Source organism: Canis lupus, chromosome 14 (genome assembly GCF_003254725.2).
Source record: "Canis lupus dingo isolate Sandy chromosome 14, ASM325472v2, whole genome shotgun sequence".
Lineage (NCBI taxonomy): Eukaryota > Metazoa > Chordata > Mammalia > Carnivora > Canidae > Canis > Canis lupus.
In genome coordinates, this window is record NC_064256.1 from 48,604,981 (window position 1) to 48,893,338 (window position 288,358).

General features: G+C 38.6%; 3 protein-coding genes and 4 long non-coding RNA genes across 21 annotated transcripts; 2 read left to right on the top strand and 5 right to left on the bottom strand.

Annotated features, from left to right (window-relative positions):
* Positions 1 to 1,139: 1,139 nt before the first annotated feature.
* On the bottom strand, positions 1,140 to 21,296 carry LOC125752491 (uncharacterized). The gene is made up of 4 exons (XR_007402106.1): positions 20,332 to 21,296; positions 19,473 to 19,576; positions 17,056 to 17,225; positions 1,140 to 1,231 (listed from the first exon to the last, which is right to left on the bottom strand). It is a non-coding gene; the product is annotated as an uncharacterized LOC125752491 (long non-coding RNA).
* A 6,808-nt stretch (positions 21,297 to 28,104) lies between these two features.
* On the bottom strand, positions 28,105 to 172,909 carry THAP5 (THAP domain containing 5). Of its 12 annotated transcripts, XR_004804600.2 has the most exons (5): positions 172,650 to 172,891; positions 169,007 to 169,199; positions 123,809 to 123,879; positions 28,643 to 28,843; positions 28,105 to 28,330 (listed from the first exon to the last, which is right to left on the bottom strand). XR_004804600.2 is itself a non-coding variant. In XM_035698406.2 (4 exons), the coding sequence occupies exons 1-4, from the start codon at positions 172,727 to 172,729 to the stop codon at positions 87,108 to 87,110; spliced, it is 411 nt and encodes a 136-aa protein (XP_035554299.1). In that variant the 5' UTR covers positions 172,730 to 172,891; the 3' UTR covers positions 86,982 to 87,107. The 12 variants fall into 12 exon arrangements, 11 of the variants coding, with proteins under 11 accessions (XP_035554299.1, XP_035554300.1, XP_035554298.1 ...); XM_035698406.2 differs by lacking the exons at positions 28,105 to 28,330; positions 28,643 to 28,843 and adding an exon at positions 86,982 to 87,174; XM_035698407.2 differs by lacking the exons at positions 28,105 to 28,330; positions 28,643 to 28,843 and adding an exon at positions 91,712 to 94,677.
* GPR141 (G protein-coupled receptor 141) lies at positions 100,022 to 154,198 on the top strand. The gene is given in 3 exon segments (XM_025464652.3): positions 100,022 to 100,173; positions 142,279 to 143,030; positions 143,032 to 154,198. Coding segments are annotated over 2 exon segments (906 nt in total). The 5' UTR covers positions 100,022 to 100,173; positions 142,279 to 142,292; the 3' UTR covers positions 143,200 to 154,198.
* DNAJB9 (DnaJ heat shock protein family (Hsp40) member B9) lies at positions 172,519 to 177,853 on the top strand. Of its 4 annotated transcripts, none has more exons than XM_025464654.3 (3): positions 172,519 to 172,651; positions 175,178 to 175,404; positions 176,352 to 177,853. In XM_025464654.3, the coding sequence occupies exons 2-3, from the start codon at positions 175,188 to 175,190 to the stop codon at positions 176,801 to 176,803; spliced, it is 669 nt and encodes a 222-aa protein (XP_025320439.1). In that variant the 5' UTR covers positions 172,519 to 172,651; positions 175,178 to 175,187; the 3' UTR covers positions 176,804 to 177,853. The 4 variants fall into 4 exon arrangements, with proteins under 4 accessions (XP_025320439.1, XP_025320438.1, XP_025320440.1 ...); XM_025464653.3 differs by lacking the exon at positions 172,519 to 172,651 and adding an exon at positions 173,001 to 173,159; XM_025464655.3 differs by lacking the exon at positions 172,519 to 172,651 and adding an exon at positions 173,182 to 173,289.
* Positions 177,854 to 182,344: 4,491 nt separating this feature from the next.
* Positions 182,345 to 188,490, bottom strand: LOC125752493 (uncharacterized). The gene is made up of 2 exons (XR_007402110.1): positions 188,087 to 188,490; positions 182,345 to 184,366 (listed from the first exon to the last, which is right to left on the bottom strand). It is a non-coding gene; the product is annotated as an uncharacterized LOC125752493 (long non-coding RNA).
* A 16,774-nt stretch (positions 188,491 to 205,264) lies between these two features.
* Positions 205,265 to 207,355, bottom strand: LOC125752492 (uncharacterized). Its single transcript, XR_007402109.1, has 3 exons — positions 207,246 to 207,355; positions 206,762 to 206,987; positions 205,265 to 206,216 (listed from the first exon to the last, which is right to left on the bottom strand). It is a non-coding gene; the product is annotated as an uncharacterized LOC125752492 (long non-coding RNA).
* A 44,099-nt stretch (positions 207,356 to 251,454) lies between these two features.
* LOC112670736 (uncharacterized) lies at positions 251,455 to 279,542 on the bottom strand. The gene is made up of 6 exons (XR_007402107.1): positions 278,789 to 279,542; positions 271,748 to 271,835; positions 269,625 to 269,767; positions 259,431 to 259,578; positions 253,575 to 253,768; positions 251,455 to 252,014 (listed from the first exon to the last, which is right to left on the bottom strand). It is a non-coding gene; the product is annotated as an uncharacterized LOC112670736 (long non-coding RNA).
* Positions 279,543 to 288,358: the final 8,816 nt, after the last annotated feature.

Below are 288,358 nucleotides of genomic sequence, written 5' to 3' on the forward strand. Positions count from 1 at the left end.
CACAGATGTCCCTGCAATTCACCTCTTCTTATCACTCACCTTTTAAGTCATATACACATTTGAAGCTCCTCAGTTATTTTTACAGGCACGTTTCAGCATGGGGGCAATCTAGATGGTAAGAAAAAAACCCACGATGGTACAGGAGGGTAAGACAACACACTAGAGTATTTAGTCATTCCTTTGTGTTTTAGTATAGAGATGTAGGATTTAGCCATGGTGTAAGCATAATGCATAATTATCACATTGGGATGCTAAACACAGACATTGCATTCACTCTGTGCAAAGAGTGAGATCTGGTTCATGGAAAATGCAGGTTTTGCATTTTTCCAACAAAATAAGTGAGTGGGGGTGGAAGGAGACTGGCATTCTGGTGATTATTTCAGAATACTAATGCCTACGAGAAGCAGTGGCAATGCTGGCTGGTCTCCACTGCATTATGTCGACAGAAAATCGAGGGTTTCCCCTTCCTCTTTAGATGTCTTTTATGGTGGCAGCCCAACAGGTACTTTTGGTCAACCAACAAGTAATTCTTTTGGACCTTTATGAAGAAAATATTATCTGAGTGTTCAGGGAGAGCTAGGACAGGAAAACTAAATCAAGACTCAGGAAAAAAATGGAGGACAATTAAGTATCAGATCATGTGATCCTGAATATAAGGATCAGAGAAGTACGAAGAGGAGAGAAGGTCAGTGAGCCTTGGTGGTGGGGGGTTGGAAGTGTCAAGAAGCTTTCCAGGAGTGTGTAGGTTGGGTTGGGGTTGTGCAATTTTTTTAAAGATTTTATTTATTTATTCATGAGAGACACACAGAGAGAGAGAGAGAGAGGCAGAGACAGAGGCAGAGGGAGAAGCAAGCTCCATGCAGGGAGCCTAACGTGGGACTCGACCCCGGGTCTCCAGGATCACACCCTGGGCTGAAGGTGGTGCTAAACCACTGAGCCACCCAGGCTGCCCGAGTTGTGCAATTTTTAACCCTATAGGAGGTGAGGAAGAAAGGCTATACTGTATGTACAAGAGAAGGACAGAAACTAAGCCTGATGGTGGATTAGGCTCCAGACCAGGCCTTGTTACAATCTCACTTAGAATGTTTAACAATTCTGAAAGGAGGTGTAATAAGTATTCCTTTGAGGAGTTTACTTACTTGCTCCTGGTCACACAGCTTCTAAGCAGGAACACAGTGTTTGGATCAAAAGTTCTGAGTCTTCTCCAGCAACACGTCCTGTAGCTGCTGTCCTGTAGACACAGAGACTGGAGTTATGATCAATGCTTTCTGCATCAGGTCTGGTTCTTCCCTACAGCTCCCTCTCTGACGTTCCAAGCAACACAGAGACTGAGACACTCTGTTTCAGATTGGTGGGTTCCCAACTTGCTAATGCTTAGAATCATCTCAGGAGTTTAAAACAAACAAACAAGCGAATGAATCTGTTTCTAGACCCCACTCTGGACCCAATGAAACCAAATAGCCAGAGATAAGATGCTTATCTCATTTCCAATCATCCTCCAACACTTCACATACTACTATGAAAAAGTAGGTCAAATGATGCATGTGTAATACTATTGTCAAGTGATAAAAGTCTGTCAAATGAATAATTCATACAGTAGCTAAAATCATTGTTTATCCACTGATTTGATGACTATGAGTTGTTACCTTGGTTTGTTTCTTCAGTATTATATCATGGTCATTCTTTTGGGGGAAATAACTGTTTCTGTGTGATGAACATGAGGACTGATGGGCTCTTCCCAGTCCAGAGTCCATCTATTTGGAATGAACCCGAAGTGCATTTGACCAGCACTGCAAAAAGGCAGTCGCATGTTTCCTGGCATGAAGGAGGATCCACATACCAACTTTCCTTGCAACCCTGGCTCTCTTTTCATCCTAATTTAACCTAATTGTGTTAAAACTAGCCTCAACTATTCCTATTTTTTCCAGACTAAAATGTCAATGCTTTGTACCCTCTTTACCATTGTCCTATGGACTAGGAAGGTGGTTGATAGACCCTTGCTGGTTCTCCTAAACTGGCCCAACTCAACTCTGCTCACTGAGCTTTGTAGTAGGGTAGAAGATGGGAGATTGGCAAGTAAATTTACTTGATCATTATTAATTCTATTTGTAATCTGATTTAACCTCAAGTTGTAGATATGTTTTGGGTTGGATTGTGTTCATCAGGTTTATTTAAACATTGCTTGATTTGGTTGCAAATTGAAGTGCTTGATAAAGTGGTTTTATGATTTTTCCATCACTTTCTTTCTCTACCCATCCATTTTAGCATGCTATCAAGGCTTCTGCACTGCATCATCCAGATCTCATACAGACAAGTGATTGGAGATATGTGACAACGTGATTAGAAATACTGCAGTTCTCCAAGTTGAAGAGTGCTTCAGTCATAGACATAATTATTAGTGTAATAAAAACAGGAAAAATCTAAATGAGATTCACCTCCCTTTAGTATCCAATGGATCTCAGATGATAATTCAGCTTTGGTTCACTTTCCCTTCTGCATTTATTATTCCATTATTATAAAATGTCACTTTGCCTATAAAATATTTTGTCTTGCTGTCAAGTTTTATTTGGTTCAGCTTTTAAGTCAGGAGCATTTGTGGCTGAACACTCCTGTCTTTGCCAAAGGAATTTTCCAAGCTACAACGTTTGTTAGTTTTGTAAATACACACATTGTTTCTGAGGTAGTTTGGGAACAACGTTCCCTTAAAAAAAATACCTACTAAAGCAAAAGGCACACATTCACAATGTGACTCAGGTTCGATGAGAACATTCTTTATCGTATAAACTGAACTTTAAAAAATTGCTTTTAGAATTGATTTAGGTGGAAGAAAAAAAGGCAAATAATCTATGCTATTCATGGGACAATCGTCACTAGGGAGAATAGCAAACTGTTTGAAGCAAAAAGAAAAGAGTTCCTTAAAAGCTTTAACACGCATGAGATGATTCAGTTTTGCCACATTATCCTGGTCTGCTTCTTTCCCACCCACCATTTCAATTTCAGTGACCTTTTCCTTATCATCGGGCTTTCAAAACTGTCATCCAAATTTCCAGCTGCTTCTCCAGCATGTAAAACACCAGCCAACCTGGTAGGAACCCCAACTGTTGCCCTTTCCTCCTACTGCTCCTTCCTAAATAGAAACTCTTCATTAAATTAATTCTCTCCATCTAGTTTGATGGGCAGAAGCCTGTTACCAGGGGCATATCCTTTCCCTTAGTCTTTGAAAGGGGAACGAATCAAAGTACTGACTGTATTGAGATGAGAAACAGGTTTTTTTTTTCAAAAAAGATTTTATGTATTTGACAGTATGCTTGTGTGCTAGGGGAGGGCCAGAAGGAGAGGGAGAAGCAGACTCCCTGCTGAGCAGGGAGCCAGGATGTGGGGCTGGATCCCAGGAGCCTGGGATCATGAGCTGAGCCAAAGGCAGATGCCTAACCGACTGAGCTACCCAGGCATCCCAGAGAAATAGTTTTGGTAAAATAAATAAATAAATAAAAAATAAAAATAACAAAAAATTTAAAAATCCAATAGGAACTCTGGTTAATTGATGCATTCAGTATGTTTTAGTTCAAGCTCATAAGATTTGTCTGACCAGACATGTTTAGTGTTCTATCTACACTCTACCAGATTGCTTTCACCATACAATAGGCCTTCTTTATTGCTGATGTTTGCAGTGCATCCCTCCTAGGCATAAGAAGAGGCATGAATTATTTTTTAAGAACGCCAATGATTCTCATATAAATCCAGTTTTCAAGTGTTTGTCAATAGACAAGATAGCTTACCATCACCCATAAGGACACCAGCTACTTTTGATAAGGGTGTAACAAATTAATAGATTTTACTTATTTTACTTATTTTCAGGGAAGGGGCTTTACTTTGATGAGGTTTTGTCTTTGCTAAATATACCGTGGATGGGATTCCGACCTTTATCACAGCCCTGAACATGCTGCTTAGACCACTCTTTAGAATGTGTCACAATGGCTACTGTCAGCTTTCAGTAAAGACAACAGATGAGCACTAATGATTCATGGTGAGTGCCACACTGTTCTGTACGCACTTGTGGATTATCTCCATTTCAGGTTCCCTTGCTGTCAACTGGCTTTCATTAGAGATTGTCCGCTATGATTGAATAACCATATTTTAAGTCATATGCAATGTTACTATATGAATAAAGGCTAATGTAAAGGAAAGGGCCAATGGAGAAGGAAAATCCCAAGTTAAGTATACGAAAAAGACGACATTTTTTGTTAATTTACAATATAATCAAGGCCTTCTGATGTAGTGTCAGTCAACTTCTCACTGAAAAGTGAGGATGTGGGTTTGGAAGTCATCTCACTTAGTCATAACCAATGCCCAAGAGTGAGAACTGATAGATATTAGAAGGAAAAAGAGAAGAAGTGTGGTTGCAGCTGTAGAAAGGGAAAGAAGCAGAAAAAAACATTAATGTCACACAAAAAATTATAAACCACATACAAAATAATGGATCCATTCGTGATTGCTCTGTGAGCTTGCTCTGGCACTTACATCATCCCTCAATACATGAGACCTCTAGACCAAGAAGGTAAGGTGAAGGAGAGTGTACAGCAACTTTTTCAGGTGATCCCAGCCAGGAGAAAATGCAATAACTTTCACAGTTAAGTTCAAAAGCCAAGAGGCAGCAGACATCCCTGATTCAGCCACATAAACAGCTCTTTCATGGCTATTTGCAAAGGTGGGTTTTTGTACTAGGTCCGATTGTCTTGACAAATAGTGCAGCTGATAAAAACCTCCTGGCAAGGAACTTGCAGTAATTGAATAGATCCCTAGGCTGGCTGCCATCCGGGAATATAGTCCCAGACACCAGCTTGGCAGGGCCCCTGGGCTGCTCACCCTGGTCAGGAGTACCTCCCTGCTCTCAGAGCTAGAGGCTGCATTCTCACTTTAAAGGAGTCTCATTTCCTCCATTTTACAAGAACAATGGTTTTCAGCCTTCAGTGTGCCTGGGAATCCACTGAGCTTGGCTCACTTCAATTCTCCCATGCACAGAATAGACTGTGATTTAATGTGGATTTTCATTTCTGCCTCAACAGAATGGATTTCCTGCATGAATCACCTTTATTGTGGTTTTATCCTGGGCCACTTAGCCACGTTATAAATGATCTTTAGAGGCATGAGATAAATCTTCTGACCCTTTGATTTGCCAATTCTATGAACCAAAAAAGCTTAGGCTTATTTAGCAATCTATTTCCAAGGACGCCAACAGGGCTTTTGGTAGGTTGACGGCAGAAGACGAATGGGCAGTTTTGGGGCAGTCTATGAAATGGCTCGTGCGAGAGTTCCTTGTATTCCCTGCCCTGTCATTTGTCTTCCCAAATTCTGTTAGCAGATCTTCTTCTACCTCTGAAGTCATGCTGTGTGCAGAGCTCTATCTTTTCAAAGTTGCAACCTTGTTCCAAGTACCACCTTGAACAGGTTCCCCTGAATACTGACTGGGGCAAACCTTCATTTGGGGCAGTGTTTCTGGGCAGGATGGGCCAAAGTGAGTTCCAGGAACTTCCAGGATCAGCCTCATTAACTAGATGAAGCTATCAGGGTTCTTTTGTCCCCTTCTCTCTCCTAACACAAATACACAAAAAAGCAGGGATTGCATTTCAGGCAGTTGCCTTCAGAACAGATCTTTACATTTTTTTCTTTTACCCTCCACCAGTCCTTCCAAATCAATGTCTTCTCTTGGGAACTGTTCTAGTTGCTCAAGGCAGTTTACAAAGAGTAGATTTCCTGGGTGACCATGCGAACAGTCCCGCTGATGACAGGGGCCCTGTAAGCTCAGGACTGGCCTTGCTTGCCTGCACAAGATTGCTCTGCTTTTCTCTTTTGCACGTTTCCTTCCTAGAACCCAGCGTTCCTGTGATCTGTCCTTGTCAGGATCTGGCATTGATGTGTATAAGTAAATATCCAGAGGCAGCAGCCAGGCTAAGGAGCATAGCTAACTCCTCCTAAATTCACTGAAGCCTCGTGTCTGGGACTCCTCCTGTTACCTGCGGAGTTTGTCTTTTTGCAGGGGGATTAGTGCCACGGGAGGCAGCTGAGAGTCTTCCTCAATAGGCTGACTTTCAGCTCTAATGAGGCTTTCAGAAACAGCCTGGCCCTCAGCTAGATACGAGGAGAAGGGCATGTGGCTGACCCTCTGATGCAAGCTTATGGATGTGCTCTGTTGGTCCTTGTACGATAACAAATTGTGCCCATTTCACACACCAGTGCTTCTTCAAATTGATGACGAGTACCCCAAGAGGAACCTTAATTGGATATGAGTTACCAGCTGCAAAACCCAGAAGTTCATCTCCCTGGCAAGATGGAAATTTGGCAGTAGTTTAAAACTTTTTTATTCTGAAAGTATAGACACTATGAGGAGTTGCAAAAATAGTACAGAGAGGTCCCATGTTTCCACTACTCAGCTTTCGCCGATGATACCATCTTACATAATAGAGCACAGTAACACAATCAGGGAATTGGCCATATTTTCATAGCAAGGGAGAATAAGCATCAAAAAGCCTCAAATGTACACTTAGTATTTAGAATTTTGGTCCAAATTTACTTATTTACTTAAAGAATGGCTATAAATTAGTCACAAATGGGCACTCCATATGTGCCCCAAAAGAAGGATCCTATTAAAAGACCTTTCAAGCTAGTTTGATCTTTATTCCTGCACAGAAAAGATTCTATGCAAAACGTGGTGCATTATTCAGAAAGTGGGGCTTTCAAAAATAAGGGACCTTCAAACAATCTTATTTACCTTTAAAAATAGGTGTTCTTGGCTAATCAGGTCACTTCTGGCATCTTTTTATGGAATCCAATTCCCCAGATATCTTGACCACTATGTTGGTTGAATGAAGCTTAGGAAGAATGGAAGGGCCAGCTTTTTAAATAGTCACATATCTATGATGGGTTGGCGAGGTGCGGTTGACATTTATTTATTACATAGGAGATAGGAGCTCAGCTCCTGAACTCAGGTCAGGTTTAAGTCCTAGGCTTGCCCATTATCAGAAGGTTGACTTTGAACAAGTTCCTTGACTATTCTAAGCCTCATTTTTCTTAAGCATAAGATGAGGATGACATACTACGTGAGAAATTCGTGCCAAATGATAGGAAACTCTCAGGCGTATAGTAGGTGCTCAATAAATTTTAGCTATTGTTCTGAATAATCATTTCTGATTAGGGTATTCTGGGAAATAATTTTTATTCCATTCCATTTCTTTAAAGCTGGTCCAGGTAATCTGTGAAATATCTTCCAGTTTTATGGTATGAAAAGTAGCTGCAGAAGATTTATTGTTCCTCATATTTGGAAAACCACTTGGATTTCCATTGCCGTTATTACTTTCAAATAGTAACTGCTCAATATCCCATGATGCATTATAAATCATTGTATAACTTCCAGATTATTAACTCTTTGTTGATAAGATACGTGTATAATAAAATAGCCTAAAATTGGATTAAAACATAATCACAGGGTTTTCAAGTCTAAGGTTAATATTACTTAGGTCCATATAACTGATCTGAAGTTAATACATCTAGATCCATAGTTATGTGGATGTTACTTTCTTCAAGAATGTAGCAGATATCATTGGAAGTGCTTGTAACAATTAGTGAAAGATTAAGGAACCTTAATTGTTTTTGAAAAATTTTTATTTGTTATGAAAAGTAGATCTGTTACCATGGTTGCCTATGTCTTATTTATAATTATAGGCTTTCCTTTTCTGGTAGTTAAAGTAGTTTAGGAACCAATAGCAAATCCACCCTTTCAACATCAGCCCTACTTTAGTTGATAATTAATTAACAAATCACTGAAAATTGCAAGTAAATAAAAATGTTAGGCTTTAAATTTTACACTGTATCCCCAAAACATGTTTTTGCTTCTTTTTATTTTATTTTGTTTTGTTTTATTTTATTTTATTTGCTTCTTTTTAACCAGAATGCTATACCCCCATTTATGTAGGGATGAATTACTAGGAAAAAAATATCTCAAAGTTTTTATGTGAAGGATTAATCAGTAAATAGTGTTGGGAAAATGAAAGGAGTCTTAATTTTGGCATTATGAGGTTTTGTTGCCAGTTAATGTGATGCTTTGTATACAAAGACTGCTCCACAGTGATCTAGCACAGAAGGCAGATTTCAGTGACTGGAAATATGTCCTTTTAGGGTTTATATTTCAAAAATCAACACCTCATTAACGACTCAGGTCTTTTGGCTCCTTATAATGAGAGCCAGCCCAGGTGAATTACTGTATCAGAAAAGGGAGCTTGTGTTGGTAGCACCAAAGCAGAATGCCCAGGACCAAAACCCAACTCTCTATTAAATAATTGTCACTAGCAATGTGCATCTATGCTTTCTTGGGTTTCCTCTTCTGGGGAGAGGAAGCAAAGTCACTGCCTTTAAATTTCTGTGAATTGTGTTTTCAGAGTACCAGAAATATTAGAAAACATTTGTTTCAACTTGGTTTCTAACAGTGTAGTCTCAGACAAATAGAAGAACCCTGGGGCCATCAGCAAGACCTTCTAGGTAAACAGACTGGTTGATCAACATAGGGAAACAGACTGGTTGATAGAGTTTCTAAAGAAAATTTAAGGTAATGTCTGATACCTGGACATGGAACTACTATCCGAGCATAAAATTAACGATGGAAGGAATCACCAAGAGAAATACTATATTTGACTTCTTAGAAAAAAAGAGCTTTCACAGGTTCAAATAGCATAAATATAATTATATACCAAACAGGAGCAATATTTAGCCACTAACAGGTACAGGAAAACCAGAATGTTTTTAATATTTAACAGATTTATATTTTTAAGAAAGGGCAAAGAGTCACTGAGGTAGCAAATGATAGAAAGAGGCAATTCACACTAGACGAAATATAACTGCTAGTACCTATACTAAGAAAGCACATAAAGTTGCTAATATTAAACTAATGGAACATAGAAACAACAACAAGATACTGTCTTTTCTTTCAGGAAACTAGCAAAGAATTAAAATGCTGGCTATGCAGTATTATCTTCCAGTGTTGGTAAAGACTTCATCAGTGTAGTGAGAGCCCTGGGCTCAGGAGTTGGATTATCTGGATCCCAAATCTGGTTGTATGACTTTGGAAAAGTTATTATGTGACTTCTTTGCACCTCAGTCTCTCCTTTGTAAATAAGTATAAAATAATACCTACTTCATATTGCTGTCATTACAGTTAAATGAGATAATACAATAAGGCATTTAGCATGGTGTCTGGCACACAAGACGCTAAAAAAAAAAAAGGTAGCTGCTGTGAGCTACTATTACAGTCCTACCCACTGCTGGTAGAAGTTTAATCTACAAATTGTAATAACACCAGAATATTTTATGGCAATACTTAATCAAGAGCCTTTAAAATAGTGAAGTCTATTTTTAGGAAACTGTTCCAAGGAAGTAATCTGTTGTGCACAAACACTGGGTGCACATGATATGCACAAACACTATCTTTAGATGGTCATAAAGATAAAATATTCCAAATGATCTAAATGTTCAACAATAGAGAAATGAATTTAACTTGATTACACGACATGCTCTGTCGTAGAACACGGCATGACTATTACAATTGTGCTTCTTAAAGAGGTTTTAATGACTGGCATATGATTATGAAAGAACATGAAAGAAGCAGAAATGAAATTATATTTACAACACCTCAATTATGTGAACACAGATATAAATTGAAGACATAAATACAGAAAAATGTGAAGGAAACAACAACTATGTTAGTGGCTGTTGTTCCTGGGCAGTGAAATTATGGGTATTTTTTTAAAAATAAACTTTTCTGTGCTTGCTTTTTCTACAATTGAGATGAAACCTGAATTCAGAGAAGAAGATTAGAGATGGTGCAGTGGGACATATCTTTTGCTCCTCATAAACTTTAAAAGCTCTATGAGGAGAAACAAGAGGAAAAAAATCTGTCAGAGACACAAATATAAACACATTTATGTTTTGATCTGACTTGTCCTTGTATGGGCTAGACTTAACCTCTCCCCACAGGCAATTTTCTTTCCATAACTACAGTCAATCGGTTGATCAACCATGGTTGTCGTGGGTCTACTGTACGCCAGGCCCCGGGCCACTCAGGGAGGACCAACCACGTTGAGCAAAGCGGAGCCTGTCTCCATTGAGCTCACAGTCAGGGGAGTATTTAGCAATTCCAGATAATAGTCTCAACAAAAAAAGCTCAGGCCCTCCTGTATTTAGAGATTTGTAAAGTTGCTGGAGTTGTTCTTTAATTTAAAAAAATTTAGGGGCACCTGGGTGGCTCAGTCAGTTAAGCATCTGCCTTTGGCTCAAGTCATGATCCCTGCATCCGGGGACTGAGCCCCAGGAGGACAAGCTCCATGCTCGGTGGGGAATCTGCATCTCCCTCCCCGCTTGTGTGTTCTCACTCCTGCTCTCTCTCTCCCTCTCAAATAATCACAATCTTTAAAACATATATAAACTCCTATTTTTATGTTGATTATGAGGGATTAAAAAAAAAAAAACCTGAAAAGAAAAAAACAAGATGTCCAAAGTGTCTGAGGTGCTGGCCTTGTAGAAGTGGCTGGAGGAAAAGTTAGCTTGGGTCTTAGGAGGGAGTTGATGTTTGAGGACAAAGAGTTGCCAGCTGTGCTCCAGGTCACAGAGAATGCCTTTGTTTGTTCTTGGAAACTGTTGCTTTTGTTCACCAACTCCCCCACCCTGCCCCAGAGAAAGCAGACAAACAGTCACAGTCCTGGCGTTCTGTTCCTTTGTAAAGCACCCTTATTCCTTCTTCTGTTAGCATTTCTACCATTTCGTGACCTTGATAAAGATAATTAAGCAAGCAATGAAAATGACTCAAAAGAAAGCAGATTCATGTGAAATGATTTCCCAGTGTGGAAGAATAAGCTCCTTTTTCTGCCCCATATTAAATAGACATTCACATATTTGCATTCATATTTGTGCATATGCACACACACATCTATGCACACAGAATAATGCAGATAACGCTCGCTTAGCAATGAAAACTCTGAAGCGGATGTAGACATTTTTGTTAAGAAAGAAAGTACACTGTGCTATTAGTACGTGAAAAATAAGAAGATTTATATAACTTGAGGAGGCCATCAACCTTTTCTATAAATGTTATGACTGTGTGGTTATAACCACAAGTAAAAATAGATTAGAAAGACTTGTTTGAAATAATAGTTCAACTACCCATGGCTCAACCACCTGCAGCTTCACTTTTTGGGACAACAATCAAGAATGAGAAAATAAAAGTATAGCCAGTATAGACACTGCCAATTATCTGCCACTTTACTAATGCCCCCACTGGGCCCCCCCAACTCTTCTGCACTCTATCCGTGTTTCTAACAAATTAAACGTAGCTATCAGCCTTCTAAGACTTCTGCAGATTAGACATAGAAGGAGCCCTCCTGGGCGAATGGGTAGCATAGTCTGTTAAGTGTCCAACTCTTGATTTCGGCCTAGGTCATGATTTCAGGGTCATGAGCTCAAGCCCCGAGTCAAGCTTTGCACTCAGCACAGAGTGCTTGAGACTCTCTCCCCCTCTGCCCATCTTCTCTGTCCTTCTCTCTCTAAAATGAATGCATGAATGCATGAGTGAATAAAAAGAAGTCCTTCCTACTGCTTTAGTGTACTGATGGCAACATGAAATAACAACCGAAAGTAAGGAAGAAAAAATCAGAAAACCATAAAATGTAGATGCAAAAAGTCCAGGAACTAAGTTGCCTGGTTTCAGACACTGTAGAGGAATAGTCCTCAGCAAACCCTGAAGAAATGGCTACTTAAAAACACGTATGTACAGAATACATTTTCACACAGATTGTGCTAAGTGGTTTTTTTTTTTCATTTAAGTAAATTCTACCCCCAACATGGGACACAAACTCACAACCCCCAAGATCACGAGTTGCGTGCTCTACCAATGGAGCCAGACAGGTAACCCATGATTGTGCTAAGCCTTAAAGAAATGGTGAAGTTAGAGTGGTGGGAAATTCTTCTCAGTGTATTGTCCATTTACAAATATCTTAAAACAAGTGAGCCTAAAGGAGTAAGATTTTGACTCTACAAAAAAATCTCATTTAAACTAAAAAAAAAAAAAAAGAGAAACTCATTTCAGGTGGTTCTGGAGAACACACACACACCCCCATATGCACATATTCCTGTACAATAATTAGCCACGCTTGAGGAAAATGTTTTCCTTTGTGACTAAAGCTAGAGAAAAAAAAAACTGCTTTGGTTTAAGAAAAAAAAAAGGTTTTTGAAAATATCCACAGGGAACAAGCAATACATTTCTTTAAACTGCAGATATCAATGTAATTACTTCAAAAGGCAGATCAATGTGGTTTGACTTTTGAATATCTAATAAAACTACCACGCATTCCTCCCAGAAGAGATTCATTTTCATTGCATTCCATAAAATACATTTTTGCCATTCTACAAAGCTCAAACTGCTTTCCACATATTCTATTACACACAAGATTGAAATGTGCCTCTCTGATTTTTCTTACAGTGATAGTAACTTAGTAAAAGATTCACCTGGAGATTTTATAGTGAAATCTATAACCCCTGATCTTCAAGATACAGCTATAGGAAGCTGGAAAAAAAAAAGTTTCTGAACATCACAAACTTGTCAACTGGGATTTCTTACTAGTAGACAGATTTAGAGCAATCTAAACCTAGTTCTCGGAGTTCTGCCTAAAAATCAACTCGAGTATGTGTTAGGAAAACAGACTCAGGTTCCGACTTCATTCTCACCATTCTGATGCAATAATTCTGAAGTGTGGCAGCGTGGCCTAGGAATGTGCATTTAACTGCCCACCCCTGGTGCTGAGGGACTGACTTTTTGGGAAGCCCTGATATCCCCAGAGCCATTGGAAGAGGCTTTTCCATTCCTTATTTATGGTTTCTCAGTGTGTGTGTGTGTGTGTGTGTGTGTGTGTATTTATTAAATACACTGGAATTCTAATATAAGATACTTCCCTGTTTTCAAGTTTAAAATTATCCTCTCCTTCAGTTTTGACCTTGCTACATCAAATGTATACATCCATTTGACAGCTTTTTTTGGTCTTGACTGCACCACCTAGTGTGAAGAGAGGTAATTGCAGGTTCTTTTGAAAACGCAAAATGATTTGAATGCTTTTAGGACTCTAGGTAGAGATGTAGCAACCAGACTTTTCCATCTAGCATTTCAATAAGATAGGGACTTCCTATGGTTTCTCTAAAGCATCATTAAATCTTAAGCTCTTAGCAACTATATATGATATCAAATATTTAATTTATGATTTATTTATTATTGCCGGAACAAATATTTTGTTTAGAGCCGAAATTTCTTAAATATTTAGACTGGCATTTCATCATTTTGTATACAATACATGTATATTTTATGGCACACTAGGCACCTTGGTATAGTGTGTACTTTCAACACATGTATAATGTAATATATGCCTATTTTAGATTTAGGCCAGAGCATTAGTTAACCTTCTGAATTATTACCAAAGTTGATATTTGAGTCTTTGCATTTGCGATAAGATGTTAGTAAAAAAAAAAAAATTCCTTGCTTTATACCTGGTCAGCATTATAATTCCCAGTTCTCATGCTGTTCCTTCTCCTTAATGACAATTTGTTGAGTAACGTGGCACATTCTGGTTTTAAAAACAGGCTGGGGATCCCTGAGTGGCGCAGCAGTTTAGCGCCTGCCTTTGGCCCAGGGCGCAATCCTGGAGACCCGGAATCGAGTCCCACGTCGGGCTCTCGGTGCATGGAGCCTGCTTCTCCCTCTGCCTATGTCTCTGCCTCTCTCTCTCTGTGTGACTATCATAAATAAATAAAAATTAAATAAAAAAATAAAAACAGGCTGCCTTTATAAGAGATACAGGAAAATTACTGCCTTAAAAAGCTTATTTGACAAATGACACCAGGCAGAAAACTTAATATTGTGCTGAATATGAAGCCACAAACATAAATGGGTATTATAGCATTTCCTATGCTAAGATTTCATGAATAAAATAGGAGAAGCTAAGTTCTGTTCTTGTTCCACCCAAAGTTGCAAATTAGGAGTGCATTTTGGTACATACTTCCCAAACTATGCCTAATTTTAAAAATACCTAAATGGGGGCACCTGGGTGGCTCAGCAGTTGAGCAACTGCCTTCGGCTCAGGGCATGATCCCTGTCTCGGGATCGAGTCCCACATTGGGCTCCTTGCAAGTAGCCTGCTTCTCCCTCTGCCTGTGTCTCTCTATGCCATGACATCTGGCGAGAGGACTGGTTGAAATAAGTCAGTCAGAATTTTTCAGAATGTACATCCACAGAACTCTACTTACTCTGAAGGTTTATAAGTGTACTTGACAAAACGGCATCATGTTCAAATACCTCTTAGAACCGTCATATTCAACAATGTCAGCAATTGGATATTTCAGAATGTAGGATATTTCAGAATGTTTAAATTCATTTATCCTTTCTTCACGGAATAGCTCATGAAACAAGAGTTTCTAGGAACTAACTTTAGGAAATGTTGGTTTCATAGATTGTTTTAACTCAGACGTATTTTACACACATACACCTATATTGAGGTGCATGCGTCATACCTTAAACACAGATTTGGAAAAACTGGACCATTGTTCTTTGTGCTCTGTAATTTACTACATAGCTTACTGTTAATGTGGGAATAGTGTCTTAAAAACGTATGTTAGGGGCAGTCCGGGTGGCTCAGTGGTTTGCTGCTGCCGCCTTCAGCCCAGGGCCTGATCCTGGAGACCTGGAATCCAGTCCACATCAAGCTCCCTGCATGGAGCCTGCTTCTCCCTCTGCCTGTGTCTCTGCCTCTCTCTCTCTGTCTCTCATGAATAAGTAAATAAAATCTTTAAAAAAACCTGTACGTTAAACTATCCACTGGAAAACAGAAAACATCATTTCACGGTGAAATCTAGCGTTGAGAATTGCTACACAGAATATAGGCTCTGTCCTCAAGACCTCAGCTGGGCAGACATGGAAGAGATAGTTTTAGGATAACGCAGAGAAGAGGTCGTTGAGCTACTGCTACAGAATGCCCTGGGAGACCATGAAAATGGAAATTGTTCGTTTGTTGGACATACTTCATATGATGGACAATAGGTCTTGGAGGACACAATGCTTGAGCTGAATATTGAAGCATAAATAGGGATAAGTAATTCAAAGAACTGGAGTGAGGTGGGGCATGTGCTGTAGGCAAAGGGGCAGCCCCAGGCACAGAAGATTTGAACCCAAGCGTTCCAGCATGCTAGTGAAGACGACAGAGTATTCAAAATGACTTTTATGGGCTCTTGCCTTAAACTCATTTCAGAAATTAGTGATTTCTTCCTTTCTCTTATCTGTATTATTTTTTCATAAGCTACCTCTACCAAATTTATACTTATCTATCCGCAAATAAATAGTGGCTTGGTGGGTGGTAATGCAGTGGACGTGGATGCCCGGGGCCCTATTCTGCATACAGGTTTAAGGCAGATTTCTCAGGCTTTGGTGAGCTTTCATTTAGCATACTTCTACAGGCTTAAGATTCCCTGATACTCTGAGCAAATGAAGAAGGTGAAAAATGTGCAGTCCCTAGAATGTCCTGTTACCAAGGCAGGTCCTCTGTCCATATTTCTCCGGCACTTCAGGAAGCAGAGAGGCCCAGCATGCAATGCACTTCAGTCGTTCTGGGTGGGGGGTGGTCACTGTTTCTGACTACACGGAGAAAGGAGAGGTGCTCTGGGCAATGGCTGACTGGTATTCTGGGTGGTTTACAAATGTCTATCCAGGCATCAGAACAGTGCCTGTAAGGCAGAGTCTGTAACAGGAGGATGAAGTTGGGAAGGGATGAGGGATATCTGTCTATACTTCAGAATGAAAGCCTCCATTATTTTCAGAGGTAAAGCACCAACTAATCAGTTGCTTTTGTCTATCATTTGACTTTGGAGATGCAGAAATTTCTCCCAATCCTGGCAATAGTCCTTTGAAAAAAATTGTATTTTATGACTATCATTAAAAGAAAAAAAAAACTAACAAAAAACACCCTTTGTATGTATTTTTTGTGGAAAATAGGAGAGCCTGTGTCAGGCTGTTAGCCAGATATGAGTTTTAACCAATTTTTTTTTGAAAATTTGTAACAAATAATGACATCTTGGAGCTATTTCTCTCTGCAGAAATGAGCACAGCTATTTATTTGTTAATTTCCACATGAAAAGCATAATTTTTAGAAGCATCGTATAAAAGAATCACTGTGCACACAGTACTTTATTCCAATGTTTATATTCACTTGGACCTTGTTAGGACAATTTTGAAGTTAATATTAATAGTTTCATTGATGGATGGCTTAACTGTTTCTTCCAGGTGAGGCTATAAGGTTCAGGGAAAATTCATTATGGTAGATAGTTGTGTGTGTGGTGGGGGTATATTAGGCAATGTTTGGTTAAATTAGCAGATAAATTCCATGTTTAACTGAAGATTGCCCAAGTGAAAATGAACCCATGTCAGCCAGTTTCTGCCCATAAATATGTCAGAGACTCCAGGAGATTGAGAGGCTGGCATTTCTGGTTTGAGCTGTGAAAATAACGAGGCCAGAGTATCCAGTGCAATGTTCTCTAATAACAGTCTCATTTTGCAAGGTCATGTTGCTCAAGGTCATCCTTAAGTAGCTACTGTTTTATTTCAGTAAGGTCTCTAGCCCTTACTTAATTCCAGTTCAAAAAAAAAAAAAACAAAAACAAAAACAAAAAAACAAGCTTGTCTTTAAAATGACAGCATTGAGGTAAGCAATAGCCACAGAATGCCTAAGGGTGAATGTCAGCTTGCCATTCCCTGGAGGTAAATACATATATATAAACTTTAAGTTTTCAGGTTTAATCACCATCCCTCTTCTCTTATTCATTAAATGTATAAAATGTCTCCTTACTTATAAGACCATATGTATAAAGTATTATAAGCTAACACAATTGAGTCCTTATTAATGAAATGATCTTTCAACCTACACAGATCTTTTCCAGTTCTTTTTAAGAAATCTGCAAATTAGACATTATTATTATTCTTACTTCATAGATGAGGAAACTGAGGACCGCAGGTTCCAGTCCGTTGGATGGTGGAACACAGGAGGTGAACCCTTTTCCATTGACGTGATCAGAAGTCCTTGGGCTACTAGTTGAGGGCTCTTTCAACCATTGCAATGGTCTCTGGATATAGATTGTGCTAGAACTTTATTCTCCTGTAGGGGAAAGTTTCCTTTACATAGATTATACAGTAACAGTTTAAAAAATATTGCTTTATTTTAAAACTCTATAAAATCTGCCTAACAATATTACAGCAAGTTTGTTTAATATATAAGAGGGGAAAGTGTGTTTTTTAAAGATTTTATTTATTTATTTATTTATTTATTTATTTATTTATTTATTTATTAGAGACACAGAGAAAGAGGCAGAGACACAGGCAGAGGGAGAAGCAGGCTCCCTGCAAGGAGCTCAATGTGGTACTCAATCCTGGACCCCTGGAATCATGCCCTGAGCCAAAGGCAGACACTCAACTGCTGAGCCACCCAGGCGTCCCAGGTAAAGTATTTTAATGCCAATGTGGAGACTCACTGAGGCCCTCCAGAATTAATATAAAGATTATTTGAGCGCAAAGACATTTGAGATTTAATGAAGCAGCAAAAAGTTTCCTTTACAGAAATTTTGGAAGTGGGGCTGCCAAGAATCCCCTCTCTGGGGGATTTTTGTTTTTTAGACATTTTGTTTTTTTATTCATGAGAGATCATGGGATCAGCCCTGGGCCGAAGGCAGGGGCTAAACCGCTGAGCCACCCAGGGATCTCTGGGGGGATTTTTATGACCATAGAGAAAAAAGTTAAGACCAGTCTGACTTGCATAAACATTATCACAAACTTTCTTATTCGTTCTCCTAGAAAGCCATTTGTTCCTCCTGTAGAAGCCTTTTTCTTCTCCTCCCCTCCCCACACTAAGTTAGGTATATAACTCCCATCTTTTCTGTTCAGAAAGCCACTTGTTTTGTGTATTCCCATATACGTATAAATAAGTTTTGGTTGTTTCCCTGTTAACCTGTAAGTTTATATTTAATTTGTAGGCCTCTAAGACATGAAGGTAAGAGGGTAGAGTAAAAATGTTTCCTTTCCTACACCATTACCCCAAATCAAATACTTCTAATTTTTTTATTGTAATACAAAGCGTGTAACATAGTTTATCTTTTTTACATATTTGAATGCAGTCCCTTTTATTGACTTACTTTGTAGTAATTGCAAATATCTATACCTTTTTCATAGATAATCATTCTATTAGATACAATTTATTGAGTACTATCTGGTGCCAGTAAGTGGGATAAATTATTTCATGTTTCAGTCCATCCAATTTTCTCATATCTTTAAGGCAGATGTCAGTATTTTGTATATTGCAAATGAAAAGTTTAAAAATCAGAATGATTAGCCAGTTTGGCAAATATAACACAGCTAATTAGCAGAGTGAGGCACCTTGCTTTTCTTCAAAATTATCAATTTAATGACAATACATGATTCAATCCACGGGTTCTTCTATGGTACATCTAACAAGATTTGTTGAGCATTAGGTCACTTCCAGACTTCAATAAATAACAGAACTAGGAAGTGTTTTGAATGTTGCCTTCCCCACTATTTGGGTTACTTCTTTCCGAGAGATTCTCAGAATGTAGTTCTTAGAGTCCAACATTATGGATATGTTGGATTATGGATATGGATATGTGGTTCATGATACATCATTACCAAATCGCAAAAGCATTTTTTTCAATTTGTATAGTAGCCACTATGAAATCTAAGTTGTACTTTGCTTTTGTCCGACCTTTGTCTGGGAGTCTTTTTTTTTGCATGTTACAGCTATAAAACAAATTATAAGTACCCATGGAGGGGTTTTAAAAAACACTTTACAGATAGTTCCCCTCATGGTATGGGACTAGTGATATATGAGATACACTGTCGGTCCTCAGGTCAGTAATCAGGACCCAGTGGTATATTTAAAAACAGACAGGATGCTCAAATGCATATAATAAGATAGTGTAATTCTCCCATTTTATCCCTTCCTGGTTGGATTCATGTTTGGGCTTTACAAACCAAAAAGGCAAAAATCTAAAAATTATTTATTGAGGAATCAGAAAGTAAAGCCCATGAATCAAGATTCACAGAGGTGAAATGACTCAACTGGGAGGAATCCCTGCAGTTTTCAGGTGGCATGAGAAAGAAGACCAGCTCTTCCAGATGTGGGATGCAGTAAAAAGGGCACAAATTTTGAATAAGAGCAAACTGGGTTTGAGACCAACTCTTTTACCTACTTGCTGTGTGACCACAGACAAATACTGATCTCCTGGGGTCTCGGTGTCCTCATCTGTAACATGGGGATAATATCCTTTTCAAATAGTTGCTGGAAGGGTTGAATGAGATAATGTGGTAACATAACCCACAGGAGAAAGATACTCACCAAATGCAGTGTGGTGGCTTCCCTGCTCCAGGGAGAGGAATGGGACTCAGGAGAGGAGCCATTTTGCCTGATACTTTACATCTTTTGTACAAATGCACAAAGATCTGAAACAAGTAGGACAAAATATTGACATATGTTAATCCGGAACAGTACTTGTTAAATCATTTTCTGTAGTCTTTCTGTTTTTCTCTTCAAGTTTTTAATTAAGCTCTTCTGGTGTCTGGCATATAGGGAACACCCATTATGGATTCAGATGCTTTCTCACACCCCTTGTCAGAAGCCGGCATCTCTACCCTGGAAACCAAGGAAACAAATTCTGGCTTGTAAACCTGAGCCAGGTGGAATGTGCCTCTGGGGAACTGCGCATCCACCTTTTATAATGAAGTTCAACACATCGAGCTCACCCTCTATTGTGCAGACTGGGATAAACACCAGCACCCCTGTACTGTCTTCTTCAGCTTTATCATTCAGTGCAGAGACATGGCATTTTATGTGATCTATAGTCTACAGCTGGATTCCATTTTCCATATGGGATTTTCTATCAAGGAAAGCTGTTTACATTTTAATTTACTGTAGCATGCAACTCCTGCCAATGTATGTGTCACCATGATTTCCAATTTGGAGCCCTCCCTTCCCTACAATGATGTTTATTTAGTCTATACAGTTTGTTTAGAGTGTCCTCATGGAAATTCTGGATTTAGGGGTATGAAAGTGACTCTTGAGGAGCTCCTGAATGTGGTGGGGCTCCTCTTGAAACCTGGCTTTCCTGAAGCTTATAATAAATCAACAGATCACCATGTATAGCAGGGTGAGCTTAGAGATGACCCCAAGCTATCTTCATGTTGCAACAAATACTCACATAACATACAACACATGGTTCATCAACTCAGAGGGTTTTCAGCCTTTAAACAACACTGGGCTCCCGAGTCATTTAGTTGTTCTTTTTTGATCTCTCAGCTTCCCATCTTTGTTCCCTCCCATTCTTCCCTCACCTCGACCCTGAGAAAGGAAAAGAGAGCATTCTGGAGACAGAAATTAAATTAATTGAGCCCAACCTAGTGTGCATTGTGATGGACTCCCCCATTATTTCAATTCTATGGAAAAAGACTCATTGTTCACACACGCTGGACTCATTGAGATCAGTATTTTTCCACTGCCAGAGAAAAAGAAACATAGTTTTCTTTCTTTCTTTCTTTCTTTCTTTCTTTCTTTCTTTCTTTCTTTCTTTCTTTCATTCTTCTTTCTTTCTTTCTTCTTTCTTTCTTTCTTTCTTTCTTTCTTTCTCTTTCTTTCTGGAAGAATAGATACAGGGGACATGTGGCTGTCAGCTCGCTCAGGGATATGCACAGAGGAATTTCAGAATGTTTTAGATATCACGGAATTGTAAGTTAACAGCTGACAGAGGTAGTTACGGAAATTAGACAGTCTTTCAAATCATTTATCAGAGTGCTTACAATTCCCATTTCAAGGCAGGTGAAATAATAATGCATATTTGAAACTTGAATCATATTCGATGCTTGCAAGAGAAAGACTATCTGCATCCAAATTATTTGAATAAATGGAAGAACCAGAACTGCCTGGGCAGATACTGCTGCTGCCACTGTTTTAACATGATGCCTAGCAGCAGCCAAGGGAAAAGGCGAAGAGAGCTGATGCTCATTGCCATTAAACAGAACTGTCCTTGCAAATCCATATGTCATCCATGCTGCTTTCAGGCTGTTTGAAACAAGAAGTCAGAAAACAATCCGCAGCCTTACATGTGGCAGCAAAGGGTCTGGCTTCCTTCAAGTGAGAAGAGAAAACCCTTGTCATGAAAATGTTGCTCCCTTCCTTGAAAATGTTTCCCTTGGTGTTCTAAAATAATAAAACGGCAATAGGCTTTTAAGCCAAAAAGCAAACTCCTCCAGGTAATTATAGTGCATAAAGGATAACTGGAAAATATGTTGTGGGAAACCAAGGGAAGGAAAGATATTTTCCTTTTTTTTTTTTTTTTTTGATGTTTGGCAATGTAGCATCTTTATGATATTTGGTTATGGCAATGTAGCTCGGCTGGGTGGAAGGAAAACACCTAAAAACCCCAAACCCATCAGTTTTACAATAGTGTTTCAATAGGGTTTCTGCTGAGATTTAGAGCAGTACTAAGTGCCCTTTTGTGGCAACATCCATACAGGTATTCATTGAGTACTTTGCAAAATGATGTGGGTAAATGATATACAACTCAAATAAAACAAAAAAGACTAGTCAAGTTGAAATCCTGTTAATGCCAGAAAACCCAGCACGGAGCAAATATTTTCATGTGATAATTTAAATGGTGGCCTAATATAACCAAGATACGCAGTGGGAGAGTTGTTTATCCTCTGTCCTCTAATGTGGTTGTCCTAGAAAGACGTTCACTTTTAAGGATGGCATTTAATTAAGACTGTAAATTACAGAAGATGTAAGAATGGTCACAAAACCAAAAGTCAGGGGAAAATGCCACCTTGACTCTCTTCTGCCCTCTGCTGGGTGGTGCATATATATCCTTCTTGTGCAGGGGGGCAGGGGGAGGGGGGAAGGTGTGCATTTCTCCTGTTTGATTCCTCCCAGAAAACAATGCTAAGGCGGGTCTGGATGTGATAAATATCTCCATTCTGGTGAACCTTGGAGATAAATATCATGGGAGTGAATGGGGTGTTTATTTCTTTTCTTTTACTAGTTATAAAATTATGATAAGACATACATAACACAAAGTCTACCCTTTTCACCCAATATACGTGTACAGTTCAGTGGTATTAAGTACAGTCAGCTCCACCACCACCATCCATCACCAGAACTTGTTTCATCTTGCCAAACTGAAATCCTACACCCATTACCCATGAGCCCCTCCACTCCTCCCGTCCCCCAGCCCTGGCGACGGCCACTTACATTTCTGTCTCTAAAGAATTTGGCTACTCTAGGTACCTCGTGTAGTATTCGTCCTTTAGAGATCTGGTGTTGATTTGTTAAACTCATAATGAAATAGGAAAAGCACATCTAGGCTATAAAGAGGAGAGAGGAAAGTAAAAGAGTGCATCATAGCATCTGGAAAGCACACGAAGGAGGCAAGGAGTTAACATAGACAAAGCAGCAGGTGGATGAGGGAGCAGTGCAGCAAAGCCTGGTGAGTGCCTCACCGGTCCAGCTCTAGCTCAAAAGCAGCCCCAAGCAAGTAAACTGAACAAGGAACACAGCTGCTATGTGGCAGAGGCTGGTTTGAGTCTGGGTTTTTCTGACTCTAAAGTTGCACCGCATTGATATTTTAATTTCTCTAACCAGTTTCCTCTAGCCTGGTTACTCATCTTTTACAACATGAAGAAATTCCCCAGGGATAAAGACCATGTCCCTTTCTCTCTGTTTTCTCACACATGCGTCGGTCACCCATCCATTAATTTTAGTACGTTTGACTTTGGAGGCCTTGAACTCCAGGTATCTTTTTTTTTTTTTAAGATTTATTTATTTATTTATGATAGACAGAGAGAGAGAGAGAGAGAGAGAGGCAGAGACACAGGAGGAGGGAGAAGCAGGCTCCATGCCAGGAGCCTGACATGGGACTCCATCCCGGGACTCCAGGATCGTGCCCTGGGCCCAAGGCAGGCGCCAAACAGCTGAGCCACCCAGGGATCCCCGAACTCCAGGTATCTTCTATGATCTTTCCTTTTGTCTGAAACACTCTAACTTAAGAGTGGCTTTCTAGGGTTAACACCTGGTCACTGGCATGTTGGAATAGTGGGCACGGCTCATGGATTCTGCGGCGTCACCCCTCGCTCAGCTCTGATGCCCTCGACGCGGGACTCTCAGCACCTAGATTCTGTGTGTTGGGTTCTCTCTTTGTAAGGGTTTCAAGTCCCACTGAAAGCCACAGCGTTTTTATTATCTGCTGCATTTCTAATGCTCTCGCTGCTGATGTTCTTGTTTGCTTGACAAGCTTGTGCATTTGCTGGAGAAGCAATGTTCTCATCTTGTAAATCTGTTTTAAAAAAAACAACAACAACAAGAAAATAGACTATCCTTCTCACTGCTGATGCTGGCAGTGGGGATGGGGGTTTTGGGGGAATTTTCTAGTTCTGCCAGACTGAGATCCTGCCCAGTGCTCTTCCCTATGCAGGCACAAGGTGAGGGCCCAGTAAGCCACAGTCATTGTTGGCATTCGGCCCCCGGAGCACCCTGGGGAGTTTCCATACAGGAACATGGAGCAAGGACAACATTTCTGCCTACCTTCTCTGATAAATGTCATCACAGAATCTGTCGACGTTAGCCAGGCATTGCGCCAGCTGCTCCAGCTTATGTCCTCAAGCATTCTTTGGTGTCTTCCTGACACGCACACTCCCCATGACTCACACACCCATCCAGTACCCCAAGCTTTGCCCCTCAGAAGGTGAGTTTCCAGCACAGTTTAGGAATAGAAAGAGAAACAAGAACGTCTTCATTTTCTTCAGAGCATCCTGAAGCAGACACTCAGGTAAGAACTTAGGTGCAGGGGGGCTTACTGGGAGGTTACCCCAGGAAGTGGAAGCAGGGAGTGCAATGAGGCAGAGAAGGAGAAAGCCAACAAAGGGGATGTGGACAAGGGGGCTGCAGGACACAATGGGGACTCCAGCTTTCTAGGAACTCTCTGAGAAACTGTAGAACATGCCTTAGGACTGTCCCACCCAGCATGGCAAGGCTGGGCATTTACCCAGGGTCCTCCCCAGGGACCTACCCTCCCACTCCCTGGTTGTACGTGTGCAACCTGTATTGTTGGGAAGGCCCCGGGAAGACTGTCATACTGTTTGGAGGAAAGCAGTGAAGGTGGAGAAAGCTCAAGGCCACAGAACCCAAGACTTTGATCATGAATCTGAGCCAGAGTCCAGAAGCTGAGAGCTGACTCTTACTTAGGACAAGAAAATGACCAAGGTCCTATTCCCAACCTGATTTTAAAATATGACACATTTACTCCCCTGGGGCCCTCAAAATTATTCAGTCCCACCATTTGGTGTGACAGTAATTGATCTGATTTCTCGTAATCCCTTGTCTGTGGTGGCAGTAGTGGCAATGGAAATAAAAAGTCACAAGGGGCACCTGGGTGGTTAAGTTGGTTAAGTGTCTGACTTTTGGTTTTGGCTCAGGTCATGGTCTCAAGGTTGTGAGATCAAGCTCTGAGTTGAGCTCCACATGTAGCATAGAGTCTGCTTGGAGTGTCTCTCTCTCCCTCTCCCTCTGCCCCTCCTCCCCACTCTCTCTCTCTCAAATAAATAAATCATTTTTAAAAGATTTTATTTGTTTATTCATGAGAGACACAGAGAGAGAGAGAGGTAGAGACACAGGCAGAGGGAGAAGCCGGCTCCTCACAGGGAGCCCAATGCAGGACTCGATCCCCAGATTGGGGATCATGCCCTGAGCCGAAGGCAGACACTCCATCATGGAGTGACCCAGGCATCACAATAAATCTTTTTTAAGAAGTCACAAAAGTCATGGCAACACTGGACTGAAGTCAGGCTTCTCCAAACTATTATAAGCTGCCGAATTTTGAGGTGGCTTCCAATAAATATATTTTCTGGTGTCCACTGAGGGAGGCACAGGTATGAAGATCTAGAGTAAACACATGGGTATGGATTCTCAGGAGGCTTTTCTGGTGGGACTGAAGACACCAAGCCAAAGAGGATGGCACTCTGTGGGCTTGTGGAAATGTATCTTAGAGTGACTAGTATGTTCATTCAGTTGCTTAGAGGTGACAAAATCGTTTTTTGGAATTCCCTTGCTCCCCTAAATTTCAGACTGGATTAACAGAAATCGGTCATCTCTGAGTATTATTTTTTTTTTTTTGGCCAAAGAAAATCTTATTTTGTCCACACAAACAGTTGCAACGATCATGATGCAGTTGCAATGGTGATAGGCATCCTGACAAGACCTAGAGGTGCCCATGAACCATTTGATTAAGATTACATACTTGCGTTCTCCTCCATCAGCCTAGGGTGTATTTGCCATTTTATATCCCATTAATGGTTTCTCGGCTAGTTTTTCTTGAGCTCTATGCTAGCTGCTAAAGGTTGCCATGATTCCAGAACCTGAAAAAGCAGTTAACAAATCCACTAAGGTAAGGTGCCACCCATGTTGAAACTATTTGTGAAGTAGGGATCCTCTTTCACCATTTATGATTCATTCAATGATGCTTTGACCAAAATGCCATGCCACAGGTTAGCAGAGGATATGATGGGATAAATGGGCAGGGAACTTGCTCTTTTTGCACAGTCATGTGTTTGGGGAGGTGGGAGGGGATGTCCTTGGGGAAATTAACTGCGTGCTAGTCTTGGCAACTCAGGGTGGAAGCGGAGGTTGTAAAGTAATGAGAATCTGGTGGCTTTCAGTAAGGCCTTTGGATACTATGATGAAAATTAGTCCTGGAGGGAGGACAAAGGTCAGCAAAGGTCATTCCAACATCACAGATGTGAGGAGGGAGGACAAAGAGTGAATAAATTTGTTCTTTTGGTGGTTTGAGTTTAGGAATCTATTCATAGTTTGGGTCTTGGCTGTTGTGTGCTCCGACTAAAGTCCTTTATAGTTAATTTTTATTTTAGCAAAAGTTTGGGTCCATTCTGGAAGTAAAAGTTTGGGGTAGGCAAGAACAAAGTGTTGGAGCATGATATAAATGAACGTTGATGCAAATATTCTCTGGCTCATTCTCTAAAGATTGGGCCTATAGTTCCTGAGAGGGGGGCTTCACAGGAACTAAACCTCCTGGAATCCTGGCAAGAAGCTACCTCTACTCCCATCAGAGCACCAAAAGCAATTTGGAAATTGAACAGTTAGGAACTGGAGGTGGTGGCCACATGAGCCATTGTTGTCTTCATCCCCATGATCTCTCACACTCTGGATGGTTCTTTCAGAGCTCCGGCACCAATATTAAGAATTTCAACACCTCAGGAAGGACAGGGTGGTGGTGTTCCCTATCAGAGATAAGGGCATGGACTTGAGAGTGGTTTCAGTTACTTGCTTTGGGTGAAAATAGAACCAGGTCTCAGACTCTAGGGTGTTGTGCTTTCTGCCCAGTAATCATGATTTCTTTGTCTCCTGTGTTTCAGATGTACCTTCTATTTCTGTGTATGCATCTCTTTCTCATTCTTTTCCTTTCACTTCATCTACCTATGTGCCTATTTCTATCCATGTAGGAAAGGGGCTATCACACAAGTTAGTCTTTTTTTTTTCTTAGAGAGAGCGAGAAAGCGAGAGAGAGCAAGTGTGAGTGGCAGGAGGAAGGGGAGAGGCAGAGAGAGAGAGAGAATGGATCCCAAGAAGACTCCATACTGAGCACAAAGCCCAACACGGGGCTAGATCTCATAACCCTGAGATCATGACCTGAGCTGAAATCAAGAGTCGGACGCTTACCAACTGAGCCACCCAGATGCCCCATGCAAGTTAGTCTTTTAAACAAAGGATAAAATTGACTGCTGGACAATAGGCAAATTGCTATTGCTGGTAAAATATTTCTTTAATTTGAGCTAAGTTCGGAATTTGTTGATAATTTACTCAAGGCATAATATGAGCTATCTGTCAAGTTGGAAGTAATTAGTGATAATTCAATGAAAGGGGACAGTTTTAATTTGTTTAAAAAATCACTTAAAAATTGTAGACATTAACAAACTCATGAAATTAATGTTTGTTGCTGTATATAAACAATTAATGTACTAAGTACTCTGTCCATTAAAGGCAGTTTTAGCAGGGTCTCCATTTGGAAACACTTTGTAGATTATTTGTTTGAGTAACTATGTGCTAGAGTATGATGTTATTAAGTGAAAACGAACTTGAGAAGACAGGCTATTGTTAGAAATTGTTATTCTTCCATGGAATTGAGCCAGACTCCAGCCTTTATTATCAGAAAGCAGTGAAGGAGGCCATGAAATAACACCATTTGGCCTCTAGGGAGAGCATAAAACTCCTCTGCATTAACCCACCTCATCCCATGTCAGAGGGATTCTAATGTGAATGGATCTGTGTACAGGGTATTTAATGACTCCCAGCACTTAGATGTTGAGAATTTTGAGAAACAAGGGAAGAAGTTTTGATTCCAGGTCAGAATGGAAAGTTTTCTGTGTTTTCTTCCCCTCTGTGCAAATTTGCTCTCCTTTCTCCTGGCACTACTTCTGAAAAAGGGGTAAGGGGATGCCTCCCCCTTCTACCTCCAGGAACCTATTGATCAGATTCAAATTCTACTTACCTCTTCCTTGATTTTCTTTGGCCAGATTCCCCTTGGAATGGCTTCACCTGGCTGTTTGAGTGGCAATGATTTGAGGGTCAGAATATGAGTTTGGGCCAAAGGGAAATGAATGGAGGAAGTGTCTTTGTCAGCTTTGCCCCTTACTCTCATAGCTGCCACATTTAAGAAGTGAGTCACTGAGCTTCCTTCCATTAAGGGTTCAATATTGGGTCTGGGCCCAAAGTCCTGCTTAGTGATAAGATGGCACTTTGCCTAGGCTTACGCTGTGTGTGTTGATCTATGTTGTATTAATTATCTATTGCTACATAACAAATTATTCTAAAATTTAGTGACTTAAAATATTAAACATTTATTGTGTCACATGGACTTTGTGGGTCAAAATCTAAGTAGCTTAGCTAGGTGTTTCTAGTTTGGATCTCTTATGAGGTTGCAGTCATAATGTTGGCTAGGGCTACAATCATCTGAAGGCTGGGCTGGGGCTGGAAGATGAATTCCAAGATGGCCCTCTCACATGGCTGGTAAAAGGAAGTCTGCCTCAGTTGTTGTTAGCTGTTGAGAGGAGTTCTAAATCCATATCACTTCAACCTCTCTATAGGGCTGTTGAATTGAGTGTCATCTTGACATGGCAGCTGGCATTCCTTTAGAGTAACTGGTTCAAGAGAGAAGAGTGAGTGAGCAAGGAGAAAACTGCAGTGCCTCTTAGGTCCTAATCTCAGAAGTCATACACCACTGCATCTCTTTGTTAGAACTTAACCCTACACTGAAAAGTAGGGGAATCGGGCTCTACCTTTTGAAGGGAGGAGTACCAGATAATTGGTGGACATATTTTCAAACTACCACACAACGCAAAGACTGCTACTGCTCACCAATCTCTGTGTGTCTCCTTTTATGTTGGGCATGCAGCTAAATTTTCTATCCTTACTCCTTTTTGTCACCTTTGTTTTTGGAGTCATACTCTTACCTCTGTGACTGAAATCGAGTCCATGAACATCAGCAGAAGTGATGCACACACATTCCTTCCAGGCCTGTCCTCTCAGGAGCTCATCCACAGTGGCCTTGGAGGCTTATTGAAGATGTTGCCTCTGAGCTCCTAGCATCACAAGCTGAAAAGAGCCTTGGTGTGACAAGTGGAACAGCTCTGCTGTCTGCAGTGGTCTGAGATCTGAGGAGGTAATACACTTTTATCATTTTAGATGCAGATTTCTGGGTTTATCTCTTATAGCAGCTAGATTTATTTACTCTAGTAGGATATTTTCAACAGGGACTTAAGAAAATGATGTAGGATATGAATATAAGTGTAGGATAACTATAATATTTTACATATTATCATGGAAAATTTGGGGGAAACTGTAGAATACAACGTCAGTGGTAATTTGGGGATAGCTTTTGCTTATTTTGAATACTTGTTTTTGGGGTATTTTCCAAATTCTCTGTTGTTTGTCATTAAAATGTAATATAATATTTATTATAATTTTTATTCAAGTATAATTGACATATATATTATACTAGTTTTGGGCATACAACATAATGATGCAATATTTGTATATATTACAAAATGATCACAGTAATAAGTCTAGTTAACATCCATCTTCATTCACAGTTACAGTTTTTTTCTCTTGTGATGGGGACTTTTAAGGTCTACTCCCTTAGCAACTTTCAAATATACAATACAGTATTATTAACCATAGTCACCATGCTATGCATTACATCCCCACAAAATATTTTATAACTGGAAGTTTGTACCTTTTGACCCTCTTCATTCATTTCACTCACTCCCACCCTTTGCCTCCAGTGGGGATCTTTCCATGTCTAGGAGCTTGGTTTTTTTTGTTTCTTTATTTTTTTTGTTTTTAGATCCACATATGTGTGAGATCATATGATATTTGTCTTTTTCTGTCTGACTTATTTCATTTAGCATAGCACTCTCAAGGTCCATCCACGTTGTTGCAAATGGCAAAATTTCATTATTTCTTATGGCTGAGTAGTATTCTGTTGCATGTGTGTATAGAAATTCATACACACACACACACACACACACACACACATATATAAACTCTTTATCCATGTATCCATCAATAGACACTTATGTTGTTTCCTTATCTTGACTATTAAAAATAGCTACAATAAACATGGAAGTAAAAATATCTTTTTGAATTAGTGTTTTCGTTTTCTTCAGATAAATACCCAGAAGTAGAATTGCTAGATCATATGGTAGGTCTATTTTTAATTTTTTGAGGAACTTCCATGGTGGGTGTACCAATTTGGTTTCCCATTAATAATGCACAAGGGTTCTCTTTTCTCTACATCCTTGCCAACACTTATTTCTTCTTCTCTTTTTGATAATAACCATTCCTACAGGTGTGAGGTGATACCTAACTGTGGTTTTGATTCACAATTTCCTGACAATTGGTGATGTTGACCATCTTTTCATATATCTATTGGTCATCTATATGTCTTCTTTGGAAAAAGGTCTATTCAGATCCTCTGCCCATTTTTTAGTCATATTGTTTGGGACCTTTACCATTGATTTCTAGGAGTTCTTTATATATTTTCATACATTTTAGATATTGACACTTTATCAGATATATGATTTGCAAGTATTTTCTTCCATTTGATGGGCAAATTTTTCTTTTTTCTTTATGATTTCCTTTTTTTGTGCAGAAAGAAGCTTTTTAGTTTGATATAGCCCCACTTGTTTCTTTTTGCTTTTGTTGACTTTGTTTTGGAGTCAGATATATAAGTTATTGTCTTTAAAAAAGCAAAATACTAATTTTGTAAAGATAATGAATCCTTATCTCTATTCTTATTTTTACAACTATTTTTATTTTTGTTTTTCTTTTCTCTCACTTTGATGACTTTTATCAAAAGTGACCAAGATGCAGCTAATTACCTACCTGAGAATCCTAGTTACATGTCCCTCACCTCAATTGAGATTCCCCAGATAGTAGAGATTCATAACAAGAGGGGGCTAAGTCAGAAGATCCGTTGGAACTTCTGTAGTGTAGACCAAGCCAGAGGAAGGAGCCAGGATCTTATGTACCAGGTGGGCATAGATGAACTATGAGAAAAAGCTGTTTATGGCACTAATTCAGTCTCAGGTTTGCTTTTGCATTTTGTAATCTCTTCCTTTTTTATATACTTTTTCTTTCAGTTCCTCAAGTTCTTCCCATATCTATTATTTCATCTCAACTCTATTGTCCTTATAGTTAGTTCCCTGATCCTATTTTCTGGAGGTCATGTTCTCTATGTTTTTTTGAAAACACCAAGCCAATGCCTTCTAAAATTTTCCTTTCTCTTCCTTCCTTCTTTCTTTCCTCTTTGGTTATTGAAATACATTTTTATATGTATGCTCTTCTAAGTTTTCAGGAACATTACCTTTTCCATATGCTTCTGTATATTTTGTTAATCACCTTGTGTTTTTCATTTGTTTGTTTCCACATATTTTAATAGGAAAATATCTGTCTAGGCCAACAGATGATATGCTCAGCATAGAGGGTATCAAAGAGATTCAAAGAGGAATAAGAACGGTATCTGCCCCCTGGGAATACCATCTCAACATTTATCAATACATCCTAACGAATAGTCGCCATACCAAATACTAACCTTACATCAGAGGGAAGAATGGAGCATCCTGAGGGTTTAGAGGAGAGAGCAAGTAACACTGCCTAGAGGCATCAGAGAAGTTTTGAAAAGAAGGATAAATTTGAACCATATTTTGAAGAATGAGTCATAATTCATTCAATAGAGTACAGGAGGAAATAGTACATGTGAGTGAACTTGTAGAGGTAAAGAGAGCAAGTAGTTTGGGATACTGATAGTATAGGGTGATATCCAAGGGTAGGAGATGATGGCAGAGGGATAGGCAGGAGGACATTATGAAGAAACTTGTGGTCCATGCTGATGATTTTAGATTGCAATTATAAGGCAAAAAAGGATCAACTGTTGGCTTTTATTTATTTTTAAAAATATTTTATTTATTTATTCGTGATAGAGAGAGAGAGGCAGAAACACAGGCAGAGGGAGAAGTAGGCTCCACACAGGGAGACCGACGCGGGACTCGATCCTGGGACTCCAGCATCACGCCCTGGGCCGAAGGCAGGCGGTAAACCGCCCAGCCACCCAGGGATCCCCAACTGTTGGCTTTTAAGTAAGAGGTTAATGTGAAGAGTTCTATATTTTGAAAAGCTCATGGTGGCATGGTGGCAGTGTAAAGGATGTATCCAAGAAGTTCCCACTGCAGATGGGTGATTTTCCAAACCCCCTGAGGGACTCCTGAAGACACAGGTGTCCCTGGGAAAGATGCTGCCAATTATTGTGAAAATATGTTTTAATGGTCCTTCTTTTATTTTTTAAGATTTTATTTATTTATTCATGAGAGACACACAGAGAGAGAGGCAGAGACATAGGCAGAGGGAGAAGCAGGCTCCATGCAGGGAGCCCAACGTGGGACTCAATCCTAGGACTCCAGGATCACACCCTGGGCCAAAGGCAGGCGCTAAATCGCTGAGCCACCCAGGGATCCCCAATGGTCCTTCTTTTAAAATAATCCAATTAACCATTTTTCTGCCTTCCATTTAAATATAAATATTTCTATTATGTGAAGCATTCAAAATAGCCCTGGATTGCTCATTCCAGCTAAAAACATGTTTTACGTGCTTGTGCCTTATTTATAGACTGCCTTTGCCATTGAATAATCTGAAAATCTCCTTAGTGGTTAGTGGTGAGAAGTGTGTTGTTTCCCTTTAAAACACTTCCAAACCAGCATTTCCTCCTGTGTCTCCCATGTTCTATTCTCTGTACTTTGGAGACATTAACATGCAGGTCAGTTGGTGTCTGTTGCCTTCTCTCTGTCTCCTGGGACCTAAGGAGGTGTGTAAGCCTGCCGGTCCCCTCTCCAGGACCTTGTATTCTTGGTCCCATCGTGACATCTGCCAGGCTGTGTTTGTTCACTGGGGCTTTTGGCAGCTCCAGTTGCTTGTGAAAATGAGATGATTTATGTAAGACAAAGAAATGCTGCCAAAATGTCAGGATTTGTGCTGTGTCAGGTGGCTGCAGGTGCTCTGCATTGAGCAATAGTCGTTGGAAAGTCATTAGCAATTACTTTACAGCAATTCTGTTAGGTGGGGTAAAGCTTTTCCCAGCAACCCCTGTTTGCATAGGAGCCGAGATGCCAAGAGAATAAAATTCTCTACCTGTGTTCCTTGGTCCCTGCGGGAGTCTTTCTATGGTTGAGATTAGGTGATATCTCTCCTGTTGATGATCCTTATTCCACAGGATGCTCAAAGGCAGCAGAATATTTCTCTGAATTACAGAAACCAGTGAGTAAGGAATAATCAATGGGGCAAAAGGAGTCCCAGCAATGTATTTCTTTGAAGAAGCCTACAGGGAATTTTACTGCACTGAGAGTTCTCTCAATTGTTGAAGAGAACTTTTTGGACCTTTACATCCTGTACTAGTCTGTTAGAGTTGCCATAACAAAATGCTACAGACTGGGTGGCTTAGACAACAAAAATCTATTTTCTTGTAGTTATGGAAGCTGGGTGTCCAAGCTCCATGAATGGCTGGGGTTGATTTGTGCTATGGCCTCACTTCCCAGCTTGCAGATGGCTGCCTTGTTACTGTGTCCTCACATGGCCTTTCCTCTCTGCACACAGAGAGAGGGAGCTCTCTTGGTATCTGTCTCTTCCTGCTTTTTCTTTCTTTAAGATTGATTTATTGGAGAGAGAGAGAGAGAGAGGGAACATGGGGGAGGGGAGGGGCAGAGGGAGAGGGAGAGAGTATCTTAAGTAGACTTCATGCCCAGAAAAGAGCCTGATGACATAGGGCTCCATCTCACGACACTGAAATCACAACCTGAGCCAAAATTGAGTCAGAGGCATCCTGGGTGGCTCAGCGGTTTAGCGCTACCTTCAGCCCAGGGTGTGACCCTAAAGACCCAGGATCAAGTCCCATGTCGGGCTCTCTGCGTGGAGCCTGCTTCTCCCTCTGCCTGTGTCTCTGCCTCTCTCTCTCTCTCTCTCTCTCTGTGTCTCTCATGAATAAATAAAATCTTAAAAAAAAAAAGAAAAAAAAAAAGAGGGGCAACCCCGGTGGCTCAGCGGTTTAGCGCTGCCTGCAGCCCGGGGTGTGATCCTGGAGACCTGGGATCGAGTCCCACGTCGGGCTCCCTGCATGGAGCCTGCTTCTCCCTCTGCCTGTGTCTCTGCCTCTCTCTCTGTGTGTCTCTCATGAATGAATAAATAAAATAAAATAAAATAAAATAAAATAAAATAAAATAAAATAAAATAACAAGAAAAAAGAAACCTAAGATATGGGACTTTTCCTTTAAAAAAAAAAAAAGAAATTGGTGAAATTGGTGAAAAAAGAAAAAGAAATATGCCCAAATGACTGTGCCACTCAGGCACCCCTGTCTCTCTTTTTATAAAACACCTCTCCTATTGGATTGGGGCCCTGACCTTATGACTTCATTTAACCTTAATTACCTTCATAAAGGCCTTATCTCAAATGCACAGTGGAGGCTGAGGCTTCAACAAAAGAATTGGGGCGGGGGGGACAAAATTTAGTCCATAACATGGCCTGACCGGGAAAATGAACACCGAGCCTGGAAACCATGAAAGCCAGGGACTGGGAATTTGAATTTGGACCTCAGGACTAATCGGATTCCTGGCCAAGGGTAGACTATACCACCTCTTCAAAAGGTTTTGCCTGGGAAAGGATGCCCTGTTGGTCCTTGGCTGGGCTGGAAGGAGGAGCTGCTTAGGATAGAGGTATATCTTAGAAGATCTGGGTAAAAAGGCCAGACTATAAAACTCAGGATTTTTAAAACAGAGGCTACCTTGAATAAAATCGATCACTCTCTCAGCTCATGGCACTCTTCATACACATTTCTTTCCTGGTCTCTAAAGTTCTCAATGAATTGCAAGTGGTCTTCTGACAACCCCCGAGCTTACTCATTTTTGTCTTCATCTTCCCTCACCTTGCGGGATGGAGAGACTGTATTTTATCACATAATGACATTCTCAAGGAAAATATAGAAACACCCCCCTACCCCCAAACAACAGATACTACTCATCCCTTGTTTCAAGGGCCTGTATCTGCCTTTTGGGTGGCAGGCAGAGGGAGAAGCAAATACATTTCTACAGAAATACCCAAACACTGGATCAAAAGCAATGTTACATAAAGTGCATTTTGTGAAATTGGACCCTGCAAAGTTCTCTGGGAGGAAGGAGTTCTGTGGACAAATTATTGAGGAAATAAAGAATGTTATTTTCTTTTCACAGAGATTCATATCCCCAAGAGCAAAAATAAGAAATACTGAAAAAAACAAAAAAAGACCTGTTTAATTTTACCTAACCCAGGATTTTCTAAAGTTAAGTGACCAGAAAAGCTACCCTTCTTTCAAGAGCAGACACTTCTTTGGAAAATATTCCAGATTTCTTCAGGTTGTGTTGGCAATGGGATGACATAAAGAACCAAAAATCACAAGATAAAGTCCTGTGGTCACATAATTTATTTCCCTCCCAGAGAGTCCTTAAGTAATCCCCTCAAAATGTAATCCATGCTCATTTTACTATTGTCTGCACCCTCCCGTCCTAATGCTACTCCACTGTATTCATCATAACCTTTTTCCATGCATCGACTTTATGTCTGCAAGAAAAGTGTCTCTTTTCATTTGGTCAAAGGTAAGAGCCTTTTGCGTAATTCAAGTTGAAAAGCATGATTGCATGACAACTCAGGTATCTCCACTTACACTAAACAAGGTCATCCTGGCCTTTCTTCAGGGATCATGTACCATTTTTAGTATTTCTGTAATGCCTGTCTATACTGCCTCACCTACAAATTGGGGCAGTTACAAACACTAGTCTTGCCTATCTCTAAGGTGGGTGACAAAGATTAATAAGGTGAAGTTCAAAGAGCCACTGTTTATTTGGAAAAGAACTGTAAAAAAAAAAAAATACAAGGTGGTTTCATTACCCTAAGAAATTTGCAGAAAACAGCAGAGTCCAAAGAGGCTTCAAAGTCAAATGCAGACCTTGAGTCTGGTTCTGGAAGCACAGGGAAGACCGTGAGTGTGGAGAAGTAGAGCTCTAGAGAACAGGAGCAGAGGGTCCATACTGGGACTAGTCAGTTGCCCAGTGGTTGACTGTCTAGTCAAAAACACTTGGTGTTGCTAAGACGTTGGGGACATGGGGATAATCTAAAACTACTTTGGAGTTTAGAGTCCTAAGGGAAATAATAAAGGAGACAGGCATTCTCTTGCTTTATATCTGGACTATAAGATGGTTTTGGTAAATCGAGGAAAGTATGGTGCTGTCCTACTAGTGACAACAGAATAGGCATTAGCAAGCCTCACCCAAGGTGTCCAGAACACAGGTGAAGAGAAGGTCCACCTCATGTATTAGTAACCAGCATGGCCTTAATCTCACAGGATTCCTGAAGGGGGTCTGGCTAAGCTCAGTTGGTGGAATGTGCAATTCTTGATCTCAGGGTTGTGAGTTCAAGCCCCACAATGGGTGTAGAGATTACTTAAAAATAAAATCTTAAAAAAAAAAAAAAAAGGATTCCCTGAAATAAACAGATTCTGGGGAGGCTTGGCAGTGGTTGTAAGTCCTTCAGCAACAAGCGGGAAAAAGTGCTAGTGAAAGAATAGTTACTGTTAATTTGACCCCACTTTGAACTTCAGCTTTTACTCTGGCAGCACATCAGCACCTTTTTTCCAGAATACTCTTGACATAACCACTAAGATAACCTAATATCCCTGCTCTCTGCATAGTGTTCCAGAGCATTTGCTCTAAAGCCATGCAGCTAGCTGCATTCAAATCCTGATGTTTCTACTTACTACCTGTGTGAGTTTGGGAAAATTACTTAATCTCTCTAATCCTCAACTTCCTTATCTGTAAAATGGGTAAATAACATAGCAAAATTTAGTGGTGTTCTGAGGGTGTGCAGGGGCGGGGGGCGTGGGGGGGGTGCAATTGACTGAGATGGACATCTGGAAAATCCTTTTGGATTGATCAGTTCTCAGGAGGTAGTGAAGAGATAAAGAAGGAAGCCTGGGAGGAGAGGCTAGAGCCAGATCAGAGAGGACTTAGGACACTATCCTAAAGGGTTTACACAAACTCTGAACAACGCTAATGCACACACATGCTAGCTATGGAGTTGAAGCTACCTAAACGTTAAGAACTTGTTTCTGTTTCTGTCTGTATATGCACCTAGAGGAAAGGAGTTCCCTATTCATAACATCATAGACTGCTGCACTCTTTACCTGTAGTATGTAGCCCCGGCCTTCCAACACAACTGTGAATCAACCGGAGCGGAACAGGTCTCTAGATCTTTCCCTGTTAAGAGGACTAAGGAATTTCCCCAGGCTTTCCTCTCTCCACCCATCTTCCTCCACGCCAACCACTTCATCCACCTACCCATGTGTAAGGCCCTGCCTGGGTACTGGAGATGTAGATATGAATAAAATATGATATCCGCCCCCAAGCAGTGAACAGCCTAGTTTAGCGGATGTACATACGAGCAGACATGCCATGACCCAGTGGGCTAAGTGCTTTGGGAGAGATTGGAATACAGAGTGATGGGGTCCCTGAGGGATGGTGGGGAGGCTTCACTAAAGCAGGTATTTGAGGTGGGTCGGGAAGGGTACGTAGGTATTTCCTGGGCTTAGCATCTTGAATGTGAATTGCATGTAAAATAACATTATATTTAGTTGTGTTGACTATTTGTTTTCATGGCAAAGGAGAGAAATGAGCTAAGATCTGTTCAGGGCCCACATGTGTCAGATACTCTACTAGGTGCTTCTTTAAAAATCTTCTCATTTTACTCTTAATCCATTTTGAGGTAAGCACCTCTTCTTTTACTGGTGAGGAAACTGAGGCACAGAGACAATAAATAAATTTACTCAGGATCTCACGGCTAGAAACCGGCTTGAGGAGGAAATAAAAGTGGCTTAAGGCTTTCTCTTTGAGCTTAGGAATAATAGTATTAATAGCGATGATTTATTGAGCATTTACTATGTATCAGCAGTGGTTCTAAGCACTTTACATGTACTCGTTCATACAATTCTTACACTCACCCTGAGAGGTAGGTACGCCTATGATCATCTCAGTACCATAAATGAGCAAACTGAGGCAGAGGTTGAAATAACTGGTACTGGGGCGCCTGGGTGGGTCAGTTGGTTAAGCATCCCCCTCTTGGTTTCAGCTTGGGTCATGATCCAGCCCTGTGTTGGGCTCCACGCTCAGCGGGGAGTCAGCTTCTCGTGCCTGCTGCCCCTCCCCTACTTGTACACATGCACACACTCTTTCTCTCTCTCAAATAAAGAAATAAATCTTTAAAAGGAAGGAAGAAGGAACTGGTAGTGCACTAGTGGCCAGGCAGTCAGGACTCGAACCCAGGCAGTCTAGCCCCAGAACACATTCTGACCTACAATTACAAGATCCAGACAGGGGTCAGAAGAGCCCAGCTGATCGCACCCTAACTGCCCCTCCCCCCTCCAGTCCAGGCTCATCTTACTAACCCAGGGAAAATTGCAATTCAGGTCAGATCAATTCAGGGCAGATACCAAGGGATGTGTCATGGATAAAAATAAGTCACAAAAGTACAATCTGGGGGCTGTGAGGGAAAAAGTGTACGTGTGTTTGTAACCACAATTGCAATGATTTACCATTGCAATAAAGCAGATGGGGCTTATGTACAAAAAAGTGTCTGAGGCTGTTTTTTTTTTTTTTTTTTTCATTACATTCTTTTTCCTATTAGCTGCCTTCCTGACTTACTGCCCCAATGTCAAGACTCTAGGCGGGGGGCAGTTGTCCTAGCTCACCTTATACTGGGAATTGTTCTGTATGTAGGCATGTCAGCCCGATGCTGGTTGGTCCACAAGTCACCCTTCATAATCACATGGATGGGTGGGTAGGGGGCCGCTCAGGCCTGAGCCCAGACTGAACTGATACATCTTGGGAGTGAGGCCAGGTCTGGTTTTTGGGTAGCACTGAATCTGAGTGGTGCTTCATCTACTTTAATGTGCTCATGAATCACTTTGGGATCTTGATAAAATGCAGACTCTAACTCGGTTGATCTAGGGAGGGGTCTAATTTCTGGAAGCTCCTAGGTGACGCTGATGCTGGGGCTCAAGGACCACACCTGGAGAAGCAAGAACAATCTGTTATGGACAGAAAGGGTGCCTGGGCACTCCTCCTGGCCTCCAGAAATGGGAGCAGCCTTGAGAAAAGCTTATGTAAGAAAGGAAGTGAAAGAAGGAAAAAGAGGTGAGCCAGGTATAGTAGAAGTCAGGTCATCCTGCCCATTTCCCTAACTGTGATGGTTCCCAGAGCTATTGGATAGCATGAGGTAATAATTAATATTATTTTTTTTAAAGAGTTGGTTTTTCCTACACTTTTTAAAAAAGATTTTGTTTATTTATTCATAGAGACACACACAGAGAGAGAGAGAGAGAGAGAGAGAGAGAGAGAGAGGCAGAGACACAGGCAGAGGGGGAAGCAGGCTCCATGCAGAGAGCCCAACGTGGAACTCGATCCAGGGTCTCCAGGATCACACCCTGGGCTGCAGGCGGTGCTAAACCGCTGCACCACCGGGGCTGCCCAATAATTAATATTCTTGATACGACAACTTTCTTTTGAAAATCAGGCCATTATTTTCCGGATTATATACACTGAATAAATTTGTAAGGTGTGAAAAAGTGGCATAAATATTTCCGTCAAGAATTGTTAAAAACTAAAAAAAAATGGGAGTTGTGGGTAGTGAACATCTGTTAGAAAAAAAAGATACTTCTGTAGGTTTCCCAAAGGATTAGATAAATAATGCATTACTGAAACTTATAAAGCCATATCCTAAGCTCTTGTGGTGCCATGGGTACTGCTGTGGTGAGATAAAACTCGAAGAAAACAACAGATGTTCTTCTTTTCCTCACTTTGCTTTTTGCCCCCAGCTCTCCACCCACTGAGTCATCTACTGCTCTGGGAGATGATGGGTTCAGAATCAGTTGAGTTTCTGAAGAGAGTTGACTACTTTGAAAACCTCTGGTAATGGAGTCAGAGCCAAGTTTTTGAGAGAGAAAAAGTTCCTTGAGTTTTTAGAGAATAGGGAAGGACTCAGAATGATGGAAGATCTTGTTTTTGTCACATGGGGGATTTGAAATCAAGCTTGATTCACTAGAAAGAGGAGGATGCTCAAGAGAGACTCCCCTTGAGTTTGGGGCCACCTCAGAGTGTCTTCGTCTGCGTGAAGTCTGAAGAGGCAGCAGAGCCATAGATCAACATGGGAGAGGAGGTGTAGATGTGAAATGGTGTGAGAGAAAACCTTTACATCCCCTTTTCTGGATCTCTTGCAATTCTAGGGTGATACAGGGCGTTATCTAAGAGTTGCCTATGCCCCTCAGAGGGGCTCATATGGTGGAGCTGCTATGCGGTGAGAACAAAAATAATCAGTGATATGGGTAGCTCCTGAGAGTAGAGTGGAGGAGGAATTCAAATATTTCATCAATGGGTACAGTGGAGACAGATGTCTATGAACAAAGATTTAGCAGGACAAGTGCACTGTCACAGATGTCAGCATGCAGCAGGCTGTATGGAGAAGGAGGTGGGGCCCTCACACTGCAATGTAAGCACCCATGTCCCAGGAACTACCTCACCTCCAAAGACAAGGGGAGAAATAAGGGCCAGGTGGTGAGTGGGGTAAAATATTATATTGACCATTTACTCAAAGGAGAGCCTGGGGAAAAATCCAGAATGGAAAGATTTACCTTGGAATGGAAAGTTTTAAATTTTCTCAACCAGGGAAAGCAGAGGTTTGAGAACAATAGAAAAAGCAACTGTGGCAAAACAAAGTTCATTTTCCTATGCCCATGTTGGTGACTATAAATTTTGTACCTGCACTAGAATTTGGTGGATTGGGAGGAAGTAGGGCTAAATAAATGCTCATCTGGATCCGGTAGATTTTAACTGAACTCCTAGTATGTGCCAGCCATACTTTGCAAGGTGCTGGAGGGACAGCAGTGAACAAAATAAGTTCCTGCCCTCTTGGGGGCTGGGGTGAGACAGAAAGGAAACACGTCTGTGTGCCACATGTTGAATTCTACGAAGAAAAGTCAAATAAGGTGGGTAAGAGATAGGCATGTGGTGTGGTGTGTGTGTCTTTGTGTGTGGTGTATGCATGTGCACATTTGCCTAGGTGTGTGTAAGCTGCATGTTCTCTTGCAAGATTCTATATCAGCTGGTCTGGGAAGTCCTCACACAGATAAAGTACTGTTTGAACAGAGACCTAATTACAGGGAAAGAAAAGACAAACCAAAACACTCTGGGGAAAGAGGATTCAGGTAGAAAAAACACTAAACGTGAAGACTCTGAGGTCTGAGCAGACTTGAATGAATGAGTGGCTCTATTTTCCCTTAAAAATATCATGAAGTCTCTCTCCTCCAAATCTATTGTTTGGTTTTGCCTATTTTTGAACTTTATAGGTTTTCTTCTGTGACTCTTTTTTTTTTTTTTTTTTTTACCTTGTGTAATACGAAGGTTTTCAGATTCATTCATGTTGACATGGTGCTGAAGTTCATTGATTTCCCCTTGCTGCAACCCGTTCCATTGAATGAGCACACCATCATTTATCCATTCTATTGCTGATGGGCCTTTGGGTGGTTTCCTGTTTGTTTCACTATAAATATTCTTGTATATATTTCACACAAAAGCTTCCCTTTTTAAGGCCATGCTTCCTGACCCATCATGGCACTCATAGAAAACAATGATATTTGCTCAGCACATTGGGAGAGGCTAGAGGGGATTTGAGGGGGGTATCTTCAGGATTATTGGTGAGAAAATAAAATTTAAATATCACATAATTGTGTTAAGAAACTGAATTTGTATAAAACTTCCACATAGAATCTAAAAAAAATCAGATTTTATGCATGGAATTTCTGGTCAAGATTTTAAATGATGGTCTTTTAAAATTCTTGACCAAAACCATCATTCTCAAGATCAGGAATAAAAACTTTAAAACCATGTAATAACAATTCAAAAATGATATTTAAAGACTCAAACAGCTCTTCCTTTTCTTTCATTGACAAACATTAGATTGAAAATGACTTGGGACGCCCGGGTGGCTCAGTGGTTGAGCATCTGCCTTTGGCTCAGGTTGTGATCCCGGGGTCCTGGGATGGAGTTCCATTTCAGGTCCCTGCAGGGAGCCTGCTTCCCCCTCTGCCTGTGTCTCTGCCTCTCTGTGTCTCTCATGAATAAAAAAAAGAAAGAAAGAAAATCTTAAAAAAAAAAAAAGAAAAAGAAAATGCCTTGATAATGCAACTGGATCTCAAATTCATTTGAAATTGTTTATATATCAACAATTATGAAATAATGAAGAAGTTCTTATTTGCTGAGGCACAGTTACAGCAATCACCTTTCAGCTATAAGGGAGTCACAGGAGGAACATTTGCTGCAAACTGTGGGAAACACCCAATTTAGAGACTTGTAGCTAAAATTACACCTCGTAGGAGTCTTGCCAGACCTCCCTAGCCCTCGGCCCTGCAGCACAGAAATGGCATTCCTAAGTCTGCACACTTTCAGCAGTTACCCATCTAGTGTGTGGGAAGGTCATGGCTGTGCCTTGGGCTACTGGAGGTGCTACCTCCAGTAGTGGTGCTACTGGAGGACCTTGTTTTTGATGTGGCTGGCACATGTAGACAACCCCAGAGATGGACCCCTTTGCTGCATGCAGTGCCTGTGGAAGAGAAGCTTGTGTGGGGTTCACTCACCATCCTCTCAGCTTGCCAGGTGTCCCATCAAGTCCGGGCCTCCTCCACCTCAGCATCCTCTGAGGAGCAGCTGAAGGCAGGCAAGGGGTACCCCTGGCTGGAGAGAGCCTGGCTGCACATGAGAATCATCTTGATGTTTTGAAAAATACTGATGCCTGGGTCTTGACCCAAGGGTCTAGTCCTCAAAACAACCTTGTGCAAAATTACTTTTCTCACGCCATTTTTACAGGAGGAGAAATAGGCTCCGAGGCAACAAGTCACTTGTCCAAGGTCACAGAGCCACAGTTCAAATGTAGGCTGGCTCCAGAGCCTGTGCCTTAACCCCGGTGCTGTGCTGCTTCTCTAAATGACTACACATTCTGAACCTCTATGGTTCCTCACTACTAATTATTAATCACTAATGCCCCTACTGTAGTGATACACTCCACAGAAGTTCACATACACAGATTAGGAATAAGATAGTTGGATGATTCCTAAATGATGCCCTTTTAAAAGACACTCTATTTTTCAAAGTGTTCAAAAGCATCAAGCAATCCACCGAGGCCTTCAATTCTTGGAGTCTCCTAATGAGTGTAAACAGCCTGTCACTCAAGCTGGCAGGTCACAGAGTCTACAATTGCACTTCAGCTGGCCAAGTTCACCTTGAGAGTTAGTGCTGCAGCTCTCGGTTATTTTCAAAAACAGAAAAATAGAATTTCACTGTCTAAAAAACAAAAACACAGAGGAGACCTTGTCCTGGTTCCGCGGACTGGGCCGGAGAGGCTTGGGGTGCAGAACCAGATGCCAGAGGGGAGGCAGCGCTTTGGTTCAGAGGCACCCACGGGGCTTAAACCAGGCCCCCGCTGCCGGCGGGGTCAGTGGGAGGCCCACCGAAGTCCGAGCGTGAGAAACATCTGCTTCTTCCTCTTTTCTGAAAGCTGTCAGGACAGTAAAGCAATCTGAGACAAGAGGGCTTTGTGAGAATTGGTTTCTCCTGCAAACAAGTGGGCAGGCCACGTCAGCTGTTGGCAATTCTAATGACCTTTCGGTGGAATACAGAAAACAATTGTCGAATGGCTCTAAAATAACTGTGTATTCTGACCTCTTCGTCAGCCCTCTTCTGAGCGCTGCTGCTTCCAGAAGAAACTAGGTGGGATGGTGCTCATGCCTGTGAGGCCTTTCTATCTCCTTAATAAGTCACTTGCCCCCACTGTACCTTGCAAAGGCAAGGCACTGTCTTCCTGACTCCAACCTCCCTCTCGCCTCCAACTTTTACAGCAGCTCTACAGGAAACGTGGTTCACAGATGGGGGGACCCCAGGTCATTTTCATTTACTGACCCCCATTGCTGCCAGTGCTGGTGGGGCAGGCAAGAGCTGAGTATCGAGGGCCTTTCTTTCTCCACTCCCACCCTCATAAGAGGAGAAACAACGAAACATACACAAACTTGTCCAGATGTTGAGGATGAAACCAAAAGGTACAATTCCAAAACTTTCTGGAAGCCACCATTGTGGAAGATGCAGTGAAAATAATAAGCCTTTGCTCTACAAACAGAACACGTTTTACACTGAAATTCCTAAAAACCAGGAAAAGATTTATTTATTCTTCCAGGAGGCTGAAAATTAATTTCTTCCTTTATGGAGAGAGGAAAGAATTTCAGAAAGAAGAAATGGGGCTCAACTATGGAATTAGCAACAGAGGGCAGCTGGGTGGCGGGGAGAGGATTCCAGTCCCTCACACCTAAGGGGAAAGTGTGTGGCCATGTGTCTCATTCTGGGTCTCCTCAGGTAGATGAATCTAATGTAATTTTGTTTCTTTTTGATTAAGGCAATTAATTAGAGGCTAAAATTAAATATTTGATTTTCATGTTTTTCTGATTATTTTACCTGGAAAATTTATAAATCTCTTGTGAAACCAATTTATGTTTTGGTTCAGAAAATAGGGATACTGTATCTACCTAGGACCCTTCTATCCAGGAGCCAAAGGGTGAGCCTGTCTAGGACCTGCCAGGCAATCAGAGTTAGGGTCAGCACCATGTCCTAAAAGGAAAACCTTTCTTTCCCCCCACCCCAAGAAGGGCTGGGTGAAGGTATAGATGAAAGTAGGGGTAGAGTGGGGCAGGTGAGGCCACTCATAATGAGACAATTGGCAAAACCAGTGAGAGCAGCCCTAGGGTTTTCCTATAGCACACAAGACCTCAGCTCCACCTGAGGACTTGGGAGAACCAGGGGTTTAGTAGGGAGGAGACAGGGCTCATGCTCTGAGATCTCCTTCACATGACCTGTGCTGCTTTTCTTTATGAGAAAATAGTTGTGCAGGGATGCCTGGGTGGCTCAGAAGTTGAGCGTCTGCTGTTGGCTCAGGGCGTGATCCCAGGTTCCTGAGATCGAGTCCTGTATCCGGCTCCCCCATTGGGAGCCTGCTTCTCCCTCTGCCTATGTCTCTGCCTCTCTCTGTGTGTCTCTCAAGAATAAATAAATAAAAGCAAATGATTGTGCATCTTGTGTATTGCCTTTGGCTTTCCATCCCTTTAACAAAAAATGTACAAAACCGTTCACCATAGAGAAATGGAAGCCCAGAGAAATGAAACATTCCAGGAAGTGTAACTTGTTGGTGGCAGAGCCAAGACTGCAAGCCAAGTCTCAGGACTTCCGACATGTGGCCTCCCATAGCACAGCACCGCTGAACACTTGACTGCCTCATGCTGCCTTCGCGTCATTCTGCTTTAGGAGCTTAACATTTTATAGCAAGGCCTATTTTGGTGGCTGGAGGCAGGAGAGGACAAAAAAAAATCATATAATATAGTTTTTCTTTTGTTAGTAGACTTGAGAGCCAGGCATAGAGGACAAAGGAATGAATAATTTAAAGACCAATGGCCAGAGACGTGGCTAAAACCCATTTATTCCTAACCGACACAAAGCTGGCCTCTGTAACTTGACGTGTAGCTTCCATCTGCCTTTCCTCCTTTGGAGAGTTTTGCCCTGTGATTCTTTTTACTGAAGTAAAGGTGTCTATTACACAGTCCAATGGCACTCAATGCAAATTTGAACTCTGTGAGTTTGAGATAGTGTGACCTGAAATATTAACATGGTCTCAAATGGTTGCCTAAATTGAAAAAAAATATATACATGTCTCAAATTAAAAAAAAAATCACACAATTTCAAAGCAGGGGGGGCCAAATGAACGATATGCTACGTTCATATTTGACAATGTCACTTCAGCTGCTTGATGAAAATACCCTGCTTCCTTTGCCAGTGGGCTGTGGATCACCCTCCTGCTCACATGCACCAAAATCTCTGCAAAAGAGTTTGGTCACTTTTGTGCTGTTATTTTAATATGCATTGCTACTTAAGCATCTAAAACTTTCCAAATCACATAACAATATCATCCAAGATGTCATTAAGTCATAGAGCTCGTATGAGTGCTGAAAACCGGGTCTGGAAATCAGTGACTTTGCAGTGCAAGTTACATAAAATGCCATTACAGAAGCCAGACAACCACTGAGATAGGCCAAGCAGTAAAATTAGTCAATTCTCAAAGGGAAATATTAGAGAAAATACTGAGAGAAGAAAGAAGATCGAAGGGCAAACATGTTATACGTTTGTGAATAGATACATTTTGAGATAATAGTCCCTCCATCGGGCCCTCAACTATTGTTTTCCCTTTAGAAAAATTAATTATGAGAGCTTTAAATTACATGAGGTCTTCCAAAAGACATCCTTGACATACATAAGCATAAGCTGTACCTAAGTGTTACGGGTTGAATTGTGCCCCCACAAAAGATGTTGAAATACTAACTCCCAGAACCTGTGAATGTGATCTTATTTGGAAATAGGGTCTTTGTAGATGATCAAAATAAGATGAGATCATTAGAGTGGTCCCTTACCTGGTATGACTAGTGTCCTTATAAAATGGGGAATTTGGAAGCACAGACAGATATGCACAGAAGGAAGATGACAGGAAGACACAGGAAGAGCGCCATCTACAAGCTGGGATTGCCTGAGGCTACGGGAAGCTAGAGCTAGAAGAGGCATGGTGGAAAGGATTGTCCTTCACAGCCCTCAGAAGGCAGCAAGCATGCTGACACCTTGATTTCAAACTTCTCGCCTCCAGCACAGCAAGACAGTAAATTTCTGTTGTTTAAGCCGTTTAATCTGTGATTCTTTGTTATGTCGGTCCTACCAAACTAACACAACCGATTGGCTTTTGTTGAAGCAACTCATTTTTGAGGAGGTACAAACATTCCCAACATTTTGGCCTCCCCCTAATAGGTGACTTTATGGTGGAGAGTCCGTGTGTGTCTAGGGCGATGAGATTACAGGAGGAACTTGGGGCACTGCCTGGATGGCAGGCACACTTCCCGGGGTCTTGCACCCATTTAGATTAGAGCCGGGCCAAGTTGATGGGAACAATCAGGAAGGTTGAAGTTTGCCTAAGGAGGTCAGAGGCAACACTAATAACCTGCATTTTCATCAAGAGCCAGGAGGGTAGAGTTACGGAAGAGCATGGCTGAATGGAGAGGTGAGGGCAGAGGTGGGTGGGTTGAGGGGAGGAGTCAGCACTGAGGTGGTGGAGGCGGTACAGTGAGAGGTACCACAGATTAAAGCGCTGCACAGAGCCAGCCTGCCAAGAGGACGAGGCTGGCGCTTTCAAGGGACAAACATCATGCTGGTGGGGACAGAAGCAGGAGCCCTTCCCTTTGTGCTTGGCCAAAGGACACCGGCGGTGATGTCAGTTGGAGGGGATGGAGGCTATCCACAAGGGTGATTCTGGAGTCACATGTCTCGTCGTTCACAAAACAAAATGGTTTCTTGAGGTGATGTCTATTTCATGTACAGGTTGGTGATTTGGGAGACAAAGTCCAGTGCCAGTTGGGCTGCTGCGATTTCTGAAGTAAAAGCATCTAACAAGGACTCTGTGGGCAGAGATACTCAGAGGTTGAGATTCAAATGCACCTCTTAATCCTTGAATGGCTCAGATCTCTTTCGTTTTTTTGTTTTTTTTTTTCATTTTTTTTTCAGATCTCTTTTGATCCAAGTTTTGCTTCCATTCCTTGCACACATGGAAGCAAGCAGAAATGGTGGAGGCCGGAGTAAGGGATTATATGTCTTTGAGAGAGAGCGCTAAAGACGACAGACAAAATAATAGCAACGGAGTCACTGTAGCTAAGATTTCCTGAGGACTTTAGTAGTGCCAAGCCCTAGACCAGCTATAGTAGTGCCAAGCCCTAGACCAGCTATGTTGGTTCTCGCTGTAATCATGCATGGAAGCTGTTGTTACTCCTTTCTCATAGATGAGAAGCCAGTGTCTCTCAGATTCTAAGTAAATGCTCCACATCACGCAGATGGTGAATAGTAGACTATAGTCATGAATGATATCACATAGGAACATACAGGAACTAGAATCTGCGGCCTGGGCTTTCCTTGAAGGAAGAGATGAGAACCAGGTTACCCCCTTGCTGTGACAGTGGTGGGGAGGCTGAGGTCACAGGACAGTTTGTCCTCGCAAAGTCTCAGTATGAACAAGGGGCTGGACATTAAACAAGAAGTGAAAGTTAGACTGGGCAAGTTCCCAGGTTGGAGGAGGGGGTTGCTATATGGTGAAATCCACATTTTCTCAGTATGTGCAAGCAATAAACGGCGTTAGAGAAAGGTAGGGCAAGGGCAATAGCATCAAGAGGAATTCATGGTTTGGACCACTTGTTCCTACTGTGAATTGCTGTTCCTATAGATTGCAGTTCTGAGGCCATAAAGATGAAATTTCAGAAACGACCCCTTTTGCCCATTACTTACTGCAAAATGGAGACGTAAGTTTCCTTGTCAAGCACTGTTTAAAGGGAGCTTGCTTGCTTCTGAGTTCCTCTTTTGCTCCATTCCTCAGCTGCCAAACGCCGGCAGAGTTTGGGCACTAATTTTGCATGTAGTTGTAAGCTGTCACCTGGGTAATAAAGGGGAGGGAGTCTAGCTGGAGAGTATGTTTTCCAACATGGCCAGGAGCATTCTGTACAAAGAGAACTATGATCAATGATTAAGTGGGTAGCTGAGTTCGACTATAAAACTTGGCCAAGATCAAGGCAGGCATGAGGGGTGGCCTGGATGAGGCCATTTGAGGGCCAAGGTGGTGGCCCCAGAAGAACCACCTTACTGGGGAGCTGCAGAAGAGATCTTGTGTAAAGGATGGTCTGAGAGGCAGGAAGTAATGATGAGGAACTGGGCTGATGTCCTCTCCACAAAGCCACTGCCCTGACTCTTCCTCTGGCCGCTATTCCTCCTGTAGGCTGCTGTATTCATTTCCTGGGCTGCTATAAAAATGACCTCAAACTTGATGGGTTACAACTGAAGTGAATTCTCTCACAGTTCTGGAGGCAGGGGGAAACTCCTTCCTTGCCTTTTCCAGCTGCTGGTGGCTGTCAGCACTCCTTGGCCTCCTTGACTGCGTCATTGCAATCTCTGCTCCATGGTCACATGCTTCCTCCTCTTCATGTACCTTCTCTCCTGTCTCTTATAAGGACACTTGTTATTGGATTTAGGACCCCCCTGAGTAATCCAGGATGATCACATCTCAAGATCTTTAACTTAATTACTTCTGCAAAGACCCCCACCCCCCGCCCTTTTTGTAATAAGGTAACATTCGCAGGTTCTGGGCATTAGGAAATAGAAAAATCTTTTGGGGGACCACCACTCATTCAACCCATTATAGGTGTCAAGAGTCAGGGAACTATGAGGACTTATGTCTTTGTCGTTTAAAAAAAATGTTTTTGGTCTCTTTGTCACACCTATTGCCTAGGCTTGTATTTATGAAGGGAGTTTAGTGACGAGGCAAGTCAAACTTCAGGATGTCTTTTTAGCCAAAGCTATGCTCCTAAGTGATCTCTAGGTGACTCCTCTCTCTTGGGCTTTCCAGTCTGATCTTCTATAACTACTCCTCTGCCTGTGTCCTTCGGCTGTGGTGGGTGAATTGACCCAAGGACGACTAAAAATGCAAGGGACTTCTAAGGCCATCCAATTCCCATGGGTTGCAAGTGTTTAGCACAACTATGACTGACTCTACCCCAGACTCATGACAGATATTATCTATTGTGACGCCAGTCCAGCTAGAGCCTTAGACTTCTCAGATCAGACCTCATAGCAGCCACTGCCATGGGTTAGAGTTAGCACATGAGGTGAAATCTCTTTGCCATCTCTGACTCATTTTCTGGATGAGGAAACTGAGGCCCCAAGAGGAAGAGAACATTGGTAAAGGTGGTGCTCTATTGCTGTGCATCTCAACATTTCATTTGCCAGCTCAAAAAAAAAATCAGATTAATAAGATTAACAACCCCTAGGTTTCCAAATTAGGATTTTTTTTTTCACTTTCAAAATACCTAGGTGGTGACCTGATTTTCTTCCTATTTGTTTTAACAGCTCCCTACCCCACACAGACACATGGAGCCTGTTACCCTCCCAATGTGACTTATCACAAACTGTACAGCCATCCTGCTCTGCAGCTTCTGACCCAATCTGCTAGCTCATATAAAACAAAATTTATATTAAATGGGATTTTAGAAAAATTGTCATGGCCTAAACTGAACATCGTTTGTTGGGAAACAAACCATATATTGGCAATTTTGTTTCCAATTCTTGGCTCGCGGCTATCTGAGTTCTAGGGGGAAGCAGGGGGGGTCCCTCTCTGGGCCTCACTGTGCCCCTGCCAGTGTTGTGCCTGACACCATCATTTCCTGGGAGCGGTTCCCACCCTGAGGCTGAGTGGCTGAGATGCTGACCTCCTGAGACAGGTGAATCTGCCCTGTTTGGATCTATTGTTAGAAAAGAACAGCCCTAAAACATCACATTCAACTCAGCTTCTCCAACAGTTCTTTGGGCTTCTACAATTTGGGGGAAAACTGGCAGCATCAGCTCGGGTAGGGGTTAAAAGGACAGGAGTGAACATTTCAAGTTTAGGGGGGAAATGAAGAAATAAGGCTAGAATCCATCTTTAGCTTGGTCTGCTTGCTCCCATGGGACTTGTCCGTGGGTCGCATGGGGTGATGCCATCTTGATGGGGGATTTTGAGGAAGAGGGGGCCTGCCATCTGCAGTGACCGAGGGGCCATGTAGGATCCTCCATTTAAGCCACAGCTCAGTCCTCTGAGACAGCTACTGTCACTCCCACTTTACAGAACAAGAAACCAAGGGTGAGAAAATTTGTTATTTGCTCAAGGTCAACTAGTGACTGGCAAGTGAGGTCACTCATTTCCAGTGTTGCCTTCTGATCAAGTAAGGTATACCAAGAGGGATCCGCAATAAGTGCTGGGGCACTTTTCTTGAGTATGAGATTTCTCTAGAGGAAAACTCTACAAGTAAATTCAACAGGGACAGTCATTAAAGAAAGGACATCATTCAAGGCTGAGGGCTGAGATAGAACACGAGATCTGACAGGACAAATCGTGTGATCAACAATATTCCCTTCACCCCCAGACGAGACCTCTCTGAATTCCAAAAGCCCTTCCTGAGTCCTACTAATCTGAACTTTGCAAACTTCACTGGCAGCGTTAGTCACATTTTTATTATATTTTGAGTGACTGTTAGGGCCACCATACTAGGCGCTTGGCAATATCTAGGATGGAAGGCCTCATCTAACCCTCATGACAACACTGGGTGGATGACAGGTATTGTCATTTCCATTCCACAAATTAGGGAGAGAACACAGAAGGTTACATAATTTGTCCCCCGTCCTAATCTTAGGGCACAGTGGGGTTTTTAGCTCCAAGGCTGTGACTCTCCAGTGTATTCTGGTTTGAAACTCCTCTGAGGGCAGAAAGAGTGGCTTTGTTTTCATTTGTTTGTTAGTTTCCCTTTCACTGGGGAAGACTGTGTCATTAATGTGTCCCTTTCTCTGTTCCCTGCTGCCTTTGTCCCTTTAGTATCCACAGTCCTAACTCATTCCATTTTGGTTTGGATTTCAACTGGTTGAAATCTAATCCCTGATACTGTTAGCTGAGAGAGCATCAAATGTTAATCCTCCAGGGAAACTGTTTTAAAAAGGAGACTCTGGAAGGGCAAAAGGCCTTCGAGACTCAGATGATTCTCTAATGATAGAACTTGAAGCAGGCTGATAGGGAAGACGGCTCTGAGCCCAGAGGTTGCCTCAGAGCTTCCGAACAGGTGGAGGAAAATGTGTGGCTCATGGACCTGCAGCATCCTCACCACCTGGGAACTTGGCAGAAAGGCAGAATGTGGGGTCTGCACTTTCATAAGGTCCCCAGGTGGCCTGGGGGGTGTATTACAGTTTGGGAAGCACCCGTCTAACCCATACTCTGACTCCTTTGTCTGAACTCAGGCGGAACTCAAACCACCTTTTCCAGGTGCTCAGGTGAGAGGGAACTTTATACGGGTAAGAGAAGCAAAAACCAGGTCTGGGCCTCCCATACAGAGCTAGCAGCTTGCTGGGAATACAGCTGACCGATTCAAAACCGAACAAACGAGCCAACCTCAACGTGCGGTGGCTGAGCTAGCAAAAATCGACCAGGTCAGATCCAATTCAAAATGTTTAAGTTTTAGATAAGTGATATCTAGTTTTTCCCCCGTGAGGGCAAATGTAAAATAGCCTAAAATTTGTATTAGCAGCTGGAGAGTTGGCCAGACCCCTTTTCCTCTGGGAACCAGCACATTCATTTCTCTCACAGCTCAGCTCATGAATTAACTATTTCCCCTGGAACTGAAATTGGAAGAGCTTCCCTGAGTAAAAAGCAATTTCATTCCCCTCTGATTTTTCTTTCTTTCTTTTTTTTTTTTTCTAAGTGCAGGTTAGCCTGAAGCTCAGCACTACCCTCCCTGCTCTGCGAAAATGCTCCAAGCTGACCCGTTCTCCACAATGTCATCTTGCGGGTAAATTGGAGCCTCAGAATTGGAGGATACAGCAGGCCCAGAGCTCAGTGTTTTCTTAGCTTATTGTACTGTATTTTTGGCAAGTCTTTCAAACTTTAAGTGTTTAAAATTTTCCCTAATGTTACTTACCTTGCCATCTCCTTTAGGGATGCCAAGCGAAGGTTAATGAGATGGTGCGGGGACTTTGATCTCTTGGGGAGAGAAGGAAGCCTATAAATATATCCAACACTGTCACTAGGTATAGACGAGATTTTAAAAAGAATGATAAATCATGAACACAAGCACCAATCCACATTGACCTTGCTGCTGCGGGGCTGTCCTACGTATGGGCGTGGCCATCCGAGTCCTGATGACTGAGGGCTTACTGGCCGGTTGGTCTCTAACGCAGCCCAGCCTTGCCTTCTCCTGCAGCACCCTTTGTAATAAGCCCCCGTTGCCTTCAGATCAGATGCCTTACATCCCAAACTTCAGTTCTTGTGTTTTGATCTTTGCTCACCTCATCAAGCTCGATTTTTATCACTTCCTCTCTCTCCTTTGCTGACATTTCTGTTCTCCAACACCTCCTCTCTTCAGTGCACTTTCTTATGACATTTCTTCTTTTTGCTCAGAATACTCTTCTCCCATTTTCCAAATATCATCACCTGATTAGTGCTGATCCCTCATGTCTCCACTGTGTCCTCCAGGAAGCCTCTAAGTGTCTTCAAAGCCTGAGTGGAGAGGGCCTCACTGGGGCCTATTGCATCAAGGGTTTAAACCCTTTCTAATAATTCCCTGCTTATTCATCTTTCTCTTTTAGACCAGTGGTTCTCAGCCTTGGTTGAACATTTAGAGTCACATGGGGACATTTTAGAACTCTAAATATCCAGATCATACCCCAGACTAATGAAATCACAATTTCTGGGGGTGGGATTCAGGTATCAGTATTTTTTAAAGCTCTTCCTGTGATTCTAGAGTATGATTCAATTTCAGAACCACTGTAATAGGTTGCAAACTCATGAGAGTGCAGACAGTCACAATTACCATAATGCCTGGTACATAATGGCACCCAATAGAGCTTAACAAATGAGTAAGTAAATGAGATGTTGGGGTTGCAGCTTTGCAGAGCCTGAACGTTAGTTCCTGGGTCATGGTTGGAGGATCATGCTCTTAGGTACCTGAGGCCCTGAGATTCATCTTCAACAAAAACCAATGAATTTTATTTTCAGGAAATGTAACCAAGTTAATCAGATACTTTTATCACTATTCCTTTCCTGCTCCCAGCCATTAGTTCATTCTTTTCCCAGTAAGGAAAACTACTTAGTAAAATTAAGATTAGATAAGAAAAGGGAAGGAAGTGGAAGGTCTTACAGGATGTTTTCATTTGTCTGTGATGCCTGATAAACATCAACTTTCTCCTATAAAGATTCCATGGACTTCCATGGACTGGATATCCTTGACATTTGAGATACTTTATCTAAAACGGCTCTGAAAATCATAAAGTGGCATTGCTGTTATTATGATTGCATTTCACTGATTCCCATAACAAATATTCAGAGGGCCTTTATAATTGCACTGAACAATAGGACTATAATAGGGGAAAAGGGGCAATGACTTGCTACTTCTTTGAGGTGAGTGTGCTAGAGTATTGTGAGGATGGGTCATTGGCACTCAGGGTGGTAAATCCAGGAGCTGAGAGAAAGGAATGCTATGGAGCTATGTTACCTGCAACACTACCCACCTCCAGGTTGTGAGCACAGTAAGAATGGAGGCTATCCTCCTTATTTGCATTTGCTCAGGGCCTGACACGATTCCTGGAGTATAGTGATTATATCAATTGTCAATGAAAGATTAATCATTATGGGCCATTTGTGAGGTCAGATTCTTTGAAATCCAAGTATTACAAAACCATCTTAGATTCAACTAAACATAAAAGTATTTATTGGAGGGGCTGGGGTAGTTGAGAACGTCAAAACCAACATCAGAAAAAGAAAACCATAACTTAAAAGCAGAACCTTGGGAAGGCCATACCCAGGGCTCTTCTCAGGACTTCTGACCCTAGAAACTTGGGTCCCCTTGGCATCATTCACCTCTGCTTTTCTTGTTCATGTTAAGTTCTTTCTGTCTTTCTGTAGGATGACTTAGGACATGTAATAGGCACAGGGGCAGGCAATAGCTGTGGACTCAACATTTTCCAAATCTTCCCTCCAGAGAGGAAAGGGCTGTCTCTCCTGAGCTTAATTCCATGGGAAGGACTCTACCCAGGTTGGCCTAGGTTGGCCCAACCTCAGACCAGTCACTGAGGCAGAGTGTAGGAATATGTCTGTAAAAGGGTGGGGGGGCACGGTTTTCAGAGAAAGCAGATGTTCTCAGAACTGTGCCACTTGCTGGCATGTGGTTGTTACAGGAGACTCCTAACCCTGTCAGGTACTGTTTCTCAGTTATGGGAAACAGATAGGATTAACAGGCTGGGGCTATTCATTGCAGATTTTTAGGAAAAGTACAAGAAGGTCTAAATGCCCCTCTGCAGGGTAACTGCAATTACAATGAAGGAGAACATGTAACTTTTGCAAACCATCAGCTAAAAGCCCATTGTCTGGAAATCATGCTTTCATGTTTTTACTGAAATTAGAATGACATTTATCCCATAGTGCCCTGAATTTGGTAAGATAAGATTATGATCAAAACTTTTGGCCTGAATGGAAATAGCAAGAGCATGGAAAAGGATACCCTGCCCCAGAAAGGATTGTGCTGGTTACTCACAGAGTTTGGCTGCTGCAAGGACCGTCCCCCACTGAGTGGGGCTCCATGCAGGTCTGGGGTCTGAATTGTGTGCAACGGGAGAAACCTTCCTTTATCCACACTGTGCTGATAAACTTTCCCTGGTACTTCCTTTAATAGGAGATGGGAGAGTGAGAGCTTTGGACAAGTGTCTACTTATTATTCTGAAGCTTCCATTTTATTGCAAGTAAAGGACTCCAATGTGGTCTTGTCCAGAACGAGGAGGTCTTGGCTAGTCATCAGACCAATGTTTCCACAGTTCCTTCTGACGTTACAAAGTTCCAGAAGCAAGGCAGAGAGTGCACTGGCTTCCTTCAAAGTGGAGCATTGAAATAAGGCTCTCCGGTAAGAAACATCTTGTGGGAGCTGGGACAGTGGAGGAGTTGGGATAACAGGGCAGGGGTGATGTTCCTCAAGGTTTTCATGTTGCCTGTGAAAATTGGGTCTGGCAAAACAATAGGCGAAACAGAGGTCACTGAGTCCTGCTCACAGGAAGCTAAACAGCTTGGACAGTGTGGGGACGACACAAGTAAAGCAGATTTTCCAGGAACAGGTGAGATCCAGGATAGGCCTGGGACCCTGGCATAAAAAGAACAAAGTGAGGCCCCAAAGAGGAATGGAGAGAACAGAACTGTCAGCTGGAGGATGGAGTCAAATCCCAATGATAGCTGGACAGATCCCCAGGCTGGGAAAATGGGGCGGAGGGAGACTTCTTTACTTTGTCTCAATTGTCCTCTCCCAGGCTAGTGACCCAGGAAAATACAATGACAGTAGCATTCTTATAGCCCATTTTAAATAGGACTGCATTTCTGTGGCTGCCTTTGCAGACAAAGTTCCCATACAAATTGCTACTGAGTGTTTGCCACATTTTAAATAGGGTTCTTTGGTGAAGCCACGGTTCAGGGTAGCAAGAATTTTTTAAATTGCTATTTAAAATAAACACTGCATGGATGTTTCTGCCCTCTGCTAGCATAATTGCTCTCAGGGGGCAAATGATCTTTCCCTCAACCAAATGAATTAACAGATCTGTGGTTCTATAGTACAACTCCCCCTCCTACCACACAGACAGACATAGGGTTTGGGAGCAGGGGACAGAATATAGAAGGAAGTAAGTGGTTCTGCATGAAAAATTGAGTTGAATTCAGAGTTTGTGTGGACAGAGAGAGGGAGGGAATGGAGGAGGAAAGAGAGCGTGCTGGCTGGGAGGAGGCTGATTCTTGAGGAGGCTGGGTTGTGAGAAGGGATGACCGGCAGAAAAACTGAAGCTGGCTCTCCTGGTGGAAGGACTGGCCAGGGAAATTCTAGAAATAGCACCCTGTAGTTATCTCACTTTATTGAAAAAATTACTACAAGAATACGATGTTAAAGTGTATATTCATTTGAAAAACCATAAAGGCAAACAGTGCTTGTAGTTTTAAGATTATTCCATTTTTGGGGCACCTGGGTGGCTCTGTGGTTGAGTCTGCTTTTGGCTCAGGGTGTGATCTCAGGAACATGGGATCAAGTCCTACATTGGGCTTCCCATAGGGAGCCTGCTTCTCCCTCTGCCTATGTCTCTGCCTCTCTCTGTGTGTCTCTCATGAATAAATAAAATTAAAAAAACATTCCGTTTTCACGTATATCCTATGAGGTTTGCAGTATAAATCTGGCCCCAAACATTGCCCCAGGATCACATAGCCCCATGATGAAAGTGATGCACACACCGGCCTTGCATGGGAATTTTGTAGGAATCAAGGAGAAAAGCGGTGTAGTCCATGTTTGGGTCTATGTGGGGTGAAGCTAAAAGGATACCATCAAACAGGAAAATAATGTGATGGAGGGGCAGGCCTAAGGAACCAGAGCAAGTAAGCCCTGAGGAAATGTAGGGACAACATTGATTCTTCCCCACTGGGCAAGGACCTCTATTTACTCTTTTCTTCCTTTCTATTCTTTATTTTAAAAATCCAACCTTTTGGGACTTCTGGGTGGCTCAGCGGTTGAGCCACTCGGTCCTGGGATCAAGTCCTGTATGGGGCTCCCTGCATGCAACATGCTTCCCCTCTATTTCTCTGCCTTTCTCTGTGTCTCTCATGAATAAATAAATAAATAAAATCTTTTTAAAAAATAAAAATAAAAATCCAACCTTGTATAACTGAAAATTTTCAAACATCCTGAAATGCTGAATGACTATCACTCTGACTTCCTGTATACTCATCACAGAGTCAAGAATTGTTAACATTTGGCCATTTTTGCTTTATTTCTTCTCCTTTTCTATGTATGATTTTAATGTTTACTATTTATTTTATTTTTATTTTTTGTGGAGCCATTGGCATATAAGTTTCAGTGCACTTGAGCTCTATAAACTTAAGCACATATTTCCTAAATACAAGGCACTATCACTTAGCTATTGAAAGGAAAGTTCAACCCTAAGAGCTTGGGAACTCTGAGGTCACCAGATGGCTGGCACCTGGGTTATAAAGCAGGGAGCCCAGAAAAGGCCCCACCCCCACCTTCTAGGAAGTCTGGTGAAGCAGGGAGATAACACCCCAACTCTTCCCCATGCCCACTCCCACCGGGCTACTGTGTAGTGTGAAAATTGATGCCCAGAGATATCCATCCTTGCCACACATGACCCATCTTCTCTCCTTTCCTTTTTTTTCTCCCATAGCTGTTGTCCTGTGTTCTATTTGCTTGACTATGTTTCTTTTTTTTTTTTTAATTTTATTTATTTATTCATGAGAGACACACAGAGAGAGGCAGAGACACAGGCAGAGGGAGAAGCAGGCTTCATGCGGGGAGCCTGATGTGGGACTCGATCCTGGGACTCCAGGATCACGCTCTGGGCTGAAGGCAGACAGATGCTCAAGCGCTGAGACACCCAGGCATCCCGACTATGTTTCTACTCTCTTACTCCATGAGGCATCTCCTTGTTGCCAACTCCAGGCTGGGTCACGGTTAGGGGGATGGAAGGGAAGGGAAGGTGTGGTGGGAAAAGATGAAGTGCTGCTTCTTAGGAAAAACAAGTCTTGGGCATGATCTGGTCCAGGGCAGCCCCTGGCACTGGTTGGGGAAGGCTATCTTGGATGGCCTGGTGATCTATCAGTCTGCTCTGCCCAGGTTCTGTGTTTCCATCTGTGCATCCATCACTCTGTCTTGGTTTATGCCTCTGCACTATCTCTTTCTCTCCCTGTGTCTGTCTCTTTCTCTTTCTCTTTGGCTCTCTTTGACTTTTATCCCTGTCTACATCTGTCTAGCTCCTCCCTTTATCAGTTTTTCTACCTCATTTTCAAATGATGCTAAAGTTAGAGAAGAAGCCTGTTGAAGCAGGAATAAGATATGCCACTCAACAGTATACGCTCTTTTTTAAGGAATATTAGTGTCCAGACATCTGAGAAGCATTTTGGGGCTGTACAGGAAAACAGTATGTGGTTGTAAAGAATAATGTTGGCAATAACCAATAAGGACATAAACCACTTCGTGATTTTGTTTGTTTCTATTTGGGTGTGAGTGCTCATGGCCTAGTTACCATCTCAATGGTCAAGATGCTTTATTTACCACGCTACTGTCTCCCTGTGGCCTTTATGGGAAGATGAAATCTCCTCTGTGCCAATTAAGGAGTAAAGGAAGAGACAGGCTCTGCATTTCTAGATTCCTGCAGAACAGGTCTGCTAGCTATGAGCCTGAGGGCAGTGCAGACAGCCCCTCCTGGAATCTGCCAGAGTTGTGGTTCCAGCTGGTGTGAGGACCTTTGCCAAAAAATTAGAAATCCCAATGGCATCGAAGCAGGTGCATCTCCCAGAGCAGACACTGGGCCCCCGTAACGTGCCCACTCAAGCTCATGGCTCACCTCAGAAAACCTCAAGCCTCTGGTAATTGTTGTAAACTGGATATGGCTGGCTAGGCTCAGCTGATAAGCTGAGGTGCATGTAACAGAATAGGACTTTTTCTCTCCAGCATCATTTCATACTCTTAATTGTCTCTAATGTAAACATATAATCTGGTCCGGCAGGCAGCCTCTAAATCAAGCACCAGGAGTAACAAGCGCCAATTACAACGCATTTGAATTCTGCATTAGACCACTGAAATCTGATTTTCCTATTGTTTAGGAGAAACCTCTAGGGGTTATTAAGGTTAGCTGCCAGTAAAGTTACTGACCCATCATGTTTAAGTTCAATGTAAATATTATTTATTGGGAACCCATTATACACTCTGTACTGTGCTGGGTCTATAGGGGGATGCACAGGTGGCTAAAGTTGGCCTCAGACATGAGACAGGTGACGGGAGTATGGGAGCATGAGCAGAATCAGGAAGGGAATTGGAAGTCCTCCTGAAGGGGGGTGGGGATGATGCGAGCAGGGATGTGACGAACACGAAGGACTTGGGTGGGTAGAAAAGGGAAGCCCAGAGGGAGACGAGTGACAGCATGAAATGCTGCAGACTACAGCTGTTCCTGGAACTGGAAAGTAAGTTTAGACAGTAGTCTGGAACTGTCCCAGGGGGGTATGGGGGGGGGGGAAGCTGTGAAAATCTCTCTAGCACTTTGGGTGTTTTCACTGTGTCATGGGAACCATTACAATTTGCTCGGTTTCTTGTAGTCAGTCAGCAGGACTGAGTTTATGTGGTGGGCTGACTTTTAGAAATGTGGATTAATGCTTACACTTAAGTAGACCATGCAGGGCTCAGAGGTCAGAGAGACTTGGGTTCGAGTCCCAAACTCTGTACATCCAAAGAGAAATTAAACAACTCTGAGCTCCAGGCTGCCCCACATGCTTGCTTGCCTGCCTGCCTTCCTTCCTTCCTTCCTTCCTTCCTTCCTTCCTTCCTTCCTTCCTTCCTTCCTTCCTCCCTTCTTCCCTCCCTCCCTCCCTTCTTCCCTCCCTCCCTTCCTCCCTTCCTCTCTCTCTCTTTCTTTCTTCTCCTACGTCTTGCCTCTCATTCTTCTGTGACACATCAGAATCTCAACTCCAACTGATGACAGAGATGACCTCCACAGGCCAGATCTCACCTGTGCCTGCTGTGCCATCTCTCCCAGCCTTTTGTATTTGTCTTTACCCCACACTCATCCAGATGCTCATCACTTGGCTAATTACCTGCTAAGACTCCACTGATGGAAAAGCACTGGGGAATGATGCAGACTTTACTGAAAGGTCCTTGGGGGCAGAAGAGGGTGTTTACGTCAGATTTTCCAATATTCAGATATTAAAACCTCCCGTTAGAGATTTTTGTTCTTTAAAGTTACTTCCTGGCAGTATGGTCCTCTTCTCCCCTGACAGCATCCACTGGCTCTCTTGTAACCTCCTCTTAGTAAAATAGTTTCCTCCCCTATTAGGCATAGCAATTCAACCTTGGCCCAATTCTTAACTGCCATTTGTACCCAATCATCATGGTGAACAAATCAAAGATCTGTTTTAAGTGGCCATCTAGTGGCATCTGGTGCTATTTGAGCATTCCCGGGGGGTAAAATAACACCTACATGAGGTGTTTTAATTTAGGCCCTTATGGAGATGATAATCAAATTTCTAGATAGAGTTAGCCCTTACTCTATGGACGAGCACCAAGTACAAGTTGATGGAGTAACTATGGCTATATTTGATTCGTTCTAAAGGATATGCAAGAGGTTTTTTTTTTTTTAAAAGATTTATTTATTCATGAGAGACACAAAGAGAGGCAGAGACACAGGCAGAGGGAGAAGCAGACTCCCCACAGGGAGCCCAATGTGGGACTCGATTCTGGATCCCGGGATCACGCCCTGAGCCGAAGGCAGACGCTCAACCGCTGAGTCACCCCGGTGTCCCTACAAGAGGTTTTGATATTAATGTCCAGACCCCATTCACTGTGTTAACTGGTAATAACTCTTAACTAGCAAGCCTAATGGCCTGGTGCTGGGGGAATCTGATCCATTTCTTTATGTACCTCATTAAGGAGGAATAGCCCCTTCTTGCCTTTCCATGGTCCTTAGCTATTACTTGTTTTTGTTGTTGTTGTATTTGTTTAGCTCTTGCTTTTTAGCTTAGGAATGCTAGTAATGCTGCAGCCCTTGCTCCTGTTTCTGCTGCATGTGGTGGCACTGCCAGCTGTGTCCTCTTGCAGGGTTAGTGTCCTGCTTGCCCTGGTGACAAGAGTAAGATTAACTTCTAACCTAAAATTGAACTAATTGTGTCATTTTATAGCACCCTCTCCATATTGTAGCAGATTTAGATGTGACTGTGCAGTTACCGTATGCCAAGTAGTATATGGGTACATAGCTATATGATCTTGATTTTGAGTCTTTGTTTATCCATATGTAAAAGAGTCATAATAATATTGACTTGAGGATTTAAGCTCCCTGTATCACGTAAATCACTTGGAAACTAGGAAGTAAGTACATGTTTCTTTACTCCAAGTTCCTACAAATTTCCCTTTTCCACAAATGCTAAGTTGCTATTACACTATTGATCACAATATGCAATTAAGGGTAGAAGAATCAAGATAATAAACTAATATTTGTCAACATGGCACTCACATTATTATAGAAAACCGGACAAAAACTCAAAAAGAAATGAGGGACAGAGAAGGAGTAGATCAAAAACATGTATTTGAGAAAAAAATGAAATCATCACTCATCCAACTGGATTCTAGATCAGAGATTATCAGTTGGAGAAGTGGATAAAGTAAAATATTATACAGGCCTTGTTTTTTATTTTATTTTTAAAAGATTTTTTTTTTCAAAGCAGTTTTAGGTTCACAGAAAAATGGAGAAGAAGGTACAGATGCCCCATCCATACACATGCGCAGCCTCCCCTACTGTCAACATCTCCCACTGCAGTGGCACATCTGTTACAATCAATGATACATCATAATCACCCAAAATCCACAGATTAAATTAGGGGTCTCACATGGTATTGTATATTCTACTAGTTTGGACAAATGTATAATGACATATATCCATCATTATATTATCCTTCAGAATATTTAAACTGCTCTAAAAATCCTTTGTGCTCTGCCTATTTATCTTTCCCTCCTGCAGGTCTCCAGCAAACACTGATCTTTTTACTGCCTCCATAGTTTTGCCTTTGCCAGAATGTCATATAGTTGGAAACATACAGTATGAAGTCTTCGGATTGGTTTCTTTCACTCAGTAAATATGCATTTAAGACTCCTCCATGTCTTTTCATAGCTTGATAGCTCCTTTCTTTTTAGTGCTGAATAATATTCCATTGTCTGGATGTACCAGTTTATTTATCTGTTCATCCAGCAAAGTAAATCTTGCCTGATTCCAAGTTTTGGCAGTTATGAATAAAGTTGCTATAAATACCTGTGTGCAGATTTTTCTGTGGACCTAAGTGTTCCGTTCCTATGGGTAAATACCAAGGAGCTCAACTGCTGGATTGTATGGTAAGAGTATATGTAGTTTTGTAAATAACCACCAAACTGTCTTCCAAAGTGGTCAGACCGTTTTGCATTCCCACCAGCAATGAATTAGAGTCTCTGTTGCTCCACATCCTCACCAGCATTTGGTTTGGGCTGTGTTCTGGATTTTGGCTATTCTAATCGGCATATGATAAGTATCTCATTGTTGTTTTGAGTTTCCCTGATGACATATGTATGATGTAGAACATCTTTTCATATACTTATTTGCCATCTGTGTCTTCTTTGGTGAAGTGTCTGTTAAAGTCTTTGACCCATTTTTTTTTTTTTAACTGAGCTCCTTGTTTTTTTACTGTTGAATTTTAAGACTGTAGGTATACTTTGGATAGCAATCCTTTATCAGATGTGTCTTTTGTAAATATTTTTTCCCAGTCTGTGACCTGTTCTCTCTTTTTCTTGACAGTGTCTTTCACAGAGCAGTAGTCTTTAATGTTAATGAAGTCCAGGTTATCAATTATTTATTTCACAGACCATGCCTTTGGTTTTGTAAGGGCCTTGTCTTTTACCCTAGAAATAACTGGTTTTCTCTAAAGAAGGATGGCTGTCCTTTATGTGGTGACCTATTATGTTGGTGACCAGGACATAAGACCTTTCATTCCTCACTCAGGACCCTTTCTGTAAGCCTTTGCAGCAATCACAAAATGAACTTTGGATTTTTCATCATGTTTTTAGTTTCAATGTCTTTTCCCCTAAAATGATGATGGGAAAAGAACTCTGAACAAACAAGTTTAAATTTAGTCTGCCATTTAGAAATGAAGTGACCTTGGATACATGACTTAACTCTCTGAATTATATTTTTCTGCAATTTGGTAAGATGATATTTGTCCCATGTGAAGCCACCAAGTACCTGACATGAATTCACTAAACCTTATACCTAATCAATCATTCCCAAGTACAATGTCTACCTTGACCATGAATATTTGTCAAAAAAAAACAATTTTTAAATTTTACTCATTCGCTTCTTTCCCTGGGTTTAAGTTTTCCTAATGGACTCAGGCACCTTGCTTTCTCACTTTTTCCCTAATGTTTCTAATTAAGTTTATGCATTCTATGGGAAGGGGTGTGCATGTGTGTATATGTGTGTGTGTGTGCACAAAGGCAGTTTCTTTGTGAGCAGTGGTGAAACAGGATGGAGTTGTCCAGGGAACACTGAGTATTTCTGCCAAAGCCCCTGTGTGCTACCATGTTAACTAGCCATTGCCACACACTCAAAGATTTTACTCTGGTGCCTATCCCATATGCTCCCTTGCTATGGATACTCAAACACTTTGGACTACACATTTTAAATGAAGACTTGGCAGGTGGGCAGCCGCCTCCAAGATGAAACTTCTTATTTTATTTTATTTTATTTTATTTTATTTTTTTTTAAACTTCTTATTTTAAACCTGAAAATATAATGTGTTGCAAGATTAACAGTAGAAGCAGAAGATTTTCCAACTGAATTTTGGAACTCAGGCCAGGTGAGGTCTAGCAAGTTTTCATCTCAAGTGTTTAGCAAGGGAAGTGTTTCAATATGATCACAGTCACATAAGCACAATTCTACAGACTTGCCAGAGACCGTAGATTAAAGGTCTGGCAGGTGTGCCACTTGACTGACCCACTCCAAAGAAGTTCCTCCAACCATATTCCTTCTCTTTAGGGCACACGTCTTGATTTGTAATTATACATTACTAGTGTGACTTCATCTGTCTTCTTCTATACTATAAACTCCAAGAGAATAGAGCCTGTGTCTAGCACAGTGCATGGCACACGAGACTTTCTGTTGTACAAAGGAAGAAAATGGACATTTGCTCAGTTTGTATTTATGTGTGTGCTAACTGAATGCTAAGTAGAAAACAAATAAATCATTACTGAATGGTAATGAGAAGAATCAAATGGGAAGAACATTAATATTTATGTAATTTAAATTTGTAAATTTTCTATCAAGCCCTAATTAACCATTCTCCCTTTATCGATTGGATCTTGAGTTTGTCCTGGTGCTCCAATAACAATCTGAATGCATGTAGGATTTGTATATAAAATAAAAGAACAGAATTGTGGATTTTAATATTTTTCAAGACATTAAAGAGGCTGCCCTTTTAAAATAAAAATATTTAATTATTTTGAAACCTCTATTTTCTCAACTGTAGCACAATTGAAGAGTGTTATTTTTATGTAGATGGAAATGAAATAAATGAAATATGGAGGTAAGCATGAACTGACCAGAACTACTCAGAAATCAAAGAAAACTCAATGAATGTAGGGAACAGAGGGTATGATTTAGGGAAGAAAAATCTCTTGAATCCATTGAATCCATGTTGAACTAGAAATCGAATAATGACATGAATAATACCTCATTGACAAAACATGAGAGCTATTGAAATAGATGGAAAAGGCAGGGTATGAAATCAAATACAATTCACTTGTGCTGAAAACAACCTTTAGCGGCAATGTGTCATACCACAGTTAATATAAAATAAGTCATTATTTGAAAAGAGAAAAGAAAAAAGAAAGCTCACCTTATTACATCACATCAATAATACATTTTCTAGAAGCTCATCATGGTTCTTCCTATAAAGGCCAAATAATTCAGAGAAATCATCTTTCATGTCTGCTTCTGCCTTTCTGCCTAGGAGGGTTCATTTCATTATTCTGTTTGGTTCAACCTATAAAAATTCTCAAGGGGTTTTAATGCAAATGAATCCAGGCGCTCTATGTAGCCATCTAAAATAATTCAGGACAAAAAGGAAAAAGTAAAATAAACAACCTATTCCTATTTCTACTCTCAATCTCATCCTCATAACAAGGTGCTTTTTGCTTTAGTTATCCAGATAATAAGCTCAATTCTTTTAGCTTTGCCTTTAGAAAAATTACCATAGACTATTGAGTATTCTTTTATTCTGTAATGATTACATTTACTGGGTGCTGGGGGCTGCTCAGGGTGATCCAAATTCCTAAATTTTTGGACCTTCATCTCCTTATCTGGAAAAGGGCATAATAATACCTACTTCATAAAATCTTGGTTAAGATTCAATGAGATAAAATAAATAAGATGCCCATGGCAGCATCTGATACATGGAGGCTGGTTCCATTCATTCTTTTATTTCATTATCTCTTTTGACAACAATAACTGTTCACTCATTAAGTAGTTTCTCATAGGAGCTTAGAACCTGGTGAGTGAGAAAGACAAGAAAACAGAAAATAATATGTGATTAATAAAGGGACGTAGGTATGCGTGAGGCACCTGACCCACCAAGCAGTGTATGAAGGGTGAGGGAGGTTTTCCAGTAAAGGAGTTTTGAGAAGTGAGGAAGGGACATGTGAACTGGAGCAAATGCCTAGAGGGGAGAGTGGGCTCTGCTGTTTATAGAGAACTGAGAGTTGTTCTATCCAGCCTTATTCAACTGCAGTAGAGGATGTAGTAAGAGAGCTGGCTTGTGGTAAAAGCAAGGGCAAAAGTCACAAGTATTATATATCTTCTAATATACTTTGGACTCTTATCATGAGGGTAACAGAGGGCATCTCAGTGTTGTTTTTTTAAAAATAGCACTTTTTTCATATTGCAGAAGTTATACCTGCCTGTTAAAGGGAATACAGAAAGGCTTATAAATAAAAATATAAATGAAAAGCCCCCCACAATCCTTTTGTCCTAACTGCTGTTAATATTTTGGTGTAATATTACTTAAAATTGAGATAATACATTTTATTTATTTTTGTTGTTACAAACATTGCATGTTGATTGTAAAAAAAAAAAAAAGGTTACAGATAATTAAAAACACCCATAAAACACACCGCAAAGCCCTTCACACAGCTACATCTAACAGCTTAGTGTATATCCATCTGAGTCCTCTTCTCTGTGATTCTATTGTTAGTCTCTGTTTGTGAATTTCTGTTCAACATTTCCTAATCTATATGTTCCTTTTAATATATCAGGAGAGTATTTCCTTACCACAAAATTTCATGTACAGCATAATTAGTAATAATAGAATAAATTATTTTGGTACAATTTAACCAATTTCCTATCATGAACATTTATGCTTCCCCAAATTTTCATCCAAATGACAAAACTTTCATAGCTAAACCTTTCACTAAAAGGTTTAGATTTTAGATCTCTAAAAATTCCCATGGAATAAAACATTTGCAGTGGCATTTAAGGTATTTAAAGATGTTGGTATGTATGCTGCTAAATTGCCCACTGAAAAATAGTTCCAGTCTTTCTTCTGCTCTATGTCACCTCAATCACTGAGTAGATATGAGGTTTTTAAAAAATTGACAGTTTCATAGGTAAAGCCTGGTAACTAACTCATTGTCAATTGTGTTCCTCTGCTTAATTATGAAGTAAAGCCTATTTTCACATACCAATTGGTTAATTTTATCTACTCTTCCAAATTGTTTCCCCCCCCCTGGAACTTTTTTTTAAATTTATTTTTTATTGGTGTTCAATTTACTAACATACAGAATAACCCCCAGTGCCCGTCACCCATTCACTCCCACCCCCCGCCCTCCTCCCCTTCTACCACCCCTAGTTCGTTTCCCTACTCTTCCAAATTGTATGTTAAAAAACCTTTTATTAGAATTTATTGTATATTTTTTAAAGATTTTATTTATTCATATATGAGAGACACAGAGAGAGAGAGGCAGAGATATAAGCAGAGGGAGAAGCAAGCTCCTCGAGGGGAACCCAATGTGGGACTTGGATCCAGGGACTCCGAAACCACACCCGGGGCTGAAGGCAGACGCTTAACCGCTGAGGCACCCAGGCATCCCTATTATATTCTTTTCTTATCAGATCTTATATTAAGGATATTTACTCTTTATAGTATATACTGAAAATATTTTTGTTTATTGGTAAATTATGTTCCTGGGTATTATGTTGCATAGAAGCTATTGGAAAAAATGTTTTCTGGAGTGCCTGGGTGGCTCAATCTAACCGATTGAGCATCCAACTCTTGCTTTTAGCTTAGGTAATAATCTCAGGGTCTTGAGATCAACCCTCCTAACCCCCACCCCCTCCGTTGGATCAAGTGGTACCATGAGTTACCACTCAGAGGGGAGTCTGCTGGTGATATTTTCCCTCTGCCCCTCCCCTTGCTCATGTGTGCATGTGCACTCTCTCTAAAACAAATCTTTTTTTTTTTAAAGCTTTCCAATATTTTGATAACTGAATCTATCAATCTTTTTATGGGTTTTACTTCTGGCATTGGGCTTAAAAAAGCATACCCTACTGTATGATTACATAAATATTACATGATTTATCCTAGTAACCACATTTTTTTAGCCACCTGGTATTTATATTTATGTAGTATATGAAGTAGAGCTCTAATTGCTTTCTTTTCCCCCAAACACTTCCCAGATGTCTTAACACTTCTTGCTTTTCTTATATTTTCTTATATTTCCTAATAGTTTATCTTTTGTTAATACAGTTTTTATTTTCTCCTTGCTAATTGATTAACTTATTGAATATTTTTATGATTTACCATTAACTGGTTGACTTTTTTGAGTTATTTTCCTGATAACCAGTCATTATATACAGCATTATAAAGTGATGTTATATCTTCTTTTTCTTTTTGTATTTGCTTCTGTTATTTCTTTTCTTGTACCAGTACTCCAGTTAGAATTTCCAGGCATTCTTAAATATGTAAGTGTGTTTATTCCTTTTTTTCTTTTCTGTCATTTGCTGTTTTAACATCTATCAAAATGATCACTTGATCAACGCTTTCCCCTTCTCATGTATTGACACTGTTCAACATTTCTCAAACTGGGTTGTAAAGCATATTATTTCTAGCACTAAAAAAGGTTTTATGGGGGAGGCTGGCTGACTCGGTAGAGCATGCAACTCTTGATCTTCGGGTTGAGCTCAAGCCCCACGTTGGGTGTAGAGACTACTTTAAAAAAAATCTTAAAAAAAAAAAGAAGAAGAAAAAGGTTTTATGATCAACTAAGTTTGGAAGGAGTGAAGACAGCTTCTCCTTGTATATGAACAAATCAAGGTTGTGAGGAGACTTGAAGCCAGGAAATTTCTTTGACTTCGTTTAATTCAGCTTCCCCCTTTTTCTTATTCCATCAGACATTTGAAATATGTTCAATTCATAAACGATATTACTAGAAATCCTAATATTAACCATTGAATTTCTGAAATTTATATTTCAAAATTAAATTCTCTATTGGGATTTCTGAGTTAGCATTGACAAATGAACATACAATGTGTTTTGGGTTTTTTCCCTCTGTGTGTTCTTTCTATTAGAATTAGGTATCAGGATTATACTAGCTTTCTAATATTAACAAGGAAGCTTTATGTCTGTTTATAAGATCAAAAGGAATTTAAATAGCAAAGAAATAATCTTTTCTTTAAGATCTGAACAAACATGCCTGAGAAGTAGCTCCCTTGGGGCCAGCAGCTTTTATGTTTTGACAACTTCATCTTTTTCTTCTATGATTATTGTTCAGCTCAGAATTTTTCCACATCTTGCTTTTAATTTGGTTTCTTATCTTTCCTAAAAGGTCATCAATATTAATGAAAATTTCAATTTCTCCACAAAATACTTAGTTCTTGAATTCAGAGATATAATCAATTACAAGCATCACAAGCTTTATTATCAGTCTCTCAGGGGAAAAATCCTATTAAATTAACTAAAAAACTAATTTAATAATTAACAATGGCATACATCAGGGTGTCTGGGTGGCTCATTCAGTTAAGCATCTGCCTTTGGTTCAGGTCATGATCTCAGGGTCATGGCTCTACTCAGTGGGGAGTCTGTTTTCTCCCTCTCCCTCTGCCCCTCCTCACTCCCTTCCCAGCTTGTGCTGTCTCATAGATAGATAGATAGATAGATAGATAGATAGATAGATAGATAGATAGATAGATAGATAGCATACATTTAAATGTACAATTGTGAACCACTTTCTTTGGTGTCTCAAAGTTAAATCTGTGATTCTTTTTTCTCACTGTCAAAAGGTTTCTGAAAAATTGTGCCCATGAGGAAATGATTATGTAGTATAACATGAAGATAATATGATTTTTATAGTCCAAGTCTAGAACTTGAATAATTTATCACATTTAGATTTAACAGTAAAATTTAAATAATATCAAATAATATTAATGTTTCTATCTGTATTTCTTGCTTATTTAAGGGGTCTGTTTTGCTTTTGCTCCTTAATTGGATAATGTCTACCAGTAAACAGCTCCTATTGAAGGTCAATCCTGTAACTTTTAACAAATAGAAGTTCATTTCCTAAGTGATTAGACTCTGTGTATGAACAGGTCACTCTAACACGTTTGAGTATTGAAATGTGTCTGATATATTTGGAGATACACAATGGCCAAAAAACAAAAATAAAAGCACAAATTAATTAATAAATAATATTATAAACCCAAAACTTAGTTTTTGAAAGAATACCAATATTGACAAACCTTTGTCAAGACTGACAAAGACAATCTTAGCTGGTTGAACGTCTGCTCAGGTCATGATCCCAGAGTCCTGAGATTGAGCTCCATGGAGGGCTCTTTGCTCAGTCTGCTGCTTCCTTCCCCTCTACCCTTCCCTCTCTCTCCCATGTGTGCTCTCTCTCACTCTCTCAAATAAATAAATAAAACCTAAAAAAAAAAAAAAGACTGATAAATACAAAAAAGAGAGAAGGCACACATTCCTAACATTGAGCAGGACAAAAGAATATTAATACAAGGTTTAAGATACTAATAAGGTGATTATACAAAATAATGAACAACTTTATGCTAATAAATTTGACCACTTAGATGAAATGAAAAATTCCTTGGGAAAAAACCTAACATATTTTTCTAAAATAACATAAAATTAAATAGAAAATGTGAATAGTTCCATCTCTTTTAGAGAAATTGAATCTATAATTAAAAGCTTTTCTCAGAGAAATCTCCAGGCCCTAATGGCTTCAATGATAAACATTTTAAAAAGAAATAAAGCTAATATTACCCAAGTGCTTTTGGGAAACATAGGATGAGGGAACATATCAAAACCTACTTTATGAGGGTAACATAACCCTGAAAATAAAATGGCAGGCATTAAAAGAAAGAAAAGTTATAGACCAATATCTATCATGTACATAGATGGAAAAATTCTTAACAAGATATTAGGAAATCAAATCAAGAAATATACAAAAAGAATAACACATTATGACCAAGTAAACTATCTCAAGAATGCAGAGTTTAACATTTGAAAATCAATCAAAATAATTCATCATCCTAACAGAATGAAGAAAAACCATATGATCATCCTGATTCATACAAACATTAAACATCCTTTTATGACAATACCTCTCAGCAAATTAGAAATAGAAGGAAGCTTTTCAAACTGATCAAAAGTATTCACAAAAAAAATCTACACCTAACATACTTAGTAGTGAGAGAATTAATGCTTTTTTCCCCAAGTCCAGAAATAAGGCAAATTGCCCACTCTCACCATTTCTATTTTATATTGTATAGGGAATCAAAGCTAGTGCAATAAGGCATGAAGATGAAACAAAAGGTATACAAAGGTATACAAAAGGTATGCAAAGGAAAGGAATAATTAAAATGATTTTTATTCATAGATGATATGATTATATATGTAGGAAATTCTAAATGAATCTGTAAGAACTACTGGAACTAACAAATAGAGCAAGCATACAGGATACAAGTCAAATACAAAATTAATTGTATTTCTTATTCTTTTAAAGATTTATTTAAGAGAGAGCAAGAGAGAGGTGGGGGTTGGGGCAGAGGGGGGAGGGTGGGAGAGAGAGTCTCAAGCCATCTCTGTGCTGAATGCAGAGCCAGTTATGGGGCTCAATACCAGGACCTCAAGACCATGACCTGAAGCAAAACCAAGAATCAGAATCTTGGCCAATTGTACCACCCAGGCACCCCAAAATTAATGATATTTCTATGTATTAGCAACAAATAATTGAAAAAAATCAAATTTAAAAACCAATACCATATGCAATAGAATTAAAAAACTAATATACTTACAAATAACATGTAAGATCTCTATACTGAAAACAGCAAGCTGTTGCAAAGAGAAATTAAAAATGACCTGTACCATAGATGTATATCTATCCCTAATAAAAATGCTTTATTAATTATAATTTGCAATAAGATTTAAGATCATATAAAGATTTCTTTTTTTCTTTAAGATTTTATTTATTTATTTGAGGGGGAGGAGGCAGAAGGAGAAGGAGAAGCAGACTGAGTAGGGAGACCAAGTCAGGGCTGGATCCCAGGACCCTGGAATCATGACCTGAGCTGAAGGCAGATGCCTAAACAATTGAGCCACTCAGGTGCCTCTAGTTAAAGATTTCAAATTTTTTTCTTCTTCTAATGTTTTCCTTTTCAAGATTTTTTGGCTATTATAAGCCATTTGTGTTTCTTATAAATATTAAAATTGGGGGCACTTGGGTGGCTCAGTGGTTGAGCATCTGCCTTTGGCTCAGGTCGCAATGGGTCCTGGGATTGAGTCCCACATCAGGCTTCCTGCAGGGAGCCTTCTCTCTCTGCCTGTGTCTCTGCTTCTCTCTCTGTGTCTCTCATGAATAAATAAATACAATCTTTTAAAAAAATTAAAATCGATTTGTTAGTTTTTACCAAAATGCTGGAATCGCGAATGAGATGATATTGAATCTATTAGTCATTTTGGGAAAGAGTCACATTTAAAAAATAATGAGTTTTGCAATATATTAAAGTGTATTTTTTGTAATTAAGTATTCTTGAATTTCTCCCCCCATTGTTCTATAGTTTTCAGTGAGGGGTGTCCATTTTAGTTTTCTTTTATTCTATATTAATGACTCCTTTTTCCAACAGTGAGGTAATCAGCTCTCAAAATCCCTTACATATTTACTGTTTGATCAATTCCTCTGGCTATAATCAATCCCCAATCACTGCTGCCACACTTCTCCCCCGCAGAGAGGACTTCATCATGCTACTTGGGTGCTGACAATCTGTGCTGGGTTTCTCTTGTGCAAACATCCTCTACTCCCTGCTTGGGCTTCGACACCTCATTCCTGGCCAGTCTCATGTATATATGCCCTCCTCATTCTGCTTGGGACCTGTCATTTCACACTTTAATTCCCACACATGTAAATGTCTACCTCCCATTGTTGGGTTTGATTCCTAACACTGGGTAATCATTACCCACATGGATACCTTCCAGACCTACCTGGACTCTGATATCCTCTATAAATCCTTTCCCTTTCAGCTTTTTCACCCTACTTAGCCTCAGCCCCTGACACTCTGTTCTACATGAGGATATACAACCAAGTAGCTTAAATGGGTAATTGTTTTGGAGATGGAGGAAAAAGAAGAGAAGAGCAAGATAGACTTTTTAATACATCTATTGGGATAATTAGATAGCCATTTGTAAAAGGACAACATTGATCTATCCCTCAACTGTGTACTAGCATAGATTCCAAATTAATTAGAAATTTAAATTTGAGGGATCCCTGGGTGGCGCAGCGGTTTGGCGCCTGCCTTTGGCCCAGGGCGCGATCCTGGAGACCCGGGATCGAATCCCACGTCGGGCTCCCGGTGCATGGAGCCTGCTTCTCCCTCTGCCTGTGTCTCTGCCTCTCTCTCTCTCTCTGTGACTATCATAAATAAATAAAAATTTAAAAAAAAAAAAGAAATTTAAATTTGAAAAGTGAAATTACATATATTCTACAAGAAAACATGGATGAATTCCTCTATAGAGTGTAGAATACTTTTCTACTTAGGACTCAAAATCCAGAAGCAATTTTCATGTAAGTAAAGTAAAAAGACAGAAGACCAACTAGGAAAAAATACTGCTGCTTATATCACTTCATGTATAAAGAGATTCTAGAAGTAGAGAAGAAAACTACCAATAAAATTTCAGAGAAATAGCTGATTCCAGGTCATTTGTGACAACAAATGAACAACATAAACCCTGACACCTCTATCTTGAAAGTAAGGAAGTTATTTGAAAATCACTGGGGTCATAGCAGTAGGACTCTCGAGCTGACTTTAATTGCCTTCCACTTGTCTCAAAAATAGGAGAATTGAACCATCAGTAAGGATAATAGCTACAACGAGGTGACTCATATCAAACATGCTTAAATCCATGAGTTCATAGTGATATTCTAAAAAGAAAACAAATTTGTAATCACCATTAGAAAATGATCTGCAACTGATCTCATTCAATCTGAAAACTGGTAAACAAAGTATCTTGCACTTTGTGTACAAACTATATATACATATGCCCACATATTCATATTCCATTGATGAGAAAATGTTCTTTATAAAATAATTCTAGGTGGAAACTGCAGGAAGAATGATAGAATTAGGAGTATCAACATTTCAGAACCTCTAATGAAAACTGGATCTAGGCAAAGGGCATAAAACACTATTAAAATCATCTAGTGAAAAGTTAATAAGAAACTTTACAGTGAATAGCTCAGGTTGACAACACTTGAATCTATTGATCCGTTTTAACATAACTAAAGACAGAGACAATAAGATACTATGGGCCTCCTGACGTGATGCAAAGGAGGTACCAAATGCCAGAGATGACATATTCTTGCTAAACATTGAACCTGAACCTACCAAGCCTATATGTACCACTGTACAGGAAACACAAAGGACAGAAAAGCATTTACACAATATCCCATTGACGTAGTAATGAGATGCGCTATGTCGAAGACTACAGAACAAATGGCCCACTTTCTTCAAAAGATAAATTGCAAATAAAAATACAAAAGAGGTGGAAACTATTGATTACAAGAGGCACAGGAGATATATCAACCAATGCATAATGGAGATCCTGTTTGGATTTGATTCCAACAAGACAACTGTGAGAATAAATAAAACAAAAAACAACTACCAATGAACCAACCAACAATAAAAGTATTTATATGACATACTAGGATATCTGAGCACTGATTGAATAAGACACTAAGGAATTTTTTTTAAGGTATAATAATGGTATTGTGGTTATTTTAAAAGGAAGAGTCCTTATCTTTTAGGATTGATACATTCATAGATGAAATGTTATAATATCAGTAATTTGTTACACATAATCTAGAAATGGTGGAGGTGTAGATGAAAGAAGACTTTCCAGGTTCAAAATGATTGAAGATTGAGCCAAAAAAAACCTTGAGGACTTGCCTATGTTGAGGCCAAACACCTTAGGAGATGTCTTTGGAGCAAGATGCCATATAATCAGTACCCCTTACCCACACCTATTAAAGTTTGGCTATCTTAGTTTTTCACAGTTAGCTAAAAATTTATCTCCATGATGAACACACATTCTTAATTGCTTTTACTTCAACACTTTCTCCTATTGCACTAAGCAAACACGTTTTTTGTTTTGTTTTGTTTTTGTTTTTTTTTCAGAATTTATTTCGGCTACAGTTCTCTTTTCTAAGTGACAGAAGTGTAAAACATGTCCTCATAAGCCACCATGGTTTTTGTTTGTCTGAGGTTGCCCACATGTCATTGGGTCCCTCTTTTCATAAATGACATTTCTGACAAGCATTAACGCGTGGTTAACAACAATCCTTGCTATGTCTCCAAGGCTCACAGAAGTGCCTTAGGGAATGTGGAATAGCAGAATTACAGTCCTTCCCTTCAAGGAAATTGTGTAGGCAAAGTACTGGGCACATCATAGGAGAGCGACAGAGGTTGATGCCCTCCTCTATGTGCTTGCTATTGCTCAGAAGGGCAGGTGACACAGTTGTGGAACAGAGAGACCAGCTCATACTTCTTGGGTGTTGTATACATGCTGCCACCATGCATATATATGTATATATATATATACACATATATATGTATATGTATATGAAATAGGTTTTACGTCTGCCTGTCGTCTGTCTGCCTGTCGCCGAAACACAACGTGTCAGCTGAAATAGGTTTTAAACCAAAGTATTGACCATGATGTACCTGAAAAGCATCCTTGATTTTTGTTCTAGTGAATACCCCTTCTAAGGGGACATTTTAGCATCATCCTAGGTGGAGTTGAGGCATTGGAATATTAATGAGGATGAGTCTCTATTGGGTCATTACCAATACTATATTCATTCAATAAATGCACATCTGCCTACCATGTGCCTGGCACTGGACTCAGTACAGTGATAGAGAAGAAAACAGACATAAACTTCACTGTTCTGTAGCTTATGGTGCTGTGCAGAAGACAGATGTTTGCCAAATAACCACATAAACATATGCGTATAATTGCAACCTGTGACAACTGCTTTGAAAAAAAAATGTGGTTTTTGTTTTATTCTTTGTTTTTAGGATGTGTAATAAGAGGATCCAATTTACCTAAGCAGCTGGCTAGGATCCGAAGGCTTCACAGGAACCTAACAAAGAGGTGTGATTGAACAGGGGCTGAGGGGTCCCTGGGGGTTGCTAGCGGGTTACAGAGCTGATATTGAAGAGCCTGAGACAGAAAGGACAGTTTGTATAAAGACACTGAGGCAGAGAACAAGTAGGAGATTGCCTAGAGATGCTATTTCAAGCATTCTAACCAGGAAACATACTCTGACCCTAACATAAAGGAAAACCAACTCAGTTCAGCTATTGAATATCCACAGGGATGAGGGAATGCTGTGGGCTGATGAGCAGATGAGGTTGCAGGAGAAAAAGAGAAAAAGAATGGGTTTTAAGAGAATAGTACACATTCAAGGGAATGCTTTTCTCTTATCTTTTTTTTTGCCTTTTGTGTCTGTGACTCAAAAGGCAAGATAACTAACCTCTGAAACCCTCCAATTTCAGTTGTTTACTCTCTTGAGGAGAAGCCAGTAGCTTAGAGCCGACAGAAACGTCTAAGTCATAATTCTTATAGTAGAGGACAGGAGATGATGTTTTCTTTAAACCACCAAAATGAATTTTAAATTCAAATCAAAACAGAAAAGGGGATTTCAGAGCCATCCCAAGCATTTGGACAAAAATCAGGTTGAGGTAGGGAAAGAGGACGGAACCAAAAGAACCTAGGAAGCCAGCGTTTACTGTGCGTTTGAAACCCCAGTTTCTTTTCTTTCTTTTTTTTTTTTAAGATTTTATTTATTTATTCATGAGAGACACAGAAAGAGAGGCAGAGACACAGGCAGAAGGAGAGGGAGAAGCAGGTTCCATGCAGGGAGCCCGATGTGGGACTAGATCCCTGGTCTCCAGGGTCACGCCCTGGGCTGAAGGCAGTGCTAAACCGCTGAGCCACCCGGGCTGCCCACAACCCTAGTTTCTTTAAAATTTCCCTACAACCTTCCCTGAAAGGTCATCACTGTAGTTGTTGTTACTTTTATCATCATTTTACTGACCAGGAATGGTAACTAGTTCAAATTACCTGATTAAGTGTGTGTTATTTTCACTAAGCCTCATAGGAACAAGGGTGGTGTGAGCTTCCTCAGCTGTTTTGTCCTTCTTGCCAATACTGGCCATTTGGCTCAGTAAAAGGGGCTGGCCCCTCTTTGCCCCTGTCACAGCCAACAGTCTATGTTACCCAGTGTCATGGTAATAAGAAGGAGTGTTCTCCTCTGCCAAGGCCACTGGGGAAGCAGGTCTTTGCATTCTCACAGTATACACACTTCTCCTGTGTGTGGAAGAGACTGCATTCTCTGTAGATCCTGCTTTGCAAAGCATTTTGGTTCTACCCTTGGGAAATGTATGTGCAGGAAAGGCTCTGCTTATGAGTCCTTTATTGTGGATTGTTATCAGGTTTCCACATCTTTGGAGAGTGTTTAGATTATAGGCGGAAAAACTGATTTTTTAAAGCTGAAGTTAAGCCAGTACATCATCCCCTCAAAAGTGTCTTCTATTAAAAACAACAGACACCAAAAAAAAGGAAAAAAAAAAAAAAAGAAAAAACGACAGACACATACATCTCTCTCTCTCTCTCTCTCTCTCTCTCTCTCTCACACACACACACACACACATACACGCACACACAAACACACGCTATACATAGAGGAAAAAAAAACCCTGCACTGCTGAGAGACCCATTATGGTCTTGCTGTGTATTAGAAGACAGGCACTATTTCTACCAGGCAGTAGCCTCCTGGTCTCCTTGGAGACCACCCAGAGGAGACAAGCAATGTGAAGTCAGGAATCTTGATGGGCAGTGGAATAACCAAGGCTGACTATAGTCCCTTCAGGTGAGGAGCATTCCAGAGAAACATCATGATTCAGATCCAGGAGCTATAATTTTGACTTTACCACTGACCAGTTAAGGAGAATTTGCAAGTCACTGAATTCTTTGTGGTTCAGTTACCTCATCTAAAAGGGCATGGGGGCGGCAGGGTGGGGGCAGGGGAGTATATACTGACCCTTTCTTCCTATGCATTGATTATTCAAATTCTTAAGAATAAAAATATCATATTTTCCAAGTGATCGAATTTGGAAGGTCAACGAAGCCCAAGGATTTGGTAGTCATAAAACTATTTAATATTTGGCCCTTCTGAGCCTCATATGTAAAATAATACCTAGCTCAGATGAGATCATGTATTTGAAACACAAAACATATAATCAAAGGGTAAACACACTGGCACCCAGTAAACATCTCCTATATAATTGTTAATATAATAAGACAGAGCACAATGTAATGATTTTTTAAAAGCACATGATTTGGAAACAGACAAGCCTGGGTTGGATTCCTAGTCTGCCCCCATGTGACATTGGTACAATATTATAACTTGCTGTTTTTACATGGGGAGAATAGTTCTGTTGTGAGGAGTAATTATGTAAACCATTTGGTACCATCTCTGATGCATAGGAAGTATTCAGTATCTATCTGTCTACATATCCATGCACTCATCCATCATGTGTCTATATCTTACAGCGTAGCTTATCATGCTCTGAAACATCTGCTTCTCTGAGACCAAATCACGTTAGAAATATTAACCCACCGAATTCATACAGCTGCATCCAAAGTTTAACCCTTTTCCAAAGAGGGTAATTATCATAACTGCTTCTTTTTTTTTTTAATTTTTTTTATTTATTTATGATAGTCACAGAGAGAGAGAGAGAGGCAGAGACACAGGCAGAGGGAGAAGCAGGCTCCATGCACCGGGAGCCCGATGTGGGATTCGATCCTGGGTCTCCAGGATCGCGCCCTGGGCCAAAGGCAGGCACCAAACCGCTGCGCCACCCAGGGATCCCTCATAACTGCTTCTTGATAGTACTCAGGGTTTGTTTTTTTTTTTGCTATAACACCAGATGTGTTTTTATTTGTGATAATAATTTGGACTGGTATCTTTGGAGTTAACTGTGCTATTACTAATTATAGATAGTATCACTGAGAAAAAAGCATGTTGGAGCTTTTGGTGTCCTAAATGTCTGAAATCAATTTATGAAGCTAGGACTAAGCCTCATGATCAGCACATAGTAACTGGTAATGTTCTCTTTCCCCTCTAACTTAATTTGGTTGTCAAGGAAAGATGTAGTGTGATTTAAGCCAAAGGATGATTATCCCAATAGGTGGAGTCTCATCGTAGCCACTATAACGGTCTGTCACACTTGCTTGGTTATATATGAAGCCTGCATAAATGGATATATATATATATATAATGTACTTGATTTAAAAATATTTCCACAGAGGATTTCCTCTAAGGTCCTACTCTTTCCTTAACTTTATCAAAGCTTTTCTTGATTTTTTACTTACCCAGAATTAAATTAAATTAACTCTTAGAACAAAAATGTTTTTGTCATAAAAGATATCTAATTTTCAGATCCCGGAATTTCTATAACTGTGTCACATTAAAAACTTTAACATTTTAATACTGCTACAGCATAAAGGTTAAATATAAAAATACATTAGCTTTGATATGAGTATTGAATTCAGCACCTATTTGGCAGAACTATTTATACAAAATAATACAGTTCCTTCTGCTAACAACATAAAAATGTGAGCTTTGATTTCAGTTAATATAAAACCCTAGAATAACCATAGTCAACTAAAAGTTCTAATAATCCATGTCAACCATACCTGGTGATATAGAATTTTTTAAATGGTATTTTTATTTTTGGCCCAACAAAGCATTTCCCCTCCAGGCTATCTAATTCTGAAAGCACATACAAAATCAGGTGTTAAAAAATATTTGATAAAATGAGCTTCAAATGAGATCACCATAAATACAGAAATGGGGCTAAATAAATTGTATAAAAAGTCAATAGTTAGATTGAAAGTCACAAATTAAAAGGATGAATTTTGCTGATGGAAAAAAACCCTCAAACTTGAAGTATAGAATATGAGGCTAAAATATATCATTATTCAGTTAAATGATTAAATCGACAGCCGTAGGTTTAATCCGTTTGATTTTGCAACCTGAGAATGAACTCATATTTACAAGAAAACCACTACTTAACCTATTTGTCTTTCTTGCTATCTGTGATGGTATCTTAAAGCCAAAGGAGAGAAAAAATTGCTTAGAAGTTCAGATGATAGTTGATAACACTGTATTGTGTAATTGAAATTCGCTAAGGGAGTAGAAGTTAAATTGTTCTTACCCCCACCCCAATAAGACAAATATGTGAAGTGATAGATGTGCTAGTTAACTAGATGGGAGAGAATCCTTTCACAATGCAAACATATATCAAATCACCATGATGCACACTTTAAATTGCTTATAATGTGGGGTACCTGGGTGGGTCAGTCAGCTGAGTATCAACTCTTGATCTTAGCTCAGGTCTTGTTCTCATGGTCATGAGTTCAAGCCACCCATTGGGCTCCATGCTGGACATGGATCTATTTTAAAAAAAAAAACTTACAATTGTATATATGTCACTTGTAACTCAATAAAACTGAAGTCAGAAACAAAGTTCAGGCCCCCATTTATTGAATCCTTTAAGTCGATAATGTAATAGCTTTGAACATTCATTCTAAATAAATAACGTTTTATTTTTTTTTTTTATTGGGAATCCTGAGCACCTGTACTGTTTTACCTCCCTATTCTCCGCTAAAGACTTTACTTTGGGAAGAAGTGTTTGGAAGATACAGCAAGACTTGCTGCTCTACAATAAAACAATTATATGAGAACTTCTGAGAAGTTGCCAAGAACAATCAAGAAAGATGTTGCTTTTTATGCAGAACACTCACTGAAGAATAGCTTTGCATCTTAGTCAATGAGCAGATTCTCATTATTTATTTAGATTCATCTAGCAGTTATTCTCTGAAGAGCTCATTAGAGTAAATTATTCCAATATCATATTCACTTACAGACTCATGTTATTTATCCCTAGGTTTATTTTCATATTTTTGCAGATTTTCTCCACTAAATATGTCTTAATTTTAGTCACATTTCTCTATCCCCACCACCTCAAGCCTACCCCAGCCTATTACTTTTCACTTAGATGAATACAATTTCCTGTAAAGTGGGTTCCACCTCCACTTTTGCCTCCTCCATCTGTTCTCTACTCCACAGTCCCCATGATGTCTTTTCTGCAAAGAAGCCAGCTGGGATTTTAATAAGGATTACATTGAATTGGTAGATCAATTTGGGGAGTATGCTTATCTTAAAAAATATGAAGTCTCTGATCCATGAATGTGAATGTCTTTCCACTTATTTAGGTCTTTTCTAATTTCTTTCAACAGTATCTTATAGTTTTAACACTACACGCGTTGTAGTTCATTTATTAATTTTACTCCTACGTATTTTATTCTTTTAGATGCTATTGCAAGTGGAAATTGTTTTCTTAATCTCATTCTCAGATTGTTCATTATTGCTACGTAGAAAAATAGTCGAGAATCCCTGGGTGGCTCAGCGGTTTAGTGCCTGCCTTCAGCCCAGGTCGTGATCCTAGAGTCCCGGGATTGAGTCCCACATCGGGCTCCCTGCATGGAGCCTGTTTCTCCCTCTGCCTGTGTCTCTGCCTCTGTGTGTGTGTGTGTCTCTCGTGAATAAATAAATAAAATCTTTAAAAAAAAGTGAAAAGAAAAATAATCAATTTCTGTAGTTTGATCATCCTGAAACTTTGCTTAACACATTTAATAGTGGATTCCTTAGGATTGTCCATAGAAAAGCTATTCCTTAGGGTTTTCTATATAAAAGATAATGTCATTTGAAACTAGAGATAGTTTTACTTCTCTCTTTGTAATCTGGGTGTCTTTCATTTCTTTTTCTTATCTAATTACTCTGTCTAGAACTACCAGTGCAATGCTGAATAGAGATGGTGAGAGTAGTCATCCTTGTTCTTGTTCTTTTTCTTAAAGGGTAAAGTTATGATATTCACTGTGAGACTATAGATGCCTTTGATCAAGTAGATTCCCTTGAATCTAGTTTCCCTTTAAAAGGGAAAAGATTCCCTTTTATTTCTAGTTTATTGAATTTTTTTTTCATGAAAGGGTGTTGAATATTATCAAATGCTTTTTCTGTGTCTGTTAAGATTGTCATGTGGTTCTTGTCCTTTTCCCTCACCATTCTTCAGATTATATAATCTCTATTGCTCTATCTCAGGTATATGCACAGTTTCTCTGGCCTCCTTCCCCAGGGACAGTACAGTTTTAGCCAGTTCTCTTTGACTGAACCCTCTAAGCTTCAGTCTGGTTATCACATCTACCAGTTAGTTTCCACTGATTGATAGCTGATTCCTCTATTGCTTTTGACAATACCCTGGGTCATAAATTGCCCCATAGTCTGATCTAGATAAAGCTAGCCTCCTCTGCAGGAATAGTCTTTGAGGTTTGATTTACTTCATCAGGGCTCTTTTTAGCTATCTTGCTCTTTGTTTTCCTGTCATAGTTCTAGCTGCTCAACAATTTGTCCTGTTGTTATTAAGGAGACTCTCCCTAATTGTTCACCTCTGAGAACTTTACTGCTTTCATTAATGCTCTTGGACTTGAACTTCCTCATGCTGTTACAAATAAAGGGATGCTTTTCCTGATTTCTTTTTTTTTTTTTTAAGATTCTATTTATTTATTCATGAGAGACACACAGAAAGAGGCAGAAACACAGGCAGGGGGAGAAGCAGGCTTCCTAGGGGGAGCCTGATGTGGGACTCAATCCCAGGAACCCAGTATCAATCCCTGAGCTGAAAGCAGATGCTCAACTACTTAGCCACTCAGGCATCCCCCCGATTTCTTTATTTAAGTTGATATCACTCTCTCTCTTCATTTGCCTTGCTTTATTTTTTTTCATAGCCCTTACATTGACCCAATATTCTATTACATATGTGTTTATTTTATCTATCTCCACCATTAGAACAGAAGCTCCTTGAGGGTAGCGTAATGCTGTATACCTAGTTCTTAGAAGAATCCTTAGCATATAGTAGACATAATAAATAATGGGTAAATAAGTGATGCAGTGAATAGTGAGGGAATAAATGTCAACAAATACCACTATCAAAAAAGGATGAGGGAAAATTTATAGCAAGAGTCTAGCATTTGCATAGAGATGACTATTCAGAGAACCTTTGAAGTTTACAATAACACAACAGTGTTGAGAAAATGACAGGTAGAGTGGGATGAGCAGGCCTAATGCTCTAAAAGAAAATAAACTCAAAAATAATAACGATGATAGCACTAATTATAGTAACAACACAACTCACACAAAGTGATGCTTAAAGTGGACCAAGCCCCATGCTGCGTTTGGGTCCTTTATTTTATTAAATATTCACAATAATGCGTTGAGGGAAGTACTGTTTTACAGATATGTATCGTGAACACAGAAAGGTTAAGGAGTAAATGCAGGGCACAACTGGCAAATGGCAACATTCTGTGTCCAGACTGGGCAATTAGAGACTTCAGGACCTGTTTTATTAAGTAAGCTATACTACTATGCCTAAACATACATGGTATTAGGGATGGAGAAGATGGTTAAAAGTAAAGGAAATAAAGTCAGAATCTTCACAGACCTTAAGAGCTGAGCGAAAGGTGAGGTCATGTTAATATTAATTCTCAAATTAGTTTGGCCCACAACATTATCTTTTGTGATCTCAGTCTTCTGTGAAGTCTGCTTTCTACACCTCCCCACATAGGTTCTGAGGGATCCCTCTCAAGACATGTCATTTGTCTCACAATAATTCCAAGTGTGGTCTAGGCATTACTATTTTTCTGCACAGGTATCCACTGGGCTTGCATGACCTCCTGCTGAACATCCTGGTCTTCGTGGGTGTCCTGTGGCTACTCTATGGCCTTCATCATCAACGTACTAATTCACAAGACTAGAATCACAATGATTAATGAGTCTGGAGCAGAATTGAAGACCATGCTTATGGCACTCACTCTGTGGTGCATTTTATCTATAGTCTGGGGAGCCAAGCAATGCTGCTTGTGCCCAATTCTGTGAGTGTTCCTTGTAAAGAGATCCCCCCATATGATTTAGTACTAGGCCCATGGATTCCATCTTGGGAAGATACTTGAAGTTGCACCCCTTTCAGCCTTTATGTATCCATATAAGCCTGCATGCATGGTCTCCTTTTTCCTCTTAAATCAAAGCAAAAGCAGTAGCATAGATGGTTCTGTGAGAACAGATGTTCTTTAAGTGCTGTTTGCTAATCATGATCACTGTTGAATTTCAGCCCTGACACAACCTCAGCTTAAACTGGTTGCCCCCATTGTCTCCAAAGCTGTTGCCCCGATATTACATTATATTTTCACATCTCATTAGTATTTCCAACTTGTATATGATCTTAATTTTGTGGCATGAGGAAACCAACTAGAAAAGCAAACACGACACATGCTGCTTGTCCTCTCTAGGGTTCCAGTCTCTAAAATGCACTGTTGGAGTCACCTATCCAGAATAGTTCCTGACTATGAGGATGATCACTTGGGAAAACGCCTCAGGCTTGAGAAAGGGATTGCATGAGAATGCAGTTTTCTTTCATTTGCAATGCGAGACAGTGGTGTCTTACTTGGAAGAATTAAAGCAATTGTTAGCCCTGGTGACAGAGAGTGGCAAAAACAATGTAAACTCTGAAATCAGACACTCTGTGTTTAGAATCCTGGTTTTTTCATTTCAACTGAATTCAACAAACACACATTGAGTACCTACTGTATATGTCAGCCACTGCTAGGCACCAGTGACAGAGATGAATAAACCATTATCCCAAAATGATAGAATTCAAAGTCTAGTTGGGCAAATCACTTTAGATAAAAATAGACAAAAAGATGTACTAGGTCAAGTATAGTACAAAATTTCCTATTTATTTGAAATTAGATCGCATTAATTGAAAGTTCTTAAGCCTTAATTGAATTTCTTCATCCATCAAATTGATGACCCTAATACTTTAAAACATTATTTTAAGGCTTGGAAAATTGTGCATATATATGTGTGTATACAAATGCATGCATATACTCACAGAGACAGAGAAAGAGAGAAAGAGGGAGAGAGAGAAAAAATAATGCGCAAACCCGTACATTTTTTACCAAGATTTGCCTTTTGGTAATAAGGTTAAATAACCTCTTGGAACTTCTGCCTTAAGTTGAAGGATGAAACATTTGCTTCTATTCTCTTCTGTTCCAAGTTTCATTGACATATCTGAAAAATGTAGTTTAAAAGAAATAATTCCTAACAGTGATGGGAAAAAAATGGAAGTCTGCTATCAGGAAGGAAAAGTCGAAAGGCGTTGTAATTATGAAGGAATCAGAGCTAAAAGAATACAACCCAAAATACAAGTTGGAGACAAGTATCTCAGATGGGATCCGTCTCTCCCCAGACAGAAATTTTAGAGTCAGAGTCAACAAATAGAAACAGAGTCAACAAATGGAAACAAGACAACCATCAGGGTAGTTCATTAAAGGTCTTCCTTCAAAATAGCTAGGCTAGTTGGTGGCCCACTGCTTCTCTGCTCACACTGCCCACCAGGAGGAGCCCTGGGGATACTGTGGGGTAGCCAAAAAGGCAGAGCAAAGGTAGAGATAAAGCTGTACTTTTGGGGACAGCCAGGAATTAAAAATGGAAACGGCAAAGTAGACACCAGGATTTACCCCTAGACTAAAACCAAGGCATGAGTTTCTACAGAGACAGTTCTGATATAGAGACTCTCAGAGAAGCATTTGGGTAATAGGAAAAATGGGGAACCCTACCCTATTCCCTTAGGCTTCTGCACACTCTGCCCAGCCTCATCCACAGACCCCCTTTCTCAATAAACACCACTTGTCCATGGCCAGGACTTCTAGTCACAGCAGGGAGATAGGAATTCTCCTTTGTGAATGAAAATAGACCCCTAACCAATAGAACTTTAAGTCTAAACTATCAACTCAAAATAGGAACATAGAGTTTTAAATCTTCAAATATTTCAGGAAAACTAATAATATGAAACAGAGGCACTGGTATCATGAAAACACAAGAAATACACAAGGAAGCAGAGTTAATCAGCTGGGGGTGAGGACAACAGAAAACATTAACAAAATTGGAACTGTAGCTGTTATAAATCAAGACAGAATTCTTGGAAATAGAAAAGGAAACAGGAGATTGCAAAGTAGATATGAGTGAAACACAAATTGGTGGTCTAAGAGACTGAAAGAGGAGAGTCTCCCAGAATTCACTGCAGAGAAAAGAGTAGGTTGACATGGTTTCAGAGGTTGGCTCTGACCTTATGCAAAAAAAAAAAAAAAATTATCTGGGTCATCGCTACCACAGCAAAGCTAGTGTTTGCTTTGTATTTGGGAAGCTGGACCAGGGATGGGTTTGAGATCCCAGGTGGGTGGGTTTTATTATTATTAGGGTTGGCTTTGTATTTTATAGGAATTCATTTTATTTCATGTTATTTCCTTCTCTACATTAATGCTTTATGTCTAAGAGAGTAAGAGTATGAATCTTTTTGCCATTGTGAAGGGACCATCAGCCGCCACCATCCACTGTTCAAAATTCTTTTTTAAGATCATCGAAGCAATATTTGAGATGGATGTGAAAGGCCTCCTAATTTGGGCTATTTCTAAATATCTTCTGGTGGATGGCTGGATGTATAATCTATATAGTCGAACTAAGAATCGCTTTCCTATACCTGGTCCTTACGGAGAAGGGGAAGGCAAACTCAAAATCTCCGTTGGGGCTGATAACTAATGGTGGATATAAAATACAGATGCTGTATTTTATTAGAGAAACTTAATTTTATGATAGCAACTCTGGGCCGTTTATACCATGAAAAACTCGTAGAGAAGTTTGCCACAATTTCATACCCTAGCGATGCCTCCACAGACTTTATGGGAGTGTTATGTAAGATCATTAGAGCAGAGCTGGTTGGAGTATGTCCCCAGTGAGCTACCTGCCACAAGCAGCCAAGTTAGAGACTTGTCTGAACCTATGTCCCCGAGATAGGTCTTATGTGAAAGAACTTTCTCTGATATGATAAATATGTGCTTCCTCCCTAGCCTTTGCTTATGTGAACAAAGGTGATTTTTTTTCTTACGGCAAAGTTCTCTAAAATGACTATGGCACAGACAGTTTTAAAATAGATTCAATCTCCCGAGGAGCTGTGGGTAACCAAAATAGGGATCATTTTGGGTGGGTGGGGGACATCTTCGGGAAAGGGATAGGAAATTGATTAGGGGATAGGTTTCAAAACTCTCTAAAAGTGTAAGTTTTTAAAAGCCTATATTTAATGAGATCATTTTGTTTGTAATGATTCCGTTAAGGTAGGAATTGTTGACTGGATTAACAAGACTCCAAAACTTAAAATGAGTGAGCATACAAGCTTAAAATTCATTTCAGAACAATGTGTCCTTCAAGATTATAACCGGCTATAGGCACTCACACTTCCAGGCAATCTGTAGTCACTCAGGCAAATTCCTGAGGAGCCTGGGAAATTTTATGCACTGTGGCTGGCAAGAGAACAGTTATGAAGCCCACTATGTGCCAGTTGAACATACGGCAGTCTGTAAGTGAAAAGAGAAATTTGAAAAATATTAGGACCAGAATTTAGATGAGATGTTCATTCTGGAAAAAAATTGTAAATCAGAGATTCCGTTCACTTTATATACTCAAAGATAGCCCAGAGAAACCACCCCCCCTCTTTTTTTCCAATCAGGTATATTTAGAATATCTCTACCTACTCTCCCACGATATTCTGGGATAAGAGGTTAAGAATGGCAGTGCTTTCCTGAAATGTCTGAGGTGGCTCAAAGAGTTTAACAACTGGATCAAGATGCCAATGGTTTCAAATCTTTAGCAATCTAAAGATGGACAAAACTGGAGCTTATGTAACACTCTCCAGAACTGCTTCAACATTTGTTTGCTCTAGAACTCTGTGGCTAACTACACTTGTTTCTGTTAATAGTAGAAGTTCACAAAGTACAATCCACAGGCCAAATGTGGCCTGCTGCCTGCTTTTATAAGTAAAATATCATTGGGACGCAGCCGTTTGTATATATTGTCTATGACTGCTTTTGACTTATAACGGCTGATTTGAGTAGTTGTGGCAGGGCTCATAGGGTACTCAAAGCCTAAAATACGTACTATGTGGCCATTTATGGAAAAAGTTTTCTGACCTCTACCTAGAGCATCCCATAATATGACACAAGTTTCCTGAAGATGCTCATTCAAATGAGGGCAGACAAGTACTGAATAATAAAGTGCTACGAAATATGAATGAGAGCATCAGTGTGGACAAAACTCAAACTTAAAGTAAACTCCAGGGGTGCCCGGGTGGCAAAGTTGGCCAAGAATCTGCCTTTGGATCAGGTCATGATTCCAGGGCCCTGGGATTGAGCCCTGAGTCGGGCTCTCTGCTCAGTGGAGAGTCTGCTTCTCTCTCTCTCTCCCCCTGCCTCTGCTGTGCACACACTCTCTCTCTGTCAAATTAATAAATAAAATCTTAAAAAAAATAAACTGTGTTGTGAGCCCATTCAGGAAAGATCCTGAAGTCTGCTGGGGTCACTACTGTGCAACCACTAGAGACACTGGCCACATTATGGTGTGTGCCCACAGATATCCCCGTCCATTGGCACCACAGCTACAGGAGGTTTAATCCTCTGTACATCTACATGGTCGGCTGTTTGGAGCCCAGTTTGTGCCATGGAGGAGATATGGCAGGAACCCTGACATAATGGCCATCGTTTTTCACAAGTCTCACCCAATCTGGTGAGCCACTGTCCTTCCAGCATCATCACCATCAGGCCTGAGAGATATCATTTAGATTTTTATTTTCAAAGAAGGTGCCATATTTAGTAAATAGAAAAGAAAAGTGATTTATCTAAGAACAGCAATGGCCACGATAGCCAAGCTGTGGAAGGAGCCTCGGTGTCCAACGAAAGATGAATGGATAAAGAAGATGTGGTTTATGTATACAATGGAATATTACTCAGCTATTAGAAATGACAAATACCCACCATTTGCTTCATCGTGGATGGAACTGGAGGGTATTATGCTGAGTGAAGTAAGCCAGTCGGAGAAGGACAAACATTATATGTTCTCATTCATTTGGGGAATATAAATAATAGTGAAAGGGAATATAAGGGAAGGGGGAAGAAATGTGTGGGAAATATCAGAAAGGGAGACAGAACGTAAAGACTGCTAACTCTGGGAAACGAACTAGGGGTGGTGGAAGGGGAGGAGGGCGGGGGGTGGGAGTGAATGGGTGACGGGCACTGGGGGTTATTCTGTATGTTAGTAAATTGAACACCAATAAAAAATAAATTAAAAAAAATAAATGAGACAAAGGACAAGCTTTTCAACACATTATCAATAATACTCCCTGTGAAAATTTTCCCAATATACTAGTTACACATATCACTCATATTTTCCCATTGATAAGACATCTGAGGGCAGGGGGTGGGGGTGACTGGGTGGCGGGCACTTAGGGTGGCACTTGACGGGATGAGCACTGGGTGTTATTCTGTATGTGGGCAAATTGAACACCAATAAAAAATAAATTTATTATTTAAAAAAATAATAAATAAATAAATAAGACATCTGAAAAAAAAAAAAGAATAGAGTTGTGGGTTGATAGGTTTTCATGGAACTCCAGTTTTGTATGGCGTTGGTATCAGATTTTAGAGGCTTGATTTGAAGGGACATGCAGGGTGAGTATGCTCAAGTTCCCTGCTTGCTGAGTATTGAGGGGTTTTCTGGAATGTGGGATTTCCATGCTAAAACTATGCAAGTTCTGGGCAAACCAAGAAAAATTAGTTACCCTAGGGCCGTCACTCGTCAAAGTAAAGTTTTGGAGGAGAGTGAGATTACCATCAGAACAGTGTGGGTTGTTCCTTTATCCCCCTCCCCTTTGATTTACAACCAACAGGGCATCCAGAACTGAGCAAAAGTGCCTCTGCGTAGTACACCAAAACACCTGCGAGATCCACCCACATGTGCATCCAAAAGTGGGTCAAGAGGACCTCAGAGGAGGCTATGCGCCCAAGGGAGTCTGAGGATGGTCCCCACTTGCTGCTATCAGGAAAAAGGTAATTTGGAGAGTACACGAATGGGAAATAGAGAATTTGTGGAGGACTAGCCCAACTGATGCGAGAACTTGGTGAGGCTTTGGAGACACAGACAATTCTGGAATCAGAGGAAAGGGAAGGAGAAGGTGAGGCAGCCCCATTCCCAAGAGCTAATGCTGCAACATGCTGGGATTGTGCTGGTGGCAGCGTAGCAGCTGGCAGCAGTTACCTCTCTGGCAGAGGAGGTGGCAAATGAAGTGTGTAGCATATTTGGCTCAATAAGGGAAACCAAAAAAACTTGTGCTATAGCACCACCTCCTGGAAATAAAGAGAAAGGCTTCTAATTGCCTATTGTTGAACTGTTACCATCAAGGTAAACGAAGCCTTCCATAAATAAGAAAGGAGTTTGCTACCTTAAATGTGACGGCAGAGGCGCATTTCATGAAACACTATGAAAAGTCATAGTAATATGGGGTCACAAAAAGAAGATGACAATTCAGCCACTGAACTCTAGGACAAGGCATACTGCAATCTAACTGATAATTCAAAATAGCTGTTATGGAAAACAAGCTCACGGCTGCCAGAGGAAAGGGAAGTGAGGATGGGCAAAATAGGTGAAAGGGAGTGCTTCCAGTTATGGAATGAATAGATTGGGGATAAAAGGCACAGCATAGAGAATATAGTCAATGATTTTGTAATAGCGTTGTAGGGTAATGATGCTGACTACACTTGTGAACATAGCATGACTTAGAGAGATGCTGAATCACTATGTTGTACATTTGATGCTAATGTAACATTGTGTATCAGCTACCCTCAAATAAAAATTTTTAAAACAAAAACACAAATCCCCAAATGGCTGTTATGAAGAAATTCAATGAACTACAGAAAATGCAGAAAGGCAATTAATTCAATAAACCCAAGAATAAAATTAATGAACAGAAGGACTACTGTACCAAAGAGATTGAAATTACTTTTAAAAAAGAAATCTTAATTCTGGAACTGAAGAAGTCAATAAATAAGATGAAGAATGCATTAGAAAGTTTTGGTAATAGGGCAGATCAGATGACAAAAAAAGAATAAACCTGGAAGATAGGAATTTAGATTTCTTCAGGTGGAAAAGGAGAGAGAAATAAGATTTTTAAAAAGTGAAGAAACCCTATGAGGGTCTCAGACTCTAGTAAGAGAGGCAATCTAAGAATCAAAGGTGACTATAGTTAACAATACCGTATTGCACGTTTGAAAGTCACTAAAAGTGAATCTTTAAAGTCCTCCTCACAAGAATCAAATCATTATTTTGTGTACCGGAAACTAATAGAATGCTACATGTCAATTACATTTCAATAAAAAATAAAATCAGGAATGATGATATTAGATTAATCCAATTCATAGTTGAGTTCTCTTAGAAAAGCACGTCATTTAGCAAGCTATTTAATTGCCTGAGATGATACGTAAAAGAAAACAAATACGTACATTTAATATTATCACAGTATGTCAAAACCTTGCAGTCCTATCCTAATCCCTATCAATAGTGGGAGATAAAGTCAGATTAATTTAGTGATGACAGTTTAGCCATCTGGATGACTATCTTTTCTAGTAATGGGGAACTGGAGGAGCAACTGACATTTACTGATTTTTACTTAGGTTGGATAATACCTCTTCCCAGAAAGCAGAAGCAGAGGTTCTACTTCTCGTGCTAGCCATGGAGAGAGAAGTGTGAACAAGTGAAAAGGTAGTATTTCACATCTCACGTATGTACGGAGAAGACACTTTTGGATGCAATACTAAAGACTACATATAACAGACATAATAATGTATTACAGGGTTGCCTGAGGACTATATATAAGATAATGTGAGGAAAATACTTAATGGAAGGCATAAGTATTCAACAGATGCTAGCTAATAGGATTATTAATCATAATCATTAATGCAACTCTAACATAATACCAAGTAATGACAGTATTTATAAGCAACAGTCTTGGAAAGTTACCGTCCTATTTCTGAGTTTTCTTTCCCATCTAGAAAATGAGCCTAATGATTCTTTTTTTTTTTTTTTTTAGCCTAATGACTCTTACCCCCAAGAGTTGCTGAAGGGATGATATAAAAAATATTAAATTCTTATTTATTTATTTGAGATACAACTGACATATAACCTTATGTTGGTTTCATATGTATAACATAATGATTCAACATTTGCATATATAGTGAAATTGTCACCACAATAATTCTACTTTAACATCCATCAAACACAGTTATAGTTTTCTTTTCGAAGATTTACTCTTCTACCCATTTTCAAATATATAATACAGTATTAGCTATACTCATCACGCCGTACAATACATCTCCAGGGCTTATTTATTTTATATGAAATTCTTAATATCAGTCTGGCACATACTGAGCATCCATCCATCCATCTATACATCAATCCAACCATCCATCTTCCCACTAAGCAAACAATTATTGAGCATATGCAACGTGTTTTGTGCTACTGTGCTAAGTGTTGGTCAGTCACTGTATATAAATTATACTCTGTAATTTCATAGAATTTATTTTCTGTTAAATTATAAACAAAATATGTATATTGACTTAAATTTGACTTTATTACAGTAGATAAATTAAGGTTTTTATTTACAAATTGGGAATGATAGCAAATGAGAGATTGTGTGTGAATGAGGAGACTTGTGTACCAAGGCTAAGGAATTCAGAAATAAATAGCATCCAGCCGACTGCTGGCCAGTATGATGAGGCCTATGCTGTAGTACAAGGAGATGACAAGTTCCCCAGCAAAGGTAGAATCAAATTAATAGGCAGCTTCTGGAGCTGTGCTGGTAAGTATAAATACAATGGTAAAATAGGCATTTGCTGAGTAAATTAATAAATTCATCCTCTAAGAGGCGCCTGGGTGGCTCAGTCAGTTAAGTATCTGACTCTTGATTTCAGCTCAGGTCATGATTTCAGGGTCTTGGGAACGAGCACCACCTTAGGCTCTGTACTCAGCAAAAAGTTTGCTGGACATTCTCTCTCCCCTTACCCCACCATCTGCTCATGTGCACACACACACTCTCTCAAATAAATCAATCTTTAAAATAAACAAACTCATCCTCCAAGAAAAAAAATGTACTGTAGAGATGCAGTAACCAAAATGAGGACGGAAACACAAATGTTAAGGAAACAGGAAAACATGGGATGATTTTTTTAAAAAATAAAAATGCAACATTAGGAGCAGCTAAAGTAAAGACCCACTATAACTATCTATTAAGTTTCTCTGGAAAGAGCTGGTCATTCTCAGGAGAACTGTGAACCTCTCACTTGAGGCGTGAGTATTAAGGAACTAAGGAAACCATCATAGATGATGAGTTGGCTAGGGCTCAATCAGGTGGGAAGTCTACCTGGAACTAAAGAAGTCAAATCCACCCTTAACTACAAAAAGCAAGCACAGGGTCCTTCACGGGAGACAAAGCAAAACAGTTAAGAGCTAAGTGGATGCAGAAATGGAAAGTAAGCAAGGAAATTAAGGTTAAGGTCAGAGAAAATAAGACTATTTCTGTAAACAGGGTCAGGATGCTTGAAGCTTAAAATTAGGTGTTGGCCTGGCTTAACCTGGAATAAACGTTTTTGCCTGGTGATTCAGTTACTAGATCTATCTGGTGTGTGTGTAAATTACTGGCGAATAAAAACATGGGAGATTGGAATTCTTCCCCCATATGCTAAGATTTCTTAAGTTATAATGCCATTAGATTTCTTCTCTATAGGAGTGTGGTCTTCCAAAATACAGGGACTCCTGCTCTGCTTCTAGAAAAACAAGTTGTGCTTTAAAAATAGTACTGTAGAAATTGTTTCGTGAGAATTACATAGGCCTTGAATCTAGTTCCTTGCTGAGAGGAAGTATAGGTTTGAGGTGTACTCATGTTCCTCCATAAAATTCATCTGTCAACCCTAGCAACTACCCTAAAATACCTTATAATATCCAGACATGCATATAAATAGAACACCTCAAAGTCTGGAGGAAGCCAAGTGAATAACATCAGTTATTCTAGCAACACTTCACTTTAGGGTGAAGCCCCAGTTTGGATATCAGGACGTCATCATCATCATTGCCATCATCATCATCATTATCACCATCTTTACAAGGGATTTCTTTACAGGTGACAATTTTTTTTTAAATAAGTATAATGTGTGGATGCATTAAATGGTGAAAACCTTGGGCTTCTGCACTGATGAGGATGTTTGATGGTCTCTGTTTCAGAATATTCTACTTGTGGAGTTTGAAATTCATGGAATACCTTAAAGCGAAAGTACTGCTCTAGATAAAGGCCATACAAATCATAAAACAAGCAAATTTAAAAAATTTTTGCATTAGAGGCACAGGCATTATCCCATTGTCTTAATTAGTAAAATGGGGGCTCAGGGAGTCTATGTGGTCTAAGGGCATCTAGTTCACTAGATAAAAGAGAGGAACTTGGAATGCAGCTGAATTTCCAAATCTTTGCATTCTACTGTGAATGAAGAATCCAAATCCTAATTCATGTGGCTGGAAAGTTACATTGCGACAGGGATACCTTGCACAGGTTACCAGAATGAAATTGAACAATATTCATTAGACATAGGTATGTGGTTTTCATCTAGGCATCTGGCAAGGTTGCTGTTGGCAATATTGACATTCTGGAAACACAGGCTGTCTGGTGTCTAGAGAGTAACTTTTCTGAAGGACTGATGTTCAAATGGAAACTTCTGGATGGGCAGAGACCTTGGACTTCAGTTCTGTTGCACATCTTGAATAAAGACGTAGTGGTCGTATTTAGGATCTAAAAAGTTCTGAAAACCCGTGTAGCAAAATAAAATTTAGGCAAGATCAATGCAAAGGTCTTCTCTTGGTTCCAAAAGCACAGGATGGAGGAGATGTGGAGACAGTTCTTTTTTTAAAAAAAACAACCACAGTATAAAGAGATATCATTTCACAGGTCTGAGCACACAGAAGCATTTCCTGGAGTTCTGGATGAATCCCTATGAAGAAAAAAGTTAAATGAGCTGAAGGGTATTGAAAGTAGAGAGGCTAGGAGGCTGGAGGAACTCAAAGCCACACCACGTGAATATTCTTTTTAATAGATCATGGCCCCTGGCTTGGAGAAGACTCAGACTGGACAAGGCAAATGTCACCAGGTCCTTGCAGGGCTATTGTGTAGGAAAGGGCTTAGGCTTTTTCTCTGTGGCTATGAGGGGGGGATTAGGAGATGTGGGTAGATAGTACAGTAAGACATTTCCGTTTGTAAGCAATGAATCACTTGAAATGTCAGTACTGTCACAGGATGAGCAGGCAGGCTGGATGATGACTTGGAAGGGTGTTTCTAGTAACTGTGTATCTTCAAGCACTGAGCTGCTGAGCTTCACAGATCCCTCCCCTGCTCTTTAAATATTTGACGGGATATCATCACCAGCCTCATTTTTACACAGGGTCTCAATATTGAAAATCAATCCTTTAATGAGCTTAGGAGGATTTTGAATATCTGCAGCAGAGTTCAAACAGAGTTTACTTTGCGTATTGATTTAATAGGTAAGAGCAGGAAGCTCGCAAATGCTATATGCAAATTTGTTCCAAATGAGCTCCGAAAATGGATTTGGAGCTAATTGTTTTGGCACTTATTTCACTGGGGATGAAACACTGGCCAAACGTATTTCAAAGTGAGGAAGAGGCTCTGTGAGCATCAAACCTAGGAAAAGGAGCAGTAGCATGCAAGAAATTTGGAAAAGGAGAACATTCCATCTGAAGCCTCAAGGGAGGAAAGGGAATGTTGGCTGAAGTCTTATTTGGAAGCCACAGAACGGTGAAAATAATTAGTGTCAAACAACTTATAGCACTGCATTTCCAGCATGGGTCATTTTTAAACATGAACTTTTATTGTTTCAGTATAATCTATAGACAGAAAAGTGCAAAAATTGTAAGGGTAAAACCAGATGAATTACCACAAACCAAGCACATTATCTCCCAGATCAAGAGTGAGTATAGAAGTCCTCCTACTTTCAACCACTTACTTGTGACATCCTGTATCAGTTTTGACAGTATTTAAATTTTATATAAATGTAATCACTCAATGACTTCATTTGTGGCTGGCTTCTTTATATATTATTTTTTAATTTTTTTTATTGGAGTTCAATTTGCCATGGCTTCTTTATATTAATACGATGTACTGGCTTTGGCAGCACATATACTAAAATTGGAATGATATGTTAATACAATGTCTGCAAAATTCATCCGTGTTTTTGTACGTAACATTACCTTATTCGTTTTCATGGCAAGAGCAATTCTGGACATTCCACACTTGTTTTTGTAATATGTTTATTTTTGACCTCTGGGATGTTCCAGATTTGGACTGTTATACCTACTGCTATTATGAACATTCCTGTAACTTGCTTGGTATACACACATATGCATTTTCTGTTGGGTGTGTAGCTAGGAATACAATTGCTGGTTCACGAGACATTTGTATGTTCAGCTGTAAAAACACAGCTTTGGTGTGCCACTTTTCCACTCCCTCTAGCAGTGTATGAAATTCTATTTACTCCATATCCTCTGCAATACTTAGTGCTCTAAGTCATTACACTGTATTTAAATTTTAAATTTTAATCGTGAGGTATTAAATTCTATTTAAATTTCAGCTATCTGGTGTATAGTTAGTGGTATTGCATTGCGGTTTTTATTTGCAGTTCCCAAATCACTAATATGTGCTTACTGGGAAATCTTTTGCAAACTGCCTATTTGTGTATTTTGTGTATACTAACTTCATTGTATTATCGTTTTGTTCCCGATCCATACCTGATATGAGTTCTTTGTCAGTTTATGAACTATAAAAATCTGTTCCTACCCTATGATTTGCCCTTTTATTCTCTTGATGATGTCTTTGTTGGGCATAAAAATCTTCTTTCAATGTAGTTTAGCTTATCAGTATCTCTAGTGATTAGAGATTTCTGTATTCTAAAATAAATCTATATCCCAAGGTCATAAAGATACTTTGTTATCTTCAAAATAAAATATTTCCTGATTGCCATTTGTATTTATTTTTTATTGTTTAAATTACTATTATCAAGATTTTATTTATTTATTTGAGAGAGAGAGAGCACAAGTAGGAGGGAGAGGCACAAGGAGAGGGAGAAGCCTACTACTCCCTCTTGAGCAGGGAGCCCAACTTGGGGCTGGACCAAGGATGCTGAGATCATGACCTGACTGGCCATCTAGGTACACCTAGTGTTTGAATTATTTAGAAGTCTATTGAGTAATTTTCAAACATAAAGTTTTTATTGTTATCTCATTTCATTATTGATTTCTAGCTTAACTGTATTGTTGTCAAAAATGTACTCTATATAATTTTACTTTTTTTATATTTTTAAAAAATTTCTTTTAGAGTCATTTGGTTAATCAGCTTGGCATTTGATGTGAATTTTGTATTTGTTGAATATAAGTTATGTAAATTAGGTCAAATGTATTGATTGCATTGTTTAAATATACTATAACCATATTGAATTTTTGTCTGCTTGATGTATCAGTTACTAAGAGACATCTGTTAAGATCTCCCTATGTTTATGAATTTATACCTTGGATTTAGTTTCATCATTGTTTTGCTTTATATAGTTTGAAATTCGTTATTAAGTGCAACAAATTTACAACTATAATATTTTGGAAAGATTAACTCTTTTATCATAATAAAATTTCCATTGTTTATGCCCAATAAAGTTTCTTACCTTACAGTCTAATTTGTCTGATAAATATATTAAAAATACATAGCTATACTGGCCTCAATGTTTTTTCCATCCAATTTAGGGTTTTTGTGTTGTTGTATTTTAGGTGTGTCTTTCAATCAACATTGAGTCACATGTATTTTTTTCATCTAGTCTAAAAAACTTTGTTTTTGACTGCTTACACATTTACATATTATTTCCTCTTTTTTTTTTTATTTCCTCTTTAAATATTACTTCTGCTTAACTCTTTCTCTTCTCTCTTTCTAGGACACGAATTATGAACATGTTAGAACTTTTCCCTGTGTATTCTTTTGTGATTTCATGTAATTTTTTCCCTTTCTTCCCTCCTCTGTTCTTCAATCTGGTATTTTCTTCTGATTTATTCTAGTTTCATCTTCCGGTCTCATTGTCTATTAGTCCCCATTAATTATTTAATTTCATTATTTTACTTTTCTGTTTTAGAATTTCTATTTGAATTTTAAGATAGATTCCGGAATAAAATATAAAATTCTCTATATTTCACCTTATTTCTTCAAACTATTAATCACAGTTATCTTAAAGTCCCTCAGTCTGGATCTCCTTATGCATTTGTTTCTATTTTGTGTCTATTTTCATGATTTTGGCTATTAGGTTTTATCTTCTGACATGCCTGTTAATATTAATCGAAACTCGAGGAACTCTCCTTAACTTGTTGGGTGGGATGCTCCCTGATTCATGGGTCATTTAATAAAACCAACTGTATCTTCAGATTATAAAATATATATTTACTGAAACAAGCATTATGTATAAAAACTTTGAGAGCTAGTTTACTGATCTAGATAGTGTTATTCTCCAGACATTACTTTTGCTTGGGGTAGGAAGGAGAATCTCCTAATCTATTCAATGATTATTTACCTAAGTTAGTTGCTTAGAAACTGGGCTTTAACTTTGTGATGGCAAAGCATTTCTAGTTCATGCTTTTTCCAAAGGTGTAGTCCTACAAATGTCCCCCTTGAAAGCATAATTATAAGGACATTACCTTCTTGGTGGTCCCTGAACTCTAATTCTGCACCTAACCCAGATGTCCTTCACTTCTGAGCCTCCTAGCTACCCCTTTCTGCTCGATTTCTCAGTGGCCAGTTACAAATCAGAAATACCTTGCATGAAAACTAGAGTTGAAAATCACATTCACCATTTGTATTTCCCTTTTCCTGGGGATTTTGTTTTTCCAGGTTCTTACTGCCTGGCCAGCTTTCTATACCAACAGATTTTCAAACCAATAGATTTTATATTCTATCCAATTTTTGTAGTTGTTCTCAGGTGGGCTTATATGGAACAGTCTCCTCTACCATTACTAAACACTAAAACTCCTCCAGCATGAGTTATTTTGAAACATATAACATTTCTATTCCTATAACACACAGAGTGCACAGCTGCTGAAACTGAAGACTTTCCAGACAAAGAGGCCTTCCCTTGAAACTAAAAAAAAAAAAAAAAAAAAAGTCAGGTGCACTAATAACATTATGCTCAAAATGAGAAATGTGAACAATAGGAAACAGGAATTGCAAAATGTGTGCCTAGAATATTCTTTTCTTTTTTTTTTTTTGCCTAGAATATTCTTCAGCATTGTACAGGAGACCAAAAATCATTGCAAATTACCAAAATTATCTTTCTAATTAGGGCCTTTAAAGTAGAAACAACCCAGAAATGGTGTGTTTGATGCTTGTGTTATTTTTTTAAATGCAGAAATGTCAAATTAGAGCTAAAAATTGGAATATGTTTAAAATGTTGATATTTAATAAATTAGCATTTTTAACCCTCAGATTTCTATACATTATCATGTGGTTTACACAATAATTATAATATTTATAGAATACTACAGTGTTGTATAATATGATAGGCAAATTTGAGCAGTTTGAGGAACTTATTTTTCTTAAGATTGATTTATTTATTTTAGAAAGAAAATAAGTGGGCCAAGGGAGAAGGAGAGAGAGAATCTTAAGCAGACTCCCAGCTGACCATGGAGCCTGATGCTGGACTGGATTCCATGACTCTGAGATCATGACCTGAGCCAAAATCAAGAGTCAGATGGTCAACTGACAGCCACCCAGGGATCCTGAGGAACTTATTTTTCTTTCAATATTTGCCACTTATTTCTGTGAATGTGTGCATATCTTCTTTCTGAGATAATGTTGAATCTAAAGAGTGAGGCTATGGACAAACGCACTCATATCATAATCAATATAATATATATCAATGACAGATCTAATCACCAAAATATAAGAATAGTAGTTCTAGATCCCCAAGGGGTTACAGAATAATTCTATACATTTTGTAAAGGAAATATCATATATGTATAATCTTTCATCCCAAACATAGTACACAGCTTATCTCTCCTTTTTGTTTTTTATAATATCACTTTTTCTCCTATTATCTACAAAACTTGGTCTGAATGATTTTTTTTTAAGTGGATTCTTGCAGTAGTCATAAAACTTTAGTACTTCTTGACAATCAGCCTTGCTGTCATTTTGCAACCTGGACTTTTCATTTTAAGAGGTTGATTTTTCAATGCTAGTATGTTTGAAATAGTTTTGAGGTTTTGTGGTTGCTGTCGACACTGCGGAACTTATAACACTTTGGTTTCCTTTTGCTTTAGTGAACTGGCCAGGCCTCTGGCGTGCTTGCAGACCATGGAAGTGTCCAGTGGGCTTACTATTAGAAAAGAATCCTATACAGAACTCAAATAGGTGGCCCATCTCTTCACCTCCCTGAGAAGTCTGGCTTTTTCAGGTAAGTGCAGAAGACCTGGGGTGGAGGGCTCATGAATGAAAGTTGTGCTTAAAGAGCATGCTAAACTTGCCAGTGAAGCTCTAGTTCAGAATCTTCAGGGTGTCTGGATGGCTCAATTGGTTGAGCATCTCCTTTTTTCAGGTCATGATTTCAGGGTCCTGGGATTGAGCCCTGCATCAGGCTCCCTGCTCAGGTCATGAGCTCAGGATTCTGGGATCGAATCCCCCATCAAGCCCTGCACTGGGCTCTCTGCTCAGTGGGAAGTCTGCTTTTCTATCTCTCACTGCTCCTCCTTCTGCTCATATTCTCTCTCTCTCAAATAAATTAATAAAATCTTTTTTTTAAAGAAAAATCTTCAGCCTTGCTGTAAAAAGCAAGCTTATTTACTCTAATCACAATTCCTCCTTTAGAGAAAGAATTGTCTAGTTCTTCCTTTGTAGTACAGAAGTAGTACACCTACTTCTTATAAGTGGTTAAATATGAACAAAAGCGGTTTCAGAATCTGTCAAAAGAAAAAAGAGAGTCTGGCTAAAACCATCATAGAGTTCTTTAGGGCATTTGATACTGCATTTATATATCACTGAAATGTTTATATTTTAAGTGGTATTTTTTTCACTATGAAAATCTTTAAACTCTATTACTGGTAATATTCTCACATATGATTTAAAATTATTCTAGCAGCCCTAATAACAGAAAAAATCAATAGTAATCAGCTATTGGAATTTGTAAAAGAAATATTTTCAAAATAACATGTGTAATAATGGTTATTATAATTCTTTTCATTCTATTTTTGTAGTACTACATGAAAGGAGGAATCTGAAAATAACACAAAAGTTAAAAACAACATCTGTTCAGATAATTTTACATTAAGCTTCTTTTCCACCTTTATTTCCTTTTTACAAGAAGTACTGCACATCAAATATGTGAAATAGAATATAACGTAAACTTAAAGTCAGTAATGTACAACCTGAGTTTGAGAGTTTAATATTGCTTCTTTTTTTAAAAAAAAATATTTTATTTATTTATTTATTTATTTATTTATTTATTTATTTATTTATTTATGAGGGAGGGAGAGCCTGGGTGGGAGGGAGAGGCAGAGAGAGAAGGTGAAGCACACTCTCCACCAAGCAGGGAGCCTGACTTGGGGCTTGGGCCTAGGACCTCAAGATCATGATGACCTGAGCTGAAGGCAGATGTTTAACTGACTAAGCCACCCAGGTACCCCTAATTGCTTCTTTAATAAATCTGTGATATACTTTTGGATAGGTCACTTAATTACTGGATTTCAACTTCTTAATTAAATGCATAATTGTTTATCTAAGAAATTTTATTAGGGACTCCAGATTTACAACTCCTTGTTTTCTTTTTTATTGGGTTTAAATCAATTAGTCAATATTTTAACGGATCAACAGGAGTAATGGGAAGACCAATAGAGAAGGAATCAGGTGGTATGAATCCAAGTCTTTTATTTTCTTGTAATTGGCTGAGTGATTTAGAAAATATTTTCTAACCATTCTAAGCCAAGGTTTGGCAAATTTTTTCTGTGAAAGACTGGATAGTAAATATTTTAGGTTTTGCAGGCCAACAGGCAAAATTGAAGATAATATGAAGGTAATATGAAACCATTTAAAAATGTAAAAGCCATCTTAGCTCACAGGCAGTACAAAAATGGAAGATGAGCTATATTTGGCCTTAGGGCCATAATTGTCCAACCCCTGTTATAGGTAATAATTTTCATCAATTATAAAATGGAAGATGTAGGAGTTCATAGATGATACATAGAGTGATCCACCAATCCCCTAAAATTGTATACAAAAATCTGAGTGTATGTAAACATGTTATTTTTTAATAGGACAAAAGGTTCACATATTTCATCAGATTTTCAAAGGATTCAAAATCCAATTAAGGTCAAGGATCATAGAACTAGCTGATGACTAAAGATGTTCTCCAAATTTGAAATTTAGTGAAATATTTAATTGAGTACCTAGTATGTCTAAGCTACTGTGTTAACATTATAATAGATGTTAGCATATTATGACCAAAATAACATGTCAAAATATATTAAAGATTGTAATTTGCACAAATCAATGATATCCTTCAAAGTAATAACTTTGAGAAAAATTCTGTAATTAGTCAGACATTTCTGAGATAGTACCTTGCAAAGTATCTTCATAATTCACAGTATAATTATGTCAAAATATTAACCAAATATTCTTATTACCTCATCTTGTTTTTGATGACAATGATATTAGTTATGACCATTATAATCAGACTTAACCTAAGCAGAATTTCTTTCCTAAAAATATGATTTCCTTAAGAGCAGGAACTATACTTTTTTCATCTTTGTATTTGGGAATAGTGTTTGCCACATAGGAAGTGCTCAACATCTCTGGAATGGATATATAAATGAATGAATGAATGAATGAAAAGATGAAGACACCATCATGGTGATTTTGTGCCATAGATACCAAAGGCTTAGAATCCAAAATGCCCTAAGAACAGTAGTCACTAAGGTCAAAGATTGGTTCTCTTTTTGATGTTGGACATAACTGTGATTTCAAAATACTTGGTCAACTAAAGATTGCAGTTCCTGAAGATTAAGTCACCTTTTCCAAAAAAAGTGAAGTTTGCTGAATGTAATTCACGTGTTACAGATGTTCCAGTGACCTAGTCTGGGAGATGGGGTGATATGAGAGTGATGTTTTGTTGAAGGAGTAGCAGTATGCTCAGCATCTAAGCCATTCCCGCTGAGACCAAGTAGGAGGTTGTATCAGCTGGAGCATTATACCTAAATGGTAGGCTTTCTGGGGCAATCCAAAAGTCAGATCTAACAGAATTTAGAGTATCACTATGCTCCCTAAAAAAGAAATTTAGCCTCATTTCCATTGCCTGGCCAATTGATGGTGCCAAAATCTGAGTACCATTCTCTGGGAATTCCCCAAAGCTACATGGGGTAGGTAGAGAATGACTTGGATCTAAAAGTACCTCTCTTCTCTATCTAGGAATAATTTCATCTTCTGAAAGAGAAACTCGTGCTACAATAGCTGGTTTGTGATTCATTCACTTCTCTTGGGAAATTTAAGTCTTAAGATTTAAAAAAAAATTTAAGAAATGTTAATGAAAAGCCTGCATAATCTACATGTATCTGGAGTTATGCCTGAAATGTCCTTATTCAAAAAAGTACATCCTACCTCCTTTCCTGCCTTCACTCCCCCTCCACCTCTAAAAGCTGTTAGGGAAACAGCAACATACTATTCATTTTGGGTTGTAATTATAGAGCTTGCTTGTGTAGTGTCACTCTGCATTAAACAGCACCATTTGTTCAACCGTTTAGAGGTTGTGCTAGAGTCATATTCCTGGATCTCCTTAGGGATTGAGATTAGTCCACATATAGGCCAAAACCCAAAACCTTTGTAAATGGGATCTCAAATATATATATATATTTGAATGAATGAATGAATGAGTGAATGAATGAATGAAAAGATGAAGACACCATCATGGTGATTTTGTGCCATAGATACCAAAGGCTTAGAACCCAAAATGCCCTAAGAACAGTAGTCACTAAGGTCAAAGATTGGTTCTCTTTTTGATGTTGGACATAACTGTGATATATATATAATTTATTTATTCACGAGAGACACAGGGAGAGAGAGACATAGGCAGAGGGAAAAACAGGCTCCACACAGGGAGCCTGATGTGGGATGCGATCCCTGGACTCCAGGATCACTCCCTGAGCTGAAGGCAGGCTCTTTAACCACTGAGCCACCAGGCATCCTGGATCTCAAATATATAATCCAATATGTTCAAGGTCCAAGGTCTTACTTAGATTATGACACGAAGCCTAGTCCCCTCCCAAAGGATTTCTGAGACACTCAAGGAAGTGCTTTAGGAAGCCCAAGGCAGCAAGCTTCTCTCGTCTGACTGCTGCCCCAGGATCTATTTGCAGATCACCTCTGAAACTTTCTGGTCAGTTTCTCTCCAAAAAGTGGGTAAGGTGCCTCTGGTTCCCTTTCAAACACAACTAACTTGAATCTGTGACAATTTTTTTTTGAAAAACTTTTTCTTGAAGGACTAGACTAGGTAACAAATATTTTAGGCTTCAGAGGCCATACAATCTCTGACACAACTACTCAATTCTTCAGGTATCATGCAAAAGCAAATAGTGCATTAATACAAAACTTGATTTATAAAAACAAATGGCTGGTTCACAGCCTATAGTTTGTTGGCCCATGAACTATATTGAAGGCTTGATGACAACTGAAAAAGTTACAGAGGAAAATGAAAGTCTCAAAGTTAGAATCACCTGGTAGAGGCATCAGTACTGTACTTCTTCCTGGAAGTCCCCAGGAGCCATCTCTCCTTGGCCCTGGTTTGTGGCCATGCTACTGAGGCCACTCACGAATCTGGGGCAGAGCTCTACCCTTCTTCCCTTTACAACCTAAATTCGGGTTTCTCCCTTCCTATGTGAGGCTCTGCTTAAATAATAAGTTCATTATATATATATATATAATATATATATTATAATATATAATATATAATAAGCTCCACTCAAAAATAAGTTTGTACAGGGGCACCTTGGTGGCTCGGTCAGTTAAGTGTCTGTCTCTTGATTTTGGCTTAGATCATGATCTCAGAGTAGTGAGATGGAGCTCTGTGCTGGACGCGGAGCCTGCTTAAGATTCTTTCTCTCTCCCTCTCCCCCTTTCCCTCTCTAAAAAAATAATAATAAATTCATACTACAATCATCTCTAAAAAGCAAAGCCTGTTGAACAGAAATGTGATCCATTTAGGTCTGAAGCATCTTCAATACCTTCCATTTATTTGTATTACTAAAAAGCTCACCAAAATTATCTTTTCTTGACTAAAGGTAGACTCTGCCCTAAAAACAAATTATTTTCCTGTTTCTTATTTTTATTTTGGTAAAGTACACACAAAATTTACCATTTTAACTCTTTTTAAGTGTATAGTTCATTGGCATTAACTATATCCACCTTATTATACAATCATCACCACTATCCATTTCTAGAATTTTTTCATCATACTAAACTGAAACTCTGTACCCACCAGACAATAACTCCCTACCTCACCCCTGGTAACCACTATTCTACTTTTTGCCTCTTTCAAGTTGACTATTCTGAGTCCTTAACATAAATGGATTCATAGTATCTGCTCTTTTCTGTAAAGACAAATTCTTGCTTCTATTGTTAGAATCACATGAAAAAATAAATTGCCTGTCTCTTCTGGATTCCAGCTATTTCTGGCTTGGAAATATTGGGGCCTAGTCTGAGAAAACCTGGTGTGAATCATCTCCCACTATTCTCCAAACTGGTTCCCCTGTGTCAATTATTACAACATCTCACCTTTCCCCAAATTCACATTACACATTATCTTCTTTTTAATACTGTGATCCATGCCTAGAATGGCACTACCTCACTTTCCTCGGTGGGACTCCTAGTCATCAGAACCAGTACAGCAACTACATGTTGATGTTGGTAGGTGGAATTGTTCTGTCACTTGGTGCATTAGAAAAACTTTCCCCTCCTATGAGTGTTTTTCCCTCCTATGGGTGTCTCCTTCAGTACTAACACACAATGCCTCACCTCTGACACTTCTGGTTACCAAATGTATAGAGGCTTCTCCTCCCTCATCAAGTAATTCTCCATAACACTAGCAGGGTGGCCTCTAATTTAATTTAGTCTGACACTCTCTACCTAGAGATAGGGCCAGACCCCACAGGTTAAAGGCCCAGTCCCACCAAATGGTTCCCAGCTTGCCTCAGATACCAATCACAAGTGGTAGGTCCTTATGATACCCATAACTCTGTCAGATTTGGCTGCAAATGGGGTTTCTACTATTCCCTCCTCAGGTCTGATTAATTTGTTAGAGCATCTCATAGAACTCAGAGAAATACTTACTTAATGTTGACCAGTTTATTAACAGATATGATATAGGACACAAATGAACAGCCAGATGAAGAGATATGTAAGGCAAGGTCTGGGTAGGGGCCCTGAGCACTGGAGCTCTTGTCCTTGTTGAGTTAGGGTACCCCTCCGCACCCAGTGTGGATATGTTCATCGACCCGGAAGCTCTCTAAAGCCCCAACTCCCCTGCTCTTAGGATATTATAGACTTCTTCATTTGGCATGATCAATTATTAACTCCATTTCCAGCCCTCGCCATGCTCTTGTGGATGGGGGATGGAGCTGAAAATTCTAAGTTTCTAACTGGGATTTGATCATTCTGGTGACCAGCCCTCACTGAGAGGCTATCCGCAAGCCCACCCAGAATCACCACCATGAAACAGGATGTTTCTAGTACTCTTATCACTTAGGGACTTATAAGGGGTTAAGGAATCCTGTGTCAGGGACTGAGGGCAGAGACAAATATATGTATTTCTTGTTATTTCATACATGTATAATGGCACTCATGTAATTTATCACACAGTGCCTTAGATTATTTTATTATGCAGGTCTTCTCTTTTCCCTAGGTCGTAATCTCTTTGCAGAGCAGTGACCATATCTATCGCAGACTTTACTCTATGCAAGGGCCTGATTTAGAGAAGCTTTAGCTGGGCTTTGGACAAGATATGCAACAATTAAAAAAATAAAAGAAATTTCTCATTCATCAGTCTGCACCCCCCCATCAGTCTCTCTCTATATACACCATTTTATGTATAATATATCTTAAAAACATCTCTACCAACAGCAAAATTATTAAGTTGGCCTGTTCCAGATCTCTTCTCATGAAACAAATATCACATAAAACTTTTTAGGTTTTGGGGTGCCTGGATGGCTCAGTAAGTCGAGCATCTTCCTTCAGCTCAGGTCATGATCCCTGGGTCCTGGGATTGAGCCCTGTATTGGGCAACCTGCTCAGCTGGAGTCAGCTTTTCCCTCTGCCCCTCCTCCTGCCCATGTTTGCACTCTCTCTCTCTCTCTCTGAAATAAATAACTAAAATCTTTAAAGAAAAAAAAATTTTTAGGTTCTCTTGTTTTCAGGAAAAAATTTTTAATAGTAAAATAGACATTTTTATACTTACTTCACTCTTTATAATACTATAGGTAGAGAGACATGTAGAAATACTCAAAGATGTTTATGACTCCTGTCTAGGAGACATTATTAATACATTTGGAAAGAGACAATTTGTCCATGTAAAACAAATGCAAAGATCATGTCATTATGGGAATCTATATTTGTCAAATTTTTTAATGGCTAATAAGCCAGAGATAGGTATAATAATCTTTATTTTACTATTAAATTTTTCCAGAAAATTTAATTAAAAGAACCTGAGAGTTTAATGTCAAACTATCTTCACTGAGAATATCTGAAACAGGCCAATTCTAAGATGTTGCTCTTGGCAGAGACATTTACAGAAAAAAATGGTTAGATAATTTTTATTAGATTGAATAAAAAGAAAAAGAACATTGAATAAAAGTCATTAGCTAAATGATGTATAGGTAGCTAGTTTTCTCTACCAGGTCTTAATCCTATTAAGGCTTATTAGAAAAAATTGAAAGCCTTTTATCAAGAATATTAATTGCTTCCCAGAAGAACATACCGAAGTGGATTACACAAAAAGCTCTCTTCCAGGCTAGGTTTAGATCATTTTTCCTTTACAGTGCTAATAACAGAATCAAAGATTAAGGTCACCTGGATACTGCTGCAGGTCAGGAAAGCGAATTTTATTAAGTCCTGAGTTTTCCCTAGCAGCCTCCATACTCAGGCATGAGTTGCATGATGTGGACTCCGAGTGCTGGGGTAATTTAGTGAGTTTGAAGGTCAGTAAAGACGGAGAGGGTTGGGACTCTCAACTGAGTCTTAGTAAGTGAAATTTGGAGGACTAACAAGGAATGTGACACTCAGTTACATTAAAACAGTTTTTTTGTTTTTGTTTTGTTTTTTTTATTTATTTAATTTATTTATTTATTTTTTGTTTTGTTTTAATAAGTAAAGTTTCATTAGAACACAGCTACATGCATCTGTCCATGTCTGATCTATGGCTGCTTTCCTACTACAAGGATGGCTGAGTGATCCTGGAAGGGACTATATGACCTGCAAACCAAAAATATTTACTATGATTTTTTTTACAAAAAATTTTTTTGCCAGTCTCTGATAATATAGCAAAGGATTTTTTTTTCTGTTGTAAATAAAGTTGAAAGCTATTTATTTATTTAGATTTTATTTTTTTGAAGTAATCTCTACAGCCAGTGTGGGGCTCAAACCTACAACATCATCTTACTAAGTTACCTCATGGTTCCCCATGTTATATGTTCTCCCTCCAGGCAATGAGTAATAAACCAGAGTTATTCATCTACACGGGTCCCTGTGGTCCCTAGAGCCCTTTAACTGAATGTCACTGACAGATGGGACAGTGAAGTGGAAATAATTTCAATTTGTTTTATTATAAGAACTATAACCTCTACAGTGGCAGTAGGAGGGAAGAAGGGTGATGATTATTGAATAATACTGTGTCCTGGGCATTTTCATTTGTTAATACTCTTGATCCTTATTCTCGTTTGAGTTAGATGTGATCTCTTTTACTGACACAAAAGTTGAGGCTTATTGGAGTTGACCAAGGAGTGGGGCATAGCAGATGTGTTTGTCACTTAGAAGTATACAAAGGCTGAGAGACTCATGATTTTTTATAAAGAAAACCTAGCTAAAAGGAATAAAGCTATGTCTCTCCCCCTGGGGTAGCCTCTCTTGTATGTATTGAACAGCAATGGGCACCTGGGCCATGATGCCAGATCATCTCTCTGAATATTTTAGAAACATCTCTATTCCTCCTTCTCATAGACATAAGTTCTTGGGCAGCTGTTGGTTATGTCCTTGCTATTAGCACTTAAAATAGAAGGTAAGGGGGGTGCCTGGGTGGTTTAGTGGGTTAAGTGTCCCACTCATCATTTTGACTCAGGTCATAATCTAATGGGTTGTGAGATCGAGCCCTATTGGGCTTCATGAGTATTTGTATGATTTTATATTTAAAATTGAATATCACACAATGATCTTTTTCATGAAAATTAAGTCATAAAATTTATCCATTAATTTATACCCAGCTCCTACATATTTCTATGGATATAGCCCACTAGATAATATTCTTTCTTTTGGAAGAATAACCTATGTTCTTCCTCTCCCACAGCTCAGTTTAAAACCACCCTTAAATAACAATTAAGAAAATAATAATCTATAAATATATTGCAAATGGTGGGTATTTGTCATTTCTAATAGCTGAGTAATATTCCATTGTATACATAAACCACATCTTCTTTATCCATTCATCTTTCGTTGGACACCGAGGCTCCTTCCACAGTTTGGCTATAGTGGCCATTGCTGCTAGAAACATCGGGGTGCAGGTGTCCCGGCGTTTCATTGCATTTGTATCTTTGGGGTAAATCCCCAACAGTGCAATTGCTGGGTCGTAGGGCAGGTATATTTTTAACTGTTTGAGGAACCTCCACACAGTTTTCCAGAGTGGCTGCACCAGTTCACATTCCCACCAACAGTGTAAGAGGGTTCCCTTTTCTCCGCATCCTCTCCAACATTTGTTGTTTCCTGCCTTGTTAATTTTTCCCATTCTCACTGGTGTGAGGTGGTATCTCATTGTAGTTTTGATTTGTATTTCCCTGATGGCAAGTGATGCAGAGCATTTTCTCATATGCATGTTGGCCATGTCTATGTCTTCCTCTGTGAGATTTCTCATACATTTAAGTGGGGTTGTCACAGGAGGAAAGGAGGGGATCCTTGCTTTGTGACACAAGGGAGACTTTTGCTAAGCACCATTATATCTCAGCACACCTCTGTCTTCCCTTTCATTTCACTTCTACACAGAGTTGCCAGATGTAGAAAACCAAAATAGAGGACTCCCAGTTAAATGTGAATTTTGGATAAGTGACAAATACTTTTTAAAATATATATATGTCCCAAGTATTGCATGGGATACTTGTACAAAAATAACTATTAATCTGAATTTCAGGGATCCCTGGGTGGCGCAGCGGTTTAGCGCCTGCCTTTGGCCCAGGGCACGATCCTGGAGACCCGGGGTCGAATCCCACGTCGGGCTCCTGGTGCATGGAGCCTGCTTCTCCCTCTGCCTGTGTCTCTGCCTCTCTCTCTCTCTCTGTGTGTGACTATCATAAATAAATAAAAATTAAAAAAAAATAATCTGAATTTCAGATCAATTGGGTATCTTCTATTTTATCTGTCAATTCTACACGTGAATACTTACAGCTCAGTTTTCGCATGGTGACTTCTCTGGTATAATAGAATTGAATTCAATTTCCTGCTCAGCCACATAGAGAGCCCTGCCTGGGCAACCTAGTTGACCTGGAGGTAATAATTCTTATTGCAGAGAGCTATTATAAGGATTACAAGGAGAGAATGCAAATAAATCTCCTAGGTTAGGGCCAGGAATAGGCAGTTGCTCAACAAATACTGGCCAAATGTTTTTCTCCTTTCTTCATTTAAATTCTCTCTCTCTCTTTCTCCTCTAAAATAATAAATAAAATCTTAAGATAAAGAGGAAAGGCATCTGGGTGGTTCAGTTGGTTAAGCTTCTGTCTTCAGCTCAGGTCATGATTTTAGGGTCCTGGATTGAGTCCTGCATCGGTCTTTCCACTAAGCAGGGAGTCTGCTTGTTCCTTTCCCCATGCCCTGGCCCATATTCCCTTTCTCTCTCTTCTCTCAAATAAATAAATAAAATCTTTAAAAAAAATTCTCTCAATTCTTCTCCCAGCCTCTCTTGAGAAGACGTAGGTGCTGCTCCCTTTTCCCTCACAATAGATGGTACCCTTTCTCCTCCTCCTCCTCCTCCTCCTCCTCCTCCTCCTCCTCCTCCTCCTCCTCCTCCTCCTCCTCCTCCTCTTCTTCTTCTTCTTCTTCTTCTTCTTCTTCTTCTTCTTCTTCTTCTTCTTCTTCTTCTTCTTCTTTTCTTCTTCTTCTTCTTCTTTTTTATTTTTTATTGGTGTTCAATTTACCAACATACAGAATAACCCCCAGTGCCCGTCACCCATTCACTCCCACCCCCCGCCCTCCTCCCCTTCTTCTTCTTCTTTTTTAAGTAGGCTCCATGCCCAGCAGGGCTTGAACTTACCATCCAAAAATCAAGACCTGACCTAAGATCAAGAGTCAGATGCTTAACTGACGGAGCCACCCAGGCGCTCCTATTTATTTATTTATTTATTTATTTATTTATTTATTTATTTATTTTATTTTTTTATTTATGTATTTATGATAGTCACAGAGAGAGAGAGAGAGAGAGAGAGAGAGAGAGAGATTGAGGCAGAGACATAGGCAGAGGGAGAAGCAGGCTTCATGCAAGGAGCCCGACATGGGACTCAATCCTGGGACTCCAGGATCAGGCCCTGGGCGCTTAAACTGCTGAGCCACCAGGCTGCCCTGATGATCTTTTTAACTGTAGAGTTTGTTCCACTTAAATGATTACTGAAATGTGCATCTATTCCTACCTTTCAATTTGTTGCTACTTGTGTACCTTTTTGTAGGTTTCATTTTACCCTTCCTTCCCTGGACCTTCTTTCCTTCCTTCTTTGATCTCTTTTCTTTGGAATCAATTGAACTTGCTTTTTTTTTCTTTTTTCTTTTTTTTAATATTTTATTTATTTATTCATGAGAGACACAGAGGGAGAAGCAGGCTCTGTGCAGGGAGCCTGACTTGGGACTCGATCCTGGGTCTCCAGGATCACACCCCAGGCTGAAGGCAGCACTAAACCTCTGGGCCACCGGGGCTGCTGCCTTCTCAAGTTTCATATTTTTGCCCAGTATTTTGGTTTTGTCTGATATTTTAACCCAACAAATTAGATATTATTATTGTTGTTTCATATAAAATCTGTTTAGATGCACCATATATTTACAGTTCCTTTGATTAGCAGTTTCTTTCCTTTGTGACTCAGATAGTGCTTCTTGTATAACTCTCCTTCTTTCTTAAATTTTATCTTCCACATGTTTAAAGATAAGTTGATGTTACACTCTTTCAATTTTTATTTGTACACAGTCTTCATTTTGCCCGTATTCTTGAAAAGATCATTTTGCTGGGTATACTTTGGACCTCGATAGTTATTTTTATTCTTGTTTTAAGATAATATCCTACTGTACTCTGGCCTCCACTGCTGCTTATAAGAAGCCACTGTATGTGTAAAGTATTTTCCTTTTGGGTGATTTGTGTTTTCTACTGGACTGCCTTTAAGATCAGCAGCCTCTTTTCCTTACTATTCTGCAGTTTCACTTTGTTGTGTGTAAGTATGGATTTTTTTTTCTTCATCCTGTTTAAGATTTTTTGAGCTTACTGAGCCTGATAATTGTTAATTTTTATCAATTCTGGAAAATTCTCAGCCATTATCTCTCAAAAAACTGCCTTTCTTTGCTCTATCTTCTGTTCTACAACAAATTTAGCATCCATGTCTCTTCTTTTTTATGATTTCTACTTTCTTGATAAGAACATAACATAGTTGCTGAGTAACTGAAGCCAGGCTCTGTTACTTAAATATAACGGCTCTCTTATTAGGTATGTAAATTTGTGCAAGTTACTTAACCTCTCTATGCCTCAGTTTTCTCATCTCTAAAACAGGGAAGCAACAGTATCTGCTTAATGGGATTATTGTGAGGATTACAAGAGAAATGATATGCAAAGTGCTAAGAAAGGTATACGGTGTGTTTGCTTTTAATATTTTTCTTTCTGTGCTGCATTCTGAGGAACTTTTTATTTTTTATTTTATTTTTTTTAAACTTTTATTTATTTATGATAGTCACAGAGAGAGAGAGAGAGAGAGAGAGAGAGAGAGGCAGAGACACAGGCAGAGGGAGAAGCAGGCTCCATGCACCGGGAGCCCGATGTGGGATTTGATCCCGGGTCTCCAGGATCGCGCCCTGGGCCAAAGGCAGGCGCCAAACCGCTGCGCCACCCAGGGATCCCTGAGGAACTTTTTAATATCTATTACGCGGTTCACCAATTTTTGTTTCCTTTATCTAATATGTCCTTTGAGATGCTGGTTCTATTGGCATACTTTTCATTTTCAAAAGTATAATTTTGGCTATTTTAAAAATTGCCTGGTCATCCTTTTAATCTTTTACTTTTAATGTATTCTTTTATTTCTTTATATTTTTATATTTGCATTGACAGTTGCTTCTGCAGGGTACCTTCTGTAAGACACCAAGAAACCCTAGAGCCACTTTGAAAGTTGCTTATACTGGCCTCTCCTTACTGTGTTGGGAAAACATATTGAAGGAAGGGATAGAGCAGGGTCTCTGATTTGATAAAGCTGATTTGAAATGACTAAGAAATGGGTCTGACAAAAAAAGAAACCAAAGCCTGAGGTTGGGAATTCAATTTGAGATTGACACAGTGGCTTTTAATTTTTGGGTGCCCCTCAGAAATATTTGGAGAGCATTTTAAAAATATGGATGCCTAGGACCCTCTCCAGAGGTGGGAGGCAAGCATCAGTGTCTTTCAAAAGCTTTCCAGACAATTCTATTATGTAGCTGGCATCAACAAGAATACCATGAAAAAAACCTGAAACCACCCCAGGTGTTCCAAACAGGGAAGGATTTCATGTAGAGGATCAGATGCTGCAACACCATTGGGAAAGTCGAGAGAGTAAAGACGGGACAGCTGCTGTATTTTTTCTTTGGAAGCTTCAGGAAATATATAGCATAGGAATAGGAAATAGGAAACTCAGAAAACTGCCATTGAAAACTATAGCTGCCTATGCTCCAAGAAGCGTGATTCAGCAGAAGCCTGAGACCCTCCTCCAGAATGACTTCTCTGCTCTCTCCAGAAGCCCTTGGCCTGAATGCTGTCTACAAAGGAAAGGTGATGGCTTCTCTTTAGTTTCATCATCAAATTGTCATAGGAAACCCCTTATTATTAGTAGCATCTAACTCTAAACTCTGGCCAGGAAGTCTAGAGGATAGAGAGAAGGGCAGAAATGGTGCATATTTGTCAATATATTGAGAATCACTGGACTGACATAGGTAAACTTCCAAAACTCAGAGCATAGAAGGGGCTTAGGCTTATTAGTGACTCTGCACATCAAAATGTTTCTTGAAGCATTTTTCCAGATTCAAGAAGACTTGAGGTTAAGTTCTCCCAGTGGAGAGAATGTTTCTTGATCCTCCAGATTCCTATAAGCACCAAGAGGAAGTGGAAATATTTTCTTCCCCCTACAGTATCCTCAATTTCTGGCAGGGTTAAAGAATTCACAAATTAAGGACAAAACAAAGAATCTAAGTCAATGAATTAAGGGAACATTTTGAATCTGGTATTCAAATGGAGGGTTTAATGTTGAATACCACGAAAATGCAACTATAAAAAAAAGGAAAATATGTGTGGTACCAAAGCTCATATTCTTTGTTCTTCATGCCATTTTTAAAAGCAAGTCGTGGTTTGGATTATGTAGGGTTCTTTTTTAAATTTTCACATGACTGAGCATGGATGAAGGAAAATACAAGATACCCCTTTTCGTGTTGGTGGCTCCCCATTCCTGTTCCCTCTGAGAGCAACCACCCACCTGATGTGTTCCCTACTTCTCACTCCCACGGCCTCTCCCTCTTCCTCTTTCTCCTCTATGCTTCCCCAAGCTTTTTCTCTTCTTCCCTTTATCTCCTTCCTGTTAAAGTATCTGGCAGTGGAGCTGGGCAGAAATGTGGTTAGATACGTGTGGGGTTTCTTGGGGGTGGAGTAACCTCAGACTCTGTGCCTGAGATTAAAAAAAAAAAACATCCTAGAGGTAGACAGCTGCACCATGAGCCTCCCAGATCTTCTCCTCTCATAATAACGAGAAGAGATTGAATGTCTACTACTCCAAGATGATCATACTCAGGGTACCTAAATACAGCCCTTAGAACCATGTTTGCACATATTTAGTGCCTTAGTGTAGTATCATTACTAAATTTTCACAACTTGCAAAGCAGATAGTCCCATCATTCCCATTTTATGGATGAGGAAATAAAAGCTTAGAGGAATAAAGTAACTTGCTCAGTTTCAAATAGCTAATATCCAGATCAAGTGGTATACATCCCACCTATTCTGAAGTTTCCTGATTATACAAGCTTATTCCTCCAGGAATAAGGACATTGATAAACCAGAGTGTCCATTTAGTCTGGCCATATGAAGAAGTAAAACATACCATCTTAATTACCCTCATGATAAACATTTATAGAGTGCCATCTCTATACCAAGTCCTATTGATTGGTTTATTTAGATTATTTGCATGCAAGGAAAACAGTACAACTTTATGAAATATGCAACATTATAATAATCCAATTTTCAGATGAGGAAAATGAAGTATGGAGATATTAATTAAATAACTTGCCTAAGACAGCCCAGCTAGCAAATGATAAAGGCAGGACTTCAGTGCCAAAGCTTATAATTCTACGCTATGCTGGTAATCTTATTTACTTGCCTGAAGTAAGGACAGAAGGGTACAGAAGTTGACAGAAAAGAGAAAATACAGGAATAATCAGTCAGTTGATGAAGAAATATCACTTAGAAAGGAAAAAAACCCAAAACACTGAGAGTGTAAAACTCCCAAGAATAGAATTATAACTATGGTGGAGTTGTTATAGGGAGGTAAACTTCTATACAATATTATAAAGAACTCTCCTGCAATTATTTTTGTCTAACAATGCTGTGGGCTGCCTTGCAAAACAAGAGTATGAATTCTAGGATGATGGAAGTGTCTGGATGTGAAAGAAATTTCCTAAATTGAAAAGAACATTGGCGTATGTATGACTTCTTAAATAATATGTAATGTCGAAGATGCACTGGATCTAGGAGTTAGCTTATTTAAACCATCATAGCAGCCCAGCAGATTTAAGGATGTAATTTTATAAGTGGCCATGTTAAGCATGATGAGGAAAAATGATTGAATCTGAATCTAGTATCTGATCCTGCCAGCATTTCCCTCAAACTGTTTCCTGACAAGTTAGTTGGCAAAAAAGCTGGCCCAAAGTAGTCTGTGTTTCAGTTAAGCAGGACTTGTTCTTCCTAAATTTATTTTTGTGTTAGGAAGACACATTTCTTCCTCCACAGTTTAATAGAAATATTAACAGTGGTGACAAAAGAAGGTGCCATTTGCAGGGAGTGGAGAAAGCTAACCTTGACCTGGCAAGACCCAGGAAAATGAGTAATAATATCACGTCTGAGGGTAACAGTGTGTGTGGAAAGTCATGTATTCCTCCCAGGAAAAGGCAGATTACTTTAGGCAACTGGTAAGGGGGAACAAGGAGGCATGTGCAGGGTACTAAACCAATGCAAATAGGTCCTTTCCTTGCATAACCATTGACTTCCTCATGCAAGAGGATTAGAGCTGCAACAAGATGGCATAGCTCAAATGCCTTGCTTAAAGTGTATTCGAATGAGTATAACAATGGCTACCAGTCTTACATTTCATAGACTACAAGTCATGTTCAGGGATGGTATCTCACCCAAGCCTCCTCAACATTTTACATACAAAGGAAACAACTTAACGGCTTATACAGATTCTTTCTAGATAGTGTCTCATTTATCATCCAAGTGACCTTGAGATGGAGTTCTTACTAAACTATATTTTTAACTGAGCCAAGGAAAACTATATTAAATGCACAAGCAATAGCACCTATCCTGAGTGTATCTATAATGGTTGTTTTGTTTCTGCCATCAAAGTCATTAACATCAGGCAATTAAGAAGTATAAGGCAATTTTGTGGGAAGAAATATTAGAACTAATGTTTAAAAATGTTTATGAGTATGAAAATAGTATTTTTCTAATCACAAAAAATTTTTACAAAAAACACTGAAAAAGTAAACAGGAAGAAATGAAAATCATTCATAATCCAACTGCCCAAACCAATTACTCTTAAATATTTGATAGAGCCATTTTCAATAAATACATATTCAGATTATATAGACATCAGTGTATAAACAGTCTTGTCTTCTCTATCACATGAATTTTCTATGTTATTTAAGCATTATTTCAGAGGCTTAATAGGTCATATGTGTATAACATAATTAACTGACCATTAACAGTCTCTTTGCCTCTAATCTGTACATTTTATACATATTGCTAGTATTGCTCTTAATAATTCCTAGAAGAGGGATTACTTCCTTAAAGAGCATAACTGCTATTTGTGATCTAGCCATTAATTGCCAAATGGACATCTGGAAATGTGATCCCAATTTCAACTCTAATAAACAGTGTCACCTCATGTTTGCCAGCACTAATGACTGTCATGATATTTTACTTCACTAACTTTATAGGTGAAAAAGATCTTACCATTTCATTTTTCACTTATTTGAAAACCACTGATAACAGATCACTTTACCCTGTCAGCACAATTCATTAAAGGCACAGATAAAAGAAGTATCTGTAAAGGGCAGTCTTAAACTAGATGTTTCTGCCAACAGTATAGATCAGATCATCACAAGTAACTCCCAATGGGCATGGTAGACACCTAGGGGCGAAGGGCAAGGAAGGTTTGGGGATTGAATGTGAGAGCAGGGAGCACAGGAGCAGGGACTCAAATGTGTCTGTTGGAGTCAGACAGACTCAACTGGCCTCTCCTTCTACTTAAGGTATTTCTTATTGAGTGAACAGTTGTTGAGTGCCTGTTGTGCGCCCAGCACGCCTGCACTAACACTCGCTCAGCACTCGTTTCATAGCATGGATTCTTTGTTCACAATGCCCTGTCTGCAGAGGGTAAAACAAGGATGGGTTCCAAGTAGAAAAAGTGAGAGCACTTGGAGGGACCCCCCACTGGCAATGTTTCCTTTGGAGGCATTGAATTTAACCATATTCACTCTTCAGTATAGAAAATGGAAGTGTATCTATCTTTCATTGTTTGTCTTGGGGGGGGGGTATTTTCTGCCCTTATTCTTTTCTTTTCAGATTAACAATTTAAAATGCCATTATAGAAAAAAATTGAAATATACAGCACAGCAAGGAGCAATGAAACCCCATGTACCAATTATCTAGCTACTCCCGCTATGACTTGAGTCACAACTCCGGTTTGATTTCTTCCTTTCCTTAAACCCTACAACCCAATCACTTTAAAGAAAACCCTGGATATAATATCCATAAGTATTTTGATATGTATTTCTAAAAAGTAAGGATGCCTTTTTTAAAAAAATAACAATAATACTATTATCTTGCCCCAAATAATTCCTTAGTGTTTTCAGATAGTTTGTTTTTGTTGAAATATTCCTTATCATCTCATACTGTTTTCAGTTGGGTTTCTTGAGTTGGGTTCCAAACAGGGCCTATACATTGCCTTTGTTGATATGTTTATTATAACTTTTAAAACCTAGAATTCTTTCCTCTCCCTCACTTTTCTCTAGCAGGCAGCTCTGGCTCATTAGGGAAATTATATTTAAAGCCCACAATCTGGGTGCCAGGGATGCTTCTTGTTATTGTGGTGGTCATTGTTTCTGGATAGAGCTAGGATGTATTAAGAAGGTATTTTTGTCTTGCTTACACAATTTTTTTAAATTTTTATTTACTTATGACAGTCACAGAGAGAGAGAGAGAGGCAGAGACACAGGCAGAGGGAGAAGCAGGCTCCATGCACTGGGAGCCCGACGTGGGATTCGATCCCGGGTCTCCAGGATCGCGCCCTGGGCCAAAGGCAGGCACCAAACCACTGCGCCACCCAGGGATCCCTACACAATTTTAATTGCTGTTTACCTATCTATATAACAGGATGACTTTTTTCCTCTTGAGTTTCAGAATTCCATACTTGCTTAATCAAATATTCCATGTATTCATTTTAACTAGTGGTCCAGTTTCTTTAGGGTGAAAATGGGGATGACTTACCACATGATCTGGCTCTTAAAATCTTCCTTTATACACTGTCACAATCATGAATCAAAACTGAAAAAAAAAAAAAAAAGCAGGGGAGAGACTGATACTGACAGAGCTCCAAAGGCTCTATTGACATTGTCCAACTTGACCTCTTCATTTTGTGGACAGATACCCCAAGGACAGAGAGGTGACTTGCTCAAGGTGAATTAAGTCAATAGTTCTCAAATATTAGTATGGTCAAGAATATTCTGAAGAACTTGTTTGAAAATTGATCACTGAGCATCAGCCCAGAGATTCTGATTCAGTCTGCATGAGTCCCTGGTGAGGTCAGTGCTACCAATGCATGGATTAACCTTGAGTGGCACCAATCTAGAGGTTTCCTGATAAATAATCAAAGTGAGCATTTTCTTGGCTACAGCTCTGTTAAAAGTACAGAGAAACTCACTTCAAGCCACCTGGAAAAGCACTGTGAACACATGCTGCAAAAATCAAGTCATGGGGTCTTGGAGCAGGTGAACTGTGAATTAGCTAGGTAGTTTGCCTCCCTCAATCTACTTGGTGTCTTCAAATTTTCATCACAGATTAATCACTCTAGGTTAAATCCTCCTTTTAAAAATCAGGTTCTTAAAAACAAACAAACAAACAACAACAAAAAAAAACAACCTACCCCTGCTGGCAAATTAAGCCATTGATTTCAATATAAGCTGGTTTCAAACACCACCAGGAAATCTTATGTGAGTCTCCTATCTATATGAAATCTTTCTCTGAAATATCATAGCTTCTGCCTGTATCCCTTTCTTGGCCCTAAATACTTTCTGCAGGATATATTTAGACATTCTTAAACAAGGAGTGATCTAGTGAACTAGGTATCCTAGAAATGCAAATTTCCAACTCCATAAAAGACACACTGATTTACCTGAATAATAAGCTCAAGGTTTGATTAAATGCAGCCAAAAGTGTCAGAGGTTTGGAAATCTCAGCCCTCTGTGTATAGTAAAAATAGATGACAGATACCCCAAAAGGTAGGATAAATACTTTTACTTCATAACAATTCAACAATCTCAGAGTAACTACTTGTGTCACAAGTTTCTACAGGCTTTTGGACATAAGAAGAGAGGAATAACTGAGTTTCTGCCCATGGATGCCTTGATAACAGAGATTTATCTACCTCCACATTCCCTAGGCTTGTGTTCATAGGTGCACATGTTGTATGGAGAAGGACCTAAGAATTAGTACTGGTGATTAAGAGACTCAGATTACCTCTCTCACTCTTTCTCAAAAATAAATAAATATAATCTTTAAAAAAAAAAAAGAAAAGAAAGAGACTCAGATTACTGACAAGTTTACCTGTGGGGAGTAGATAAGACAATACTAAAGAGCAGTGGAAGAAATAAAAACAAAAAGGGTAATATAGTGATCAATTTTGCATACTTAATACTACGTTTGTCTGAACCATAAAAACTAGACTGTTATTCACTTATCATACTACTTTTCTCTGCTTCTCAAGATAATGTATCAGGTCATAAAGCATTTTTTTTCTTTTAAAGCACATCTGACACCTGAAAGAGGGGAAACCGTGGTTGCCTTTCTGATGAATCAGCAGATAGGGACAATACATTAAAAACAAGACGCCTCTTAAGAATAGTGTATTCAGTTAGCTACTGCCAGCAAAATGCTGTGTAATAACTCATCCCAAGACTCGGTAGCTTAAAAAAAAAAGCAATTGTTTATCTTTATGTTCCTATGTATTGGCTGAGAGTCAGCCAGTTGGTCTAGGCTGAGTGGGATGGTTCTGTAGACCTCAGTTTAGCTTGCTCCCACATCTGGTGCCTGCTGACTCAAGTTGGGATCTATTGGATGGTTTAGTTCCACTCCATGTGTCTTCCATCCTCTTCTTGGGACCAGGGGCTAGCCCAGTATGCTCTTCTCGTGCTAATGGCAGAGGCACAGGAAATATGCAGAAATACTGCCACTTAAGGTCTAAGCTCAAAACTGGCACCCTGTCACTTTAAAACCTTAGCCTATTTGCCAAAGCAAGTCATCTGGCAAAACTTAAAGTCAAGGGGACTGGAAATACAAGCTCTTCCTGCAGTGGGAGGGATTGCACAATCACATGTGTACTGGTGTACACACAGGGATGGAGAGCGAAGAACTGGGCAAATAATGCTCCTGCCACAGATATATATATATATATATGGCATGTTATCAATTAAATTAAACATTATTACATATAAGAAAATTCAGATAAAATACCATTGGATTCTGATGCTAATCCATAATGCTTTCTTATGGGTAAACTGTTAAAAACTACCTCAGCCAATGTATCCAAGGACTATCTCTTGTTTAGATTTCTGTTCCTCTTTTGCTGCTTAGATTCTTTTAATTTTTCTGTATTCCACATGGGGCCAATGTTACACTTGCCCGTGTGGAGCCTTATTAGCTAATGAAAGTTCCCAACTCTAGCTTCAACTGCTCCATCACTTTAAGTATATACCATCTTCAACACATGCTGTCTTGCTGCTGAAGAACCTCCAATTCATGGCTCAAAGTACCCATTAGTTGTAATATTTACATGACTGAAACCTTATTTCTCTACTTGAATATCCTGTGTAATTTCAGCCACCATTTATTAACAATTTCCTGGACCCTTTTAATCTCTTTGTTGTCTCACTTAACAATTCTGCAATATTGACAGTATAATTTCCATTATACAAATGGGGATGGGGGAACTGAATTCAGGGAGATAAATAAATGGCTTAAAAATCAAATTGGTTATAGTATCAGATTTCAAATATGGTTGTGTTCAACTTCAAAGTCAATGACTTTCCTATTATTTTCTTTTTTTTTTATAAGATTTTAACTTTATTATTCATGAGAGATAGAGATAGATAGATAGAGAGAGAGAGAGAGAGAGAGAGGCAGAGACACAGGCAGAGGGAGAAGCAGGCTCCATGCAGGGAGCCCGACGTGGGACTCCATCCTGGGTCTCCAGGATCATGCCCTGGGCCGAAGGCAGGCACCAAACCTCTGAGCCACCCAGGGATCCCCCTATTATTTTCTGCATGACTTTTATTTAAATCCCCTTCCCTACCACCCACCACCTACTCCCTGACCTGGGTTTCTAGATTTTCCACTGAGATACAGTGAGGGGTAGGTTTTATGCCAGGTGTTTTGGTGGCAAATGTTGGTTGGGACCCTTTCTATTCTCTTGAAAGCCCATGGGTTTGGCAGAGCATGTGTTATTGTCCTCCATAAAGCTGAGAAGGCTATACTTTGAAGTAAAGGGATTTATACAGTTAATAAGTGGCAGAGCTGGGACCTAGGCTCAGGCTACTTTTCTCTTGCATCACTTAAATTACTATATTTAATCATAGTAACTGAAAGAATGATAGTGTGCATTTTTGGTAATAGCATTAGCCAGTTAATTTGACTCCAAAGGACTGTATTTTTCTATAGGGCTCTAGAACTTGGGAATAATAAAAGAGTGAATATTCCTCACATTATAATGAAATAGTTATAAATATCTTAGTAGAACATAGTTACTACGCAGTCTTATAGTCTACTAGGTTTTAGAGTGTTAGATTTGTACAAGATTCTTCAGGAACTTGGAAATCTTGGTAACTAATTGCTGGTTACCTAACTTCTTGAATGATTCAAGTTATAGAATAACCCAAAAATGAGCCAAATAAACTTGAATTTATCCAAATAACCTTAAATAAATCAATTTCCAATGAACATTTTAAAATGTACAGATCTGGTCCAAGGAATCAAGAATTTACTTTTGTGTTTTGACCTGCCATATTTGAAGCAAACACTGTTGCACCATGGTTTGTTACTCAGATGTGTAGAAACAGGATGTAAGCTGTTACCTTATTTGCAATGGCTTGCCATTGATCTCTGTCTCAAACATTAGGAGTTTTGCAAAATTCAGTGAGTTCTGATTTGGGTTAGTTATACCCTCATGAAGGCTGAAAGATGAAGTTTCTTTCCTGAGCACGATTTATCATATCCTGAGTTCTTCAAAGCATATTATAAGAATTTTTCATTATTGATATATTTCAGTTTTTTGAGTTTGTCTTTTAAAAAAGACTTCTAGATGGGGAGGAAAAAAGAAATTATTGAGATTTATGGAGTAGCCGCATAGTGTCTAGCCCCATGCTGGGTACTTTACATAATTCATCTTGTTATTGGGCCCACATTACAGAGGGGAAATAATAGCATTTTTATTAATGCAAACTGAAGATAACTCTAATTTAACTTTTGTGTTGTTATCAGACATTGACGGGTTCAAAACTTGGGATTTTTCCTCCTGTTCTCTTTTCTATTAGAACATATTTCCTATACTAGATACGTAAACTTGTATCCTGCTAAGCAGTATCAGCATCATGAACTTACTATATGTTGACTTCTGTTAATGGCAGTAATATGACTGCAGCACTTCTAAGTCTCAAATACACACACTCGACTCTCTAAAACAAGAGAATTTGCCCTGCCAGCACTCCCAGAAAGAGTCCCGAAATTCCTGGGGCGCATGGGTGGATCAGTTGGTTAAATATCTGACTCTTGATTTCGGCTCAGGTTATGATCTTAGGATGGTAGGATCAAGCCCCACATCTGGCTCTACGCTCAGTGGAGAATATACTTGTCTCCCTCTCCCTTTACCACTACACACACACACACTCTCTCTCAAATAATTTTAAAAACCCTCCAAATTATGAAAAAAAAACTTTAAACAATAAAGAGTCCTGAAATTCTTTCCAGTTGGACCAATTTTGGGTCATAAATCCATCGTGAACCAATAATTGTGATTAGATGTAAGTTAAATAATTAAATGTACTGCTCAGTTTACCTTAGCCTCAGGTTAGAGTCCCATCTTTGGAGTTGAGACATGGAGTCAATTTCTTCAGAATGACATAGATTCTGAAATGGAAATGATGAGTTTTGAGGAAGGCAGAACTAGAGTCTGAGGATGCAGGCAAATACAACCATCTGCAATATTATTCATTCTTTCAATGAACCATGTAGACAACAAATGGTCTTCCTAAGAACTGTGGGAAAAACTAAATAAAAATAAAAAAATAAACATAGTTTCTTCCCTACGTGTCTATATATTTATTATGGAGAGGAAAGAGCTAAAATAATAACCATAACAAAACTTGAAATGATGTGAAACAAAATTGGTACAACTACTGGGGTGGCAAAGATAATTACATTTCTGGAAGAATAATAGAGAAGAGTTGAAATACGACTTAGAACACAAAGGACTAGTTAGGCATTTTCTTGATCATGTGTGATATGTTGCTGAGAGAAATCAGGACACAGGAAAAAACAAGCTTTGTTAGGGAATAGGATAGACAGGGAGATTAGAACAAGAGGTAATAGCTAGAAACATAGCACCCTGAAGAAAAAAATTACCCCATTTCATTATTTTATTTGGGATTAGTTTCTTAATAAAGATGGCCAAAAAAATAAGCATACGGATGAAAGCATGATTTCTTGTTGGCTGAAAGTTGTAACTTCTTGTTGGCTTAAAGTTAGTTGTAACTAACTCCTTCAGTTAGTTCTGTTGCTCAGGAAGCCAGTGTACCACAAATTGTATTTCTTTGTTCAAGTAGTTCTCTTCTTAAGGATTTCTCTTTTTTTTCTTTTTCTTTCTTCTTTCTTTCTTTCTTTTCTTTTCTTTTCTTTTTTTTTTTTTTTTTTTTTTTTTTAGAAAGAGAGAGAGAGAGAGAGAGAATGAGCAAGGGGTAGGGAAGGCCAGAGGGAGAGTGCGAGAGAGAATCTTAAGCAAACTCCATGTCCAGTGTGGAGCCTGATGCAGGGCTTGATCTTGCAACCCTGAGATCATGACCTGAGCCAAAAATCAAGACTTGGACTTTTGACCAACTGAACCATCCAGGCGCCCCAAGAATTTCTATTTCTGCATGAAGTTTCAACTTTATTTATTTGCTTGTATCTCATGTGTTAAAAAAAAAAAGGACATAAAATTGCTAAACTTCCAGCCAAATTTTCAACTCAAACTTTGTATCCAAACATTAAAGTGAAGATTTTCCTTTACAGATTGGAGTTTGATAAGTGCTTCTCATGGGGCCAAGGGTGTTATGAACATTTATTAAAGCCTAGTTCTATATAAGGTGCCCAGGAAGATATGTGAAAGGTTCCCTAGCCAGTGAGCCTGAAGTTTCCATGATGACTGTGATTAGAAGGGAATAAGGACATGTCCAAACCATGGGGGTGTCTGATTCCAGAGGGGCTTTCCTAATTATGTGTCTGGCTATGGTTAACATTTGTCGTTTCTTAAACACATAATAACCCTCAACAGGGAATGAGGCCAGAAAATGTAGATTGAGGTCTTGTGAAAAGAATGAGAAACTGCTTTCAAATCTATGAAAGCAAAAAGCTGTGATTTTTCCCTATAGTCTAAAGCATATGGTCTAAAATAGAACCAATAAAAGAGAAATACAAATATACCTTGTCACCCTCTTTCCTCCTGGAGTTAAGTAGATTGAGGACATATCTGAACAACTAGGCCTAGATAATCAAAGTCTACACATAGAGTATATATTTGCTGATCCGTGTGTTCAGGCTATAATGAAGAAGACTGTGCTGTTCATTAAACAAACCTTTCCAAGTTTGGTGTCTGTCCTTTGAGTCTCATGTTGTTCTATTTCTGGACATTTCCTGTCTTCTCCTTCTCTCCCCTATTTTGTCTACCAAATCCTTTCTATCCTTCAATTCCATTTCAAAAGTAGCCTTTCCTGTGAAGCTTCTCTGGATTTCTCCTTCTCCCAGTTCAGCTTGTTCTCCCAACACTCTGCTCTCAAGGCACTCTCTCATTCTACCTTTGTGTATTTCTACTACATGTATCTGCCTCCTCCAGTAGATGATAAGCTTCTTGAGAGCAGAGTGATTCATTCTATACTCATTCATTACTATATAATCTTTCAATTTCTTGGGAAAACATATGCATCTTAAATAAGAGTGTTTAAAGGTAATACACCAGGAAATAGGTCTCTGCTCTCATAGCTTTGCAATGTATTGCTTCATCTCTTTCGGATTAAATAGACAATTACATTGAAAGTTGCCATCATTAGAAGGTTTATACCTTGTAAGAGAGATGAGAAGCATTAAATTCAACAAATATTCAACAAAATATTTCGTGTTTACTATGTATCCAGCATCGTACTAGTAATGAACTATATAGTCATGATCACTGCTTTCATGGGAGATTCTCATCTAGTGAAGGAAAAGGTAAATCAATATACAAAATAATAGGCACATTTATAGTCAGACATTGTATTAAATGTTATGTAGGCAGGGAATGGTGATTCAGGATAAAACAGAAGCTTTAGAGAAGATGAGGGTTAAAAAGTCATTTCTGCTGATGAGCCCTGATTTGAAGTAAATGGAATGACTACATGAATTCATGGAACGTTTTGAAAAGCCTTTTATAGGCAAAGGAAATATGATGTTTGCCCTAAGCAGGAATAAGAGATGAACTGATACTAGAACCTCATCCACATAAGTGTGGGTTCTTCTGAGATAACAACGGTGATAGAGAATATAAAAATACTTCAAGGATTTTAAGTTTCACATGCCCACCAACAGCATGGAATTTGAAGACAGTGTCTCAAACAGAGCTCAGATTCATAAAACTCTTCTATTTTAGGTTTTCCTGATAAGTTTTGTGAGGGACACTATTGAGACATGAAGAGTAAGCTTTATTATATTTGTAAATAGGGAGTTTCATCAGATGATATTAACTTTCTCCTGTAATCTGGGAAGGCTGTGGTATACAGTGCAATTTGTATTTGAATATGTCCACACAGATCTGGGTGGTTCTGACATTATACACCCAGAGGCTCTTCCACAATTCAGATTTCCTTCTCCTGGTGATAATGCAAACACCAAAATTATGGTCACCTGTATTAGTTTCCTAAGGGTGTCATAACAAACTACCACAAACTTGGTGGCTTAAAACAAAAGAAATTTATTCCCTTACAGCTCTGGAGACTAGACATCTGAAATCAAGGTGCCAAAAGAGTCACACTCCCTCTGAGGCCTCTAAAGGAGAATCCTTCCTTGCCTCTTCCAGCTTCTTAGTGACTCCAGGCACTCCTTGGCTTATGATTGCATATTTTCAATCTCTGCCTCTGTCTTCACATGGTCTTCTTCTCTTCTTTTGCCTCTCCACTGTGTCTTTTTAAAGAACATTTACAATTGGATTTGGGGCCCACATGGATAATCTTGGATAATCTCATTTTAAGATCCCCAAGTACATCTAAAAAGATTCTTTTACCAAATAAGATCAACTCATTGGCTTGGGGGATTAAGACTTGGATATATTTCTTTGGGGGCTGGTCACCATTCAACCCCACTACACCATTGCACTCAGAAAATATGGGAAAGACTAGGAGGGCATTTCTGCTCTCATTGTACATAGCAGTTCTAGCTATAAATAAATGAATATAGAACATTAATAGCAATACTAGAATGTCATCTGAGATGAGAAAACATCACCTAGTGGAAAATATTTAAGCCAAGTCAATGACACAAGTTTGAGATCTCTAGTGAACGCCGCCTTTCCCCTTGGACAGTCTTGGAACTTTAAAGTGTAAGTCCTTTTTGAATATTCTATTTTAAGGCCTTTCAAGAATGAAGTTAATTCTGTGGCCAGAATCCAGAGAAGCTGCCGATTTGGTATCAGGTAGCTTTAAGAAGATGAAAGGTGAATCAGGAAGCCCAAAAGAAATGCCTTTAGCTGCTTGGTAACCAGGAGTATTGTAGGTAGTTCTGTTGTTTGAGCCCAATGTGGAAGGACGTGTGACCTAAGAGATGGAGTAAGATATGACTGCAGAAGCCAGGTCTTTTTAATTCACAGTCTTACCTTACTTGACCATCATATTCAGCCATGAGTTTTCTGTACAACAAACTGCCAAGAAGTTTTCTGAACCATATTTGAATATCTGGTGCCCCTTCCTTTATCCAGCATTGTTGGTAGCTTCTTCTAATTACTTTAACATGGATTTTACCCTCAGTTTAATTGGCAAACTGGTCCTCATTTTCCTGTACAAAGGACCAAAATGCTCCTAATGACTTAGTTCCTCTCTTCAAAAATACTGAAATTTACCGTTTGCCACATATATCTGAGAACCATGAATCACTGTTGTAAAAAGGCCTGAATTGCCCAGTCTTTGAGCTCACCTTTGCCATAGTTAGAATGTGCAGTTCAGGGGCAGCTGGATAGTAAATCAAGAACAAAGAAGCTGAGAGTTAGCTGAGGAAATTAGTGGCATCTTCTACTCTGGAGCTTTCAGTAGGGTTCAGTCCCTGTGAGACAGGGCAGGGAATAAACTTTGAAAGGAAGAGGTGAGGGAATAAGAGTATAAGGCAAAGCTTGAATCCTTCCAGAGATTCCATTAGAAATAAACCAAGGTTAAAGAGAAGTAGGAACAGCCCTTACAAACAGGGGCTAGCAGGAATAATTGAGGAAGTAGGCCCTAGAGAACTCTAGAGTCAGGTTAGAACCAGATTCTGAAGAGCTGACTAGTCCTGGGAAGATCACTGATCAGAAAGCGACAACTAAATAAATGGGTGGGAATGGAGTGAAAGAAAGGAGTACCAAAACAAGGAGAAATCGATGGGATTCAGGGAGGCTCAAGATCTAGGGAGGGTGGGAAGTGAACCAGGACCCAGTCAAAAGAGCAGAGTCAAGGCTGGCATGACTTGAGCCTGGTATTTCTGGGAGGGCTGTGTCCCAGTTATTAGCTCTTTATCCAGGGATTCCTGAGGACAGGGCAGCAGACACTTGAAGATATTAGCCTCTTGTGCCTGTCGATGGCAACAGATGGCCTCCCCTGAGCTAGATCTCTTGGGTTGAGCTGGTCAGGGCCTACCATAACATCTCTCAGTATGATATTCAATCTCAAAAAGGAGGGGTTAAGGACTTAATAGTCCAAAAAGTGAAAAGAATTAAGAAAAGGGCTCAGGAATCTATCTGTAAGATAAATTACATTTTGGTAGTTAAATTTTAATGCAGTTTTTTTCTATTATATTGCAGTCTGATGAACTCATTCTCAAACATTTATTGACTTTAGAGAATAGTGAGTGAACTTATTTTAATTACCTCTCCAAGTCTCCTGCTAGTATTCAAATTAATTGTCTTTAAATACCTTGGTCACGAGATACAAATAAATGCACCGGAGAAACAAGCAGAGATGGAATGTCTACTTTTTTTTTGCCCAGGACTTTTGTACCAGCAACCCAGTAAAGTGACACTCAACACTTGGGCTTCAGTGCTGCTACTTGTTAGCTGAGTGATCTTGGGAAAGTTGCTTAACTTTCCTGAGTCTCAATTTTTCTTTCTTTCTTTCTTTCTTTCTTTCTTCTTTTCTTTCTTTCTTTCTTTCTTTCTTCTTTCTTTTCTTTCTTTCTTTCTTTCTTTCTTTCTTCTTTCTTCTTCTTTCTCTTTCTTCTTTCTTTCTTTCTTTCTTTCTTTCTTCTTCTTTCTTTCTCTTTCTTTTCTTTCTTTTCTTTCTTTCTTTCTTTCTTTCTTTCTTTCTTTCTTTCTGATTTGAGAGAAAGAAAAGAGAGAAAAAAAAAGAGAGAGAAAGCATGAGGGGAGGACCAGAAGGAGAGGGAGAGAGAATGCTCAAGCAGACTCCCTGCTGGGTGCGGAGCTCTAGGCAGAGCTTGATCATGACCTGAACCAAAAATCAAGAATAAGCTGCTTGACCAACTGAGCCACCCTCTGAGCCTCAATTTTTTCAACTCATATTTTGGATAAAAAAAAATACCCATGCCCTAGACTTCTTGGGAGGATTATAAGTAATGTATGTGAAATTTCCACCATAGTGCCAGGGCAGCTTTCATTACCAACGAATTGTGTTGAATAGACTTGCCCACTGTTGGTAAGAAAGCATCAATTCAGAGACGCCTGGGACTAAAGAAGGGAGGAGGGTGAGCCTTGGCTAATTTCTGGCTATTGTCTGGCTATATTCTCAGTCGCTTTGACTTGAGGAAAGTCTTTCTGCTCTGAGTAAGCTTCTATTTCATTTACCTTGAAACTATCATGTCCTTCTGCCACAGATGTTAGTTCCCAAATGAAATGTCATCTTTCCCTTGATAAAGAGGCTCAACATTCTCTAAAGACATTTCCCAGTCCCCTTCAGGTGTTCTGTTGGCTATCGCATTTTGACTTGTTGACAGATTATATTGGGCTCCAAGACAGAGGTCAATGATTTTCCTAGAGCCCTATTTAGATGGGAAGGGAAACTACAATTTGAACAGGAGAACTTTCAGAACCTTTAGAACTGGCAGTTTTCTATCACTGTTGTTGGTTTTGCTCATGGAGGGCTTGAGAATATACTGTGGGTTCAGACTTCATAGCACACTTTAATAACTACAGCCCTACAGATATGCGCAAAGTTCTCCCCAGGAACGGAAAGACCTCACAGACTGCTCCTTATTTTGGGAGAAAATATGTGGTAAATAGTGTGCTAAGGTGGCTTATGAAGTAGTATATCTCTCTGTACAAACACGAAGTCTCTGAGTTTCAACCTCATGGGCTTCTGACATCAGCTCTCACTTCCCGTAGAAGTAGTAAAGTCAGGAATAGTGTTTAACAACTCAATTAACTGGACAAATAATAGCTCAAACCCAGAATGTTATTGTTGGTTGGGACTGATACTTTTGATTAGTGAGGCTGTAGATCTAACTTTACTTAACAATGCCTAAGAAGTATTTTTTGCAATTTTTGTTGAAGAGCCAGGAGACTCCTTTCAAACTTCAAAATAGGATAGCAAAGGATGAGGACTGTGAGAGACGGCAAACACAAACAAAAGAGGTAGGAAGATTTTTAAATATATTACTTAGGCATATAATTCTGTCAAATGGATTTCTTTAGAGTTGACATTTATGTTTTGTTGTTTTCCACACTTGCTTCTGATATTTGCAGACAGATTTTTTTTTTTTTTTTTTTTTTTTTTAGCTACCCTGAGGTGATGCTTAATGTGGAGCTCTCATTGCAGAGTCTTTTTCTCAAAACATTTTGGATAAAATGCTGCTTGATTTTCCCAGAGTGATTAAAGCGAATGCTCCTATTTTTTTCAATAAACATAACAAAATATAATCTGTTCTGAGGATATCGCACAGGAAGGGAAGCAGCTTCTTCTCATTGTTCTGCATCTTCTAGCGGGGCTGGATATTCATCCTGGCTCCTAGATGTCCTTGAAGAGAGATTCTTGGGGGTGGGGTTAAAGCATGGCTCTGCTGCTCAGAAGCTGCCTTTCATTTCTCTGGGCCTCTAGAGTCTTTTTATAGGTGTCATGTGGTAGGGAAGCAGTTCTGCAGTGGAAAAGGAGACTGGAGGCTTAGATAGTACTTGTTAGGTAACGAAGGTCCCTGTATGGGCTACAGTGTCTTCCTCAATTTAAATGGTGTGCTGGACACCATGATCTCTAGGTTTCATTCTAATGGGAAGAGTTTGTGATGTTGTCTTCTGATCCCTGGCACAGGTATTTCGCTGGCCCTGGTGACACAATGGCGAATCACACATCATTTATGAATCCTTCATTTCTGGGACAAGGATGGGTATGAAACCCGATAAATGAAAAGTGAGACAGGAGTGATAAGCGCTGGGACGCCTGGGTGGTTCAGCGGTTGAGCATCTGCCTTTGGTTCAGGGCATGATCCGGGGTCCTGGGATCAAGTCCCACATCAGGTTCCCTTTGGGGAGCCTGCTTCTCCTCTGCCTACGTCTCTGCCTTTCTACATGTGTCTCTTATGAGTAAATAAATAAATCAATAAAATAAAATAAATAAATAAATAAAATCTTAAAATAAAAGTAAATAAATAAATAAAATAAATAAATAAAATCTTAAAAAAAAAGAAGTGATAAGCGCTATGAAGAAAATGACTGGGGTGGCACTTGTTCTCTCATATTCAATGAATCCACCCACGGTGCCATCTGTTCAGAGTGCAGCAGGAGGAAGTGAATCCAGGGATGGAGTGGGAAGCAAAAAAGAATGAAGTGTAAGGTCAAAGGGACATGCCCTTTCTCATGGGCCTGGCCAAGTCACCCACAGCTCTTAGCTCCTGGCATTGCAGCCACTGAGCAGGGAGCTGATATCTGTCTAACCAGGGAGCTGTGAGTTACACCTCTGTTCCCAACAGGAGGGCAATCTTTTGCTTAGCACCATTGACTGTCTTAATTCTTTGCCTTGTCAATAATGATTCTCTCTCTCCTCCTCACTATCAGAGGCTCAGTTCAGACAGTTTCTTTCTTTCTAAATAATGGCTTTATTGAGATATGATCCCTATACCATAAAATTCACTGTTTTAAAGTGTGCAATCCAGTGGGTTTTAGTATAATCACAGAGATACATACAATTCCTCTTTTTAGTAATTAGAGGAAGGAACAATATAGTGTATATTATGATTTCAGATGTGTCTGGACTTACTGTTTCCTTTTAAAATTTATCTATTTACCATGTTTCCTTGTTCATTTTATATTTTCTTCCCTTCTTTTGCTTAATTGGCTTTATTGTTATTTCATTTTTCCTTCTCATAATTTATAAGCCATCCCGACTTCTATTCACCAAGTAACCATTCTTAACTTTCCTCAAGAATTTAAACTCATATTTTTTGGTTTCCCTACAGTTAAATACTACATTCAATCACCTACCCAATAAAACAAGAATCTTAACATACAACTTTTCCCTTTTATTTTCACCGCCCCGACCATACTAAAACCATTATTTTAGTTTTGTATGCTCAGTAACATAGATTTAATCATGTATCACTAATATTTTGGTTCACTACTGTATTTTTGGAACCTCGCATATCCTTTTCCATTTTGCTGTAATATACATTAATAACTCAGGAAGGGGCTCAGAGAGTTAAACTTTCTGAGCATTCGTGTATCAGAAAATGCTATTCCTCTTCTCTCTCACTTGAATTCAGATTTGGTTGAAAGCAGATTTCTAAATTCAAAATCATCTTTCAAAACCATTCAGATTTTTTCCCCAGCATTTAATATATGTCAAAATTCTAATGCTGGTTATAGATTATCCTGTTTTTTCCCCCACTATGAGAACTTTTAGGATGTTTAATTTCATTCACTTAACAACTATTTATTAAGAAGCTCTTATGTGCAAAGCACTGTTCCAGATGCTAGAGGTCAAAAAGTAGCTTGTCCTCAAGAAGCCTGAATTCTAGTGGAGGGAATAAGAAGACAGACAAATAAAGCATATGGTACATTAATGAAAAATGCTGTGGGATTTATGTGGGAATAATAAAGTAGGAAAAGGAGATGAGATGTGCTGGCAGGAAGTGGAGTGTTGACATTTTAAATATGAAAGTCAGGAAATGGATTACTGAGACGACCTTTGACTAGAGACAAGAAGCAGGTAAAGGAGAGATCAAACAGTGCAGACATCTGGGGGAAGAACACTCCTGAAGAGGAAACCATGTGGAAAGACTTTGGGGTGGGGACATGTCATGGATGTCATGGAGGAAAAACAAAGAGTGAAACCATGTTTAGTTAGAATATACCAATGAAAGTGATAGTTGTAGGATATACAATCAAAGAAAGAGTAGGGGGGAGGCAGGCTTCAGTACTTTAGGACCTAATAGACCACTTTCCAAATTTTGATTTGGCTCTGAGTAAAATAAGCAGCCATTATAAAATTGTGGTAAGAGGAATGACATTGAAGAGCACTCTGGTTGCTGAGTTGAAAATAGACAGTAGAGGAGACAAGAGTCAAAGAAGGGAAAATTCATGGGTAGGTCAAAATTCCCTGGGAACGATGATATAAAAAAAAAAAAGGAAAGATGATATGACTTGAAACACAGTGGTAGCAATGTAAGTGGTGAAGAGTAGACATGTTTCAGATTTGATTTTTCATAACCTTTTAACTTAGAAGTAATTTTTTAAGAGTTTAAGTAATCTGTACACCCAACATGGGACTTGAACTCACAACCCCCAAGATCAAGAGTTGCATGCTCCACCAAATGAGCCAGCTAGGTGCCTCTAACTTAGAAGTGTTTATAAAAGTATAAGTATGGAGCAAAGGACTCCAATATACCCTTCATCTAGATTCCCCATTTGTAATATTTATCGCATTTGCTTTTCACAATGCGATAAATATATATATATATCACATATAAGCACATATACATACACACATATATTTTGATCATGATTCTTTGATCCATTTGAGTGTATACTGAAGACATGGTGCTTTTATGGTATACAGTGTATATTTTCTAGGAACATAACATTTTTAATATAATGACACACGATCAAAATCAGGAAAGTAACATCGGTGCAACTCTATTATTTAATCTACAGACTTTATTCATGTCTTACTCATTGTCTCAGTAATGTCCTTTTACAGAAAAAAAATCTGGTCCAGTGGATTATTTTGAAGGAGAAGGGATAGGAATTGGTTAAGGAGTTCAGGTGAATTTGGGGAGAAAAAGAGGAATCAAGGAAGATTCTAAGGTTTTTCACTCAAGCAACTAGAGAACAGAGTTCCTATTATGAGCCTGGGAGGATATTGGGAGGAACAGTATATGTGTATGTTTGGGAGGTGGGAGGAAAAGCATAGGAGTTCAGCTTTAGATACACTAAATTTGAGACGTTTTGTTAGACATCCAAGTGGATATGTAGTTTGTCTTTTGTGACTTGAAATTCTATCTTTGATATGTCCAATGTCTTTTCTATTAATTTGGCTCAATCCTGAGTAAAATCTTCAACATGAAGATTTCTTCTTCTTCTTCTTCTTCTTCTTCTTCTTCTTCTTCTTCTTCTTCTTCTTCTTCTTCTTCTTCTTTTCTTCTTCTTCTTCTTTCTTCTTCTACGTATGAGGAATGTTCTTCAGTTATCTATTTGAATATTTCATTCCATTCTACTGTTTCCAGATGCTGTTGGAACTTCTAGATTTGCCCTAGGTGTTTCTTAGAGTTTCTTTTAAACCATCTGTCTTTTGTTGTTGTATTCCATCTGTGAGAATCCTTCTGAACATTCTTACAAGCTCACTAATAGTGCTGGTTCAGTATATCTTTTATCCAGTAACAACTATAATTGAATTTCTCATCATTCTCTTCTATTTGACAGTATGTATTAAAATTTAAAGTTACTCTTTTCTCTTTTAGAAAACTAACTAGTCTCGTAGTTCTTTTTGCCTGAGGGATTTGATGTCTTTTTAATGTGTCATTTGTACTCTTAAAATATTCAGTGATTATTCCTATTCTTTTATAATTGATTTGATATGAAGATGTCATCATTGCCAATGGACATACTTGAAACACACAAAATCTTCTCCAACCTCAATCTTCAATTTTGTTTAGTTTGGGGCAATTCCCCTAAGCGGTACCATTTGCACCAATCCTTATGATATTTAAACTTGATTGGCATAATAGCCTGCTAATGGTATCGCTCTTTTTGTCTTGCCTTCCTCTAATCTTTTCTCCAATAAAACCAAAAACAAGCTTTTAGAATTGAAGTATTAAATGGCATTTTATATTTTAAAATTTGCATCTTTCATAATTTTCAGGATAAAATAGGAAGTCCTAGGAGTGGCAACATGCTATGTATTTGGCAAGCCTCATCTACAGAAATTCATCTGTGTTTTATTCATTTACCTAATGTTCCAGGCACAGCAAACTACAGGTAATTCTCTGAACATGCTTTTTCTCCAACTCTTGTCTATACATGGAGTACTGTATCTCTTCCTGTCTGCACCTGGAACTTCAAAGCATCCTTCAAGATCCAGCATCTGTTACACATCTGTGCCCAAGAATTTCTCTATTGCCACTACATGCTGATGCTTTCACTCTCCACTATGTGTTAAATCAATTACTCCCCTTTCTGAATTCTTGTGGCAGTTTTTAATGCCCAGTAGGTGTTGCAAATAAGACAGAGAGGCAGAAAGAGATCAGAGAGAAAGAGATTTAAATGCAAGGATGTGTTTTGTTCATCTCAGAATCTTCACTATATACTATACAAAATACAATGACCTGATTTGTTTATTAAATTAAATGAAAAATCCCATGTTGATTGTAGTTGCTTTTCTATTTAAACAAGAAGGGGTCTGGGACCTAAGGTCTACGCACTCAGGAGGACACCTTTTTGTAGGGCTCTACAATTTTTTAGGACTCTCATTTTGTAGGCTGGTCTCTGATGTTGGCTCTGTCATGGATTCTTTATAAAACAACTACAGAAGCCATTTCCAATATCTCACTTCTAATATTAAGGTAGTTTTTGGGCCATGGGCAATGACCACTGAGACCTAAGCAAGTTTGTAGGCAAAGAATTGGGAAGGGAATTGTCGAGACACAAGGAAATATCCCCCAGCCAAACCACAGGGTAAGCTGAGGAGCTCTGCAGTACGTAGACTGAGGTCAGTACAGATGATGAAGAAATCATTCAGGCAGGACAGGGAAATCCTGGTGCTTTAGTGGCATAGAGGCTAGATCTAGAACTACAAAAGCCAACGGGAAGGATCTAGCATAGCATGCAAAGAAGTTTACACATCTCCAAGAGACAATAGGACGCCAGGGGAAATTTTTTAAGAAGAGACACAAAATCATTTATCACAGCATTTAGACTCCAGTCTCAGTGTCTAGCTGCACATTTGGGGTCTACAGAGGATCTACGGAGAGATCTACTGGTGTTATCAAAAGCAATAGAGAAATCAGCTATCAATCAGTGGAAACTAACTGGTAGATGTGATAAGCAGACTGAAGCTTAGAGGGCTCAGTCAAAGAGAACTGGCTAAAACTGTTCTGTCCCTGGGGAAGGAGGCCAGAGAAACTGTGCATATGCCTGAGATAGAGCAATAGAGATTATATAATCTGAAGAATGGCGAGGGAAAAGGACAAGAACCACATGACAATCTTAACAGACACAGAAAAAGCATTTGACAATATTCAACACCCTTTCATGAAAAAAAATCAATAAACTAGAAATAAAAGGGAATTTCCTCTACTTGATCAAAGGCATCTATAGTCTCACAGTGAATATCATAACTTTACACTTTAAGAAAAACCTGGAGGTTTTAAAGATAACATTGTAGGAATGGCATGAAAATAGTAACTCTAGGGCATAGAATGAGGGTGAGGAAATGTCAGGGTGGGGGGTGGTCATAACAGGAGATATACCTTGAAATATAAGTTGGGGTCAGATTGTAAAAGGCTCATATGACATGGTAGGTGCCAAACTTCATTCTTTTCACTAAAAGGAACCAAAGAAGGATTTTAAGTAGGAGAATGAAAGAAGGCAGAGGGAAACTGAATTTGAGGCCATGCTTCTTGCTTAAGCTTCAGGAGTCAATCATAGATAAGGAAGAGATCCCGGCAAGGTAGTTTGTGTAGAAACAGGGAGACAGTCCTGCTCCCTTAGAAGAGTGCTCTGGATAAACTATAGATAGTTTATTTCTGGGGTCTTGACATCAGTTACTAGACTAGATCCAAATGGGGTCCGGTCAAGAATATGTTTAATAAAGTTAAGACATTTTTTCATCATTATTTCACCCATTCAATTAACAACTTGTGGCGATTATTAAAAAATAATCAGGGTGCCTGGTTGGCTCAGTTGGTTAAGTGTCTGACTCTTGATTTTGGCTCAGGTCATGATCTCAGGGTCGTGAGACTGAGTCCCACATTGGTTCCATGCTGAGTGTAGAGCCTACTTAAGATTCTCTCTCTCTCTCTCTTTGCCCCTCTGCTCTCTCTCCTCATGCACAAAGATGTGTGTATTCTTTCTCTTTCTAAAAAAAAATAAAGTTTAGATCTCAAGGATACAAAAAGGGGATTGAATAGGATAGAATATTTCAGGAAAAGGTAAAACAATGAAGATATATGGATAAGATATCTAAACAGGATCAGCAAATAAATGTAAATGTTGTTTAAAGACATTTTCTGGTTCCTTGTATTACTAATGGATCATCTTCATGGAAGAGAAACTACACCCCTTACTTTCTTTCAGGTCTTTTTTTTTTTTTTTAAGATTTTATTCATTTATTCATGAGAGACACACACACACACACACAGAGTCAGAGAGAGAGAGATAGAGATAGAGAGAGAGAGAGAGAGAGGCAGAGACACAGAGAGAGAGGCAGAGAGAGAGAGGCAGGCTCCACGCAGGGAGCCCGTCGCGGGACTCGATCCTAGGTCCCCAGGATCATGCCCTGGGCCAAGGCAGGCACCAAACTGCTGGGCCATCGAGGGATCCCTCTTTCAGGTCTTAAAGAGATCAGCTGTACTCTTTGGCAAACAGCTTATATTATAATAAATAATCAACTGAATAAAGAAAGATATCTGTATCATTTCCAGGTATACAGACTTTGAAACCAGGGAAATATATGTACCCTATGATCGATCAAATCCATACTTAGGTAAATTCCCAAAGAATGGATACTTATTTTTACAAAAGATATTTATAAGAATGCTCAGAATGGCATTATTTATAATGGCCTTATAACTGGAAATAATATTATTATCCATCAACAATAGAATGAATAAGGGACACCTGAGTGGTTCAACAGTTGAGTGTCTGCCTTCAGCTCAGGGCGTGGTCCTGGGTCCAAGAATCAAGGTCTGTATCGGGCTCTGCACGAGGAGCCTGCTTCTCTGCCTTTCTATGTCTCTCATGAATAAATAAAAATTAAAAGAAAAACAATAGAATGGATAAATTGTGATATGCTTGTTCATACAGTATAATAAACCACAATAAAAATGAACTAATTAAAATCAAACACATGAATGAATCTGAAAGCATAATGTTGAGTGAATGAAGCTCAAGGATATTAAACTCAAATAAACTTCAAGGTTGGCAAACCTACTCCATGGTGTTAGTTGTCAGGATAGAGATTACCTTTGGTGAGGCTACGTTTACTCTGTTAAAATTCATTGAGCTATATATCCTTACAGCTGAGCACTTTACTATAGGTATTTAGCTTTCAATAATAATATTTACATTAATTTAAAAAGTTCATTAGTTTCTGTGGATAAAGGAAGACAGGATTCTTGTTAATCTTTTTTGGAAGACAGAAGGGTAACTGAGAATTATGGTCTATGGGATAAATGCCATAATTGAAGTAAGCATGGTGCATTCCATGGGTCAAGGGACGAATGGTTTACAACCTGAATTGAGAGTGGAGATTATGAAAGGCTTCCTGGAGGAAATGATGCCTCAGTTGATTCTTGAAGGAGAAATAGGAAATAACAAGGTATGTCAGGGTTGTTACCTACTGACAACAAAACCCATGCTAGCTAGTTTAAGCAGAAGGTGTCTGTCTATATTCTGTAACACTTTACAAAATATCTTGGAATGTCTGGGAATCAGGGTTGGTTGTTACAGAGAGATCATGGCAGTTTATAAGAATGAAAGAGGATTTGAGAGAGATGATATGTGACTGATTATACTTTCTTCTTTCAAAAGTCAGTCCTGATTCTAGTTCAATAGCTGAAGAAAATGATAGAACTTATGGTGGCACATTCACCCCTGATTCAGATACAAACACAATATAAATTACATATTTGCTTGACAGAACTACTTTTCAAAGGAAAAAATAAAGGACAAATACAGAGATTACCCATCACACAGAAGAGGTATAACATGAAGCAATCTTTTAAGTGGGTTACATGGAAATTCTATTCCATGCTCACAGAAGCAGAGCTTCTTTGGGGTCAGGTTATTATTACTGTTTTTTTAAATTAGTTTTATTGAGATATGAGTCATATGCAAGAAAATTCACCAATTTTAAGTGTGCAATTTGATAAGCTTTGACAAAAAACTACAATTGTAACCAACATGACATAAAACATCCCATCCCTCCATAAATTCTCTCATACCCCTGAAACATAGGCCCTGGGCTACACTGATCTTCTGTCTCATTAATTTCAATTTTCTAGAAAAAGAAATTATATGATATGTAGCCTTTTGTGGCTGGCATCTATTATTTCATACAGCGTTTCTTAACTCCCCCCCTTTTCTTAACTTTTAAAACTATTACCCTTGTAAAGAGCCTTTTTAGCCATTTATTCCCTAATTGTCTCTTCTCTCCTTATAAAATTTTATTTTATTATTTTAAAAAATATTTTATTTATTTATTCATGAGAGAGAGAGAGAGAGAGAGAGAGAGAGACGCAGAGACATAGGCAGAGGGAGAAGCAGGCTCTATGCAGGGAGCCGGACGTGGGACTCGATCTTGGGCCCCCAGGATCACACCTGGGGCTGCAGGCGGCACTAAACCACAGAGCCACCCAGGGATCCCCTCCTTATGAAATTTTAATGCCAAGATATACTCTGTGTTATTTATGTACTTATGTATGTGTTTTATGCATAAAAAGTAAAGTTTTTTCACACCTCAGGAACAAATTTTTGAGAATATATGATTTACATGTATGTGAGTTTAATGCTTTTGTGATTCATCAGTGGTTCACTTTTATTGCTGGGTAATTTTGATTGTATGAAAAGACATTTATGAAGTGAATAAGACTAACTGCAAATGTGTTACAAAGGTACTAAGACTATAATTCAACTACTGCTCTTCCTCAAATCTGATTCTCAGGCTCCCTGTTGTCAGTAAACATCTTTTTGTTTTTTTTTAAGATTTTATATATTTATTCATGAGACACAGAGAGAGAGAGAGGCAGAGACATAGGCAGAGGGAGAAGCAGGCTCCCTGCGGGGAGCCCAATGCAGAACTTGATCCCAGGCCCCGTGATCATGACCTGCACCAAAGGCAAATGGTCAACTACTGAGCCACCCAGGTGTCCTGTCAGTAAACATCTTTAACCTATTTGTTCAAGTTAGAAATCTAGGAGTGACTGAGATACTTTCCCTTCATTCTCCCATATGCAGTTCATTAAATTCTATCATTTTCACCTCTAGATCCTTTTTTTTTTCCCCTTAAGATTGTATTTATTTGAGAAAGAGAGAGCATGAGTGGAGGGGAAGGACAGAAGGACAAGTAGAATCCCCACTGGACATGGAGCCTGACTCAGGGTTCCACTTGGGGCTAGAAGTGGGGCTCAACCCCAGGACCCTGAGATCACAGCCTGAGCCAAGGTCAGACGTTCAACTGACTGAGCCATCCAGGCACCCGACCTCTAGATTATTTCTTAAATCTGGTCTCAAGGAATCAGATTTTGCCATGACCCAGAACATTCTAGACATAGAAGGATGTTTTTAATCTTAAAGGAAATGGGAAGCCACTGAAGGAATTTAAATAAGAAAATGTAAGTACTTGATTAGTGTAATTAAAAGATTCTTAAATCTTTCATTTAATAAAGAATAAATTATGGGTGGGGGGATGGGGTGACTGGGTGACAGGCACTGAGAGGAGCACCTGATGGGATGAGCACTGGGTGTTATACTATATGTTGGCAAATCGAGCTCCAATAAAAAAAATATACAAAAAAAAAAAGAGAATAAATTAGAATGTGGATAATGAGTTAAAAGGGACCAACACTATTTGGGAAAAGGATTTCCCAGAGAAAAAAATGGTAGTGGTTCTTTTACTCATTTGAGAGTATTGGAATGGGAGAATTGGTAGATATGCTGCATTTTTAGAGGAACCCATGAGAACTTAGCCAAAGTCTCACTGCTAAAAGATAACATAGCTGTGACATAAAGAAATTTACATACACTCCTATTGATTGTTGCTCTTTGACTTAATCGATTTTTCTTGGCCAAACTAACCAGTATCCTAAATGAATTATGTATATTCTCGAATCATATGCTGATGAATTGAAAGGACTTAGAGAATTAAAATCATACTTCAAAGAAAAATATTTTGTGTACTTAACACACTCACTTAACTTTCCTTTCATGTTATAATTTTTCCCCCACTGGCTGCTGCAGTACTATTATCTATGTATCAGCTATAGATGGTCAGCAATCCAGTTTCATGCACACTTAAAAAAAAGATTTTATATTTACTTGAGAGAGAGTGAACATGAAAGAGAGAGCATGAGGGGGGAGGTAGAGGGAGAAGCAGGAGCAGACTCCCTGCTGAGCAGCAAGCCCTACTTGGGGCTCACTTCGAGGACCCACACGCACGCACATACACACACATCTCTGGGAGCCTCTCAATGAGGCCTCTAACTTATGAAAGCTTAAGAACCAATGACTTACTATGTTCTCAGTCTCGAGTATACAGATAGGCATATGACGTAGTCTTTATTCTTAAGGTACTTAAAATTTATATCATATAAACAAATGACAAAATCACATTGCTAGTGCTAAGAAGGAGATAAGAACAAGGTTCTGAAAGTTTTTCAGTTTTATTGGAATTTCGTCTCTTTCAGGTGACTTCTGAAGTATGGCTGGCCACAACACTTCTTCCTGCAGTCCTATACTGACACCCCATTTAACCACGCTCTACTTCATAGTACTCATTGGTGGGCTGGTGGGCATCATCTCCATTTTGTTCCTGCTGGTGAAAATGAACACCCGATCTGTAACTACCACAGTGGTTGTTAACCTGGTAGTGGTCCACAGTGTTTTTCTGCTGACAGTGCCTTTTCGCTTGACGTATCTCATCAAGCACACCTGGATGTTTGGGTTGCCCTTCTGCAAATTTGTGAGTGCCATGCTACACATCCACATGTACCTTACATTCCTATTCTACATGGTGATCCTGGTCATTAGGTACCTCATCTTCTTCAAGTACAAAGACAAAGTGGAATTCTACAGAAAACTGCATGCTGTGGCTGCCAGTACTGGCATGTGGCTGCTGGTGATTGTCATTGTGGTACCTGTGGTTGTTTCTCAGTATGGAACTTACGAGGTGTATGATGAGCAACATTGTTTTAAATTCCACAAAGAACTTGATCGAGCATATGTGCAAGTCATCAACTATATGATAGTCACTACTGTCATAGCCATTGCGGTGATTCTCTTGGTCTTCCAGATCTTCATCATTATGTCAATGATGCGGAAGCTACGCCACTCCTTTCTATCCCACCAGGAGTTCTGGGCCCAGCTTAAAAACCTATTTTTTATAGGAGTCATCCTTGTTTGCTTCCTTCCCTATCAGTTTTTTAGGATCTATTACTTGTACACAGGTGGCAAATTCAAGTGACTGTAACAATACTGTTGCATTTTATAATGAAATCTTCTTGAGTGTAACAGCAATTAGTTGCTTTGATTTGTTGCTCTTTGTTCTTGGAGGAAGCCATTGTAAGCAGAAGATAAGTGACCTATGGAATTGCCTCTTGTGCCGTTAGTTATAAACTACAGTATTCAGAATTACTTTATTTTGGGAGTAAAAATGGGCACAGAGAAGTAGTAGGAAGGTGTATTTCCTTACTTGATTAAAAAGCATGCCTTAATATGGCCAAACAAGAAGACAATAAAATGCCAGAGCATTCATTCCAGTCTTTATTTAATCCCTACCATCTCTAAATGAGGCCTGAAGAGAGTCTAGTGATGTTCAGTCCACCTAGAGTTACAACACTGGATTATTTCCAATATAAAAGGTCTACTTGGCCCATCCAGGCACCATGGGTCTAATGGTCTCTGAGCTTCAGCAGCTTATTTTTTTAGTTTCATCAGTTTGAAACATGGTCTTCTTTAGGCTTTAGATTAGATACAGCCCTTTTTTCATTCTACTTAACCTTAGGTAAGTTAATCCTGGTAATGAATCAGCCCAAAGACACAAACTCTACTTGGCTAACCAGATAAGATGTCCATTCAACTCCCACCCTGACGAACAGTAGATAAAAGCTGAGAACAGAAAGAAACTTTTCTAGATTATCATAACTTTGGTGGGAAGTCACTTATCTAGAAATCAAGAGAAAAAGAAGTCCTTGTGACCTTCTGCTATAACAAGGTTATCTAGATTTGACCTTTGAAAAGTCAAGTTTAATGGCATGGGATCAACATCCTCAATAACTACAAAAATCATCTAAAAGCCTACTAAACATATATGAATGAGGGTGAAACTATAGGTTAAAGAATATTCCTGACCAATATGCTCCTAAGCATTGAATTCCTAGGGAAGTGATTGCATTTTTCCCTTCTGGCTTTTTCAGAAATCTCTAGATGTCCTCGGCCACAGTTAATTTAGATTTACCTTGGAAAGAGAAAGTTACACTTTTTAGAATTTCCTTAAAGTTATGAGTCTTTAAATAAATGAAAACAATATTCTTAAAAAAAAGTTTTGAGAAATATATGTAAAAATTACTGAGATTAGACTATGAGATTAGGCCACTAAATTGATACATAGGCTTGTGAGTTTTTTTCCCTTCATGCCTATATTTTACTATTTCCCTCAAAGTTTCATAATTTCAAAACTCTCTAAGAAAGTAATCCAGTTTCATATCTAATGCTTCAAAAAACCTAGAGCAATTTATGATAGAAATAGAAGAATAGAATGAATTAAGGTAAAAATTTTTTCCCAGCAAAATAAATGTTCAGGTTTTAAAGACTTTTTTCATAATTTGTTATACTCTATGGATCCACAGATTTATTAGATGAATAAGAAATATCCCTGTGAGTTTTTATGATCACTAAAATTACTGAGTCATAGAAATTAATTTTGAGGAAGAAAAAGAAGTAACAAGCTACATAGACTTGTTCTCCAAATTTTCCTGTTTTAAAATTTATCTATCCTTTTTTTAAAAGTTATATTTTCTTTTTTCCTTATTTGTTTTCTTTTCCCATTTGTTCTTAGTTTTTTCTTTTCCTTTTGACTCATAGCATTTGTAAGAAAATTTTTAAGATCCATAGAAGTTTTAAGAAAATTTGTTACACTCATAAAATTTATAATAAAATAATAAAATATAATAAAGATAGTATAGAAGGATATAAATAGTATATTAAAATTTCTAAACAATTATTTATGGAAATTACATCAAATTTCTCCTTATATATCTGTGTCTTACTATCATAATATCTGTTAACTTGTAAGTTATATTATAATCTCTTCCATATTTTAAATATGTTGAGCTCAACAATTATGATTTTCCCCGCATTATTACATATTGTGACAAAGGGCTTATTTCTGTGGATCTCTAAGAAATATTACCAAATATAGAGATGCAATATTCCATAATATAATATATTCATCAATATTTAGAAAATAATTGGTAATTTTCAATGTGTCTGTTCATTGTCTCTAATTCCTAAGAAAATGAATCTCATGCAGGAGTGGGGACATCACTGGCCTCCTGTCAGGCCATTTTTGGATATCAAAATTATAAGAATATACTACTGGCATTTTGTGGCAGGGGCCAGAGACTAGACATCTCGCCTTGCACACAACTCTGCATAGTAAATAATTATCAGGTCTTGCTGTGTATTTGAATGTTCTTCCAGACATTTATGAAGTGAAACGTATGCTCATAATAATTGTCAGGTTTTATTCAGTTTTCATAAACACATAGTAATTTTTGGTATGGTTTTAATTTTCTGAATTTTCCAGAAATGTGGCTGCTATGGATACTGAGGAAAGATTTTATCCTGTTTTCCTCAGAACTTTACTAACTTTACTAAGAAAAGTGTATTATTAATGTCAACACCATCTGTAGCATCCAAATGTAACATAACACATCTGTAAACAATATTTGTAGCTGTTGTATTCAGGTGGATACTAGATATAGGTGACAGCATCAGACCGCCTGATTTGTCTCCTTTTGTGATCATGTCTGAGTATTTACACATTGAAGTATATATTATTTTATTATAAGTAACTTTCTCTTTCATTTTTACGTTACAGTTAGAAATTATATATATAATACTATAGGAGGGTTATATTATCTATAAATTTTGTTTTAGAATGGTAAAAGTGTTACCAAATATTTGCAATAAAAAGTAAGATTTTGGGTCTGCAAACATTGAGACCACCTGGGCTAGCATAGTCAATTTAAAAGGGAGATTTACCAATTATGACATTACGAACAGAAAAAATATTCTTATATTTTGGGAATACTTTTTTTTTTTTTAGAGAGAGAGTGCATGCACACATATGCGTGTGTGCGAGCTCGTGGGGAGGGAGAGAGGAAGAGAATCTTAAATAGGCTTTAAGCTGAGCAAGGAGCCCCATGTGGGGCTCAATCTCACGACCCTGAGATCATGACCCTGAGATCAGGACCTGAGCTGAATGTTTAACCAACTGAGACATCCAGGTACCTTTATTTTGGAAATATATAACCTCAGCTTGATTCAATTCTAAATTATTTCTTTTGTTTCTGTAATGATTAAAAGTGTAAATGCAACTTACAAGAAAATGTACATGCAGGGTTTTTGTTGTTGGTTTTTTGTTTGTTTTTGATAAGACAAAAGCATTTCACTGAGCCTCACAACTCTCAAGTTGGCTCATGGTGAATATCTACCAGATTTTAAACCCAGGGATAATGACAATTTTTGAGGCCCAAACAGAAGGGTTGCTTCTGGCACCCATTAAAAAGCTTTCTACTCCACCTTGTTCATTTCTTAATTTTCCTCTGAAAGGGTCTTTGAGTTCCCTTCCTTCTTAACCTGACATAAATTAGGGAGAAAGAAACTATTTTACTTGTTGGTGAAATGAGCTTTGTGTGGAATGATTCAAGAAGTGGTGAAAATCCTCAAATCCTCATCTAATCCTCCTCAATGGGACTGCCATTATAACTGCATTCCTAGGGTAATAAATCAGTGTGAAGGGGGGCACTGAGCCAAGATGTTCTCAGTCACCAATGGGACTTGAATGGGAAGTCAGTGAGGTAAAACTGTGAAGTTGTCATTTCTTAGACTACACAGATTTTGCCCACTTAATGTCTAATAAGACGAAGCACAGACCAAGGACTCACACTTACAGGGGAGTGGTAGGAACAAAGAAATTCCCTGTGATAGGGGCTGATTACAGCACTTTGAAAATAGGTGGTCACAAAAACCCTATGGTAAACGGACACAGTAATGGTAGATTTGCTTGGATAATGCTGAGAAAGCTCTAAAGATCTAAAAAGGCATCCACAGATATCAGAAACCAGGCATCAGCTGGACCCTGAGAACTGTGGTCATGGCATGGTTGAGCCTATTTCTGTAACAGAATGAGCATGCTAGGTATTTGACAAGAGAGAACTTGGAAAAAAATGAGCAAGTCCTATTACCTGAAGGAGTAAATGTATTGTCTGAAACTTCCAGAGATTAGGAGCTGGGCCCTAATATCAAAATGTATCAGATGGAGGCTTCAACATGGGACATATTGTAAAAGCCCAGTGGTTAGCATCAGGCATCATATTTTAGGTATGATTATCAGTGGAGTCAGGATGGAGAGGTGGGGAAAGATGCTGAAACTGCTAAAAGCCTTATGCTTTAGGCTCAATTTTAGCCTTCAGATTGAGAAGAATCTGGACAACTAGCAGAAGCTATGGTGGACAGAAGCCTGGGTCTGAGGATAAGTAGGTGAGAGTGAGAAGGGCCTGAGTGAGCCTTGGCTAGAAGTTCTGAGCAAGCAAGGGACACAGGAAGATGTTGAGCTCTTGGAAAGCGGACAGGGCAAGGAAGGTGACACTTAAGACAGTTTTCAACAGCAAATGAGAGGATGCTGGGTACCATTGTTTTATTGAATTTTGTCCTAGTATTTTGTCATTAAAAATGAGTGGTTTCTTAAAAAAAAAAGAAAAAAAAAAGAAAAAAAAAAGAAAAAAAAAGACATAAAAGGAAAAAATGAGTGGTTTCTTAAAGAACTGAAAGCTTTTCCTCTAAGATCAAAAATAAGACAAAGATGTCTACTCTTATGACTTTTATTCAACATAGTATTAGAAGTCCAAGTCAGAACAATTACAAGGTAAAGCAACAACAACAAAAGATAAAAGCATCCAAAGTAAAAAGAAGTGAATTTGTCTCTATTTGCAGATGACATGATATTATATGTAGAGGCAACAACATATTATATATAGAAAACCCTAAATATCACCAAAACACTATTATAATAAAGGAATTCATTAAAGTTACAAGATACAAAATCAATATTCAAAAATCAGTTTTCTATCTACTATCTAGATATCTATCTACTATCTAGTTTCTAGGCATTTCTATCTATTATCAACAAGGTATCAGAAAAAGAAATTAAGAAAAAAGTACCATTTATAATTGAAAAAGAATAAAATACTTTTAGGAATAAACTTAACTGGGCAGCCAGGGTGGCTCAGCGGTTTAGCGCTGCCTTCAGCCCAGGGCATGATCCTGGAGACCTGGGATCGAGTCCCGCGTCAGGCTTGCTGCATGGAGCCTGCTTCTCCCTCTGCCTGTGTCTTTGCTTCTCTCTCTCTGCCTCTCATAAATAAATAAAACCTTAATTTTTTAAAGATTATTATAATCTTAAAAAATTTATAATATTATTATATTTCAAAATTTAACCAAGAGGTAAAAGGGCTGAACAATGAAAATTCTAAGATATTGATGAAAGATACTGAAGAAGATTCATGGAAAGATATCCCATGCTCATGGATTAGAAGAATTATTATTGTTAAAATGTCCATACCACTGAAAGCAATCTACTGATTCAATGCAAAATCAAAATTCCAATGTCATTTGTCACAGAAATAGAAAAAAAAATCCTAAAATTTGTATGGAACTACAGGAGATCCCAAATAGCCAAAGGAATCTTGAGAAAGAAGAACCAAGCTGGAGGTATCATACTTCCTGATTTCAAACTATATTACAAAGTATAGTAATCAAAACAGTATAATATTGGCATAAAAACAGACCCATAGATCAATGGAAAGAAAAGAGAGCCCAGAAATAAAGCAATGCATATATAGTCAATTACTTTATGACAAAGGAGGGACGCCTGGGTGGCTCAGTGGTTGAGCACCGGCCTTCGGCTCAGAGCATAGTCCCGGAGTCCTGGGATGGAGTCCCACATCGGGCTCTCTGGAGCCTGCTTCCCCCTCTGCCTAGGTCTCTGTATCTCTCATGAATAAATAAATAAAATCTTAAAAGGAAAAAGAAGAAGAAAAGACTTTATGGCAAAGGAGCCAAGAATATACAATAGGGAAAGGATAGTCTCCTCAATAAATGGCTGGGAAAACTGGACTGCCACACGCAAAATAATGAAATGGAACCCTTACCTTATGCCATGTGCAAAAATAACCTTAAAATGGATTAAAGACTTACATTTAAAATCTCAAACCATAAAATTCTTAGAAGAAAACATAAGGAGTAAGCTCCTTGACCTTGGTCTTGGCAATGATTTTTTTGGATTTGACACCCAAAGTAAAGGTAATAAATGCAAAAATATGTAGGAATACATCAAATTAAAAGGCATCTGTACAGTGAAGGAAACCATCAACAAAATGAAATGACAACTTACCAAATAAAATATTGGCAATCACATAGCCAATAAGGGGTTAATGTCCAAAATATGTAAAGAACATACAGCTCAATAGCAAAACTCCAAACAATCTGATTAAAAATGGGCAAAGGAAAAAAACATGGGCAAAGGAACTAAGTAGGTATTTTTCCAGTTAGGACTTACAAATGGCCACAGGTACATGAAAAGATGGTCAATGTCACTAATCATCACAGAAATGCAAAAACCAAAACCACAAAATGAGATACTACTTCACACTGTTAGAATGGCTATCACCAAAAAGACAAGAGATAACAAATATTGGTAAGGATGTGGAGTGCACTTTTAGTGAAATGTTAATTGGTAGAGCCACTATGGAAAACAGTATGAAGGCTCCTCGAAAAAATAAAAATAGAACTATCATATGTTCCAGCAATCTAATTTCTGGGTATATATCCAAAGAAATTGAAAACAAGTTCTTGATGAGATATCTGTACTCCCATGTTCACTGCAGCATTATTCACAATAGACAAGATATGAAAAAAGCATAAGTGTTCGCCAATTGATAAATGAATAAAGAAGATATACACAGTTGACTCTTGAACAAAATGGGCTTGAATTGGGTAGGTCCACTTATACACAAATTATTTTCAATAAATACAGAACAGTTCTATAAATAAATGTATTTTCCTTATGGTTTCAACATTTTCTTTTTTCTAGCTTTTTATAAGAATACGCACACACACACACACACACACACATATATATACATATAAAGCATGTTCAGAATACATTTACCGACTTTTTATGTTATTATTAAGGCTTCCAAGTTGCTAGTAGATTATTAGTATTAAGTTTTGGGGGAGTCAAAAGTTGTACATGCATTTTCGACTATATGAAAGGTTAGTACCCCAAACCCTGCATTGTTCAAAGTTCAACTGTGTGTGTTTGTATGTGTATGTATGATACCATATATGGTATGTAGAACCAAAAGCAAACAAACAAAAAAAATCAAAGTTGTAGAAGCAGAGAGTAGAATGATGGTTATCAGAGGCTGGGATGGTGGAGAAATGGGGAGATGTTGGGTTAAAAGGTACAAAGCTGTAGTTTTGCAGGATGAACAAGTTTAGAAATCTAGTGTACAGGCATGATGACTATATTTAATTTTGTTTTGGACACTGGAAATATGCTAAAAGTGATTTCAAGTGCGCTCCCCCCAAATATGGTAACTATGTGAGGAGAAATGTTAATTAGCTCAACTGTAGTAATCATTCCACTATGAATATATGTATCAAATCAGCATGTTATACACTTTAAATGTGCTTAATTAAAAAAAAAATCTTTTAATGAGTGGTACCTGGCTGCCTCAGTGGGTAAAGAGTACAATTCTTGATCTCTGTGTTGTGACTTCAAGTCCCATGTTAGGTATAGTGGCCACTTAAAATCTTTGGGGTACCTGGGTGGTTTAGTCATTTGAACGGCCAACTCTTGGTTTCAGCTCAGGTAATGATCTCAGGGTAGTGAGATGGAGCCCCAAGTCTGGCTCCTCCCGCAGTGGGGAGTCTGCTTTAGGATTTTCTCACTCCCTCGGCTCCCTCAACCTCTGCTCTAAAATAAATAAATAAATCTTTAAAAAAGTCTTTGAAAAATAAAACTAAAACATCTTTTAATGATAATATTAGCTTTTACCTTCCGTCATATTGAAAATACTATCAATACAAAAGTTTACAAAGACAAAAAGGCAGATGTTTTCTTTATTTAACACTAGATGGCAGCCCAAAGTAACAAATTGTATCTACTTTTCAAAGCTTAGAACTTGAGTTTTAAGGTTAATTTACTTAAGAGCAGGAGGTGGGAGAGAAGAGAAAATGAAGTAAAAATAACAAATTTTTAAAAAAGAGTAATATATTTTGGTGTTTTCAGAACTCTGCACTAGATTCTAAGGTTTTTTTTTTTCAAAAAAAATTCCATAGTAACTTTGTTTTCTTGTGTTAAATAGGCTGAGAAACTTAAAATATATTTCTAGCAATAAGAGCAAAAATAATTCTGAAAGCAAGTATTTTTTTACTTAGCTCATATTTAGAGATTTTTGTACTTTGATAATGGTTTGTTGAAACTAACTTTTTGATCCTAAATTAAATTGATTCTTAAAAATAATGTGTAGAGTACACCATTGCCTTTATAGAGGATCAGGATTTTGGTGACCTGTTTCTGTTTTGTTTTGTTTTGTTTTGTTGTGAATGCTTGCAACATTTGAATGCTTTTAAGATAGGGTTTCAGGAAACTTCCCTAAATTTGAAATCTTGAAAAGTTTAGAGTTTATGAGGAACAAACCAATATATTACTTAAGTCTTCCCCTCCAATGACAGCCTTTGACTAGCTTTCAGAAACTTTATTCTTCTGACTTGTAGACAGTGTGATGAGACATTTCTCTAGCCACTAGGATGTAATTTATGACTGCTGAAATCTACATCAGAAAAAGAAAATCCAGGGAAGAGAAAGCAAGTTAAGATTTATCCTTTCTGCCACAATAATAAATAAATATATGGTGTCCACTGGGTGCCAAGTAGAGAAGTATTCATGAGAAATACATATTGTGATTTCTAATATGTAAAGTTGTTGGTGGTTGTTTTAATAATTTCAAGCTTTCAGAAAAATTACCAATAGAATATAAATATCTTCTTTTTCCCCGAACCATTTCAGGATAAGTTGCTGACCTGTTACCCCATCACTTCTTAATATTTTAGTGAGATTTCCCACAAACAAGGACTGTTTCTCCTACAAATCATTATACGAGCTTACAAATCAGGAAGTTAACATTGGTTCATGACTACTATCTAATCCACAGACCCCATTTAACTGTCACATTTCTTTTGTCTCCTTTACTCTGGAATGGTTTTTTGGTCATTCCTTATTTTCTATGACTTTGACACAAACTAGTTTTTTTTGTAGTTTATCTCTTACTTTGGGTTTGCCTCATGATTAGATTCATACTATGTATCTTTGGTAGTAATACCACAGAAGTGATTTTGTTTTCTTATTGTATTTCATTACCATTAGGTGGTCCACAATTCTGACTTGTCCCATTACTGATAAAATTCACTTTGGTCTTTTGATTTTTTTTTTAAAGATTTGAGAGCACAAGAACATGCAAACAGGACTAGGGGCAGAGGGAGAAGGAGAGGGAGAAAGAGAGGGAGAAGGAGAGAAGTAGACTCCCCACTGAGCATGGAGCCTAGTATGGGGGTTCAACCTCACGACACTGAGATCATGACCCGAGCAGAATCTAGAGTCCAACACTTATTTAACTGAGCCACCCAGGTGCCCTGGTCCCTTCATTAAGGTGGTGTTTGCCAGATTTCTCCACTGTGAAATTCTTTTTTTTCTCTTTGTAATTAAGTGTTTTGTGGGAGCTATTTTAGATCTACGTGTAATCATATTCCTCATCAAACACTGGCCAACTCTCATGGAAATATGTTCAATATCACTAGCATTCAAAGAAAAGCAAATAAGATAACAAAACATTTTTATCATAAGATTTCTTAACAGTTGATAATATCTTTTGATTGTGAGAGTAAAAGTCACTTTTATTGGAGAGCAATTTGGAAATATCTATAGGAGTTTTAACAGTACCTACCTCTTAGTATAGCAATTCTACATATCTGTCCTTAAGAAATCCACACATGCACAAAGATACAGGATGTATACAGCAAGGGTATATAGAGTGGGGGCACACTGCACCATTATTTATATTACCATAAAGTCATAAAGGAACTAAATGTCTTCAAGTGGGATGATTAATTATTAAGTTATGGTATATCTATGTTTTGGAATTCTATGAATTAAAAATAGAGGTGTATGTTTTGATTCAGAAGAAAACCTCCCTACTATTAAGAGGAAAAAGCAAGTTGTTTCTTTCTCCATATCTCATGTTATATGCACACAATCAGACTTTAAGCAGATCCTGACAAAAAATATCCCAAATCTAACTACTTCTTAGCGCCATTATCACTCTGTGCCATCAAGGTCCAGCAAAAAAACAGGTACCTCATTAAAGCTCGGTAATTTGAGAGTGTATTGAAGATGTACTGTTTAAAGGTACAAGTAGAGTTAGCAAACTCAACAAGAGATAGTATGAAATCTCAGGGTTAGCAACAGTTCAGAGCCCTCATTAGCCTACGTTTGAAGGGGTGAATGGTAGATGTCATAGAACCTAGAAAGAGTAAAAATTTGAAGAGGGCAACCTGGGAGGAGCTAGGGGTAGAGGAACACACCAATTTCTGTGACTCTGCAGGAAGTGAGCCAGGACAATAGGTACTCTCCTTACTCTCTTCCTGCCCTCCAATTTCTGCCAGAGTGCACCACTCTCAAAATCAAACCAGCCTCCTAGGTGCACAAAACACCATGGAGAAGCAAACAGAAAATATCTAAAAGACATCCTAATCCAAGGCCCTATCTTTTCTTGCCATAGCTTCCTAAATGCTCCTAACTGCTCTCAGGGCTTTCTTATTTGCCCTTGTACTGTCATTTATGCAGCAGTTGAAGGAATATTTTATTTCTCTGCTCTAAACTTTTTAATGGCTTTTTATCACACAGTAAAATCCAAAGCTACGGCCATTTTTCTAGCGTCGTGGTGATGATTCCCTAGGTCACTTCCAATTCACAGGTCTTCTTGCTATTCTTTGAAATATCAATCAAGTTCTAGACTCAAGATTTTATACTTGGTATTCCTGACTGAAACACTCTCTACCCAGATATTTCCATGGTTTTCCTCTCTATTTCATTTACATTTTGCCTAAAGTGTCACCTTGGAGTTCCTGGCTGGCTCAGTTGGTAGAGCATACGACTCTTGATCTCAGTGTTATGAGTTCGAACTTCATGTTGAGCACATAGATTACTTAAAAAAAAAAAAAAAGTATCTAAAAACAACAACAAAAAAAAAGTGTCACATTTCCAGAAAGACCTTCACTGATCATCCCACCAAAAATGTATTCCTATTACAATGTATTCCATACCTTGCTTTATTTTTCTTCATACTATTTCTTCCTCTCATGCATTGTATAATACATTCATTTGAAATTTTAAAATCATTTTCTCTCTTCAAATTGAATGTAAGCCTCAAGAGAACAGGAATATTTTTTCTGGTTTCTTTATTGTTGCAAACTCAGAATATAGAAGTTTTTTAAGGCAATATATGCTCATTAAATGTTGATAAAGGAATGAATGACTAAATGAATCCTTCAGGGTATGGGAGGGAGCAGTAACTTCCACAATGCATAGGAATAATCTATAATATATCTTTTGATATATACATAAATAACCAGAAATAACAGCTTTTATTATGGCTTTTATTGTCTTACAACATAATCATAAGCCATGGAACAATTTGGTCTGCTCAGTAAGTAAAATCTCTCTATAATTTACTAGCTTTAAGTGATAAGATAGCTTTTCTACTCACTTGCCAACAACAGTTGTCAAATACAAGCCACTTTATTACTGACAGGGGCCTTTGTGTATCCTGAGAAATGAACACTTTCCAAAACGGTGATTATTATGAACTTTATGTAACCGCTGAGCTTTAGGGAAGATATGATTTACTATTTATAAGTCATATTCTTTAAAAAGTCTACTCTGTATTTAATTACTTTTAAGGCAATAGGAAAATAACAGTTGCCCTTTTGAGCTAAAAACAAGGCTGGAGTTTAAGTCATTCGATTGTTTCCTTTTAATGGGTATGTGAGCCAGTTTACTTTCTCTTATTTTCTTCAGTGACCTGAGCATTTTTGATAGTATCACTTTAAAGCTAAAGAAAAAGAGCTAACTTATAGAAACATGTCATTTATTGAAGGCTTATAATGATTTTTAATATGCCCCAAGGAGATGCTTCTTTAATAACTATTTCTCTACATTTTTTGTTCAAGGAGAATGATTCTTGCATGAAATAGAATCAATGACTTTAGATATTGATTGTATTTTCTGTTGCTATGTAATTATTCTTCATTAAAGAATAAAAAGGAAGATTAAAAACTCACAATAGACATATTCAATTATTTTATATACACTTTCTAATTAAGTTCTCACCAAGCCAAATTAGGATGGACTTTTACTGAAAGTAATTTATGATCCAGGATGTTGTTTAAAAAGCACCAGAGATTTGATTAAATTTAGCAGTCATTTTTTTTTATATGTTCACCTTTGTTATATTGTTTATGATCTTATTGGCTAAAGCAGTTGCAAAGCACAGACTAACCTTAAATTATGTTGGAGGCTCCACGGGCATCCAGCATAAAGCTTTTAGTATTCCAGTAGGAGATGATTCTCTCAGGAAGCGAATCCTCTATTACAGATTCATTCAATCATAGAGATTTGTTTCAAAGCATCCTGAAATCTGAGCTAGCCCACTATGTTTACCAGCCCAAACCCCCCAAAGCTCAACTCTTGCATTACAACTCAAATATTTCATTATACATGATGTTTTTTCTCTTCAGGATGGCCAGAAATCAGAAAGTCCTATTCATTACAGTATCTTACACATAAAATCTGGCTGAAGACCAGAGATAGTTAATAACTTTAAACTGAAATAACTATGTTGGCAAGAAATTTCATAAACTCTAGAAACTGTATTCCCATCTTAGCACTGTGTAGGAGAACAAAATTGCTTAGGATATACCACTTAGTATGGCAGATTTGATGGTGGCATTTTCCCAGTTTCTTTCTCAACTAACCAGGAATATCACATATGTCTTTACAAATCCAGATAGTAGGGATGTTTGCCATCATTTATATAATAGTCATTTTTCTGGTTTTCTTCTGTGTAACAATCCTAAAACTTGGTGGTTTAAAACAATAAGCATTTATTACATTTCAAAATTGCATTGGTCAGGTATCTGGGCATGGTTTGGCTTCTTCTGTTCCATACGGCATTGACTAAGTCATTTAATCGCATTCAGCTGGCAGACTGGCTGGCCTGGAGGGTTCAAGATGGCTTCACTTACATGTCTGGTGCTTTGGTAGCCATGGCTAAAATGCTACGCTCATAATATTGACTGAAGCATCTTAACATGGCTTCTAGAACATGGTAAGCTTCCTATACTGTAACTGGTTTCCCCAAAATAGAGTGTTGTAAGAGGCCCAGGCAGAAACTGCAAGGCTTTTTATGATCTAGCTTTGGAAGTCCCAGAATATCGCTTCTGTCACACTTTATTCATTAAGCAAGTCACTAAGGCCAGCCCAGATTCAAGAGGAGGAATAGGTTCTATATTCTACTTCTTGATGGGAGTATGACACGCTTGACATGCTCCCTGTAGGGAGGGGGAAAAATGATGATAGCCATCTACCATCATGAGAGTATTAGAATCATGATGACTATGGACCCATGCTATGCAGTGCATCACCAAATGATTACTTTCCAAAAGAAAAGTTATCTTTAAAATGATGCAATTTGGGGCAGCCCTGGTGGCTCAGTGGTTTAGCGCCGCCTTCAGCCCAAGGTGTGATCTTGAAGACCTGGGATCGAGTCCCACATCGGGTTCCCATCATGGAGTTGGCTTCTCCCTCCTGTGTCCCTGCCTCTCTCTCTCTCTCTCTCTCTGTCTCATGAATAAATAAATAAAATATTTTAAAAAAAGAAAAATAAAATGATGCAATTTGTAGCAACCGTGATCTTTTTCAATTCTAGGTCTGAAATATTTCGAAGTATTTTTGATAGCTATATTGAATTATTCTAGCCAACTTGAAGGTATCCAAGACCAACATGATCTGAGTTTCCCTTCATATTATTTTTCATCTGAGGTATAGTTTTGACTATTTGCCAAATAAAATGTGAAATATTTCAGGTAAACATATATGCAGAAAAACACAGTGCCCTACAAATCAGAGGTTAATAGCAGATCATACCATCTTGAGCCAGCAAGTTATACAGGTTACCACTGGGGTCTTACTTTCCCACATGTAAAAGAGTTTAAAGATGATACTTAACTCAGGGGTCAATCCATAACAGGAATAAAAGAAGGGATAGATATCATTACAGGTTCTACAGACATCCAAAAGATAATAACAGGGTATTATGAATAGCCATATGCCAATAAATTTGATAACTTAGATGAAGTGAACAAAGTCTTTGAAAAAACAACTTTCTAATATAAACAGAAGATCAAAAAGAAAATCTGAATATCCTTGTTTCTATTTTAAAAATTGGAGCAGCCCCGGTGGCCCAGAGGTTTAGTGCCACCTTCGGCCCGGGGTGTGATCCTGGAGACCCAGGATTGAGTCCCACATTGGGATCCCTGCATGGAGCCTGCTTCTCCCTTTGCCTGTGTCTCTACCTCTCTCTCTCTCTCTCTCTCTCAGTGTCTCATGAATAAATAAATAAAATCTTAAAAAAAAAAATTGGAATTGTTCTCAGAAACCTCTTTACACAAAAACCCTCCAGGCCTAGGTGATTTTGCTACCAAACATTTAAGGAGGAAAATGAGATAATCCATGGTCAAAATTTTCAATCCTCTAAATTAGAAAGGACATTGACATAGAATAGGGTAAAAAAAAAAAAAAAAAAGACAAAAAACTCAAAGGGGTTGTAAAAATGAATGTGAAACAAACTTTCTATAGGTTCTCCTTAAATTCCATATAGGAAATGTAGTAAAACAAGTTTAGGAGGAAGAAATAATCAAACTTGTGAGACACATGTCTCAGGAAAGATGATTCTAAATTATATTTTGTTTCACTTTGTCTTACTCAGAGAAATGGAACTTGCCACTGTTTATGTGGAATTTCATGCTACCTTTTAAAAAACAGACACATATCTAAGAATGACAAAACAGTTGAATTGCTTCATAACATGAACTGATGTAAGGTTCAAGAAGATCAGTAGATGAAGCACAGCATTATTCACATTAAGAAACAGCATTCGTAAAATCCATATTGTGTTAAAGTGTAGTGAAAATGACTTTTCATGTCTAAATAGGTAAGTGTAATTCCCAGAACAATCATAAACAGTAAATATATGTCACTCTAAGGGAGTTAGCAGCAAACATTCCATGGCAACAAGACCAATGGCAGGTTCTCTAACAAGCTCAAAGTATACTTAATATGCTCTCAGTTTAATTGTGAGAATCATGAGTGACTGAAACAAACACTTCCAGAAATAATGCCTTTGAAATTCTTTGAAGTTATAGAATAAATGCAGGTAGAGTTTAAACTTCATAAAATAAAATCCAAATCAAGAAATAAATTACTCAAGATGAAGATAATTATCCGGTAAATAATTAAAGGCTTGACCTAAAAAGTACTAATTTAAAATTTAGGTAAATTCAACATAAGGAAGACTTAGTAATGGCCAATAAGTTACTTTTGGTACTACTGGATTTTTAGATTTTTGAGTTTTATTTATTTTTAAATCATTCTACATACTGCAATTGAAAAGAGAAATCTTGGGTTAAATACGTTGTGACTTTCTAGGTGGGGCTTCAAATTGAAAAGAGGGATATCCCTATTTTTAACTATTTTAAACTCCTATTTGCTGTTAACAGGTAAATTTGAGATGTTACACTGTTAAGACAAAAAGAACTAGCAGAGAATTAGAATAAGCTTTGAGACTGAATAATTTAAAATTCTTACTTAGTGTTCTATAGCATTTAGAAGTAATTAGATCTAAGCATAATGCAACGTACTTTAACCATCATCATTCAAACACAGCCACAAGAGATAGCATATTGTTACTGTTCTTCCAAAACTAATTGAGGACATACTAGGTGCTAAAGAGGTTCAGAGTATGTCATGCCAAAACATACCACTTTGACATAGGACTGTTTTCAAATGAAGATAACTGAGAAGAAGCAGACACAAAAAAATCCTCCCTGTTCTCTGTTTACTCGGAAGAGCAGGACAATTCTTAATCATCAGAGACAACTTTAGACTGTTATCAGCATCAGCGTAAGCTACATAAAAAACCTTACTAAAATAACCCTTATCTTCCCCCATATATTTACGTTCCCATAGCTCGCCATCCCTAGGGACCTCAACCTGTTTTTCCTTTGTCTTATCGCTTTCCTTGTTAAGATGCTACATAAAAGGGGTGCCTGGGTGGCTCAGTTGGTTGAGCATCTGACTCCACCTTGGCTGGGTTTAAGATCTCAGGGCCATGAGATCAAGCCTTGTGTCAGGCTCCACACTCAGTACAGAGTCTGCTTGGGACTCCCTCCCTCTCCTTCTCTTCATCCTCCTCCCCTGGCCCCTCACCCCTGTTTTGCTCACATGTGGACACACTCTCTTTCCAAAAAAAAAAAAGATGCCATTTTATAAGCCCTAAGTTCTGACCACTCGAGTTACCCATCACTCAGTTACCCCATACATATGTGCAATGAGTATACATGTTAATATGCTAATAAATTGTTTTTCTCTGGTTAATCTAGCTTTTATCAAGTTTGTTTTGCAGGCCCAGACACGGAATCTAAGAAGGCAGAGAAATTTTTTCCAACCATTGACTGCCAAAGATGAGTAAGTGTTGACCTTGCCTTGTAATCAGGTAAGGTGGTAATTATGAAGAGAATGATCTAGTTATAATGAACCATAGACTGCCAAAGATGAGTAAGTGTTGACCTCCACCTCTCAGTAACTTGCCTTGTAACCAGAGACTGATAAGGTGGTAATTATGACAGAGAATGATCTAGTTATAATGATATAAATAGAGTTTGTAAAGACAGAGGAGTGAATAACTAACTGGTATGTGTGCATGTGACCACATCAAAAAGGTGACATCTGAACTGGTTTCTCAGTGATACACAAGGCCCCACTCTCCATGAGTTCTTGTTTCTCTTCGCCCAGATTAACAAAAGAAGAAGAGAGAAAGGAAAGATTTGTGGGAACACTTTATCCACGTTTGGAAGCAATTTCTCCCACACCAAACATTACTTGTTAAAAACTAGGTGCTCCAGTCTCTATTCTTAGTAGTGGTGTTTCTCCATTCTCAGTATTTTGCTATTGTTAAGGAAGGAGCTGCTTACCACAGTGTGACATGGACTGGTTTGGCTTTTTTTTTTCTCATTAAAAGGTTTTGTTTACAGTACTTTTCTTCAGAAATGCATTTCTGTTATGATATCTAGTCATGTGCTTCTGCCTACTGACAAAGGAGACTAGATTATATTACTGAGGCAAGACAGGTTTTTTTCAGTCTCAGCTCTATGCCCCTCCTATATTCTATCACATATTTTCCCTTCACATTTTCTAGTTAATAAAACTAAACATGCAGGTGGACTTGCAAGTTGATATGCCAAAAGATGTTTCAAAGCACCAAATTTAACATATTACCCTTTTAAACATATTACTTATTATTCCAAAGAGGAATAGATGGTGCTTTCTTATTTAATGACTATCTGGGAATTATTTGGAAAATGTGAATGAAGCCCTTTGCTCTCTTACCTCATTCCCCCCAAAACTCCTTTTCCTTTTTTTTTTTTTTTTTTTTAAAGATTTATTTATTTATTCATGAGAGACACAGACACAGGCAGAGGGAGAAGCAGGCTCCATGCAGGGAGCCCGACGTGGGACTCGATCCTGGGACTCCAGGATCACGCCCTGAGCTGAAGGTAGGTGTTAAACCACTGAGCCACCCAGGGATCCCCTCCTTTTCCTTTTTCAACACCCAATCACTGAACTGACTTCTTTTTCATCCATGGTTCAGATATGTTCTAGTCTCACGTCAGTAAATTCATTTTCATCTAGACTAAGCATTCAATAAAATTAACCTCATTTCACATCTTTGATATTCTAGTCTGTTGTGCATATTAAAACACTACACATTTTCATTAATGAAAAACCTGAACCATGTGCTGAAAGATTAGACTCACTCTGGAACTTGATCCTGCTCCATTGCTTCTCATTTTGAAATGTATTTCAGTAACCAAGAAACAAGTGAACTGAACTTAAATAGTATCTTCCAATAATCAAAATAGTACTTAATAGTCTCTGAATTTATCTTTTTGATATTTTATATAGTAATTTGAGCATTAAAATTTATTTTTCAGGGGCACCGGGGTGGCTCAGTGGTTGAGCGTCTGTCTTTGGCTCCAGTCGTGATCCCGGGGTCCTGGGATAGAGTCCAGCATCTGACTCCCTGACAGGGAGCTTGCCTGCTTCTCCCTCTGCCTATGTCTCTGCCTCTCTGTGTCTCTCAAGAACAAATAAAATCTTTAAAAAAATAAAAATAAAATTTTTCAGTAAATATGAAATAACAGTGGTCTGAAACTCTTAAGAATTCTGTATAGAATTGACCCAGCCCATTTTTGGATAAGGGCTGATTTTCCTTGTCATTCTAGTTCTACTCCCACCTAAATTGGTGGGGTTTTTGTGTATTCAAATCTAGAACAAAATAGAGAATAAAGTATGTAAAGAGCTTCTGATCTGTGATTTATGACACAATGTAAAATATTATTGCATTGTTTAAATTTTTTGAAGTCATTTATACCTTTCCTAATAGAAATTATGGCTTTTTTTTTTTTCAAAAAAATGTCTATACACAAAAAATTTTACATTAAATTTTAGGGGATCCAGTGACTCTCCTGGAGACTTCCTATAGTTCAGACTCCAAGTTACAAAACTCACATCTGGAAGGAATGCTACTTCACATTTACTAGGCACTATTTATAGCATGCCAAATGAAAGATTTAAAGTACCATTACACATGTCAAAGTTTAGTTTTCAAGCTTTGTGAGATTATCAGAAAATGTTTGTATAAACTACAAATTGCAGGCCACTGTATGCTATAACATCTCCAAACATAAAAAAAAAAGATTTTTAAATAAAAGTATACTTATAACTCAAGTTATTAATTTAACAAGGCCTCACTGAATAGTGGGGTGAAAATGCATCATAAAGCTGAAACTTGGTTATCTGGTGACTGTCTCAAAGTAGAGACAGAATTAGACCCAACAAAATTGCTAAAGTATGGTTTAGTACGTGACAAGTTGTTCACTTGACAAATGTTTATGGAGCTCCTACTCTGTATTAGAAATTGTGCTAAGGGCGTGTGGGTGGCTGAGTTGGTTGAGCATCTGCTATGGCTCAGGTCATGATCTCAGGATCCTGGAATCGAGTCTTGCAATGGGCTCCCTGTTCAGTGGGGAGTCTGCTACTCCCTCTGCCTTTCCTCATTCTTGCTCTCCCTCTCAAATAAATAAAATCTTAAAAAAAAAAAAGAAAAGAAATTGGGCAGTAAATTTTATGCTTCACATGATGAAGCGTAAAAGCTTGTAAAAAGCTTATACTTTGAAGGTATGAAAATTTATATTGGGGGTATGTATAAGAACAAAGAAGTAAAGAAGCAATGATGACATTGGAAGATAAGTAGTATGATGGGGGGAAGTAAAGGTAGCTAAGAGACAAAAAGGGCATCTGGAAAGGCAAATAAAGGCTTTTTAGATAAAATAATGAACAGATCAGTTCTAAAGGATGAATAGAAATAAAAACCTTAAACATGTGCTTAAAAAGTCATCATTCTATAAGCCCTGTTACAAAAAAGTCCTTCATTTCTTTTCCTGAGCCAACCCTTTCCAATTACATATACAGATTCTTTATATACTTGCCTATATAGATCTCAAAATAACATGGTTAATTTGCTGTTTTTAAAGTTTCTGCATTTAGGCATTCTCTTTTGATATCCTACTATGGTTGATAAGAGTTTTGCTTTAATTACATCAATCACTCCTTGCTCCTGGCCCCAGCACAAACATGCATGCAGGCACACACACACACACACCTCTCCTGTCACACCTTATCTTCCTAATAGTGTTTATACTGTATTTACATTATTTTGACTATGCAAATACAGTGTGTACTAGGATATAATGGTTTCACCTTTCTACATAGTTTGGATATTCTGATTTGTTTGTAAAGTTTTCTCTGAATTTATTTATCTGTATTATTAACTCAACCCTTAATATGCCCCAGATATGTGAGATTCCTCTGAAGGTGTTAACACGTTAGTTATTCTATCAATTTTCATCTTCTTGAAGAACTCTATCCCTGAACCTTCTGACCTACTCCAATTTGGGCTGGAGGCTTTTTAGGCCTATGGTCAGCTTATGTTGGGACCTCCCTTAACTACCAACTTAAATTCCCTCTGCTTCTTTATTTGGATTTCCTTTTTCCTATTTCTAATCTCTAGATCAATTGAATGATAATATCATCTAGAAAATAATTTTAGGAGATAAGCCATTCTCTTGATTTTCTTTTACGGTCTTATTTCCATAAGATGCATTTTCTAATAGCTGCCTTAAAGGATACAGAGGAGGCAATCTTTGGAGACTTTGGGTATGGAATTCTAACTTGGAAATCTTTTTTCCTCAGAATTTTCAGATCATTGATCTCCGGTCTTCTTGCTTTCAGTGTAGCCATTCAGTTTGAAGCTGTTCTTGACCTTTTTTTTTTTTTTTTCTCCTGCTGAAGGGAAGATCCTTTTTGTGTCCAAAGTTCTGATTTTTAAAAATAGTTTGCGTTGGTGTGCCCCTAACACACTTTAAATTACTAGAGCCCTTTTTATTTTCATTAATATTTTTTCAAAAATGTATTGTTTTCAAGTATGCAATAGATTTTCTCAGTAAATGTTAAGTATAGTTGGGTTCTTCCCCCTAACTTTCCTTTTACTTAGTGTTTTCTCTAAATTGCTTTCTACTAATTTTGCTACTTTTAATATTTTCAGTGACTGTTGACAGCAGGACACTGATGAGAAGCTCTGTACTCAGGAATGAGTTATGTTCATAAGATTCATTGTAGAGCAAGGAGATTCAATTTTTGCTGTATATGAGAATCACTTAAGAAAATTTTTAAACCACAGATGACTCAGTTTTATACCAAACCAATTGAAACGGTTTGGGTAATGAAAATATTTAAAAGTTCTCAAGTGATTCTGATGGAATAACGGTTAAGAACCACTGCTGCAGAGTGACTTAGCTGGACCCAACTTGAACCTGCAATGTGAAATCTTGTTCTAATGAGTTTGTTAAATTCCTGAGAGAAAAGTAGAGGGCATAAGCTTTGTTGCCACAGTTCTGGGAAGCAAATTATGTGATAGAGGCTGGGTTGGAGTTCACTATTCAGCTTACAATCATTCACTTAACACCTCTCCTCACTATGGCATCCTTGCCTCTATCTTTTCTGAGGAACTTCTATTTTGTCCCCTCTAGGGAATAAACCTCCAACCTTTTAAGTTTAGAAAAGGGACACGTACCAAGCTGTATGGGTAACTACTGCTTGTATCAAATTTTTTTTTTTTTTTTTTTTAAACAGGTCTTCACACCTCCTCCTCCAATTCCAGATACCTGTTAACTTCAATTACAGTCTTTCATGATTCTGTCATAGAAACACAATTGCTTACTGGCTTCTTCACTAATGTGCCTGATGTCTCACTTTCCAGAGCCTATGTGGCTTTGGCTTTTCCAGCATGGTCTCTTGGTAATCACACATTTTATAGGACATCTAGCATACTAAAAGATACTGTTACAAAGAAGTGAATTAAGGCCAATTAAGCCTTAATTCAGGCCAATTAAGGTCTAAGTTTGGAACTGGCTTTATCACTTTCACCGTATTCTTTTGGTCAAAGCATTCACATAGCCCACCAGATTGAAAAAGGTAGAGAAATAAATTCCACCTCTTGATAAGGGAGTGACAAGGTCACACTATAGAAGAGAATACAGAATGAGATATATTCTGTAGCCATATTTGGGTTTACTTCCTTTTTTATTATACAGGATAGAAAGCAGAGACTATTTTGGGGTGGGAATAGCCTTCCACAATACAATCTATTCATAGATGGCATAGCAGGTACTGGTAAATTGCATTGTCCACTGAGGACATGGAATGTTTCAAAGATTATGTGAAGATCTAGGTCTTTTCCTAAACATTCTTAAGATGTTTAAGATGTTAAGGATCCATTTTGTAAGAAGGTTCTTGATTTTAAGGGAAAAGAATTAAGTAGGCAGATTCAAAATATTTATCCAAACATTTGAGTGAATTACACTGTCCAAACAAGTAATTAATGAAAATTCTGCTTTAAAGAGCTTACAATCTAGTCAAAAGAACATCCATAAATATGATATAAAAAATATAAGGCAGATGCTGTTACAGTATTATAAAACAAAGCTGTTTTGTTTTCCATAGGAGTAGACAGGAAATAATTTTGACTGGGAAAAGGGAGACAAAATTCAACCAAAGCTATAATTTTGACTGAATTTAGGGAATAAAATAAACATGAAGAAAGTCACCTGTATGGTATGTTTGGAAAATGCTAAGTAGTCCAGTGTGGCTAGAACACAGGATGAAGCAAATCACAGAGAATCATATATGGTAAGAAGCTTGGCTTTATTCTATATTGAAGAGTAATTTCAGATTTCTGGGAAAGTCAAGTAGTGAGTGGATGATATAGTTAGATCTATAGTTGAAGGAAAAAGCTAACAGCAAAATCTAGAATATGGAAGGGACTGAAAACACTGGTAAGATTAGCTAAGAGACTAAAATAATCCAAATAAGAAATAGAGTTGGCCAGAACCCCCAAATATAGAAGTTAAAAGGCTTGAAACACCCTGAATTGAACATAGGCAAGCCAAGAAAATATCTTAAATATTTATAATTTATTAAGTTTAAAGAAATACAACCAGTTTAAATTATTCCTGAGTAGACTACAACTTTAAATAAAGAGAAAATAAATACAATACGCACAGGTAAAAACAGAGTTGAAACATTATTTTATAATGACTTATTAAAGTTATTTTCATCTACAATAATTATTTCAAATAAATATTGTAAAATGGAGCATGGGAATACTTAAATACATTAATTCTACCAATTATCTGTACCTAATTTATGCAAAAATCTATGGTTTTTTTCTCCCATAATAAAGATACCAATAAATTAACTTTTCATATTTAAGATACATATTATATAATACCAATGAATTGTATTAGCTTGAAAAAAATAAAGTGTGGCCAAAAATAATCACCATGAATTTACAAAACAATTAGTATACTATCTGCTGTGCAGTCAACTAATGTTTATTGAGCACCTCCTATTTTCCAGAACCAAAAACATGTTACTTCATTGAATTCTCAAAACACTCCTTTGAGATTAAGTAGTAGTATTTTTTTATAAAAAAGGCAAGGAAAAGTGTGATAAGAACTGATAGGAACTTGCTCAATACTATAATCAGTAACATATTCAATTATATTAACTGTCAATTTTAAATCATTATTTTCTACATTTCTGCTGTTCCCACTGTCTTTTTCACACTTAAAAAAAATTCTCATGGGTATAAGCAATATTTTTATTTACATCACCATCATTCCTTTCTTGCTTGTCTAAGATCACTCCAGATATACAGTTTCTTGCTTATAAATTTTAATAAAATACATATATGTAAGTGGGCATGTATAATATTAAATAGTACTCTATCATTCTGGAATTTAAAAATGACAAAAGCACACATTTAAAAAAGCTACACATTATATATAAGTTATGATTTCTAAAATATAGTAATCTACATAGTTTTAAAAATTAACCTCATTACAATTTTTGGTTTATAAATTATAACCTTAAATATAGAATTTTTTTTTAAATATAGAATGTTAAGGAGATTACCTGACTATGTATTATGATGGTCAGCTACATATAGGGTATTGAAATACATATTCTTTGAAGTTTAAAGTACTTCCCCTATGAACCGGACTAATGGTTATTATCACTCAAGTGGAATAAAATTATAAAAGGAGTACTATTATTACAAATAACTATAGTCAACAAGTCAAATACCACAGAATTCAATTCTGAGGATAATCCAATAGCAAATAACATCAAATACTAGCCAACATCTAGTATTATGTAAGTATGTATTATCTTACCAAAAAGTTGTTCTATTAAAAAAGTATCTTAATACAAAGGAAAGGAACTATAAACAGACTAGATTTTGTAAGTGCCCTTATTGTACAGATTACAGACTGAGGCTTCAAAGTAATTCGCCCAAATCACATGCCAAAGGTAGAACTGGCACTGATATCCAAGCCTGATTTCTCTTCTGGGCTCCTTTCACCATCTCCATGTTCTCCCATTTTATGAATCATATTACTTATTCACTCTATTTTAACTTTAATTTAGAAGATTACCAAGTGGTGAAACTTCTTCTCTACAGTCCAACAACTCTCTTGTTTTTCTTAATAATGAACACTACAAGAACGGGATGCAGTTTTTAACATTAGAACATTTTCTTAGCTTAAGATGAGAACTTTATACCGGAAAAAGTTACATATAATTTAGTTTGGCTGCAAAAAGCTTATATAAAAGTCATAGTGTTAAACTCTTTACACTCTATATCATAGTAACTTCATATGTTGTGAAATGATTTTCTATAATCTTGACATTTTCTTCAGATAGCCAGTTTTCTTGTTTTAGCTGCCTTATAAGAGCTTCCAAAGACTTCAATCTTCCAAGAGTTTGTTGTTCTTGTAGCTCGAGAAGAGTTATCTTTGAATGTAGTTTAGAAACTTTCTGCCAAAGATGTTCCTTATTTATATCTTGTCTGCAGTAAGAATGTTCAATTTGTAAAACTTCTGTCTCATAGTCTACATCCTTATATAAGGAGTCTTCAATGTCTAGATCTTCCATTTCCACAGTTTCTTTTTCAGCAGATACAAATGAATTAATTGGTTTGGAATTTTCTGTGGGTACAAAAATGGCAATAACAGATTCTTTATTTGTATTTAACTCTTCGACTGTTTGAGTAATTGTGCTGAGTAAAAATGGACTTTCCTGTGCGGACTTAATTTCCATGGAATTATTTGTAAAGTTTGGGTTAGCAAGATGATTCGCAGTTATTTCAAACACTTCTTGGGTTTCCAAAGATGGCTGAACATCTTCTGAGTTTGAAGTTGTCAAGGTAATAGTTGTAGAATTTAGATTCTCAAAAGATGTGTGAAAACCACCTATATCTATGTCTTGGGTAACTGAAGTTTCCAAGGTAGATACTGGTATTCCAATATCTTGTTTAAGCAGATTAAGAGTTAATACGTTATTTTGTATACATTCTGGTTTGGGAGCTGGTGGCTTCACCAAAGTAGATGAATTACATAATTCTGTGTGTTCAAGGAGAATATTTGTATTAACTGTATTTTTCTTTAACTCATTTGAAGCAAATGATTCTTGTGACTTGGCTTTTAGGCACACTTCTTTCTCATCATCTAATTTTTTCTTCTGAGATTTTTTTTTGGAAGGGTCTTTTTCCTAGAAAATAATATTTTCAAATTCTAAAGATGTTCTCACTAACCTTATTCTCTTATTAGTCAGTGCTGAATATTTAACTACAACTTTGAGAAATATACCGGCCAAATAAATTTGCACAAGTTAAAAAAATGTTCTAAGCATATAACGACTCAAATATACTCTAAATTTAGTTTTTAAAAAAGTACTAAGCATATTCATTCAATACATGATGGAAACATTGCAGGTCACTCAAAAGACCAATACCAAAATCTTAGATCATTAACTTACATTAATAACTTAATGATTTATATATGTGTTATCTTTTGTTCTTCAGTTTAAGTTTTTTTAATAAAATTATTTACACTTTTAGCAGAAGCATAAATTAGTCTTCCTTTTCCTCAAGTATCTGTTTCCCCAGCAGTTATCTTTCCCTCTCCCTCCCTTAACTTCCATTACCTGCCACCCTGCAACCTACCATCCTGCTCAGCATTGTCCCCCTCTCCCCTATGTGCTGCCTCCAATACCTGATCGTCTTCAGGCAAAGAAAATATTGTTGGAATTGCAGTTTGTTTCAAATATCGAATACCCCATCTGATGTCAAGAGAGTCAGGAGTAAAATGGTCACTACACAGGAACTGGTATTTACTGGGTACCCATGAATCTCGTTTCATATTCTTTAACCATTTTTCAAGTCTTTCTTTGTCATGTAGAGGAAACCTGAAATTAAAAAAGGAAAACTTTGCTATATTTTTACAATTTTGCAAATTCCAGGGCTGCATATATAGGTAACCTATGCACTGAGTGCTGCAAAAGCAAGGCAACCATCTACACTGAGTAAAAGCACCTTAATGACAATTCTACATCATCTCTACAGTAAAGATGACTAAGCTATAAAATGTGTAGGCAAAGCTTTTCAGAAAAATGGCTCGTAGGGTTCCTCTGTGGCTCAGTTGACTAAGTGACTAAGCGTCTGACTCTGATTTCAGCTCACGTCATTATCTCAGGGTCCTGGGACTGAGCTCTGAGTTGGGCTCCTGCGCTGAGTGTGGAGCATGCCAGAGATTCTCCGTCTCTCTCTCAGCCCCTGCCCCTTCCCCTTCTTGCGTGAGCACTTTCTCTAAATAAAATCTTAAACAAAAAAGAGCAATGGCTGGTAAAACATAACAAGTCCTTCAAGTAAAAATATGTGTTCCAACAAAGGGTGAAATCTATTCATATTTTCTGTGGATTATATTTCATTTTTATTTTGTTATGTATTTTGCCTAGAACTAGGAAAAAGCTTTTCATAAACAAAGTCCCACTCAAATGTATTCTACACTAATACTACAAGTTAAATGGTGTCTTGTCTATAACTTAAGAAATATTAAGCTTTAGGCTCTTACTTATATTAACATTTTTAAAATAAGAAGTTAGTTCAAACAAGTGATTTAATTGACAATGAATACTAAATTTTATAAAACTACTAATATTCCATTCCCTTTACCAGATTCAGGCTCAATTCTACCCATATGTAATTTAATATTTCTAAACTTCTACAACCAGAGAATTGAGAACCCTAAAATTCAAGCTCTGAAAACTGACACAAGAACTAAACAGGTTACAAATAGACTCTGATATAACATGAAATAAATCAAACAGAAAAGACAGAGAAAGGTAAGACAGTTCTTTATATGTGTTGTTCCTGTGCTGACAATAACCTTTACTGAGAGTTGGTGCTAACTTACTGAGATGTGTTTTATAGGCAAAATTGGGCTAATGACAGAATCTGAGAGAAAACTTTTTCCTACCAGTCTAAATAGGTTTCAGTTTAAACTGCATTGAACAGTTAACACAGTATTCATATTTCTTAAAATGATTTTATGAAGTCTAATTTCCTACTTTTAAAAAAGAATATAAGGTTTCTCATACAAAAAGCAGCAATTATATATTCCCTCTCAATTCCTACCACTTAGTTTATGCTTTATAATAGCATGCTTCCTCCCCTCCCCCCATCCTGCAAATACTGGTAACTTTACAAGATGCTAAAGAAAAGGAGTCTAGGTACTTTATAGAAAATAATTTTTAACTCAAATACCCTTACATGGAAAAATCATATGACCTACCTTCAGAAGTTCTTACAACAGATACAGTTTTCACACATGGTTTGAAAACTCCTTAACCTTGCACATATCAAGACCTCAGGTTATAGATATAATCAGAAAAGGCATTGAAGGACAAAAATAATTTTTCTTTTCAGAGGACCTGAATTCTTTTAGCCATAGAAAAGTTCATACCTTTTCTGCTACATCTAAAATGAGAATATGCCCTTTACAATATTTTTACATGTAATCTCATGTATAAGGATGCTGTTTGCAAACTATTTCTATCATACCTATATACTAAGTTATCACACAATTAAAAAAAAAATACTCTGAATATCCTTACTGGTAACTGGACTGCAATGCTTTCTCAACAGGTAAATCTCTAAGAAATCTCAGGCAATACGTTTCCTGAACAACTCAGGGCCTTTACAGTGGCTCAATTTGCTTGTAATTTTGTTTCACCATCTTTCTAATTCCTCCCAAAGCATAAAATAATATTATAAACTTAACACTATATGCACACACAAGCTGAATTCTCAAAGTAATCTATAGTACAGTACAGCTTGCTACAGTGTTAGCATTAACAAATCCAATTCAAGTTTGATGCTATTAGGGGAATAAAACTAATTTTTATTTTGCGGGTTACATGGGGGAAATAACATTTAAAAATCCACTTTTGGTAAATTCACATTTTGAAGAAAAAAATCTTTGTAACTGACTTCCTCTGGCATTGTTATTTTACCCTCCTTAAATACAGTAACTATGGAAAAATTTAAAGAATTTGGGAGTCTGGAGTTATTGCCCCCCCCCGATGAAGGCCAAATCAATCTGGAAAATAAGGCTAAATCAAGTTCAACATGTTTTTGTTTTCTGGGTTTGTTACATACTTTCAAGAACCATAGCTATTGTTAAACTAGAATCTCCCCCAAAATCTCTCTCTGCATCTTGTGGCCTCCAAGCGGGAAAGTCCTGGAAATACTGCCACATGTGAATTATTTTGGCTTATCAGGGTTCCTCCCCCACCCAAACCCATTAGTTAAAATAATGGAAAACAACCGTGTCTGTGAGCAGAGAGCTTCCGGTCTTAAAAAAAAAAAAAAAAAGAAAAAAGAAAAAAAAAGTCTTCACAAAATAGCTAGTAAAAAATCTAAAAGACGATCAGGTTAGAGCTAAATGAATTTTACAAACAAAAAAAAAAGGAAATAGAATATTGTAAATATGTGGATTCTCACATACGTTAAGCACGTACTGAACGTTAAGGGCTGCTTTGCCTATTTGCACACGAAAGGAAGTAGGGACGATTTAATCTCCCTTTTCAGGTGGGAGATCTTAGGCAGAGAGTCTTTAAATAAATCTGCGGAAGGTCAGTCAGCTTCAGAGTCGGGGCGCCGGGTTTGGGGCCTCCGGAGTGCGGCTGGCTTTGGGGACCTGCACTCGAAAATGCCACCCGCTCCGGCTCCCCTGTTCTCCTGAATAAAAAGGGGGGGTTTCCCTCCTGGGGCTTCCCGGAGACAGAGCGTGGCGGCTAGTTGGGCACGACCCTGACCTGCTCCCGGGACGGTCGGGAGGGCGTCACGGGGAGGCCTGCGCGCGCTCACGACGCTTCCAGCGTGGCCTACTTCCTGAAGGGCCTCCGTTTCTTCGGGGGGAAAAAAACGGAAGGAAGGGCCGTCTACGCGAGCGGAGTTACCTCCCAGAAGGCGTGAGGTGAGCGTGAGCGCGACTGCGGCCGGCCTGAGGCTCACCTGAGGCGCACCTGAGGCGGAAGTCCTCGTCCAACAGAGACCAGGCGAAGGCGGGAAACGCTCTGAAAATCGCGGAGCGCCGCCCCCACGCGCCAGCCGGACGTTTACCCCCCCCCCCTCCCCCCCGCAAAGGGCCGCTCCGCCTCCCACCAGCCCCGCGTCCTTCTAGGTTAGGACGTTTCTGAATAAACCTGAACTCGAGCCTCCACGTCGTCCTCCCGCGCTGTGACGGGACGCGCCGGTGGGGCCGAGGACGACTCTCCAGGTACCGCCGGCCCCAAACGCCACAGCCCCGTGGCCTCACCGTAAAGGCGGACGCTTCTGCTCCGGGGACAACTTACGGGTAAAAACTCAGCTTCCGGTCCTTACTGTTCCGTCCCCGACGGTTCTTACAGCAAATCGCCGCGCAGTAGCGAGGCATCGCTCCCTCCGCGGCGGCCCGGAGGGGCCCGGGCCGGCGAGGGGCGCTGGCGTGACCCCGTCCGCCAAGGCGGAGCGGGCTACCACCCCCGGCGCGTCGCCGAGCCACTGCGCCTGCGCCACAAGCGGCCGAGCCGGAAGGGCGGTCGCGACCGTCGACTCACTTCCGCTTCTGCCGGCTTCAGCGCCGCCCTTTCTGGAGGTTGGGGCCGGAAGTGACGCGCGGGCGGAGCGGCAACAACAGTTTTCCACGTGCGCGTAGGGCGCCAGGGTCACGTGGGGACGCAGGAGCCAATAGGGGAGCGTTTCGTGTAAGGTCTTCTCCTGAGGTGGCGGCAGCGGCAGCGGCAGCGGCGGCCGCCGGCCAGCGGGGAGCGAGCTGAGGGGGGACGCGGCGGCGGCGGCGGCGGCGGCGGCTGGCGGAGCGCTAGGTCTGTGTGCGCGCGGCGGAGGGGGGCGTCGGGGGCCGTCGGGAGCCGGCGCGAGGGCCCGTGGGGGGCCGGGCGTCAGCCTCCCGGCGCCTCAGCTCTGCGGCGGGGCAGCGGCCGGCGGAGGGTGCGGGTGAGGGACGAGGCCGGGGTCGCGGGGCGGGGTGTGCAGGGCGGCCCCCCCGGGGCCTCGGCCGCTCTTTGCGGGCTGACCCCGGGGCCCCGGGGCCCGCCACGGTCGTCGCGGGGCCTCCAGCTGCCTGCCTGGTGGCGGTGAGGGGTGAGGAGGAGGAGGCGACCGAAGCCCTGACTGGGGCGTTTCGTGTTCGGGGCTGGCCGCGGGCTTCTCCGGGCGTCGGACAGCTCCTCCCGGGGCGGGGACGGCCGAGGACACCGCGGCGGCGGCGCCGGACGGGCCGGACGGGCCCCGGGCGTCTGGGGATGCAGGCTGGCCCAGGCCGCTGTCCCCGCGCTCGCCCTCGGGAAGGAGACGTCCGTGGGCTGCAGAGTGTGGAGCGGCCGGCCAGCCCTCACTGGAGCCCGCCCGCGGCGCGCCTCCGCCTCCGCCTCCCTCCCCGTCAGGCTCGGACCTGCCCTCGGGCTGCGGCAAGTACAAGTACCTGCGGTCTTGGTGGCGTCCACGGCCCCCGCTCGGCTTGCGTTCTTTCTTTACTTTTTCTTTCTTTTTTTTTTTAAAGATTTTATTTGTTTGTTCACAAACAAATAACACACAGACACACAGAGAGAGGCAGAGACACAGGCAGGGGGAGAAGCAGGCCCCACCAGGGAGCCCGACGCGGGACTTGGGACTCGATCCCGCGACCCCGGGGTCACGCCCTGGGCCGAAGGCGGCGCTGACCCGCCGAGCCGCACCCGGGCTGCCCCCCAGGTTTGGCTTCTGTAAACCAGGAGCTCGTACTTGATCCTTAGTACCCGTGACTCTGAGTAAGTCTTCGGAAAGGAGGAATCCGTCTGCTAATTGCGCTCAGCAGAGGCCACAGGAGAGGAAGGCAGGTCTTTTTCCACAAACCCTAGCGTCTTTCGTCAGCCTTGTTATGTCATCACAGGTTATTAAGGACTCCTAGTGCAGACTTCACAAAACACGGGATCACATTCGTTTTTGAATCCCAGGTCGTCGCATGTGTACTACGCAGGATCCTATGTTGATTCCTTACGTAGATAGACCACCTTTAAGGTTAGAGAAGTGGTTTTCTTCTCTTTGACTATCAAGAAGTTTGAAAAATAAGTGTTTACCTTATCTAAACGTACAGACTGTGATGTTTCTGGGAGTCTGAGCAGAAATCTTGAATTCCGTTAGGAGTGGTTTTTTGTTTTTGTTTTTGTTTTTTTTTTTAACCAAAACCCCATTTATACTTTTTGTTTGTTTTTGGGTTAAATATTTGGGAATCTTACAATTAAAAAATCATCACATGCTATTGTATTGTCAAGATTAATATGCCACTGAGATTCAGTATGTGCAGCCCTTGGCTCACCTTGCTGAAAGGAAAGTGAAGTCAGGGCTTTCTTAGGGAGGGAGGATCACCAGTTCAGACATACTGGGCTCTTTACCTTGGTATTGTACTTTTTTTTTTTTTTCCTGCGAAGTCAAATAGTTTTAGTCCTCTTAGAATACAAGTTCTTGAAAGGCAAATTGACATCCCTTTAAAAAGTATGTGGATTTTCCACCCTTTTTACAGTGTTCACAAATCATTAGCCTTCAGTGTTTACTGGTAAAAAACAGTTATTGAATATTTTTGTGTCTACTCTGTGTCTGATCAGAGTATTAGTGAAAAGGTAAAGCGATTTTTTTCTCAATTTGAATTATATTTGCTTTTAAGAAGGTCACAACCAACGTAGAGGTAATAAAGCCTGCAAAAACGAAATAACATGGGAACAAGTACAAGATACTATAGGCTTAACATTTTGATGGCACGTTAAGTATGCATTGTATCCTAAAAGAAGAATGAAGTGTCAAGATTGGCTCCATGGATAAAATTTTTTTTTCTTCTTTTTTTTTTTAGGATATTAGAAATGGCTACTCCCCAGTCAGTTTTCGTCTTTGCAATCTGCATTTTAATGATAACGGAATTAATTTTGGCATCAAAAAGTTACTATGATATCTTAGGTGTGCCAAAATCAGCATCAGAGCGCCAAATCAAGAAAGCTTTTCACAAGTTGGCCATGAAGTACCATCCTGACAAAAATAAGAGTCCTGATGCTGAAGCAAAATTCAGAGAGATTGCAGAAGGTAAGTAAATGATTATCTCTGAGGTCTCACAAATACTAATTAGTAGTAAAGGAGAATTATAGCTAAGAAGTGTATATTTGGGGATAATGTGATGATGGGTCACAGAGTAGGGTCTACATTTAAATAAAGGAGATTGTTGAGACTATCTTTTTACCACAATTGCTTTGATTCCTGGATGGATGGATGAATGGTAATATCAATTTTTATTGTCACATAGATCCTAAAATGTTAAAAATGTATTACTTTATTCTTTTATTATTTATGAAATTGCTTGTTTCCATGTTAAAAGAAATTTTAGATATGTAAAAAGCTAACTTATGAAACAGTTTTTATTTACTAAGTATGGAGATTAAATATAAAACATTAGCTATAAAAAATTTAAATAGACTGAAATGTTTAGGTTTTTTTCCTTCACTTGATCTATATTTAAAAGCCACATTTGTGTTTAAAGGAAAAATATGAAACAAATTTTAAGACTAGTTCTAAAACAAATTGCACCTCCTGAGCATTCAGTAATTAATGGTGGGTGGAAGTAATTGAGTAGAGAGTTAAACATTTACTTCAACTAGTAAGTAAGTGAGAATTTTAATTGGTTGTATTGGACCGTTAAATTATTTAATACAGGTAATGGTTTTACCCAAGTAATATGAAAAATAACTCTGTAATTGTTGTCCACATGCTTATTTGTAAGTAATGGTGTAGCATTCATTTATTGGTTATTTACTAAGGGCTGGCATTATTCCAACAGCTGATACTGCACAGTATATAGGACAAAGGCCCTGCCTTTTGTACCTTTCATTTTTTTTCCTGTGTTTGTGATGTCTTGGCTTAATGGTGATATGAAATCTTTTCCCTAAAAAAGAGAGTTGAATTCACTTATTTGAAGAGATTTGGATGTATGTAATTTTCATTACCTTCAGTTACTAAAGTATTTTTATTTCCTTCAGCGTACGAAACACTCTCAGATGCTAATAGGCGAAAAGAATATGATACAGTTGGACACAGTGCTTTTACTAACGTTAAAGGACAAAGAGGTAGCGGAAGTCCTTTTGAGCAATCATTTAACTTCAATTTTGATGACTTATTTAAAGACTTTGGGTTTTTTGGTCAAAACCAAAACACTCGATCCAAGAAGCATTTTGAGAATCACTTCCAGACACGCCAGGATGGTTCCAGTAGACAAAGACATCATTTCCAGGAGTTTTCTTTTGGAGGTGGACTGTTTGATGACATGTTTGAAGATATGGAGAAAATGTTTTCTTTTAGTGGTTTTGACACCACCAATCGGCACACAGTACAGACTGAAAATAGATTCCATGGATCTAGCAAGCACTGCAGGACTGTCACTCAACGGAGAGGAAATATGGTTACTACATATACTGACTGTTCAGGACAGTAGTTCACGATTTTTCTGTTCTTTCTAAACCCAACTAGTTGAATTTTCTTCAATATCTTTGATGCAAAACAATTTTCTGTGAACTATTTTGACAAGTGCATGATTTCACTTAACTTGATAAGGTATTAAATGTATTTAAATGGTTTTTGACAAATTCAGCAACACTCAGTAGAGAAATAGCTAATTATTAATTTCCCTGATTAGGAAAGATTCTTTAAAAAAAAAGATTGTAATTCTGCCTGGTTTTTTCTCTACCTGCCCTTGGGCTTACTTATGTGGCCAGTTTTATTACCAAGAAAAGATTGAGTTCGCCTGATATATTTAAAGGTTAGCCTTTGAAACTTATTGTAGATTTAAATTGTGTGAACTTGAATGGTTTTTGCAGTGAAACCTTTGCTAATTTAAAATTGCATGCTCCGCAGCATCTCTGACTTGGGTTGCTAAGTGTACATGAAATTGTAATTGAGTCATTCAGCAAAGGATAGCAGTATCTTTCCACTGAAAGCTTCAGAAAGGCATGATTTAATATTCACCACAGAACTATACCTTCCTGCAGTAAAAATTGGAGTAAAGGAAATGATTGTATTGCTCATAGCCCTTTAGGCCAAAAGAACATTGAAAACTTTTGAAATATTACCAAGAGATTGTTACGTGTTTGGTCCCTGGCTAATGATTTTGTAGTGTTGAAATCATAGCTAATTTACACATCTTTTCACATTTCTTTCTTAGTTGTTGGCGCTCTAGGTCTTACATGGATTTATGTATTTTTGTGTGTGTGTGGTTCCTCCTCTTTGCACTCATCTTTATCTATAGATTGACTAATACCTCATTCTATATGTAAAAACAGCCAGTAATTTCTGTGCAACCTTATTATGTGCAATATTTTTAAATCCTAAGAAATGTGTGCTTTTGTTTTCATATAGACTTATTTCTTTAGTCCTGCACTTTTTGCATCATACTCCATATGAGTATTAATCCTATGGATACATATTAAAACTAGTAAATGTCTCATACAACATTGTGAGTGAGAGAAATATAGTATTTACAATATGATGTTCTCGGTTCTCATTTTATTGTTAAAAGTTTATTCTGTAGTTCTAGAGCTATGGAAGGTATATGAACAATGGGGCCATAGACCATATTCCAGAAGTTATTTTGGACTAACCTGAAACCCTGATGTGACCTTGTTTGGTTGCCATTTGGTAATTTCTCTTACTTTCTTATCATCCTCCTTCCCTCACAAATTTTGGTACCTTAAAGATTTTGTTAATTTTAATTTTGGTGTATTTGTTTGCTAGGAACAAGTATACTTTCCATTTTAGGCCTCATTGGGGAAAAAGGAGAGACTTTGCATAAAGTTATTTGTTATCATTTTTAATTTGAAAGCTGTGAGGAAAATGAAATTATTCCATTAAATTCATGTATCTTAATTATTTCCTGGAAGGTATACTTAATACTTTTGTTTGATAATAAGAAAATAGCTGTAGCTTGAATTTTGGTCTAAGCATCATCTGTAGCCTATCAAACAGAACAAGCGAGGCAAGAAAAAAAAGCCATTTCCAAATCAGGATTAACTTTATATTTTTAGCAGCTGTCCCCATTTTTGCAGGACCTGATTATCTCTTGTCTTTCCCGTGCTGAAGATTTATTTGAAATCCTTCCTTCCTTTTTTTTTTTTTTTTTTTTTAAACCTCCCTTTGACTCTGGCATAATTTTTGCAACGAAAAAATAGACCCTGAATCATACACACTTAAGGTACAAACTAAATATTGAAAAGATACTTAGGTAATCTGTGGAGGTGTGTGTGTGTGTGGTTTAATATATAAACACCTGGAAATTAGACCAGTAATCAACATAAACATTTCCTCAATAACTTAAACTTTTTCTTTTTTTTTAATCTGTATGGGTATACAGACAGAAAATGGAAAATGACCAATACAATAGCTTAATCTATACTTCCTACACAAATCAACAGTCTTTTTTTTTTCCTTCTAGACAAAATAATATTGTATGACTTTTAGTCTTTCTACTGAATGAGTTTTTTGTAATCTTTCCAGTTTTCTGGATTGAATATGTCTTGAATTGGATGCTATAGGGCACACAGTAGACATGAGATTTTTTTGTGCTCCAGAATTGGCATAATTAACCGCTTATCTGCTTGTTGATCTTAGGCATTTTTTGTGCTATGAGTCTTAGTTTCAATTCTGAGATTAGTTCTATGAAAATTCAGGCTGCCCAAGGACAGCTAAAAATTTGCACATTCCTAGGGCAGGTATTTTCTGAAATAGAAGTTTGTTTAGCAATTAAAAGAACACACTGGAGGAAGAAGAGACCATTGCCAAATGGAAGAAAGAAGAAAAATATTGGTACCACCAACAGGTCTCTAAAGTTTTTATATTAATGTTAATCCTGGTACCTTCAATTCCACATGACAAGTTGAATATAATCAGCCATGATTGTTTCCCCTCTCTCTTGGTCCCAATGACAGAAAATATAAGAATGAAGTCATAAAAGTGCTTGGAAAACAAGAGTTTTGAGAAATTCCAGGAAGGTATAAAGCAGAAGGAATTAGATTGAGAGAAAAAGCAAATAACCAAAGCCAAGGAAAGTATCCAGGAGAAGTTTTAAGGCTCAGATTTGAGTGGGAAGGAATGGGAGGAGACAAGAAATGGGCCAATGTTCAAGTAATGCTGATTCATTGAAGAACTGCATTGGGAACCCTTGCCCTTGCTTCTTACCTCCAGATAAATTGTTACTGAGAAGCTTTCTTTAGGGTAAAGCCTAAAAGAATAACTCTGAAGATACAGATTACTCTGTTAGGGAGGCTCCCTAGTGATGGTATTGAGGTGCCATAGAAAGTAGAATAGAGGTGAAGTGAATTTTCACTTGGTGTTAGGGAGGGTGAGTAATAGCATTTCACTCCTAGATTAAAGCCTCCTTACTTGAGCATGTGTCAAGAACAATAGCTTCTGCATGCTGTCCACATACTGACCTATAGGTGCCTGCTGCTTGAAATGCCCTAACAACTTAAACAGAACCATAGCTTCTGTTTAAAATGGATGTCTAATGCAGGCATATATAGTAATTCCTGAGGAAACTTGCTTTTCACAGCTATCTGCAATTTGATGTAGTTCTTTATGAATACATACAGATGCCTAAGGAATATCAGACATTTAAGGAAAACCAATAGCAGGGAAGAAAACCCTGATATCCAACCCTGACAAATAAAATTCAGGAGATAATTCTAATACTAGGAGATAATTTAAAATTTTAGAATTACCAGACTTTTGATAAAACACTACATCAGTGAATCAGGCATAGGTCTTTGTCTTATCTAACCTGCTTCTCCAAGATTTCTTTCCATCTACTGATGGTGTCAGGAAGGATAGATGAAGCAATTTGCATGTAATCATTACAACCAAAGTCACAGGAAGATACCAGTAGATACGTGGTACATGTGTTCCCTACCATGCAGGCTGTACTTACTTTAACCCTTCTACAAAATTCAGATTCTTCCTCTTATCTCCACTTTGCTGCTCAGATTCCTCCCCAACTTTTCTTTAGACCTTGCTTTATGGGGGAACTATCTAGTGAAGAAAAGCAGAGTTTGCCATCTCAAAATATGCCCTTTAGAATTATTATCAGAATTATTTTAGGCTGATTACTTTTCTGATTACTTTTCTAAAACAAAACAAAAAACAACCCACAAAAAAAACTGTAGTCATGGGAGAAGCTCTGAAAACCAGGAAGATGTTGGCTTTTATAGGAGACATATTTGTAAGGGTGTCTCCCTCTGCTCTAGAAAGATGATGACTAAGTCTCTAGAAACCCTGACCAATGGAGAAGGCATGGAACAACCTTACTCTTGTTTATGTTTTTACCTGTAAACTTTCCATAATTAGCTCCCTCAACCCCAACATCTTTTGTCTTTCTCTGGAGATGGTATTTAAGGTGATAGCTTGGGCCATTTTAAAATCACTCAATTCCAGGTATCTCCCATGTATACAGGAGATATAGATGTTATTAGACATCTGTTTGTTTTTCTCCTGTTAATCTGTCTTTTATTACAGGATGGGTGGTGGTGGGGGAGAGCTATTTCAGTCAAGAACCTGGAAAGGAAAACATTTTCTCTACAGTGATTTCTTGTGCAGTCGTATTTATTGTTATTTATTATAATAACGCCATAGGGTGCCCGTGCTTCCATTCCAGTAGGAGGAGACAGGAAATCACCATAATAAATATGTAAATTACTATGTTAGACGATAAACTCTACAGAAAAAGTGTAGCACAGAGGAGAGAGAGGGGATATTGAAAGAGCAGGCAGGCCAAGCATGTATTGCAATTAGCAACAGGATGGTCAGCGTAGGCCTCACTGAGAAGGTGAATTTGCGTAGGTTTGAGTTGTTTGCATGGAAGCACGAATGACAAGTTCTAGGAAGAGCAAAAAAGCCAATGTAGCTAGAGGCCTGTGAACAAAGAAAAGTAGTTGGAGATGAGTTCATAAAGGTAGTGAGAGTTGGGAGTGGGACAGATTATGTAGGGCTTTCGGCTTTCATAAGGAATTTGGCCTTACAACGTGATGTGATAACTCAGTTACGAGCAAATAAATGACTTCATCTTCCATACATTTAAAAGAGATCATTCTACCAGCCGTGTTGATGATGAACTGTGGAGGGGTAATGATGGAATAGACTATTTGAGTGTTCCAGAATGAGAAATTGGTGCAGCTCACCCAGTGCACCAGGATGCTAGCAATGGAGGTGGTGGAGAGTGATTGGATTCCACACATAATCTGCAAGAAGAGCCGGCAAGATTTGCTTATGGTTTGAATATAGGTATGAAAGAGAAGGAAAGGATGATTCCAAGCTTTGTGTTTATATAGGACCAGAAAGATAGTTGCTATTAACTAAGATGGACAGGGCTACAAGAGAAAGGCATTTAAGAAGGAAGATGAGAAGTTCAATTTGGCCATACCAACTTTGAGACGATGTGGGAAAGGTGGAGATACATCTGGAATTTGGAGAGAGAGAGCTGAGCTGGAAATGTATATTTTGGAATTGTCAAAATATAGATGATACTTTAAACCTTGAGGCTAAATGAAATCAAGGGAATATTTATACAAAACACAATCTAAGAACTGAGCTCTAAAAGTATAAGGAGAAAATGAGGTACTTACAAAGATATATGAGAAGAAATAGCCAATGCAGGAAGGATTTTGTGTCTTGGGAGAAAGTGAAAAAAAAATCTATCAAGAAGTCTAAAGTGATCAGTTTTGTAAAATGCTGCCACTAGATCCAGCAAGATAATCCCTAGAGTGGACCATTGTGGGGTTTTTTTGTGAGTTTTTTTCTTTTTTTTAGCAATTTAGAGGCCAGAAATGACTTTGTCAAGACCAGTTTCTATGAGGTGGTAGTGGTGCCTCTACCTGTTTGGAGTAGGTTTAAGAGAATGGCAGCCAAACTAAGTGCTTTTAAAGAAATTATTTGGAAAATAATTTACAGTGAATTATTGGACAGAATTTTTAACATGGATATTTTAGTAGAATTTCGATTATTACTCCCAACTGTGTAGCAAGTAGCTTGTTCTCCAGAATGGCAATGATTTAATCAATTGTGCCTAAGTAATGCAGCCTCCATAAAAACCCAAAAGGGGAAGGTTCAGCAACCCTCCTTACCAGTTTGAACACATGGAAATTTGGGGAGAGTGGTATGCCTGGAGAAGCTGTGGAAGGAATCTCCATGCCCTATCTTCATACTTTGCTCTATAATCTCTTCTATCTAGCTGTTCCTGAGTTATATCCTTTATAATAACCTATAATCTAGTAAGTAAAATGTTTCTCTGAGTTTGTGAGCTGCTCTAGCAAATTAATCAAACCTGAGGAGGAAGTGGTGGGAACCTCCAGTCATATAACCATTTGGTCAGAAACACAAGTAATGTGCTGAGCTTGAATTTGACATCCGAAGTGGGGGTGGTCTTGTAGGACGGAGCCCTTAACCTGCGGGATATGATGATGTCTCCAGGTAGCCAGTGTCATAATTGAGTTGAACTATAGGACACCCAGCTGGTGTCCAGAGCATTGCTTTGGGTGTGGGAAGAAAACATGCCCCCATGCATTGGAAATTTGAGTCCCAGAACCAGACCTTTTAGTGACTTCAGAGCTTTCAATATGCCAGTCTATATTATGAATTTCTAGAAGATATACCAATTATTGTTTGCCAAACTTACTAGACCACAGAACCATTTGATTATATCCAAATGTGCCACTGACAAAGTTTGGTAAACACTGACCTAAATAAAACTGAGTAAAAAATCATAATGAATCTTTTGAACATGTGCACAAACACATACTAAATAGTAATTCTTCAAGTAGAGCAAAAATGATATGCTTGTGTTCCCATTCTCTCATCTGTTTGAATTAACTACGACATGAAAAAGCTCTCATCAGCCCCATTATGATTTTATTTAGTCTACATTTCATCACCATGCTTTTCTTTTGATCGCTGCTATAGCTATTTAACATTGTTTTTTTCAGGACTATACACCTACAAAAGTCATCATCAAGCAAAATAGGACAGTACAATTTAATAAAGTGAAAAACTCCTTTATTAGTCTCCCAAGAAAATAAAAACTAGTCATTGTTACTAAATTGTATTTTAAAAATAAGATAGTATTTGAGTACAGAAGAATTAAAATGTGATTATTAGGATAAAGAGCAAATGATTCTTACTGTGTCATCCTTTAGTAATTGGACCAGTATTAGCAGCTAGTGGTATCAAACAGGTTCTGACAGTTGATTAGTGAATTGAGGTATTTCTAAGTAATGAGGAATAGAATAATGACACTCACTCCTATATTATACATACATTTTCTTGGCGAACTATCCTTTGGCTATGTCTGCAGAATAATGGGATAAATGGAAACAGATCAAAATACTATACAGTGAATAATTTATTAGAGTCTTTTGAGAATTGATTCATTTTTTCTCTGCGTATATGCACAAATAAAAAATTACCTTATTCCTAGTGCCAACTTTCATCATAAGCTTTCTGGCAAGTGCTGGCAAGATGGTCTCTCATCTTGTGAGAGAATATAAAGATTAGTTTCTCTTCTAACCCAACCATACCAAAAAAAATTATTACACAATGGTGAGAGGATGGAAGACATCAAGTCTAGAAAAGCAGTGTATAGAGTTTTGCTCGGAAGAACTGCAGAGAAGTTGGTGGGGGGGAAGTGAGGTTAAAAGGTTTCCCTATAGAGTGGCAAGAATTAATTGAACAGACATTTGAATAATACCAGGTGCTGACATGGAATGAAGCAATGTCTTCAAAGGTCTTAGGAAAAAGTGGTTTGAAACTTAGAACTTCATAACCAGATAAATGATTAAAAGAAGGTGAGAAAAAAATGAAGCCATTTTAATAATGCAAGAACTCAAAGATTATTACCCACATATCCTTTATGGAAGAAATACTGATTTTTGCTTTAAATTACAATGTTCAAGAAAGGGTACAACACAGGAAACAAGACAGTGGCAACTGAGTATTTATCTTCACATAGGAATAAAGAGAGCTGGAAAGAAATCAAGAGGCTACATTAGAATTTGACGGTTGGGAATTTCTCAATTTGGAAAATATGAATTTTGTTTCTTTCATGGATCTAATTACTTAATTTACAGTTAAGTTGTTTACATAATCGTAAGTGTTTTGCAATCAATCTATAAACAGTATACAAAATATTTAATTATTTTTATAGGAATTATGTAAAATGTACCTTACATATTGCGAAATGGAAGGAAAAGGAAAGAAAGGCAAGGTGGAAGACAAGGTTAGTGTATTAATTCTATCCTCTTTCATGGTAGGTCATCAATTGATTCTTGAAAGTTGATAAAGAGTAGTGATTTAAGCATATATCACTTGCAATTTTAATGACCAGCATGAGAAGAGTTGCTAACATCATTTCTGAGATGTAGCACCGAGAGGTTGGGGAAAACTTACTTGCATTTTACATGAACCTCTGATGTTTGAGTTTCTGTTTGTGAATGCATTTTTTCCTACATTAGTATAAACTTAGAGAAAAAAAAAGCAAACCCTCGTCCATCTATTAGGATGCCTGCATCTAATAGAAAACCCCTATAATGAAATCTACCCAAGTCATAAGATGTTTCTCTTTTCTAACAGAGTCTGAAGGTCAGGCAGCTCCAGGATTTGCCAGGAATCTGGCTTTGCTTTGTAGTTGTCTTCCTCTGATCTCTGTGTTGGCTTCATTATGGTGGCTATTATGAGCAATGAAACCTTTTCTGGAAGCCCTTCAAAGAACTTTCCCTCCCATCTTATTGACCACAAATGTTTCCTGCAGTTACATACCCACAGCTAGACCAATCACTAATGGGGGGAATACGACCACCATCATTGGTATTGGCCAGTCAAGACCACACTCTGGGGCTGGGGCTATTCTCCCCTACAAGTCATGGTCTCCTGGAGAAGTATTGACACCTGAAGAAAAAAAAAGCGGTGCTCTATTAGAGAGGAATTGGAAGGATGGAGGGGAAGGCTGTGCATGCTATGAATAGTTGAATACTACAAAAAAAAAAAAAGGCTTCAGTGGTCTTGAACATTTTACTTCCTTTATGATTTATTCCTTACTGTTAGACATTTTAATAGAAGAGTGGGCTCTTCTCTTTGTATCCCCAAATGGTGCCCAAGGTTTTGAGTTAGGAACCAACGTCACTTTAAATACTGTAGAATCTTGGCACTGGTAGGTTTAACATTTATGCTTCCAACTACTTGGAACAGACCCCAGAGTTCCATAATATAGTAATCTGTGATTTTTCTAAAGTACAAAATTGAATTCTATGCCTTACTAGTCTACTATTCATTTAGGTAGAAAGCATGCCTAGCCGCCTAATTCAACATCTGTGTATCAAAATATCCCTAGTTTGTATTTGCCATTATGTAGGCATTTTAAGAGGGAAATTATTTCCTACATGGTGTTCACTAAATTAGAGATCCAAGTCCCTTTCATCAGTGTCAAGTCAATTTATTGTATTCTACCTCTTTTGTGGTTTTGTTTCTTTTCTTCTTTTCTTTCTTTCTTTTTCTTTCTTTCTTTCTTTCTTTCTTTCTTTCTTTCTTTCTTTCTTTCTTCTTTCTTTCTCTTTCCTTCCTTCCTCCCTTCCTCCCTCCCTTCCTTCCTTCCTTCCTTCCTTCCTTCCTTCCTTCCTTCCTTCCTTTTCTTTCTTTCCTTTCTTTCCCTCTCTCTTTCTTTCTTTCTCTCTCTCTTTCTTTTCTTTTCTTTTCTTTTCTTTTCTTTTCTTTTCTTTTCTTTTCTTTTCTTTTCTTCTTTTCTTTTCTTTTCTTTCTTCCTTCCTTCCATCCTTTCTTTCTTTCTTTCTTTCTTTCTTTCTTTCTTTCTTTCTTTCTTTCTTCTTTCTTTCTTTCTTTCTTGATGATGGTTGCTACCATGGCACACTTACCTGGTCCTATTTTTTGCCACTCGCCTCTCTGTTCCTGCTTCAGTCAAACCCCGTTTTCCTTCATTTATTTGAATACTGGCTTTGAATTTTTATCTACTGGCCCTTAGGGAGTCAAATCGACATCTGGATTATTTCCCTTAATCTTGGTCCTACCAACTCACTGTTTTCATCTCTTCTACCACCAACCTATGCTGCTGAGGCCATGAGGTGCCAAGGATGCCTCATGGTAACATCTTTTCTGGGGTGGGACACATTATGTAATTATCACTCACTATATTAGCAGTTTATTTTATTTTTTAAGATTTTATTTATTTATTCATGAGAGACAGAGAGAAAGGCAGAGCCACAGGCAGGGAGAGAAGCAGGCTCTCAGAGGGGAGCTTGTTGTGGGACTTGATCCCAGGACCCTGGGATCATGACCTGAGCCAAAGGCAGACACTCAACCACTGAGCCACCCAGGTACCCTAAATTAGCAATTTAAATCAATATTGCAAGCACTTTCAACTATTCAGTATTTTAAACTTAATTTCCTATTATTTAAATAAAATTTTGCATAATATCACTTGAAGTATTACATGATTCATTACATATATTAAGGAAAAGTCATTAAAATAAAATTCTCTGCTGAGAGTTCACAATTGACTTTTAGGTACGACTAAATGTGTTAATATGTAGATGATTGAAAGAGCCACAGCATTTTGTTGTTTAACCTTAGTATTTTCTTTTTTTTTAAGATTATTTATTTATTTATTCATGATAGTCACACACAGAGAGAGAGAGGCAGAGACACAGGCAGAGGGAGAAGCAGGCTCCATGCAGGGAGCCCGACGTGGGATTGGATCCCGGGTCTCCAGGATCGCGCCCCAGGCCAAAGGCAGGCGCTAAACCTCTGCGCCACCCAGGGATCCCTATTTTCTATATTTACATAGAGAAAAACATTGCTTTCAGGGAAGGTTATGATCCATTTATCACTGTTTCTTTTTTCTATGTAGGTAGAGGTGTATATTAGAGTTGGTTACTCTACACTGCAATAATGTAGTAGTCACATTCATTTTCTTAAATATTAGCAAACTAAAATATGTCTAATGATTTTATTAGGAATATTATATATCCATAAAAGGAATAGTGCTAAACTAGCTGTTTTGCAAAGCGTGTTATATATGTGTTTAATGAAAATAAGAATTCTAGAATGAAGTATGGGAAACACTGGATTATGAAAGTTTTTATTATCCTAAGACTTCTCAAAGTCATTAATATGCTAATTTATGTTGGGTATCTCCAAGAAGCAGATATAGTTTGAGGCATTTCTAAAATCTATGACAAGAGGCGCCTGGGTGACTCAGTCGGTTGAACGTCTGCCTTAGGCTTGGGTCATGGTCTCAGGGTCCTGGGATCAATCCCTGCATTGGGCTCCTTGCTTGGCCGGGAGTCTGCTTCTCCCTCTGCCCCTCCTCCTGCTTGTGCTCTCTCTTTCTGTCTCAAATGGATAAATACGATCTTTAAAATAAAAAATAAAACCTATGACAAGAAACCCTTTTTTAATGAGCAGCTTTCTGGACTAGTTAAGTAAAAGAATTCCATGTGATACTCTTTGGAAACTTTGGACTAGATATTTCTTTCAATCTAATTAAAGAACAAACATTTGTAGAAAAGGTAAACTTCTAAAAGCATTACCCTAAAGCTTTCCACGAACAAGTGTTAGGACCAATGTCCCCACAAAGCTATTGTGGGTATAGAAAGACTTTATTAGAAGAGTGATGTGAAGAGACCTAAAAAGTGCAGAGTTAAAAGTGCAGAGTACATGTGTATGGTGTTACCTTACTTTTCTTGGTTGTGGATATTGGGAAGCTCCAGATTAAAGTTGGATGTTGGTCATCAAGATAGAATACCTGTGATTATGGCAATGCATCTCTAAAGGAGTAAGGGCCCAAAAGTCCTTCTTTTCTTATTCCCAGAGTGCCCTTTGACTTCTATATATGTTTGCCACCTGGAAAATGACATAAAAATATGAATATAGAAAGCCTGTGTTGGGGAAATTAGAAAATTCACCCACATGGGAAAAAATGCAAAGGTGAAGGCATCCATATTCATTTATAGCTGATCTTCTTTCTTTACTGAGAAAACAGAAGTAATCTGAAAAAAAACTTTTCCAAGTTTCCCACTATCCTTCTATAGCACAAGCTCTACTTTCTGTACCTTTGCATGAACCTGTTACCATCAAGAAACTTCATGTTCCCACTGACAGCAAACCCTTCCACTGTGCACTGGATCATGTCACTCAGGACATTCAATACATTGCTCCAGAAATTCTTCCTTCTTATAAAGATTTTGCTTCCCATTCCATTATTCCCATATTAAACTTATTGCTATTCTTTCCATATTAAAAACAAATTCTTCTCTTGACTCCACTTTGCCAACCAATTGCTGTCTCATATGTCTACTTCTGTGGAGAAGTTTTGCTACATCACTCTGCCAACACTTTTTTGTCAGGGTTCTCTTTTCCTTGAGCTCACTTTGAAAAATCAATGTCAAATCACACATTGATCATTTCTCTTGGTTTTTCTTCTCCCTCACTGGTTGCTCCCTTGTTGATTCTTCTTGTTCTTTTCATCTTCTTAGTCCTGGTTCCTTTCTCCCCTCCACTTCTTTCTTTTTCTCTTCTCATTTCCTCTTCTTCCTTTTCCTTCTCCTTTCCTTTCTCTGTCGTCTTCTGATTATACTTACTCCCTATGTGTCCTCTTTTCGTGGTTTTAAAACTGTCAATATACCTGCCATTTCCAAATTTCTGCCTCCAACCCAGATCTCTCCTAAATTCCATACTCATATATTCAGCTATCTAAAGTACAGCTCCTGCCAACACCTCCAAAATACAATTTGTGATATTCCAACTGAAATCTGTTCTGCCTCAGCCAATTGCATATCCATCCTTCTGGCTACTTAGGTTGAAACCTTGGAGTGATTCTTGATTTCTTTCATGCTTTTGCACTCTCACCCAATAGCTAGTCTTACTGGCTATATCATCAAAATATTTCCAGAATCCCACAACTTCCTATCACCCCCAATGCAAATATCATTATCATTTCATACAGATTAAAGATAAATTTTCATCCTTTACCTCCAATAATCTGTTATCAAAGCAGCAACTAGGATTATTCTCTTAAGGTAAATCAGAGCTTATTATTTCTCTACCAAAACCTTTTTATTCCCTTCTCATTCACAATAAAAGCTACATTCTTTATAATAGTCTACAAAGTCCTATATAATCACCGCCCCCCCCCCTTCAACTCACTAATTTTATCCCTTTGTTCTCTCTGTTCCTGCCAGATTGGCCCTTTTTACTCCTTCAGGAACGTGCCAGGCATGCTTCTTCTTCAGGGCTTTTGCACTAGCTGTTTCCTCTAGTTTGGGCCACTCTTCTAACATAGGGCCAGCCCTTCCACCTTCTTCGAGTCTTAGCTCAAATATTACTTGATCAGTGGACTTCCTGGGCCATCTTATTTAATACTATACCATGCACACCCTCCTCTGCACTCCTTATCTCTTTCATCGCCATTTTTTCCCCACAGCACTTATTTGCTTACTTAGTATGTTATCTGTTTCCTCTTGATAGAAATTCCATTAGAATGCCAATCTCTGTTTTGTTCACTGATGTGTCGTAAGTGCCTAGATCTATGACTACCATAGAGTGAATACTTGATAAATAGTGAATGAATGAATGAATTTGACATCTTACACAATGCACATATCTCAGCAATTTGACTTTTGGAAACATTACAGAGAATTCTTCATCTCATAAAAGATTAAGCTGAATAGAGCTATTTTGACTACCGTAACTAAGAGTGACATCTGTTCATAAATATATTGGGAATCTGACATAATCATCCAGCATTTTTTTTTATTCTAAGTAACACCTCTTTTGCTATTAATTTTTTCTCATTCTTTTTGTCAGACATTTTAGTGTTAGAAAATAATTTTCTGTTCATCTACCATGTCCAAACTGTCAGAAATACTATCTCATGAGAAATTATTCTTGAAAGAAGACAAAATCAGTTTATATATGGATCCTGGTGCTCTTTAGATACTCAGAAAACTAGTATACTGCTCCTCAATTATAAGAAGATCAAAGGGGAAGTTTAGAAAAACTTTTATTGAGTTAAGAAGTTAAAGTCAAGTGTTAACTCTTTTTAGATAGATCTTCTTTCCTGAATGGGGTTGTGGCGCTTATCTTTTAAAAACCTTAAAAGAATACTCTTTCTCCCAACCCCTTTGAGCTGTGTGTCTCGGCACAGGCACCTAAACATATAATTTAAATTTCATTTTACAGCCACAATAAATGGTGTACTGACAATTTCCCCTATTTGATAATCATAAACAAAAGAATTTTGCCTTTCTCAACACTTGTAGAATATTTTCAAATTGATCACAAAGTATCCCAAAGAAATCTCAGTGAATTCATGTTTAGATTATAAAGTATCTTTTCCCTGGGACTGCTAACAGAAAGACTGACATGAACCTGATTTTGCCAAGAGCTATTTCATGGTAGCTACAGAGGATTTCAGGGCCATTTAGCTCTGGATCCAGCTATGCCTGAAGCTAGTACTCCTCTTGGACTCCTTAGTTATAAAAGGCCAAAGATGACTTCTTTCTGTGTAAGACCGTCTGAGTTGAATTCTTGCAATTGTCGCTCAAATAAACCCTCCATTAGGTGTTTGAATTCTAGTCGAATTCTAGCACTTGTCACTCAAATAAAACCTCCATCAGTAAGGAATCACATTGGGTTGCCCCATAAAAGGAAGGGAGAAGACAGGAACACAAGGGTAGGTAATGCTTCAGTAAGAAGATGAATATGTGCTGGCCTGGTGAGAGAGTGATCCCCTGAGAATGGGAAGAAGTAGGGGTGGCAAGTTAAATGGCAGAGCTTCCCCTCCCATTTAGCTTCCCTGGAAGACTCCACAGAGACAGTACATGCAGGTCTATGAGTGCCTCAGCCTTAATAGCAGTAATGTGCACCCCTATTATCAATCCTGTTGTCAGTGTAGACTTCAGGGCTTCCCAAAAATTGTGCTGGATCATAAGGTTTTCCAGTTGCTGTAAAATAGCCTCAATATGCTATGAAATATTTTCATCTCCACTGTGATGTAAAAAGAGGTTGGGAAGCTCCCAAAGAGGATTGCCACATGGAGCTACTATCATAGTGTCTGCAGTAGATAGAGTAATGGCCCTCCAAAGATGTCCATGTTAACCCCAGAATCTGAGTATGTTCAGGTACAGGGCAAGGGGGAATTAAATTTGCAAATGGAATTAAGATCATTGATCAACTAACTTTAACATAACAAGATTGTCCGGGGCTATCCAGGAGGGATAGGCTCACAAGGGTCCTTAAATGGGAAAGAGAACGCAGAAGAGTCAGATTTGAGAAATGGTATCCTGAGAAAGACTTAATTTTGCTGGCTTTGAAGATGGCAGCAGGGGCCATTAACCAAGGAATGAGGGCAGCCTCTAGAAGCTGGAATGGAATGAGAAAATAGGTTCTCCCTCCAAGCTTCCAGAACGGAATACAGGTCTGCCAAACCTTGATTTTAACCCACTGAGACCCATTTCAGAATTCTGAGCTTTAGAACTATAATAAATCTGTGTTGTTTTTTAAGCCACTAGGTTTGTGGTAATTTGTTATAGCTGCCATAGAAAACTAACACAGTGTGTCATAGAGGACAGAGGTTCAGCTCTTACTGGCCAAGTCAGGCAGCACAAGGTGAAGGATGCTGACAGGTGTGGACTCAAGGGCAGGACTGCTCCATTTTGCTGTCACTTCTTAGCCCAGGATTCCCGGACATTTCTCAGAGGGTAGCAGGGTACATCAATAATGATGATTTTGACTCTCTCATCAACAGGAAGGGAAGGGATCCAAACCAGATTTAATTTTATCTGGAAAATTAGGTGGTCGCATCAGAGTATCATGAAACAAACTTGTACCCGGAAATATTCCATGCCAATTATATAACACTGATTCTAAATTTTGTTATTCTTTTGAAGTCACTTTTTCAAGTCTTCACAACTCTATCTGTAACCCCTCCCCATCCCCTCACCCCCCCACTGTCCTTTTCCTGGAGAATTTCTATTGTTTGAAGTTTATATATTTCTTCCGTTTGCCATTATCCTCACCAACAATAGCACTACTCCCTCTTTGTTGATAATCCCCACTAAACTTTCCAGATCTCTTTTTCAACTTGCATCTACTTTCTTCAGCAATACCCAAGTAACTATAGTCCCATCTCTTCTATTCTTGGCCATGTCTCCTACTTCCATGAAAGACATCAGGCCCTCCTCACTCCTTCCGTTCTTATCTTGAAGACATCCTGTTGTCCTTGTATCTTAAAGGTACTGATTGTCATGAATGAACATGAATTTATCCTCCGTTGGGGTTCTAACTTTTTTTTTTTTTAAACTCTGCTGGTTGCAGTTTGTTGAAAGCTTTCTTTTTATTCCATTCTCTGATTTTATTTTCTTCTGACTACTTTTTTTTGACTACTTTTCTACTGAATTCTAAACACATTTTAAAAAATAATCATTTGTCTATCAACTGCGCCAAATTTTTAATTAGAAGTTGACTTGCAGAAGTTTCTGCAGCTTCTGCTGTGTAATAAAAACATGGAGGAATTCAATTCAATTTCATTTCTTATGGAAGCATACCACTAATTGGACTAATAAATTTTTATTATTGGTGGTACTTGGTCACATTTTTGCCAGACTGATATTTCCCCCCAACTACTCTGAGTAGTGATAGGAAGGTATAGACTACACCCCCAGACCTTTAATTTTACTTGTGGACTGTGTCTTGGATAGTCACATGCTAATTTTCATATATCTTGAAGAACTTTCCACATTACACTACAGCATAAAGAGTGACTTTGCCATTCTTTCTTATAAAAATCACTTGGTATATATTGGTTGAATTGCAGTTTCAGACGTATTGTTTGTTTTAATTAGATGGATAAAAATATATATTGCCCAAAGGTGAAAAGACTTTTTTCAAAATGGTCAGATTCTTCACTTTTTCCATTATTACTGGTAAAGAAGAAAAGATTACCTTTATTCTATTTAGCCTACTCCCTGAGGGACGCATTTTTTTTTTTCATTGAGTTTCACTGATGCATTAGCATCTATGACACAGCAGAAGCTGAGACATTACAAATGTCTGTAATTGTTTGCATTGCTGTAGGGAATATAATGTTGTTAATATCTGTTACTGGGCTAAATGAATGAATTAAGTAGCCAGAAACAAATATGATTGTCAAGCATGATTTAGTTGGCTTATAGCTTTAGAACAGCTGCCAAATTTAATATGGAGGGTGGAAGAGAGTTTCATAAATTTGCAACCAACATTTGCAGTGTTGGACACCTCTGCTTCTCCACTAGATGGAGGCCTTGCTTTGCTTTAAAGCTTGTGGACAGCCCAGATGCCACAGCATGCCTTAAAATGAATGGCATTCTATGGGGGTTTTCCTTTTCATTCTGTGTTCCGTTGCTCTTTCTATTGTTAGCCATCAATTGTGCATTGTGCATGCTTTTGTCCTTTGGAGTGGGCCATAAAAGAAAGAGGATCAAGTCAGAAGTGGGGACAGTAGGGAAGTCGGAGGGTAGAGGCCGTTCTAAGTGCAAAGCCCTACTGTGAGGAAGGCGGATGTGTGTTTATTTATTTATTTATTTATTTTTTTTTTTAAATTTTTTATTTATTTATGATAGTCACAGAGAGAGAGAGAGAGAGGCAGAGACACAGGCAGAGGGAGAAGCGGGCTCCATGCACCGGGAGCCCGACATGGGATTTGATCCCGGGTCTCCAGGATCGCGCCCTGGGCCAAAGGCAGGCGCCAAACCGCTGCGCCACCCAGGGATCCCTGTGTGTTCCTTTAATTCCTCTATTTACCCCATCATATCAACACCCTCTTGGCCCCCTGCTCTTGGATACATAGGATATGCCTATGGCATTTCTGATTTATATCAAGACATACCTTCTCAGTGTCCCATTTCCTCATTTGGATTCATATGCATATTTGGTTCATCTAATAACACTGTACTCATTGAACAGCTCTTATGCATTGGGCTTCCCCACTGCACATTTTCTGGCCTCAAGGGCGGGTCCTGCAGATGGCGGAAGGAGGAAGGGAGTAAAACTGGATAGAGTTTTAGTATTAAATTTGGTCAGATATTCTGTTGCCCAAAATACTTAGAGGGCTTAAATTTTTAATACGATAAAACATACAGAATAGAAAGTTTACCATTTTAACCATTTTTTTAAGTGTATAGTTTACTGGCATTATGTACATTCACATTGTCTTGCAACCGTCACCACTATCCATTTGCAGAACTTTTTCTTCCTCTAAACTGAAACTCTGTACCCACAATAACTACTCATTCCTCCTTGGCCTCAGCCTGTTGTAACCCCTATTCTACTTTCTATCTCTGCAAATTTGACTATTCTATGTATACTAAATATAATTGGAATCATACAATATTTGTCCTTTTGTGATTGACTTATTTTACTTAGCATAATATACTCAAGGTTCATCCATGTTGTAGCATGTGTCAGGATTTCTTCCTTTTTTAAGGTTGAATAATATTCCATTGTATGTATGTACCACATTTCATTTATCCCTTTAACTGCTGATGGACACTTGGGTTGCTTCCACCTTTTGGCTGTTGTGAATAATGCTGCTATGAACATTGGCCTACAGGTATTTGAGTTCCTGTTGTTTCTTTTTTTTTTTTTTTTTAAGATTTTATTTATTTATTCATGAGCGACACAGAGAGAGAGGCAGAGATACAGGCAGAGGGGGAAGTAGGCTCCCTGCAAAGAGCCTGATGTGGGACTCGATCAACCACTGAGTCACCCAGGTACCCTGAGTTCTTGTTTTTAATTCTTTTGGATATATACCTAGACTTGGAATTGCTGGATTATGTCGATTCTGTTTAACTTTTTGTGTAACTGCTAAACTATTTTTCTTGGCAGCTGCACCGTTTTACATTCCCACCAGCAAAGCACTTTCTCACATCCTCACCAACACTTTGGAGGACATTTTTTATTACCTATATGGACTTATCTACAGACCTGCCCAGGATTTCCTTCAAGGACACAGAAGAGGAAGCTGTGAGAGCTAGTGGAAGAGTGGAAGCGAGTACTAATAGCCATTTTCTGCTTGCACTCTATGCCCAACGAGGTCCAGTTTGTCCAACAAACTAGAAGCAGTCGGATAGCAGTGACTGTTAGGAAGTGGCTAAAGCTGGTCCAATTTCCTTAGTCAATGATATCCTAAAGTAAATAGCAGGTCTTCCTTGTTAAGAAGAGCTAGGAGGGCCTAGAGCTCTGGGTCATCTTCTACCTCTTTTTTTCTTTCATGCCTACAGGTAGAAAAAGTGAATAAAGTCAAGGCCTGCACGTAAGTTCTTTATTTTGTATAGATTTGTTCCGTCCATTCTTCTCAAAAATCAAGATTAAAAAATTTAGAGGGGATCCCTGGGTGGCTCAGCGGTTTAGTGCCTGCCATTGGCCCAGGGTCGTGATCCTGGAGTCCCGGGATCGAGTCCCACGTCGGGCTCCCAGCATGGAGCCTGCTTCTCCCTCTGCCTGTGTCTCTGCCTCTCTCTCTCTCTCTCTCTCTCTCTCTATGTCTATCATAAATAAATAAAAATAAATATTTAAAAAAAAATTTAGAGATCCAGGGACACCTGGGTAGCTCATTGAGCGTCTGCCTTCAGCTCAGGTCATGATTCCCGGATCCTGGAATCGAGTCCCACCTCGGCCTCCCTGTGAGGAACCTGCTTTTCCCTCTGCTTCTATTTGCTTGCCTATGTCTCTGCCTCTCTCTATGTCTCTAATGAATAAATAAATAAATCTTTAAAAAATGTTATTAGAGCTCCAGAGATAGATTCTTGCAAATCAGAAACTGTCAACTCTCTTTTTTAATTACAGTGTTTATCTCCTCTAGCATTTTTTCATATGGCTCGTTTTGAGGTCAGAACGAAGACTACTAAAATCTGCAACTTAAATATTCATGGTTTCTTTCCTTCTTGTTGTCCAAATTTGTCCTCCTTGAAGTTTCCTGCAGAATACATGGTGGAATCGAGGTGCCATCTCCTATTTCCCCAGCTTTCTCAGTGCTGGAAATTGGTTCTAATTTCATCCTTTTTATGAACTTACTAATTTGTTCATAAAATGTCTTCATAACCTTGTACAGTCATGGCCTACAGTTAAGCAATTAAAGATAGATAGAAATGAGCATTTTGGGGTTGATAGTGAATGAAAGAAGTAGCTAAGGGCCTGAGGTGAAACTGAGGCTCCCCCACCCAGGATTAAGCAGCAATATTAATTGATAATCCCTAACAGTTATCCTCAGCACTTTGTGAACATTAATTAAACCCCATGACACTCTGTGTGAGGCAGATATTGTTATCACTGTTTTTACAGATGAGGAAACTATCTTAAAAAAACTAAGAAACCAATTGCTGAAAGAGTATCTGCCTAAGCCTTTCACTTTCCACAGTCCTGTAAGTGGGGGAAAAAATGGGGACAAATAAATTCTCTTCCTCCACCTTCCTTCCCTGAACTAAAAAGCTGCTTGGAATTTCAAGGACATTTTGAAACAACATTACTTTTATTTTACTTTTTTCCCTTTTTGCCCAGGTCTTTGAAGAATTTAGAAATCAAGAAAAATCTATTCCTGTAATTAAAATGTGAAAGCGAAAGCTATTTGTAGCAGAAAAACATCCCATTAATGTGATTTCCTTGTGGTGGATTGACAAGTTCAAAGCAGGAATGTATGTTGCCATGGGCACCAGATTCTATTTGCTCTGCTGGTTCATTTTGCTTAGCTGCTGAAGGAAGAGGGTAGCATTCAGCTAGAAATCATGGAGCATTGTTAGGATAGATTTGTAATTTTTATGTAACACCTTCTCTTTATAGATCTGTACAGATCATAGCAGCAAACTGTTTACAGTCACTTTAGGGGCAGAGTTTCCAGAATCTTCCAGGGATATAGACTTTGGAAGGGGTGTGGGGGCGGTTGCCTTTTCTCCCTTCTCAAACGTCTCATCCATAACCGGCTGTAAATAAATATTTGTCAAAAAGATGGGGGATGGATGGATGGAGGACTTATTATCAGGCACCAGCTGCCCGAGTTAGAGTTTGGGTTTATGGGGAGCGACGTTGGGGAAGAAAGGGAAGGGGAAAAGAGGAATGTCAGGAGAAAGAAGCAAGCAGACATTCCGGAGTGGTCTGCAGTCACTCAGACACAGGAAAGCAGAATCAAGCTGTCCAGTAGTGACAGAGACAACAATGAATGAGTGAGAGCCTTGCGCTACTTTCCTAAGGCCACTGAAGTTAAATACACAACAAGCTGTTAATGTTGATTGGCCTGATGATGGTCCCAGCATCCTCTCTCTCCCTTCACTGGGCTTACAAGGTCTGGGAGCAAGTGAGAAATGGTGAGGGTGGGGGTGGAAACTCTCCCTCTCTAGAGGGACAGAAGTGATTCCCTGGCATTGAACCAAAGAATGAAGTTTTGCTTCATTTGTTTCAAGTTATCAGGGCCAGGTGACTTTCATTTTGAATTATGCATTTTCTTGCCCTGACAAATGAAGCCCCCTGCCAATGTCTTTGAATCAGGAAAGGCTCCTGCTCCTCGCATGCAGCAACAGCAAGCATTTCACAATTTAGAATGACGGTTCCAGAATTGCAATGGAAGTGGCAATATTTCATAGTGATTTTCTCCCTTCCTTCTCTTACCCTATGTTCAGTGTTGTCTAAGCAAATGCTGGCAGTGTCTTTTGTATCTGCATGATGCCTAAGTAAGCAAAAGGCCGGATAAAGCAAATGTCTTCCAAATCTCCATTTATCATGAACACGGCTTGTAGTTTCAGCTCTTTTGCTTGATGCAAATAAGCTGACAGATGTATATCAGCAGCAGCAAATCTTATGACTGACATAGCGCTGTCTGCTGCTGAATTTATCTCTGTATTTTTTCTGGGAAGGGATAAAATCGTGAAATAAAATTATTTGGTGTTAATGCTCCCTGACCTCTCTGCTCCACTCCTCCTGTTTGGGCCCCAACACACACCACTTCAGAACTCTAGTCCCCAAAGACCTAGTGGCTTGGTGCCCCCAGAGTTCGGGGTATCTCTTTGCAGTTTATCTTTTAGGCCCACGCTATTCTTTCTCCCCTTCTTGCATTTCCTCTTTGAATCTCCCAACCACTAACTGCCACCCATTATATCCTTTACTTACTTATTCTTTGGCCCTTGTAGGTAATTGTTTCATCATGATTTCTTATAGCCTGATAAACTAATCCACAACAAGTATTAATACATAGTAACAACAGAGGGCATAACTTCTCAAAGGTTCCCACTAAAATCAAAGGGCTGAGGGGAATGTACGGTGGGAGGCAGGGTTATAGGGTTGGGGAAAGGAAGGCCAGGGGGAAACTGCTTAAAAATCTATTTTAAATTGCTTTTTAAATTGCTTTCCATTTAGGTTGCTTAATGCTATAACCCATCTGAAAATCCTAGCACAATTCACTCTTTATATGGCTTGTTCATTCTGTGCTTTCCCCAATCCCCAGCACACTGCTGAGCACTTCTGAAGGTGCTCAGAGGTCAGCCCCTATTTCTGGATGAATCCTGATTATCATGTATCCCATCCTTTAAAAAACTTCATTAGTATAAACATATATTACAAAAGTAATATTTGCTTTTGTAAACTCTTCAAATAATACAGAAGAGTGTGAAAGAAACCCCTTCTTCCTAATGCCATTCTTTGTAGAGAATACAACTAATAATAATTTGCTAGTTATTCTTCAGGGTTTTTTTTTTTTATTTTTATTTTTTGGTAAATGCATTGATTGCTCTATGACTTATTATAAATTACTTAAGTATGTGTGTTAGCTTTAATCAGTACCTTATTATTTTTTTTAAGATTTTATTTATTTATTAATGAGAGACACAGGCAGCAGGCTCCATACAGGGAGCCTGATGTGGGTGGGACTCGATTCCAGGACTCCAGAATCACGCCCTGAGCTAAAGGCAGGCACTTAACTGCTGAGCCACCCAGGTGTCCCTAATCAGTACCTTAGAGTGGATTAGTTTATCTTCGACATGTACTAATCAAGGTAAACATTCAAGGAATGGTCAGTTACCATTGAAAGACTAATCAGAAGGCCACACTTTGGAAGAACTATTATCATCATTTATTTTTTAGCATACAATGTATATTAGAAATGATTCTTCCTTTGTAAAATCATTAGTATTTGTGATGTGTGAATTGGTTAAAAATGTTATATGGACATATCTGCACATGATGAATAGTGTGTAAGAACTGATTAAGTTTAATCTTATACCCTAGCCTGGCACACTAAGTTGAGGATGCCATTCTGTCCTGTGTGCACTTTGAGCTAAGAGAAGTGAGCACACCTGTATTTGGACCTGCCTGCTGAGAAATCTTGTGTCCTGTGCTTGTGTCCTCAGTCCTTCTGAGACCTGTGTTCATGGGACTAGATACCCTCTGATGGGGCACCTGTGGGGAAGAGACCTGTGATAACACCTACTTCTAATCTTTGGAGCCTGTAGCTGTCTATCAAAAAGAACCTAATGCTTGTGAACCAGTTGGTTTGGGTCAGTTCCAGACACATGTATTATTATAATACAAATAAACAAATACAAATAAGTAAACTAAATAATACAAATAAGTAAAAATAAATACATATTAGAATACCTACTTATTTAAAAGACAGAAGTAGGATCATACAATATATATTGTTTGCTCAAAATACGTTATGGAGTAAATTTCTGTAGAATACTGGCAGAAGAGATTTGGGTTAAGATGGACTTATTTTTTTAAAAAAGATTTAATTAATTAATTAATTAGAGAGTGTGCGCATGTGAGGGGAGGGGAGGGGCAAGGAGGGGGAGAGGGAGAAAGAGAATCTCAAGCAGCCTCCTCACTGAGCACGCAGGCTTGATATCATGACCCAGAGATCATGACCTGAGCCAAAACCAAGAGTCGGACACTTATGCGACTGGACTACCCAGGAGCCCCAGGACGGACTTTTAAAAATCTTAAATTTCTATCACATGAGTGAATGTTTGTCCTACTCATGAGATGAGTTGTCTTTTCAGAGCAGGCTATGGTTTACAAACATTTATTATCTATTTTTGATTTTCATAGTAAGATACATTAATCATGGAAAGATCGAAAAAAAATCAAGAAGGAAATGAAATCATCCCTAATGCTCCCATTTGGATATGACGGTGTTACTGACAATTGGATGTGTTTCCTTCCAGTGTGAGTGAGTGTGTATGTGTGTAGACATCTGTACATACACTCTCATAAATAGTATCATACTAAGGGTAGAGTTTTGCACTATGCTCCTTTCACTTAGCATTATAAAGTGAGCATTTCTGTGATCATTAAAATAACTTGAAGCATAATTCTATGGTTATCTAATAATTCCATCATATAGATATAACATAATTAAACCATTTCCCTGCCATTGGACATTTGCATATCTGGATTTTTTTTGATTTAGTATTATCATATTTTACAGATTTTAGTACTTAAAGCTTTGCTCTCATCTCTGATGCTATCGTTTAGAAAGTGTAATTTATATATAAACTATTTCAACCTTCTCATTCATCTGTCATCCTCCAAAAACAAACAGAAAACTCTCTGACCTCATGCTCTGTCATTTAGAAACATTTGAAAGGTTTTAAAAAAATAGGTGGCTGTGAGAGAATTGTTAGTGTTACAAGCCATGCTTTTGTTTCCACACACACACACACAAGAGGGGCACCTGGGTGGCTCAGCGGTTGAGCATCTGCCTTTGGCTCAGGGCTTGATCCTGGGGTCCTGGGATCAAGTCCCACATTGGGCTCCCCACAGGGAGCCTGCTTCTCCCTCTGCCTGTGTCTCTGCATCTCTCTGTGTCTCTCATGAATAAATAAAATCTTTAGAAAAAAAAAAAAAAGAAAGAAAAAGCCTTCTTATTCTCTTTCTGATGGCTAGTTCTGGGAAGTATGGGTTTAGGATTCCAGGCTGACTTAACCATTAGAATCCTCCTTATATTCAAGTTCTGTCCCAGCTCCATTGTCTCCCAATGGATCTCGCTTGCCCTGCCATTATAGTCCCATCCACTGAAGCACCCTTCAGTCACTGACTTCGGATGATTCCTTCCTCCTTTGTTCCTGTTTTCTCGAGGGGAAATAAACCCTTTAAGGTTTTGTGTTGCACTCAGCAGATGCCAGTGACATCCATGGAGCATCCCAGTCCCAAGCTCTAAAAAGTAGGAGTGTGGTGGCACTAGCCATCTTGTTCCACAGTGAAGCAGAGAGAATTCACAGCTGTTCTCTGCCAGCTCTCTCATCTCCTGAGTCTGTGAAGTGACAGTTTCCATGGGCTCCAAGTAGATGTTAGGAAGCTTTTTAGAGTCCTCTGACCCTGCAAGCTGCTAATTAAAGTGCCACCAAGATGCTTCCATTGGCTCTGAGCTAGTTACACGTACATTTTAAAGAGCTGACCTCTCTCCTTTCTGTCTCTCGTACCCCATTGTGAGTGCTGTGGGTGGCCAGCAAATAATAACAGATAATAACCCTCTCCTATTCTTTCAAACCTCTACAGAAATGCAAATCACTGCCTTTAGAAGGAAGCACACAGGCATATGAATTTTATATCAGCAGGGATTACCAATGAGTCATGCTTGATGCTGTTGTAAAAACTATTCAGGTGGGAAGGCTAGTACTGCAATAAGAGAATACAATGGGGAAAGTCTCTCTCTCCTGAATGTGCAATTATCAAAGAGCACACAACACATACACAACTACACACTTGTCCCAACCTACAAAAATGGACAATTATATAAATCTATGCCAAAATCTCCACAGGAAGGAAAGCTAAACTTTCCAAAATCAATGGTTGTCACAATGCAGCAGAGAATAACTCTGGAAGATGGTGAGCAGAGTTAATACCTGAGTGAGTGCCAGAACTCATGCAGATGTGTGTTATTTATGCCCTTAATTGTTATTTCTAGTAGGTGTCTGGCTGCCAGTGCACATGAGTTAAGTACTGTAAAATAACAGATGTCACATATCACAAGAACAACAGGGAGTCAGCATAAGCAGCGGTGTAAATCCGATTACTTTAGATACTAGGGAAAAGAAGAGAAAGTACACAAAAACAGATGAGCCTGTGGCTGTAATTTATAAAACAAATTATCCCATTCAAATGTGTTCTATACTAGTTACATATCAGCACTGAGTACAGGAAGGGAGAAAAGCCATCTTGGAATAAGTGAGCCTGTTTGGGTTAACAAAGTTTCCCTTCATTCTCAAAAGGACAAAGAGGAGGAGAAAATGAATAACAGAGAACAAAGGGAGAGAACCAGCCAACCAGCGACATTTTCTGGAGAAAGGCATATAGATGCAAGAAAAAGACTGAAAAAAGTCTTGGATGTAAATTTTAAAGAGCATCATTAGTGATTTGGCAGAGAGAAGACATGCAGTGAAGCTTATAACAGCACCAAGAGATGGTGCTCACACCAGACCAAGGTAGTTTACAAAGACTTAAGGGAGCTCGGAGATTTTAGCAAACATAACAAGATTCAACTGAGAAAAGTGAACACAGACGCATCTGGGGAAAATAATCTTAAATAAAGATCCCCAGTTGGAGAAGAAAATGTGTAAAGCCTGGACCTGGAGTGAGAGCAGATAGCTGATGCTATCTGAATTGCAAGGTATTACAACAGCTCGGAAACAGAATTCCCTTTGGGGCTTTAAATGCAGACGTGCCTCATTATGAGGCGTTGATGAAGAAACTCATGTCCCTCATTACATATCGGAATACATGAACCTTGTTCACAATATAAAAAACATTTTAGGCCATGTAAACATACACATATGGCTGAATCTGTTCTCTTATTTCTAGTCACACAATAGAAATCTGATTATACCAACTTGTAATTTTTAGAGCTTAAAGAAGTACTTAATAATAATAGCACTTATTAAGGCCAAGCACTGTTGTAAGCTTTATATATTTAACCAAATCCTTATAACAAACCCCAGCATAGGTGCAATTGTTCTCTTCCTCAACAAATGAGGAACTAGGATGTAGAGAGCTTCATGGAACTTCCCAAAGCCATACATTTAATAAATGGTGACTCTAACAACACCCAAGAAACAAACAATCCCACTAAAAAGACAGGCGAGGGGGCACCTGGATGACTCAGTGGTTGAGCATCTGCCTTTGGCTCACGTCATGATTCCAGGGTCCTGGGATTGAGTCCCACATTGGGCTCCCCATGGAGAGCCTGCTTCTCCCTCTGCCTGTGTCTCTGCCCCCCCCCCTCTGTGTCTCTCATGAATAAATAAATAAAATCTTATAAAAAAATAAAAAGACAGTCAAGAACCTAAATAGAACTTTTTTGAAAGATGACCAACAGACACATAAAAAGATGTTCAACCTCACTCATCATCAGGGAAATGTAAATCAAAACCACAGTGAGGTATTACCTTACACCTGTCAAAATGATTAGAATAAAAAAAAAAAAACAAGAAATAACAAGTGTTGGTGAAGATGTAGAGAAAAAGGAACTCTCATAGACTGTTGATGAGAATGCGAATTGGTGCAGCCACTGTGGAAAACAGTATGTAGGTTCCTCAAAAACTTAAAAATAGAAATGCCACATGACCAGATAATTCTGCTACGGGGTATTTGTTTACTGAAAAAAAAAAACCCAAAAAACACTAATTTGAAGATGTATGCACTCGTGTGTTTATTGTAACATTATTTATAATAGCCAAGATATAGGATACACACACACACACGCAAACAAACAACACACACGGAATATTATGCTGTCACAAAAAGGATGAGATCTTGCCATTTGTGACAACATGGAAGGATCTAGAGGTTATCGTGCTAAGTGAAACAAGTTAGACTGAAAAAAGATAAATAACTATATGATCTTGTGTGTGGAATCTAAAAACCTCAAATGAATAAACAAAAAAATTCAGACCTATAAATACAAGGAACAAACTGATGGTTGCCAGAGGGAAGGGGGGGTGTGGAAGGATGGGCAAAATGGGTGAAGGGGAATGGGAGATGAAGCTTCCAATTATGGAATGATTAACTCATGGGAATCAAAGAGCATAGGGAATATAGCCAGTGGTGTTGTGATAGTGGGGTATGGTGATAGTAGCTACACTTGTAGTGAGCATAGCATGACACATAGATGTTGAATCACGATGTTGTACACCTGAAACTAATGTAACATAGTGTATCAACTATTTTCAAGTAGAAAATAATTACAAATAAATAAATGCAGATCCTGGATTTCAAACTCAGACAGACTATCTCAAGTTCATGACCCTTTAGCATTACATAAGGCTTCCTATCTGTGGCAGAAAAGGAGGCTTACTTGATAATTCCCTTCAGTTGTGGATACACTTTATTTCTGAATGGGACTGGAAAGGCTGACCACATATCTTCAGCCATCCTTCTGATGTATGCCTTCTTGTCTCCTCACTAACAAATATTTAGTTCTCCTCCAAAGGGGATATAAGTGGCTTGTAGGACACAGGTCAAAGGTTAAATTTTGTGATTCTAGCACCTGAACATTCTTCATCTCTAACCCATTGAGTTGTAATGGTTTTTAAGAGACCTAGACATGCTAGAGACCATGAAGAGTCTATTTAGATCTAAGGATCCCTCATGACTTTTGTTACTGAGTTGAGAAATTAGAACCATGTGGGCCGGGGTGGCTCAGTTGGTTAAGGGTCTGTCTCTTGATTTTGGGTCAGGTCATGATCTCAGGGTTGTGAGACCGAGACCTGCATCTGGCTCTGTGCTGGACCTGGAACCTGCTTGAGATTCTCTCTCTCTCTCCCTCTGCTCCTCTCCCCCACCTCCCTCTCCAAAAAACAAAAACAAAACAAAACAAAAAACAAAAAAACCCAAACCAAAACAAACCCAAACCAAAACAAAAAACCTGTAGTTAATTTAAGGAGGTTGTTTAAAATAACTACAGTAGATGATTTTTGAAGATTACCCCATGCAAACACATATAAGTATATATTATTTGTGAAACATTGGGCTTCTTTGGGGATGCTCTTTCTGCCCCCGGAATCTTGAGATACCTATAGTTGCCTCATGACCATATTTTGAAGGAATCCCTAAGATCGTGACTACTGGAGAATTTATTTACCACTAGCCTGTCATGGTGCGGTTCTTTTTTTTCTTCCTGGCTTGAGTCTCTTACCATTAAAGTCATGACTTTCTAATTAGACAACAAAACCACACTTCTTGTGGAAGAACATCATTTAAATCCTCGTGGAAAGCATGATGAGTATCTTGTAACTAATCAAGATTTTCTCTCTGCATTGGCAGCTATGGGCCTCAGAGGCAGAGTTGGGACCCAGCCTTGATACGTGTCTCATTCTTTATCCTCATCATCTTTCCTCTTATCATTTGCCCAGTTTCTTGACTTATTATTTTACTGTTATGGGCTGACTTGTGTCCAGGGCCCTAAAATTCATATATGGAAGACCTAACTCCCAATGCTTCAGAATATAAACTATATAAGGAGACTGGGTCTTTAAAGAAGTTAATTAAGTAAAACAAGATCATTAGAGTAAGCCTTCATCCAGTATGATTGGTGTCCTTTAAGAAGAGGAAATCTGAGCACAAACCTATACAGAAGGAAGACCATGTGAAGCCACAGAAAGAAAGATGGTCGTTGGGATCCCTGGGTGACACAGCGGTTTGGCGCCTGCCTTTGGCCCAGGGCGCAATCCTGGAGACCCAGGATCGAATCCCACGTCGGGCTCCCGGTGCATGGAGGCTGCTTCTCCCTCTGCCTGTGTCTCTGCCTCTCTCTCTCTCTCTCTCTCTCTCTCTCTCTCGGTGTGTGACTATCATAAATAAATAAAAAAAATTAAAAAAAAAAAAAGAAAGAAAGATGGTTGTTTACAAGCCAAGTAGAGATGCTTCAGAAGAAACCAATCTGAACTATGAGAAAATAAATTAGTGTTGTTTAAGCCTCCCAATCTGTGGTACCTCGTTATGGCAGCCGGTTATGGGTTAAATTGTATATCTGCACCCTAGCCCACCCCCTAACCCCCCTGCCCCTGGCCCCAGAGACAAGAAGACAAGTCTGACCAGAAACTCCCCCTGACAGTAACCTGATATTGGATTTTTAACCTCAGGAACTGTGAGAAAATAATTTTCTTCTTATAATTATTAAACCTCCATTTAGCTGAGTGGTGCCTAGGGGTAAATAAACCAATGAAAATGTAACTCTGCCTTTGAGAAGGAGTGGGTGACATGGAGCAGATGGATCAGAAAACAAGAGACTGAACTCCTACCTGACACTACTATGTCAGAAGGACATTTCTGTTATGCAGTACAATGGACTGAATGTTGTGTCCCCCCCAAATTTATATGTTGAGATCCTTACCCTCAATGTGGTGGTATTGGGAGGTGGGACCTTTGGGAGGTAATTAGGTCATGAGCCCTCATAAATGGGATTAGCGTCCTTATGAAATAGATGACGAAGAGCTCTCTTGCTCTTTTTCTACCAAATGAAGATACAATGAGAAGTTGGCAGTCTGCATTCTGGAAGTGGGTTCTCATCAGAACCCAACCAGGCTGGCACCCTGATCTCAGTCTTCCAGCCTCCAGAACTGTGAAAAGTAAATTTCTGTTGTTAAAAGCCACTCACTCTATGTACTTTGTTATAGCACCCAAACTGACAGACACACAGGAATTGGCTGGACTTGGCCTCTTCAGCTCTCCCATAGGAACCTTAGTGGTGATCCAGCCCAGTGAATCTGCTGCCAGCCACATCCCACCGTGAGGAAAAATGCCCTCATCACAAGAATAATTTTCTTTGGTACTGAGAGAATCAAAGGTATATGGACTAGAGGTTTGGTACCACTTACTGATTCTTTTACTTCATCTGAGAAATAGCCTCTTTCCCTTTTCAAGAGACAGATGGAATTCTCTATTCCAATAGGCCCATGCAATGAGGTCAGGAGGATTATGCTCAACATTCTATCCTTGCTTCTGTTCTCCTGGCTCACTTGGAGATCATCCAGAAAGAGGCTGGAAATAAGTTGATGAAATTAAAATGTAGCACATGACATATCCACAGAAGAATAAGTTCTAAGAATTGTGTGCCCATTTACCTGATTTTGCTTACCATAGACATCTTCAATCAGTCAGGTTAGATACTTGGTACAGGTATTTAAGAATAATAACTGGGATCCCTGGGTGGCGCCGCGGTTTGGCACCTGCCTTTGGCCCAGGGCGCGATCCTGGAGACCCCGGATCGAATCCCATGTCGGGCTCTCGGTGCATGGAGCCTGCTTCTCCCTTTGCCTGTGTCTCTGCCTCTCTCTCTCTCTCCCTCTGTTACTATCATAAATAAATAAAAAAATTAAAAAAAAGAATAATAACTAGATTTATTACACAGTGGCAGCCGGTTATGGGTTAAATTGTATATCTGCAATATACAATTGCAGTGTGTATGTGTGTGTGTGTGTGTGTGTGTGCGTGTGTGTGTTACAAGGCATATTAGTCAGGACTTCTTAGTTATAAGCAACCTAAACTGTTCTTGCTAACTCTAGCAAAAAGCGAATTTATTGGAGAGATTCATCACAGAATGCATAGGCTCTGAAATGTGATGATTTCCACACACTCAAAGAATAAGAACAGAAACCGAGGCAGTCTCTCAGCCATGAAAAGTACCTGACCGTCTTTTACAGGCTCTGCCCCAGAATGAATGTGCCCCCAACTTTATTTTTTTAATAAAAATTTACTCCTCTCCATATCCAATATTTGTAGCACCTTCTCCATATATTCAGAGTACAAGACAGAGTCCCAGTCCCTGACTTGATGCCCAGTCTCTGGTTAGGGTAAGGTGTAGTCCCACTAGGACTTCACAGAGAGCTGGAGAAGAAATTCCCCTAAAGGGAATTAAGGTAACATTAGAAGGAAGGAGGATATCTTGCTTGGCCCAACAGTAATAATAACAATGACAAGAGTAATGACAGTTGTCCACTTGATTCTAACTCCTTGCTTCAGATCTAGTGATCTGTCCAGGGTGACTCGTCTCTGGAGTGTTTCAGGCTGTTCTTGGCGCTCTGTCTACAAGAGCATGTCTCCCTCTTGCTTTAGGATCTATATTGTTGATCACAGAGAACTGTTAGCCTTCAGTTAAGCTCCAGCCCAGAACATAGTTTTGAAGGATTATTACCATCTACTGATTTTCAGGGCTTAGTGTCTTTTCAGTGTCTTCTGGAAGCTGCCAGATGCTGGCTTTGTTAGTTTATGGAGGAAGCAGGACCGTGTGAAGCTGCCCCGTTGCATCTCACCCTGGGTCTGTGTACTTTTAGCTGACAGATTTCTAGCTGGATAACTGAGCTACTCTGCCCCAAGGCTATGTGATGAAAGCTTTCAAACCTTGGTAGAAATGGCATTTACTGTTTGGGAGCTAAGCTGAGGCTGGTTTTGGTTTAATCACAGCCTGCCACATCACATAAGCTAGCATATGTTACTTGAGAAGGAGGAACATTCTGAGGGTTCATAGTATAAGGAATGGTTTCTCTCTAATTAGCTGTCACTTTGAAGGGGAGGCATCATTGTAATAAACTGTGAGTGGATGGGTGATAGCAGAAAATGTACAGGAAGCCCAGCTGCATGGGTCCCTGAGCAGCCCAAGAAGGCAGTGATCTAGAATGGTAGGGCTTACTCGACTTCACTGTCAGAGCATTTATGTTCATTCTCACCCCTCACACTTCCCTTCCCTTATTAAATACCCAGAATCTTTATGCTATTTCTCAATTCTTGTTAGAACAGTTGGTAGGTAGTCTAATAAACATCAGCACATACCAAGGTGCCAGGAACTGGGTGAGCTGCCCCTCCAAGGGGCTATTGCATTTTAAAACAGGGAAATTTATAACATAATGGAATCAATTTTATTTTGGTGAATTTATAGTTAACAGAGACCACTGGAGTCTTCTTCACATCTTTAAAAACACAGGTTACTGACCATTTTCCAATTCTGCCCATGTGCAGCCTTAGCTGGGGTCCATACAGCTATTGTGGAGGGAAAAAAAAAAGTCACACTGATCAAGAAAAGGGCCCAGCTTCATTTGGCTACACAGCAAGTTCTGTGCCTTCGAGGAAAGGCTAGTGGAAAAGCTGATTTAAAGGGCATTTAGCAAATAAAACGCCATATCTTCGTTCTCTTTAACTGCAGAAGAGATCACACACACTTTCTTACACTTCTTACAATCATGCAAAGACCAAACCAGTCAATATACACTTAGGGAACCTATGCAGATAAACCATAAGCTAATTGAGAGCAATGATTATACTTTCAACTCCTTTGTAGCATACATGTCACTCTAACTTATTCAATTCGTTTAATAAAAATTTACTGAGCACCTACTACATACTAGGTACTATGCTAGGTCTTAGTAATTCTACATAATTAACATGTGGCTCCTCTCAGAGAGTTCAGAACCTAGGTGAGGAAGACAAGTGGGCACACAATAGTTGTAAAATAATGTGTGAAGTGCATTCCTAGTTGTAGGAATAAAGCACTGTCCTGTCATTGAAGAGGATGAATTAATTCTGTCTCATTTTAGAAATACTCTGGCATTTGAGCTGGTTCTTGAAGGATAAGATGGTCTCTCAGTATCTCGTTAGTTTAACATCCTGCATGTGGCAAATGTTTAATAAACGTCACTGCTTAACAATCTTAGAGAGGAAGGAAACTAGAATTCTTTGAAAGTTGAGTCCATTGTTGTTTCTCCGTTTTTCTTGGATTGAGGTTGTATATCGTAACCAGTCCACCTTCATTAATCAGATTCCTGTGTGGTTCATCATTAGGCCGATATAATTAGGGCTTCTGAGGTTTTCACATAGACACTGTATAGGAGTTGACAACTTGAATGCAACAGGAATGCAAACTTGTTGTTGAAAGTCTCATTTCTTCCTTTTTTTTTCCCTTTGACTTTTGAAGGTTTTATATTTTAAGTTGTCAGTCTTGACACCACACTCATAACCCCCTGGTAATTGAACCCAAAAGGCATTCTGATGAATGACTGAAATTTATTGCTGTGACGGCACTTAATCCAGTACTATTGAGAAGTCAACTCTACCACTGTAAATTTCAGATTTTATAGTGATATTTTGACTACACTGGGCTTCCCCCCCTTCCTAGTGTTAGTTATCCATTATCTAGTGCAGTATTTACAAAATAAATGTTGAGAAGCCTACCATAAATTCTCTGTAGGGTCATTAGTGACTTTATATTTAACAGTAATGATTGCATTAGTCCAATGTATTGAATTTCTATTTTCAGGCAGAATTAACAATTTAATGTTGTTTGAAAAAATATTGGCTAGCCACTCCCATCAGTTGTTTTTGTCTGCATCTAGATGATTCCACATATCAGGATGAAAAAGAACAGATTATACCAACCGTCGGGTATTTAAAAAAAGATCTGAATGTGGATATTATCAGGAAATCAATAAAATGACTGGCTGAATTTGTCAATTTGTATTTAAACTTGATGCTGGGCATAGATAACTCTGCCTTTTTATCAACCTTTAGGATTTCAGAAACAGTAAAAATCCTAATTTCACCACAAGGGGGAAGTAGAACACTAAAATTGTCAAAGGGAGCCTAATGAAAAGGTGTGGTATGTGTTAAGAAAACCTGGACTCCAGCAGGAAATAAGAACTTAAAAAAAAAAAGTTGACTAGAATTTAGCAATCTTTGTAGCATCATGCTCACGTTAATTTCAGCCTCTTCATACTCTGTAAACTTCCTACAAATGTCTCTTTTTGAAATAAACATATGGTTTACAAGATGGACAAAGAAAATAAATAACGATTGTCGGAGAGGGAAGTACTTCACATTTCATCTTGAATGATAACATGTGAAATCTCAAGTATTTAGGAGTTATTGTTAGTTTTCTTAAGATAGCTCACTGGCTGCCTGGGGAGTATATATTTTTGAAGCTGAAACATCTGTGGAAAACAGATCTGCCAAAGTAGTTGTATGATATGGTTTAGTATCTAAACAGAGCCGAAGCTTCTTTCAAAACGTAAATATTTAGGGGCACCTGGGTGGCTCAGTGGTTGAGCATCTGCCTTCGGCTCAGGTCCTGATCTCAGGGTCCTGGGATTGAGTTCTGCAGTAGTTCTGCTCCCCTACAGGGAGCCTGCTTCTCCCTCTGCCTATGTCTCTGTTTTTCTCTGTATCTCTCATGAGTAAATAAATAAAATCTTTTTTTTTTTTTTCAAAAGGTAAATATTTAATCTTTTTTTTTTTTTTTTTGGCATGCTTGTAAAGCCTCCTATCAAGAGAGAAAATCAGGCAAGTCTTCTATTTCTTGTTGAGTCTGACTCAAGATTCTCTTCCTTCAAGAAACATTTCTTTCTTTTTTTTTTTTTTTATCAAGCAACATTTCTGATCTCATTCCACCTTAAGCAGCTGCCTCTTCTTTAGTGGGCATCAGAATCCCTTGGAAAAGTTGTGAAAACAAATTGTTGGGCTCCTATCCCAGAGTTTCTGATTTGGTGAGTCTGGGGAGTGGCCTGAGGTATGTACTGATGCTTTGGGTTTAGGACCACTCGTTTAGCATGTATTCACTCAGTTTACGCTATCAAATACCATCACACCAAAGTCTAAAGAATGGTTCTTATTTGTTTGGTATGTGGGAATTAGATTTTGCTAAATCTTGTTTAAAACCAGGAGGCTGTTGACTGTGGCTCCGAAAGTTTCCTCTTAGCAGCTCTGCAGATGGATTTTATTCATTAGGATTTGACCTGAATATTGTCACACACTTTTGAGTACATTTTCTATATTGTGGCTTTTTGAGCACACTGTCACTTGAAGTAGACCTGGGCCTTTTGTCCCTGTGCCTGCCCTTTCAGCCCTGGAGAGCTAGTACAGTGCGTGGTCTATAATGTGTGTGCCCTCAAATCTTAATAACCAAAAAAAAAAAAAAATTAAAATACTAGTACAGGAGTGCCTGGCTGGCTCAGTCGGTGGAACATGCGATCCTTAATCTTGGGTTTGTAAATTTGAGCCCCACTTTGAACGTAGAGATTACTTAAAACATAAAATATTTTAAAAAATACCAGTACATAAGCCATTTAGTAAGTAATTCTTCACAGAAATACTAGTACTGATGTAAAATGAGGATCAGGAAAGGATTTGGTCTGAATCCTTCCACCTATATATCTATAATGATTAGTTAAATGAGAATTGGTTAATTGCCTGTATTTTTTTTACCTTTTGCCTGAGTGAAAGAAAAACAATGGGCCAAACACAATGCCGGGTATCAGCATATGGCTTCTGTTTTAGTCACCAGTTCAGTGGGTAAATGGCAGCCATGTGATCTCAGTCAGCCTTCCAGAGCCAGATGAAAATAGCCATACTTACCTAAAGAGATCCACCGAAGAAGACAACCAGCGGCAGCAAAGTCTTTTGTAAAAGTAAAGTGTCATATGTAGATTTAGTAAAGATGGTCAGCTTCACACTATGGGTTTCACTGGTCAGATCTATTTCTTTACAAATCACGTTTCTAGAAACAAAAGGATTATAAACAGATGCATGGATCCACTGAGGGCCATATAATATACTGGCAACCATTTAAAGGTACTGAAGATTAAAGCTGACTATTTACCAGCATGGCATTGAGTGGGTGTAAGACTATATATGGCCCGCGTTCTAATTGCTTAACAAATCAACGCAGGCAAAGCAGTTAATCAGGTAGGCCCTGCAGACTCTGCCACCGATTCCCTGATTCACAATAAGCCACACACTCAGCCTTCGGAGGTTCCGCATGCATGTGTAATTTCTACTAAAAAAGCTATGAGATGGTGACGTCTAACTCACCATTGTTTTCTAATACTCCAACCCTAGCTTCAGGGCGCTGAATAATGATTCTTTTACTAGGGCCACCATGAGAGTGTTTATGAAATGTTTTGAGCTTCTCAGATGAAGACATGCTATTCCACGTTAGGACCCTCCTCTCAAGCAAGGCTTACAAATAGATTTCAAAATAATAGTTTTTTTAAAAAATATTTTATTTATTTATTTGAGAGAATGAGAGAGAGAGCACAAGTGGTGGGGGCTGGGGTGCAGGGAGAGGAAGAAGCAGGCTCCCCACTGAACAGGGAGCCTCAGGTGGGGTGTGATCCCAGGACCCCTGAGGGTTAACCAACTGAGCCACCCAGGCACCCCAAAATAATGGTTTTTCAAAAGTGTGAGGAGATATGAAAAAATCTTATTTGATCTGCAGAATTTGCTCTTGAATTACCCATACTTACCATACTTGCCAATATGGCTATTTCTAGTTATTCCTGCATGATGGTGGCTTGTAATCGCAGGTGATTAGAGAGAGGCAGGCCATAGCTGTTGAATGCGGCTGAAAACAGGCTTCCAAAGCAGCATCACACACTTACCTCCTGGTCCTAGCTATAGGGCTCAGCCCCTTGAACATTTGCCCACTCTCTCCTTTTATCCCTCCTTCTATGTTTGGCTGATTAATTCAGTGTCATGTTCATTTTGGCTATTTCCTCTCTTCCGGCCAGTGCTCCCAAGAGGTTCTAGCAAAAGTAAGGACTCTGGTGTCAGATTGCTTGGATTTAACTTTGACTCTAACACTGGCTTCCTGAGTCTTGGTTTCCTTCATTCTAAAACAGGGATAGAATTTATCTCAAAAGTTGTTGTCAAGATTTGCTGAGATAAATACAATTCCTGACAAATATTTATGCTCACTATATGCCAGATGTTGTTATTATGAGGTGTTTTTGCATTTAGCTTGAGCTTATGTCACTGTGGCTCTATGACCTGTGCTGCTCTTTCCTGCTTGATTCTGTGGCACTGAGGTCCTGTCCCAGGTTTCTGGAGCTGGGTACACCCTTTGCTCCTTCTAGGGTCCTCTTGCATCTTCTCTTGGAGATAGGGTTCCTGAATTTAGGAGAGTTCCTACTTTTCTATTAGTATCACTATCTCATTATGTTTTGATCTCTGACAAAAGCAAGCAATCTTCGGATCTACTACTAAGGATTTAAAAATCCTTGGTAGTAGATTTTTGGATTTTGATTTTGGATTTAAAAATCAATATTCAGGGATGTTTGGGTGGCTCAGTGGTTGAGTGTCTGCCTTTGGCTCAGGGCATGATCCCAGGGTCCTGGGATCCAGTCCCACGTCACACTCCCCGCAGGGAGCCTGATTTTCCCTCTGCCTATGTCTCTGCCACTCTCGCTGTGTCTCTCAAGAAAAAATAAAATCTTAAAAAAAAAAAAAAAGAAATCAATATTCATTATCAGTGTGCCTAAAGTGACTGAATCAGTTGGCCATTATTGTTCCACTCATTAGTCATTGATGGATTGATGGTATGACCTCAGAATCCCCATTTCATGAACAATTATTCCAACGCCAGCAAAGAGGACATTAAACTTCTTTTGTCTCCAGCCAAGTTTTAGGTTCAACCATTATGTGTTTTAATTTTTTATGTCCCCTTCTAGAGAAATCTCATTCAGTTATTAGGTTGAAATATTTTCTGCTACCCCAAAGCCAAGTATTTGTGCTGTTCTGTAGGTTAAAGAGGCCAAGCTCCTTGAGCCTAGAGGAGGAAGACAATAAAGCTCAAGTAATTTATTCCTTGCTTATACAAAAGTGGTGGATGGAAGATTTCCATCTTTGTGAGACTTTGTAGGGCACATTTCGATATTCTATAGAATTGGTTGGGGAAATGTGGGGTTAAATAATGAAGAAAATTTTGCAGTGAAGAACAAAAAAGCTGAAAAAAGATTTCTTTGCCTATAGCATAAGGTATAGAAAAATGGCTCTATTTTCAGATGAATCAATCTTAGCCTTTCCTTTAACAATAGGTAAATGAGGAACTTAAATCTCCATTAACTTTGAATACCCATGCTACATCACTGTAACCAACGGTTTGTTCTTTTGTCCCACGAATGAGCTGAAGACAGGGCCTTACTTTAATATGAAATACACTGATTTTGTTGGATTCTATTACATTCTCATGCTGCTAAAAAAATCTTTTCATGTTCAAATTCCACTGTGTTTTCAATGTCAGGTTTTTTCTTTCAAAAGGAAAAGGGTCCCCTGTGGAAGTTTATGAAAGCTGACACATTTTCTTGTAAAATATCCTTCTGAGACCATATGGTTTATCGGTAAGCACATATTTTTGGACCTTTTAAAATGAGTATTATGAAATTAACGTGAGATGTTTTTAGAAAAGTGAATGCTATTGACTCTGTAGGGCACAATGCCTGTCTCCATTGTGGTTGTTACTCTTTATAATTCCCTGAAAAAGCCATTTTCAGATAATTAAAAAAGGTATTTGGAGCAAAAATACTTATCAAAAGAGGTTATATAACAAATGCATGGCAGCCAGTTGTCAAAGTTAAAAATACCCACTTCTTTCCCCCCAAAGCCATTAGATCTATTACCACCTAATTGCTTGGAAAATTCATTTTCTTTTTCTCAAATCACAGCCTTAATTGAGGTCTGAAAGCTCACCAAGTGCCTCTTAAATCAGTAAACGTAACTTTTAAAAATTCTTCTATAATTTATCTTTGTGGCCAAGAACATATATTTTTTTTTATTTGAGCAGATATGGCAGCTGCTACTAGTAGAAGAGCTTCTTACTTGGAGAAATAAGAGAACTGGGAACATGTTTGACTGTTTCTGATAATGCATATTGAGGGCAAGAGTTCATAGCAAAGTGAACAGATATTGATGCAAGCATATTATTTAATCACACTGCAACCAAAGGATTTTTAACCAGTTTATGTGGGTATTGTATCCTAAATGTCAAGATGAGAAGCAAAAATCTATTCTTCATTCTGGCTGTGAAACTCTGCCCTTCATGTATGCATCAGCAAGAGTAATGTGTAATATACACAACCTTCTTCATTGTTATGCAAACCCCGAAGAATGTACAGAACAAGAAATAATTTTCAACTTTGGTTTATGACATATCAAGCATCAGTGATGATTAGAGTACCTAAATCTGTGTCTGAAATCAGAATTAATTTTAATTATATAAAAGGGATGAGACTAAATGTGATTTTGAAATGAACATTGAAGCAATCATTCAGGTTAGGGTTGCTGTTTTAAGGAATTACCTTGGGGATCTATAAATGAATTTGAAAAAATTCTGTTTTCTTTTTTTTTTTTTTTTTAAGATTTTATTTATTTATTCATGAGGGAGAGGCAGAGACACAGGCAGAGGGAGAAGCAGGCTCCATGCACAGAGCCCGATGCGGGGCTCTATCCCAGGTCTACAGGATCAGGCCCTGGGCCGAACGTGGCACTAAACTGCTGAGCCACCCGGGCTACCCTGTATTCTATTTTCAAAATGTTTTTGAAACCCCTTTATCAGAATTCCCTGAGTTAGTTTACAATCTACTTCTCCTTACTAGTTTATTATTAATTTATTACTTTATTACTTTGTCTGCTTTAAGAGTTTATTTGAGCAAAAATCAATTGGAAACAGCAGCACCAAACCCAAAGTGATTAGGAGAGCTTCACTGTCAGGAGCTCAGGGAGAGACTCTTATGGAGAAAAGACAGAAATGAGGAAATTATCCATTAACTATAATATAGAGCCTCTTTGGCTGTTTGTGATTACTTGTCCTTAGGCTTTGATTTTGCAACCTTGACATACTTACACTCTTGGATTTTGGTTTGCTTACATAGGCTGTCATGGCATTAGGGTCACAACAGTCTAATGGTCTCCTTGTTTAATTAATTTGATAATTTCCACCTTTGGTTATCCTCTCATATGTGAGCGATTGGCCAAAAATTTGGTATTAGTGCCACTCTTAGGCACCGTCAGAGTTAAGTTGCTCTTGTCTCACTGTGAAACTCACCGGTTGTGAGGTCAGATCTGGGGAAAAACTGTTTTTGCAGTTCATCTCATTGTCCATGTTTCTGTTTTTTTTTTTTTTTTCTCCAAGTATAGAGAGACCATCCAATGTACTGCTGATACTTATGAACATGCCTTTAAGACCCATAAGAACAGAGTGTATCAGCAAGACTATAAAAATAACTACTAGGAAGATAATACCAAGAGACTGACGCATGCTCCTTAGCCAGAACCTCCATCCACCAAAGAATTCGGTGTGAAATAAATCAAAATATGTACCTAAAGAACATCAACTGGTTTCAGCCAACTGGCTTGTTTGTTAATTTCCTATATTTACTGCAATACCAGAGGTGTTGATCCAGCTACAGTAGAAGGTATTTGTTTTTTTTTTTTTTTTTTTTAATTTTTATTTATTTATGATAGTCACAGAGAGAGAGAGAGAGGCAGAGACACAGGCAGAGGGAGAAGCAGACTCCATGCACCGGGAGCCTGACGTGGGATTCGATCCCAGGTCTCCAGGATCGCGCCCTGGGCCAAAGGCAGGCGCCAAACCGCTGCGCCACCCAGGGATCCCTAGTAGAAGGTATTTGCCACAGCACTGACTTCTCCTTGTTCAGCCAAAAGGTAATCTAAAGTAATTCTATTATCTAACATCCTTCAGCCCCGCCACCAGGAAGAAAATCTAGGGACTGTTGTACAGCTATAGCCTTACCAGTAGATTTAGACATAGTTGCCAAAGTTAAGGAGCATTGACTTTCCATGTGTGAACAGAGAGAAAAAGCAAGTAACAAAAAGGCAGAAGAAATAGAGCTTAAAATTGGAAATAAAGATCTTGATCTGTGATCTTGGGAGATCTGTCTACTTCAAGATGCTGTCTGCTTCTGGGGAGAAACCTCCCTAATCAATGTAAATTTTAGATCTCCAGCTAGTGTGTAGCTGGAGGAACCCTTTTTGATTGGAGGATGTGGACTAAAGGTTCAGGTACCTGTATTTTTGGCTGCTGTTTGGGTAGTGAGAAGGACCTGGTATGGTCCCTTCCAATGTGTTCAAGGGCAGTCTTTGCTTTTACTGATTCAAAATCAGACAGTGGGAGGAAATTGAAAGTGCTAGTCTGGAGAGTAGTAGGACATTAGAGGAAAATAGAAGAATTCCTGATCCCGTTTGGTTTATAGATATGTAATGAAATCTCAAAGACAATGAACATAATCCAGTACCTGTAGAGTTGTGCTATAATTTTTTACTGAAACATAATTCTTTCCTCTAAAATCACTGTCATGTCTATCAAAGATAATCACAGCAAGACTAATTTGTTTATAAAATAAGTCTACTGGTCTGATTATGTAAGCACAGCAAGAATCATGATCATCTGGATACGCTCTTTTTAAATCTGCTTTGCTGGAACTTTTCATAAGGAATCTTAGATTGGACTTTTAAAAGCCTCTCTAGGCTTAGAAGTCAAGCCAAGAATTCACCATCAGACTTTGCCTGGAATATGTATAGATTTGGGTAAATTCCTGTGTTCTGGGGGTTGCCTAAATATTTTGAGGTTGCTGGGCCTGCCACAAAGTGACTCTTCATAGTCAGCTGGTAAGACCACTGGGAACCATAAGGTTCCCATAAAGGCAAGGTACAAGACCAATTTTTCCAAGGGGCTTTTATTGGCTCCATAATGTCAACTTTAGTTTCTTAAAACTATCTGGTTATATCTGACTTTATGCATATTTTCAAATATGACATTGTAGTCAAAGCCTTAGTAATATAATCAATGTTTCCAATTACGTCCCATTAAAGAACAACAGATTCTTACTGAACTTATGTAAATCACTATATTGCCATGAAAATAAGAATATTCAATAAGTTTCTGAATTCTAGAGAAATCAGGAAGGGAGAAAAAAGTAACTTTTATTTTTTAGTGGTCTTTACACCCAACCTGGGGCTTGAACTCACAACCCAGAGATGAAGAGTGGCATGCTCTTCTGACTGAACCAGCCAGGTACCCTGTAAATGTTTTAGTCCTCTACATAGATATACATTACATAATTACTATAAGTCACAGATAGCTTATGAGAAAAGAAACAGATTTTCTGAAATCTGCAAAATAAAACATTAAGGAACCAGTAATATTTCAAAGAAAAATTTATACAAAATATAATCATCCTCATTAGTTCATTCAATACCATATTATTAATTCTCCTTCTGATTGAATCCAGTGTTTTCGTTGGTTCTAGAAATTTTTATCTAGTTCAGTTTTATGATCTTAAAGTCACCAGAAACCTGTATTCTAGAGTATTTGTCAGAGTCCTTTTCGTGAATATCTCTTTGCAAAAGCATTAGAGTAGAACAATAACTATAAAAGACAAAAAGACTTGAAAAATGCCCATGGTCGGGATCCCTGGGTGGCGCAGCGGTTTAGCGCCTGCCTTTGGCCCAGGGCGCGATCCTGGAGACCCGGGATCGAATCCCACATCGGGCTCCCGGTGCATGGAGCCTGCTTCTCCCTCTGCCTGTGTCTCTGCCTCTCTCTCTCTCACTGTGTGCCTATCATAAATAAATAAATAAAAAATTAAAAAAAAAAAAAAAAAAAAAAAAAAAAAAAAAAAGAAAAATGCCCATGGTTAAAGATTTGATGACAATTCATTTGACAAGGAAATGTAGTTATTTCTGTGACAGATAATAACTTAGGATAATAACTGGACAATGAGAGTATTGACAATTTTCTGGGAACTTTAGATAATTTCTGGGATACCTATGTTAGTAACATATATCCATACACAGATAACCTAAGCAGGTTTATCATTCCCTCTTAGTTGATAATGCTTTCCACATAGTTTAATGTACCAAATAAATCACCAAATAAACCTAATTAGTTTAACATCTCTATTTTACAAGATGACACAAATCCTTTGAGATTTTTCAGAGACCCTCTGGGAAATCTCAAAGTTACTCTGAGACTAAAGGAACTCTATTTAAAAAATTATTTTAAGAAGTTGTCAAAATGTCAAAAGGTTTGAATATTTGACTACTAGAATCTCAGCTCATTATGAAATATTATTTATTGATTTAACTAAAGTGACAATAGAAAATTTTGAAGGCAAATACAGAAGGTTACATAGTTGTGAATAAAATTTAGCTCTTAATATTGAGAAGACTGGCTTTTCTTAAGTAATCAAAGACCTGATAAAGACAACATGAAATGGCAGTAAATTATTTTGGTAACACACAAATTTTGCTTTCCAGATAGATTACACAAATCTCTTATCAAGAGCAGACCAAGAAAATAAAAAAGACCAGACCAAGAAACCGTCATCCTTTTAACAGAGAGAAAACCAAATTCTAATTTTGTACCAATGTACTTTTGATATTTAAACTCATTATTTAAAAACTTAAATAAATCCGTTCCAATTTTAGTTACCTTGACCATCCATAAAATTCCTTTTCAAAGATTCCTTCTCCATGTACCTTCCATAATCTTTAAAAAATGTCCAGTCAGGTTTTGTTGTATGGCTTTTCTCTTTCTCATCGAAACAACCACTTATTCATTCTATTTTCCTTACCTACTTTTCATATATAGTTGTTTCCTTTACTCTTATTATTTCTAAATAGTTTTAATCCTATATATTGATTAGAATTCTTAACCCTTAGAATCCTTTGTCCCTAGTGAAAACTAAGAAGCAAACAATTATGGGCTGTTACACTTACATTCTGTGAATTAACAAGTTTAGAAATACATGTTACAGTTTCTAGAAGTACATTCTTCCTCCTAGGAAATTTTTCAATGCAGCACAATAAGTAAGTTTCAAGTTACCAAAAAGATTTTGGAGATTATTGTTCAGTAGACATACCATAAATCATAATTATTATTGAAAAATTTATTTATAAACTTTTTTTTTACTCACATCTGTTTAATTTACTTCATCTTAACAATTATATTTAGGAACTCATGAACACTTCATGAGAATTACACAGCTAATCACCATCTTAAGTTATTTTTCTTGCTAAAACAAATTCTGTAACAGAGATAACATGAGCTTATGTGACTTTTAGTAAACTTAAGTAGCATAAAAGTATTATACTCACTGCTGATAACTGTAATTAAACCAACAAACTTAAGGAAGCTTTTATTTACTGATCATTAGCTTAGATCATGTAAACTTAAAAAAAACATTAGAATTAGGTTTTATATTTCTGAGAGTATACTTGATTTATTTTAGTGCTTGTCTTTGAGTCAATTAAGTAGAAATTAACTTTACAAATTAGAGGTAGAAAAATATCATACATCTATAACATGTCTGTGCAGAGATCTCATAACTTTTGTTTAAAAGTTTTAGCCATGAGACATGTATGATGATAATGCAGAACTCCATAGCTTATCAAAGAATGGTTGGATACACATTGTACTTCTGGCAGATAGAATAAATTAAAGTTACCTCCGCAGATGGCTGAAATTTTTTTTTTACAATTATTCTTTTTTTTTTAATGGAAGTATAGTTGACATAATGTACATTGGTTTTAGGTTTACAGCATAGTGATTCTACAGGTCTAATACTTATGCTCTGCTCGTCACAAGTGTACCTGTCATCTATCACCATACATCTATTACAATACCATTGACTATAACCCTTGTGCTGTGCCTTTCATCCCTGCTACTTGTTTGTTCCATAACAGGAATCCTGTATACCTCTTATACCTCTACACCAACTTTGCCCATTTCCCTACCCTTCCCCTCTGGCAACCACTAGTTTGTTCTCTGTTTTTATGGGTCCATTTCTGCTTTTTGTTTCTTTGTTTCATATTTTAGATTCCATATATAAGTGAAATCACATGGTAATTGTCTTTCTCTGACTTATTTCACTTAGCGCAATACTCTAATTCCATTCATGTTGTCACGAATGGCAAGAAGTCTTTTTTAATGGCACAGTTATATTCTGTTATATATATTATATATCTTCTTTATAATATATATCTTTATACATACATGAAATATGTGATATATATATATAGCTTTTTTATCCATTCATCTATGGACACTTGGGTTACTTCATAGCTTGGCTATTGAAAATAATGCCACAGTAAACATAAAGGTGTATATATTTTCCTGGATTAGTGTTTTTGTGGATTTTTTGGGGGGTGAGGGGGAATGTCTAGTAATGTAGTCATTGGATTGTCTGGCGTTTCTATTTTTAATTTTTTGAGGAACCTCCATACTACTTTGTATAGTGGTTGTACCAATTTGCATTCCTACTAACAGTGCGCAAGGGTTCTTTTTTCCCCACTGCCTAGCCAACACTTTTTCTTTTCCTTCCTTCCTTTTCTTTTCTTTTCTTTTCTTTTCTTTTCTTTTCTTTCTTTTCTTTTCTTTCTTTTCTTTTCTTTCTTTTTTTCTTTTCTTCTTTCTTTCTTTCTTTCTTTCTTTCTTTCTTTCTTTCTTTCTTTCTTTCTTTCTTCTTTCTTTTCTTTTTCTCTGAGTCTAACCATTCTGACAGTGTCGGTGATATCTCATTGTAGTATTGCTTTGCACTTCCCTGATGACCAGTGATGTTGAGTATCTTTCCATGTGTCTATTGGCCATCTGTATTTCTTTGGAAAAATATCTATTCAAATCCTCTGCCCATTTTAAATCAGATTATTTGGGAGCTTTTTTGGTGTTGAGTTTTAGAAGTTCTTTATATAATTTGTGTGTTAACCCCCTAGTCAGACATGTCACTTGCAAATATCTTCGCCCATTCAGTAAGTTGCCTTTTCATTTTGTTGATGGTTTCCTTCGCTATGCAAAAGCTTTTTATTTTGGTGTAGTCCCAATAGTTTTCATTTAGCTTTTGTTTCCGTTGCCTAAGGAGACATATTTAGGAAGATGTTGCTAAGGCAGATGGCTAAAAATTTTACTAGTATTTGTGGGAAATACTTTTAAGATTTTTCATTCACCTAATTTCCAAATAGCTTTCTTATTTCTCTTATAAGAATGACCTCTTATAAGTTTGCTTTTCAAGAGGTGGCTTTGAGTTTGACAAGATCTGGTAGGGCATTTACATCTCAAAGGCATGGAGAAAAAAATGTGAATTTTCTCCAAGAAGGGCTTTTGTTTCCTCAATTTAGATCTTTTACAGTATCTGCAAGCCTTTTAAGATAAATAAAGGAATTTGGGGGATTGGTAAAAAAGGACAGACAGGTGGGGTTTGGATTATTTCTAGAGCTGCATTTCTGTTCTCATAAAGACTCAATTATAAGACAAGTACAATTATTTTAAATTCTTCAAAGAATTGGGTTGCAACCTGAGTGACCTCAAGACACTCACCTAGCCATCGAACTACATTATCCTCAATTGCTTCTTTATATTAGGGAGAAGATCTTCGACTAAGATAGAAATCAAAAGATTCCTGTGTTCCAAATTTAGAGCTGTGTTTCTTTGGAAACTTTTGGTAAATTCTTCCACAGTGGCTTCAGAATGTTTTTCTTTCCTTCTGGGTACAGTTTCATTTTAGCTTAGGAGAGAACACCTAAAAAAAAAAAAAGTTCCTATCTGGTTCTGAGTATTAGTTTCCAGGGTGGTCAATTTCTGACCATAAAGGTACTTAAAAAAAAATTCCTGTCAAGTTTCATCTGGGACTAATGTAAATATTCCTGGCAGAATGATCAACCCCATGGACACAATAAGGGTCCCCAAAGAAGGTCCAAAAGATCCAACCTTGCAAGATCCCGAGCCACTCCCAAAGATAACTGAAAGAAAGACTTACATACTTTTTCAAAGAGCTGGGAAGAGTTGGTAGGACGCTAGCTACAAATGGGGTGCAGCCCACATTTCTGTCTTGCCCTATTTTGGGAGCCCCCAACATGACAGTTGATAAATCTCAGAACACAAAATGAGACAAAGAAGTCAGCAGCTGTCCCTAGGATAGAAAGAATTGATAATCCATATTTTTTCCTGCCAATCTGAATTTGGAAAAGAACATGAAATGTTATCTTCATCTCTCAACCAGACATCAAAGAAAGAAATCTGGGGAGAGCTGGTTTTGTTAAGAATTCTTAGCTTTGCTGTCTTTTGCCAGTTTCCCAGGATGCTGCCTATAGTGAGTGAGTGAGGTATCTCAGTGGATCATCAGAAACTATAGAGAAAAAAAAATTCCCTCTACCTTTTTTTAGGGAGCACTTGGTAGAAACCCCTTTTTGGCTAGGATGTTTCATAAACGGGTAAGTGTATTTAAGATGGTTAAAAGTTAAAAAAAAAAAAAAAGGGATGGTTAAAAGTTCTCTACTGTGACCCCTATAATTCAAGATTATCTTTGGTTAAGTTTAACCTACTTGTTCAGCATTAAAACAACAACAAAAAATTTTTTTTAAAGATTTTATTTATTTACTCATGAGAAACACAGAGAGAGAGGCAGAGACACAGGAAGAGGGAGAAGCAGGCTCCATGCAGGGAACCCGACATAGGACTTGATTCCAGGACTCCGGGATCACGACCTGAGCCAAAGGGAGACACTCACACTGAGCTACCCAGGTGCCCCTAAAACAAACTTTTATTCACCTGAGGCCTCACGGGACTCGATCCTGTTTAAGTCAAACCTGGTCTGTCTTGGGACCCAGCTGGGTTTTTAAGTTACACCCAGGTCGTTTGAGACTCAGTCCAGTTTCTAAGTCAGATCCAGCCCAGCTTCTAAGTCAGACCCAGTCTATCCCTGGACCTGGTCCTTCCTGGACCCCATCTGGCTTCTAGGCTGACCTCAGATCCAGCCCAGCTTCTTAGTCAGACCCAGTCTATCCCTGGACCCGGTCCTTCCTGGTCTCCATCCGGCTTCTAGGGCAGGACCCAGGCTGACCTCGGATCCAGCCCAGCTTCTAAGTCAGACCTTGTCCATTCCCAGACCCAGCCTTTCCCGGACCAAATCTGGTTTCTAAGTTGGGCCCAGCCTGACCGCAGACCCTGTCCAGTTTTAAAGTCAGACCCTGTGGGTCCCTGGACACAGTCTGTCAGGGCTCAGGTCTGGTTCCAGAGTTTGGACCCAGGCTAACCCTGGACCCAGTGTGGTTCTGAAGGCGCCCAGCCTGATTTTAGTTCAGCAGGGTTTCTAAGTTGGACCCACTCCAACTCCAGACCCAGCCCAACTTTGGCCAGCTTCCAGAACCAGTCGAGGACGAAGCCCAAATAAAATCCGAAAAGTCATAATGCAAAAGCTTTGGAGCTAGGACCCAAAACCCAGGAGCAGCTTTTCCACCATCTCCAGAGGCAGCAGGAAAGCAGCAGTTCAAGGTACCTACATCTGGTTGCTTCTTGCTCCTGGGGGTGCTGGGGGTCTCCTTCATTTCCTTTTCTGACACCAGAACTGTTAAAAGATAAATTGAGGCATATTAAACATTTTAAGAATTCATTTGCCCACAAATTGATTCCATTTGGGCAGTGCCAAATTGGAAGTGATTTGGAGTGCCCGTTGTTACTTGGGAGTTATGTTCTTACTGCAGAGGGTGTTGCCCTGCTTGAGTCACCTTCTTCACTTCTCAGACTTGAATCAATGAATTTTTGTTTCTTTAGAAGTTTACAAGGCTGTGGTATAAGCAATTCCAAGATATTTTGTGTAGCAGCATCCTCTCTGGAATGACTTTGTGCGTCTCCTTTGCACCCCAGGATAACTTGGATGTAAAAGTGAGAAGAAGGCAGCTCAGTGATTAGTATACATTGCTCTCATTTAATCTTCACAGAAGTCCTATGAAGCAAGTATTATCCCTGTCAGAGAAGGAAACAGAATTAAAATGTTTAGGTGATCTCAGATCCCTTAGAACTAGTGTAGAGTTGGGATTTCTCTGGCACTAAAGTTCTGCTCCTTATCCTCCCTGTTGTTTTCCTTCCAGGGGAACAACATCATTCTGCAACGCTTAGCTCCGTTGTGTTTGTGAAAATTCACATTACTTTTTAATTGTGTTACATGTATACATATCTATGTAAGCTTGGGCCGGTGCATTAGAGCTATTTTTAATATCATTTGAGATTATATAGCTTTGAGAGATGAGGAAAGGTGAAGAAATGTCATTTGTTTATGCATAGCAGGCATTATGATGGAAAGCCAAATAACATTGGGCACTGTTGACAGTAATAATATTTTACCTCCTAGTGTTACGAAAATTTGCTTCATTAAACAAGATCAAACAAATGAACCAACAAGAAGTAAGCCTATTTCTAACAAGCAGGCCTGAAGAGTAAATAAAGCAATGAGAAATGAGTTGGTGATTTTAAGTAAAAGCCTTGGGGAGGATGGAATGGAAATGATTCAGGCCTCTACTTTGGATACGTCTGGAGACAAAAGAATGCATAAGCACACTGAGTCCTGGTCTCAGGATGAGCAGTTTGGGTGGTATGCATCTTGTTCAAATGACTTGACTTTCGGAGAAGTGACAGACATTAGAGATCTGTAGCTGCCTAGTGATGGCCTAAAAGAACCATCTTTTCGTGTTTCATCAACTACATCCATCAAAAGCTAACATGCACATACTGCTTCCTGGGTGCCAACTAAGGTGACCAACTCATCCTGGTTTGCTTGGGGCTTTCTCAGGTTTAGTATGGAAAGTTCGGCATCCTGGGAGCCCCCTCAGTCCTGGGCAAACCAGAGCAGTTGGTCATTGATGTCAGGTTCTGTTCTAAACGCTTTATATTTAGTAATACATTTATTATTTATTATTGTCATTTATTATTTGACATCCTTGTTTTGCAGAGGGGGAAGTGCTTGCGTGGAGAGGCTAAGAAACTTGCCCAGGGTCCCTTAGCCAGTAAGTGGCAGGCAGGATTTGAAATCAGGCAGTATGGTTCAACTGTCAGGCTGCCTCTAAGTGGATGGCCTCTAAGAGTGTTCTGCTTTGTAATAGAGAAAGAGAAATTGTTTGGGATAGAATAATGGCCCCAAACCCAATGCTACTCTCACGGTGCATTATGCTGGCTATATGGGCAAGAAAACAGGCAAGCACTGGGTCTGAAAAAGAAGTTCTTGTCAGAAAGTAGAGCGAGCTCTTTCAGCACGTGGGAAGTTTAATTAACCCAACCTGTGTGGCCAGGGAAGGCATGAGATACTATATAAAGGACCCAGCCTCCTACTTGACCTTGTGGTTGGTCAACAAGCCTCTGATAATGGCAGCTGTAGGAGAATGGATATCAATGACAGTGGCTGCAGAAAAGCAGAAACGTTTGCAGTGGGGACATGAACCACTCAGGACTTCCAGGGCAGCAGAGGACAAGATGGGAGATTTGGGGTAGAATCAATCACATTATGATCGTCCCCAGGGCCATGGTAGTGTTGGTCTGCCAGTCTGCGTGGTCCACAGAAGCCTGGATTAAATGAATACATGGCGGCGAGGACGTCTTGGCAAGGAGATTCTCGAACATATCCGTGATGGGCTGCCAGTATGTTAACAACAACAAGCCCCCAAGACAACGAACAGGTAAACCAATTTGGAACCATTTCTTTTGGAGGGTGAGAACTGCCCTATCTTGTGCTATGTTCCACAGGAATTAGCAGGTTAGAGCTTTCCCTGATTTGAAAAACCATAAGCACTGCCATTTACTGCTGTTTCTGTGTAATGTCTTCAGTTGGACAACCAGGCACAGCCCTGGGGGCACACTACATTCTTCTGGGAAGATCTATACCACATCCAGGCCTTTCCCAGATGCTGGTTGTTTTGCAGGCATTCCCCAGGTGATTGAAATGTGAAGCTCAGGGCTTGACCCTGAACCAGATCATTAACTTAATGAGGGCCTCTGACCTGAAATTGCTGGATATGCTCTGTCTGTTGTAAGCAGGACCCAGGACACAGAGGGCCATGGGACATTATGGTGAGGAACAGTTGCTGTGGCTTGGTGGAGAGCAGCAGACCCATGTACCACACTTGCTGGTGGTGTTAGCTAACCCAGAACAGGCATTCAGTGGGGCCTAATATCATCTTTCTTGAGGAGTTACTGAGTGCTGCCGGTACCAACTAAATGCTTGTAGAATTTAGCATGTTACAAACGTGCACACCATCAAGAGGATGTAGTCTCCTTAAGGAAGGAAGGGATCATAGCTTGATGGGCATATTAAAGAAAGTTCTCCACCTTCCCCAAGGAGTCGTGCTGATTCTCCAAGCACTGTGGACCCAGCTCACTTTGGGAGGTGACATCTTGTCTCTCAGTTTTCCTTTGGCTTCACTTGTAATGGGCTTCAGCTCTCCTATTATCGGATCGGCTGCTAGTTATGTGTTCCACCACCTTCGGCCAACTGACATGCGTGCACTTGCACAGGCTCTGGGATCTGGTTTCTGCTTCTGCCCTCATTGCGCTAATGAATGCCCTCTCAGGTTTGGATCTTCTGATCCTCAGTCCTGGTGGCTACATGGAGCCAGTGCTTGCTGAGCTTGGGGAGGACTGGCCAGGCTCTTCTCATTGTTGCTTTGCCTGCTTGGAATATTTCTATGTTTCAGCTCAGCCTGCCAGTTCATGCCCACCAGGCTCAGTGTAGGCTGAATGAAGAAGTCAAGATCCCCTTTGTGCAGCTTCTGTTGGCCTCCTTGTCCTTGGACACTATGAGCTGATTGAGAGCTGCCTTATCCTAGGAGGAGCCCTTTGCCTGACTTCTTACCTCTCCCACCTTCTCTGAGGGTTTAACATTGATCATAGGCAGAAGTTAATTGGAGATAAAAGTTTATAGTTAAGCAGGCAGGTTGTAGCACAATATCCATATAATCTAAAGTAACTGGGGTTCTCTCAGGGTCATTGAAATGTACAAAGCTATTCTTCCAATGCATTTTTTTAAGACCTAGATAAATTGTGTGTCGTATAAAATGCATTGTTAAAGTTTCCAATTGAGTCATTGGATTAAATGAACCTTTCAACACCTTTCAGAGGAAAAGAGATGGTATTCGGCGTGATGAAATAGTAATGCTTGGCTTCATACTTACGTGGTACAGCAATCTTCAGGGAAGACTTTACTTACAATGAAAAATAAAAAGAAATAAACCAATGAACTCCTGACTCTGTATCAGAAATATATATATATTTTAAACATGACAACTTCTGGGACATTCCCAGGAAGGAAAATGATATCCAAAGCTCCTGCCTTCCTTTGATCCACTATTAAAATGATTTCTAATCCTCCTCCCCTGACCCAACATCCACTAGCACCTACTAAATGATTAATTACTCAAATGCTAAAAGCTGTCTGGGTTTCTCTCTTTCCTTCAAAAGCGAGTGTTACGTTCTGCTAATGTCACAATTAGCAGGAAGCTGGAAGCCAATCTCTGACCTGTGAACTAATACAGAAGAGTAAGAGGAGATGTGATTAGCATATTAGAAAGGGATTAATTTTCTTTTCTCTTTGATTTTCTTTATTCTGAACCTGCGTGTTAGAGAACTATTTGAAAGGTTCTATCAGTTTGGAATTCATTCAGATAGTCTCAGATTTGGAGAAGAACTTAAGGTCATTCTTAGAGATGCTTACTGTCCTTTAAATAACATTGTATGTTACCTTTATGGAGAAGAATAACCAATGACAGAAATCCCTGATCCTACTTTGTCTGCGTTCCAAAGTCTGCTTGTCTCACGCTTTTGCTTCCCTCATTTCACTCTCAGACTGTTTCTGTGTCTTGACCCTCCTGCTGATTTAAAAGTTATATTTTGTTCAAGCATTCTTGTCTGCTCATTCCTCATTTTAATCTATACCGTGATTATTTTTCTTAAAACTTAAAGGAACTGTGGGAAGGGGCCTTGTTCCTGCTAAAATAATACTCTTGCTTATCCCTCATTCGTATATCTATATCATAATTATTTTTCTTAAAATTTAAAATGTCTGAGGGTAGGGGCCTTATTACTGTAAAATGATGAGCCTGTAACATGGATAGTGATGATGCTAAGTTAAAATAAGTAAGAAATCAAATATGAGGTACACTAAAATGGTTATAAGAAATGTTGACATCTTTGGATAAAATTTATATTTTTATTTAGCAAGAGCTTCTTGAAAATAATATCACAGGCACTGGTAATGTTAAAATGTGTAAACATTTTCTTCTTAGCATTCAAATTTTTATTGAGCACCTACTGACTTTGGCTCTCCCAAGATGTCTTTTTGTTCCAGTCCTATTTGCAGGGAGTCCCAGATTATCTTGCAGACCCAGAGGGGAGAGAGGAAGAGAAAATGAGGTGAGATTTTGGCATGCTGAGGCTTGCTGCAGCAGAGCAGGGGTGTCCTTATAGCTGAGAGTCACAGATAAACAACCTGGGCCAGAACTAACTGCTTCAATGAGAGAAGATGGGCCTACATCAGACCATGAGGGCTTAAGGAACAGAAAGAGGGCAGATCATGAATCCTACCAACTGATGAATTTAACATCTGCCTAATTTAACAGCAGATCCCCCAGGGACAGGCTCAGTGGTGTGTCAATGACTGCCAGTCCAGAGAAAAGCATAAGGATGGAGAATATAAACCCCAGACCTCCTCATACTGTCAGGAGGACACGGGAAACACGTCTTTTGTGCCCAGATGTCCTCTTGCAGAAGAGAAGGAAGAGAGAGAACCTCTGAAAGACTGGATATTAATCCGGAAAAGACTGGGTTCTCTAGAAAAAAAAAGTAGATTAATTTACAAGATTGGAATAAACTCAGTTTTTATCACTAGTCAGCAGGTGGGGTGCTAATGAGACAGATTAGATGGGTTTCATACAAAATAAAGAAGCTGAATTTTCTCTGCACATTTGTGTGAAATGAGTGATATTTTGGTACTCTTTGCTGTGTGTGTGTGTGTGTGTGTGTGTGTGTGTGAAGTAGGGCAGTCACTGGGCGAAGGAAGAGGAAACAGTGATATAGAAGGAAACATTTGGAACGGGTACTTGAGTAGTTCTGGCAAGCAGTCACCAGTGTTCCCCACCCCCAAGTTTCGCCCATTGCACATGAGCACTGCCATCTGTTAGACAAAATAGAATGAAATATGGGCTGACTCGAAATAAAAGCAACACACACAGGGAGTGTTAATAACGTGATTTTGGGGGATCATGAAAGACTGATTGAAGAAGTAGTCTTTGAGCTGTATCCCTAAAAGTGAGTAGAGTTTCAAAAGGAGGCCATTCAAGAGCTCAGAAACAAGGGAATCTAAAACTTTCTTAGGAGAAAAGAGAATGTCCAGTTTGTCCGGGGTTAGAGAACACGGAGGGAGGGAGTTGAAACGTGGATTGAGAAGTAGTGCCCGGCCAAGCTGGGAGGGCAAGACAAGGGGTTTGACTTGGTTCTACAGGACATTGGGATCTGCATGTGAAGTTTGTTTGCCTCACTCTCCCATCGAGACTCTTTATTGATTCATCCTAGACAACGACATCATGTTCTAGAATGGGTTGAATGACATATCCTGTGGGGAGCCTGGAAAAAGAGGTTCTGAGTCAGATAAGTTTCAAAAATGCCCTACATCAAATATAGTGCACATTTGCATGTTAAAAGTGCTACGAAAAGGGTGCCTGGGTGGCTCAGTTGGTTAAGCATCTGCCTTCAGCTCGGGTCATGATCTGAAGGTCCTGGGATTGAGCCCTGCATTGGGCCCCCTGCTCAGTGGGGAGTCTGTTTCTCCCTTTCTCTCTGCTTCTCCCGCTGCTCATTCATGTGTGCTCTCTAAAAAATAAATAAATAAAATCTTAAAAAAAGTTCTAAGAAATCCTGCAGTAAAGAAATCTATTTGTCACTGTTTATGTTTTTCAACTCAGCATGTGCTGGACCTATTAGATTATGGAATACTTTTTTTTTTAAGATTTTATTTATTTACTCATTACAGAGAGAGAGAGAGAGAGAGAGAGAGAGAGAGGCTGAGATACAGGCAGAGGGAGAAGCAGGCTCCATGCAGGGAGCCCGATGTGGGACTCGATCCTGGATCTCCAGGATCACACCCCAGGCCCAAGCTGGCGCCAAACCGCTGAGCTGGGGCTGCCCATATTTTTGGGGCTGCCCATATTTTTCTTTTTAACACTAATTTTTAGTGTTAACTTCCTCTAAAAGTTGCTTTGCCTCTTGGACTTGAATTGCTGCAATTCCTCACATGAAAATTGCAAACTCTTTACGATTCGGGTCTTTGTTCAATGAATTTTTTTCCATGAACATTTTGTGAGCTGCAATATTTCTCAAGATTCACCTGTTACTCTTTAGAAACTTTTTTGTTTGCTGACCATGGAAGAATTTTTTTTGAGGTGAGGGGAGCTCCATCGTACATTTTATGGTATATATTTTATTATTATTATTGGTTTCCACTGTTCTTTGGGTCCCTGAGGATAGAATACATACCTTATTAAGGTATACCTTAATAATCTCTCTATTTCCATCATTTAAGACAGTGTCTGGCACATAGTTTAGATTCAATATAATAAAGCTTACATCAAATGTGATTTATTTTAAATATTTTATTTAAAGATTTTATTTATTTGAGAGGGAGGGAAGGAGAGAGAGAGACAGAGAGAGCGAGAGCGCACATGAACAGGGAGAGGGGCAGAGAGAGAGAGAGAGAGAGGGAGAAGCACTCCCTGATGAGCAGGGAGCCCACTGGGGACTCCATCCCAGAATCCTGACTTGAACCAAAGGCAGATGCTTAACCGACTGAGCCATCTAGGTGCCCCTAAAGGTTTTATTTTTAAGTAATCTCTACACCCAACATGGGGCTTGAGCCAACAACTCTGAGATCCAGAGTCACATTCTCTACCAACTGAGCCAGCCAGGTGCCCCTACACCAAATATTTTAATAAGAAAGTTTGATGATGCAACAATATGCTTTGCAAAATTTTTAACCCTAACAACTTATTATTTGGAGATGCTTTCTTTCTCCAGGGGCCTGGTCTTGTAGCCTGCCACCTCCTGCTTTTTGCTCTGTGTACCTTAGGTTCTCAGAGCAATAGTCATACTTTTTGGCATGAAGAAAAACTTCGAAATCAGGCCTAACCTTATAGGATTTGTTTTGGGCAGAGCATGGAAATTATGAAATCTTACTAAATGCCAGGCACTCTTCTACACATTTTATATGTATTATTTCATGTAACTATCATAACACCAAAGACAGATATTTATTTCCTCCATTTTACAGGTAAAAGGGCTGAAACTCAGAAAGGATAAATGTCACCCAACCCGGGCCAATGTCAGGATTTTACTCCAGGTCTCTTTGCCTCCCAAGTGTATGTCTTAACTCCTTCTGGTTGTATGTATTACGTTTTTCAAGCAGGCTACGTTTTGGAGTTAGTTTTAGGCTCACAGCAAAATTGAATGGAAAGTAGCACATGTCCCCTGCCCCCCATACAAGCACATCTTTTCCTGCTGTTAACCTTCTGCACTAAAGGGGTACATTTGTTGTCATCAGTGAAACTACATTGGCACATCATTATCACCCAGAGACCATAGTTTACTTTAGGGTTCACTCTTGGTGGTATACCTTCTACGGGCTTTGACAAATGTTATAATGACACGTTCCATGTGTTGCTTTTGAAACATTTCACACATTTGCTCAAGCAGTTTCTTTGCAGACTGATATGAAAGGCTGGTGGGTCCAAACTCCAGTTTCAAGAAACTTGATGCTATCAGTTCAGTTAGGAAGGATGAGCTCCTGGGGACCAACTTCCGGCTAACAAGTCTCATGGATTTATTTATGAACAAGTGCTAACCTAATAGTCAATGGGGATTTGCCTTTTTTGTCACTAGAAAATCCTCATCTAAGGCAGCCCTTCCTGTTATCAAACTTCCCAGGAATCCAAGTTGCTAATCAAGGTGTTGTGAGGCAAACATAAACGTATGAGATGGTAGATGGTAAAATAAATCGAGTAGCCTTAAAGGGTATTTCTTGGGGTTGTGGCAAAAACTAGAGACTCACTCCTGCTTTATTTCCCACTGAGTATATCTAATGACTTGTCTTCCAGACCTCTCTGAATAAGACCCAACAAATTATTCTTCTTCGACTTGACATTTTCTAAACTGCATGCACGGTGCCACATCATTGTGTCTGCATTTATTATAAGCATGTGGTCATTCAGGTTATCCAATGTCAAAGCCCAGGCTATAGTGACTTATATCTAGACTGGAGATCTAAGGAGATTTAGAGACACCTTGATGTTTTGCATGATTCATTTCAAAATGCCTCTCGATGGTCACTCCTGCAGAAGGCTAATCACATTCATTTGACATTAATTAATATATATTTCAGTTGCAGAGGATGACTTTCCTAATTTTTTTCCCATTTTTTATGGATAGCTTTTGCTTAGGTCTCACACTTTATTATGCATTGATTTCTAAAAAAATTAGGGGGACCAAAAATACCTTTTGTTGTTCCTCTAGCAGGATTCATCGGAGACTGGGAAGGTGGTGATAACATGGTGTATATAGGTGATAACTAGTATGTTTTTCAGCTTTACTTGTATTTATTTAGAATCTGGAATGAATGTCTCATATATTAAAATAATACAAAAAATCATTTGGCAAAATGCAAGTCTTAGAAAAATTAAAATAGCAAAAAATAGAAACATCCAATCTCATAATTTTTCTCATGATCCGCCTTGCATCAGCTTCACCCTGGCTTCCGTCATAGGCTGCTTATGACATTTTGACGAAGTGAATTCCACCCTGAGCCAACCTGAGTTGTGTACCTTATGTGACCAGGGTAGTAGTATTCTCTTGGGTGCCTAAAACCAGGATCTGCCAAATTAAGTGTCACTTTCTATGGAGTATGGGATGTGAGCCACTACCTTCAAAGGGACATTGTGAGAAGAACTCATTTTCCCAGGCTTCCAGGTGATAAGGCCTTTGTTTGTCAGCTTTAAATTAGCACATGCAAGGTCTGAACATAAATAAAAGAATGTAAGTCTGTCACTGGTGACTGTGGATTTGTTCCAAACATTAGTGGTTTTCTCTCAGGCTATTCTTTAATTATGATACATAGTAATTGAGACTTTTTTCAAACAGACATCAAAACTCTCACCTTTACCTCCTGGTTAAACTTCTTTAGTTTAATACTATAAAACCTATGCTTGATTCCCATCCCATCCCAAGATTGTATATCTTCTTGATATAAGCTTTCTTGAGGGCTCTTACTTTTAAAAAATGGATTGCTCCTTAATGGAGAAAAAAAAAATTCCAAGTTGGTTCTCTCTTTTCTAGTGAAAATTCTTATTTTGAGCAGTGAAACAGTCATACCAGTTGGAAAATCAGTCTATCCTACTTTCTAAGCACAGATGTTCAGGTTTCCTTAAATATATCCCTTTTGAAATGAGTGGAAAATTGATGTCTCCTTGTCTTGATCACTAAGCCAGACTGGTATAGAACAAAAGGGCTTCTTCACTGTGTGCCTCTTCTCTTTTCCTTAAGATGCAGGATTAAATTAAAACTGCAAAAATGAGAGTCAAAATAATTACATGGGGTGCACAGGTGGCTCAGCTGGATAAGCGTCTAACTCTTGATTTTGGCTCAGGTCATGTTCTCAGGGTCATGAGATGGAGCCCCGTGGCAGGCTCTGTACTCTGTACTATGCATGGAGCCTACTTAAGAGTCTCTCTTTCCTCTACCCCTCTCTCTCTCACCTTTCTCTTAAAAAAAAAAAAAAAAAAAAAAAAAAAAAAAGGAAAGAAAATTATACCCCACTCATTGTTCTTGCCAGAGGAGAGATTGTAAGTCAACAAAGGAGAGCCCAGTTCCTCAAGCTATAATAGGATTTCCCTTGTGTGTTTTTCCCTCTTTGTGCAGACATTAGTGAGGTAAATCCCATTTCACTTAATAACTGCCTGGATTAAAGTAGTTCTCTGAAAAGACTAATTTACATAAAATAAGATGATTTGAATAATTGGTGCTAGTTTGGATATTGAAAACAAAGCATACACCTGGAATTTTATAAAAGATTTTGGCTTGGTTGACATGCCTCAGATGTTTGTTCCTATATGAATGAGGTTAAACTTTACATACAATATTTATGTATCAGTAGAGAGGGCTGCAGAGAAATTTCCATACAAATAAATTCTTTGCCAACTAGTTAGCAGGCACTTTGCCTAAAAGCCTGTACTTCCTTAAATTACAGAAATATGAAACCAAAGAGAAAAGGAAAAACGAATTCTTTTGAAACTAAATATTTAATGTTTTTCTTTATAAAATCCTATACAATGGCTAGCAATAGTTTCATAAAAAGGGGTAAATATTAAGAATTTCTTTATATTTGGAAGTTAAATACTTTTTGTCATAGTCAAATACAATTTTATAAAAATTGTTTCATTCAATTTTGTGAAAGAGCCATGGTGTAATAATAATAATGGATAGTTTATGTCTAGAGTTTTGTAGCATTTAGACAGAGGTTCCCAAACTCTCTCTGTAAACAGCAAGTACCTATAGTATCTGGTAATTTTTTCACTGGGTCCCTAGGCCAAAAGAAATACCTAATATACTTTTTTTAAAATATTGAGGCCCATGCAACTTAGTAAGTATTTATGCTGTAATGTCATAGAAGCCATTTGGAAAAATAATACACCTAGAATGAAAAGAAAAATAATATTTTATTCTTCAGTACCTACAATTATTTACTAAGAGTATGTATGTGACTGTTGGACCTGGCATGCATTCTCAAACTGTAAAATCAGATGGAACTACCACTCTCGTTTCTTGTTTTACATTGATTTTTGTTTAGTTCTTGCTTTTTTATCATAGAAACATCTGAAAATGTTTCAAAGGATATGATGCTATCACACTACATGCATATATGAGATCTTCATGATGTACACCTAAACCCTAAAACAATGTTATATGTCAATTATATCTTAATAAAGCTGGGGAAAAAAGACATAACATCGTCAAAAGGAATGTAAGTAGATCTGATGTTGAAACTGGATTATCTTAGAGCTGTACTTTGTGTGTGGTGTCTGACAATGGTCTCTGTGTTTCCTCTGACAATTAAAATGTACTGTGGCACCCTTAATGGAATTACTTTGGTTCCCTTGGGTGGCTGTGTGCAGTTTGAGAAGGACAGCATCTAGGACAATGTATTCTCAAAAATTTTATAATACATCTTGATATAGTTTAACTATCTAAAGCTAAATTTCTTTCAGTGTTCTCAGTTCTTGCACTGGTATTAGTCCTTAACTGCCAAAGAAAGTATTGGCTATATTCATATATGTACTAAGCATCCTTCTGCCATAATTACTTCAACATATTGCAGGAATAATGACAATCTTTTGCAAGATAAATATTTTCAGAAAGGTTGACTTACTTTAATTTTCCAGAAAAGCAGTAGATAAGCAACCCTCAAATGGATTAGAGACCAGGATGGACCCAGCTGGAGAATGGAATAAATGACCAGATGGAAGGGTGATGACCAGAAAGCCTCATTTGCTAAAGCATTTACCTGACTCACTGCCATGGCATTCCTGTTTTCTGTTTTGTTTGCCATTTTCATGCTTGGAATTATACTGTTGTGAACACAAGAAACAGAGTGCATGGCATTCAGGAGAACACCTCATCTTGGAGAAGAATAGAGAGCATACAATGGATCTGGGCTTCTGCTTGTATTGTTTCATGCACTTGAATATCTGATTAACTGTCTATTATCTTCAGAGACCAGAGTTGTGAGAATTAGATGAAGAAGAGATAGGTAAAATTTAGAGTGTAGAATAGACTTGGGGAGGGCAGGATTGTATGAAACATGGAACAGGCGTGAGGCAACTCGAAGGCAAAATAAGATCAAGGGAAGATGTAAGAGATAAAGAAGGATTGGATCTGCAGGTGAAATCTGCCCATTTGGATGGTAGAGATGGGCTACTAGGGATCAGCTACTTCCAGTTGCTTGCTAAGCAATCCCATTGGGTAGTCCTTAATTCTTCCCGCATAACTTAACAGTGTGCTAGACATCCTCATAAATGTTTTTGTATGTCTCCAGTAATTTCCTTAGGACAAATGTTTAGATGGCGAATTGCTAGATCATAGAATAAACGTGTGTTCAGACTTTTGATACACTTGGCCAAAGTTTGAAAGTCCACCATTAGCGTATAAATCCTGGAGTCCTGGGGCAAGTCCGCCCAGGACAGTTCCTTAGCAGTGATATGAGGGATTCTTCTACCTGTTAAAAGGCCAGAAATTGATTTGCTGAGAAATACTAGATTTGCACTAAAAAGCAACAATAGGTAAGGTTTAATAATTTATGGACACTTCTGAGCATCTGTGAATACAGTGAGATTCTTGCCGCAAATTGTGCTTCCTCCCGGAGAATGGGAATGCCAAGTCAGAGTGGCTGAAGGGGTGGTCTCTGGTTTGGTCAGGGTACTTCTATCTTGCTTAATGGAAGTGTTAAAACTGACTTCATTATTTTACTCAGAAGTCTGCTCTTCTTTCTATTTACCCATCTCTGCAAATAGTTCTGTTCTCACATTTGACCAAGCCACACCAGGGAATTATGCAAAAATACCACTTTAAGCCCCACACAGAACCCAGTAGCCAATTTTTTTTACCAATTCCTATCCATTGTATTCCCTACATATCTTTCAAACATACCCCAATTCTAGTGCCTTCATCTACACCTTTGTCATTTCTTGTTTCCTAATGTTTTTGCTACCTTCAGCTAACATGACCTCTTCTCCAATCTATTACGTTGACACTAGAGTGAAATCTCTGAAATGCATATCATATTGTGTCATGTTTCTGCTCAAGATTCTAAATAATACTATTGCCTGCAGAATAGAAACTAACACTTACATGGTCCTATTAGCTATAAAGCCCTTTGCCATGTCACATGGCTGTTATGACAGAACAGCCATGCACTGATCATGGTTTTCATCCTGAAGTACTTGCCTGCCCCCCCTTTGAGGTACCATATTCTCATGTGGGTCTTATCCCTCATGCTTTTAATATATGATTCATCTTCCTAGGCACAGCCTCTTTCACCTTCCCACCTGATGTTCAGCACTGTGTCTCTAGCTTTGACTTCAAACACCTTGTCCTGCCTATAATCAAGAATTTCCCTTTGTCCTTGTTGCTCTCAAGCTACTGTAGAGAAAGATATCAAGGGTGGTTCTAGAGTCAGTGTATCAGTTCTGAGTGAAACTGTTCTGAGGGGAAGGGAGGGCAAAACTTTCCAGAAGGAGTTCAGTTCAGTTGCCTGAGCATCAGGATTGAGGATCTCTGGCACCAGAACCAAGGCCGACCATGACTCTTAGGGGCAAAGTTCCATCTCAGAGTCTTGTCTTATTTGCAGTTTCCCCCCGCCCCCACCCCAAGAAAGCTATCATAGGATGCTGTAGAGACAATTAAACTTTTAGGAACAGAATTCATTCTGCAAGTTTAGAAGGAATGGTTTCTACTTGCTAAATCATTTGCAACTGAGTAATAGTTTAGGATTTGAAAAAGCAGGAAAGTGCAATTTCCTACCTGATATCTTAGCCTATTAATAAATAATAAGGCAACAACTAATGTGAACTGGCTATCCTAATTTTAATGTTTTTCATGCTGAAATGCAGTTGGTTAATGAAACAAGAACATTGCTTATGATAAATAAAATAGACACATTTATCTTATTGAAATACTTCTTAATTTTTAATCAGAATAAAGGCATTGTAAGTAAATAAAGAATTGACATTAGTGTTATTTACTTTAATGATATGACTAGAATACATATAATTCACGTTGAGTCTGAAGTGTTTTGCTGCCAGTTCCTTTACAAGAACTTACGTTATTAAAAAAAAAAGAAAAAAAGAACTTATTTTATTTTTGATTAGTTTTTCCATGAAAATTATAACCATTAAATTTTCTTATGTTCAAAGAAAATGAATATAAATATTGAAATAAAGCACTGCTGTAAAATGTGTAAGTAGATCTTCATATATCAAACTTGTATTTGTATCTTTGTTATAGTCCTGAAAATTAACATATGTATAATACTTTTCTCTTAGGAAGATTTTCTTGTCTTTCCATCATACTATGCATGATTGGATGAGGATGGCTTAATTGGGAAAGTATCTGGAATTCCAATAGGTCATGGGGTCTATTTTTGTCAGAGAAGCATGGGAGGTCACAGACAGGGATCACAGAATGGAGAGGGAAGGCAATGTTCATGGAGATCCAAATCCCAAAGAAGCCGCACTAAAGAGATACTCTCAAATATATGTAAATGTATTATCTATATTTTCACTAAATATCATATAAGTATTCACCAGGTTAATAGTTAATAAAATGTCAAAGAATAAGAGATTGGAAGGTACAAGATTGTGTGTTTTTAAATGGGAAAGGAAAGATAAAATATTTATGTTTGGAGAAATGTTGATTATCAAACATATTGTGAACTTTTTCTACATCAAAATAATTACTTCTCACTAAGAAAAGCTTTCATTGACACCCCATCTTGAGTTATAAACATATTGTAAAACCCATTCAACTGATTGATAGTTTTTGGCTTTTAGGAGAGTTTTCAATAAGATGAAGAGACTGGAGTGGAGTGAAAGGAGACCATCTGTTTCAGTGTTGAATGTAATTTTCTATTATTAATATAACAATTAGCAATTGATAATTATTCCCCATAAAAGCTGTGTTCATAAATGCTTAAAACAAGGCAGGTTGAGTGGGTTGGTTGGATAAGTCAGAGGGGATTTGGATCAATGAAATCAGAATTTAGTGGTTATATAGTTTGTGTTTCTTGTTAAATTCTGAATAGTATTGAGATATAGAACAGCATTAAATTAATTTCTTTTTTTACTTTCATTTTCATGCAATTTCCCACATTATACCCTTTGCTATAATACATGCCATGTTCAATTAAGGTATGCTAGCATGTTGAAGTATTTTTCAACAACTCTGTTGAAATCTCATGAATGAGGTCAGCTCATGGGGTCAAACTAATACATGCTAAATGCTTGTATGTAATTTTTTAGCTTGAGACAGGCTCAGAGGCATTTATTTGACGAACTCCTAAGAATAATTGGTTCTCCAACAACCTTGACAGAACAGGCTTTGCAAGAATAAAATAGGTCCTCTTTCATTCCTTTCCTGTAGCTCATTTTAAGTAGCATCTTACAACAATCCCAATTTGAAAGTTACTTCTATTACCCAATGAAAGTAACTTGTTTCTTTTGAGCCTTTTGGTCCCTGGGTCTTTAAATTGCTTAGAGCTCTTCTCTCAAACTGTCACTGTTAATCACGCACATTTGTTTTGCCTTATGCTTTACTGGGCTGGAATTTACTAACTCTTTTGCATGATCCTGTTATACTGATACACTTAACATCTGCCATAAATTATTTACTAAGACTGACTTAGTGAAAATGATATTTCAATATATTTGAGTAAATGCACTGAAAACATAAATGGCTTTCTCACTTTTCAGTACTCTCCAAACCTTTCTAATTATAATTAAGATATAATTTTATTTCGTTATTATTTGGGGCCCAAGTTGTCACAACTTATCTTTCCTTTTATGCAGCATTTTCCTCTTAAACACATCCAGAAAACTTTCATTTTATCCAAGTAAGTACAGGACTTTGGTTGCAATTTCTTTTTTTGATCAGATGCATGTTTCAGAGTATGGGAGATTTTGTGATTTTCAGAGTAATACAAAGGCCTAGGCTAGGAATTTAACCCAACAGATGAACACACACACACACACACACACACACACACACACACACACACACAATGGAATTTGATGCCCATTTGGTTTTTTTTATATTGTTCACACCAAAGGTTATTTTATTCAAATGGATAAAATCACTTGGGTCACTGAAGCTAATGTAGTGAGTCTAGCCTTTATGTTAAAGCATTAGCTTAATGGATTAATATGTCTCTTCTGAATAAACAGCCCTCTTGAGATTGTTTCAGCTTGTGAGTTCAATAAATTTAACCATCCCCAAAAAGCATTAGGCTTAAATAGAGTTCTACTCCCTTGGGACATCAGCCTTACCAATTCAAAATCAAGATTTACAAGGGGCACCCATTGCATTTCCTTGTCAGTGCTTCCTTTCCATCCTTGCTTGTGTTCTCACTTGTTTTGGGAGACCTTGCAACAAACGAGACTCAGTTGTATGGCTTTAGATCTGTAACCATTTTAACTCTAAAATTAGTGACTAGAATATGCTGCTATATCCAGAGACAAAGCACCATTTAACTTTGGGGAACTTAGTGTTTTGGAACCTGAATGACCTTATCCTTACTGTAAGGGAAGGACTTGATGTTTTTGTGGGTAGAATGGTTTAAAGGAATATCTCCAGAGCTGCCATGGGGAGGTGGGTAATGGGAAAATGTCATTTATTTTTTTATTTTTTATTTTTTTTTAGCTAAGGCTGCATGGGTATGGAGATCACAAATTGCTGCAGCAAGGCAGGACACAAACAACACAGAATACAGAAATAGAAATAAACCCCATTTCAGGGGCAGCTGACTGGCTTAGTCAATTAGGCATCTGCCTTCAGCTCAGGTCACGATCCGAGGGTTCTGGAATTGAGCCCCTCATCTGGCTCCCTGCTCAGCAGGGAGTCTGCTTTTCCCTCTCCCTTGCTTATCCCCCCAACTCATGGTCTCTTTCTGTCTCAAATAAATAAGTAAGTAAGTAAATAAAATCTTTTAAAAAGTATTAGTAAATAAGATGTCACAGGTTGGGTCTTCTTTTTAAGAGTACATTGAAGCAAACATCCATAAAAATCTTTCAATAAATGTTTGTTGCTCAAAGCATACTTTGATCAATCATTAGTCCGAGACTGAGAATAATCTACAATCGTAAAAAACAACAAAATGACAAAAGACCTACGGTTGCAATCTGGAGGCCTATGAGTGAAACTTTTCCCTCAGTGTGTTTTGCCTGTCAGGATGATTTTAAAAATGAATTTGAAATTAAAGTGAAAATGCAACTTATCCAGATCTGAAGTAGCTGCAAAGCAGTGCTTAGAGGGAAATTTATAGCATTAAATGTATATATTAGAAAATAAAAATGATTTAAAATTAATCCCATTTTCCACTTTGAAAATTAGAAAAAGAAGAGCAAATTAAATCCAAAGTAAGCAGAAGAAGAGAAATACTAAGAATTATAGTAGAAATCAGTGAAACCAAAACCAGGAAATCGATAGAGAAAATCAACAAAACCAAAAGCTGACTCTTAGGAAAGATCAATAAAATCAATAAACCTCTATCCAGTCTAACTGTGAAAAAAAGAAGATACAAATTACTAATATCAGAAATGAAAGAGGGGACATCACTAGAGATCCCAGGGATGTTAGAAAGATAATAAAGGGGGACGCCTGGGTGGCTCAACAGTTGAGTGTCTGCCTTGGGCTCAGGCAGTGATCCTGGAGTATTCAGGATTAAATCCCACAATGGGCTCCCTGCATCTCCCTGCTTCTCCCTCTGCCTATGTCTCTGCCCCTCTCTCTGTGTGTGTCTCTCGTGAATAAATAAATAAAATATTTTCAAAAAAAAGAAAGATAATAAAGGAATACTATGAACATCTCTGTGTCTACAAATTTATTAATCTAGATGAAATGGATCATTTCTTTGGAAGACACCATCTGCTAAATTTACACAAGAAAAAATAAAATGATCTGAATAGGCCTGTATCTATTAAAGAAATTGAAGAAATTGAACCAATAGTTAATAACCTTCCAAAACAGAAAGCACCAGGCCCAGATGGGTTCCCTGGTAAATTCTACCAAACATTTAAGAAAGAAATTATACCAATTGTTTACAATATCTTTCAGAGGACAGAAGAAGAGGGGATACTTCCTAACTTATTCTGAGGTGAATATTACCCTAATACCAACCAGACAAAAACACTACAAAAAAAGGCTACATAGCAACATCTCTCATGAATATACAGAAATCCTCAACAAAATATCAGCAAATTGAATCCAACAATTTATAAAAAGTTTTATGCCTCATGACCAAGTTGGATTTATCACATTTATGCAAGGCTGGTTCAACATTCAAAAATCAACTAATGTAATCCATTACTCCAACAGTCTAAAAAAGAAAAATCACATGATCATATCAATAGATACAAGAAAAAACATTTGATAAAATCTGAAATCCATTCATGATAGAAACTCTCAGTAAACTAGAAGAGAGGGAAACTTTCTCCACTTGATAAAAATTACCTACAAAAACCCTACAGGTAGCATCAGACCTAATGTTGACAAACACAAAGCTTTCCCACTAAGATCAGGTACAGGCAAGGATGTCCCCTCTCACCAGTTTTTTTTCAGTATTATACTATAAGCCCTTGCTAATACAGCACAGCAAGAAAAGGAGTAAAAGGTTTACGGATTGGGAAAAAAAGACATAAAACTCTCTTTGATCACAGATGGCATGATTATCCGTGTAGAAAATCCAAGACAAAAAAGTTGATTTAGAAAACTGCTAAAACTAATAAACAATTATAGAAAGGTTGCAGGCTACAACGTTAATATATAAAAGTTAATTGCTTTCCTATATGCTGAAAATGAACAAATAGAATTTAAAATGTAAAGAATCATAACCATTTACATTAGCACTCCAAAAATGAAATACTAAGGTATAAATCTAACAAAATATGCACAATGTCTATATGAGGGAAACTATGAAATGTTGATAAATAAAATCAAAGAACTAAATGAATGGAAAGATATGATGGCGAATAAAAAATTGCATCTTGTCTAGATGTCCGTTCTTCTCAACTTGATTTATATACTTGATGCAATAAATGTTCCAGCAAACTATTTTTATGGATATTTACAGACTGATTCTAAAGTTTATAGAAAGACACAAAAGACCTAGATAGCCAACACATATTGAAGTAGAAGAAAAAAGTTGGAGGTATGATGCTACCTAACTTCAAGACTTACCATAAACACAGTAACCAAGATAGCATGACATTGGTGAAATAATAGAAAAATAAATCAATGCAGGAGAAGAGAGAGCCCAGAAACAGACTACATGTATATGGTGAACTGGTCTTTGACAAAGGAGCAAGGGCAATACTGAGGAACAAAGATAATCTCTACGACATATGGTGCTGAAGTGTCACATGCAAATAATATCTGTGTGCAAAAAAGTGAGTCTATACACAGATCTTACACCCTTCACAGAATTTAAAATGAGTCATAAACCTAAATGTAAAGTGTAAAACTTTAAAACTCCTCGAAGATACCGTAGAAAACTTAGATGACCTTGAGCACAGTGATGCCTTTTTAGATACAGCACCAAAGGTGTGATCCATGAGAGAAACACTGATAAGCTGGGTTCATTAAAACTAAAAGCTTCTGCTCTGTGAAAGACAATGTCAAGAAGTAAAAGACAAGCCACAGATTGGCAGGGAATATTTGCAAAAACACATCTGATAAAGGACTGTTATCTAAAATGTACAAAAAATCCTTAAAACTCAACAATAAAAAATAAAAAAAAAAACAACCTGATTAGAAAATGGGCCAGAAACCTTAGAGACATCACCAAAGAAGATAGATGACAAGCATATGAAAAGTTGTTCCACATAGTACATCATCAGGGCAATGTAAGTTAAAACAGTGTTGTCTTATTACACACCTATGAGAATCATCAAATCTGGAATCCTGACACCACCAAATGCTGGTGAGGGTGTGGAGCAACAGGAACTCTTATGCATTGCTGGTGGGAATTTAAAATAGTATCACCAATTTGGAAGATAGTTTGGGGATTTCTTATTAAACCAAACATACTCTTACCATATAGTCCAGCAATTGTGCTCCTAGTGTCTACCCAAAGGAGTTTAAAACTTATGTCTACACAAAAATTGACACAAGGATCTTTATAGGAGCCTAATTCATAATGGCCAAAAGTTGGAAGCAACCAAGATGTCCTACTAAGTGAAAGAAGTCAATCTGAAAGGGCTATACACTGGTTTTGTTTCCAGCTATATGACATTCTGGAAAAGGCAAAACTATAGACACAATAAAACAATTAGTGATTGTTAGAGATTGGGATGGAGGAGATGAATAGGCATGATGAATAGATGAATAGAATTTTGGGGACAGTGAAAAAACTCAATATGATATTATAATGATGGATATATGTCGTTAGACATTTGTCCAAACCCATAGAATGTTCCTCACCAAGAGTGAATCCTGAGGTAAACTATTAACTTTAGAGGTTAAATATAGTATGCCACTGTTGGTTCATCCTTGGTTTGAAAGAAAAAAAAAGGTACTATTCTGGTGGGTGATGTTAATAAGATAGGACATAATAGTGTCCATACAGGTGTTTGGACAGGGGTATATGGGAAATCTCTGTTCCTTCCTTTCAATTTTGTTGTAAATGAAAACTGCTCTACAAAATAGTCTAAAAAAAAGGTAAAATGCCACCATAATATAATTTGTCTTTCATGATTAAAAACAAACAAACAAACCCACACTTGAATTAAAAGTACTTTATTCTAGTTTGCTACAGACTCCACTACTTCCCATGTTTTAATATTGGCAAAGTTTATATGTCTGTATTCCTCTCTGGGCTTTATAGTTGATGGGGTTTATGCTCTCTGATAGTCAGGTAGTAAGGGTCCTTTTATCCTATCACAACTTTGTATAAGAAAAGAGTGATGCTAAGCACTAATAAGTCTATATTATTTTCTTATAGATTTTTATTTTTTTATTTTATTTTATTTTATTTTATTTTATTTATTTATTTTTTATTTATGATAGGCACGCAGTGTGAGAGAGAGAGAGGCAGAGACACAGGCAGAGGGAGAAGCAGGCTTCATGCACCGGGAGCCCGACGTGGGATTCGATCCCGGGTCTCCAGGAACGCGCCCTGGGCCAAAGGCAGGCGCCAAACTGCTGCGCCACCTAGGGATCCCTATTTTTTTATTTTTAAGTGATCTACACCCAACATGAGACTTGAACCAACAATTCCAAGACCAAGACTCCACACTTCACTGACTGAGCAGGCCAGTTTCCCCAAAAGGAGGCTCTTTTAAACTAGTAAGAAGTTTCCAGAACAAACTAAAGAGAGTAAACTCCTTTAGCTCCAGCTCAGTATTCTCTCTCTCTCTCTCTTTTTTTCCCCCAATATTCTTATTTTTGAGGAGGAGCTGGAGTTTGCTGCTTTAATTTTTCTGTGGAATATCTATAGATGCTTAGAAGTATTTCTAAAATTACCATTATCAGTAAACCTAATTTAGTTCTTAATTTTTAATGTAAATCTAATATTTCTCAGTGATCTAGTTTCTCACCTTTATGAGGTGGCAGAGTTACTCTGGCTCTTGCTGTGGGCAGATAGAACTTTCCTGAGTGTACCTCTTCCAAGGATTCCAATGCCATTTCTGGTGTTCATATCCAGATCCCCATGGTGGACCTTTAATTGTTACTACCTGTTGGAGGAGTACTTTGACAAAGTGTATCAAAGTCTTTTTTTTTTTTTTAAGATTTTATTTATTCATCAGACACACACACACACACACACACACACAGAGGCAGAGACACAGGCAGAGGGAGAAGCAGGTTCCATGCAGGGAGCCTGATGTGGGACTCGATCCTGGGACTCTGGGATCATGCCCTGAGCCAAAGGCAGACACTCAACCACTGAGCCACCCAGGTGTCCCATATCAAAAGTCTTAACACACTTATATCTATTATCCAGTATTTGTCCTTCTAGGAATTTGTTCTGTAGAAATTATATACCTTGTATGTAAGGTTTTATTTTGAAGGATGTCTACTTTCCTGTTAGTTCTAAGCGTGAAAAACCACAATCTAAGTGCACCCGAATGGGTAATTATTAAATAAATTCCAGTATAGTAAATTGGAATTTACTGCAGAAATTTAAAATCGTTACTAGTATATTTAGTAATATGGAGAAAATATTTACAACAATGTATTCTGTGGAAAAAGTGCATTATGTGTATGCTAACGGACTCATTGAGTCTTTAAACAGTCAGTATAGAGTCAGAGAGTAGGTTTACAACTGTCCCAAAATGTTAACAGTGGCTCTCTAGGTGCTCCGTGTATGTTTTCTTTGTATCTCTTTGTGCTTTTCTATGTGTTCTAAATTTTACTGTTTTGTAATGAGAACAATACCAAAAATAACTTTTAAAGAGGTACTCTGGTGCTCTGATGGCTAATGGTAGGCAAGCAGCACTCCCTAAAGACCACTCAACAAGGCTAGTTTCTGGCTATGCTCCTTGCCCAAGCCAGAAGACTTGGGCATCAGATCTCTGGAGAGTCTTTTCAGCTACCTGGTCTGATTCTCTGCTTTTAAGATAATCATGATTTGTAGATCTCTTGTTGTCTCAAGCAACTTTTCAATTGTAGAGGAATCAGAAGCATTTCACTGTCAGAGCTAATGGTCCATACCAGTACCGCCACCCTGTAGAATAATTATGCTTTTAAGGGGAACATTCTCTATTACCCTGTGATGGTTAAGTGCAGGATTGTTCTCTTCATTTCAAGAGGAGTGGCTCTAATTTAATGCTTCTGAATGATATTGAAGAGAAAAGATATTTGTTCTCAGAGAGATCTTTTTAATAGGATCACTACCTTGAAGCAATGTTCCCTTGGAAACTGCTTAATGTCTGTCTGTGCAGCAGGGGTATTAGATTTTTAGAAGGTGGGTACATGTGTATGTATGTGAATTCACATCGAAATGGCTAAAGAAAAGTATGAAAAAAATGCATTCATATCCTAAAATACCAAATTAAGTTAAAATTATATAATCATTTTTCAGAATAGGGAGATAATGAAAAGAAGAAAACATTCGATTATTATAATGCTTTCAAATGTTAATGTCATGGGAAAAATGTATATCTAAAATACACAATTCCCAACTCACACTAGTTTTTGAATTCTTCTTAGCCTCCATGCTTTGGGTTATATGAAGAAATTAATATATGTTACTGCAGTTTTTGGCTTGACATAAAAGCACTTGCATATATGGTATTTTGAGGGTGTGGGAGGGTAAATTAATATGAAGAGCATTAACATTTTGTGCTTTGATGGATATTCTAAAAGGAAAATAGAATCATATTCATTAGATAGAATAGATTGCTTTAGAGGTACAAAACATTATTTCAGTTAGTGTTCAAATCACAATCTGTAGGAGTTAAACATACCCACTAAATATTTAAAGGAACATTGGACAATATCTGCCTCAGTGGTCCTGAATGACCAGTGTGCATGTGCGTCAGGGATGTGCCACAGGGCTGAGAAGATAAGAAATCAATGCTGAGCATTTCAGATTGCCAAAATCCCTCTCTACTCTAAGGGGTTGTAGCAGAGTTGGATGGAGGAAGAGGAGGCTCCAATGATTCTGAATTTTGAAAAATTCCCAGAAATTTCTGCTTAAAAACTATGCAGTTTAGCTTTTTAAATTTAAGAATGAAAATACCAGGATCCAGAAATTGAAGTGTCATCGCATAAAATCACCAAATTAGTTTTTGAGAAAACTAAGATTGATTCCTCATTTAGCAGATAAGCTATTTTAATTTTTAATATGCAGATTGAAAGGGTGGGGATAGGATTAAATACTCAGTAGATTAAAAATTTAGTGCTTCTCAAATTGCTTTACATTTTCTTATCCAATTCAACCCAACACTTTGCTTGTCACTTATTGATGCTATGACTCCTACTGCTCCAGCTCTGTGTCATATCTGCCCCTTTGGTATAGGAATGAGTGACATCTCTATGATGTCAAGATGTAAACCTGATTCGAAAAGTTACACCGTGTTGGGAAATGAGTAGAAAACAAATATGCATTGACAGTTGCTTCAAGAGGTTAGCACTGAAGAAGAAAAGTGATAGTGGTAGTTGGGTACTAGAGAAAGGATAAAACTCTGTGAGATGTGGTGGAAAAAAATGGAGAAAGTGTTATAGCAATTTTTCTAGATGGTACTGATGTGGTGTATGAAAATACTTTCAGGTTTTCGTTGTAGTAATGCTACATAACAACCAACCTCTCATGGGCACCTGGGCAGTTCAGTTGGTTAAGTGTCTGCCTTTAGCTCAGGCCATGATCCTGGGTTCTGGGATCCAGCCCTGCATTGGGCTCCTTGCTCAGCAGGGGAGTTTGCTTCTTCCTCTAACCCTCCCCTGGTCCTGCTCTTTCTCTCACTCTCTCTCAAATAAATAAATAAAATCCTTGAAATAGCCCCCCAAATCTAATGGCTTTCAACAATAGTGGCTTGCTTTCTAGTGGGCTTGTGGGTTGGATCTGACTTGCTGGGCCCTGCTGGGCTTCTTGGGCTTGGATACGGCTTGTGGATTGGTTTAGGTTTGACCTCATACTGTCCATTCAGGGACCAGAAGCAACTCCATGTTCTTTTCAAGGCAGTTGATAAAAACATGATTGGTCATGCTAAATCACTATAGCAGATTTAAAGCTTTTGCTTGTATGGTACCCCTTTGCATAGTCCACTGGCCAGTGGTAGTCATGTGGCCTTCCATCAATGAATGAACATCATCAACATCAATGAATCAAGGAAGTACTCATTTCTTACAGACTGAGGGAGTGACCATATGAATTTCAGGACTGTATATGACAAAGCATAATGTTCCACAGCTCTTCTTCGGCACCTTCCTACTATCCAGGTCCTTTATACATTGACTCATACTTTGGGTTGCTGAGCCTCTGGTTCCCACCACTGTGTTCTCATAGTACTTCCTTTTACTGTGCAATTGGAGTTTTCAAGGAGGCTTCCCTGAAATGGTGACATGTGAATAAAGTCTTGAAAAAAGGCAAAGGAGAGAGCCATACAGGTATCAGGAGAAGTTTTCTAGGCAGAGATAAGAGCAAGTATCAGGTCACTGGGCAAGAATATATCTGTTGTGTGCAATGATAAGGAGATAGAGTAGTAGGAATGGAATGAAGGGGAGAATAGTAGATGATGTCAGAGTGGTAAGGGAGATGGATGGTGGGTTAAGTAGAAGAGTGACACAGTACAGCTTTTTTTTTTTTTTAAGACTTATTTGAGAGAGAGAGCATGCACATATGCGCATAGAGAGAGGAGTAGAGGGAGAGAAATCCTCAAGCAAACTCCCCTCTGAGCACAGAGCCTGATAAAGGGGCTAGATGCAGGGCCAGATCCCAGGACCCTGAGATCATGACCTGAACTGAAATCCAGAGTGAGATGCTTAACTGGCTAAGCTCCCCAGGCACCCCAATTAACTCACATTTAAAGGCTCATTCTGGCTGTCACATTGAGAATACCCTATAGGGGAAGGAGGAACTTTGGAGACTGGTTAGGGGGCTATTATTATACTCCTTTAAAGAGATAATGGTGACTTGAACCAAGGTGATTGCAATAGAGTTGATGAGGTGAGATTCTGGACATATTTGAAAGGTAATAGGATTGGATGTGGTGTATGAAAGAAAGTCAGTGATGACTTCTAAAAAGTCAGTGATGACTTTGAAGCAACTGAAATGATCATACTTTTTTTTTATTTTTTATTTTTTTTTAGATATGGGGAAAATTGTGAGAGAAACAGGTTTAGAAGGTCAAATCAATTTTTTCCATCAGAAGTTGGGAGATTTTTATTTGAGATGTTTTTTGGAAGATGTTGAATAGGGGTTTGGTGCAGTAGATTATATTATTTGTTCACAATTTGTCCTTACCTCTCAATCCTTGTCATGGCTTCCATGGGGTGGAGTATACTTCTCTCATGCTGGACTTGGCCATCTGACTTTCTTTCACCAGTTAAATGTGGGTGAAAATAATAGTATGCCAGTTAAGCTGAGGCTACCAATGGCATGGCAAATAATGTGGCAATCCCTTTGAAGAGTTCTCTCTCTGCCATGCAAAGAGCATGCCCTTGAGGAGCTGTTATTCCCAGAATGAGATATGTGTAATATGCCAGAACTGATCCTGTAGCCTGAAGCAGAGATGCCTTGGCAGACCTGCAGATAAATGGGCAAGAAATGCATCATAATAGGACAGTGAAATTTTTGAGGTATTTGTTACATAGCATTATTAAAGCAGGGTATGATGAATGCAGTTAGATAATGCAATTAACTGTGGAGTTTATGGGAGAGGTCTGGCTGAAAATATAAATCTAGGAGTCATCAGCCTGAAGACTGATAGATCATCCAGAAAATAAGTACATATAGAGAAGAGATCCAGAGATGGAGCTTTAGGGCCCTCCAGTGCTGTTATCAAAAAGGGGAGGAGGAACCAGCAAAGGAAACTGAAGTGTTCCATTGGTAGGGGAGAAACCAGGAGAGTGGGGTATCCTGGAACCCAAGTGAATGAAGTCTTTCAAGGAGGAGGATGTGATCAAGTCAATATCTGACTAAGTCAGATATTGCAGACATGTCATTTATTTGGAAGACTGAGACCTAATTTAGCAAAAGGGACGTGAACTTGACAATAGAAGTATTGGTGAATTGGTGATTTTATGCTTAACAGAATGATGTAGTAGAGATGAAAAAAATCATGAAAGAGAGGAGAATTTCTAAAGCAATAGCATTTACTTGAGAAATTATGGGATCCAGTGCTCAAGTAGAGGAGTTGGCTTTGGATGGAAGCATGGAAAATTCACCTATAGTAACAGAAAAGGAAGTGCAGTACATGCAGCTGGGGTGGATAATGTCATAAAGTCATGGTTCAGTAGCCAGGTGTTTGATAACTGAGTTAAAAAAACCAAAGCAAAATGTATTGAGGGCATGCATACAAGACAGCATTACAGGACTAGTTTATCTAATCTATTAGTCTATTCATTTCTTTACTTGTGTGGAGATACGATTGCAGGTGACACTATCTACAAATAAATTAGAGAGAAAACAATAAATCAGGACCATGAATCCCCTTCCTTCTGTTTCTGACCATCTTGCTGCTCTGTGTCAACTTTAACAGTTTACAAGGGAGAAAAAGTAATCTGGTAAGTTTTCCATCTTTATTTTTAAGATACTGTACGTGTTTTTTTTTTTTTTTTCATAAGATCCTGTAGAATAATACCCTGGAAGGAGATTAATTTCACATCCCTCATACTGCAAAGATCCTCTTTCCCCCAATGGAAAACTAGAAAAGATTGATGAGGTCATTTTGGCTGTTTCACAATAAAAATTTCCTGTATTTGCTTAGCAATTAGGACATAAATATACTTTATTTTTAAAAGGTACATTTTCACAACTACTTCACTTACAATGGTTAATTTTATGATAGGATTTAACTTTTTGCCAACTTTAATTTATGATGTTAAAGTGTTGCATTTGAGTACTTTACTTAATTGGCTTCCAGAGAGTGACGGACGGGCAAGGCTTAAGTTAATCAGCTCTGAATCTCTAGAGCAAATTTTCTTTTACCTTCTTTATTAATTTTCTGCTTAGGGGTTGTCAGGAGATAGTATAAAGTCCTTTGGGAATCCCACATTCTAGAGAAGCCAATGCATGAAAAGATAATAAACTGTGTGCTTTTTTGTACTTGTGCTCCTCCAGGATGGGATTCTTGAATAATTATACCTTCATGAGATGAGAAGCACCACTCTTTTGTATTTAAAAATGAGCTACATTTCAGTTCATCAGCAGCATCCTTTATTTTGGAGTCTTGAGGTAGAGGTTGGAAATACCTCATTCATTTCTTCCTTTGTCTTTCCTGAGGAAAACCACATCCAATTTTTAGTTCTTCTAGACATCAAATGGAGATGAAATGTCTACTAGAAAGAGAATAGAACACAACTGTCTCAGTCCATTTAATTTTCTGTAACAAAATACCACAGACTGAGTAGCTTATAAATAATAGAAATTGATTGCTCGAGGTTCTGGAAGCTAGAAGTTCCATAGTAGGATGCCAGCATTAGAGGGCCCTCTATCAGTTTGCAGAATTCTTGGTGTGTCCTCACATGGTGGAAGGGGCAAGGGAGCTCTCTGGGATCATTTATTAAAATAAGATTATTAATTTCATTCATGAGGGTTCCACCCCCATAACCTAATTACCTCTCAAAGGTCCTACTTCCTAATGGTGTCACTTAGGGCATTAGGATTCCAGTGCATGAATTTTGAGGGGACCTCAGATTCAGACCACAGCAATAACAAATTGTATGTTGAAAGGGGGATAGGTTGTTTTGTGGAATTTTATTTTTCAGGTGAAAATGTTAGTTGATTATAGTGTGTAACATATTTTCTATTAGATAGCAAAATTATGTCATGGCTTTATTTGATATAAATCCACTTCACGCATCTCAATTGTTTTTAAATTATCAGGGAGCTCACACATAATTTTTAGAATTTTGTAGCAAATTAAAATGTACCTTCTTTGGTAATTCACATAGTTTATATGCTTAAGGGAATGAAGTTTAATATCACAAATTCTGTAGGATTTTCTTCTTCTTCTTTTTTAAAGATTTATTTTGAGAGAGAACAAACAAGCAAGTAGGGGGAGGGGCAGAGGGAGAGAATCTTCAATCTGACTCTCCGCTGAGTGCAGAGCCCAATGCAGGGCTTCATCTGAAGAACCATGAGATCATGATCCAAAGTCAGACGCTTAACTGACTCAGCCACCCAAGTGCCCCACAAAATCTGTAGGATTTTCTAATTAACTATGCATTTTCTATTCCAGCCAAAAGATTACCTAGTTGAATGAGATAGAAGAGTTATCAATGATAGGAAAATTATCATTGAGATTACCTAGTTTTTCCTAAACCTGTGTGTATTAGGGTTTCTAGAGAAACAGAATATATATGTTTACATTTATTTATTTATTTATTTATTTATTTATTTTTCATTTATTTATTTATTATGAGAAATTGGCTCATGCAATTATACAAGATGATAAGTTCCACTATCTGCCCGCCATAAACTGGTTGCCCAGGAAAGTCAGTAGTGTAATTCCAATCCTCTGCTTTTTATTCTATTCAGGCCCTCAACAGATTGGATAATAACCATCCGTATTGGGAGGCTCAATCTACTGAATCTGCCACTGATACAAATGCTAATCTCATCTGGAAATATACTTTAGAGTAACACAAACTGATTATTTTATATTTGACACCATTTTTCCTTTTTTTATCCAAAATCTAATTCTGATTTAGAATTAATGTTGAAATGTCCAAAGCAATCTACAGATTCAATCCCTATAAAAATTACTGTGGCATTTTTCACAGATAATAATAATCCTAAAATTTGTATGGAACTACAAAAAAGCCTGAATGGTCAAAGCAATCTTGAGAAAGAAGAACAAAGCTAGTGGCATCATACTTCCTCTTTTTAAACTAGATTACGAAACTTTAGTATCCAAAACAGTATGGTACTGGTATAAAAACAGACACATAGATCAGTGGAATAGAATAGAAAGTCCAGAAATAAACCTCACGTATCAATTAATTTTTAAAAGATATATTAATTTTTTTTGAGAGTGCCTGTGAGAGTGGGAGGAGGGGCAGAGGGTGCGAGTCTTTCACGCAGACTCTGTGTTGAACATGGAGCCTGATTCCAAGACCCATGAGATCATGACCTGAGCTGAAACCAAGAGTCTGACACTCAACTGATGAAGTCACCCACATGCCCTAAAGTCAATTAATTTTGACAAAGGAGCCAAGAATATAAAATAGGGAAAGGATATTCCGTTCACAAAATGGTATTGGAAAAATTGGATATCTAAGTGCAAAAGAATGACACTAGACCTCTGTCTTCTACCATACACAAAAATAAACTCAAGTGGATTAAAGAGTTGAATATAAGACCTGGAACCATGAAACTCCCAGAAGAAAGCATAAGGTCCTTGACTCTGGTCTTGGCTGTGGCAAGAAGTTGGTAAAAGGTTTAAGTTTGCAGTTAGAAGAGAAATAAAGTCTGAGGATCTAATGTATAATGCTGACTATAGTTGATAATACTGTATCGCAGAATTGAAATTTGCTGAGAGTGGAACTTTTCTCATGAAGAAAAAAAGAAATATGTGAAATGATGAATGTGTTAATTATCCCGGTGATGGGAATCCTTTTATAATCTGTGTGTATATCAAATTATCACATTGTATACTTTAAGTATATTATAAATTTTATATGTCAATTATACCTCAGTAAAGCTGAAAAAAGGGGGGAAAAGAAAAAATAAGCAAGCATTGATCGTGGTGATGACTGACTGTATCACTGTCTTTCAACTTAGTGGATATACTCACAACCCACGCATGTCTTTAAAAGGGTCTGTTTTATGGTATGACTTATATTTCAAATAAGACATTCATAGACAATAATGAAAAAATATTATTCGTATCTACTATGTAACAGTCATTATTGTTGGTGCTGAGGATTCCTTAGTGAATGAATGAAACACAGTAGAACTTAATTTATTCGAATGGGAATAATTCTAGTGGACTTCATAGTTCAAAGAAGTGTCAGAGGAGGGGATGAAAGAGACCTAAGCAAAATTGTAGGTAGAGGAAAAGCAGCCCACAGAGGAGGATGAAGCTAAGAAACGTGTAAATTACCCTTGGAAGGGAGTGATACTTTCCAGAAATAGGAGAAAATAAAGGAAGAGTAGACCTAGATACTGAAAAAAATTTAAGGTAGTAGTACAAGAACTCAGTGGTGTTTCTGTCTGGAGGCATAGCTCTGTACAGGATGATGAGATTTAAATTCTATATTGACTTTTTATGTGTATAAGGGAAAATATCACTTCCATAGTCACAGGACTTCAGCATTCTTCACCCCGGACTTAGAGTCTTTTAGAATCTAGGTGTTTGGCACTACTAGTCTCAGGTGGGGATTTTGACCTGGGCAGCTTTCCTTGTCCAGGTTGTTGTTGTTTTCCTTTAATTTTATTTATTTTATTTTTAGTTTTTACCATCAGAGCCACTGACACACAGTTTTAATGGGCTGTTTGGTCTTCTCTTTTAGGTTGTAAATTTTTGCTGAAACAAGCTCTGTGTTTTCAAGTGCCCTGTGTCCCTGCTTTTCATAATAGCTCAATAAGTATTTGATACATGATCAGGGTTTTTTTTTTTTTTTTTTTTTTTTAACAGCTACTTCATTTCCAGAAGAAGAATGAATGGATGTGAGTTGCTAGGGTGTGTATTCCGAGCTAGTACTTCAGTTAATAGGAGGGTACAGTGAATATCTCATCTTTTATTTATGCTTATCATTATGCAATTCAACCCAGAAGTAGAAGTTGGCAAGGACTCTCCTAGGTGGAAATATCCCAGAAATCCACAAGAGGGAGATATACTGCCACTGAAGGAGAGAATGGAGCTAATGAGATAACCAACTTCAAACTTTTTAGAGCAGGATATTTTAGTGTATTTCCCCAATTGAAAATGAGAAAAAGATAGTCTTTCTATCCTTTGGCTTTACTGTTTTCTTTTGGGGATGAGAGATTAGATTTGGGATGCTCAGTTATTTGCAGACTCTTGGAATATGCATGATATGTCAAGGTTTATGACACATCAACGGCTTCAGTGAGCGTATCTAAAGGCTTTAAGGATTTTTGTTTGTTTTTGATCTGATTGTGGCTCTTTCAAGGACGGCTAGCAAAGCTGCTTTCTCTCTGCCTCCTCTTTTCATTTCTTTGGCAGTGACAGTGGGGAGTTAGTGCTGGCCAAATTGGGTTTAATACCCTTGCTGGGAAGTGCCCTCACTGATCTCACGGTCTCCTTTGGGCGCGATGTTCCAGCAGGATGAATCATTTTGGGTTTCAGTGGCCCTTACCTACCAATAGGAAAGGCTGAACTCCAGATAACTGTACAGAAGGGGAACAGAAGGAAACTTTATTTTGAATAACATATATTTGTACTTTGAAATTCATACTTGTTGCCCAACAGCCTCATGTTTATGTGGTCACTAGGGACAGAAGCTGTTTATAATTTCAACATAAATGTTTGTAATATTATTACTAGATTGCTTCTAAGTTTTATTTTGACTCTTTTTAGAGAATTTTCTTTTCTCCTCCTGTGTGTTTACAAATGATAGGGTATAATATTTTCAGTGTTTGACATTCCTGACCTTCCATAATTCTTTTTTTTTTTTAAGATTTATTTTTTTTATTTGAGAGAGAGAGAGCGAGAGAGAGAGCGAGCACATGGGTGTGTGGGCACATGAGCATGGGGGAAGGGGCAGAGGGAAACAGAGAGAAACCCAAGCAGATGCCACAGTGACCATGGAACCCCACCTGGGGCTTGATCTCAGGATCCTGAGATCATTGCCTGAGCCCAAAGAGTTGGCTGCTCAACTGACTGCACTACCCAGGCACCCCTGACCCTGACCCCTCTCTAATTCTTAAAACTATTTCTTCCGTTGGCCTTCCCACTCCCTCTTTTTTTTTTTTAATTTTTATTTATTTATGATAGTCACAGAGAGAGAAAGAGAGAGAGGCAGAGACATAGGCAGAGGGAGAAGCAGGCTCCATGCACCGGAAGCCCGATGTGGGATTCGATCCCGGGTCTCCAGGATCGTGCCCTGGGCCAAAGGCAGGCGCCAAACCGCTGCGCCACCCAGGGATCCCCCCACTCCCTCTTTTTTAGCTTCCCATTCTCAATATTCTTCAAATGGTCCTTTCCTTCCTTTCACATCATTGCTGTCCAGGGTGCCTCTGTCTCCATCCTGTCTTAGGGAGACTGTATCATTTAGAGATTAATAAGAGTCCATGCTGGAGACAATCTGTCTGGGCTCATATCCTAGCTGGTACCGATTAGCTACGTGTGACCTTGGGCAAGTTGCTTATATTAACTGTGCCATATAGCCTCACAAGCCACAAAAGGGAGTTAGTGATAAATGCCTACCTACCTCATTGGGTTTCTGTGAAAATATCAATTAATATATGTAAAGGATTTAGACCGGAGCCTGGCACATAGGAAGCACTCTTTAAGTGTTGGGTATTATCATTATCAATCTCTTCCATCAGAGAGACTCTTCTTGCAGAGGATCATCTACACCCAAAGCCTCAAGTATTTCCTATATATCTTTTCTGAGCTCTCAGCAGCTTTCCTTGGGTTCTCTACACATTTCTACAAGGACGGCCCACAGCTACCTCAGACATGTTTAGAACTGAATTCACAAAAAAAAAAAAAAAAAAAACAAAACCCTGAATTCACTGTCTTACTCTCTTCTCCTTGCAAACCTGCTTCTTCTGTTTTCTCTTTCAGCCAGTGGTACCATTTCTTTTCTGGTGGCCGAAGCCTGGGAACAATGAGTTATCTTTGCCTTCAGTCCTTGACCTCCAACTCACTTGATTACCAAATTATGACAATGGATCTGTTCACACTTCATCCACACTCAAGCCCTTTATTACCATACAGACCCTGAACCCATCTCCTTGTTCCTACATGTACCTTGTTCTTGCCACCTTGGCCAGAATGACCTTTAGAAAAATGAACATCTGATCACATACCTCCTGAGATGAATAATTTCTATGGTTTTTATAGCTTTTAAGATGATGGTCTGACACACAAGATCTTTTGCAGTCTGGCCTCTGCTTGCCTTCCCATGCTGACCCCTGGTTGCTCTCTGCCACATGGAAAATATTATCCTCATGTTAACTTGAGGGGACAAAAGGGAAACTTCATTATTCATGCAGAAGAGAGGGATTAGTATCTAAATACTTGTGCTTAACAGGACCTGTGTTTAGTAAAGCACATGGTAGGTACTAAATATATGTTAATATCTATACACATAAAGCCTGGATTCTGTATGAATGAGGATTTTTTCTTGCTCATGGACTTTAAAACTGTCTTCAATGTGTTGATTGGAATCAGCATGTTCCACAGCATAATTAAAATGTGAGAAATATTTCTAGCACATCAGTAATAGAGACACTTTCAAATAATGTCTAAGGAAATGCAAGCTCAAACTTACAAATAGCCTTTTACACAAACAACACTCAGAGGTACATTTTCCCCTTAATGCATGTACATAACTTCCATTAACAGTCTTTGCCTCTGTGTTTAGCTTTTATTTTTATGTCTGTTGTATAAATCTGAGTCTTGACACTTTAATGGAAAGATCTTGATTTGTGATGACATCATATCAAATGTAGAGATAGTTGGATTGTTTGGAAAACTTTCACTTGAGAGTATCGATCTGTAATTCTGAAGCAAAATTATTTTAAACCTGTGACATTCTGCTTCTCAAGGGAGCTTCTTCAGATCACAGGTCCCACGTGCTACCTTCACCTCTCCAAGTTTTATTTCCTCTATGACTTCTTGTGGGTAGCTGCAGGGAAAATGGCTTGATGTGACCCAATCCCACTTCAAAGGCAAAGAGCTAAGACTGGAGGGGAATGTTAGAAGTTGTTATGGCTTCTGTAGGGAGGGGCTGACACACTGCCTGGTGGGTGACATGGGATGGGTCATGGGAAGGGAACAGCTGAAGCCGTCCGTCCTTCCTTCCTTCCTTCCTTCCTTCCTTCCTTCCTTCCTTCCATCCTTCCCTCCCTCCCTCCCTCCCTCTTGCCCTTGTTTTCCTCTGTGTCTTTCTATATTTCTTTTTTTTTTTAAGATTTTATTTATTTATTCATGAGAGAGAGAGAGAGAGAGAGAGAGAGAGAGAGGCAGAGACACAGGCAGAGGGAGGAGCAGGCTCCATGCAGGGAGCCCGCTGTGGGACTCGATCCTGGGTCTCCAGGATCATGCCTGGGCTGAAGGCTGCGCTAAACCGCTGAGCCACCGGGGCTGCCCTCTATATTTCTTTCTTGATGTTAGTGTAGTGGTTAGCACAGAATTGGTATTCTAGAAACCACTCTGGTGAGACTTTGTCCTACATCCTGTAATCTAAACCTGTTTCACACAAACTTGGGGGCAAGTTAAAGGTTTGACTGTACCAGAGTTTCCTGTTTCCTGTGTTGCTCTGGGATTCTGAAAATTGGAGGTGGGCATAAATCTTTGCTTCTCCTCGCAGTTGTCTTTTAGGCCTTCCTGACTGAGGGTGTGGCCATTGGATCCTGCTCATCATAAATGGAAGTCTGAAACCCAGAAGTTTCCCTAGGTTACCTTCAGTCACTTCCCACCCCACCTACCCTTGCCTAGCAGCTGCCCTGATGAATGATGTATAGCTTTGACCTTCATGCTGAATTGTGACCGTAACTTTTTATTCTAGCACTTTGTTCACTGGATCAGACAGAAGATGAGGGTTTTATCCCAGGGTAATACCTCTTTTCCAAATGTGAACCTGAATGGATATTTCAAGGATCACAGAATATAAAGTTGGAATCTAGGTCGTTGTCCTCTTATTAGGGAGGAAGAAACTGAGACTCACCAAGCTGAAGTTACTTGCTCAAGACAGATGTAGTGACAGAGCTAACAGATGGGAGCTCAGTTACCTGACTCCCAGCACAGACCCTCCCCCGCTCCATTCCTTGTTTCTCTTATTCTCCCTCTTTATTCCTTCTTCCCATCCTCCCTTCTGTTTTATTTCCATTATATGTGAACACTTTCACAATGCGGAAGGCATGGTCATTGTTATATCATAAAACTCCTAACAATCATCTCTTAAATGACCACAAGGTATTATTCAAAGTCATGAAAAGATGGACTTTATATTTTGAGGGTTTTATTCACTATTAAGTTTCTCTAAATCAGAGAGTTGAGTCCCCACATTTTTGCTTTCAGACTGCTCAGCCAGTGAGGTTGGTTTGTTCCCTTTCATGGCTCATTTTTTTATAGCTTGTAAGGGCAACTCATTGTCTTGTTCTTAGCCAGTTCTTTTGTGTCATTTAATATCACCATGACACTTCTCTCTGCTGACAATCATATCCTAGCTACAGTAATTATTTTTCTTTTTAATTTAAGAGATATTTCCAGCATACAAATAAGAACAAAAGATATATAACAGAAGTCCACATTTTTCACTCTCCAGCTTTAATACATATTAATATTTTGATATGACTTCATCAGATGCTTTTAATGAAATACAGCATTGCGGATAGGAAAGTCCCTTAAGTTCCAAATGTCCTCAGGGATAAGCATTGTCATAAAGTTAATGCATGCCCATTTCTTTATATTACATCTCCACAAGCAATGTGTTTTTAATAACAAATAAACAGGCTCCTGGGTGGCTCAGTTGGTGAAGTATCTGACTCTTGATGTTGGCTCAGGGTCCTGACATTGTGCCTCACGTCCAACTCCATGCTCTGTGGGGAGTCTGCTTGAGATTCTCTCTCTCCTTCTTCCTCTGGCCCTCCCCTTCCCGTCTCAAATAAATAAATCAATCTTTAAAAAAATTAATTGAAATAAACAATCATTGTGTACGTACTCTTGTAACTTTCTTTTTTCACTCAAAATTACTTTCTTTAGATGTAGCCATACTGATTAAGTAATTTGTTTTCATTGATCTATATATTATTCACTTAGGCTGCTATTCCTTTTATTAAAGGAATAATAATTTTATCTATTCTATTAATAGATGTTGAAGGTGCATTCAGTTTTTTTCTATTGTAAACTATGCTGCAGTGAACATCCTTGTATATATTTTTTAGTGGTCTTATGTGGGAGTTTCTGCAGGGCACCCACCTGAGAGTGGAAATTTTGGTTTGTAGAGCATATTTAACTTTGCTAACTATGCTAAATGATTCCCTGAAGTGGTTTTCCAACTTACAGTCTCCTCAGCAGTGGATGAGAGTTCTCATTTCTCTCCATTCTCTCTGTTGTAGTAATGAAACGTATTTCACCAGTGACTTCTCACTCTCTGTCTTTTAGGCATGTGGTAGCTTACATTGTCCTACTCCCTTTGAAATTAGCTGTAGTCATGAGATTTGTTTGGGCAATAAAATGTGAGCAGAGTCTTAAGGGCCAGTGAGACATTTGTTATGTACTCTGGACTCTGCCTCAGTAAATTTTAATGACCCATGTGGTGACTTCTTCATCATATTGGGTCTCAGTGAAGATGACATGGAGCAATGCCTCCAGTTGACTTACAATAAAGTAGGATTGTAAATAAATCGGGGATGTAAATAAATTACAATAGAAGCTGGAGAACCATGTTCTAGTGGCCAAATCTGGCTCACTGCCTGTTCTTATTTTTTTTTAATTATTTTTGTTATTTTTTTTCACTGCCTGTTTTTGTAAAGTTTTATCAGAACATAGCCATGCCCATCTGTTGGATATTAAGTTGGGAAATTGAAGTGGAAACCATGTGGCCTACAAGGTTGAAAATATTTACTATACTTGGCCCTTTGCAGCAAAAGTTTGCTGACCTCTGTTTTAGACCAGAGATTCTGAGGTGATTTGTTACTGCTGTATATCATAGCACATCCTGACTAACCTATTCTCCAGGGTGTGGTATTAAGTGACTATACATTTTTTTTTCTCAATTTAATGGGTATTTAAAAATGTTTCTTATCAGGGAATTAAATAATTCTTTTTTTTGAAAGCCATAGATATATGTTGCTGACTGACAGGTACCTAATGGCCCTTTCTTTCGAAAATTCTTTTTAAACAACTTTATGGAGGTATAATTATACACAGTAAACTCACCCTTAAAATGCCATGATTTTTAGTAAATGTATAAAGTTGTTACAATCACTGCTATCCAGTTTTAGAGCAATTTCATCATCCTCCAGAGTTTTCTTGTGCCCATTTGCAGTCAATCCCTACTCTTACCCCTAGCCCCAGACAATCAGTGATATGCTTTCTACCTGTCTGTAAACATTTTCTGCTTCTGGACATTTCCTCTAAAAGAAATCATAATTTTTGAAGAATGTTAATCTGAACTGAATCATGGTATTTTTTGCACTTTTCTTTTTTCACTTAACAAGTTTTTGAGATTCATCCCTGTTTCAACACCAGTCAGTAGTTTGGTCCTTTTTATTGCTGACTAGTATTCCATTATAAGGAAATTCCACACTTTATTTATGCATTCACAAACTGATGGAAATTTGATTTGTTTCTACTTTTTGGCTGTGTGAATAATGCTGCTAAAAACATTTGGGGACATGCCTTTACATAGACATATGTTTTCATTTCTCTTGGGTAAATTTCTGGGGATGGAATTGCTGCATAAAATGGTAAGTTTACATTTCTCTTTTTAAAGAAACTGCTCAACTCTTTTCCAAAGCAGCTGTACCATTTTACATTCCCGCCAGCAATGTGTGAGAGCACCAGTTTCTTCACATCCTCAGCAACATAATTTTTTGATTATAGCCATTTAGGTGGGTGTCCAGTGGTATCACATTTTAATTTCCTTTTCATTTCACTAATTACTCATGCCATTGAGCAAGTTTTCATTTCACTAATTACTCATGCCATTGAGCAAAGTTTATGATTATTAACCATTTACATATTTATGAAATATCTACTCAAATAATTTATCCATTTTGAAATTGGGTTGTGTTTCCTTATTATTAGTTGAAAGAATTCTTTATGTATAGTTGAGGTCCAAGTCCTTTATTAGATATAGGATTTATAAATACTTTCTCCTAATATGTGGTTTGTCCTTTCGTTTTCCTAATGGTATCCTTTGAAAGACAAAAGATTTTAATTTTGATTAACACCAGTCTATCATTTTTCTCTTTTATCATGTTTTTGCTCTTGTTTTTAAGACTCTTGCTCAACCCAAAGTCATGACAAATTTCTTCTAGGTTTTCTTCTAGAAAGTGTGCAGTGTTAGTTCTTACATTTAGGCCTGTGACCCATTTTGAATTGATACTTTTTTTGGTGCCTTGTGGAGAGGAAGGTAGTATTAGTGGTGAAAAACTGATGCTTTACAGAGTTTGATAAAGAAGAGAGTCAGTCAGAAGCCAGAGAACCCATTTTGCAACTTTCCATATATGAAAATAGAAAAAAATTTTAACTATGAAAATGTGTTTCTTCTGTGGAGTATACATTCTAAAAGTTTATCAATGTTTATAGTGTGAGTAATAACGAGAGCTTACTCTTTATGTGTATTAAGTTGTGGATATTTGAAAAGAAACTTTAATTGAAGCTTATGCAACCTTATTTTTCCTTCCGGTTTTACACACTTCAAGAGAGAGCCAGGCAAGTCCAGAGAGACTTAAGTTCTCTTCAAAGATTCTAGGACATAACTCAGCAAGGAACACTTTCATAATTCTTTCATAAAACGAGGGGAACACAGATGTCTTTGAGTAGGACTAACACTGCTCTCTGTAGAGATTTAATTGTACACATGGAGATAAGCCTTTTTTTTTTTTTTTTTCTTTCTAGCTGCAGCAACTTGAGAGCAGAGTGGGAAGTTACACAGTGTGTATTTAGCTGTAGAATTACTCGGTGACTGAGCAGTGTTTCCCCTGCCCCACCAACCTAAAGGGGCAGGCATCATGGTCACAGTAACAGTAGCAACATCCAAAAGGATCCTCTTAATCTTCAGGAAAATGCACTATCTCCTTTGTTCCCCATGTTCCTCCGCCTCTGGACAGAGTCCTGGGTGCTGTTCTCATTGTCCTTGTGGTGGTCTTATTCAGGGCTGGCTGATGTCCACACCAAGTGCTGTCTTCCAGGCTCTTCTGCTCTCTGTCCTCAGCACCCACAGGCCTTGAACTCAAACAGACTTGGTTTGAATCTCATCTTTGCTGTTGTCTCTGTGACCACAGACAATCATTTGTCCCTGTTGGGCCTCAGTTTTCTGACCTGTAGACGTGAGAAAATAACACAGAACTTTCAGGATCGCTGTGTGGATTCGAGGTAGTTGAAAGCACCTAGCACAGGGCCTAGACGGTCATCACACTTCTCAGCATAGAAAATAAGGTACTGAGTACATACTATAAATTGCAGCCAAAACAAAAAACAGAACCAAACCAAACCAAAACAAAAAGCAAATGAGTTGTGGTGGTAGTAGGGCCAGTAGTAGGTCTTCTTTTTCTTCCTCTCTTCCCTCTCTTCCTCTTCTTTCTTCTTCCTTCACCTCCTTACCGTGTGACAGATGACATCAATGCTGCAGATGTTCTGGTCAGCACCTCTGCGCTCTGAAGCTGAGCCACTGTCATTGCCACAAATGTCCTCTCCTCTCTGGGTGCCTATTCCTGCCACCATCTCTTCCATCTTCCCGTCACCCTACAGATAGGGCTGTACCCACCAGAACTAGCAGTGTTTTTCATTTCAGGACAGCCCAGGCTGAAATGCTGCTAAGTATTTTAAGGGATAAGGCTTTTAGAGTACCGTCTGGGAGCAGGGCACCTCTTCTGCAGCCCGAGTTACTCATCTGCAAGGTGCAGTTTTGAGTAAAACTGCTTTATCTGGAGGAGACCCAGGCCTGGAGACCCAGGCTTCTTTGCAGTGGGACCTCTGGCTATAGTTCTCTCCTCTTCCTCTTTTCCCCCTGGAGTAGGGACATTTTTTTTTTCTTCCTGCCCTGGGATTGCAATTTCCTGTTTTCCTTTAATTTTATCACCCATGAATCATTCCCATTGACATGAGACAATGCTTCAGTATTTACTTGATTCAGCCACTGCCCTCACTTAACATTTTCCTCCGGCTTGTGCTCCATTTCTCTGTCCCCTCCCCAGAAACAATTCAGTGTCATTATTGGCCCTCACTGTTTTGTCTTCCTCATGGCTGGTCTTTCCATCACTGACTGCTCAGGCTCGGTCCCTTCTTCTCCACTGGTAATTTCTTCCTCAAGCTCATTAGTAACCTCCCTGTTGCCAAATTCAACGGTCAGTTCCAGACAGAGCTGGAGTCCGGGTGAGGCAGTTGTGGTATCTAAGGTCCAAACTTTTAGGACACACACCTCGTCAGGGCAGCTGGGCACCACAGTTGTCTCACCCAGCCGGACCAGTCCCTTCTCTGTCTTCATCTGACTTGGCAGAAGTTGACGGAGTTGAACCTTCATCCTTTAAACATTTTCTTCTCTTGGCTTCCATGGTTTTTCTTCCCAGGCTCCTTTGCTGGCTCCTTCTTTGCTCTCTGACCTACACATGGTGGTGCATGCCCCAGGACCCAGTCCTAGATGACCTTCCATCTCATTTCTCTCATCTAGTCTTATGTCTTTATATGCCAGTGAGTCCAAGATTTTATCCATAATTCCAAGCTACCAAGCTCAAGAGTCATAAGTCTAGCTTTTGTTTGTCCTCTCCTGCAGTGGACTGAATGTTTGTGTTGCCCTCAAATTCAAATGTTGAAATTCTAACCTGCAATGTGTTGGGATTAGGAAGTGAGGCCTTTGGGAGGGGATCAGCTCGTGGATGGTATTAATATCCTTGTGAAGGGGACCTCAGAGAGCTCTCTCAACTGCTTTTCGCTGTGTGAGGATTCAAGAAATGGGCAGTTCTGACTCAGAAAATGGTTCTCACCACAACCTGACCATGATAATGCTCTGATCTTGGACTTTGAGTCTTCATAACTGTGAGAAATAAATTATCTGTTATTTGTAAGCCAGCTAGTCTGTGACACTTCATTATAGTAGTAATGACACTTCATTATAGTAGTCTGGAAAGACTAAGGATGCCTCTCCTTCTGTATCTAGAGGCATCTCAACGTAGTCTATCCCAAGAAGAATCCTGACCTTCTCCCCTCAGTCTAGTTCTTCTACTTCTCGTGTCAGTAAATGGCACGTCAGTCTGTAGCTGACATCCCGTGCATCATCAGCCGGTCTCCCAGTGCCCCATTCAAACTACACTCCAACTCGCTTTATGGAGCCCCTCTGCTACTGCAGCAAGCCCTAATTCAAGCCAACATCATGTCTCTCCTGGACATGAGTCCCTTTACTGCTGTTTCTGCAACCGCTTTTGAACCCTATAATGTATACTACATTTCGTAGCCAGTGAGATCTTAAAACATAAATCACACCATGCATTATCTTACGTAAAGCCCTCTAATTGCTTTCCACTGCTGTTAGCATAAAATCTGAACACTTTATCATGCTGTTACACAGCTCTATATATCCTGGCACCACTAATCTCTGCCATCATCCACTACTTTCATTTGCTGTGCTTTAGCCACACTGAATACCTTCCTGTTCTTTAACCTTACCAAGTTTATGTACAGGTCGGGATTTTTACAGGTGTCATTTCCTTTGCCTAGAATTCTCTTACCCTATATCCTTTCCTGACTGTCTTTTTTTCTTTATTTAGATTAAGCTCAAGTGTCCTGTCTTAAGAGAAACCTTTCCTGACCGCCCAATCTAAAGAGGTGCCTCCACTCCCTTACTCTTTTTTATTGCACGAGTAGTGTTTTAGTTACGCACTTATGTAGGTGTGTGTTTTTTGTTTGATGTCTATCCCCCTCAACTAGTTAGTTAGCTCTAGGAGAATAGAGACATCGTCTTGTTCATCCTTTTATCCTCAGTGTATAGAACACTGCTGAGCACATGACTCAATAAATATTTGTTCATTAAGTGAATGAACATATGTACATCCAGAGACTGCTTCTCCCTCTTCAGACCACTTCCAACTGCTGAATGTTTTGTTCCATGATTTATCTCTCTTGCCTCCGAGGAACATCCCATCTCCCTCCTCTGAAGAAGAGCTGTTGATGAGGAGTAGGTCTGGCCACTTACTCCTTCAGGATCTAAGTTAGGATTCCAGTTGGGTGCCTCCTGTCCATAGTCTGATTTCTTGCAAATAGTGATAGTCTGGTTTCTGAGACATGTTGGTGTCAAAGACAGAAGATTGAGCTGTGAAAATCAGTTGGGTTTGTCAGGAAAACATAGCTGAAGCATGAAGCAAAATTGGGCGTTGGGATTTTGGTGGGTGGGAATCTGTGCTGAAGAAACCCGTATTGTGGGGAGTCCCAGTGAGAGTGGACTGGATGAATTCCAGCGTTGGAGTATGGATTCCTGAGGCCATTCCCTACAGAAGCAGAACATGTATTTAATGTTGCAAATTTAGGTTTGTTTAAGGAATCGTAATGCAAAAAGCTTTATGTGGAGTTTCAGCCTCCCTTTGGGACTTGCCTCAGCTGGGTTTTTCATGCTCTCTCTGCATCTTCCTTGATGAGGAAGATCGCTTTACTTCTTTCTACAGTAATACCTATATATTATCTCTAAAGTATTCTTCAAATTTTCTGTCCTTGAACAACAGAGAAATGTGCTGTTTCATAATCAGATTTTCAGAGTGAACCTTGGACTCAGTTTCCAGGTACACTTAATCTTCCTGACCAAACATTGCTTGCTTGTGAGAGATCTTGTCCTGCCATCTGTAGGACATATTTGAGGCAATACACAGAGATGTCCCTTAAGAAAGCCCAGTACACATAAATCTGAGCTCAGTGAACCCTAACATATATATATATAAGAAGTGATTTTGTTACAAAGGAATAAATAGTGGATACTACTAATAATTCAAAATAATTAACTTAAAGGAATAAGATAACAAAACATATTTGTGCCCTAAAATAAAGAAACTGTAAACAAAAAGCTATCACCCCTCCTAAATAAGCATATTTATGAGCATCTCTCAACTCAACCAGAGACAGCGATGAATTCTGGTTGGATTCATTAGTTGACAAAACTATTGTTTGCTTAAGGCAGCAGTAGAGATGTAAGTTTCCCTCACTTCTTACATAGAGAAGTATCACCAGAATTAGTAATTCCAAAATGCTTCTTTCTCTGCACCAAGCTTTATCATTTGTGCTGCCAACAGCCGTGTGGGTGCTATTATGCCTGTTTTACAGATGGGGAAATGGACAGAATAACTAACCTTTTACAAATGTGGCTAAAGCTTCATAAAGTAAGTCTTGCTTTTTGAATAATGGTTGTACCTCTTATTTCAAATTGAAAGCCCAGCAGGTTTTTGACATCACCAATTTTCCCAGTGAGAAGGGAGCTAAAGCAATGATGTGTCTGTAGAAGTATGAACAAGAACTGTTACCTTAGAGTTTTGTAGAAATGGAAAGATGCAAGAACACTGACTTTTGTGGTTGTTCTTGATGTGTTGGGGAAGTCTATGGACAATTTTGGGTATGCAAGAGGTTGACTAAGAAGTGTGAATTTACTGTGTTGTTCTGCCCTCAGAAATATGTTTGTACTTCATTTTAGCCTCTCACTCTCTCACTTGCTCTCTCCTATTTTTTAGTGACTTTGTTTTCTGACTATGAGCTGTTTGGCTGAAATTCTCTAGGCATGGCTATATTAAATAATTAGATTAGTGACAACAACAATATCCAGGGGAAAAAGACTAAAATAGAATGTCATTAATTACTGTTAATGTTTTAATAGTGATTTGTGTTCATTCAGATGAAAATTCTTACACAGTTTGAAAATGACCTTTGAGGAAAAAGATAATTTCTATAACACAGAAGATATCTGTGGCCTCCCAAACTTCCTAAATATTTGATAGAAATTTAACCATCTATTTTTCCTGAAGTGATAACTTAAGAAAATGTCTCAATTGATACATCTAATCATACCTCATACAATTGAATTCTTTTAAAAAGTGTTGGAGAATTCTGGAAAATTTCTGGAACCATTAGCATTTAGTATACTTACAATTTTAGAGAAAAAATAAATATTGATCTTTTCCTTGGAATTCACCTGTCACAATTATTTAAAAGCAATGAATCCATATATTCTGAGGAGAGAGAAATAGCAGGTATTGGGAAAAGAGAGAGTTATGTTGTAAGATTATGTTTCTTTGATTTGAGGATTAATTAGAGAAAATGTTGGAAGGAATATGCTATTATTAATTTATGGAATATTTGGTAAACAAGTATTTGAAGCATGGGAAGAAAACAAGAAAACTTCAGGTGTATGGGTATTGAGTCTGTTAAAGTGAGTTCCTCAATGGAAAAAATGCAAAGTGATATAGATGACCAGGGGCCATGGAAACTCTTGGGTGAGTGTCAGAGATAATTGGGAGGAAGAATGCCCAGTAAGAGAGTTGACCAGTGATGGTGATGATGTAAGGGTAAACTCAGCCTCTAAGCATGCTTTTAATCCAGCTAATAGACTAAAAATGCAGAACATGAATTCAGGAGCTTTTAATCCAGCTAATAGACTAAAAATGCAGAACATGAATTCAGGAGCATAGCTCCTCTGAATCAATTTCTTGGTAGCTGAAATTTGGGTGAATCACACTGACCTTCCATAAATGCTTTGAGATGTATCTATGCTTAAATATAAAATGACATTAAGTCAAGTATCACCTAAAAGCTAACCAATCCTAATAAAACATAAGTGTATTTGGTGTCTTAATCTGTTTTCAGTTTTTTTTTCACTAAACCAAGGCTTCAATTCCACTCAGAAGAAGAATAAGATGACTAACTTATTTTTAAATCCAATGATTAGAAGTGATATTTCCTTTTTATAATTCAGCAGCAACACTCCTAGTTGCTTTCTGGGCAGGTTATGATATTTTCTTCTTATTCGAATTTTTCAAAATCAAGGTATTGATTTCATCTTGTAACACTAATATATTGTTGAAATGAAAAAGGGATTAATCTCATGAAACAGCCTAAGAACTGTGACTCAGAAGCCAATCTGATCTAGAGTTTGGGGAGAGCACTATAGTGAGAAGAGATCCTTTATAAAAGTTGCAAGAAGGAAAGAGGGAAGCTCTACTACCAGCTAACTTACTCTCTAAGAATAAGCAAATATAAATAAATAAGTAATCAGTGTGCTGAATTATATAATACATAATTAAATTATAAATATATATGTATTATATATATAATACATGTGTAAACATATCCATAACATTCAAATAAATAGCCCATTTTATGTTCAGAATTTTGATAGAGGCCTTGGGGGGGTATAAATAAATAAGTAAACCATATTTCAGGGTTCTTGTCCTCATCAGAGCCGTACAAACTGATTTCTCATTACCTCTGCAACTCTCTCCTCTGCTTCAGTTCTGTGACTTTGATTCCCAATTCTCTTCTGTAGGTAACAAAATTAAGGTTTCTCTAGATCTCTGAGAATTAAAAAAATACAATCAATATGTAATTATAAGAAATAATATGCTTCCCAGATTCAAATCTAAAAGAATAAACCAAGCTTAAATGTAATATAATCAATGGTATTAACATCTCTAAAGGAAGAATTTACCAACAGAAGCCAGCAAGAGCATGAAACCAAAGAAAAATGAGGAATAAGAGCATCATCTTGGAGAAAAATTGCTTTGAAATTGCCTGGGGTTCTGGTCCGTAAATCACGTATGCATATATAGACGAGACGGAAGCATCCAGCTCTCCATGCTCGCTATATTAGCCACGGAAATTGTACAATTAGTTATCCTTGTTCTGATTCTTTACACTAAACTCTTGACTCTAATCTGGCTTCCCATAAGCTTTGCCCCAATGTCAGTATGATATCTGACCCAATGGGCTGATATGTCTCTTATTGAAAAGACATTCTTTGGCATTCTGGCCCATACTTCAATATTTTGTGAAACTGGTTATTGAGACAGGTTTCTGAGAGATTGAGCAGCTGATAATTGATATTCTCTAATGTGTAAAATTGAAGGTCATGCTCTGATCTGTGGGACTCTCACTAAGTAAATGCCATCACAGGAAGCTCTGACTGGGATGCCAGGTGCCTGGGGTTTTTGCCAGTAGTACTTTTTTGCTTAGCTTACCTCACCTTTCAAATTACAATGCCTGACTTTGTGCTTCCCATTCCCTCTTCATGGTGCACTTTCTTCTATCCATCCCAATCTGACCATAGAGGTGGTGCAGGGTTTACACCTAATGGAGCAGTGGTTCTCAGCTGTGGCTGCTGATTAGAATTGCCTGGGGAGTTAAAAAATTTTTAATGCCAAGCCTGCACTCCAGACCAATTAAATCAGAACCTAAATAGAATGGAGCCAAAGTCATTTCAGTGTGCAGCCAAGGTTCAGAACTACTGCTTTAGAGAGACTGTGAATTTATAAAGCCCACCTGAGTTCGCCTTTCTCCCCAATTCCTTTTGTACCCCATCTATTTTCACACGTCTTTGCATTTTTTTTTTGTCTTCCTAGTTTGAAAATATATTCCTTGTGGTCATGGAATTGTTTCTTACATGAATTTTACATATAATTTGTTGAGTTACCTCTTATATACGTGTTTTGGATAAATACTGGACATAGAGTCTATCTTACTTACAATAAACCATTCTTTTCCTAGGTTGCTCAAGCATATTTCAAAGTTGGTAGGATACAATCCACATTCCTTCTAATTTGGTCATCCCAATCTGTCATTTTTGGCATGAGTTGTATGGGAGAATGTGTGAATGTGTGTATGTGTGTGTATAAATCGAATTCTGTTGAAATTCCAAAGCAACATATTAAATAATAGAGGGAAAATTTGATTTTGTTATCTTGTATTACTGACAGCCATTTTTCATGATCCTGTTTTTTTCCACTCAGTACAATTCAGAAACTTATATTTTTATTAAAATGTATTAATGTGCGTCATCAGCGTGTCATTTAAGCCCTAGGATGATATCCTAGGCAAGCGAGGCTAGTGATTTAACTATATGATAATATGCTTTTATATCCCACATATGAAAACCAAGATTATGACATTCTGAGTTCATGAATAGACCAAATAAGGCTGTAGCCTTTTAATAAAAATGTCTGTCTCTAGATTTCAGCAGAGCTCAGATAAGTTCACATGGTGACTTGGCCCACATCTTTTTTCGTTAATGTAAAAGGAAAAGTTTAACAAACTCTTTTGGAGCTGCTTCCCACTTTCATGTTTTGCTCTGAATACAACATCAAGGTTTTAGGGGTATGACTAAAGGGTGACTTTAAAAAAATGAAGATGTTGAGTGAGTAAATGCAGCTCAACCTGGTAGTTTTATTCCCCCCTTTGTTTTCCTTTTTTTTCCCCCTCTTTACTATGACTCATGGTGAATCATAGTTTGACAAACTACCGGATTAACTATTTAAGAATAGCATGGTATAAGCTGGAGGTATTTATCATTTTTCTAGGATGAGAACCCTAACAAAATATCTAATTAGGACTTTTTAAAATGAATTAGACTGGAAAATTATATCTATTTTTCCTTGTAGAGTTTTGTCGGGGAAGCTGGTTACTGATTCTTATTCTCCTATGTACTATGAGCTACTTAGTGCCCATAAAATAATGTCAGAGTCTGCTTTTAAGGAAAACATCCTTTCAAAATGGAGGGGTTAAAGAACTTTGAATTGCTCACATGTGACTGACAAATTGCTTTAACCTTTAGCTACTCTGTATTACTTCTGACTCACTAAAGAATCCAAGCCAAGACTGAAGAAAGGACTTCATTTTATTCCTGAAAGAAGCAACTGCATGTGAAATGCCTTTAAACTTAACAGTTAGGAATATTAGCATTAGATGTCAGGCAGTGCCTAGTACATCTAGATTTCCTTTATGATAAAGTGTGACATTTCATGCTAGAACTCGGAGTGTATGTTTCTTTAAAATCGAGTCCACCCAGGTGTCACTTTCCGGGCTCATTCCAGAAAGAGGCACCTTGAGGAACATTTTATTCTTTCCCATTTGTATCCCTCATGTAACAGCACTCTTGTTGATTAAAGGTAATTTGACAAATGGAATTTAAAAGAGGATTATTAAAACGGCTAGCAAAAAATGCAGCACCAGGAATTCTGGAAACCTACAGAAACGACTTCTTAAATGTATTCTTTAATAACTTATATTTGACATTTAGATTCTGAGCAGTTCCTGACTGAGAAGAGAATTGGAACAGAGACAATATGTTGCCTGAGATCCTACTTAGCTATCTGCATCTAGATAGCCATGTTATAATTAGAGTAAATTCTGGGGGTTGCATGGCAATGAGAAACTCTGAGCAGTAGACACACTTTATGCTAATAGGGATTGCATTGTAATCCTGTGTGAGCGTTGAGATCAGTTCTGATTTAAAGCTACAAGTTGTTATTTATTATTGGTCAGGATTATATTGGTGGCAAGAAGCAGAGACACTTCTCAAGTGTGCTGAACACAAGTAGACTCTCTCCTAAGAACAGGAGTCAGGAGGTCTGGATTTCACTAGGGTGGTGGTTTTAGATTCAAGACTGCTCATGAACCTTAATGGCAGGAGCTCATGCATCTTTCCTTTGTGTGTAACCATTCCCGGGACTGAGCTGCACACCAAATGTCTGCTGCTTTCTGGCTCCTGGTCCAGCTGTGCGTCAGCAGGATCAATGGCGTACTGTCCAATTAAGCAGGGGCAATGGGTAGGAAATGATTTTGTGATTATGTGGCTGAGGTACGATTCCAAAACACATTACTATCAAACATGTTACTGGGAACAAAGGAGGAATGAGTCCGGAGAAGAAGTACTGTGGGGGAGACGGTGTCACGTTCAAGTTTGTCTGTATTGAACAGGAGATGACTATAGATATCCAAGGGGGCATATGTAAAAAGGCATTTGGTTGATTGAATCTGAAGCTCAGGGCAGAGGGCAGGGCTGTAGAACTAGCTTTTGTTGTTCTTAGCGCATAAGTAAGAGTTCAGATCATTAGCTCAAATGCAGCTACCTGAAAAGGGCATATGGTGAGAAAGGCAGGGTGCAGAAAAAGTGAGAAGAGAATAAAACCCTGTTGAACATCAACTTTTAAGGAACAGGCAGAGGAGAGGCAAAAATACACACGTAAGAGATAGTAATAGAATAGTCAGAGAGGGGGTAAAACCTAGGAGAGAATAATACCATGGAAACCAAGGATATACAATTTTAGAAAGGATTGGGTCTCTATCATTCTCAAATGGGACAGAAGGGACCAGTAGTATAAGAATAGACAATTGACAGTTTTGACACTATGAGGATTGTTGGTTGCCATTTCTAGAGCAGTTTTTGCAGAGTGGAGGCAAGTGTGGGGTGGGTAGGAGGTGAAAACCAGCTTTTCGTGGTTGGGAGAAAATGGGAATGGGAAGCGAGGATGTGGAGATAGTTAGAATAGAATATTTTTCAGAAACAGCTGAACAGAAAGTAAGCACAGAACTAGAGGTAGGGACCAAGCAATGATACATTTTTAGGATTGAATAAATCTGGGTACATTTATTAGCAGGGGTAGGAGACTGGAGGGTACAAGAAGATCAAAGGTTTGAAAAAAAGTTATGGTACTAATGAAGCTAAGAGACAAGTAATTTGGAGCAAGATTCCACATTCTTCTCCTTCTTCTTTTTTTTTTTTTTCAATGTAGGCAGTTTGTTTTGGCAGGTGTTGAGAGTGCAAAACAGAAACTCATCCAGAGAGATGGGAAAGGAGATGGGGCATGGCTCTCCATCTCCAAGCGAGGATCCTACAAGTGGGCCAGCAGAGTGGGAGCACTTGGCTACAGCCATTTTGGGCCCCTTCAGAAAGCAAGCTCCCAAACAAGAACAAGCTCCCCAACATAGGGGAAGGGAACAACTCTCAGAAGTGTCAGAAGGGGCATGGGCCATGCCTTATCCCACACCACTTTGCACCTGTCCAGTACACACCTTGACAGCTCAGAATCGGAGGGTGTTAGGGGACTGTGAGTTAGGTACAAGTAAGGGATTATAAAGAATATATATGTAAAGTGTATTGTCTAATTATTTGTTTATTTATTTATTTTCAAATTAACTTTTAAATTGGTTTAATGTTTATTTGTTTATTTATTTTCAAATTAACTTTTAAATTGGTTTAATAGGTCATTGCTATCTGCCCCAACTCTATGTCTCTGATCTTCTATTATTGTAATGGCATTTCCTTTCTTTTACCTTTTTTCTTACCTATGTTTTTTTTTTTTTTTTTTCCCAAGCAACAATGCTGTTGGTATAATGATGACAGGAACACTTGAAATCCCCAAACAGTTTATTATAAACTATTTTTAAACTTCTTTTAACCATTTGGATCTGCCTAATATTTTAGTGAAATTCATAATACAGTGTCATTGACTGGCTTATGTTTTATCTCTCCTTTCTTGCTTACTTCCAGGAAAAAAAAATTCTAATGAGAAAAAAATTTCTGACATTTCCTTCAGCAAAAAAGATTTAACAAAACACTCTCCACCTCCCCCAACTCCTACCAAGTGCTTGAAGTGCCCTACACAGCAGGAAAATTAAAGTTTTTATGGTCAGGGGCTTTCTGCAACTTAAAAAAGTTAACCACTTCCTTCTGATGTTGGAGATTCCAGACTGGCCCTTCCCAGTGGAGTTCAATCACACCATGTCAGCAAAGTGTGAGAGCTGAGACAGGACTCGGAAAGACATAGCATGGGACATTTATACAGAATGAGTTAAGGAAATAGTAACCATGTGCCATCTGGCCACAAAATAATTTACAGTCTCAACACAAATTCCTGATATTACACCTTGGATTCCTTGAGACGTGAAGTCAGATATAACAGTTAATTATTTTTTGAAGTGTTTGTCATTAGCAGCCTCACTCAGCTATGCATGTTGTGATCAAAGCTCTAAGGATATCTGTAGACTTGTAACAGCCAACATCTCTCTTTTTCTGTTCAAGAAGAGAAAAAGAACTCCGTAGCTCAACCCAACATCCTGAATGTTTCACATCTACTTCACTTGGTGCTTCTGAATTGAAAAATTGATGACAAATAATATATGCATTGTTTTCACTGGGAAGCAGTTACTGAGCTCCTCTTTTTTATACACAGAGTACTCAGAATTAAAATTTTAAACTGGGGAAAGATAAAAACCTCAAGTAGTATTTGAGCAGAGCAAAACTGCTGAGAGCAGGAGATGCAAATAATAAAGCCTTGAAAGCATTCTGCAATGCTGTGAAGAGAAGGAGGGATTAAAAATAGGTTCTCCTATCAGACAAACAGATTGGAATTGGGCAGTGAGGCTTGACATTAGGTTCAGACACTTGCTAGCTAGTGACAATGGACAAATGGTAGAGGTCTAGGAGCCCCAGTCTACCCATCTGCAAATGGGTGGCTGTGAGTTTTAAATGAAATGTGAAATGATAAGCATGGTGCTTGGCCCTTGAGAGATGTTTAATCAGTCATTATAATTAAAAAGAGATCCTTAAGGGATATACATGAAATTGAAAGTGGGTCTGATGAATAGACTGAAAATTGTGTATGTTAAAGACAAGCTGAGAACTGCGGATGGACTGAAGGGAATGTGGATGTGCTCTGAGTGGGGGAAGCTGATCACTGGCAGCATTAGGGAGGAATAAGTATGCTCACCTCTCTTTAACAAGTGATGCACTTTTTCAGGTTAGCTCAGGGAGTGAGAACAATGGCTACGTGGAAAGTTTAAGAAAATGCACGTGTTCCTCCACTGCCTAATTTCTCCCCCATCCCATCTTAAAAATATCATGGAATTAGGTAGGACTGGGTAGGGTCCTGAAATCTGTACATTCAACATGATCCTCAGTGGGTGTGATTCCTTAGTTCACATACCACTGGGTTAGGCAGTGAGGTCTAGAAGTACAAAGCTAGTTTAGAGAATCTCTATGTGGTGATGATTTAAAAATATCTGGGGAGAGTGGTCTTGATGCTCTCTGAAAATCTGAAATAAAGACTATGGACCCCTTTTAAAAAATGGAGTCTGTACCTACTCATGAAAATTTGAATACATTTCAAAGTGTTCATTTACCTTTGAAGCTCAGCCACACCAGGCTAAAGAAAATCCACTGTAAGTCATTATTTATGGAAACAGAGCTCTTTGTGGCACAGATAACAACGAGTCAAATAAAAGGATTCTTTCCACTGGTTCCTAGTGGGCTGTGACAGCGAGAGCTAGCTCTTCATCAAAAACTTGTGTCCTTGCTATTATAGTGTAAAACCGTTGCTGGGAAACAACTTCATTTGTCCCAGACTCCTTCACATCTAGGTGTGGCCATGCCAATGGCCTTGCCAACAAAATATGAGCAGAACGGACATGTGTCACTTGCAGGAAGAGAGGGTCAAGAATGAGACACACCTTCTCCATCCACTCCTTTTCTTACCTGCTGTCTGGATGACCACCTCTGGGGTAACCTTGGAAATCACATGTTGAACGTAGGAGAGCAGTAAATTGGATGGAGGTTGGGTCTTCAAACACTGCTCCCAGGAATTCGGGCAGCTGATTCAAGAACACCCATTTTGTTTTTGCATGCAGGAGAGATAAATTGATGAGTTAAGCTGCTGAGATTTCAGCAGGTTTTTGGTTTGTAGAGCAGCCAGTGTTAACCTAACTGACCACTGTAAGACTTTGGAGCTACTGAGGAGGGTTGAGCCCTAGACCACTACTTGAGAAATGACTGGCAAGCATATAGTCTTCTGGCATAGGTCAGTAGGTTCAATTTCCCCTCTTGTGGGCAGTGAATTTCATAGACGGTTCACTGTGAAGTAAGCAATGAGTGAAGCCAGTGGTGGAGCTAGGTCAGTTACTTAATTCCTCTGACTCCTCTCCTCTAGGATAAGATGTGTTTTCAACTCACTGTGTTTCATTCCGGCAGGATGGTTTGGGACACTTAATACTAGCCTCAGGCCTAATGGCAAAGGAGGGAAAGATCTCTTTTTGCTTCTATTTTCAGCACACAGTCTATGCTTTAGCTTTCCCATTTAGAAAACAGGGCCGATTCTCTCTCTTCTTGTTTCCTAGGTATATATGTTTTAGGAGTCGAAAGAAAGATTTAATGTTGCTGTGGCAGAGACTTCTAGATAGTCCCCAAATCCCTGTTCTTCTTTTCTTCATGAACAAACAACTAGGCTCATTTCCCAGCCTGTCCTGCAGTTCGATATAGCTATATGACTGGGTTCTTTAGCTCATAGAATGAGTAGAAGTGATACATGCCACATTTTTTCCCAGCCTTGAAAAATCTTCCAAGTGTGATTTTTCGTGCTGTTTTTCCCTTTTTGACTGGCTGGGAGGGAAATGGGCATGAGAGCCTTGGAAGCTATGTATTGAAGATGGCAAAGCCTCTTGTCACTTTAGGTCCCTGAATGACTGTGAGGAGGGCAACTCCACTGATCTGATCACTTGCCCAGCAAGAAATAAAGTCCTGCTGAGTTTGAAGCAATATACGTTGTGGCAGTTGGTATTTCTCTAACCAATATAAAGAATAACTAAACTTTGGACCATGCATTCCTCCTCAAGATCCTTCAAAAGGTTATAAATAAGTAAATATAAATATAAGTAATGGATATGTATTTTATATAGTAAGATATTTACACAGTTACAGTACACACACAATTATGCACAAACACACATGAAAGGAAAACATTGGTGTTATTTTAATTGGAATGACTGGAATATAATAGTAAGAACAATTGGTAGATACTCTAGAGACCTGGTTTGAGGGGCAAGATAATTGCCATTGGCGAAACCCCTTATCTTAGATGAGACCCCATTTTTTTTAGATTATTTATTTATTTATTCATGAGAGACACAGAGAGAGGGGCAGAGACACAGGCAGAGGGAGAAGCAGGCTCCACACAGGGAGCCCGACATGAGACTCGATCCTGGATCTCCAGGATCATGGCCTCTGCTGAAGGTGGCACTAAACTGCTGAACCACCCAAGCTGCTCAAGACCCCATTTTTAATGGGAATAAGGAATGGCTTTGAAACAGAAGTGGCTTTTATATTTTTCTCTTTTTTGGCAGTGACTTGTTTGTTCAATTTAAAACTCAGAGGAGATTAATGTTAGAATTGTTTCTTTTGAAAGGAGGGTGGAGGGCTGACTCCCAGCAGATTAGATTAAGGAAGGCTCCGTAGAAGCTTCCTAGAGGACCACCCCCAGCATATTCTGGAATATCTTCAGTTACATGAGCCCTAAAGTTGCTTTTGGATATAACCTATTCTCATCCTCCTAGAAAAACACAAGTTTTTCCATTTTTTGTTTCCAGCTGTGTTTAGTTGACAAATAACACTGTGTTCTGCTTCCACTTTCCTTTTTGATTAATAGTAACCTAACTAGGGCTGAACTGATGGGATTCCACTGATATTTTATCTTCTTTTCCAAGGGACTTACATTTGAAAACAAGTTCCCAGGAGTATGACCAAATTGCAGTTTAGGATCTGTGTCAACACGTTTGTAATTGCTTTTGTAGAAGAATCTTTGATATTTGCTGTTAATGATGGAAATATTGTTACTGTCCCTTTGAGCTTTGAGTTGAATTTTATTCCTCTGAGTATGTGTGTTTGTGCTGTGTGTGGATGTGTATATGTGTTAAATGGCTAATATTTATGGCAGTGATCAATGATACATTTGATTAGGGTCCTCTTTTAGCTCTGTGGTGAGATACATCCATTTGTTAGCTTATAGTTTTAAGCCTTATTCTAAAGTATTATTAAATGAAAAAGTTGACTGATTTTATCAGTCAGTGTCCCAGCAGGAAACAGATGGAATACTTAAGTGGAACAATAAACAGGGGTGGAGTTTTTGGAGGAGTAAATACTTGAGAGCTAGTAATTGTGGAGTGCCATCACTCACTGTAGGACGGGAGAGGCAGAATGAACAGAAAGGTGGACAGCTGCCTGAAAGGAGCTGTGACTCATGGTTGAGGGATATCGGTAGCTCATAGCTATCTTGCAGGAAGGGGATGGCATCCTCCCCAAAAGTGTTGAAGAGAAGGATAGAGGCTTGATTGGGAAAGGCAAACAAAATATCTAGCCCAGTGGCCATTAGTCTTTGTTGTGATATTTCAGAGTATTTATAAAAATGAGGGTAATTATTTCTCAGCATTAAAGATCTCATCCTTTATTTAAAGATGCTTTATTATATGTGAGACCCTTCTTAATTATAAAAATTCTTTGTCCAGTATCACAACCAACAGTCACACGTGGCTACTTAAATTAAGTTTCACTGACATTCGATAAAATTGTAAATTCAGTTCCTCAGTGACACTAGCCACATATCAAGTGCTTGTTAGCTTCACATAGCTAGGGGCTATTGGATAGGCTTCATGTAGCTAGGGACTGTTGCATCGGACACCACAGCTGCAGGACATTTCCACCATCGCAGAAAGTTTTGTGGGTGAGCGTTCTTCTAGTTATTTCATTGTTAAATTGCCTGATTTCATTTTGATTCAACATGAAAGTAATATGACTTTGGTGATTCATTTTGCCCAAAATTCTAGGCCTCAAATGTATTATTTTAGTATTAGAAATTAAAATATCTTACTATGAATGAGTTGGAGTTATTTGAATGCATGCTAAAAAAAAAAATCAGCTCTGGCCAACTCAATCAAAAATGGAATATATCCGAAGGATCTAGTGGAAACCTAGAAGTGGAGTGGGAGGTGAGGGGAGGCTGAAGAACCAGGAGTACAGAAAACCAGGAGTTAAGGAAGTGAGGGCTCTGAGATGGGCTCCTTACATGCCGAATGAAACTCCAGCCACTCCTGTTTTTACTGCTCACAGAGAGGGTCTAGTTGACCACCTTGATTGGCAGGAAGTGGGCACTTTGATATATGAGTCCTTTAAGGCTGCACACAATGAAGAAAAGGCCATTCTCCAAAGTAATTCTAGTTTGATAGTGCCAAGAAAAGGGAGAATGGATGGAAATATTCCCAATCCCTGAAGCTGTTTAGTATAGCTCACTGTTTGGCTACTTAACATCCGTGCATATCCTTTCCATGCATATAGCGTGCATTCTAAGTGGAGGCAATATTACTCTCAAGGGGGCAAAATTGGTTCTCAGGGGGAAGGAATATTTGTGGTAGGCTTTTGTCCTCTCCCCCTCCAAAAAGTACATGTTCTGATCCCCAGGATATGTGATTATGTCACCTCACTTGGTAAAAAGGGACTTCACAGAGGTGACTAAGTTAAGGATTTTGAGAAAAAGAGATTATGCTGCATTATCTGAGTGTGCCCAGTGTAATCACAGGGTCCTTCTAGGAGGGAAGCAGGAGGCTCAGGGTCAGTAACAGGAGACGTGATGACACAAGCAAGAGATTCAAGGAAGTTACGCTATTGGCTTTGAAGGTGGAAGATGGAGCCAGAACCAAGGAGTGCAGGTTGCCTCTAGAATCTAGAAGAGACAAGGTGATGGATTCTTCCCTCGAGTTTTCAGAAAGAACAGAGTCCAATATCTTGATATTAGCCCAGTAGAACTGACTTTGGACTTTTGACCTCCAGAAATGTAGGAAGAAAAAATTACACTTTAAGCTGCTAAATTATGATCATTTGTATAGGAATAGAAACTAAATCCAATATTCCAATGGTTTGTGGCTCTCCGAAGCTCAACCCTACATCACAAAATCTTATTCCTTACTATTTAACTTCTCTCATTAGGGAGAATTTAAATTAAATTAAATTTTTCTCCTTGGGGGAGATACTAATAGAAGATCGAGAAACACTAATAATAGAGTTTCAAAAATGTTCCTACCTCTTACATTGTTTACGACCTAAACTATGTTCACTCGTTTCCCTGCGGGAGACAGCCTGAAGTTGTGGCATGTCCCTGCATTTTAATCTGTGTGTGAGATATCTCGGTGGTATATTCTGTTCCTCGTGGTTACTCTGTGATACGTCCATCCTGATATGACCCACATTACGGACTAAATGACAAGGTTAATCCCCCATCACTAAGCGTCAGTTATGGTATAGGTGAAAGGCACCTGCAAAGAGAAAGGCAATTACTGAAGAATGATGACTCAGCAATGAAGGGAATATGAGTGAGGGCTAGAGTTTTTAGTTCTTGTACTTAGGATTTCTTCTGCGCTACCCATTTACAGTTCCCTTTGCCTGTGGTAGGGGTTGTTTACCTGGAACATGTATGTTCCAAATATGCCTTCTTTAAAAGTCTAAAACCCTGGCCATTGATTCTTCATGGCTGTTGATTCACTCTGTTACCAGCTTTATCAGTGTATAAACAAAGACAGATATAGCCAAAAAGCCAGCACATGCTTAATGTGTGTGGGTTCAGACATATGCACACACCTTGAAACCATCATCGCAATCAAGGTAATGATCATATCCGTTAATAAGTTACCTTGTATCTCCCCTTGCCATTGCCCCCCATTTTTTTGGTAGAGAGACTTAATATAAGATCTATCCTCTGTAATTAAAAAATATATTTTATTTACTTATTCATGAGAGACACAGAGAGAGAGGCAGAGACATAGGTAGAGGGAGAAGCAGGCTCCCTGTGGGGAGCCCAATGCGGGACTCAATCCCTGGACCCAGGATCTCCCCCTGAGCCAAAGGCAGATGCTCAATCACTGAGCCACCTAGGTGGCCTCTTAATAAGTTTTGAAGTGCACAATACCCTGGTGTTGACTATAGGCACGGTGTTGTACAGTAGATCTCTAGAACTTGTTCATTTTGCATAACTGAATTCAATGCCATGTTGAACAATAACATCCCATTTCCCCCTCCCCTATCTCCTGGCAACCACCATTCTGTTCTGTTTTCATGAATTTGCCTATTTTAGATAGCTCTTAGAAGTGGAATCCTACAGTATTTGTCCTTCAGAAACTGACTTATTTCATGTAGTATAATGTCTAGAGATGAATATAATGTTCATCTCTATTCTTGCAATTGATAGGATTTCCCTCTTTTCAAAGATCGATATTCCATTTAAGTATATATGGGTATCCCCCACTTTTTGGAGGTTGGCATTACAACACTTCACCTTTATGAAAGACCTACATTGGTACCTGATTTTGCCAATGGAAAGAAATCTAAAAAGGATTTTCACTTTTTGGAAAAAAGGTAAATAGTGTCCAGTGCTTGTTTTGCAGTGAGCCGTTATAAAGGCAGCTCAGATCCCGAGAGTGGCCCCACCAAGTTCCTTCCCCAAGAACCACACTCAGCATCTCAGCATCAAGCTGCCATAGCTCTGAACTGTGTCTGTGAGCATCTGTGCTTTATCTCCATTTATTTTGTATATCCATTAACAAAATATGTCCTAAAGTATCAGAAAAGCCCAGGAGAGGTTATTTTGGGGGTGCGGGAATGCTAAAAAATTCTCCCATATGAATTAGTGGAATTGCTTCTTTGCTTTATGAAAGGTTTCATAGGAATGTTCTATTTATAATGAGGGAAAACTGTGGTACATTTTTTAAAATTCATTCATCTGTCAATGGATATTTGATTTGTTTCCATATCCTAGTTATTGTGCATATTGTTCCAACAAACATGAGAGTGAACATATCTCTTCAAGATTTGACTTCAATTTACCCAGAAGTAGGATGGCTGGGTCATATGCTAGTTCTGTTTTTAATTTTTTTGAGAAGCATCCATTCTATTTTCCATAGCAACTATACCACGTTACATTCTCACTAATAGCATATAAGAGTTTTAATTTCTCCACATCATTGCCAATACTTATCTTTTCATTGTTGTTGATAACCGCCACCCTAACAGATATGAGGTGATATTGAGTTTTTTACCTGCATTTCCCCAATCATAAGTGATGTTGAGCACCTTTTCTATACCTGTCAGCCATTTATAGGCCTTCTTGGGAGAAATGTTTATTCAAGTCCATTGCCCATTTGAAAAATCAAATTAATTTTTATCACCTAGCAGGATTGTAAAAGAATGTGTCCCAGGGAATTACCTGGTTCCAGCCATTCTCCCTGAATGCATTTAATAGTAGTAACTACTTTAGGATCTTGGTCAACAAGATCTTTTGCCTGTTTTCCCAATGGCATGAGGATCCTAGGATGGTCAAGTAACCATCTTAACTTCCATTTGAGAGCACTGTTATTGGTGTTCTGTGGTAGAAATTCTTGTATAGGAATTTGCTCCTTTGTGTGATAAGAACCTCTAAACATTGGGACTAGGAGACAAAATACTTTGTGGGTGGATCATTATATATGACTGTGAGGAAACTGAACAGAGTTTGACTTTTAAAAGGCAATGACATTTTTTTTTAAGCACAGGAGTTATATGATCAGCTTTGTATTTAGGACAATAGGGCTGCATTTAATTTACTGTCTGAATTATTCTTTAATTAGTTGATGATCAATACACCTCAAAATAAGATTTGCAGCTATTTTGCCAGTTCCCTGAGGCTGCTACCAACCTGAACTGCCATAAATTAAAATTTCCTCTTGAGGATTTTTTCAGATCACATAGATAGTGTGAACTCTGATTGCAAATGTGGTGTAGGGATGGCTTATGGTTATGAATTACTAGGGTGAATGTATATATTTTTTCCATTTAAGAGAGTTTAGTTGGCATAGATGAATTTCTTTTCTGTTCCACTGTACTTAGTGAGGGTTCTCACTCACCCTTATACAGTGGGGGTGGCGGGAAACAGTCTTGAGGAGCCCTGGACTTTATTTCACATCCCCTACCTTCTAAGTAGGTATCAGAGTGGAAGCTCAGGGTCTCACAGCTTCAGTAAAAATCTTCAGGTCAAAATTGGGCCGCATTCTTTTATCCCCTAGAGTTTCTGGGTTACTTTATTTTTGAGGCCTGACACCAGTAATGCTTTTGTGTTAGCTCGGTGATGCGTTTTTAAAAATACTTAAAAAACTGTACCTGATATTTTATTTTATTCAAAAGGTTGTTTGGCGGGATCTAATCTGTCATACTGTCAAATGTAGAAGTCCTTACACCTTTCTTTCAAAAGTAAAAAAATATAGGCTCAAAGTTACCATGACTTTCCTAAGATCACACAGCCGTTTTGACAACCACATATCCTCTGTTGGAAATGAATTGTAAGACAAGGCCAAAGCCAGCTTTTCTGACAACGCCTGGCACCTTGCCTTTCCTCTATACTTAAAAGGGATCAATGTTTGAATCAAATGTAATTTGACTACATGAAACAGAACCTATTAAAAATATGCGATGGCAGAAGGAAGATTTGGTAGATCTTATAGAACTCAAAGGTAGAATGTGTGGTCTGAAATCAGAAAGGGTTGGCATTGGATGTGAAAAATCATATAGTTGCAAGGCAGTTGCTCTCTCCTGCTTTCCTGTCCTCAGGGTCTCCAGCTCTTTTGTGTTGGCTTCATTCTCTCACTTTGTTTGTTAACTGACTCTCTTTATATCATTTTGAAGTGGATGGAAAAATGACCGCCCCAGTATTTTAAAATATATCTCATAGTTAAAATATTCAACAGAGACTGACTGGGATCTCTTAGTTCAAACTCCGATAAAATGACAGATGGGAGACATGTAATTGGCCCAGCTTAGGCTTTTCCTTCCAAAGAGCTTTGGCCAGAGTGGTACCTTGGGATATGACAGGAGACTTTATGAAAATGTGGTATGAAGATATATATTTATATATATCTCATAATGCTTATTGTATAATATAATTATAATTATATACTATGTATCTATATCAGTTTCTATCTCTATGTCTTTACTAGGCCATGAAGTACTATGGAATATCGGGGCACACCAAAAACTTGGGTGTTTAAAATAATGTGGTGGCTTCTTTTACATTTTCTTAAACAAAAGTTAGACTTACAAAAAAAATCTTTGCCTTCATATTAACCCTTGCTCATATAATATGCTTAGAAGAGTGACATTTATTTCCTTCTCAAGGTCATTATGAGTCACTAAATGTGATTTAATGCCTTGTTCCAATCAGTGAGTGTCAAATATAAGTTGCAATAAAAAAAAAAAAAGACCTTTTTGAACCCGACTCCTTATGAGGGTAGTCACCAGAAAGAAGCCAGCATATAGGTAGATTTAATGAATGGAACAATCCATCATGAATAGAACAAGACCGACTTGAAACCACTACTGATTATAAGTGTATTTCATATGTTTTATGCATATGAACTAAGAGTCTATAGATGAGTTCTTTCCTTGGTGTATTTTATTGCTTGCAATCATCATATCTGAAATTCAGGTCCTTTTGAATATTGGGTAGAGGAAAAGAAGATAAATGTGAGGGTGTGTGTGTATGTGTGTGTGTGTGTGTGCATGCATAGGGCAGTAGTTATTTTGAACAATTAAGGGACATATCTTCTAAGGATTAGGAAACTAGCTTTTCAGGAAGTGATTTGAGCATATATTTTTCACATTTTTAAATATTCATTTTTTTTTGACTTTTTAATGATTTTATTATTTGAGAGAGAGATAACATGTGAGTGGGGGGAGGGGCAGAGGGAGAGAGAGAATCCCAAGCAGACTTCCTGCTTAGTGCAGAACCTGATGCAGAGCTCCAAATGGATCATGACTTGAGTCTAAATCAAGACTTGGATGCTTAACCAACTGAGCCACTCAGGTGTCCCTTAAGCACTGATTTTTTAAAGAACTCAAAAATTATTGTCTATTTGGAAGTTCTCTAGAAACCCAATCTAGCACAATTCCTAGAGAAGCGCTAGAGGAGTTATTGAAATTCTAAGGGCAATAATCTAAACATGTTTTCAGAGGGAGAAGAAAAATTAGGATGGATTAATCTCCATCATCAAAGGGGATGGTAAGAGCAGTGTAGGAGATTGTAAAAGAAATAAATGGAACAATTTTAATATGTTGCCATTTTTGTTGAGAAGATAGTTTGTCTACCCCTTTAATAATGCCCAGCTCCCAGTATTTACAATTTTGTATTTGCTGGTCAAATCAGTTGTGGATTCTTTAGTCCTTGAACCACATTGTGATGACTGTCAAAATACACGATAAACTCAT

Bases quoted from the DNA above. Each gene is read 5' to 3' on its own strand.
- THAP5 (XM_025464645.3), bottom strand. From the start codon at position 172,729: ATGCCTCGCTACTGCGCGGCGATTTGCTGTAAGAACCGTCGGGGACGG. The intron at 169,200-172,649 runs GTAAGTTGTCCC...TTTTAATTTCAG, and splicing joins CGGAAGCTGAGTTTTTACCC to GTTTCCTCTACATGACAAAG. The intron at 168,504-169,006 runs GTATTGGAGGCA...ATTATTTTCTAG, and splicing joins CTTTGCCTGAAGACGATCAG to GAAAAAGACCCTTCCAAAAA.
- DNAJB9 (XM_025464654.3), top strand. From the start codon at position 175,188: ATGGCTACTCCCCAGTCAGTTTTCGTCTTTGCAATCTGCATTTTAATG. The intron at 175,405-176,351 runs GTAAGTAAATGA...TATTTCCTTCAG, and splicing joins ATTCAGAGAGATTGCAGAAG to CGTACGAAACACTCTCAGAT.